At 37.7% G+C, this 231,834-nt stretch overlaps 2 protein-coding genes and 1 long non-coding RNA gene across 7 annotated transcripts in view; 2 read left to right on the top strand and 1 right to left on the bottom strand.

The window, feature by feature from the left end:
• The window catches only part of LOC112127017 (protein ALP1-like), an 18,819-nt gene extending 3,906 nt beyond the window's left edge, over nucleotides 1-14,913 (top strand). Inside the window, exon 2 of the mRNA XM_024227253.1 lies at nucleotides 14,746-14,913. The gene's annotated coding sequence lies outside the window, so the exon portion shown is untranslated. The remainder of the gene's footprint in view (nucleotides 1-14,745) is intronic.
• Nucleotides 14,914-95,288: 80,375 nt separating this feature from the next.
• Nucleotides 95,289-231,447, bottom strand: LOC106668900 (ankyrin repeat and sterile alpha motif domain-containing protein 1B-like). Of its 5 annotated transcripts, none has more exons than XM_014398057.2 (18): nucleotides 231,184-231,447; nucleotides 217,353-217,433; nucleotides 210,087-210,243; nucleotides 192,124-192,398; nucleotides 191,841-192,067; nucleotides 191,588-191,765; nucleotides 187,703-187,946; nucleotides 179,805-180,479; nucleotides 168,967-169,129; nucleotides 165,006-165,077; nucleotides 162,549-162,650; nucleotides 128,455-128,721; nucleotides 117,892-118,022; nucleotides 117,395-117,823; nucleotides 104,473-104,784; nucleotides 101,692-101,850; nucleotides 101,500-101,637; nucleotides 95,289-101,440 (listed from the first exon to the last, which is right to left on the bottom strand). In XM_014398057.2, the coding sequence occupies exons 1-18, from the start codon at nucleotides 231,285-231,287 to the stop codon at nucleotides 101,189-101,191; spliced, it is 3,966 nt and encodes a 1,321-aa protein (XP_014253543.1). In that variant the 5' UTR covers nucleotides 231,288-231,447; the 3' UTR covers nucleotides 95,289-101,188. The 5 variants fall into 5 exon arrangements, with proteins under 5 accessions (XP_014253543.1, XP_014253544.1, XP_024083010.1 ...); XM_014398058.2 differs by having other exon boundaries at nucleotides 187,709-187,946; XM_024227242.1 differs by lacking the exon at nucleotides 162,549-162,650.
• LOC112127014 lies at nucleotides 167,949-169,050 on the top strand. Its single transcript, XR_002910350.1, has 3 exons — nucleotides 167,949-168,427; nucleotides 168,482-168,572; nucleotides 168,959-169,050. It is a non-coding gene; the product is annotated as an uncharacterized LOC112127014 (long non-coding RNA).
• Nucleotides 231,448-231,834: the final 387 nt, after the last annotated feature.

Below are 231,834 nucleotides of genomic sequence, written 5' to 3'. Positions count from 1 at the left end.
AGTTACGCCTGCACAAAACCCTTAGTTCAGCGACATATGATGTTGCGTCTGTACAGATTCGAAGAATGTTTGTAAGCAATAAACCCTTCCCTGTTCACTATTCCTTTTACACTTGTAAAGACAGATTCAGATTAATCATATCCGTGAACAGGAAAGGTTCTTCTCAAATTATAACTTGTGTTTAACTAATAAAGTTCTTTTTAAAAAGACTCTCGTTTAGTCAACACACGTCACACGTAACTTATATATATATAGAAGTAAGAATGGATAAGAATGAAGGGATAAGAAAGCTATATGAAGATACCGCCGATTCTGGGAGATCTTTTTCGGGGATATACGATCACCGCTTAAAATGGAGAGTAGGCCAGTGAAAAAAAGAAGACTTATTCCAATCTTCTTATTTCTGCAAGACCAAAACCCATTCTCTCAGAGGGGGAGAAAAACCCGCTGAGGTAGGCGGTGCCGTTTGAAGGATTACCGGGGCCTTCAGTCCCGGTCCATTTCCACCACCTCGGCAAATAATGAAATGCATAACATGTTTGTGCCAGATTATAGCCTATATCACATAGAAAGCAGTTCTAGACAATTGTTAGTGAGTCGGCCCCTGAAAAGGGCGAAGACCTGTGAGAACAGGGAAAAAACGGATCTAAAACCCTCAAAGAGACCGCCTCAATTATTGATTGAATAATCATCCCAACGACAAAGGAATTTTTTTAAACTAATTATAAATAATTATAAAAATACTTATACATTTAAATGAAATTATATTGCTATTATTTAAAGCTATTAGTTCTATATCACAGACATTATAGTTAAATTGTAATGGGCTAAGTTTCTTATGAGAATGGACAACATTGCATTTATCAATATTTAGTCATAATTTAGATCACACCATCCAACTAGATTAGTTATGTCTTGTTGTAACATTTCACAGTCTTCAATAGATTTTATTATTTTAAATACTTGGAGATCATCTGCGAACAACTTAAATTGACTATTTGTAAAACACTTAACTATATCGTTAATAAATATATTAAATAACAAAGGCGACATGTGGCCACCTTGTAAAACACCCAGAGGTAACAGATATTGGTTCTGATTATATAAATCAGATCTGATTATTATAAATAATTTTAAATCATTACTTTGGTTAACTAAAAAACATATGTATTAACATAATAATTCCAGTGATACCGGTACTTCGCTAACAGCCTTCCCTTGGCTACTTCATGTGTCGCCGAGAATCGAATCTAATTACATGAAATTAGAATACATGCTAAAAAGAAGAAAACTTGAAAAAGTTGTGTGTTGTGATGGTCAGATAGTGTTTGGGGTGGCGGGAAGAAATGATAGCTCGAGTGGTTAGAGCACCATGGTATGTATATAGCCGGAAGTCGTGGGTTCGAGTCCCGTTCGTGACACTAATTTTTCATCTCAACCACTCTTAACATAAAAATTATAAATCTATTTAAATCAGTGCTGTTAATAATTAATCTGAACTTAGCCCAGTTAGCTCTGCCAAAGTCAAGTGTGTAGTTGAATGGCACATAACTGGACACAGGAATTTATTAAAGGACTCAGGGTTATAATTGCTAGATGGGTTAGAAATTGTTAGATTTCTATTGTCGGCAAGAAGAACCTCAAATTTTGGTCTGCCTTGCAGGGTTGTGACCAAGTGATGGGTAACGATCAAATTTCAGATACTGAATGTTAATAAAGGAAAATGTTAAAGTACTGAGGATAGAGTGAAGTTTTTTTAACAGTTACATATGCATTTATTAGGTATCTTTATTACATAATATAGAAGACTTGAACAGTCTTACATACAGCAAACAATTTTACAAACAACTATTTGGCATAGCCATGGGTAGCAACCTAGGCCCAATACTTGCAGACATAATTATGACACATCTATTAAACACAGTCATACCACAACTTCCTTTCACATTACCCTTCCTCACTAAATACGTAGATGATATATTGACAGCAGTTCCCACAGATGAAATTCAAACTACATTAGATACATTTAATAGCTTTCACCCACGCCTACAATTTACACATGAAATTGAAAACAACAAAAAAATACCATTTTTAGATACACTAGTAATAAAACAATCACAGATTGGTATCAAAAACCAAGAAACACAGATCGCTACCTCAACTTTACATCTCACCATCCTCTTCATACAATAATAAACACGGCCAAAGGGTTACTTGACAGAATGATTACCCTAAGCCATGAATCATTTCACCAAAAGAACATAAAATACAAACAGATCCTCCATAACAATCACTACCCTAAACACATAATCAACAGAATAATCAACAACTACAATTCAACACTAACATCTTGTACTAATAATACTACATCAAATCTATCAAATACAGACAAACCAACATACATTTCCATGCCATTCATTCACGGCCTGTCACATAAATTAAACACATGTCTCTCGTCCGATAACTTTAAAATAGCTTTAAAAATTATAAAACAATTCAAACACTTTTTTTCCAAAATTAAACATCCCACACCAATAACAAATAAATCTGACGTAATCTACAAAATCAATTGTTTGAACTGTCCGGCTTTTCACAATTGTCTTTGGTCTCCAGGATGAACAATAGACAGCAATGTCATCCGCATAAAGCGCAATTTTGCTATTTCTCAGTGAGGGGAGTGGATTTGTAAAAAGGAGAAACAAGTATGGCCCTAGGATTGAACCTTGGGGAACTCCGGCGGCAATTGGGAAAGGTCTAGAAGTTTCATTGTTTAGGGAAACACGGAAACATCGGTTTTTTAAGTAGGCCATGACAATTTTTATAAGGTATCCAGGGAAATTCATTTCAATGAGCCTGTATACTATACCGTCCTGCCAGACCGAATCAAAGGCCTTCTCCATGTCTAAGAGGACCATCCCAGTGTGTTTTTTTTGTTGAACATGTTGGTCACATGATCTACTACGCGAGTGAGTTTTGTGGCCTTAGAGAGGCCCGGTCTAAAGCCGTGCTGCTCATCTATGATAATGTTATTAGTATTAATGTGGAGGTTAAGACGGTGCTGAATGCACTTTTCGGATATCTTACCAAGTGCACTCAACTGGCTAATGGGTCTATAACTTGATGGATTCTCGGCAAGCTTTTTTGGTTTTTTAATAAAAATAAGGTTCGCCGTCTTCCAGTTTTGAGGAAAATATGCAAGGAAGAACATCGCATTAAACAAGTATACTAAGAAAACTAGAGCTTTTTTTGGAATGTTTTTTAACATAAGGTTTGATATACCATCAAATCCTGGGGTTTTCCTATTTTGCCTTGATTTTATGATGTTTTTGATTTCGCTAGGAGGAACGATTTTGCACTCTCTAGGGCTGTAATTAAGGCTATCAGAGAGCGTTTTTATTTTCCTAGATACGAGCCTTTGAAGATACTGTGGACCCTGGTTTAAAGTCTGGCGGTGTACTGATTCGAAATCCCCATCCCATTTACTTTCTCTTTATCGGTCGTTAGGAGATCTGAACCATGCCGGATGACCGCACTATTTGTGTTTTCGAGTGAGGCCTTTGCTTTTCTGAAAACAGACCAGAGTGAGTTGTTGCTGGGTTTTACCCCTCTGAGGAATTGAGTCCAGTTATGGTTTTGACGCTCCTTGATCTGGTTCTGTATTAACGATTGTAATCTAAGAATAATAGGTAATAGTGATAATTGCCAGTTCTTTGGAATTTTCTTTTCAGTTGGTTTTTCACTCTTATCATAGCTAAGGTAAACGGATTTATATCATATGACCTGTCAGTACTACTTCGTGTTGGAATGCTCAAATTAGCAGCATCCTGAATGGTACGGAAAAAATGAGTAATTTGGTTATCAATGTCTGCTTCGGAATTTATTACAGGACGTATTTTGCCTAGCGCAGCATTAACATGATTTTTGAACAAAGACCAATCGGCTTTAGAGTAGTCAAGGACAGGGGAGTTGTTGACGATGGATGCTGAACCAGAGAGCCTCAGCACCCCAGGGTTGTGATCCGATCTGAGCAGATCAAGACTGATTGGTTTTTCAATGCGGTAGGAAACATTTTTTAAAAGGAAAAAATCTAGAACGCTAGGAGCCCTATTAGCAGTGGGAAAGTGAGTGGAGGTCAGGACTGCATATTTGAACCCTATTGTGAGTACAATATTCGAAAACAGTCAATCTTGCAGCATTATTATTATTACATGACCATGCAGTATTTTTGGCGTTAAAATCACACATTAGAATGAGCTTTGAACATCTGGGTTAGGTTCGAGTATGTTAGTTTAAAATCGGGAGGTTTATAACATGCAATCACTGCAAGTGGTTTGTTATTCAAGGTTAATTGGGCGCCTACTACTTCCAGAGAACAGGATGGTGGTATATACAGTGGACTTTGTTGAATGTTATTCTTGACTGTCAGAGCTACCCTTCCTCTATGTCGGGAGTTTCTATCATTTCTATATATCCGAAAATTAGGCAAAAAAAGTTTTTCGTGGGTCATTAGCTTTGTACCAGTCAGGGCACACACATCCGCACGAAGATTTAACAAGGTGCTACTTAATTCTTGAATTTTATTTTTAATTGAGTTACAATTCTATGTAATCACGGTGCAAAAATAAGTTACGTTTATGTTTTGGGGCATTTAATTGAACATTGAGAAAATTGCCTCCGCCACTATTAACAGTCCGGGGTCGTTTTTAACTTGTAAGCCGTAGATTTAGCGATTAACAGCAATTTTGGGAGATTAATGGACTTTAACAGGTCTTTAAGAACTCCAGAGATGCTTAGTTCTTCTTCTTCCAGTGCTGTCCTCTGTCCTCCTGGTGGATTTATATGGGGCCAGCCCGGAGTTGTTCTTTCAGGGTGCTCCTTGCCAAGTGGGGGGCAGTTTTGGCGGTTTTTCGCAGGAACTGAGCTTTCTTCTTTCTTAGGTGTAAACGTCCTCTTAGCACTAATTGCTTGAAAGATGACGCATTGACTGCTAGAGGCTCCATGGGGACCGTCGCAATTTGGACACTTCGGAGGCAAGCTTGATCCAGGGTTAGGGCAAGTTCTAATGCACAGATGCTGCACTTCTCTTTGATTCGGCAAAATTTTGAGAGGTGGCCGTAGTTTTGGCAACGATAACATCTGAGAGCTCTGGACTTATTTTTGAGCTTCTCCCATTGGACACGACAGTAACAGACAGATTTGCATTTCTGAATGTCTCTTATTAAGGTCCCTTCTTGGAAGATTGAGAAAGTCGGCAACTTTTCAGGTTCCTTATTACCTGCTTCATGGGAGGGCTTCTTCAGGAATTGTCGAACTTTGTTGATTTTAAACCCTTTAGACTCCAGATCGCTTTTTACTTCTTCCTCAGTTAGACTAGATGGCACATTGATGACCATTTTCGGGCCTGTCTCCTTCCTCAAGGGGTATGTGTGGTAGGAGGGGACGTTGGCACTTTCAAAATAATCTACAAAAAATTTATGGTCGTCTGCGCACTCAGTGTAAACAAGCGTGCGGTCTCTCTTGAATTTAAATTCAAAATTCTTCTAGAGCTTGTGCTTTATGTTGTTCGCTGTTTTACGCACATCCTTAAAATGCGAGTAGATAACAATAGGAGGAATCCTTTCAGGTCGTTTTTCATGCTGTTTGCTAGGTTTAATAGCCGACGTGCCTGGGTGTGTTCCCGTCTCGTTATATTCCTCTTCAAGATCAGAGAGATCGGAAAAAATATTAGATATTTTAATTTTGCTAGACCTGCCCTCCTGTGATCTGTCAGAGTTTTTCCGCTTACGAGTATGCCGAGGTTTTGGAGTTATGAACTCCTCCTCTTCATCCTGTTTTGTTGACATCTTATCAGTTGTCATTAATAAGAGACCGGCGTGAGGCAAATCGGGCATAGGTGGGGACGGTTCGACACTAATCCCCTCCAACACCAACGATTAACTCACCTAAATGTCGGTAAGATCGGCAAAATGTGGTTAATTTTTTCTACAGAAAGCTTCACGGTAAGACGATACCACGTGTGCCATCCTTGCGTGTCGTCTTGAGAGTGCCAGTGAGATTTTGCTGTTTTATGTTTTTATGTTTGGTTTTGAAGGGGTGGGGAAGGAAGTCGGTATATAAAAGACAATTTTGTGTAAGGCGTCGGCTTCTTTGAAGTGAAAAATTGAAAAATTTGTTTGAATATAAAATATATTTTGCATTGTATAAATTCACTTTTCCACATCCTAAATGTAATTGTTAAATGTAAACATTGTTTGTAAATCCCAGGCCCTAAAGGTGATCTCAATAAAAGATCGAAACGTTGGCACGATAAAGAAAATGTTTTTCTGAAACCTACATCACACCCGACCGCATCTCACGATATCTGAATAATAATCATAAATATTTTCTATGAGAGTGCCCGCAGTCACTCAGAGGGCGCTCTCAACACGATAGACAAGAATGGCACATCTACACGGAAAACAAACACTTTGAGCCTTGAAGATGATCTCAATAAAGATCGAAACGTTGGCACGATAAAGAAAATGTTTTTCTGAAACCTACATCACACCCGACCGCATCTCACGATATCTGAATAATAATCATAAATATTTTCTATGAGAGTGCCCGCAGTCACTCAGAGGGCGCTCTCAACACGATAGACAAGAATGGCACATCTACACGGAAAACAAACACTTTGAGCCTTGAAGATGATCTCAATAAAGATCGAAACGTTGGCACGACAAAGAAAATGTTTTTCTAAAACCTACGTCACACCAGACAGCATCTCACGATCTCCGAATAATAACTAAAATGGTCGATTGAACGAAATAAATTACTTCATGAGAGTCAAATGGGATTCAGAGCCTCCTAGAGACTGATATTCATTTTAGATTTACTGCAGGACACTTCACTTTGGCATGGTTCCTTGACACAGAATGAACATTTGACATTAAACTTAAAAAAATCTGAGAGACAAATTTATTTAGTTAAATCTTCCGGTAAGTATCGTAAGAAACATTATGAATTTAATATCAGACAGAAACATTTTTCTATATGTCAATGGTAAAAGAATATGACCTTGGGAAAGTTATCTAGGACTACCCCAAGGAGGGATTCTTTGTCCTTTGCTATATTCGATATATGCATGGGCTATTGAAAAAAGCTGTTCCTGAAAAAGTTAAAAATTATACAATTTGAGGACACGTGCACACAACAAACAAAAATACAATTAATTAAGGTTATCGGTTATCGGTTATCAATCGCTTAAACTTCGGATGATGCCGACTCTAGGGACGAACAATCCGATTCGACCCAGAACATCATACAAACCGGATTGCTAATAGAGGCAAATACCGAAAAAATCATTCCCATTAAAATAAAAAATGTCTGTAACGGACAAGTATTATTGAGAAATATTAAAATAAATGAATTAGAAATCCCTGAGGGTTTGATAAACATAAAAAATAGCACAGCTCTTTGTGTGGTGAAAAACGATACAGAAAAGGATATGAAAATAAAGTTAGAGCACCCGATTACGGTTGAAGTGACTTTCAATTATTTCCAACATCTCGTTTTGTTCAATTACGTCGAGTAGTTTTGTACAGTAACGGAATAGTATTAACTACTCCTTAAAGCATTGTTTCATAATTTGCAAGACTTCGTTAAATACAAAAAAGGACAATTGAATTCTAACGCAGGCGCTCTATCTAGAATAGAAATACACATAAACGAAGGAAACTCTGAAACCCGAGATTTCACGTTCACGAACTCTAGACTTAGACGAAATCTTAACAGAAGTTCTAGAAGACAGACACGCAAACTCGCCAAACGAACAAATAAACGAAATTATTGCGGAACTGACCAACACAAATCCGGACATTGATATGACATCAATAGTAATAGCAAACCCACCGGACGATAGTGACATAGAAATAATGGAAAAAGAAACTGACGAACAGACTGGACTACCGAAGCAACACAGAAATTGAGGTACCAATCGTTGAAGGTCCAATAATTTATTGTAAAAACCAAATCATAATGTCACTAATAAACTTCCAACCCCAAAAGGTCAAAATAATAAAACTATTCGAGAACAAAACAAGTTAGTAGTAGAAATTTCAAAAAACAACTTCGCCGGGACATCGTAATCTTTATCAAAGAATTTATTGTACCAAAAGTAAAATACGGAATTTATTTCGAAACGAATTTTTACGAAGACTTTTGCTGTATTATGAAACAATACTTTAAGGAGTAGTTAATACTATTCCGTTACTGTACAAAACTACTGGACGTAATTGAACAAAACGAGATGTTGGAAATAATTGAAAGTTATCACATCGGGAAGACAAATCATAGAGGAATAGACGAAATATATAACCAAATAAAAAACAAATATTATTGGCCAAACATAAAAACCCATATTCGAAATTATATCAATAGATGCGAGTTGTGTCTAAAGACAAAATACGACAGAACGCCCCGCAATCTTGAACTGAATGTCACCCCAATACCCACACGCCCTAACGAAATACTGCACGGAAATAAATTTCTCACGACCATAGACGCTTTCTCACGTCTTGCTCAAGCTTATAAACTTAAAACCTCACAGACTGTCGAAATAACACAAATTAATCAAGCATTTCACACATTATGGCATACCGAAGAAAATCGTTACCGATAATGTCGTGGAATTCAATAACTAACTTGTCAAATAATTACTTAATGTCCACAAAATCGGCACACATTTTACCAGCACACAACATCCATGATCAAATGGGATGATAGAACGACTACACTCCACAGTCGTAGAGCACATACGATTACTCAAAAATAGAGACGAATTCAACGATCAGAATATGGAAGACAAAATGAATTACTCCATATTCGCTTACAACAACACGACACATTCTGCCACAAAGCACACACCATGCGCACACATCCACAGAGGGGCATATAAATAGAGACTCCCTACTAGATATAAATATAGACGAACAATTAACTAACGACTACATAGCAAACCACAGAGAACGAACTAAATTATTATATGAGAGAATTAGAAAATTAAGCCAAATCAACAAAGAGAAATCTATTAACAAACGGAACGAAAACAGGGAAATCCTCCCTGAAATTCCCAAAGACGTTTACGTGCGAAACGCACAAAAACAGACCAAAACCAAAGACCGTTACAAAGCGGAACAGATAGATACTGTTAACAAAGAATTAAAAACCGCAAAAATAAAGACCCAACACCACAACACAAAAGACAAAATTCATTTAGAAAATATAAAATGACCTAGGAAAACGGGTAACTAACAAACAAATCTGTTCCAGGACACTGCTCTTGGCAGTCACATCGGGAGCAATAATAACGGACATCACAACAGGCACAGGACTCATCCCTATAGACCTAGGTACTGCAACAGTACAGACGTCTCACCACGTTTTAATACATTTTTTTAAACTAAACCACTTTATAAATCAACTACACGTCCTTGACGAAAACTATCGCTCGGCACTATTGCAGCATCAAAGAAAATTAATACACGGGACTAGCACGTTAACCGATAGGGCCACTCTAACTAGCTACTGTAAAATAATTAACCACACTAGAGAAATTATAAGAGATAAATTAGAATTTATCATCCCACAAGGGAATATTATTAAAGATAGATTTAAGAGAGGAATTATAAACGGTCCCGGAACAATAATTAAATTTATAACGGTAACTTAGATAACAACGATAAAGAAAGATTCGAAAAAATTATTAAACATTTAGATTCACAACAACAAGATATACAATCTCAAATAAAAGCTCAAAACTCACTAAACTCAGAAATTATAAACGAATACAACAAAACACTGCAAACTATAAACCAGAATAATCACGAGATTGCTAAGAAGATATTGACACTACACGAGAACATTGACCATTACATGGATTTAAACAGACAACATAATACCTTAAATCAAATACAAATTCTATATCACATTCTATTAAACACATTACAGGATATAGAAAATTCTATAGCATTTTGTAAATTAAAACATTACACCCCAGCATAATTTCCCCATCCGAACTATTCTTTGAACTAAATTATGCTGGGGTGTAATGTTTTAATTTACAAAATGCTATAGAATTTTATATATATATATATATATACACACACACACACACACACACACACACAGGGGATCCAAAGATTCGCAGCCGTGCTCGAGCACAATTCTTATAAATTGTTTTCTATTGTTATTACATTATTATGCAGGTTGTATATAATTCAGATTGTTATATGGTGGAATATTTTCATTTATTTACTCAGAAAGAAGCGGAAAACTGTGCATATTAGTATGTAATATATAAACTTGGCTGCTCTAAAGCAACTATTTTATGCATTTTGTTGTAAAATAATCGACTTGTTTTCCTTTCGTTTATCATTTCGGTAACAAATCCCATCAAAGTTCAATATAAAGCAACGATGTTCATAGTTGTTCTCAGGATCAAAATGTGCGAAATGTTCCCAACAACGGCATCGATTTAAATGAGTCTGTGATTTAGATGGTTAATTGTCCAAAAGGTCTTCATCACTCCCGCCTCGACAATTATTGAGAACGGCGTCGGGAATTTGTCCTGCAAATTGAGGATTTTTATCATCGCTTAAAAAGGAGCGTGAAGGCCGCGTGGCCAGTTTGTCGGCCTATGGTGCAGCCCTCCGTTCCACCCCTTTGATCGCCTTGTTAGCGACAAAGTCCACCCCATTGTTAAACAAATGTACGCGATAAAAAACATATATCGATGTTTATGAGATTTCGATCATATTATCCCTTATCATATGACGACATGGAAAATAGCAACATTAATAACATAACATACTCCATTGTGAGAAGCGCAGTTAACAGAATGAACTAATAAGGTCTTCACCACTTCGACACTCTTCAAGAAATTATATAAAAGGTAAAAAGGAAGCTAAAGAGGAGATATGTATCGACCTGCTTGTTGAACAATTCGAACAAAAGGATCTTCAGTGAGGTCACAACAGAAACAACAATTCTTTAAGTTTTTGCCGAGCTTTCGATGATTATATCGTCATCATCAGGGCCTATTTATTTTAGGAAAATATCGCAGTTAGAACATGTTATATAATTTAAAAAAACCAAATTACAAAAAAACAATTATTTATCTTACTTTAACTCGATGAGTGTTAAAATATATCTGGAGAACAAGAAAGTGCATTTATAATAAGAATAATAATAAAGAAAATAAAAATAGAGGAGGAGGTGGATAATAAACTGCCATACCTGGATCTCTTGATCATAAGAAGTGAAACGGGTCAATTAAAAACAAATTGGTACAAGAAGCCAATAAGTCAGGATAGATATTTCGATTTCAATTCATCACATTCGTTGTCATTAAAAATAAATTGCGCCAAGTACCTGATAGGCAGGGTGTTTGGCCTTAGTAACGTCGAATTCTTAGAAGAAAATATTAAGACCATTGACAATGTACTTAGAAAAAAACTACTACCCGGGGGCACTAATTAAACAACTTATTACTGAATTCAAAAATGGTCAAAACATTGGTAATAAGGTCAAAAAATCAAGTAATGTTAATAAAATACCAAACCCTTGTGTGACGATTATACCAGTGACTGAAATGGAGAACAATGGTCTGAAATCCCTTCATTTTAAATCTATCACTTACATACCTGATGTGTCCACAGAAAATCAAAGGTTTGTTCAAATGTAAAATTGGGGACTTGGGAATTGCTTACATATATAAAAACAATTTAAATATTCTGCATGCGAAGCTGAAAGCAAAGGAACCAATGGGCTAGCAATGCAATGTGTTTTATCGGGTATCATGTGGGGGTTGTAATATGCAGTATGTGGGACAAACCAAACAAAAGTTATCAGCACGGATGAACCAACACGGGTTGGATTGTGAGAACAAAAAAATAATTTCTGGACTCACAATCCATGCAATTGACAGTGGTCATTTTTTCAAGTTTGATTCACCAAAGGTCTTGACGAGGGAATCAAACTTGGAAAGGAGAATACTGGCCGAAAAGGTATATATATATTTATCAGTGTTACGCCAAGTACGTGCAATGTGCAAACAGATAGATTGGGCTCCATTTCGGTTTATGATGGTCTCCTAAACACATGCAGGGTTTTGAATAAAAAGTGGGAACAGAGAGTGCAGCCCTAGAGGCTAAATTGGTAAACTAGCCACTCAGGCCTTGAACGAGTCCGTAGATCACATGTAACGAAAAAAGCCACCTGAGCCTCATGTCTATCCCTTGTGGTAGAAGTTAGCACTTTTATTTTTGAGTTATCTAAATATAGTACAATTTAAAAAAGGTTAACTAATGTTAACTGTGATATTCTACTGTACCTGAGGAAAAAAAATAATTTTATTATTTATTTTAAGAAGAAGAGACGTGTACTTATAGTTATGTGTAACCGAGGTAACCTATAGGACCACGTTGTGGTTTTAAATAATTTTTAAAATTTTTAAATTATATTGTTTTATTGTTTTTAATTAACTCCATACGGTTCATTGTTTAGGTACTGAGCTTCATCTAATTTTAATTAATCTTATTATAAATTACAATTAATTAAGGTTTTTAGTTGAGATTAAAAAGTCAATGGCACGAGCGGGATTCGAACCCATGATCTTCGGCTTGAGCTATCTGCCGCTGCTCTACCACTTGAGCTATCGTGACCTCATGACAAGAATCACCAAGAAGAATAAGGGATAACTGAAAATGTCCTCAGTTGGTGCGAAGGCTTATAGGCTGATATTCCTGCTCCTGGCAGGATAATACACACAGGACTCCTTGAAAAAGCTTTGGGATATGAAAAATGACTTAAGCTTAAGAGCTCTCGACAACACAGGAGGTGCCCAATAGACAGGCTGGTCGTAAATTCCTATTGTAATCAATTTATCTAGAAAATTAAATGAAGACATTGAGTCTCTCTACACTTGCGGGTTTTGGATGCTAATCAAACGCGTTTAGGTTTTTGCGCAATCTTCAGTGATGACCTGTCAGGAACGACAATCTAAGGGTTTATGACTCAACATTTCACCATCGGCTCTCAAACATTACACATGCTAATAAATGCATTCAATCTCAACACATACAATAAGAACAATGTACGCGATGAAGAACGATGACGCGTCTTGATGAGTTTAAATAAATAAGCGAGAGAAAACTCTTTGAGTTTTATAGTAAAAGAAATGGAAATTGTCAAGTCAGAAAGAGTTGTTGGTGGATCTACAGATCAGTCATGTTGAGTCGGAAAGTGATCCTTATTTATTAAAAACGGTAAGAGGATTATGCATGTGTTCGAACACTTTAGAAAGGATATTGTCTATACTTGACCATTTTGATCACCTTTATTTTCGAAAAACATGATTCCACTAACCTAGGAAAAAGGAAAACTACGAAAAATATAAACACCCATGGAAAAAGTGATTCAATATTCTCGCAGAAGAGAGCACTTTCCATTGATGACGTCGGTTATCATCGAAAGCTATTAAATGCCGATTGTTGAGGCTTAAGCGGCAGATGTAACGGTGCTTTGAGTTGATTGGATCAAGTTTTAGATTTGTGTCAAAGGTCTTGGCAAAACTAATCTCAGGTCCGTCGTGATTGAGGGCACAAATGGCTCTTGTACGGGCCATTATCGAAATCGGCAAGTCGACGGCTGACGCAGAGACAAAACGGCGTTCTCTACAACAACTTAACATCTCTTTATGTAAATAATTTGTGTGCCCGACAGAGCGAAAGAATAAAGCTCTTCCCCTTAGAGGAAATGTGATTGCGACGGTGGCAAGGCTCTTTGGATAAATCTACTGTCTGAAAGCTTTTGATGCCCCTTGTATCACTATATTTGTAATTTCCGGTGAGAAAAAGCGATGGACTTTGGAAAAAATCTGATCATAATAAAATCACTTTACCATAAAACATTCATAATGATTTAAACTTACTAACAATAGGTGGATGACCAAAGTCAACAGTTACAACGAAAGCCTAAATAACCGGTAATAAATCTTAAAAGAAAGCAAGTTAAGCTTGAAATTATTTTGATATCAGCCTTTAATATTATGATTTATTATGCCATTGGCACGAAAAAGAAAATGTTTTTCTAAAACCTAAGACACCAGACCGCATTTCACGATCTCCGAATAATCATTGACTAACGGTCACTAAACACCACACACTTTAATATTATAATTTTTTAGTAACAAAATCAGGATATGGCTAATTTGATAGAAAAGAACCTTAAAAGCCCGCGTATGTGTCCGGCATGTAGAGGACCCACTTAATTGAGGGTGTCATTCCTTGGTACCATATAGAGAGCGATATGCCACCTGATGTGAAAATTGTGCTTCTCACGGCAGGGATTTTGTTCCCCTATTCCAATTTTTGGTGGAATCAGAACTAGTTTTTTTTAACATACTACTTAATGAATTCGATTTGTGTATATTGAAAGTGAATGCATTTATTAGCGTGTGATGTGAAGGGGCAGATGGTGAAATATTGAGTCATAAACCCTTACATTGTCGTTCCTGGCAGTTTCCCACTGAAAAGCGAAACGCGTTTGAGTAACATCAAAACACCCGCGAGTGTAGACAGACTCAATGTCTTTATTTTATTTTCTAGATAGATAGATTACAGTAGGAATTTACGTCCTGCATACGGCGACCACTATTGTGCATCTCCTATGTTGTCTAGAGCTTATTAAGCTTAAGATTTTTTTCAGATCCTTTTGCTGCTGCTTGGGATGCTTTTTCAAGAACTCCCGAGTGTATCCTCCCAAGAGAAGGAATCGCAGCCTACATAAGACTTCGCACCAACAAAGGACATGTTCTGCAGTCTCTTATATATTTTCTTGCCATATCGGCTCAGGCTTGTTTCCGCCCTTGGTTCCTCTCAGGATATATGTAACAATGTTAAATGATAAAATCGTTTTGTAACTCACTACATATTATATATAATTTGTACAGATGATGATTAAATTACTAAAAAGATACTAATAATAAATGTAGTTCCCTGTTTCAGTTCTTTGACAGCATATTTTTGCTTTTAGCAGCAAATTACCACCGACATTCATTATTGTGAATGTTTCATCGAAATGTGTTCAGTAGTTTCCGTATTTATCATTAACACACATAGGAACAGTCATTTTATGTGTGTCCTTTTCAGATGTCCCGGCTGAATTTCTCTTGAACCAATGACGTTAACCAAAAATAAAAAATACGTGTTTAATAGACTAGTTTCAAATTTTTACTTTTTTTGGATAAAAATTATGAAGGGTACCTCAGGGCCAATTCAGCATCCAAATTTCAAATACGACCCTGTACATCCTGTCATATCGGATATGTTAAAGGATTTTTGACGCTGAAAACAATGGTAGAATCGGATTTTAAATCGGGCAAAAAATGACAAAGTTATGGCAAAGATTTTTGAAAAAAAAAACACGAATTATGTGAAAAATGTTTCGTTGTTAATTCCATTAATTTGCTTCTTCACTAAAGTAACCGTTAATTGCCTTTTTTGTTTACATTCTATCTCGCGTTATGAGAGCAAATCTTAATTCCTGGAAGTAAATACATTTTACAATAGTACCTATACGTTACATTCAGTATTTCATTCAAATTGAACCGAAGTGCACATTTTTCTGATTAACAACGAGTTGACATATTCGACTTCTTTATTGGTAGTGGTGGTATTGTGCGATATGCAGTCGAGTTGCACACCCAGAAATTTCCTGATTTCCCCAGAGTAAACTACAAAACGTTTATTCGTGTGGCCCGCAATATGAGGTGATACGGATCAGTTAGTTAATAATAAGTTATGGTAAAAGTTTGGAAAAAAACAGCTATTTGGTTTACTATTTATTAATCACACTTCATGTTTGAACTGCCTTGATGATCTTCATATATTTATGTACATATATATATATATATATATAAAACGGACATGAGGTTCCCGAGAACTCTTCGTCACAAGACAAGAGGATCATTAACGTCCGCACCTGGCCTATTCGGCCTTATCGGACGTTTTGATTCTCAAGATGAGAGCTGACGCACCTCCGCATACGACGGAATGGTGTTACCGCCGCAGCATTGGTGTAGAGGTGCCCCAGCCCCTAAGAGCCAAGACAACCTCGCTCTCTGCTTGTCCACTCCGAATGGTCGGGCCCCCATTGTGCATCGGGTCGTATGCCGCACGCAAAGGGCTAACAGTCCGAAATACATCAGCCTGTTCTCCCGCGTACTCCCTAGATAGAGAAAGCGACACTATCTCCCAGAGTATTGGGGCTTCCCATAGCGTAGAAACTACCGGATCCGCCCCGGCCGCGGTTTTGTTTTTAGTGGAATTGCTAACCACCCCCTAGATGAGCACCGCCTACGGTAAAACCTCCTGTCGAGCTCATTCAACACCTGCCATGCGCATTCGAGGGACGCCATAGGCCTAGCTTAGCTAGTCCCATCCTTCGCTCCCCCAAGGGTACCACGCCGGTCATACGCACAACAATGCAAAGCATACTCGAGTCAGAGCAACCGATTCACTACCCGTTTCCATTCGCTTACTCACGCATTCGAGGGACTATTCAGCATAATCATCGCGTCCACAACGCCTATACGCTGTCGTCCGGTCAAACGTCTCCGGTGAGGCCGGAGGTAATAACGCTAGCCACGAAGGTAACAAATAGAAGACAGGCTCTGTCTAAATTCCCCCGCCGGGGGCGTCACCACGTACCACCACGAATCCGTTTCCGGTGTAACTAGGGCTGAATTTGGAAGGTTCAGTTACCCCGTGGTACAGATGGCCATACACCCTCCCCTGTCTATGCAGACAGGATCTGGTGCACTGGCCCTCGTGTCACTCTGCTAAGGCACCCGCCGCCCATGCCGACCCTTGGCCGACACGAGTACAGCTTGTGCTTTAGAGAGGTTACCACGCCCTCTGGGCTACACCTTTATTTTGTGCCCGGATACCCCCCTTGCAACCACGGGTTGGGAGGGGACACATGATAGAATGAAGGAACTCGGATTGAGAAAAGGGCCGTGGATGTGAACACGAGGTGAGCCGTTTCGGGGTCTCGAGCCTCAAACCACACTATACCACCCGTCGTTGCCGCAGCTCCACACATAGTGGGCTACGACTCCCAGGGTGGGTGAGACGAGATGACCGTTCAAGAGCTGAACAAGTCGGCCCTATCCCAGCCAGTCGTCTCGGGGGGATGAATCCGAGTCTGCGAGACCTCTCTCGCAGGTCGGATTGGGAATCTCAATCGCAAGTATCCATTCTTCACAAATAGTGCGCTCGTGGTGGGTGACCGGTTCCTCAGGCTTTCGCAGTTTCCCTTTCGGTTCCCTGCTACTCCCCGAAGGCCGAGTGTCGCTCACACCTGGGCTTGAGAGACTCTTCCTCAGGGATTCGAGCTCTGAATCGCACATTGAGGCATTGTGTTCTCGAGTACTCATCGTCAACAAGACAAGAGGATCTTTAGCGTCCGTACCTGGCACACGGCCTTATCGAACGTTTTGATTCTCAAGATGAGAGCTGACGCTCTTCTGCATACGACGGAATGGTGTTACCGCCGGAGCATTGGTGTAGAGGTTTCCCAGCCCCTAAGGGCCAGTACAACCACGCTCTCCGCTTGTCCACTCCGAATGGTCGGGCCCGCATTGTTCATCGGGTCGTATGCCGCACGCGAGGCGCTAACAGGCCGAAATACATCCCCCCGCGTACTCCCTAGAAAGAGAAGGCCACTCTATCTCTCTCTGAGTCTAGAGGCAGGGGGCACATTGAGGCAGGGGGGAGGTGTTCCATTTCTCCCCCGGCGTCAGAATCGGGAACAGCCGAACAGTCGAACTCAGATAACAAGTTACGCCTTTCGCTAGCCTGAGACCCAGAGCAGCCAGATAGCGCGGAGGCACCCATCGATACTACCCGCCGTCATAGGCTCCCATTCTTCGCAAGTGTTCCTCATGGGCCCGAAAACCCAACAAGCCTCGCAGGTTCCCCTAGGTGCCTGCTACTACTCAAGGGTTATTCCAACACCCACTCGGAAGCTTGTAGAGTCTTTCCCACACGAGTTCGGTGAGTTGAGGATTTGTTAATCAGTTGAATAATCCACGATGGTTGCCCTTTGGTGAGCGACGGGGACCCCAGGATTTCACAAGGTCACCCCTACGGGGGCCCGTTATTTTCCCAGGACCAACCGCCGCCCAGAGCCAAGAGACAGTCCTCCACCACCAAGCCATGACTACATTGGAGTATTAATAGGAGAGCGGTATGTACTCTCTTCCGTCTTTATCAACTCTCGGCGTGCGACCACAACCCTCAAGCCCTCGCAGGAAAGCCATTACGGCCAGCCACTACTACCTCAAGAGCCACAGAACGCCCACTCGAGAGTCAATTCTTCCCTTTTGCAGGCCTTGGGCCCGCACTGGAAGTATTTCTTTGCGGTTTCCATTTGGTTTCATTCTCCTTTGCAGCCAGACCGGCGATGAAGTTTTATGAATGGAAGAATCGAGATCCCTTAATATTATTCCCGCTCGCTCGACATCATTCTTTAAGGGCTGAACACAAGAGGTAACTCCTCTTCTGCGTTATCCCACTGAAACTCCAAAAGGCAACTCCCCGCCGACTTATTCGCTCTCAGTATCACCTCTGAGAGCTATTCCTCAGCGTAGAAATAAATAATTAGAAATGTTTATTCAGTCCTTATTGATTTAAAGAGAGCATTAGATAGTGTAGAATAGAATAGAAATGCTTTTTATTTCTTTTCCTCAAAATAACAACATACAAATATGAACTGTACAAAAAGCGTAAACACATTTGAGATAGCATTTGATAGTGTTAACCACACTAAACTATGGTACAAACTTTATAATTTTGGAATTAGCCAAAAATTACTACAGATTAGGTTTTTGTATGATAATGCTGTTATGTTCGTACACGGAAGGATCCCAAGGTATCTGAATGTGTGTTACAGGGTGAAGCTTTACGCCCCTTATTATTTTCTCCATTCTTGTCCGGCATCGCTCAACTCTTCACTAACTCCATTGGATTACCATTACCTCGGGGTAGAGATTTACATTTATTGATGTACGCTTATTACTTTTTGTTACAATCACCTTCTCGGAATGAAACGCAAGAAAAGGTAAATTTACTTAATAAATACTTTGCAGATAACTTTTTAACTGTTAATATCAACAAAACAATGTCTATGGTAACCATTAGATCTGGGCAATCCGATGAAGAAAGTTTGGATGTATGGAAGTGATTCTATAGCATTTCTTAAAAAAAAAAATAATAATAATAATAATAATTGTCTGGGTGAATCGTTTTCATCGTCAGCAAATTTCTCACTGGCCAGTATATAATTCTTGGGGAAAAGCACTGTAGCGACCCACTGTTATGAAAAGCGTGTAAAAGTGATAATTGGGATTCAAAGTGCCTCTTGAACGACTCTATCTCGGAAAGAGTGCTACTGTATACGTCGGAGATTTTGGCACCAAAATACACTAACAAAATTGAAAGAGGAAGCTGAAATTTTTTAAACAAATTTTACATTTCCCAAGGAGCATTCCCGACGTCAGACTAGAATGTGGAAGGGTCCATTGAAAATTTAAAGTGTTGAAAAGAATGCTTGGTAGGTGGCACACAATTTTAAGAATGTCGGACCATCACATTACCAAGCGATGTTATCTAAATTCCTTTGAGTTAATAGTTAATATTAAAATCTGACTTGTTTTAGATTAAATTTTTTATCGAAATATTTTTTTCATTCTGACTTAGAAAACGTAATATTATTATTAATAGTCTTAAATTCTGCTGCTTGAAAAACAAAATAAATGTGCCATTTCTATGTTTTGGATAGAAAGTTTCAGATTAAAAGTCTCCTCACAACATAAATGTTATTTCATTTATTATTTTATATTTATATTGCTCCTTTATTAGATAAATATACATATTTAATATAATTTCAATGTAAGTTATTCTTCACTCTTATGTTTCGTATGTTTTATGTTCGCTTTATTTACATATTATGCTGTATTATACCAACTTCCTCAGCATGCCTTAATTGGCTGAAATAGAGTAATTATAAATAAATAAATAAACTAGGCAAGGAAAAGCCGCCTACACTAATGAACCGCTGGCAAGGCTATGGAGGTTGATTAACAACCTCTTGCTGACCGGTGAGTTATAATAACAGAGGATTACAATAGATCTACTCAGGTCGAGGTGCAGAAGGCCTTGTGGCCACATCTTTTATCCTTATCCTTATCCCTATCCCTGTATTTATGTTTTAGATCGTTTTATAATTAAACAAATAGCAATTGTCATTGTTATTTTTGTTACTGAGCTCTTGAATTGAATATGTGTATAAAAAAGGAGAGTTTTTAATAGAAAGGTAAGTATGGTAGTTACAAAAAAAAAAGTTTTCCATTAAATTCTGGCCGTCCTCTGTCCTAAAAAAGGACAGCTAACAACTTGTACCTCAAAGGCGCAGCAGATGGGCCTTTCGAGAATATAAAGCCATTGGGACAAATCGGGCTTTTTAGCTCGGATTCTTGAATGGTAGTGTTTGTTAATTGTGACTGTTTATATAGCTGTGGGGCGCTGTCCATTATCGGGGCGAAACAGGCCAGCACGTGGCTTCCTATTAAGTTGTCACCTTCTTGTTTTATTGCTGGTGACAAGGCGGCACGCGTTCAACACGCGACTGTTTTCATGATACATTTCGATTGTTGCACTTTCTGACGTCTCAATTTTTTCCACGAGCCGCCCCAGCCGAACTGCGCCCTCCCCAATCGGCCGCGACCTAATATCAAAGAAACCATTGTATCAATAACACCATTTGCCCAAGGGGTATACTTAACTGTTATTCATCCCCTTCGCACGGTCACCCCTCGGTCGACAACGGACTTTCTATTTATATGCAATTAGGTATAATTCTCCCCTCTGTAATTGTTACTCCAAATAATCTAATCACCCGTTTGAATCTTTATAGACTGCTTTTTTTGTTATAGTATTAATTTGCTACTGTCACAATTGGGATGGAGAACTGGCTCCCATACAAAACCGAACACGTTTAAAATTATAATATATGTATATATATATAATATATTTATTTCATAGATGAAAAATGTCTACTTTTGGAGGTGTATTTAACAATTAAATATTATGATATTTTTACGCTTTGCCGATTCTTTGCAATTTTCAAGACCCATACATTTCTCAAAAGTTTTCTTATTTTACATTATTCTTATTAATATTCAATATGGGCACTAGATCCCAAGAGAATTTTGAGTAACGAAAAGCCACACATACTGGCCAGAGGAGGATCTGCAAGACCATATTTAGGCTCTGAAACTATTCTTGCTATAACAAAAACAAACACAGAATGGATCCAAAAAATATAAAAGAAGTGGTTACACTCCGGGGGGGGGGCGACGCAGTAAACTTGGACTGAAACAACTCTCACCAAGACAGGAAAATTCACTACTACAAAAAGGAGTCACTGGCATCTGAGAAAATAACTACAGAACATGGGCATATTCAATAATATCCCCATTTATAGGGTATGCAATGAGGAGGAAGAAACACCCACCCATATCATCTTCGAATGCCGAGCAACCGCTCAATGGAGACAATCTGGGGTACAAAGAAAACTAGAGAAAGGAATTGTAGCACCGAAAATCAATGACCCAGTACCCTTCAGGAAAAGGATTGAGTCGATTCCGCTGAACCAAAGAACTAGGAAAGTGCAATAAGCAAAAAGCCTGCAATCCTTGGGGAACAAAAAAAAACTATTTCCTAGTATCCATATCATCATCAAGCTTCACCATTCTATTGTTCAGCAGTGTCATCGCGATACGGATATCATCGCACCCTCTCTTGAAAAGTAAGCATACTGGAGCGTTTCTCGAAAAGGCTTTCGGTTTGCTCTGGAAAGTAAAAGATATCCTACCCTCTATTCACCTCCTCATCCTTAAATCTGGCCGACAGGTACTTTGAGTATTGGTCGGTTCCTCACACTCTCCTCTTTACACGGCGGTTTACTCACTGCGATGTGGAGGCAAGGTCCACGAGGATACCCCGACCTAATTTCGAGGAACAATTATTTATTCTTTTAGTTTATTAATAAAGAGCCGTATTATAAATAACATGCAACTAAAAATAAATGATTGTCCAATAACATTATCAAGCGAAGTAAAATATCTCGGTATTACCATAGGGAAGGCCTTCAACTTTACGCCGCACATTAAAAAATTAAAAGCTGCTGTGCAATTAAAGTATAACAGCCTAGCCAGACTGAGTATGGCAACGTGGGGCAAAAATTTTAGAAATTCCGTCATTTTGTATAAGTCCGTTGCCCTTAGTGTAATCCTGTACGCTGTCCCTGCATGGGGTCGTAATCTAAGCAAAGCACAATTATCAATTCTCCAAAGCACACAAAGAGCTGCACTCCTTATGTGCACCAAAGCTTATAGGACCGTCTCAAATGACGCGTTACATGCCACATCTGGGCAAACGCCAATAAGGTTGGAGATAAAAAAGAGAATAGGATTCTATGATTTGAGCAAAGGCAACAGTAATGGACATGCCACTGACATAGTCGAATCTGTACTAACAGAATGGGAAGATATTTGGCAAAATAGCTCAAAAGGAAGAACCACCTTCAAGATGATACCATCCGTAAAGAACCGAATCAAACAGACTTTCCTGCATGTTAACTTCACCACTGCACAATTTCTTACCGGCCATGGCGATTTTAAAAAGAAACTATTTTTTTAAAAGAAAGCTCGATCCCTTTTGTGTTGCGGAGCTGAAGAAGAGACAAAATATATAACAACAGCCCTGCAAATGTCGAGTTAGAACCTAGTCCGTAACTCAGTAAATTGCATGCGTTGTGTGTTAAATGGTTAAAACTTTTTCTAATAGGAGTCTCCTCTCAAAACCAACTTCTCGTCCCAAGATTTATGGGGAGTCCAACTTGAAAAAATGGCCGTTTTTTGTTGCATGAGTGGACAACCCTCTGGCTAACTTTTTATAAATACAATCTAATCTTTGATTATAAACAATAATTTATAATAAAATAATAATTTATTTTTTATATATTTTAATTTTTAATAAATGGGCCCTGATGATGGCACTATAAGTTGCCCAAAGCTTGGTGAACCCAACAATTAGTTTTCTTCTTTCTTCACCTGTCTAATGACCTCCATGAAGATTGAAACTCCACATTTATTAATATAGTTTATTATTTTTATTTATATTATAAACTATGACGATCGAACTCCAGTTCATCACTCCTATATAGGCTTCACTCTCACAAGTTAATTCATAGGAAAAGAAAGGTTTATTTTAAAATAGTTTGATTACTTTCTTTTAATGTTAAAAATAATTCTAATTGTTTTACAATAAAGGAAGAATACGTACAATTTTTGTTCTTCTTATTGTTAAATATCGTAACGACCCATTGAGGATATTCCCATTTGATTTCCGAAAAAAGGGAGGAAAAAACCTTTGTAAGATATGACGTCCGGTGAGGGAAGGTTTTTATAAGATCAGGTCATTTATTCTCTCGTAATTGTCCCGATAAGGAGCCGAAGGAAATAACTTATTGGAGTCGGATTCGGGAAGGAGGAACACGGAAGGTGAAGTAAGGGAGATCTTCAGAACCACCGGCACTGGAAAGGGAGAAAATTCGTTCGACCGTGAACAATTCCTCCTCCGTATCTGAAAAAAGATCATCCTTCATCATTTCACTCTTTTCCCTTTGGCCCTGGTCCGCAACCCTCCGTGAAAACAACATTTCTGAATCGATTCTCATCCTGTTTGAGAAAACAGACATAAAAGTTTAAATTGAATGTGGGAATAGTTTGTTAAACTTTTAACAAAGATTCTTGAGCATTTAATACTTTTTTAAAGTTATCAAACGTTTTAAAATATATTGATTGTATCTAGATTATTGCGTATCGACGAAAACTGACTTGACGCTCTCTAAGGAACGATACTATGCGACGAAGCAGGAGCCCAGAAATGTTTTTAGCAATATTCCAGTCTTAACAAAATTCAATCCCTACAATCCATAATTCTTCGCACAATAGTTTATGCTCCATTCTACTTCACCAATCATACTATCCACTCAGATATCGGTGCCCTACGTCCCAAACCTAGCTCAGTCCGGCTACAATAAATTTCACTTCAAACTATCCTCACATGACAACTCTGAGTTTATTTAATTCACAGCCTGTCCAGTTCAACCCTTCGTTCCAACCCTCTTAGAAGACTGGAGCGCAGGTGGCTTCGCGACCATCTGATTTCGTAACTTCAGCAACTCTATGGACATCACGCCATGATGGCCAATTACGGCCACTTTCACTGGATGGTGGCAGTTCAAATCAATCACGCCAGACATATAATTGTGCATACAATGTTGTGTATGTGCATGTGTAATTGTATATAAATGTAAATACCATAATTTTGCTTGTTGCATTTTGTATACAGTTGTTAAATAAATAAAAAGGCAATGCTGCCTGTTGAAGAAATTCTTCTTAGTTATGTGAACATAAGGTTCCAACGAACCTCTCCAAAGTATCCAAGAAAGGGGGGGAAAGGGATGAAAATATTTCATCTCGTCCACCAATATCAAATAAATCTTATTTGTTAGCTGGAAATGGTCGATATGATGTCTGATCATAGTTTCCTTGGAAATTTCAAGCATCTCAGGTCTGCCTTATGAGTTGCATCTGGTTACTCTGGCAAAGAAGAAAATTTTTAGAGAGGACTTTAATGTCACAACAACTTTTCATTTTGTCCATTCTTATATGCGGCATGCAACAACTGCACGACGTCTTTCCTAAATACTGTTGGAATTACAATTATGTAGTACAACATGAACACGACGCAATCTTGCTCCAATGTTAGTTTTTTAAGACTATGAAAGTAGGTTCGAGAAAGGGAGGCACATCCTTTGGCCATCTAACGCTATTTAGCCATATTCCGAGATAACCAAAGCACCTCAACACGCTCAAAGCTAACGTCCACGTCCAGGGTTGATTCCAATTTTCCATTGTCAAATTACCTATTTTATTAATAGCATTATTTAGTATGTTTTTCGTAGTACGAAACCGCCGAGAAGATGTAACACGCAATGTCGGCACAGCTGCTAACTTTAGGTCTTCTTAGGATTACCACAAGAAAACAAAATTCGGAGGAGAGACGCGGTGCGAGATCCCTATTAATTACGGAGTTTCACTGGGTTCCTTACTCAGCCCTCTCTGATTTTCAATATATTACTCTTTATTATTATCCATTATTAGTCATTATTAGTTTGCATAATTTTTATCTGTTTGCGGACGACGCCTCCGTAATCGTCGCGGGAAGCACTTCTGATGAGTATGACTGAAAACTAAGTACACAATAGATAAATCGGGACTTAGGTTTCGAAGAATGGTCTTACTCTTAATAAAAAATCAGTAACTGTCAGTTTTAGCGTTTCCTTGATCTGTCGTCTGCTGTTACTTTGGTAGATGGCGAAAATCTCCATTGAACCCAGTCTCACAAAGTGTCCTTATCCAAGTTAACATGGGAGGAATATATTTTCCAACTGTAACTTAACCTCGCTCGTCTTTGCTTTGCTGTAAGAATGTTTAGGCAATCGACAATTGCGAATGAAATCAGAGTGATTTATACAAGCTGTTTCAAGCCAATCCTTAATTACAGCCTGATTTTTGGGGGCTTTAGCTCATACTTTATAAGGTTTTTCTAATTGACAAAAAGAATTATGCGTGTTATGTCCTGGGCTGGTCATCGCGACTGGAGTAGAGAGCTTTTTAAATTCTTGTTTTTCATCAACGAGTTATCCACAGCCAGTTTTAATAATTTTAAAATGTAATAATTATTTTTTTACTAAATTTAACCGATTTAAGTTATGTTTTAATTCAAATTTCGTTTTATTTTAAAGTCGCTTTTTTGGTGCCTAGATTTGTTTTTGCGACTTGTTTAGAAACTTGCCAATGGCTTTAAAGACGTCCGTATTATTTTTCTATAATCAATGGATGATCCGAGTATCAGTTGTAACCTATTAAATACAGCCTAGCGCTCTGACTGCATTAAAGGGCGAACCATGATGTGTTCCATCGTTTCAGTTTCATGACAGCTACATTTGTTGTTGTTGCTTTATTTTATTTTTATTCAAATATGCCTTACATAGGTCATGATTGGATTTTAATCTACACATTATTCTGCACGATTTTTTTTTATCAAACCTTCTTCTGGCACAGCATGATTTGGTAGGTTCTGTTGGATTTAAATTTTTATAAAAAAGGCCTTTTTCCACTTTGTCATCCTTTAACTTGCCAACACATTATACTCCGTTTTTGTTTGTTGACCTCATTTAAGTCTATATATGGAATTCTCAAGTTTATATTTTTACCATTTAAAGTCGCTTCCTTCGCTAACTTGTCCATTTTTCATTCTCTATTATACCACAATGAGCCGGTGACCATAAAAACTCGATATTTATGTTTCTTTCCTTGCATTCCTATATCAGTTTTAAAATAAAATATACAGTATTATACATACGATTATTTAACGTTTTGCACCGATTTGAGCTTATCGCTTTGCACTTCGGCAGTCAGAAATAATTACAATATTATTTATATTTCCAATTGTTAAAGAATATTTAAGAGCTTCTTCAATAGCGGTTAGTTCGCTTGTAAACACTTGCAAGTTTAGGCAATTTGTATTTTCTTATTTTTCGGATTCTAGATCTGGGCATTGTACCAAGCGCAATCGACGTCTTCATTTATTTTTGATCTATCTGTAAATATTTTATATGCCCAAGGCGTTACGTTATTGAAGAGCTCTTCTGTAAATATTTGGTTTGTACATGATGATAGTTTTATTTCAAGCTAACTGATCCCGTTATTATGGCAAAATATTTATGTATTTCTCAGATCTCATGCCTATGACCGACCGATGAATAGTCCTATGACTCTTTTGAATTTAGCCTTCTCTGTAGCAGCAGGGTTGATTTCGCATAAGATTACTGTGACTTGCCCCTCCCCCCCATCCAAGAGTTTATTGTCTTCTCCTTTTGTCTTTTTGACTACATTCTGTGATGGTGTATTCTGTGTTTTTCGTATCATAGGAATAGATACAGGGTCTACATATGGTCTTGCAGATCCTTTTTTGTCCAATGTATCTGCTTTTTCGTGACTAAAATTCCCTTGGGTTCTGTACGGAATATATCTAGTTGTTGTGTTTGATCAGATTTTGGAGATTTTGGGTGCATTCACTGACTAGTTTTGATGCTATTTTTTTACATGCTAATGTGCTATCCAATCTTATGAGGTTTTTCGCAAGTGTAACCTGTTTTAAGATTTTTCAAGGCACAAACGTTGATTGCATGTATTTCAACTTGAAAGACCGAGGTGTGCAGCCTTAATGAGCAGAGACCGGATTTTTATGCAGTAAAAAGTGCCAAAATATGCAAAATATGCAGTTGAAAGACCGGAAATATGCAATAATACGTATTAAACATGCAATGATATGCAGTAAACAAGTTAGTTTTTTTACTATCCTAGTAAATTTAAACAGAAATGTAGATAATTAAATGAAATACATATTAAAACTTTTTTTTAACGAGGGTATTTCAACTACGAGGTTATTTGAACCCTCGGGGTGCCGGTGTTTTGGAAAAAAAGTCCATTTGTAAGTATATCGGGTTCGAATGCTGGACCGCTGGATACTTACAAATGGTAGTAGGTCAATAGGTAAGCTTCGGCCACCGACGCCCCGTGGAGTTTATTTACATTTAACAAAAATATTTTCTCACTTACATAATTAAATTATATATTTTATACTAATTGAGTATAATTAATGTAATAAACAAGTAGTTCTCTAAATTGTCTTCCGTGAAATAATGCCTACGGCCACTTAAAATTTTTGAGAATATTGAATATTGAAATAAGACCTAAGAAGGGGTTGGTCCAATTGGTCGGCATTTTTAGAATCTTCTCATCCCGTCGTTGCGGCCTGTTTCAGCTTTCTTCGAATAAACCAACTTTTCATCAACTTGTTATTTTTTTACAGAACTTTTTTATCCATCCCCAGAAAACCAATATAGAATTTTAAACATTTTGTCAGTCTTGTATCAGCCTTTGAGCAGTCAACATCATCTTGTTATCTCTCCAAAGGATTAACTCGACTATTTCTCTCTACTTTCTCTCAGGGAGTATTTAAGTTATTTCTAGCATTTTTTCTTTTCAATTTTGTCCTTCCATTCGGTTATATATATTTTCCTATCTTTTATTATTTTTTCCTTTTTCTCATTTTAAACACAACTGTAGTAAAGTTGCAAAACAGGAATGAAATGGACTCTTCTCTCGAGACAAAACCACCTGACCCACCAAACAACCTAAAAATAATGGGAAAATGGTGCAGAAAATTCTTAGTTATGTCCCTAGAATCTGGAAAGGACATTTCTTTCAATAATTTCAGCCCATTTAAAGTATGCAGGTTTATAAAAAGTTATGCCCCCAAAATTGTCTTAAAATTTCTACGGAATGGAACCATCCTTCTTGACATTAACTGCAAAAACGATTTCATAAATATTCAAAATATCAAAACCTACGAAAATATAAATGTGAATTTCACCCTCCATCGTTCACTAAACTTTTCAAAGGGTGTTGTGTTCATTCCTGAATTGTTACATTGCTCTGAAACAGAAATACTGTCTGAACTCGAACCTCAAGGCGTCATTAAGATTGAGAGAATGAAGAAAAACATAAATGGAAAACCTGTTCCCACCCCAACTTTATTCCTTACATTCCAAAAACCTGACATTCCTGAAAAAATAATTCTCGACTTCCTTCAGATCAGAGTGCGCCCCTTTACACCTAACCCGATGTTGTGTTTCTCATGCTTTAGGTACCGTCATTTAAGTAAATATTGCAAAACCAAAAATTGTGGAAATTGTGGGGATACTAATCATGAAACCTCTGAATGCTCAAATTCATCCCATTGGATAAATTGTTCAGGACCTCACCCGGCTTTTAGCCGCCAATGCCCCGTATTTATTGCTGAAAAGAAAATTGAAAACATCCGAAAAAACGAAAAAGTTTCATTCAAACAGGCCGAAATCCTTTATAAACAACAAACGTCACCTCAAGAAAGACTAAATGTTCTATATTCCCAAATAGCCTCATCTTCAAAATCCCAACCTATCCCTCATCCTCCTTCCCCCACTCAAACACCTCCCTTTGTCCCTCATCTTCTTCCCTTCCGAACCTCACCTCCCAAAATCTTAAAATTGAATCCCTCGTCGAAGAGATTGCTAAACTCTCAAAACTTGTGCATTTTCTTGCAGGAAAATGCCTAACACCTCAATTCAAACCTGAAGACAAACAAGCGAACTGTTGATTTCTGTCCCCACTAGCTCCATTAACCCTCCTCTAATTGTATCCCCTCAACTCTCAACTCTCAACTCCCACAATCAACAAGAATCCTCCCAAAAAACTCGTTACGGCAAATATGTCTAAATCAACCCTCAACCTGGACAGCTGTAAACGCCCAGTCTCACAAGGCTCAAACAATTCAATCCATCCCTCCCAAAACAATGTCAAAACCCCAAAAACAAGTAGTCCAATACAAAATAACTACAATAGTTACACATCATGTAAAACATTTCTTTCCTTTCTAAAAACATTTAAAGTACTGCAAAGTTAATCAGTAAAACTAAAACTGTCATTATTAACAATTTCAAAAAATATAAATCGACAAAATATACCCTTTTGCAACATCCCAATATTTAATCCTACCACACAATGAAACATCTTCATTTTCTTCAATGGAATATTTCTGGCTTAAACTTTCATCGCAATGATTTACAATATATAATTAATGAATTTGACCTATCTGTTGCAAGTATTCAGGAAACCCACCTTAAAGTCTCCGATAACTTCACACTACGCAATTACGAAATTATTAGAAAAGATTGTTCCTCTGGCAAAATTGCATGTGGTGGTGTGTGCCTCCTGATTAAAAACACCCTCACTTTTCAAGCTCTGTCCTTATCTTCCCATCTTCAAGTAGTCGCTGCTAGAATCCTCTCTCCTAAACCTATGTCTATATGTTCCATTTATATCCACCCACAACACAAACTCTCATCTGATGAACTTGAAGATCTTTTCCACCAACTCCCTCCCCCGGTAGTACTGCTTGGAGATTTCAATGCCCATAACATTCTTTGGTACGGGGAGTATACAAACAACAATGGCCGTAACTTAGAAACCTTTATCGATAAAAATCACCTTAACATCTTAAACAAAAGCTCTCCCACCCATTTCAGTGCCCGGTCGGGCACTTCCTCGAGAATTGATCTCAGTATTGTCAGTCCCGCCCTTCAACCTTATTTCACCTGGTACGCCCTCACAGACTCTTTTGGCAGTGATCATTTCCCTATCCTCATCCGATTAACAATTAAAAACAATTTATACTCCAAACCCAGCAGCTGGCAACTACACAAAGCTAATTGGAACAAATTCCGAGACAATGTACAACTTGATGATCTTGACCTTGATGAAAACAACATTGACGTCATAATTAAAAATCTAAACAATAAGATCATTAAAGCTGCCGAAACTTCCATCCCAAAATCAACAAAGTGCACCTACCCTACCAAACAACCAGTCCCTTGGTGGACACCTGAATGCTCCCCAGCAATATATGAACGCAAGAGAAGTCTGAGGAAATTTCTCCGATGTCCTTCTTCCGCTAATTATGAATCTTACCTCTCTGCCAAAAAACGAGCTCGAAACACCACTCTGAATAGTAAAAAACAATCTTGGGCAAATTTCCTAACGAAAGACAACCGTCATACACCCGTCAAAGAATTCTGGTCCACTGTAAATAGAATTATGGGACATGGCTTCTCCCCTCCTGTTGCTGTTCTTAAATCCGGTAATCTATTGATCACTGACACCAAAGACATAGCTAATCTTTTAGCTAAGTCGTTCCATGAAACCTCTCTTACATCCAACTACTCCCCAGACTTTCAAAAAATAAAATATAAAAAGGAATCTTCACCATTCTTGTCAGTTACTCCTCACAATAATGACCCTTTAAACTTTCCCTTTTCCTTTTCTGAATTTTCCCTCGCCCTTTCATCAAGAAAAGACTCTGCTCCAGGACCAGATGGTATTAAGGTTGGAATAATCAAAAATCTATCACTTCCTGACCAAAAACTTATATTAAAGATTTTTAATAAAATTTTCACCGAAGAAAAATTTCCTTCGTTGTGGAGTAAAGCAATAAATATTCCAATCCTAAAAAAGAATAACCCCCCCTTTTAGCTTCTAGCTATCGTCACATTGCTCTCACCTGCTCCTTGAGTAAACTCCTTGAAAAATTGGTATCTCAAAGACTAAATTGGTTTCTGGAATCACATCTATTGTTACCCCCTCTCCAGAGTGGATTCCGGAAAAAACGAAGCACCACTGACAATCTTGTCTTCTTAGATAGCTACATAATGGATGCGTTCCGAAAAAAAGAAAAGGTTCTAGCTGTGTTTCTTGACATTGAAAACGCCTTTGATTGCACCTGGCGGCGACTGATTCTGGATATACTTGTTGATTTTGGTATCTCTGGCAACAGATCTTTTAGGGTCCTCTGTGGTAACATCCTATCTGAAGAATATACCCAAGAAAACGGTGTCCCGCAAGGATGCGTCCTTAGTGCAACGCTATTTTGTATTTGCATCAATCAAATCCTCACTATAATCGACCCTCCTGTCCAAGCAATGTTATATGCAGATGATCTGGTAATATTTCATAAACATAAAAACATTGCTTCTCTTCAAGAAAAAATTCAATCAACGTTATCCTCTATCTGTAATTGGCTTTCTAATAATGGTTTCAAGGTATCTAAAACTAAAACTGTTGCTGTTCTCTTTTGCAAGAGACAACCCTCCATCCTCCCTACCCTGAAAATGTACAATACTAATGTTCGTTTTGTTGATTCTGTACGCTACCTTGGTCTAACATTTGACAAACACTTGAACTGGAAGCTCCACCTAAAAATCATAAAGCAATCCTGTCTATCTTCATTGAACCTCTTTCGCTTACTAGCTTCCACTCAATGGGGAGCTGAGAGAAGTAGCCTTTTAAGATTATACAAAACTCTCATTCAATCTAAAATAGAATATGGCTCAATTGCATATGGGTCTGCAAGTGAAAAAACTCTAGATTTCATAAATCCTATTCAGAATTCAGCCCTGCGGATGGCTACTGGCGCGTTCCGAACTAGCCCTGTGAACAGCATCCATGTTGATGCCGGCGAGCTGCCACTAAAATTCAGACGCCGAATATCTGATCTATCCTTTTTTGCTAAAATCCTTGCTATCCCCCATCACCCCCTCCATTACTTCTTCCCTAATAAACGCCCTCTCCCCGAATTTCCTAGCTGGCATATTCCACGTTTTACCTTTCCACTTAGAATATACACCTACCTTACAGACCTCAATATTGTAATTCCACGCGTCCAAAATCTACAAACGTCCCATTTACCACCCTGGACCCTTCCTGCTCCCTCCCTCTGCATCACCCTTTCCTCATTCCGTAAAGAAAATACCCCTCCTTATATGTATCAGAAAGAGTTCCTTAGGTTCAGGTCCATGCACCCGTCGGCTGATTTTGTTTACACTGATGGATCCAAATCTGACGATGGAGTGGGATCCGCTGTCGTGTGTGATTCTCGAGCACATCTTTTTAAACTGAATCACATTTGCTCTAATTTCACTGCTGAACTGCTTGCCATATCTAAGGCGATAAACGTCATCTCTGCATCACATGACCATCTTATAATCTGCTCCGACTCCCTCTCAGCCCTCACTACGCTAAAAAACACTTTTTCTCTTAATCCCGACATACAGGATATGTTATATAAACTGAAGCAAAACTATGACCACAATATAAGAATATCATTTAAATGGATTCTTGGTCATGCAGGCTTGCCTGCGAATGAAAGGGCCGATGAAATGGCAAGAAAGGCTGCCTTAACTGGCACTCCTCGAGGTGAGGTCCCTTACAGTGACCTTTGTGGCCACTTGAGGCGACTCGCCTGGGAGGCCTGGCGGCAGGAATGGGGTGCATGCACTGGAAGCAAGCTTCTCAATATAAAAAAAGATGTAATACAATGGAAATCCTCCTCCAGACCCTCCCGAAAGCAAGAGACACTGTTAACCCGTCTACGAATAGGTCATTCCCGGCTCACCCATAGTTACCTCCTTGAAAAAACCCCCAAACCCATATGTCCAACTTGTAAATCTCCCATCTCTATAATTCACATTTTAATAGAGTGCCCCTTATATTCCTATGCCAGANTAAAAAAAAAAAAAAAAAAAAAAAAAAAAATTGCGCGACAAATGCGATTTTACGTTATATTATTATATTATATTCATCAGAATATACAAAAATATGATCTATAAAATTTAACCTACAGCTTCCTAGATACATGATTCGGATAGATTTCCTCCGTCATATGTGGTGGCAAACAGAATATGCAGCTGCGTAAAAATCCGGTTCTACAGTAATGAGTTTAATTGCTCATGTTTTGTGCTTGTACAAAAAACCTGATTCGGTTCCTTCATTTGTTTTGGAGCTATCTATATACCATATCATTGTTCATGGTTGGGATTTATTCTTCGCCTTTAAAGTCTGTTGAGACTATATAGGATGTTGTAAAGAGTGTTTGCGCGATCATGAAGTCAGTCACCATTTCTAAAAATTCGATGTCTGATTTTATTGATTATTGTTGCGTACCTGAAGTGTTTAGTTCCCATCCAATTTGATTATTTCAGGAGCCTAAATGAGTTTTTCCTTGCTTTTCCTTCTATAAATATTTTAAATTGAAGTTTAGCAGAGTTTCTAGTGCAATTGAGTGAGTGGGTTGTTTTCATTGCACCTGAGGCACATAAAGGTATAGTCAGTTTTATTAATCCCACACTCATCTATCATACGTAGTATCATATTTATCTATCAATTTTTTGCCATATTTATTTATCAGAGTTGTACCACATTTATTTATGACAGTCTCATCTACTTTGGTATCAAAAATATTATTTTGACTAGAGAATATTTTTTGTTCTTTGTGTCAATGTTCATAATTAAACTGTTAGTTTTTCTTTATTTTTGTGTATTGTATACTATTATGTAGGGGGACCGCGGTAGCCGAGTGGTTAGCATGAGAGACTCTCACGCCGCGGTCGTTTTTTCCCAATAACCCCCCAAATTTGAACACACATATACGAATTTGTCACATGGCTAATATGCATAGTTCATAACGCCAAAAAAAAAAAAAAATACTATTATGTAAAAGGCTTGCAGCCGATTAAATAAATACCTTAGCTATTATGAACTCTTAGCGCCATTAGTGTTCCGATCACATCCTCTATCACACCAAAAGATCTAAACCCGGCGACTTCCAAGTCTTTGAGACATGAGGATTGTGATTGAAGATGATGCAGGAAAAGTGTCAATTTTTCCTTTCTATTTTGCCTGTAAACGTTGTTGTAATTGTTTCCTAATGAACAGTTATTTTTTAGATTTGATATGTCAGTTAGAATTCGATCCCGAAACGAACATTGGCCCGCCACGAGGGTTAATTCATGACAATGGGCCGAAAATAAGGGGAAAACTCGTAGGCGTGGGTTGTGTGGGAAATAATGCCGAATATGAAAGTTGCGAAGGCGTATTGTGCTCAGCCAGGGAGCGTGATGAATCCCTGTGACATCTGTGGAAAAGGATGCATCTGGGCCGTAGCCGCTCAAGTGTTAGAATCGCGCTATTACTGTTCATTGGAGAATCCGCATAAACCTTGAACGGAACGACAGGTACAATAGGAAGGAAATGTACACGAAACGTTTCTACTGAATTTTTGTATTAGTCGGTAGGTAGGAAAATGAACCACTTGACAATGCAACACGTATACTATAAAAGTTAAAACAAAAACTCTATTGTATTTAGCACCTCTCAATTATTTTTTTATATCAACCATAGAAAGAAAATCTATCAATAAAAGGAAATCATCACGAATACCTCAAAAAGCACAGATGTTCATAATAAATTAATAAGATTTGATTATTTGTTTGATTAGATGTTGTTATTGTTGTTGTCGTTGTTACATGTATTAACATCTTTCATCGTGAGATTTTGTTGAGGGTTTTGAGTGGAAACGACAGGTACTTGGGAGGACCTATCATCTGCAAAGGTCAGAGACGATGGGCTGGACTGCACTCTGCAGCAAAAGGATCCTCAAGTTTGTTCGAGATGGTCATGCTGTTAGCCCAGCCATAACAACGATGATCCTAACATTCCCATTCTTCTCCCAAAGAAAAGTCATTTGTCTCTTTGTTGCGTGAATATTACCATAAAATTACGTTATGCTCTGGGTCACAGTACAAGCAATTATAAACTCAAAATGTTGGATCATTAATCTTCGCAGTTTAGTTGCTGGGATTTTTGGCAGATGGACTGCGAGCGAAGGGAATGTTAACTATTCCTAGACGTCTGGATCGGAAAACTGTAACTTGGAAAGCTTTTCTTCTTGGGTCGACCGGTCTCGACCAGCACACAGGAACTTACAGTTTTATTTCTCACTACAAAGGTAAGCATTTTGATTCCTACCTACAATCCTGTCTAAAATTACACCAACGTTACACAACCAGGAAAAGTAAGGTTGGCAAAACAATCAAGCAGAGCTTTTCTCAAAGCCTCACCGAAGTTGCGTTCTTTATGAACGGATCAACCAATATTTAGAGAGACAGTTGGTTGAACAGAACCGACTATGAATCAATTGTGCCATAAGCCAAAATAAAAGAGGACAGCATAAAAAGGCAAGAGAACGAATGGAGATCAGCGACTAAAGAAATACATACTCTAAACTGTTTTTCATGCTGAAGGGGCGTTGAGTCTCTTATTGGGTCCGTCTTCACTCGCGGGTTTGTTGAAATACTCAAACGCGTTTCGGCATTGCGCCATCCTCAGTGAGGAACTCGTTCCTCGGAGAAGTTCTTACAGAAGATAAGTGACCGAATGCTGGTTTACCGTTCACCGACTCGCAGACCAACACCCAGCGTCAACTCTGAACTATTTTTGCTTGCTGCATCTCGTATCAACGTAAATATAAAGCTGAACTAAAAGTTTAACCACATTTTGATAAGCGACCTCATACGATCCAAAATCCGAGTTGGAGTTCCTATTTGAAAGAACTAGAGACATGTTACGGAATCTTCTGGAGGAACGAGGCTGCGTTATTGCCTTTGGTTCATTATTACTATGAAAAATTAATTTAAATGTAAAAAATTTAAAAACGAAGAACTCAACAGAACCCAATCAAAGAACCCTAAGTAACTTATTTATCAAAATTAGAGCCCTAAGTGACTTATTTATCTATAAGAAGTATTAAAAATATGCGATTTTATCTAAGTATTTACACAGATAATTCTCCAGGAAAACTGACTGTCCAAATAATGAAAAACTGTAATTCTTAATCTATGAATCGATTGGGTTGAAATGATGATAGCTGTGTAAGTGCTTCCGGATCTGAGGCTACCCCTGTGGTCGTGTGTTCGGGGTCAAGAGGCGGGAAGCAGTACGATCCGGTCGTTGGGATTCTTGAAAGTCAAATGAGCCGTTAACGAGGGTGGACCGGCATTGAATAGGTTTTAAGCGAAAATATCCGGCTGTCGCTCTGTCACAGGTCATTTGGTGACCGAGTGATTCCTTGTATCCGGCCTTCCTTAAGCTCCCGTTTGGGAAACTTTGCTTCATCGACTCCCTTTGATATAATGCGATGGAGGACATCTCAAGTTGAGGTGTTAACTCGTTTCAATCCTCTGCTTATGGAGAAAAAGAATAATTTGAGGCTTGATTTGAGCCCTTTCAAAATGGCCGATGTGCTGTGGGCAAGTTTGCTAACAAACCATCACCCAGTACTTAAAAGAGTACTAAAACAATTATCAAGGGACACCCACCAAGAACACATAGATGTATTATTACAGCTGATAAGAATCGAAAAGATCAAGGTACTTGTCTGAACTAATGATGCAACTAACAAAACAAAGTTAAAACTAAAGAGAATAAGCGGGACGAAGAATGGAAAAGTGCAAAAAGAAGAGTTAAAAATCTGCAGCCTACGTTATTTTCTTTGCATTTAATCTCAGTATTATCCAACTTGAAATAGTGTTTAGTGGTGTGTTTGTGTTTTGACAGGGCCGTTCCTAGTTATTTCAGTCGTGGTTTTTTGTTGCCTGATACGCTATGACAAGTCCCTGGTCTGGTGTGGCCAATTCGTAGTTGGGTCATCACTATTCCTTGTTCTTTTTTTGCTGTCCTTCATTGCCACAGTTTGACCATTGCCAATCTTCCCGACTTACACAACTAATTTATTTAAACGGGTTTAAAACACTTGAGAAGGGGTTCATTTATTTATTTATTCAAAAATGTACCAAAGAATATATACATATATTCTTGCTCTCTCAAGCCCTCACAGAAAGGCAATAAATTTGCCGAATGCATAGCATTCCTTGAAAGACCAAATCCTTTGTCTCCATCACAGTAATGCTGAATAGTTATCCTCCTCGTCATCATCATTTGGCTCTATACAGGAGGCTAACCTTGTGTTGCGCCCGTTTTTAAACAGAACAAATGTATGGATAAGCTTATCAACTGCGGTCTGCTTATAGAAATGCAGAAGGCATCTTACTCAAGACATCACCTCAGGGCAAAGGTGGCCTATCAAACCACTTGTTCACTTTTCTGATAACAACAAATTATTACTATTTGATAAACAATATCCCACAAGAGAAAGAAATTCACTGAGAGATGTTTACCAATAGCAACAGCGGCTGATTTGGCAGAGCAGAAGGATCGGAAACGTTTCTTGCACATAATAATCCGGAGTAATGATTTTTCCAATACAAACCAAACCAAAAGAGGAGACATTTGTAATATAATATTTATATGAATTTTGACAGTTCCCACTCCTTTTTTCCTGGAGTTTACATAATTTTATCCTCTATTTTTTTAAAGGTATGACGTTGTAAATATTTTCACAATCCCTTTTATCTCCAATGCAAGAGAAAAGGTTGCTTTTCTTTTTATTTGAATTAACTTTTTTGCCGGTCCCCTTTTCTGTTCGGAGCCGACACGTCTGTTCGCGACAGTGGGATAAGGAGTGCAGGAAAAGGGCGGAGGGAAGACAAAAAGTACACAAGTCTGTCAGACTGATAATTAGATAACATTCACCATGACGCGGCGAGCTGAAGAGGATCCCCGAGCCTTTTTATTTAAAATTGTTTTTATGTTCTTTCCATTGAGAGGGGGCGAAGAGCTGCCGTGTGAGTTACACGAACGGAACACGGCAGGGTGCCGGGGTCGGCGGTATTCGGCCTGGCGTCCCAACAGCCTGGATATTTCATTAATTTTCAATTAACCGGGAGTAATATGACAGCTACCGGGTTTTCCTGGGGATCGAAACGTTTATCAAATATTAAACCTTTGTAGTCACCGCCATGAGTTTAATTTTTGTTTTAAATCGTCGACTCCAGGAGCCCAGGTAGTTTACAAAATGAAGCTTCCAAATATTTAAATAGGTTGTCAGGAACCCAAGGGACTAAAACCGAAAATGGCCTATTGGATGTATACGGCAGTAATGCGACAAAAATAACCTATGTCTCACTAATCTGGTGGACCAAAGCAAAACAAAACAAATTTACCCAAACATTAGGAAGTATACAAAGATTGGCAAGCCTAATATCACTGGGCTGAAAACAACCCCCTCAATTTCATTATACACGAGAAGAAGAAAGTAAAGGCTTATTTAGGCTCTAGAGACAATCAAACTGGATGAGAACTATGAGGGCACACAACAATAAAAAAAAAATCAGACACCCATTTTTAGAAATGGTGACTGACTTCATGAACGCTGAAACACTCTTGACAACATCCTATAAAGTCTCAACAGACTTTAAAGGAGAAGGAAAATGCCCAGCCGTGTACAATGATATGGTATGCATATTGGCCCCAAAGCAGGGGAAGAATCTGGATCAGGTGTTTTTTATACAAGCACAAAACGTGAGCAGTCAAACTCATTCGGGATGTACAATCGGTCTTTAAAACTGAAACGCATGTAATCAATGTTTGTGCCTTAGAAGCTCTTAGAAGAGGTTACACTGACAAAAAATTGCCCATAACATCGGATAGCCAAGCTGCTATCAAAGCATTAGCATATAAAAAATCTCATCAAAATTAGTCAGTGAATCCAATCAAAATCTCCAAAACTTGGGAAATAATGACCTGGTGATATCTTACATACGCGGACAGAAGGGAATTTCGGGTAACGAACATGCAGACAAACTGGCCAGAGATCTGCAAGACCCTGAACCTATTCTTAGGATATCAAGATTAAACATATAATTAAGAGTAAATATATAACAAAAATAAACACAGACTCCTCCAACACAAAATGGATCCAAAAAGACAAAAGGAGAATTGAATAAACTGAAGTAATTGTATGCTAAAACTACTCTCTCAAATACTGGTAAACTTACTGCGACCGAGACAGACACCCATATCATATTAAAAATGTGAAGCAACCGCTCAATGGAGACATTACCTAAGATACAAAGAAAACCCAGGGAAAGGAATTGTAGCAACGACAGTCAATGACCTAGTAGTCCTTAGAAGAAGGATCGAATCGTACTGACTGAACTAAGGAACTATTAAAGTACAATAAGCTGGAAGGCTGCAATTTTTGGGGACCATAAACCCCCACTTCCTAGTATCCTTTCATCATCATCAAGGGAATCATGAATATACATGAATAGCTTTATTTATTTAATTATTTACCCATCGTCCATCGAAATAGAACAGGGACAAAACCCCAAGATAGGACAGTCAATTACACATTTCATACTCGCTATTATAACTAAAAATAGAATAAAATACAAATAATCACAAAAATGCCGTAAGTTAATGAAAATTTTAAATTACAATTATAACTTAAACAATGCAATAAAATACAATAAATCGTATGAAATTACAGATCAAACTTTAAAATTTAATGTAAAAATAAATTAGTTGCAATAATAACACATTCTCCCATAGTTTTTCAAACGTTTATATATTTTCTTTTTGGAAACTCGCAGACTATCGCCAAAAGCTGAGAAAGAACTTCTGGGGCATCGACATGTCCGTTAAAAAGCTTCATTGCAAAAATCAGAAAAACAATCGATCGACGTGAATCCAACGAAACTAAATTTCTAAAGCTTTAATGGCTGCATCATGTGATAAGAAACTAAGACCCGATTTAATAAAAAAATATTTACAAGCTCTAATTTGTATTCGTTCCATGTCAGCAGTATGAGTCTTATACGAGGGGGACTACATCAAACTAGCAGACGCCAGAACACTCCTGGCCAAGGACTGGTATAGAGTGTTAATTGTGAAGATATTTTTAAAGTCAGATGTCATTGTTTTTACAAATACAACATTCCTATACGCTCTATTAAGAATGTAGGAATAGTGGTCCTCAAAAGTGCAATTGTAAAGACAATTCGCAGATCCAGAATGGTATCTACCACTTTGAAGGTGTACACTTTTGTGTGTAATTTGTAAATAATTAAATTATTTACATATTTACGACAAATAAATAATATAAATTATTATTTATTTATATAATATATCAATTATTTATAAATAAATATACACATATACACTTACAAACAGTATATACAATTCTTTAAATTCACTAATTTCGTGGTCCGCTTGACCAATTAATATATTATAATTAATTAAGGTTTTTAGATGAGATAAAAATGTCAATGGCACGAGCGGGATTCGAACCCACGATCTTCGGCTCGATGCGCCGCTGCTCTACCACTTGAGCTATCGTGACCTCGATCCACTTGGACACAACTTCCCATCTCAACCCACCTTTTGAATTTTCCCTCCTTTTTGCCATTTTTCAAATGTCGTGTAATCGGATTGGATTCCCGGCGACAAATGAAATGGCCACGGAGTATTTTAATCTATCTTCTGTAAGCTTTATAAACTTAATGTTTTTCTTTCTTGAAAATAAGTATGTTATAGGAGAGCATCCACTTCCGGTATGCAGTTAGTCCTCAAGATAAAAGCTTAGCACATTATTCCATTATTTTCCAAAAAGATATTTTTATCATTTTTTGGGTATTTAGCTACTAACTTTGTCTCCATTGTAGCGCATTCTGGAATTTCCTGGGAGTTTATACTTATCTTATCTTTCGTCCCACTTTTTCGTGGAATTTTGATTTTCCAAGGCTTTCTTAAACAATTGATTCTGGTGATCCCGAAGGTCTTGATGTGATATCGTACTGTATTACATAATTTTTTGCGTGTATGAAATCCAATTTTTCGTTAGTAATCCCTCATTTAGACGATCTGCCAGATATGAAAAGCTCAGCACAGCCGTCTAGGGAAGTCAACAATCATTAAATGTGAACAGGATAAGCTATTAAAATAGGAGGAGGGCGAGGGCTATCGTCTCGCGTATCACTTTTTAAACGCCTCGTGCCGTTATTGTGTCAGGAGACTCGGCCTGCGTAATATCTTTTGTATCTTTCGATACGGGCAATCGCCGATAACGGGAGGTTGAAGCTTTAATTGGGCAACTGCAGCAGCTATGACAGGAGGACGCGTAGTTTCCTCTTCCGGCTTATCTACGCCCGCCATCTCTCCTCTCCCTAGGATATCATTGTTACACCCTCTATTGTCGTATATGGTTTTTTGTGGGGTGGCCTCTCCTCCTTGTCCTAGCACTTATTGTGTCAAAACGCGTCATATTGTTGTCTTCCCTGCCCTCTCGACTGTGGTTCCGGATTTAAGTTTTTAATTGATCTTTGTCGACAACAGAGAACCCCAAAGCAGGACGGCCATTGACTCTTTTTACGATCCCTCCGATCGCCTCCAACAGGCCTTCCTTTAACCCCCTCAGTTATCGGCTTGTCGACAATGCATTCCCTCACTCCAAAATATCCTCCAACCTTTATTCTTCAATACTGAACTTTCAATACAACAATGTTAACATGGACATAAAATTAAATATGAAAAATAAAAAAGAATGAAGATCGATGAATTTTTCAGTGGTGTCCCTTTAAAAGCTATTTTCTTCTCGGATCAGTGCTTATGTTAAACACAATTGCAATATATTTCTTTCACTGTGTTTAGTAAACAACACACCATAGTCATAAAGAGCGGGATTTCGTCTCTTTTCAAAATCTTCACTTGTTGTTTGATGCCGATCTTTCTCAGATACAGATTAATTCTGCCAAAGAAACCTTCTGTAATTGTTTTTTTTTTACATTTTTCAAGGAAATTTTTAGATTACGTAATCCAGTGAGCTCAAAAACCAAACAGGGCTGTAGAAAAGAAATTATAAGATAAATGCCGATTTTCCTTGAAAACATTTAGCTTTGCGCAAAAGAAATAAAAAGGCTAGAATTAGAAAGCAAACTATCTATTTTGACATCCAAGCTCAAGCACTGAACTCACCTGAGGTAAGATCACGTACAGTATGACATTGCGTCATTTAGATGTAGAGGCTGATTTATTATTCGGGGTATATATTATAATGCGCCCTTTCAGTGCTATTGCCTCCCCCGTTCTGTGCTTATACTACACTGGTGCCTAGTTCATCAAGGATCTTGTTTAGGAGGCCCGTTTCAGTGTTGCATTTTTTTCGCCTACGTTATACATCCCAAAACACTTCCTTCTGCGGGCAAATGTGGCGCCATAGTTTGTTATTACGTGTCCCCTCCTTCTTTGCAGAATCTGTCGGGTTGTGTTATACCAATCTTCTTCGGGTGCACCTTCAATCTGCATTGTCCTGTTAAGAATCCTGTCAGTATTCGACTTTTTGCTGCTTCCATTGATGAATTCTGTTGCTTCTTTCATTCCAAAATTTGCTGTAAGGTTTTTGGATTGTTTGTGTCCAATGAGTGAATTCCACTGTTTCCCCATTTCCATTTTTAAGGTACTCATTTATAATGTGAATCGCTATGTTACAAAAGGGCTCAAGACCATTCAGCAGTATGGCCGCCCCTTTCCTTGCAAGGCCGTCGTCTCTCTCGTTGCCCTCTACATATCCTGGGACCCAGCAGAGGGTGATTTATTTTGCATACCTAATCTGTTTAATTTAGTTTTGCAATTCAGCACCATCTTTGTGCTAATGATGTTTGAACTTAGTTCTTTCATTGCTGCTCGGCTATCTGACATGCTAACTATATTTTTGTTTTTGTACCCTTTGTTTAGTTTGAACTGGGTATATCTCACAATTGCATAGACCGCAGTCTGAAAGATACTGGTGTGTTTTTTCTTCGGTTCTGAGTAATTGTCAAAGTAATGGTCCAAATACTCCTATCCCAGGTACAGGGGTACCTTCCTGCGTTTTAGATCCAGCACCGGGGTGCCGTTCTCAACGGAGAGATTTCTCCTGGAGTGCTTGTCTAAGAGAAGACTAAAATATAATGAATATGACTAAAATATAAGCACTCATGCTCACTTGGGAAGCGCATCATCGTTATGCTGAAATCTGTTCACGCCCTTTGAACTTTGGACCAGGAGGCCGGTGTTCGGTCTGACTCACCAATTTTTGTATAGAATTCGTACAGTGACTACCGTTCATTGCACCTTACTTCAGTTACCAGTTCCGTTTTGATTAGTTGGCCCGACCAGATCGTGGGTTCAGCAGATCGTTTATTGAGGTGATAACAGTTCCTTTCTATGTACTCTTGCTGATGTATGACGAGACGAGCTAAGGATCTGTCATTCCTTCAAACAACTTTAAACATAGCGTGAGTTTATTCTTTCTTTTAACTTGTTCTTTTTTACTTATTTCTTCATTATACAGTCCACTAAAGCCACGCAAGATCTATTAATGCTTGTACTAAAGTCTTAAAAGAGGTTGCACTAGACGCGGACGAGGAGAATATTTTGATGATGGCGACATGGTTTGTAGCCACTTCATCATTGAATATTACTACATACACAGCTGGACCAATTTAATGCACCACTCAATTTATTTAGTTTAAAATTAAGTCCATTATTTTTCTACAATTATTTACTGGTAATTAGGAGCACTGATTAATCCCATTTGCACAAAAAGTAACATTATGCCCTTCCATTCTGCACCGCCTAAAGATCGCTTTCAGTTAATATTTTTCCTTCGTTAATTTGATATTATTAATATTCTGAAAACTTTGTCAATGGCTTCACTCAAACATTTGCGTGAGTATAACAGTGTCAGGGTAATAATATTATTAGAGAAAGAATTCGTCTTCTTCGGCGCTTCAGAAAAACAGAGCTTCACACTGAACGGCAGAACAGGGTCGACCTAGAGTCCAGAGACCTACCTGGAGACCAGAGAGACGATAGATTCATCCGTCATCGGCACTACGAAACCGCAGCAATATGGGAAATGACATAAATCGATAAGACAAGTCCGAAATGTTTCGATTTCCTCCAGGTAAGAAGAAGCTCAAGGAAAATAACATCAGGGCCCGGCACCCGGCCTAAGAATAGAATAAATATAAATCACTTTGGTTTTCGGGTTAGAAGAAAATTGCAGTGTCATCATAGGTGGGTGATAATGTTGGTGTCGGGATGTATCTCACAATCTCTAAATAATCCTTCCTTAACGGTCACTAAATATTACATATGTTAGAAGTAGGGTCAATGCAGATAACCTTAGGTCTCGGTGCTCAGCTTAGCACAGCTCGGAAAAGGGCCAGTCTTCAATTCGCACGGAAACATGTGTATCCCCGACTTTGGAAGATTGGGTACGATTTCACTTTAAAGATGAGGTGAGAGTTTGCCTCAAATCTAAAGATGGGCGTAATTTCACATGGAGACGAACAGGAGAAAGGTTCTCTCCATGCGCAGTATCGTTCCTGAGATGGTATTCAAAGCTGGGTAATTGATGTTCGGGGGGTGGGGCATTTCCTTGGACGCCCGCACCGAATTGGTTGTTGTGCGAGGAAACTCTAAATTCACAAGGTACTTGGGAGACATAATCATAGAACATGTAGTGCCACTGGAAGAGATTTGTATTAATGCAGCATAATGCCAGGCCAAATAGAGTACGAATTGTGGATGACTACCTGAATGAAGTTGCAAGTGAGTACATGTGTGCCCAGCTCCAAGTCCAAATTTGAACCTAATCTAACACATTTGGGACAACTTGCGTGACGAGTAAAATGGCGAACCCAAGTCCTCCACACCCTGTAAGAGTTGGAAACGGCTATTCTTGATAAATGGGAAAGAATTCCTCAAGATTTTACCAGAAATTTTTTCCAAGGAATGAAAAGGCATTTCACGAAAATATTCTGTATAAAGAAGTCTTTTTTTTACATTTTTATTTGTTTTTTAAATTTTCTATTTTTCTTTTTTCTCTCAACAATTTTTTTAAAATATTTTTTTTAAAGATTTAGGTAATAACGTTTTCTTTTTAAATTTTTGGTATGCAAAATATGAATAAACCTAAAAACATTAAAATTTAAGGGTGGTGTGTTCATTTTTGATCACTAGTGTAATATTCAAGTCTTGAAGAAAGCTGGAAAATTGAAGGCTAACGTAACATATAAATTCGTTTGGGTAAGGAATGGTCCAATTTGTGTTAGAAAGAGTTCAAACACACCGGTTAACAACATCCCATCGTTATTACAGATATGTTTCTTAATTAAAGCTGGCTGACAAAGAAATGGCAATCTGATGCCACGGCGAATATTCTCAATGTTTTCCAAATTGTTTTTAAGTGATTTAGATGATTTTAATTGTCCGCACACGTTTATACAGGTATCTCTTTCAGTCCGGTTTAATTTTCCCTCGCGGCTGTATACTTACAGGATCGGCCCGGTGAAGTTATTAAGGCGGCTGTTTAAAGTTCCCATTGTCGGCGCGGAGACGGATTTCTCGCTTATCGGCATATTGCATGACATTCCCCGTTTTACACACGGATGGCCATCGGGACGTAAATCAAGTGCGCCATCCTGTCGTTTCCCAACCCCCCGGACGGATTAGGGCTCGGGGCGAAATTCATTTCCCTCCTCGACTGACGTTTTAAAATGCGGTGTCCCGATCGATTAAAGATGCGCACATGCCCGTTTTAAGTTGAATTTTTCCTTTTCATCAGTACTTTTGTATTTATGAAAACGTAGGAAAATGGATGAAAGTGTATTACAACTTAAAAAAAACAGTACTACATTCAATGTAATTATGTTGGGAGGGGGATATCGATGAAGTTTAAATGAATGCAGGGTAGAAGACTATTCGTTCTTAGTTCAAAACGACTTTATTTCGATATTCATTTATGAATAGAGCAGATGTTCGCTTTGCTGTGAAAAACCCACTCAGCACAACGTGCTAGCACTGGTGCATGTACTGATAGATCCCGCCTGCAAGTAGCACAATGCTCCAGAAAGCCATCATTGACGCAGACTAAAGCCTCGTCCACACAATGTCGAATGATGCCGGTTCGGCACATTCGGGTCGGCATGACGTCCATGTTAGCAACGTAGTGTGGACGTCCCAGTCGGTTGCCGCGCGCCTTAGTGAGAATAATGCTTTGCGTTAGCAGCTTCTGCTGAATTATAATTGGCTTTGCTGCTTTTCAGCGTCAATGCCCTCATCCTCGACTATTTTGGGTTCGCCCCAGCATCATCAACGGTCTAAGGAAGTATAGAGCCAGCGATTTTATGGAAGACCTGCTTCAAGATGAGGTTAACGAGCAGAATTTGGAGTACCGGAATGACGTAGGATTCACCAATTTCTTCAGGATGAAGAGGAGTGATTTTGAGTGGCTCCTGAGCATGGTTCAACCCAAAATCTCAAAAACAATACCAATTTTAGAGAAGCCATCCCAGCAAGTGAACGGCTTCCAGTTTTTTGCCTTCCGTTTCTTTTTTCCTTTCCCTCATGAAGTGACTTTGTAATTTTTTTATTTTTCTTTCAACTTCTTGTTTCTCTACACCAAATGACACTGCAAGTTCGAGTAAATTGTCATGTCTCTGGTTTTTATTTTATAGTACTGATTGGTACTGTCCCACAATATTGGAGGAGCACGGTACATTTCAATAAAACTCAATGTTTCTTCGTCCGTCCAGACCATCGTGCACATAAAAACTAAATTAAAAACCCTCCTGGGGAAGACTAGAAGCGGCACGTCCACACTATGTACTTCCTTTCAATTCGGTTCGGCTTTCTTTGAACCGGACCGAGCTGTTTCGGGTTGGATTCGGCATGATTCAGGCGGCTTTCGGCACGTCGGCAAGGCCGGGCAGCACGTCCAGATTTTTCGGCTTTGCCGGGCGGGCTCAGGCCGAACGATGCCGATCGGCATAGTGTGGACGCGGCTTAACGGCTGACCTTCAAAGGAGATAGGTGGCAACAAAAACTCAGAGCGAACACCGCTCGGTCGTACTGTGCGGCGTTCTATGCATACTATTATCGAAACCGTATTGAAAAAGATTCTTTCGGAATAGGTAGCTGAACTTGATCCACCTTACTACACATATCGGGGAATATCAAAATAGACACCTCGTTCTGGGTGCACTGAACTACGTTTTATTTTATGAATCCACCATGGCAGTATTGAAATTTAACCCTGTAACACCTTTTATGGAAACATACAATACACCAGTGTTGGCGTAGGCGAGAGGCTCAAGAGAACAATTTCAACAGATGATCGAGCACAAAAAGTACGTGTTAGCCATATTTTTTGACATCCAAGGACTTTTGATTCCGAAGAATGGACGTTGGTGTTCAATTCAACTTAAAAGACTATCATCGAAACTCAGAATAATTACAAGTGTTGGGGGGAAGGGCTTTCGTTAATTTGAAATACCGATTTCCTTACCCAATATCCCACTGGTTCAATGTGCGGATTAATTTTCCAGATATCAATTAATTTCAGAGAAGTAACTAACTATAAGTATATACTAGTAGTAAGTAACTAACCACACTCATCACGCAACCAAAATAACAGAAAGAACTCGGAAAATATTCTTCCAACTCAGCAGGATTTCAAAAGTGAATTGGGGACAAAACAAAGCCCTGTCGGCGAAGTAATAGCAACTTATGGAAGTGCAGCATGGCCGACGGAAATGAAAAGCCAAACCAGATATATTGTTGAACAGAGCCAAAGGATAGCCTTACCAAGGTACAAAAGCCTATAGAATGACATTCTCACATTCATTGCAAGTCACCGCTTAGGCGCTCAACGCACAGTTATCAATTCGAAGCGGTAAAATAACTGAACTTGTCAGAAGTCGAGGATTATAGATTATGCTAAAGCTTAGCTAATCCCATGACTTTAGGGCGGATACGGTGTTTTTCTTACAATGTTTCATCCCATGTATTGGCTCTGATTTTTTGACACCAACCTAAAATCTTCATCTCGAAATCTTCTGTCAACTGGTTCTTCACTCCACCACTGCATCTCTTACATCTAGTCTCCTATTTGTTCACCGCATAATCACCATGCTTTGTGGAATACTGAAACTAATGATGAAAGAATACTTTCTGATACGTATGATATATTGTAAAAGGAGCGCAGGGACCTCTCTATGGGGGTTGTCGAAGTTATAGCTCGAAAATTGGGAAGGGAGCTCAATAAGATTACATAAATGCAATGTAATCCGGTTTGGAAAAGGGGCAGTCGTTCGCTCTGTTTATACACGCAAGATTCAATGCCGCCAGTCAATACAACAATTAACAAATCGAATTACATATTTGTTTTGACTAAAGCAGTAAAATGACCGTTATATTTGTGTTTTTAGGATATATTTTACGACGTATACGGAGGGTGGAGATGCGGCGAATTTCAATGCGGAACGATATTCCGTACTGATAAGCATCTCCCCTCTGAAAAAAATGGGCGATATTGATATTCATGTACGTTCATATAAAGAGATGCGAATGGAATATTCAAAGCTTCTCATTTTAATTTCATTTCTATTTTTGTTTCAGTTTGGTCAGTCGTACAGTGATTGATATTTAAACCACACACACTAAAAAATCTTTAAAAACGACATGGTCAGATGGAACGACCTCAGTGTTATAAGCAGATGATGACTCCTTTCTTCTTTTACCTATATCAAACGAGAATTATATCTAACCATATCAGGTATACATATGGCTCTAAGATGGGTTAGGTGCTGGCATCTATGGAAATAAAACAAGGACTAGAATTCATGAAGTCTTGGGCAATGTGACTCGTTCTAATCCTTAACCTTAACTTTAACCATCTCTAATTTTAACCTTAACTTTATTTACTACAGCATGTATGTGGTTAGAGAATGACAATTTCTTTTTAAATATATACTGAGATCTTTATACTATCATTTTTCTCAAGTATACAGCCAGGTAATAAATAGTTTTGTTTAATTACTACCGCTGTAGGACAAAAGTCTCATGACATTTTTTTACAGTAATTTTTAGGAGAAACTGACGCAGAACTTCTAAAACTAGGATATGTTGCGACAAGAATAATGGTTGGGCTGTTGACTGGACACTGCAGATTCCGTTAGCGTAATAGACTCGGGGCATCAGAAACAAGCCTGTTCACAAAAAGAAGAGGCAGCGGAACATGCCCTTTGTTGGTGCAAAACAGGACGATATTCTTATACCTTAAGGATACTCACTGCAGTTCTTAACAAAGCTTTGGAGTCTGGTAAAAACCCTTCAGCTTATAATTAAGATATATTAATAATATCTTATAATATTATTGAAGATATTTGTAATATTATTGAAGATGCCCAATAGACCAATACAGGTCGCGGTGTATCCTTGGTATATATCGTTCAAGCCTTGGTCTTCCTTTCCTAGCCATAGGAATCTTACGCTCCGCTGTCTCCTACTTCCTGGCTTCTTTCTGATGCTCCAAATTTATATACATATATTACGGCAGTTTCCAGAGAGCAGACCAATCGTTCAAGTCCTAAGTTTCGTCTGCCATTGATCCTACGATGAATTTTTCGCTTTCCTCTGTCCCCAAATACAGTTTCATTGATGGTTCAGTGCCGACAGGGGTCCTGACTGAACTTAAAACTAAACTTTCCTCGATGCTCCTTTTTCCTGTATGTCCTGGTACATTGAATTTTTTGTTCTGTTATCTGAAGACTTAATATTAACCCGTTGTCAGTTTATAGGTCACCTCCTTGCCTCTGCCAAGTGTGTCCCTTTACTTAAACAAGGATAATTTTGTTGTTTTCCACATTGTTGGTCAGGGCCTTGATGCAATTCCAAACAACTTCACTGCCTTTAGTGACTTCTTTATTAATGTACTATCGATTCAAGAATCCATCCCTGAGGTACTCCTGCAGCTCTTGTATTTTTTAGTCAACGAGTTGTTTAGTACAATACAGTGTAAAATGATCAGTTATACACAGCACTAATAATTATAACAAATTTTCTCTCAATTAACCTGTACACTATTCCTTAAATCCAAAGTGTTTCATATTAGGTGAAGTTATATTGTCATATTTTGTTTGACATGATTTATCTTAAAGTTCTGTATTTGTGAAAACGGATGCTATGTTAATCGAGATATACCGTTGTATTAGAAAATGCATTTTAAGCATGTATGAGACTGAGAGGCAAAAAATTACTTTCTGGGCTTGACGGCGATAAAATACTTGCATCAAAAAGTTATATTTCCTCTTTAATTTGCAACAATGTTTCGTTCATAATGTGGGGAAGTTGCAACGTTGAAAACAATAGCCATACTTAAGCTGATTCTCGACATTTATGATAAAATACTAACACTATAACACAACGTAAATGATTAAATTGTTCTGATTGTGAAATACCATTACAAACGAGTCCAGTGTAAGCCATTGTCGGTTATTATTTTTATTCTAGCTTTCTTCCACAGGCCTTTTTATGAAAAGTGCGAGTGAGAGTTGAATTAATGATTTGGGAAGTTGGGGTGTGAGAGGGGGTGTTATTTCTGGTCGACGTGTCGGCCAAGTCAGTGTGAAATCAGTATGATGGGGGGGGGTCTGCTCCTCCACATACACAGTTTAATAAAACTATCCCTCTCGCACCCCAGCCTGACTCATCGTCCTCGAACGAGAAATGAGATTTTAAATTCATTCCCACTTCGGGACCGGTGGCTGAATGTCGACCAAGTGCCGTCATTACACTCCAACCCACTTTTGGCATTTCACACACAGAAGCCAAATAGTGTTCACTTAGTTCTAAGTTTCAGTTTCCATTTTCACGATAATAAACAATTTAAAAAAAAATCGACTGGTTTATTGATGGTGGGTGCTGGCTTGTTAACCCGTGAACCAATGTCGAATCATTGCCTAGTTTTGACAAAGTGCCGATTCAACAAAATAAATTTATTCTGATCCCCTGAAAAAAATCCATTCTCATCCTGACACCACTAGCCTAAGAGACCCTGATGACAACAACACACCAATTTACCCTAAACATTGATTAAAAAATAATGAATAAAAATCAAACATATCACCACAAAATTCCCAAACATAACTTCCCTCTCTGTCGCGTCACGCTACTTCCAATCTATCCTCCGTTATAAACAAATATCCTCTTTTCTAATCCTCCTTTATAAACAAATACACTCGATCCCCGAATCATTCTCATCAATCATCACAATCCCTGACAATCAGTTTGGATTTAGGCGTCACCATTCCACCGTTCAACAGTGCCATCGTGTTGTGGACATCGCATCCTCTCTTGAAAAGAAAGAAAGCAGGAGTCTTTCTGGATGTCGAACAGGTTTTCGGGTTTGCTCTGGAAACTCAAGGGTATACTACTCTCTACTCACGACCTCATCCTTAAATCCTACCTGGTTAAGAAGTACTTAAGAGTATGGGACGGATCCTCACACTCTTCTTTTCCTTTGTACAGGGTGGATGCGGGAGTCCGTCAAGGTAACTTCCTCGAACCGCTACTATACTCAGTATATATTGCAGATATCCCTTCCCATCCTAAAAACCCTATCCAAAGAGGCCCTGATAACACTACTATTCTATCCTTTAAAAGCAACCGACTATCAGACAGACTTCCCGGAATTCCCTAGGACATTAGTTGAAAAAATGGTGAATCAAGCTGGCAAGCTCATCACCAAGAACTCCCAAATCTTAACTTGAGGTCGCTTTAGGAACCCTCTGTTCCTTCAGTTACTCCAATCTATTATAACCTCACCTCCTTTCATACCGAAAAGTCTTGTCATGTATTTAGACGAGTGACTGGCTTGATTCGCCATACTCAACTTAGGGTCGTTTTATGGTCTGTATTTATGGGGTTATAATCGCATAACCCTATCCGCTAGTTTAAACAGTTTATACCTCAGATAGCGTTAACGACAGTTAAATTTATTTTAGATTTAAGACGTACGGTGAGAGGTAAACTAGACTTAGAAGTTACGCAACAAAAACTGATATAAAATCAGTAGAAGGGAATGTATTGTAGAAAATCAAAATCTTAAGAAAGAAATTTTGGATCTAAAGCAAGAAAATAAGAAATTAAAAGAGTTTTTAATGAGAAAAAGTGGACATTTACAACTTTTATCACTCTATCAACCATATCCTCACTGACTCATAAATTACTTGCACAAAGTTCTTTCACATTCTAAATCGTTTCGCCCTGGAAAAGTTCCTAATTCTTCGAAAGCTGATTTCATCGAAAGACTGCAAAAGATTGCGTGTGAATAATTATCGATTAACGGTCACTAATCACCACACATTTCTACACGAGAAGAACGAAGAACATGGGATTCTATGAACAAATTTCAACTACATATGATGAATACACTTCAACTACTATATAGTTAAAATATAGGATAAGATAATTGGATTAGTTTTGTAATGTATAGATGCGCGAATAAATAATTTATTCCCATATTAATTGCGGACATCCTTTGGTTGTACTAACTGAATAGTCTCTTCTCCTATGCTTGTCTCAGCTTTCTTTGTTCTTAATGATTCTCCAATCCACCGAGATATGGTGTGATCTACCTGTTTTTTTCTCAAGAGAAGTCTTCATGGATGCATGAGATACATTATCCAAGGCTCCTTCAACGTCGAGGAATGCGCAGATTGCCGGTTTTAGAATTTGTTTTACTTTTATATCGCGTAATATTTTATTTAAATAAATAGTAATTATTAATGATGTAAATGGTGACGTCGAGATTGGGAGGGATTTTGAACGAGCGACGGGAAGTCAGCTGCCGTGGTGGGATTTGGAAAGTCGTACAAGAACCAGCCTTTTTAAATCCTAACTACTTACAATCACAGAATCCTGTGTGTGGACACCGTGTGATACGGCTAAATTTGAGTCCAAGATGGGCGGGCATACAACAAGGATCGTACACATTTAATCCGAATATAAAGCAATAATTTAATAGTATGTCGGATTTTTTTAACCATTACGACTTCCCCGATGAGGTAAAACCTTTGATTTGCAATAACGATGTACACCACATGTAAAACATTGTACTCGCACGTGCTTGTTTTCCCGAGTGAACGGATGAATACAATAACGATATCAACGTTTCCACTTGACTGTGGGAGAAGAAATCATTTCTTCATCAAATGGGCATCGATAACCGTTTTAAATGGGCACGGTTCCGAACAATTGACCCGCCTGGACAAAAGAGGGATTTCGAGTGAGGCGCGATATTACGCAGCGGCATACATTTCAGGAACGGATGACCGACATGAAGGCATCGGCTGAGAGTTTGCGGGAGCCGCCGCTCATTCCCTCAAACTATAGATCAAAACCCTTTTGTCGCCCATTAGTTAAGCGCGATTCCGATATAACAAACGTCAACCGACAATTCAGAGGAACAAATGATGTAACAAAAGGGACAAACAATGAACACATGAGCATGACTTAAACTAGTGTCGAAATGATTAATAACCGTAGGGTTAGGTGACACTTTGAGTGTTTACAGTGTTTAGGAACATCGTAATAACAATGTGTCATCCCGGAGAACCCCCTACAGCTTTTAAATAATCATCATCAATGGGCAATATGAACTATTCATTGGAACCCCTTCATGTGTTGTGTCATAGATACAGTGTATCCGTGGGGGAAGGGTCACGACTACATCACCCTACCCCCTTCCCAATTGACCCCCTTTATTTTTATCTCCTTTCTTCGGCTATTGAACGTTTCATCGAGGCAAAACAAGTGAGCAGAATAAACCATTCGTCATGGACATTCTTACTGAATATTTAAATATTAAGCAAATAATTAATTGTCCAATCACAAAATCAAGTTTTGTACGCTATTTTGGCTGGCTTAATCGGAGTCATTTGCTTCCCACTGTGCACCAATGGAACGAAGTAACTTTTTTTTGGTTGTATTTATACTCCTCAAGATTTGTGTAGCCGCTCCTTGTACCTCCGCTCCAATCTATGCGGCGTTCGTGATTTCATGCACCGCAGCTATTTTTACGTATCTAGTGTAGGCCGTGGCAAGGCGCAGAAATCTGTTCTGTATATCTTGGAGGTTTTTCAATATTTGATCAGTAAGTGTGACTCCAAGAAAAACAATACGTATAATATGGGTTTGGCGGTCATCAGTTTGTTCTTTATGCGCACGGCAGATTCTCTTTTAAGTAATGAAAACAGATCTTTGATAGCAGTGTTTCTTTTCCAACAAGATTGTTTACATGTAGTTTTGAATCCAGTTTGACACCCAGGTTGTTTATCGTTTTGGACTAGTAAAAAGGTATTCCATCAACTAATACTTTGCACAGCATCAAGGATCTGCGTTTGGTAAATTGGATGCAGCTAATTTTGGGAACATTGTCACGATCCGGGGTGGACTGCGACGCAAGGAGGAAGCCAAAACCCCCTCCAACCATAAAGACCCGGAAGGTGTAAGCGCGGGCGGGCAAAGTCAAGTGAGCTCGAGCCATGAGAAAATACGTAAAACGAGTTAATGAGATTTGGAAAAAAAATAAGGGACGCCAAAGAAATACTTTTAATATAAGTTTTTATCTCAACTAAAAACCTTAATTAATTGAAATATATTAATTGGTCAAGCGGACCACGAAAACTAATGAATTGAATAAGTTAAAATGAAGTATATCTTCACTAAAGCTCTCCGTTGCCATTTCATTTGTCGCCGAGAATCAAATAGATTACACGACATTTGAAAAATGGCAAAAAGGAGGGAAAATTCGAAAGGTGGGGTTGAGATGGGAAGTTATTGTCCGAGAGGATCGAAGTCACTATAGATCAAGTGGTAGAGTAGCGGCGTATCTAGTCGAAGGTCGTGGGTTGAATCCCGCTCGTGACATTGACTTTTTTATCTCAACTAAAAACCTTATTATCGCGACGATCAGTCAAACATTCCCGCACCTCCTCCCAATCCTACTTAGACAAATAGGTGACAGTGTTGTACTCACTATGGAAGATAATTAATTGGAGATTGGCTTTATACAGGGTGTCCTTTTTAGATGGCTGAACTAAGCCCCTGACGCTATACAAAAAAAAGTGTTTAATATTTTTTAGTCTAGTTTCAAATTTTTACCGTTTTTTAGGAAATTTATAGTGTACATCAGGCTCAGTTCAACTTCAAAATTTCCAGGTCGACCCTACACATCCAGACATATCATTTTAAAGGATTTTTTACGCTGAAAACAATAGTGCAAGAGGATTTTAAATTGGTGACAGAATTATGGCAAAAAGTTTGAAAAAACGCATTTCGTTTGCCGATTCATCACACAATAGATAGAGGGGCATGAAAAATTTAAGCGTATAAAGCAATCGTTTGTTGAACATTAGATTCAGTGCGAGTATAGACTTCGGCGTGTGAACAAAATGGTCCGAAGAAAGTCCAACCGTATTATTCGCCCACCTAAGAAAATCAGTTGTAAGTTATACCCTTTGTCGCAGAAAGCAAAACAAGTATTGCGATACTAAATTTGTGTAGGATAAAACGGCAGAGAAATTAAAACGAGAGTTAAAGAACACTTGCCTAAATCGAACAAATTTTCTAAACTCAAAATCTATCTAATACAACAAAAAACAATTCAAATTTAAACACAACAGTGTTGGGGGGAGGGGTCCTTCTATATAATTGAAAGGACAAATCTTCTTACCCGGTGCGATAGATGCCGGTCTGTAGCCGATCTAATGGGTTTCGCCACTTCTGTGTCCCCCCCTAAAAAAAAAAAAAATGAATATCAACTTCTAGAATTTATTAAATGAAAACAATATTGTTGAAATAAAGTATTAATAGAATAAATGAAATCAGATGTAGGTTGAGAGGATGAGGATGATCTAGGAGGTAGCGGAGAAAATATACAATGAATTAAAAATGAAAATTAATGAATAGGTGTTAATGAAATTAATATTGAAAATGACAGACAAGTTATTAACCCTTTTGGAAATTATCTGAAGCAATGTAATATTATAATTCGACGTGAGAATACAAAGTAAATGAAATAACAATAAAACTAACATGCAATATCTTAAATGTATAATTAAACAAAATAATAAGTAAATTATAATAATTTAAATTTTAACTTGTAAATCAAAATATTTTAATCGAGTGATTAACAAAAGTTGACCACGAAAAAATACCGGATCCGGATAATCTTAGATTAAGTTTGAATTTAGTCTATTTTATCTGAATATGAACAGAAATTAACAAAAAATAAGTGTTAACTACCTAACTACTAACTGTTAAATAAGTGATTAAGCAAGCTTACATGCAAAATTATAACGAAAAAAATAAATACAGATTTTGAAGTACGATGTCGATGAATGATGGGTTAGCATTGATAGATCGATGGACGAAGGAGAGTTGAAGTCCCTGCGGTGAAATTCCAGATGTCCTTCAAGCGAAGATCGAACGAAGTTCATGTTTCTGTTGGTCGAGTAGCGAGATTTTCTGCCAGTGATTCTCACTGAAGTGGCTGATTCGAGAACAGGCGATACCAATTACTCGAGACGATGATTTTCCCTAGTATCGACAAAGTTCTCCTCTTTTTCCGAAGATGAACGATCAAAAATAAAAAGTGGTAAAGCCAAAAAAACAAATGGGGTCGAATGGTCAAAGCCTGAGAAGCGAATAATCTTACGACCGAGCCGAATGCTATTATTGTTCGAAGGTGGATTATTTCGGTCAACAACTGGTACATTTAAGCGCTATCTATTTCTCTCTACGCCCAACGATAAATATTTAAATTCATTAACAAAAAAATTATTTTACATATTCCAAAAAAAAGTTTAAAAATAAATTGAAATGGGAAAAGGAGAATGAAAGGAAAAATTATAAAGGAAACATTTGTTCTTGAAAGTTTAGTATGTTTAAAATATTAAGAAAAATGCACGAGCTCAAACAAACAGTGTTTCACATGTTCAACAAATGGAGGGCATTCGTTTGAGAAATTTGAAATAATTTGAAAATTTGAAATCTAAAATTAAACATGGAAATAGTTGCAATCATAATATCACACATTTTGATTTACCCCCGATTTGAAACATGTACTTGGGGCCGTCGGTGGCCGACACGGTTTAGGCGTTGACGCGGCGCTCAACGGTATGGTAAAGGTCTCGGGTTCGAATCCAGCGGCCCTGCATTCGAAGCCGACATATAAATGTTCTTTTTATCAAAGACACCAGCACGGGGTTCATATAACCTCGTAAACAATTGTACTTGAGACATATAATTTAATCTCTAATTAATTTTTTTTACATGATTTATTATGATATTATTTGGTTGTGTTGTAATTCACTTTTACGCACGGTCAAAGACCAGCTTCTTTGGAACTTCGAGGGACGGGGTTCACTCTTACAATTCGTGTGTTTGAAATCCGGACATAGGCTAATAACAAACAATTCTGATAGTACAAAAACCGACAGCTGTTTATTTCAAGCTCAAAATGCCGCCAGATATTTATTATATAAAGTTCCGTTTTTAATCAAACCTTCTTCAATATGCCTAATAAAAAAATTTCTCCGTTCTTTTCGCTCGTTTATTTTTAAAATTTAGAGTTGTTTCACCTTAATTACCCAATCCTACAGGGGATAATAGATTCGATCTCTTTATGCAACAGACAGGCTAGAGGACACTCATAATTTTTTTTGCAGAATATCCCATTTTTGTTGAATTCAAAGTCATTAAGGCCCACGATGACAAGAGACTGCCTAATTTCTTCTTTCACTAAATCTTATCGTTTCTGTTTAGTAAATTTTGCGGAGCTATATGAAAGAATTTGTATCGTCCTATTCGCTCAAGTTTAGAAGAAAAACTGCGAGCATGATGATAAAGGAGGACTGCCGACCAAAAATGAAGACAATTTTTCGAGAAGAGAAGGGGCTAAGAATATACCTAATGCCACATGTGAAACCAATATGAAATTCCCTTTTCCCCTCCAGTGAAGCTGAGTTCTCACGGTTCAAATTTTGTTGTTTAAGTGACGAGTCCTTCCTTTCAAGTTGAAACAAAACTTGAAATGTGTAAACATCTGAGTGTCCTGGTCGCCCGCCCTGTGTAATATATATATAAACATCTGAGTTGATTTCGTGTTCTCACTATTGTACTAAAATTGAATAACAAAAGTTGAAAGCAACATGAATTTTTTTTTCACACGCCACTGGATTCCCGAATCTAAAATATTAGGCAAATCATCAAGAAAAATGAAGAATGGATTAAGTATGTTCAATTTATCGAAACGGCCCGTTAAAGAAGCTCACCTAAGCTTTTTTTAATGGTCCAGCTTTAAATAAAAGTGTTTTTTTTTTGTCAAGGGATGCGATTCGAAATTCTTTGTTGCAATATTAACAATGGTCCTAGAGAAGAGGGGAGGATTATTTGTCATTAAATACCCTTTTATGCTTAGGTACCTCTGCAGTGGGGGAGGGTTGAGGATACACGTGTATTACCAGGGGTTGCGGACAAAAAACAGTGTGATCAGCTGTTGTCAAGAAGTTAGCGAGGCGTAATCTCAGCTGCTCCTATAAAAGACTTCATGCACGCGGAACAAATCCGCACCGACAAACTTGCGGATTCAATGACCAACATATTTTGTCTCCAATCTTTACGAATGGCTATTCAAAAACACTCATTCACGGACGGGGATGGTTCTACCCCAAAATCGTGACAGCTTGAGCATGACAAACCTTTAAGAAAAGTACGCAACTCTTATCTACCAGGGGCTTCTTGGTGAACCACAAACTCAATGAAAAAGGGTTGAATACATGTAAAAACCCGTTTACAAGTCTGGTAAAATTGTTTTATATTAGACTCCATGGAATGATAAACCATCGTTTTTGGTGGATTGTAGCAGCAAGAAAAAGGTCATTGTTTGTCGACCATAATGCATCATATGTATATCGTTGCAGATGTGGAAAAAATTAACCACTGCAAATTTCTCCTAGGTCAATCTTATTCACCCTTTTCATTATATCAGGCCATCAGTTTGGATAATGTTCGAAGCATTCAGCCATAGATAGGTGTCGGATTAACAAATCTGCACCTAAACAGATCCTGGTTGTTGATACAGCCGAGTTTAATCCTAAACCCATTTAACTAACTCAGGCCATTTCGAATGCTTTTAATAAATTCTTGTCAAATGCTCCGAAACCTAAAACGTTTTAAGTTGAAAAATATTTTACACACTTTCCAGGATAGTTTCAGACGTTGAAGGGATATAAAATCAAGAATAAAACAAAATAAAGTTCAGAATCAATATTTAACAAGTAAAATCCGCAATTGGAGCCATGACTGGTTGATCTAAGCATAAATAAAATAAAATAAACTTTTCTACTGACATAATTAACACATTTAAGCCAACATTTTTGGCCATATTTTCGGATTATAACCTTAGGTAAGTGAGAGGTAATGGTTTTTTCATGATCCCAATTATTTGTGTTTTGGTTGGATTAATATTTAAGAAATTATTTAAAATTATTAATACGGAGGGTCCGACAAGAGGCATATAAATGACATCTGCATTATCAGTGGAATGAAATGATAAGTACAAGCAGAAGAGATATCATGGATGGATATAGAAAATAGAAGAAGACCTAAGACAGACTCCTTTGGGACTATTGAAATTATATTTTTTGGGAAGCCTGGCTATCAAGATGTTTACGCCAGCGTAAACCATTTTATTTAGCATAGTGACTATTATTGTTTTCATTAATAGTCATTAATATTGTCTGTTTTCATTAATAAAGTTTATATTTTTTTGCGTTTTGTTCGTGTAATCGTTTCGCACCTCACTCTTAAACAGCGGTCAGTTATTCGAGAAGAACAAATTTATTTAAAGTTTGATACATCATCATCTTGGTCTAGCTATCCTCGCTGATTTTGTAAGCCAGACGCGGTTCGGCATTTCTACACCTTCAGTGTTGAGTTTGAGTGATTTCTTGTTAATAACTTAGCCCAAACCATTCATCACTCAAACTCAACATTGAAGGTGGCGAAATGTCGAAACGCGTCAGAATGACAAGATCAGCGATGATAGACAGACCAAGATAGGTAACTGTCGAACTTATAGCTTCATCACCCCGCAGACCACAGGAGGAAAAGAATTTAACAAATTCATTTGTTCATACCAACATTTATACCGTACATATTTGAGAAAAGCTATCTCACAAGTTAATTCATTACATTAATGGAGTAAAAAAAATATAAAAAAATGATTAGGCTTAAGCTGCGTTGATTGAGTGAATGTGTTGTTCAATATTTTTAAAACGTTAGTTCCTACTCACATTCTTCCCTTTCTTTCCTTCGTCTAAGACTCTGGGTATATTTAAAGCCCGTTCCTGCCTATTACTAGGCTTACCGGACGCCCGGGCTTGCAGTGTTTCTACCTTCAACCAACCCCCGGAAAGGTAAAGGGTAGCTCTACCTCCGGCTCCGGTTGGCCGGTACCCTCCAGCTAAGGTACAAGTTGTTTACAAACCATGACCACCAAGAGTCCAACCTCAATCGGCGACTACATTGAATCACCCCTTCCCGTGGTTCAGAATTGTTTTTAATGTGGGACTAATCGTCCACCCGGGAATTGCTCCCATACTATTTTCACCCGTACCCGAGAGGTGAGGGTTCAGTAACCCAGGAAGCCTCCACCAAAGCGGAGGGTAATGAAAGGAATTAAGGAAAGGATAGGAATTGGAAAGTAAGGGGGGAATTTGCCTCCATCATTGGTTACCCCTAGATACCTGAGATGTTGGTAGGACTTATCTAGGCCCATAAGGAAGATTGCGCAATGGGATGTTTCCATGCATTTCACTCATTCTCACTCTCACTTACAGTGTTTCCACCTTCGACCAACCTCCGGAGAGGTAGACAAGGGTAGCTCTATTAAATCTTTTTAAGTGCTGACCGCAATTTCCATGCCCCGTCACAGCCTGTCTTACATAAAAATCACATGCAAAAACGATATTTTTTAATCGTTCACCGATTTTAGGGAAAAAGGCATGCACTCTTCTACCCTTCTCTGATCTATCCTAATCTAATTGCCAGTTATCCTCAATCCATTTCCTTACTTTACCCTTGTATTCATGCTTTCCAAACACGTCAATTTCATCCTCATCTATCTTTAATTTCTCCAAATTTACTCTTAATCTTTTCCTGATTCCAAAATAACATGCTTCTTGAATCAATTTGTATTTTATAGGCATGACTCCTGCCAATACATACAACGCATCTGCCGCAACTGTCTTGTACGACCTACAAAATCGTAATAATAACCTTCTGTATCAAAGACAGAGCTTTTTATTGCAATGTGATGATGGTCGCAAAAATAAAAATCACCTAACGTGTCCTATTGTAAATATAAAACCAGTGTAGGAGAGGCAAAATGTCAGGTCAATCGCACCATATTTACCTGTGGCAATATTGTTATATATTGTGTTGTGGCAATATGTGCTTTGGGAATACTATCTAATTGAATTTATGGTATTTTTATCACCTGAACTTGCATTCGTTGAGATATGGGTATTTCGGGTAAGAAAACAGTTCCCGATCAACATCTTGGGTCGTCTTCAAAGGGATGTACAACTCTGGAAGCTCCTCCGATTTCTCAGAGTAAAATTCCCAATCAAATTTAAAAAAAAATTTTTTGGTGAGTGCACGCCTATTACTACGAAAGCTACATATTTCTACTATAACTGGTTGGTTGTGTGATGGCAGTTCATTGATAACAGCCTGTTTACTGCCAATTGCTGAATGAACTTTCCTACAAACATGTCCAGTTACATTGGTTTGCTCCGGAATGAACGTTGGTTCCATTGGGTATATAGGTTCCAAGGTAAAGTGATTTACAATTGAATGAAGTTCTGTTCTGCGTTGATTGGCAAAATGAGATTTCCACGTGGATGCTTATTGTTAAAATCGCGCCCTGCTATGAATGCAGAACCCATTACATGAAACATTCCAAGACAATCAAAAGGGTCTCTGTGTTCGCTGGAGGAGAGTAAAAAGAGCCAACCTGATAGTGTTATTGTATATTTTTAGTTTTATTCGGGACTTTGAATTCGGTGGGGATTCCATCGAGATGACACTTCTTATCAACATGGCTGAACCTCCTTTTTTGTGTCTCTACGTTGGTTTGATCTGTAAATTTTATAATTCGGCACAAAAGATTTTTTTAGAGAGCATTTTGGTTACAGTTATTGGTAATACATCAACTTATATTCAGTAACAAAATGTAATAGCTCATGATATCTCCCAATTAGCAATTAACTTTAATACAAATTTCTATCTCAATGAACATAAATTAATATAAAATCTTCTCTTCTTTTGTGTTGAAAATTATAAAAAATATACCCTGTACAATTAAATTTTGTAAAACAATAATGTAAAACAATATATATGTGTGTGTATATGAAAAGCTAAATTATTTAATAAAAAAATAAGATGCTAATGGGTATGAATTTCCAAAATGTCCTAAAAATTTAACGTAAAAATAAAGCAGAAAAGTAATGGAAAAGTTTTTTTTTATAAAAAAATCTACAAACTATACAAATAAAGACAATAAGTCTAAAGCAATTCGTTACATAAAAAATAATTATTATTGTGTGGTGTTTAGTGACCGTTACTTAATGATTATTTGGAGGTCGTGAGATGCGGTCTGGTATGACGTAGGTTTTAGAAACACCTTTTCTTTATCGTGCCAACGTTTCAATCTTTATTGAGATCATCTTCAGGGCTCAAAGTGTTTGTTCCGTGTAGATGTGTCATTCTTGTCTGTCGTGTTGAGAGTGCCCTCTCTGAGAAAGAAAATGTTTTTCTAAAACCTACGTCACACCAGACCGCATCTCACGACCTCCAAAAAATTGTAATAACAAATTGAGCAACCCTCCTTTACATGCCGCTCACATAGGCGAGCTTTGGCCCAAAAATGGACACTTATTTTTGTGTGTCAACCTCGCACGTCCTATCCTTAATCTGGTGAGAATGTCCCTTCTTCCGATTGAAGCGTCTCCTAACAAGTTATCTGTATTTATTATAATTTTTTTACTGCTTTATTTTATGCATGTATAAATTTACTATAATTTCACGTTGATTTTAATGTGAAATTGAATTATTGACTTATATTGTTGTTCACTACTGCATGTTTTATCTTTTATATTCTTTTATCTGTATCTTTTGATTTTTGCTGTATCTACCATCTGTACTGTAACCAACCTCACATCTGCCTTAATTTGCATGGATTTATTGTAAATAATTAAATATTTCAATGAAAAATGTACATGTACATGTATGTAAGGAATTATTTGTGGCAAAACTTCAGTGTAGTGATTGTGAACAGGTAGGAAGAGCACGTCTTCTTGCAACGCGATTATCGTTGATGAGGGACGGCGTTATTCCACAGATGTGACTTCACGTCCTTTCGGAAGCCGATATCGGAACTAACGTCAATTCCCAAATGTAGTTTTGATTGATTTGGATAATATTGGCCTACGCCGAAACCAATCATATGATGACAATCTCTCCTGAATAATCGAAGCCCTCTTATCCAGGTGCCACTTCATATGCCAAATAAACCGGAATGCCGCCTAGTTGTAATGGCCTTTATCAATCACAAATTCCCCTTTCATCAGGTACGGAGCGTTCCGTAAATTCTGTCAATTGTAATTGACAAAATAATAACCTAGCCGTGCATCTGTTACCTATAATTGTTATTACTATACCTGGAAAATCAGCCTAAGGTAAACCTTCCAGAGAAAATCGTTCTCCCCTGAGTCTTTTTACATAATTTTTTAAATATCAGCTCGCCTATCTCGTTAAATACAACGTTCAGAAGGATCTTTTCAAATATTTCAGTCATTCTCGATGAATTTGGATTTCTCAACAAAGGCACTTGCTCATATCACCCTAGAGTCGTCACAATCATCGTCTTCTTTTCAACTCGACTTGGGGCAGATTATAAAACTTCAAAAGCCTGTATTCACCACTAAGCAGAACGTTTATGGTTCAAATTGCATGCCCTGGGTATTGGATGGCATGCCAGAAGCCCACAGTTCCACTCCGTATGATTCTTATATGAAGTTAGCTGAATTTTTTTTTTTTTGTAGGGAACCCTGTAGTTTCAAGTGGTTGCAGTAATTTCTTGCATAGAGTTAGTTTTGACGTTCAAAACAGAGCCTAAAATTCTTTATAGTTGTTCTGGCAATGAGTTAAATTTTTGTTTCCAGTGTCTTGCATTGGGATTTCAGTCAGTCTGCTGTCTAGGTATAGTCCTAAGTATCTGACATAGCTGGATAGCCATAAATTCTTGGGGATGTTGGAACTCGCTTGGATTCGCGTTAGAAGACAAAATTGTAGCACTATTCGTAAGATGTATAGGAAATTAGACGTATAAATGGTATACATGATGGGACTAAGAATGCTCCCCCTTGTGTGAAGCCGCCTAGATTGGTTTATATCCTAATTAGGTATTATTTCTCCTCACTTTCAAGCCTTTGTCATTAATAGATTCCTGGATAAGGACCAACCTTATCTTAATAAGGTATAAGAAGCATTTAAATTTATAGAGAATCCCTGGATGTCAGACCGTAATAAACCCTAAGCCACATTCAGACGAAAGCAATATTCTTTGTCGTCTAGTGCAAAGCTTGTAAATTGTATTTCAATTTTCCAACCTTGCTGGACCATGGAAATCTGGGAACGAAGGCACATTGGTGGAAGGAATTTAAAGTGAACTTTGGATGGGAATTTAAACGTTTTAATAGAGTCTTTCCAGAATTTTGGTGATTGGGTTCTTTAAAAAACTGAAAAATATCAAAAATTTTCTTTCTGGAGGAAGACTCTGTAAATTATTTTTCCATAGTAATTGCAGTGTTTACTGTAAAAGCTTGCCTTATGAATTAAAGGGAGAAACAGGTGGTGGCCATTTCTCAATTCGATGAGTGTAAAATCGATTTGGCCGTTATAAGAGTTATAATCTTTCTATAGGTGATGACCACTCTGGCTCGCCAATAAGCTTCACGCCGGGCGACTTATCAACTAGGAAGGGGCGTCTGGCACTCAGGATTTGATAGCATTAGATGATCGAACCACTTGAAACAGCTCTGCAGAAGACTAAAGCCCCCAACGAGATTTACTTTCAATCTTGTCTGGAGTGTACTCGACTTTCTTTATGTAATAAAGTTACAGTTTTGTGATTATTTATAGACAAATAATAGTCATAACACTTGACGTTAAATGTCAATAAAGTTATGATTTCATCGGCGACAATTTGTCAGATGGTGACTTAATAATATTTAATGAGTTTACTTTGCGTCCGAATCTTCAAACAATTTCTGATTCTCAGTTTATTCATCTGAGTCTCCGAGACGATTTTCCGGAGAAAAAATATTTAAAAGAAATCAGCCATTCTAATCTGTCAAATGCCAATCATATATAATATATACATTACATAACTCGGTGATGATGATGAATGATGAAGGTACTGGAGGAACTTGGTTAGAGACCAAGCATTGCTGCCTTCTGGCTTATTGTACCTTCTAAGTTCTCTAATTCAGTGTAATCGGCTCAATCCTTCTTCTCAGAAGTATTAGTTCATTGATTGTTGCCATGGTTTTTTTACCCTAGCCTATATTTTATGTCTACATTGAGCTGTTGCTTGGCATTCGAAGATGATATGGGTGGCTGTTTATTCCTCCTCATTGCAAGCCCAAATTTTTATAGATGTTTTCTCAGACGCCAGTGACCGGTTGTTACCCCTTTCTCTGAGTCTGGCCCTCTTCAATTACTGAAATGGGTTTGCCAATCTAGAGTTATAACTTCTCTTTTTGTTTTATTTGGATCCAGACTCTGATGGAGGATTTTGTATTTGTTTTGTTATGCCAAGAATAGGTTCAAGGCCTATACAGGACAGGGTGAGTCATTTTTTGACGCACCATTGGAAAATCAACGCGGGTGCGTTTAAATCCGACTCGAGGCTTATTTCCTTTGATTAATAAGTTAATAAAAGAAAGTGAGTCAATTTTCGGTGCACCAGTGGAAAATCAACGTGGGTGCGTTTAAATCTGACTCAAGGCCAATTTCTTTTGATTTTAACCATTAAAAAAAGGAAGTGAGTCAATTTTCGGTGTGCCATAGGAAAATCAACGTATTTTTTCTGGTAAAGTAAAAAAATTAAATAAATATAACAATCTCCTATTTTCTGGTAAAGTAAAAAAAAAATAAATAAATGTAACAATCTCCTTTGTTAGCAAATCAAAAATGTTCAAAATCATTATAATAATTGTTCGGACAGACCTCCATTTGCTGCAACACTGTAGCCTAGTCTATCGTAAAACGATGATCGGACCAAAAAACAAAACAAAAAACAAACCTTAATCAGATTAATTTGTGAAGAATTTTTTTTTAATTTTTACATTGTGTTTGAATAATATTTTAATAATATTGGTTTGTTTATTTTCCTTCCAACCTACTAAAACTAATTTGTAACGAATGGTGCTTCGAAAAGTGACTCGCCTATTTTTTGGTACGAGACTAACAAAATAAAATGTGCCGAGTCATAATTAGACGCACCAACCTTGATTTTCCTATGGTGCACCGAAAATTGACTCACTTTCTTTTGTTAACGTATTAATCAAAGGAAGTAAGCCTCGAGTGAGATTTAAACGCACCCGCGTTGATTTTCCAATGGTGCGTCAAAAAATGACTCACCCTGTATATGGTCTTATATATCCTCCTGTGGCAAATGTGTGTTTCTTTTCGTTATCCCAAATTCTTTTGTGTCCTGGTACCCAAGATATCATTAGGTTGTTGTGTTTCCCCAGGTTTTGGAGATTTTGACTGCATTCACTGACTAGTTTTGATGTGATTTTTTTACACGTTAATGTTTGAAGAGCTGCATAGCTATCTGATCTTACGAGAAATTATTTTTTTATTGTAACCTCATTTAAGTTGTTGTAAGACACAAGCGTTGATGTCATGTACGTCAGCTTGAATTTTTATTGCGCTTAGACGTATTCTTCAGTATTTCCCATTTTTCTCGCTCTATTCCAATGCTTGCAAGTTTTCTTTCTTAGTGACGATAATTTGTCGTTCCACCAGCAAAATCTGTTCTTGTTGGTGTAAGTGCTTCGGGGCAGGCTTCATGATATGAGTTTGTTATAGCTTCATTTGAATATATTTGTGAAGAAGTTATCTCAATATCATGGATACTTTAATGTTAGCCATTGTAGTTACTGTATTCTCCCCTCCCCCCAGTAACTCGCGTGTTGTGATTCAGCCCTAAAGGATGCATCATCTATGTCCAACAAAACTGTCAAACAACCTTTGCTTTCTACTCTCTGGCTAATGGCCCCTCCATTTCCCGGTATTGATTATTGGGATTTAATCAGCCCGAGAAAATTGGCAGTGTCCGAGGTGCCCAGAAGGTCAGGTTCGGCACTCACATGGTCACTCTAGTGGTTTTTATAATTTAACTATAGGGGCCTACCCCAAGGGGCCAACAAAGGGGGGGGGGTTTGCCCCTTCTACGGGTGGATAGTGGGTACAGTTCCCATGAGTAATTTCTTGGCTCATTGGTTCTCGCAGGTTATCAGGACGGCCCAACTTTCTCATTCCTGAACTGAGGTCCTTTAGAGTTATTGTAGTTTCAAACCTCAGGTAGGACGGCCCCCTCGATGGCCCTGCCCTGATCGGCTGTTAACTCTTTGCCCGGGTATTTCTCAAACACCACGGCCATGTCTCATAGCCCTCATAACTACCTAAGTTTAGGGGGATGGTTTTTCCTCCACATAGCTTCCCACAATTTTGTTTTTTGGGACATGTCATAGGAGCACTTCCAGTTAATGATGGGGTGCTACCCAGTAACCTGTCTCTCGTGTAAAATAATTTGTGGGCTCACACATGAAGGCTATGAGGTATGTACACGAATTGTGCCAAAAATTATGTCTTCTGCTGTTACAAACCTTCGTAAAATAAAATAAAAATATATACAAAAATTGTAAAATGCACTAAATCTAATGGAAATCATAAACCATCATATAGGTCTTGTCAGGAATATGCCACTCTCTCTCTCTCTCTCTCTCTCTCTCTCTCTCTCTCTCTCTCCATAGCAAAGACAAATTCGTATCCAGCACGTTATATTTAACGATAACTGTAAATAAATTTGATTTATTGGCCTCTATGGGAGAATTACCAGATTTTCCAACTCCAGCTCCTCCGAAGGCGAGAGGAAGGGGCAGCAAAAGGAAAACCTATTGGAAAAGGTACATATTCATGTAACACAAAACGACTGCAACCTACAAAGTGACAGACTGGGCCCCATCTCAACATATGCGGGATTGATAGTAGTTTATAAAAAACGGAAAAAGGAGGCGATAGCTAGAGAGCGCACAATTGAGGCGTATGCAATGCTTCGGTCGTCAACGGGGTTCGTCGCTCTCCTTCTTTAATTTTTATTCCAGTGTACATAGTTCGGTAAATAGCTGTAATTTAATTTAAAAAAAAATATATACATATAAGAGGACAATGTAATTGGCTGGTAAAATTAACAGTGCTGTAAAGGATTGAAGAAAAAAACGGTTGAAGGAATTGACAAATTGACAATTTGAATGCTGCAGTTGATGGTAAGGACAGGTCAGAAATTAACAAAAGAAATGTATTTATCTGATTTAATTAATACATATTCAAGAATAAATACGTGAAACAAAAAGCAGCCGTTAAATTCATGGCTGCCATGTTGGTTACCTAGCCCTAACGGGCCGTGGCTACATCTTAGACTTAAAATATAGCATTGGCCCTGGCCTGTTAGATCGAGCAATGTTAACTAGCCGATGGGAGGCACAGACCAACTTCCACGTAGTGCCTCCTGGGAAACACCTCGATGTTGCCGGCATCCCTCAAGGGCCAGCGCATCGAGGCAGGCTAAAAGGGGATATGGCCACCCTAATCCTAAGTTGTTACGCAATCCGTGGCGAAGGAAGAACGGCACTGGGGTGAAAAGCAATAGTGTCTCAAACGGAGCCCTCAGGGAACCGCCCGACACCCTGCTGTATCTAGGCTTACCCCAGCATGCGGGGCTCTGCTGGGGCTGACACCTTATGTCCCTAGCTATTCGTGGGAACCATAAGGAACCTAATGCAAAAACAACCACCCGGGTCAGGCCCAGAGACCATCCAACCAGGCAGCAGTGCCAAACCCAAATACGCTCCCTTCAAGGCAAAAAGCCTGGAGGAGATCGATTAACTCTCGGCAGATGAGATTATTAAGGTCCGCCTGTCGGGAGCCTCCAGAAACAGCCTAACAACCCTGTTGAAGGAGGAAGTTGAATTGGGGACAACTTCATAAAGGCGACAAAGGAAAAGAAGCAGGAGAAAAACTCAGCTCATATGACAAAGCCTGCTTCGAAATCCGGGAAGAAAAGGCCAAGGTCGGAAAACAGTATCCCCCAAAAGCATGTGCCAAAAAAGTCAAGACGCTCCAAGAAAGAGATACCCTATTAGGGAGCCTTGACGCAAGGGAAAATAGCTGTGGTGGAGAAAGGCTACCCAGTAAATCAGATGACCCCCGAAAGGCTTGAAACCCTCGAGGATTCCATCATGCTGGCCTATGAGAATCTACGGCCGGAGAAACGCATTTGGAAGTGAATTCAACAAATGCACACACAGGTCAGGCTATATGCTCATTATGTGTGAAGATCAGGTTAGTGCAGACTGGCTAAGGGCGACCGTCCCAACGCTAAAGCCACGGAAGGACGCCGTCCTCGAGACTTTGGCAGGAGACGAAATACCGAAACAAATTTCCTGCACCACCTACGTACCGGACCCCAAAACCAGAAGGCTGACGGCAGAGAGGATTTTGGCTAGGCTAAAGTCCGCAAAGCGGAAGCTTAACACAGCTATGTACTGTCTGGGGAGAAATCCGACAGGAGAAGGGTACCTTGTGGACCTTTTCCACGGACAACGACTCCTTTCAGCAGATCCAAAAAGTGGATATGCACCCCCACCATGGAATGGGAAAAATTTGATTCCGTAGAAGAGGTACGTGCCAAAAAAGACGAAAGCCGAAAGACACACCTCGCGCTTCCAACCACGGATGAAGAAGCAGACTCAGCAAAGGAGGCTGAGGACGTTCAAAACGACACAAAGCCAGCAGCAGGTAGAACGAATGGAAAGATATCCTACACAGGGATACTCCATCCACTTCGGCTCAATGTCAGATGGGCAGGGAGGAATAAGGGTACTCCAGGTCAACCTTCAGCATGCAAAGGCCTCATCGGCCACACTATGCGGGAGGTTTGACAGGGAGTGTCTGGACGTCGCACTGGTCCAAGAACCTTGGGTACACAACGGGACTGTGAGAGGAATAAAACCCCAACAAACACAGGTAATATACCAGAGGTCTTCAACAAGATCCAGGGCTTGTATACTGTTTAATACAAGAATTAGCTGCACACTAATACCGGAACTATGTTCCGGCGACTTTGTTACAGCGATCCTAACAGCAAAGACTGCGGGCGGAGAAGAAGATGGTTAATCTGCTCAGCCTACTTCCCAAGAGAGGAACAGTGCCCACCCAAGTTGCGGGACGACATCGTGAGGTAGTCTAGAGAACAAAACATGAAACTGGTCATGGGATGTGACGCAAATGCCCACCACATTATACGGACATCAACAACCGAGGTGAGTCCTTATCGGATTAGCTAACTGGTGAAGGGTTACATATTGCTAATATAGGCACGGAACCCACCTTCGTCACCCGATGTAGGCAAGAAGTCTTAGATTTGACAATCACTTCCCAAGGAGCTGATGAGTACATCTTAAACTGGAATGTATCCAGGGAACCTTCAAACTCTGATCATAGGCACATCAGATTTGATTTAAATTCTCCCTCTCTCGTAGAAACAACATACAGGAACCCCAGGAATACCAATTGGATAGGCTACAAAAGAACCCTCCAACATTTCTTACAGGGGATAAACAAGGAATTCAGAGACAGGGAGGGCCTGGAAATTTCTGTGCAGGAGATAACCAACGCCATATTAAGCTCATATACCGAAAACTACATGGAAAAAAGAAGACTAAATAAACAGAAAACGGTCTGGTGGAACAAACAACTAGAACTACTGAGAGCTCGAGTAAGGACTTTATTCAGCCGAGCTAAGGCCCATAATGATTTGAGTGGGATTCATATAGAAATGCCTTGACCCAATACAATAAAGAAATCCGTAAAGCTAAACGGGACTCTTGGTGGAGATTTTGTGAGGAAATCACTGAAACACTTCAATGTGCCCATTTAAACAGGACCCTTGCCAAGGATGGTACAGGGGGGCTGGTAAGCTTCCTTACAAAGACAGATGGAAGCTTCACACAAACGGAAGAAGAAACACTCTCTCTACTGTTTGAAAACCACTTCCCAGGAGCGCAAATAATCCATGAAGAAATACTTCCTGAACACGCAAAACTAATAAAAACTACAAAGGAAACGTGGAAGGAGGTGGCTATCATAATAAAACCTAAAGCCATAAGCTGGGCACTCGAGAAGTTCAGCCCATACAAGGCGCCAGGAATAGATGGACTATACCCAGCGATACTAGAAAAAGTACAAGAGATCTCATGCGATACTTAGTGAGAATATTCAGGGCCTGCCTAGCGTGGAGCTATATTCCAAAAAGATGGCGAGAGATACGTGTGGTATACATACCAAAAGTAGGACTACCTATCGACTACAAGCCTAACTCGTACAGACCTATCAGTCTTACAACATTCATCTTAAAGACATTAGAAAGACTGGTGGAGAACCACATTCGTGAGACAGCACTGAAGACTAAACCTCTCAGTGAGCGACAATTTGCATACATTGCCACTTAACAAAGCACATGCACCTGATAGGAGTACAAACAGAAGAAACACTGTGCAGATATTGCCAGGAAGAGGAGGAGACCGCAGAACACATTTTATGTTTCTGCGAAGGTCTATGTAGGTGCATGTTCTTGCAACTAGGACAAGAAAAACCACAAACAAGATCCTACACCAAGGAACCGCTGGCAAAGCTGTGGAGGCTGGTTAATAGCCTGAAGCTGGCCAATGAGATATAATTAACAGAGGAGCACAATAGATCTTTTTAGGTCGAGGTGCTGGTCTTATGTCCTTGGCTGGCCTCTGTTATCCCCTCCCCCTATCCCTAACTAGCTGATTCTTACAAGTCTACGTCATCATTTTTCTACATCTAACAGGACTTAACAGGGTTAACACAAAGATCGTGAATACCCCTATTAACTCACTTAATTTTACTAAGTTATCGATGATTTCACGTTCCGTCACGGCCTAACAGACATTTAGATTTTTTTTTAAATTATAACATTGTTAATTTCTGCCCATTTTTTCTCTTGCAGATAACTTTATAATCTCAATTTAAAATCTAGTTTAGTGACAAATAGACATTAAAGATCTAATTATTTTGATTGTATTAATTATAAGAGTTACAAGACAATTTTTTTTCAACATATCAATTAAAAAATATCATAACTTCNATATACATATTATATAGGTAGGTATATTATGTAGGTAGATAGATAGATAGATAAATAAGTAGATAATAATTGGCTGGTACAATTAATAATGCTGTAAAGGAATTGAAGAAAGAAATGGTTAATGGAATTTACAATTTGAATTCTGCAGTTGAGGGTATTAAGGTAGGAATGTAAAAGATTATTACCGGGCAGGAAGTGTTGAAGGTTTAGGCCAACGTGTTGGAATCCAACGAGGGAAAACATATGCTGGAATTCTTAAAAAGGATTTAAAAAGGAAATGCGATGATGCTTACACCTACGATGGAATCAAGTATTGGGTTTTCTGATGAAGCAGCAAAAAAATTAGTGCATGGAATTAAATAAAACAATGATGAAGAATGGCAAGTAGTTAGACTAAGGAAAAGAAGCGATAAAGCAGTTGTGATTGATGTGGTGTCTGCTAATAATTGTGACAAAATAAAAACAAGTGAAAAAGTGAAGAATTTGGGATTCTCAGTTCATGAAATGAAGAAAGCTAGACCTCGGGATGTTATCAGGGTGGACTACGCTTGATGAAGAAGTTGTTACTGATATTATGGCCTGTGTTTGTGCTGTCAGAATTGTCTTTTTGGCATCGTTTAGATTGCTTTATAAAATGGGACAACCTGAGTAAAAGACCAGAAGTGGAGACACAGACATGTCTTCAGAGGTTTGCATTAAGTTAATAAAGCGAGGCTCTTTATGATTGGATGGACATCTTGTAGGGTTGATTACTGTATTCAGCCGTTAGATATTTTAGATATCAGGGCTTTGGGCATACATCTTTGGGATGTAAGTTAAAGAATAACGTGCGGTCATTGTGGTAAGGAGGGTTATGTACGTTCAGGTTGCCCTGATAGTGCTCTCCACCGGTATGTAACAAGTGTAGGCATTTTGGGTAAATTATTAGTCATGATGAAGGAATTACTGGATGCCCTGAATACTCAAGACTTAAGAGGTGACTGATTATGGCCAGTAATTTAGAAAGCTTATATTGTGGGCGTACCTTTGGCTGTGAGTGGAAAAAGGATGCATACTCGGAGAGTGCATCCTGCTCACACTCGAGGCACTATCCTAAGAAAGGTACAGATATAATTGGAATGAGGAAAAGCTTAGTCTCATGGCCAGTATTGAATATTGAGTCAAGCAGAATAATGTGAGGAACCTTAATCAGAAAGATGAAAATTTTCCTTCACCCAATGCAGAATGACACCATCGAGCTTACGCAGCGCGGTGTTAGACGGGGTATCTATCACCAGACGTTGGTCCATCTTCTGTCGAGGCTTGACACTCAGCCTCAAGAACCGGCCAACCATCTCTTCTAACTCCTTGAGTACGGCGACGCTGTCCAGACCTGCCTCAGGGGAAAACCATAGACCCAGATACTTGGACGACCCGTTCGCGGGGATGTGGCGAATCACCAGTCCCCTGATGTTCAATCGCAAGTCGTCCGCATCGCTCCACAATTGTTCTTAAAACGAAACAACTGTGTCTGGCGGTTTACTGTGACCATCTAACCCCCTTCCTCCGCAGATCTCCACTCTCCACCGTGACGGGGTAGACCCTTTTCGCTGGGCGTCTCGACGCCTCGTGACCGTCCTCGCACGGTTCAGTTGAGCCTCTCGAGGGGGGCCTCTGAGCTATTGCTCAGTTCAAGAGCACCTCAGCAACCACGTTGATCTGACCCTCTGTCGGAGGAAAATCCCTCTTCAGAAGGTCATTGCATAAGTCCGCCGCCTACAGGACTTCCGCATCATACCCAGGTATACTAAGTGTAGCGTTCCTTGCGCTTATACATCAGTCGGCTTCTATAGCGGGATCAGCATAGATCTTCTAGTCAGGAGCCAGAAGCGAGTTCGCCACCTTTACCGCGTCCGGGTAAAATGACACATCCAAGTTCAAAGATTTGAAGTTGACAGTTTCACATTCACAAAATAACAAATTTATTATATAATAATTTTTAATATATTACATTTATTAACTCCACCATCATTTAGTAGGTCAATCGTGTTCCCTTATTTTTTAAAATTTATTTATTTTTATTGTACTTATATATTATATTTAAAATATAAAATATATACTTATTTTTACAATTGAAACGAAAATTAAACTGTTCCATTATGTGACATGGTAAGAAACCGCCTGTTGCGTGTTTTCCTTATTTAAAAGGAGTGATATCAATGACTGAATTTTCAATGGATAAGACATAATCTCAGTCTCCTTAACTAAATCAAATTAATAGTATTGACAATAGCTGTGGCATCAGTCTTGACTATGACACAACTTCCCTAACTATTTAGCCAGCGGACCCATTTCATAGAACAAAATCCAGGGAGGAACCCTCGCATTCAAGTATTTAAAATTAGATACTTATAGTATATATAGTAAATTAAAGTTTTATAAATTAACCAGTCGAGTCCTTATTAGGCGATGGAGAGGGATATCACTACGAAAACATACATTAGATTGACAAACTTAACTTTGGAACATAAAAATCAAATTGGACAGAACAAAATCAATAGGTATGTAAAAAGGAGCCAAATTCAAAAGTAATTTTAATGATTAATGGGAAGAGTGAGGTTGTTTTAGCCTGCACAATTTGAATATGTTGGGTTTAATTTTTGATAGCAGGACGGATGTCCGGTCCAGCATCTGAACTGCTTCGGTATTTAGTTATGGTGGCTGTACAGAAAGAACATCCAGATTCCCTAGCTAAGTTGTGGCAAATCGAAGAAGAACAAGTTTTGATTTTTCAACGAGCGGTTGAAATATTTTGTTTTCCAGACGGAGCCAAAAAGCCATTCTTGGTCTAGCAGCATTGTAACTCGAGCTGTTGGGAAGTAGTGCTCAAGGGACATCTCTTAACTTCGAAGATGACATAAGACTTCAGAATGTAATTCCTGTAATCGTGAAGGTGTTTCCCACGACACAGCCACATCATATCTGTGTGGCGAATCGGATGATGAAGGCTTCCCACATCATCATCATTTATGTGATGATCAAAATTGTGAAAAATCTTAACTTGATATAATTAATAATTTGGTTGATTGATTTGATTGAATTGATTGATGACTCCTGAAACCTATAAATATATACTTCAGGGAATTGAGGAGAATATATCAAAATACTCAAATTTTCGAGTCTGTGTTTCGGGAGAAGAAAGACTCGCTATAACACTGAGGTAAGAAAAACTTTAATATATATGTAGTAATTTACAGCTTACTATAGTGAAAACACTCGAAAAAAAGTTTGAAAAAAGTATAAAAAGGTAAGCAGACAAATGATTAAATTAACTCTGTTGAACAAATTATTTAAAGAATATTTATTCAGGGAGGGCACTTAAAAAGTAAGACGCTAGGTCCTCGTAGCGAGAAATAGTTGGTGAGGCTATATTGAACTGTCTTCATTCATCAGAGAGCCAACTGTGAGAAGAACATGCTGCAGAATCCGTTGAAACTGTATTATGAGCTCTATACTCCCCTTGAAGTCCCTCGTCGCAAAACACGTTTTGCAGTTTGGTTCGTACGAACATTCTTTGTTCGGGTATTTTCCATAAATACGGCAACAAGCTCATGAGGAAATGAAAGCCGGCGTCTTCGTTGTTAGAAGATGAATATTTTTCATGGTATGCTGTCAGTTTTTGTTCTTCAATCACCAATAATTTGTCTACCGCGCTGGACTTTGTTTTGGCTTTCTTTTCTCAGGAACCACGAAATGTTGTTCCGGAGATGTCTCTCTAGTGGAAGGAAGTTCCCTAGTGTGCATGCTTGGATCACTTTCATCGAGGCTGCAAGGGGTGGAAACAACTTCAGGATCCTCGATGTCCTTATACTATTCATCAGAGCTCGGGACTTTACCCTCTAATTTTCTTTTTTGGAATTGATCTTTCAAAAATTCCATATGTTTAAAGTAAGGCCAGGTAGATTCTTTGACCGCTCCACCTTCACTACCATTCCGTTTTTTTGTAAGCTTACTCAGTTCCTTACGAAAAGTGTCCTTTAAACTTCTCCGCTTATTTTTGACAGCTTCACCTAGAAAAAAAATTACAGAACTATAAGAAAGACAAAAAAAAGTAGAAGTTAGAAAGTTAGTATACATAATATGTGTTTATTTTTTATATTCATATTGTTACACAGTACACTTTTTATTTCAGATTTTATCAACCAGGATGTCATTTCGAGGACTAAGTTTCTCCTACAGAGTTTCGCACTGTGCTATAAGAATTATAGTGTATGAAAAATGCCAAGCGATATGGGATGACTTCTACAAGAAACATATGCCTACTACAGATGAATGGAAAGCTATCGCATGTGACTTTAACAAAAAATGGAATTTTCCCAACTGCATAGGGTGCATCCACGGAAAACATGTTCGAATCAAATGTCCTAAGAAAATCGAGTCCATATTTCATAACTATAAAGGATATTATTCTGTAGTATTGCAAGGGATAGCAGACGCAATTACAGATTCATTGCTGTTGAAGTCGGGGCTTATGGAAAGTAAAGCGACGGGAGAACTTTTTCGAATTCAAATGTTTATAAACTGCTGGAATCTAACACCTTCAACATACCAACTCATGAAAATATTCCGTGTACAGACATTTCAGTTCCCTATGTCTTGTTGGGTGATGATGCGTATTCAATGAAAACATACTTACTAAAGCCATATTCAAGAATGAACCTTACTATGGAAGAACTCGTTTTCTATTACAGATTGTATGAGCAAGGCGTTGCGTCGTATGTGCCTTTGGCATTCTGACAGCAAAGTGGAGATGTTTAAAAACCGAATTGCAAATGGATCCAGCAAACGTTGATATTGTTGTTAAATGCGTATGTCTATTTCATAACATGATTATTGATAAAGAAGGTCTTAGTTCACTTGAAATTCCGATGGGATCTGTGATCGAGGACAAGGTGATATAATCGTTATGGTAAAAATGCGAATGAAGTCAGAGAAGTTTTTAAAAATTATTTTGTTAGTCCAATATGTGAAGTTACATTTCAATACAACATAATAAAATCAGAAATATCGAAGAAATGTACACCTACTTTGCGTTTTTCTTAAATCAATAAATCAATAATAGTAATAAATGTAAACTCCAAGCAATGTAAACAAAACAATAAAAACTATATACTTACTATTCGAGTTCATTTCTTGAGCAATCTTCTTCCACGTTTCACGAGAAATGTCTCTGTTGTGGTAAGTTTTAATTGTCATATCCCACAAACACTTATTATCAAAAACAAGTCTAATCAAATTTTCAATGTCCATGGTAAAAGTGAACAACCCAAACGAACAAAAAACGGAAACAACAAAAGAAGGTAAGTGCAACTGTCCCCCAAGGGTCGAAATCTACGTGGCTTTTCGTCAGAACGGATGCGAAAAAACAAACTAGTTTGAACTGTGGAAAAGTTCTGACGTGTTCGTGCGTGTTCTGAATAAGCAGTCGCATCTAGAGTAAACACTCTCATTGCCACTGCACAGTTTGATTGTTCTGACGGATTCGTCAGATCTGTTTTCGTCAGAATTCGCATCCTGTGCAACCGTAGCCTAAGTAGTCACCCTCTCGAAATTCCAGACACCATTTCATCCTCCGTTTATTGTAAATGTCCCTTTCTTGAATAGCTGTTTCCTCGGCAATATCATGGTACACATGAAACATTTCCGAAATGCTGACTACCAGAGGATTAACATATTTTTTAGCCTTATTAACTGGGATGATATATTTTATGATAACATCAACGATTCTCTTGCGAACTTTTATGAAATTGTTAATATCGCTCTGGATTTTTTGGTGCCAATAAAAATGATTGTTCATTCACAATTCCCTTATTGGATCAATAAGGAGACTGTCAAACTTAATTCCGAAAAAAGGCTACTCATAAAAAAATCCATGTGCACAATTAGCAATTAGGTTCTGTAGATTAGAATATTTCTGGTCCTTTATCAATAATAAGCGTTGTTCCAATTCCCTGCCCGTTGTTATTCATCATGACAACAAATCTGTCACAGATTCTTCAGATATGGATTTATGTAGGCTCAAATCCGCACATGTACACACATACATACAAACATGTGTCGAGTCGAACCTATTTGCTTTTCGTGGATCACCGGCTTTTGCTATTTACAGTAAATTGCTGGTAGACTCGAGACTCACCAACCCCGGGTGATGCCGGTCCAGCCGGCGAAGTTGGGCTCCAGGTGCTATCAATAGTTAGGTCAATTCAGCACCCAACGCAAGCCGTCCCAAACAGTTCGTACTCACGTTCATTCTTAAATACATTCATTCCCATTTACATACCATTCATTCAATTAGGGATCATGTTGGAATACTCCATATTCTTCCATCTCCCTTTACACATATTATACAACTAACCTAATTGAGGGTCGATGGGGTACTCGATATTCCGTGGAAGTTAAGGTATGTGTTACCTGTTCATAGAAATGGCAATAAGACTGTTCTGTCTAATTACCGGCCTATAAGCAGATGTTCTCCTATTCCAAAGGCCATGGACTCGTTTGTGCCTGAATCACTCTCTATAGCCTATAAGAACTTTGTGTCGATTGATCAGCATGGATTTGTCAAGGGACGTTCAATTACAACGAACCTACTGTTAAATTCACTAGTTTTCGAGGTCCGCTTGACAAATTAATATCTTTCAATTATTTGAGGTTTTTAGTTGAGATAAAAAAGACAATGTCACGAGCAGGATTCGAACCCACGAACTTCGACTAAATACGCCGCTGCTCTACCACCTGAGCTATCGTGACTTCGATCCACTCGGAGACTAACTTCCCTCCTTGAATTTTCCCACCTTTTTGCCATTTTTCAAATGTCGTGTAATCGGTTTGGATTCTCGGCGACAATTGAAATGGCCACGGAGAGCTTTAGTGAAGATGTACTTATTCAATTCACTAGTTTTCGTGGTCCGTTTGACCAGTTAATATATTGCAATTAATTAAGGTTTTTAGTTGAGATAAAAAAGTCAATATCACGAGCGGGATCTCAAATACTCTTCACTAATGCTTTCCGTGGCCATTTCAATTGTCGCCGAGAATCAAATAGATTACACGACATTTGAAAATGTTGCGAACTTGCCTTGTTATGATTGATGAAAACATCCAACAGAGCCCTTGTAACTCAACGTCTCCCAATCTTTTTTTAATATACGTGAAAGTATAATTAGTCCTTTGTTGGAAAGGATAGATTTCAGTTGTTCTGTGTGCGGGAGAAGGAGATATGTCTCGGGAAGGGTGGCTTGGAATCATTTTTTGCAATATACTCCGTGTTCCGGGTGGGCGGCTCGCCTTGTTTGTGAAGGTCTGCCGCTCCGGTAACCCTTTTCAGACAGCCCCAAATATCTTACCGTACTTCTTTATTAAAAATGTATTTTTTACATCGTCCCGTGGTTGCTGGGGTTGCGGGTTGCCGGATAGGACGTTTAATTGGAACGCCTTTCATATCCCAGATGTTCACCCCGTCCGCTTCAACATCGTTCTATCCCCGGCCCTCACCCCGTTTCTTGAATTCCCGTCCAGGACTTATCAGACAGAAAATATAACCCTTCCCTCTACAATTAATCCAAGGTCTGCGTATCAATGTTCGGAATCACTTTTGATTTAACTTTTTCATACCCTTTTCCAATATAAATCGATTCTGCCAATTTTTATCTTCATATCAATATTATATTACACCACTATTTACTTTTCTTTTGCCATTGGACTTTTATCCATAGCCATGTCTCAAAGTAAGAGGTCTTTAAGAAACCCTCAATTTAGTTTAACTAGTCCTGTTCATTTAAAAATAAACAAATAAAAATTTAACAACCTCGCTATATACATGATAGTTCCTTGACCCTAATATACTGTTGTAGCTGTAAATATTATCTAAGTAGCCAGGCAAAGAATTAAACAGTTTTTTTTTCTTCACCATCATTGGACAAACCATAATTAAATATTCCATTCATTATGGTTCGTGTTCCGATTGACCGAATAATGTTTTTCAATTAATTATTATTATCTCAACCAATGCCATATATAAAGATTAATTAATTGAAAAATTAAATATTCCATTGACCACAGCTCCATGCAACGGTGGCATAAATCTGAATAAGATCTGTTAATTTTGTAAGGTACTGACCAGGTATGGCATGATTTGGTCGAAGCTAGCTTTCATTTTGCACATCACCTTATTATCGGAGGTTTGTTTAACCAGCACTCCTCAATATTAGATTGAATGTTTTTATCTATAAACCCCATGTTCCAATTTTTGTACATGCGTTGCCAATCGTTAAATTGGGTTTCTTATATAGATTTTTACTGCGTACTGTACACATAAAAAATTGTAAATCTACGGAGGAGTCCGGTTCCCCATACATTATCATTTTTAAAAGGTTATTGTATCTTTCTGCTTTAGTACAGATACTATTTCTATACGTAGACTTAGAGGTGGCCCCAGCTTTAAATTTTGTCGATAAATATACCTAAAATTTTGACTTCTTTTTGAACTTTCAAGCTTACGCCAGCTAACATAATTTGATCCCTCGTTCTGGTAAAAGGGCATACTACCGATTTTTCGTCTGCTAAACTCATAACGCTTATAGATAGTCATGGTTTATCAACTCAGTTCCATCACTGGCCCTTATTTAGGGCCCTGCCAATATCCTTATTCTTGGTATAAAAGCAAATGTCGTCGGCGTATAATAATGTTTATTTCCTGTTGTAAGTGCACACGTATATCACATGTAAAAATGTAGAAAAGTATGAGATTCAGGATATATCTCTTGGGTAGAGCGAATTGAGCCAGCCGAGGACTCACCAATGTGTCACCAATCTTTACTGCTTGTCTTTTTGATGTAAGTTCAAAAATGTTTAATGAATTGAGCGGGTAAGCCTATTTTTTTCTCATTTTACCCGATAGGATATCAAGGCTGACTTTATCATATGCCCTGTCTAAATTGAGAAAGACGGCGATATGTTTTTATTTTGTTTTTTGTTTAGTTATATTTACATTATTTATTGGCATCTAAGTAATATATTCCCAGATTCAAGCCACCATTCTAACCTGATTTTTTATCATTATTTCTAAATTTACTTATAATTTTTAAATAAAGTGTGGATTCTTTCTAAGGTTTATGAGGCTAGAAATTAAATATATAGCTCTGTATTTATTTTCTTTTTTTTATCAACGGGGTAACTAAACATTGTTGCCCTTGAGGTGGAAACTCAACCAATTTCCACATGTTATATTTTTTGAGCAGTTTCATTTTTCTTATGCGAAGTAATCAAGCTAATTAGATGACGAGGCAATCGGCTATATTTGAGCTGATACTACTCGATTAAAGTTTTTAAAACCAACTATCGATAAATTCTATTGAAGCACTCACTTAATAAAACATGTTGGTGGCTCTACACCGATGATGCGTCAACTCCAGTGTTCAGAATTGAACAAGGGTTGCGTTGTCGCTCAAACCTACGCCTAATAAGAAAAGATTATTTTCTAAATATCCACAAACTTAAATTATCGTTATTAATTAAAATGTTCGACTATCTTCTTGAGAGAACCATGCTATGAGATCGTCGCAAAACTCTTTCTGTATTGCAGTTACGTATTTCTACTAACTCCTAATTTTATCAATTCACTTTAAGAAGACATAGACCAAATTCCCCTCCATGCCAATGTGATCCCTATAACTTCTACACTAATTTGCGGAACTCCCATCAATTGCGTAACTTGAAATAAACTTTCAGACCAGCTGTATTTCACAACTTTAATTATATTAGCTCTTTCAACATCGATAGCACCACTCACAATTGACAAATCCAATACGCACGCTTTATTGTCACGAGAAATAACCAGGTCTGGCTTCAAAACTTGTGTATCAACTTCAGTCAAAGGTTCCTGTAATACAATATAACCCAATACCGACATGGTGAACACCAACAACAAAACTCAAGCAGTATGCCTCAAAGAGTTATCTCCTTCAGTTCTATTACAATTTTGCACTACATGCGCTAAAGTTTCAGTAACACCACAGCCAAATCTACATCCCGGGGTTTCTGCCTCTACTCTGTCTTACTCGCATTGGAATAACTCCAATCCAGAGCATTTCAAACTGAAGATATTCTCTTGGGGATAAGGAAGCTCCAAATCTCACCCAAGATGGAGATACTTCTTGAGCATATCTCAACTCATGCGTGTTATACCCAATATCAACCGTTGGGTATAAAAAGTCAGCTAATGCCTTCTTCAGCACCTCTCTAGTAGGTAGTTGCTCAATTTTCATTTTGTGCTGCAATGCTATCTCGGCCTTCTGTATTCTACCCTTCCACCCAAATGCCCACTAAGCAAAAGCGCAAAATTCCTAGCCCTCCACAACGGATAGCTAGCTGAATGAATAAAACCATTGGGAACAGCATGAGGCAAATGAAGCCATTTCCTAAGATATCTCAGAAACCAAAATATCGACCTTATTACGGTTCCTTGGACACTTAATGTCGAAAAAATCATCTGATGATGATACCTTAGAAGAAAGTATGTTCTAACAATCTGTGCAGGCCTCATCTCTCATATCCACCCCAGATCCTAAATCTACCGTAGTACCTAATAGGACATTACAACTCATAATGTCAACCTGTTAATCTCGCAGTACACAAACGAAAAGGGACCTGACACAAAAACAAAAACCTAACAAAAGCTATTTTTATTTCCCGTGGTACAGTCCGCCATTCACCAACTGACAACTTATCAGGCCCAGAAGAAGAACTTCGTTCAAGTTCATGATCTTTAATTTCAGCATCAGCGACCCTTCTAACTATGCTACTCAGATCTGCCTCTTGAATCAATGGGAAGTTTCTTCTTAGGACCTAGATTGTGTACTAACTAGTTTACCTCAAAATTCATCCAACTTTTCCAAATTAATTCTATTCTGGCTTGGGTTAACTTCAAGTATCTTTTCAACAGGGGCTATTTTATCTTTGGCCCATAAACTGTGAATCTTAGTAAATCAAATCTCTTTTGCCTTCGTCTCAGAATACATCGATAACAAGGCCTATTCTCGACATAAGCCACGACAATAAGATCTTACTCCCATGTATGATCATATATATATCATAAACCCATATATATATATATATATATCATAAATCCCATGGTTCAAAATCAGGGGAAAATGTAAGCTATAACCAAAGAAAACATCTTCGTTAAGTATCCCATCTCGAGCCGATTTACAAAATCCTACAACTAACTGAGGATTCCATCTCTCGTCGATTTGCCTCCTACAAGTAATAAGCTCATCAAAATATGCCTTAAAAACGTCGGATCCATCATCATGGTCAATACTGACAATGATTTTCGTGACCATCTATAGTTTTAGTCATAACATTACCATCCTGGCTAACCATGACAGCCGTCATTGTCATTAACTCATTCAAAAATCCAATGAAAGTTGCTTTCTGTCTAGCATCCTTTATAGAATTAATTGTTCTTCCTGGGAAATATATAAGGATTTTCTTATTAAAGTTCCTTACAATATTCTACATTATGCTATTATATCTTTGTATTAACCCTGTTAGATCGAGAAAAATGATGACGTAGACCTGTAAGAATCGGCTAGTTAACATTGCTCGATCTAACAGGCCAGGGCCAATGCTAGATGCAGTCGAAGATGTAGTCACATTGCTAGCTGTTAAGGTGTACGCAACCAACATGGCAGTCATAAATTTAACAGTTGCTTTTTGTTTACACTCATTTTTATTCGTAAATACGCATTAATTAAATAAGACCAATACATTTCTTTTGTTAATTTCTGACCTGTCCTTGTACTCTCATTTAAATACATCCGCCTACGATCAAGTATTAAGATGTAGGCTGTTAGACGTTAGTATACAAGTTATCTATGTCGGCACGAATTGAAGCGTGTCATTTGTTAGTACTTTTAGAGTGCATAGTCAGCAATTTGAATGAAATAGTTGATTAATTTTCCTTTTTTATTAACTTCTGGCATCTTACATTTTTTTTTCTTTTTTTGGCTTCTTCCAAAGGAAATCTGCCATTACAGTGTTAGGTAATATGTTATTTAAAGGGAAAGTTTCCCTTCTTTAAGAAATCTGTAGATCAAGTCAAAAATTTTNATCACGCTTTTTTTTCTAAAATTTCTTCTTTGGACCGTATAATCGCTTTTGAATAGGCATGGATTCCATCAGAGTTGTTTTCCGGAATAGGTTGTTTAGTTATAAAGTCGTAAAAATCACTATTTGTTTCCATGATTTGGTCATGAGTTGTAAGCGAAGTAGTCAAGTCCGAGGTTTTTATTTTTTTAAAGGGCACTTCCTGTAGCGAAGGGGCATAGCCCCCGCTATCGGTGGCCATTGGGATTTCTCAACCCCCTAAACAGTGTTTCATAAAATGTCAAAAATATAAAATTAAAATAATAAAATAAAGAAGATCTCCTAAATTATAAAATACTCGCTTTTCTTTGAAATAAATTCAAAAAATTTAGTCGTAACAAATACGATAAGAAACTATTTATAAATGCCTCAATCCACACTAATCCCCGGGAGCTCCGAACAAAACACGTCCACCACGGTCAAAGTCTGGATCACGACTGGGCATCTTACAATTTAACTCAAAAGAAAACCAAAACAAACAACAACGAGCCTTCAAGGACTGTTATAGCTTTATTTTTGGTTCTACTAATCGCCACGCCAGCATTATGGAAAAATTAACGTTTAACATGCTAAGAAAAGATGGGGGCATTCACTATCTTACTGGACATTTCTCTATTCGAGTGAACATCTTACAAACATCGTGAAAACCCCTTATTTCATCTGCTGCCCTTTTTGTCTGATCTCAAGAAGCAAACTTAAAAATTACGTTCAGTTTTTCCTTGCTGGACTCCTAATACTTCACAGTGTGTAAGTGCTACACACGGTCACTTCGGTCGAAAAATAAGTACCTTTAACCTTTCATATATCTACGAAAAAGAAATATTCTTCTCTTTTCTCAATTAGGAAGGCGATGAAAACAAGTTCGTTTGCGCTTTTTGAAAGCTTTGCAAGAACCGTCGCTCAGTCCCATCCACCAAACAAAAGAAAGCCGGCAAATTGGTCCGAAAGTCAAATGACTGCAGCTGGCTCCAATTATAATTTTTGAAGTCTGAATGATCACAAGGATCGGCCCGGTGAAATGAAAAGCTAAGTGAGCACTTTATCCCCTTGCCATCGCCCCAACACTTCATCGACCTCAAAACCCCTATAACCCCTAATTGTCGCCCACCTAACAAAAACGCAAACACCATTAATTATGCTTAGTTTTCTCACACGAAAAGTTCAAAGCTTTGTTGATTTACCGAATTTTCTAATTTTATTTAATTTTATTGAGGTACATCGGGAATGATATCCCAATGATACCTTTGTCGGATCACACTTCTACTTTATGCATAGTGACACGTTCGCAGAATTCAAATAGATTTATAGCAAATTTGTTGATAGCGATGAGAACTTTCAGAACTTGTACAATCCGCCCTTAAGCCCCGCTAAAATTCAGTATGCCGAACAAAAAACAAGATAACAAAGATAGTTTCCTGGATGCCAAATTCCCAATGGAGCAACTTACTCTCGTACTATCAAAAGTAAAAGCTGATAAGGCACCCGGGGAGGTATGAGTTCATGCAGAACTCCCCAAAAAGTTGTTTACAAAAGATATTAAGATTTTACTCCAGACAGTTTTAGAAAATCGGTTATATGTCCCTTGTTCAAGAAAGGAATCCAAGTTCGACCACGCAATTATAGGTGAATAACATCTAATAATGCATTTGGGAATTTTTTTTGCTGGATTCTTATCTCGTATTAATTCCTGGATAAATGAACACGGCATCCTCAAACAGTTTCAGGGTGGATTTAAGAAAAATAGTCCACAAATGATAACAATTTTGCATTGACAAATCTTATTAATTTAAATTTGAAAGAGAAAAGTCATAAAAATTACGCACTTTTTTATTTTTCTTCTGCGTCCGACTCAGTTGACAGGCACACACTGACGTATAAATTATGAGATTTTAGTTGCAGTTCTAAAATTGTTCACAATGTTATCGGACTACTGACGGAAAATAAAAGTGCAGTTTGGCATAAAAATAGTCTATCAGAACATTTTACAATAAACTTGAAATTGGAATCAAACAAGGGTACCTACTAAGTCCGATACTCTTCTCTCTTTTCCTAAATGATCTTGAGAAGTTTATGGATGAAGGGGGAGTACACAACAGAAAGACACGAATAGGGATTCTGGCAAATAATGATGTTATTATTTATTCCCTTGGCTTGAAAAATTAAGAAAGGGGGGTTCAGAATTTTAATCATCTGCACATAGAGCATTGGTTTCACAATAAAAGTCTCATGATCGTTGTATACGATCACTCGAAGTGAAGCCAGAGAGGAAAAGTCATGAGTTCTGCGTCTGGCACTATAAGAAATATCGTCCCTCCCTCCTCACCTTAATAGAAAGAGATTGGAAATGTCTGCGCCCATTCATCGACCACAAAACACATAGCCGGTATAAAATACATTCGGCTAAACCTTTACTGACATATTACGTTTTGTTACTATTGCCGCAATAAAGCTTTTTCATTTTTCGCCTGCCTTCGACGCCTGGGGATAGCTGAAAGATGTAATTGTTTTTAATTACTACTACATTGAGCCTTGCAAGTATTTGGAGAAATTGTTTTCATTTGCGGAAAAGCTCTACGCCACGCTGTCAACTTTGTACCAGCTGACCATATACTAAAATAATACTGGAAAGTGTTATGGGTGTTCTCATGTTTGGAGGTTTTTCCAACATGGGACAAGCGATTTTGATTCGATATTTACGTTCGCGATAAATTGACTTCTGAAAGTTGAAATCTTTCTGTGTGGTGTTTCTCAGATGGCAGTAACCTCAATTGAATGGCCCTAAATTTTACTTTATTTAACTGAATCACGTTAGCTAGCATTGATTAGGGTTCTTTAACCATGAGTGATTACTACGGCACCTCTAGAGACCGCCCATTTCCTCACATTTTTTGTTTGGTGTTGTCCCATTTTGAGATGGAGGCGTTAAATTCGATCTCGTTAACTCTTCCCTGGTTCCAGAACAAAAAAAAAGGCAAGACAAAAATTTGAGCAGTCAAATTCATAAGGGAAGCGCACCACTTTCTTTCATGCTGAAATACATCCTACCGAGTTGTACCATAGAAAATGTTAAAAGTGGACACAGTGACTAAAATTCTTCATAAGATAGCTAATCAGCCTCAAAAGCATTACCACGTCAATATATGACATACAAAGTAGTCGATGAATTCACTCCAAACCTCCACAATTTGGCAAGACATCGTCTAATAAAATCATGGGTGAAAAATGGAATTTTGTTAATGAGCACGTAGACAAACTGGCTAGAAGAGGATCTGAAAGCATAGAGCTTTAATTGAGATGACGATGTCAAATCAAAAATCTTTTTTCTCAGAGTGGGTCTATACAGAGCATAAGAAGTATACAAATTCTAAACGTGCATCTGAGAAAATATCTACCCAATCGGTATATTCGACGGTAACCTTTTGTGTAGGTTATGCAAAGAGGAAGAAGAAACTACCTCATAACTGGGGTTTTTCCCAAACTGTGATCCTCCGACCCTAAAGCCGGCCACACACTTATCCGATGCAACGCTATGTGACGCTACCCGATGTTACCCGGCGCCTTGTCACGTTTTGGTAGGGTGTGCACATCTACGCGACATCAAGCGCAGGTCACGTACAGTCACACAGCGTGTATCACAATAATCAGTATAACAATCGCAACGCCTCTTTTGTTCTTAATGCATTATTTTGAGCAAAACCTTGTAATAAATTGTTATTTAAATTTTATGAACACAACCCTGTAATACATTGTTCGTTAAATTTAATTATTTTAAATAAATTCATTTACGTTTTAGTGGTCAATTGACCATTTTCAAATGTCGTGTAATCGGATTGGATTCTGAAATGGAAAATGGCAAAAAGAGGGAAGGTTCGAACGGTTATACGTTGAGATGGAGAGTTGGTGTCCGAGAGGATCGAAGTCACGATATCACGTGGTAGAGTAGCGGCTTATTTAGCCGAAGGTCGTGGGTTCGAATCCCGCTCGTGACACTGACTTTTTTATCTCAACCCAGATCTCACATCGAAAGAATAATTTGTTGACAGTGGGGATCGAGTAGCTTCCAGTGGGGTAGCGTTGCGTGGCATCGGGCAGATGTGCACGGGGGTAATACAATCTTATGGATAATTGGAATTTGGATTTTCGTCGGGTAGCATCGGGCAGCGCCGCTTAGCGTTGCGTCGGGTAAGTATGTTCCCCGCTTAACTAGAGTCCACGGCAACTTCGAGAGAAATGAATACTTATAAAAATAGAACGTAGAATGAATAAATAAAGTTAAAAAACGATTAACAATGAGTACTGAAAACGAATTTTTTTATATTTTTATTTATTAATTTTATGTTTATTTTTGCACACGTAAGCAAAATAGTTAAGGAAAGTCAGACAGACTGGTCGGTCGATTGGTTTCCTAGGAACTTTAATTTACTACGTCATATAAGTATCTAATTTTAAATAATTGAATGAGAGGGGTCCGCCTTGGGTTTTGTTGGCTGGGCCGGTTGGCAACCGCTGGCTTAAAAGTTTGGGAAAACTTGACTCAAGGGGCCAAAATTTACTAATTAAAATTAAGTTTTATTGTGCTTTTTAATTAATATAAAATTATATTTTGGTAAAAAAAAATTTTAAAATAAATACTTCTGTTAATTATCACCTGTTCTTGCTATTCGTTGTTTCCATAATTCCTGTTTATGCGTATTTTGTAGCTATCTTACATGCTTAACCCAGGGGTACAGCATTAAGATCCATTTTACACTGAAGATACGCTGGAACAAGGGAAAGGGCGGGACTGTTGAAGATTAAAAACATCGTCTATATCTTTAGAAAAACAAGCACACCAGCAGAAATGCGAACATCAAAGAAGCAAAAGAGTGCCATTAGTGAAACTTTAAGAATAGACCTTCTGTGAAGATATTAATTAAAATAAGTGCAAAGAGGTAAGCCGATGGGTTGACTGATTTTCAATACTGCCATCGCTTCCTCCGCTTGCCTACCTTGCCATCAAAGGAACCTCGAGAGCACTCGAAGTCCTGCTCTACTTCTACGCATTCGGAATAAACTTTAATCGCCTGATAGTGGTCCTTCAATCTATTTGGCCTTTTTCAATCGTCATGCCAATTACCATGGGGGTAAAATACTTAACGATTTTTGTACACATCAAAAGGTTTTCTAATGGGGCGAAGTGATTAAAGGCTTCTCTGTCAACGAGTAAGAAAACCTTTTTCGATTTTTTTAACTCGCATCAAAAACAAAACTTATCTAAAAACAATGTAGATTGTGTATTTTTAGAAAATCTTTATGGCGATCGTAAAAGGTACATTGATCAGGTGGTCTTCAATATTTTACTGAGCTGTGAGTAAATTAAAGCAAATTTTCTTGTTTTGATGTATGCCGAAATTAAAGAAAAAAAGGAAATAAAAGTAAAAATAAAAGATTGGAAAAGAGAAATTAAAGGATACCCACTTGTGGTGGTCGAAAGCGTAGTGAAGTCGGACTGGTGATGCTTCGCCAAGTGATTTAAGGAAGGAGACAGTCAGGATGCAAAAGCACAAGAGATTAGAAAGTGGTCTGAGAACTCCGAACTGAGGTTTTTCATAAGAGGCCAAGAGCAGGTCTCGAGATGGAATAATTGGAAAAGATAAAGAGAGGACCGAGGCGGCATAAGAGGGAAAACAATTTAAACTTGCCAGCACAAAAAACACAAAAACAATAACTGGGGGCCCAAAGATGCCCGTTAATAATTCTGACAAACCCATTAACAGTTTAAACCAACACAGGGTAAAAAGGTAATTTATTAATTATAAGTGTGATAATAATGATGATGAGAAGGTTGGCATTGTTCCTAGTTCCTTAGTTCAGTTCAATTTACTCGATCCTTCTTTTAAAAAGGGTAAGTCTTCTAGGTTTAAATGATCATGCTAACCAATATGTTTTCTTACGCTCTTCCTCATTGCACACACCTGTTGGGTAGATGTTTTCTCAGATACAACACCTTCCTGAATTTTACCCTTTATTTAGCAATGTGTTTGCCAGTTTTGACAAGGGTTCTTTAACCTTACGATGTTTGATCATTTTAAAATTTGTCTCCTTCTCCTTATATCTGTAGATCCTTTCTGAAATAAAGAATCTTTCATTTGACCTCGCTATCCCAATTATAGGTTCTATACCTTCAGATCCTCTTCTAGTCAGTTTGTCTTCTTGCTCATTACCAAAATTCCATTTTTAACCCATGATTTTATTAGACGATGTCTTGCCAAGTTGTGGAGGTTTGGGGTGAATTCATCGACTACTTTGTATGACGTATCTGACAGGTATCTTGACGTACTTTTAAGGCTGATTAGCTATCGATCTTATGATGAATTTTAGTCAGTGTAACCACTTTTTAGATTTTCTATCGTTCAACTCGATAGCATTTATTTCAGCTTAAAAATGGTGCGTTTCGTAATGAGTTTGATTTATCAAATTTTTGTCTTGTCTGGGACCAGGGTAGAGATAACGAACGAGATCGAACTTAACTCCTCCATCACAAAACGTGACAGCACCAACCAAACGTCAAGTCCGGCCTCTAGAGGTTCTATACATAGTAAAACTGGTTCAAGAACCCTGGTCAACATCAGCTACAGTGACACGATTAAACAAGGCAAAATTCAAGGCTGTATACAGCTCAATCCACCTGAGAAAAAATGAGTCTATTGGTTAATTCATTGATAGCTTTGCCAATTTCCTTCCCAACTGTCGATAGCATGTATTTCGGCATGAAAGTTGTAGCGATTTTCTCTAATGAGTTTTATTGCTCTTGACGTTGTTGGTATTTTGTTCTTGACCCTGTCACCCATCTGTATACCATATAATTTTATTTCATTTTACTAACTCTTTTAATCTGTTAAAACCTTAAAGGATGAAGTGTGATAGTAGTGACCAAATATTGGTTTGTCAATCGACGACAACAGTTTGTCCAACTCCATGGAATTTATCAAGGGGGGGGGGGTGAAAAATAAAAGACGATGTCATCATGCATTTGTTTATTTACCTGTCTTTACCTCAAATATAAATGAGGAAGAAGGGCGTAAAGGAAAATCGTAACATAAAGACAACGAAAATGATTTTTATATTGTTACATACATATGTGTGATTAAGATTTTTCCGTTTCTTCCACAAGCCATCCATTTAGATTAAAAAAACCGAACTTACTTCAATATGGGAAGAACGAATAATGAAACAATCTTTTTAATGAAAGAGGCTGCAAAACTTACTTTTAACGTTTCGAGTAATTAAGTGATTATAATATGTTTCATATAAATTTTTTAATAAATTCTATAAAATAAGTATTATTTATAAATCGAAGAAATTATTTAACGTGGCTTATCACCAGCCACCTTGTTTTTTATAATATAAACTTTGATTTACCTTTAACACATTTATGTAATGTATTGCATGTTCTAAAGTGAGCTAGCTATGTTTAGACACATCCAATACAATATTGCACAACCTTCGTAAGTATCTTTAAACAGCCACATTTACATCTCTTTTTATATTCAATATGATAACATTGGCTCCACTATGAGTGAACGAAACAAAACATCTATGTACATTAACAAAAAATTTAAAACTCACGATACACATTGACACGAAAAATAGGTAATAAAAATAAAAATTTAACAACAAAACTTTGGTTTATCTAAGTGAATTACAGCCAAATTGAAAATTAAAAATATAATTTAACTGTTTTTGTTGTAATGATTTGTAAATAAATAATAAAATTTATATTTAAAGCAATATACAATACATAAATATACACTACTTGATATATTGATGAAGGGATTGAGTTGTGCTCTCAATGTACAATATTAACAGATGTAAATAGAACATTTTTTAATGGCACTGAAAAATGTTAAAATTAAAAAAAAAAATAGCGTAACAAACAAAATTCTCATTCAAATCTCTCATATATAATATCAATAAATGCAAGAATAAAATAAGCGTTAACATTTCTTAGATATATATAATAATTGTCCTAATAATAACAATAATAGCAGTTGTTATTATTATTATTCATTTGACAAATATTGATAATATTTCAATAATAGATACAACAAATTTAAAATTTGCGAATATGGCAATTCATTTTGACAATATCTAAGATATGCATTGTGGGGGAGTAAATGCCATTGTCATAATTGAACACCTAAAAGCAATCATAAAATTGATTTTTTTACGAGAAGATACGTACATGCATGGTTCAAATTTGGGTAATTATTAATTTTGCATACTGGGTATTTTATCATATAAAATCGAAGTGTTGTTGCTCCGATGTGTGTTTCAAATTGATTCAAATCGGTCACATTTTCACTTCATTCGATCAATAGGAGAAATAATCAATTATGTACATTACTCTCAACAAAGCAAACCTGGAATCAATCAACATACGGAAAAGGATTGAAAAGCATAAGGGACGGGGATCTTGAAATGGCGTAGGGTGAACTTTGTTTTTAATGGAAACCTGTTGATTTAAACTAACGTTAAACTTAAATTCTGGTATGCTCTGCGTAGAAAGAAGGCACAATTAATGCTAAACTTAATTTTTAATTATTTCTCTTCGAACAACAATATTCATTATATATATATATATATATATATATATACATATATGAATCTCTGTGCTTATAGATTCTATTTTCTTAAAGACAACAAGGTGAAATGCAATGAGGAAAACACGAATTTTTTAAATTCCTATTGGGGATACATTATCACTAGCGATATTATGGCTACAAGAGTGATTATACTAAAAATACAAAATATCCTATTTGTACTATTTTGGGCTAACTACTCGATACATTTAGGAAAACTGGTTATAAATTTTCTTGTGCCTCCGGCTATGTATAATTTGAGTTAGCTCCAGATTGAAGAACGCAAAATGAGACAGCTTACATTACTACAGCCACGCTCACTCGCGTAATACAATTTATTCTTAAATATATAGCAAGCTTTCAACGAAATTGGACCAAACAAAAGATTGTCTCGGAATCAGAAAAGGCGGTGAAATGGTAAAAGCGGGGGGCGGGGCAAGTAGAGATGTGACCGAAATCTCCCTCAGGTACAAGAGGTGACAGAACACGTACTTTGAGCCGAGTTTATGACAAAATGTAGAAAAGAAAACACCTATGCAAAAGCGGCAAAAACCGCACATATATACAAATCTGCTCGTGTTGTCATAATTCTTCGACATACATACATTTTTAGTTTGGATTTCATCACATTTACTCACTTTTTTATGTCATTTACCAAAAACTACCAACTATGAATTCAGTTTTCCTCACATCGGCTGACATGAGGTTCCCGCAACTCGATCATCCTAAAAAGGACTCTGAGAATCTTTAACGTCCGCACATAGCCTATTCGGCCTTATCGGACTTTTGATTCTCAAGATGAGAGCTGACGCACCTCCGCGTACGACAGGATGGTGTTACTGCCGCAGCAATGGTGTAAAATCAGCTCAGCCCCGAAGAGCCAATACAACCTCGCTCCCCGCTTGTCCATTTAAAGTGGCTGGGCCTGCATTGGGTATCAGACCGTATGCCGCGCGCAAAGGGCTACCTAAGCCAAAATACATCAGCTCGTTCTCCCCGCACTCCCTAGATAGAGAAGGCGACTCTATCTCCCAGAGTTTTGGGGCTCCTCTAGCGTCGAAACTTCCGGATCCGCTCCGGCCGTGGTTTCGTTTAAAGTAGAATTTCTAACCACCCCTTAGAGGAGTACCGCCTATCGAGCTCAGCCTATACCTACGTGCAAAGCATACTCGAGTAGGAGCAACCGATTCACTACCCGTTCCCATCCGCCACTACTCACGCATTCAAGGGACTTACCAGCACAATCATCGCATCCTCAACGCCTACTTGCTGCTGTCCGATCCGCCGTATCCCGTGAAGCCGGGTGTATAACGGTGGTCATACGCAAGTTTCGTGCGAAGGTCACAGGTAGAAGACAACCTCTTCTCTAAGTTCTCGCCACCACAAGCCAGTACGAATCCATTCCCAGTGTAACAGGGGCTGGATTTTGGAACATTTCTGTTACCCGGTAGTTCAGATGGTTATGCACCCTCCCCCGTCTGTGCAGAATCTGGTACCCTAACCCTCGTCTGCCTGTGATAAGGCACCAGCCGCTCATGCCGACCCGAGTACAGCTTGTGTTTAGAGAGGTTGCCAGGCTCTCTGGGTTACACCTTTATTTTGCGCCCGGACACCACCCTTGTAACCAAGGGTTGGGAGGGGGTAACAGGATAGAATGAAGGAACCTGGATTGAGAAAGGGTCGTGGATGAGGACTCGAGGTGGATCGTTTCGGGGTCTCGAGTCTTACCCACACTATACCACCCGTCGTCGCCGTAGTACCACAACTCCCCGGGTGGGTGACATCGGGTGACAATCGAATAACTGAATGACAAAAGAAGACTTGCTTTTTACAGATCCTACGATATTGCGAAGGAGTTAGAACATTACTATTCGTCCCTCTGACACTTTCCATTTTTGATGAATAAAAAGACTCGATTTTTAGGAAGATATCCTTCCAATCTATGAGTCACGTAAAGGAATGCTATTGACCCTTATCTACCCCAGTCGTCTGCCAGTAAAATTTATATTACTTTTCAATAATTTTTACTACTAATTAGTCTGTTGTCCCTTATTTGAAGTTTTAATAACTAAAAGAAAATGTCATAGGAAGAAAAGAAGACTTGCTTGTTCAAAATTATCTTTCCAAGCTTTGAGTCATGGAAACACAGGGAAACTTGCAATCTTATGACGCCTTCGTGTCATATTCGTTGTCCCGTTACTTTCTGAGCTGACGTTTGTACTCTTTTTTCATGTAATTTCCTTTTTTTTAAGTTGTGAGTAATAACGTATCCTATCTAAATGGAAAAATAATTTTATTACACCTATTTTTAAAAATTTAAAAAGATCCGACGCTCAAAATTATGGGCCAATTAATAAAATTTCCAAAATTCCTATGATTTTTGAAAAATTAGTAGCTATAGAGTAGTACACTGGATGTGCAAATTCACCAACGAATTTGCCATTCTACCGAACTATTTGGCTCAAGTTCATCAAGCGTGGAGATTGTTCAAAGAAAGCAAAAGCAATACATCTTTCCCTTTGTTCAAGGCGCATTCGAACAGTACTGCATTCCAATCCAATCTCAGATCATGATGATAATGATGACCATGACCATTATGGTCAACAACGCACTGGTTTCGTTGACCAGACCACACTCCCTGGGTCTATCTTGATCATAACTCCAATAATCACCGACATTTCTATGTTCAAATGCCGGAAACAAGATTCCACGTCTAGGTCCTAGGAACACCTTGACTAGCAACATTGGGGCCTACTAAGAAAGCGGATCTCCCGATCGCTTTGTTGCTGGATGCTTGCATGTTCAAAGTGGACCCACTTGTACCCTACCTGACAAGAAAAACCAGAATAGGTATTTCAGGAGTCATGGGATCATCTCATTAAGTCTTTAAGCGCTCAAACTCTCATATTTTACATGATTGATGAAGAAATCATGCCAGTTCTAGATCAAAGAATCATTTCTGTCGCCACGGGCAAAGCCTGTCGTGTATTGTTTAGTTGTTTGTATTTTTTATCATATTTCTTTTATGAAATTGTGTTGATTGAAAATACTTAACATAACTATTGCACTTGGTCACGTTATGTATTGTATGCCTACTACGCCATCTATCTACGTCAATTGTAGGACACACTAAGTCAAAACATTTCACATTGCGCCTACAGGAAACCAAACGATAACACTCTAAATTAGTATATAAATCCTCTCACTCAAAACATTTCCTATGACATCTTCCTCCAAATTGGTCTCTAAATATTTCCCCTTATAGTGACTAGTTTATTTGAGAATAACTGTAAATGCGCGACGTATGCAACGGACAATCATTAAAATCGCCAGCTGTGATTTTTGGATTAACCCCTACAGGAAATGTTCGATTAGTTTTTTTTAAAGGGTCTAAAACAAAAAATTATTTCTAATTGTTAAATCAGGGAACTAACTTTTTGTTCAAATACTGACCCACATTTCATAAATTCGAGGGGGTATTTAGGCAGACAACGCATGTATTCCACGTATAACGATTATATTCTAGCCCATACAATATTATATAAATAACCATCTAAACTAAGGGCTACAATTACACATCGACATCTAATTTGTCCACAATGGAAACACTACGCTTTTTCTTTTCTTTAAAAAACATGCAGCTTTTAAAAAGCATAAGCTAATTGTTATAATTGTTTTAACATTATTTGAAGCAACTTCAATATTAGCATAAGGCGGTATCTTTCGATATACCGTTTTTTACACTTACGATGAACAATACAAGAGTATTTACGTTCATTGGGCCTAAGTGTGAGATGAGCACTCTTTAAAGGATATGTACCTAAATCGAGATTCTATACATTAGAAGAGTAGTTATTTAAATGCGATTAAATAAGATGCGATTTGGTTTTTGTCGTACAAAAAAATTGAAAATTCCTGTCTAAATATTGACCCTGTGTCTAACCCTGTCAGTGGTTTAAAATGAATAAACAATTAATTTATAACTCGAGTTAAAAGAAAATGTCCAAAATTCTGTCCACGAAGTGAAATAATTTTGTAATCAACGAACAGGATTGGAAATACTTTTTTTTTTTTAATGTAAACTCTAAAACCGTGTAAATTCAGTACATGAATTACACAACGAAGTAGATTGTTGGCAATGTTTGAAATATAACATTTTTTTGTAGACTTTTCTACAGAACGATCCTAAAGATTTTACAAGTCAGAAACCAAGTAAAATAAAGGGTGAGAAAATTGTAGAAGAAAGACAAGAATCAAGGAAGAAGGGACGTCCGAGAATATTTAGTAGTTTGAGAAAAAAGACTGGAAGAAAGCTTTGTTAAGGTATAAAAAGCGCTACTTTTACAAGGATGATCATAAGCTTCTGCCAAGCAGTTAGGCGGTTGTGGACATGGTATAAGAAACACCAAAGGAAATTTTCCGAAGGAGGTTCAGGAGAGAAACGAGGAAATTCATGATAAGGAAGTACACCCCGATCAGGAGGATTTAATGAAGAATTGACGGGATACGAAATGAGTTGCTAAGGAGGGATATCTGAACTCAAAACATTAAATCGGAGGCTTGGAACAAAGCTGTTCTTTGCTTCTATGGAAGTGAATCCTAGGCTGACAAAGTGGGATGAGATAGGATTGTGGACTAGCAGTAGGACTCTAATGGTGCTCCAATTAAAGAAGATCAATAATGGATCAAGTAAGGAGTCCATCCTGTTAAAGCTTGTGGGACTGTTGAAAACGACCTGGAATAATACAAATCTCAGGTGAAGGTGGGGGTGGTTTCAAGTCACAGGTAGGTTGAGATAGCAGAACATTAATGTTGGAAGGAACTGACTGAGATAGACCGGTGCAGATTCAGGAGGAAAAGAAGTAGGAGTAAGAAACTGATGGCATACGGAAGGATCGTACAGCTCCAGGAATTAACGGGATCCAAGCTAACTAACTTGAGCATGGGGGAAAAGCCAGGGTGACTTACGTATACGAATTAATAATGGATATCTGGTCGCAGGAAACGGCAAAGCTGTTTTTGTCAAATTTATGAAAAAGGTGACAGACATGGGAAAATTATCATGGTGTTGTTTGTAATTCTGCTGTTGGTATATCGTGGTATATCAAATACTCTCCGTAATAGGTCTATCGGAGGCTGACAATGGGCTGAGAGACGATTACTACTAGAGTGCTTCAGGTTAGAGGAGATGAACGATGGGCTTTTTATTTATTTTTGTTTTAGGAGGGTATTTCAACTACGAGGTTATATAAACTCTAGGAATGCCGGTTTTTGAAGAAAGCCCATTTGTAAGTATGTCAGATTCGAATGGAGGGCCGCTGAATTCGAACCCGGGACCTTTCCTTACAGTGATGAGCACCCTGTTAACGCCTAAACCGTTGCGGCCGCCGATGAACCCGGACGATGCACTTAATATGCTAACTAAGCTACAGTTGGAAAAAAGCTTTGTCCACAATGTGAGCTACTATCGCCTGTTGGTAGATTTTAGACAAGAGTACGATTCCGTAAATAATGAGATGGAGAAGAGGTCGTTAGGGGTCCCGTTAAAGCTTGTGTGACTGGCCAAATAGCATGGAATGAACAGCGGGACACTTTCAGTTGCTTAATTTAGGAAGAACCGAAGGAAACATCCGAGGGGAGGTTTAGACAGATGGCATCACTGAAGATCCAGGAATTGACGGAATACAAGATGAGTTACTTAAATATAGCATACATGACGTGGTGATTCAAGTATACAAATTGGTAATGAATATCTGGACACAAGAAAATAAACCAGAAAATTAGAGGGAAAATGTTCTTTACTAAATTTGTAAGAAAGGTCCCGTTAAAGCTAGTGAGACTGGTAAAAATACGAGGTACATTTAAAGGATGGCAATCTCTTCTATCAGGTGGGATACGAATCCATTACCAACCATTCTATTCAATTTGGCCCACAAAAAGGCAATAAGAGAGATCCGGACGCACCTTGGTTCTAATCTATAATAGGTTGAATCAGCGCATGGCGTATGCTGACTACATGGTCATAACAGCGCACTTTACCAGCTCTATCATGGGCCCTAGAAAAGTTTGAAACTACAGCAGCATGTGCTAGCTTGAATGTCAGTCTGCATGAATTATATAAAAACAGCAAGGACTCAAGTAAACACGGAGAAAAAATTGATGATAAGAGAGTATACCTTCTAACTCTGCAGATGTTTTAAGTGCATGCACTGGTTTCTGAAAACAATAATAGTTTTCTATTCTTGCTTTAATCTCGGCATTTATATGCAGATTAAAGCAAGAATTCAAAACAATTATTTGACCCGTCGTTACGAAGCGAGAGCTGAGTGGACAAAAACAAGTGATATGACTCGAGGTGTATTAGAGAGTACGTCATCAGAAGGATGTTCAACCCGGTCTGTTATACTGTAATTTGAATATTCCCTAAAAGTCCAAAGCTGTTGTCGCTGCATGTAGGTAGCTAATATAACTGAGATGGAGGAAGACCTTAGGAAGGTGGGAGTATGTTGAGGAAAAGCGGAGAAGAGAGTAGTTTTTGATTATTAAGCAGGCCCAGGTCCAACTAGAGCATAGCACCAGCCAATAGGTTAAACGAAATGCTGAATCAAAAATATTATCCATAGCGACAACATTTCCTTTAAACCTTTTTCGTTAAATTCTAAATGCATTTAAAGTAACCAAATGAAATGTAAGTTAGTTGTTATTTTATTTTAAAACTTGCACTTTATACAAAACTAGTTATTTGTTTAAAAAGTCCCCCCTTTTACTAGTTTTTGGTTTTCATTAATAGATATCAACACAAATGACATCTACACCGCTCCACGCGGATGTCATTCTCGTTTGATCCAATTTCGTTTTTTGACCCCCTTTTATTTAAATGCGAGAGGAAAATAAGACTAAATAACAAAATCGCCTTCCCCTTCTGAGTAACAATGGGTAACCTACCGTTTTTGTTTTGTTGAAAAACGTCAATAGTATAATATTGAAAAATGGTAATAAAACGTGTCCCTATATAATAATATTAATTATGTCAATGTTTCTATTTACTATCACAATGTCCACAGATCCCACTTTTTCCGAATACTAATAATGAACAATTGTATTTATATATATTATAGTGTAGAGATCTTTACTTCTTTTAAACCTCCCATTGTTTTTTTTTTTTTATTTTTATAATAGATTAGATACTATTTAGCGTTAAAACTACTAAATGACTTAAAAAAATAAAACTAAAAGATACAGTCAACGTTATTTGGTATAATTTCAAAATGGTACTTATTAAGAGCGAAAATAAATTAAATAAAAAAATTAGAAACAAAAAGAAAACTAAAGTGCTTAAATATCTTCGCTCGTGAGTATAGGAGGTGGCGACGGTGGATGTCCGTTGGCGAGGTTTTCACCGTTCAGTTTGATTTCATTGACCGAATGAGATCGGTTGTGGTTCGGTTGACTAGTTATGGGAGCAAGATTTGCGGAATGGGACCTGGTATGCCCGTTGCCTCTGTTGTTGGTCGACTCCCTCAGGGCCATTTGATAGGCGACCTCAAACGCCTGGCCGAGGGTCAAAATCACCTCCGTCGCTTGGTCCTAGATCCAAAAAACGGTTTAAAAATAATAAACAAGTCTTTTTCTTCGACCGCACTTACCATAGTCTGCACGCAGAATACGTGGCAATAGTGAGATTTAGACGCGTGGTCTTTTGTAATGTAAGCGAAGTGCGTCAAGTCTTCGGCGTCCTGGCAGGCGCAGTGGATGTTCCTTATCTCGTGTTCGCAAACCAACTCCTGCAAAAGAACCAACTCATCGAATTGTCTCGGATGGTGTAAAATTTAACTCACCTGTGTGTCAGTGCTGAGGAATTTGACGCCTCGGTACGATATGGCTAGATAGATGTCCGGGGAAGAATTCTGCTCGCATTGGGGCTTCTTCAGTTTTTGAATAGATTTCTTTGTCGATTCCGTACCCCTCAATTCCTTCACGACCGTCGAGCCCAAATACTAGAAAATAAACGCAAAAATTCTAGGTGATTCGCTAGGAGAAAAGGGGCAAGTTGATACAAGCTTCGGGAGAAACGTCTGTCTGATTAGTTTTCCTGCCTTATGAAAATGTGCAAGGCTTCATTAAAGATGGGTTCGTCTCTTTTGATCAGAAATAAATCCATATGCAGATATTTCAATGTAATTAGTAAAACAACGCAAACTGTAGGGATTAAAAGTAGAAAAACCTGGAGCTCTTCTAAGGTATACAGATGGCCCAAAGATGGAAAATGAGACGATTATGGGCATAAAGCCACATAGTCTTCAGCTCCATCTCAACCATCTTTCATGCCGAATTGCTAGCCGGAGAAACATGTGCACATGAAACAAAGATCTCAAAGATGCAACAATAACAATACCATCAGATAGCAAGGCTCTCCAAGGGTAAAAAATTGGGATATACAAATTGCAAAAAGCTAGTTCGCTCGGTCATGGGGGGATTCAGGCCATGAGGCAGCACACATACTAGCTAGTAAAGGAGCATCGGAAAAAATCATAGACCCAAATCTTTTTTGTGGCATAAAATATAGCCACATTAAAAAAGAATAGGAATCATGAGTAACTAAAAATCATAGAAAATACTGAAAGTAAATCCTACTTATCAGAATGGAACTAAAAACTCTGATATATTTGCTGAACATGCTCCAGTAAAGTACCACATTGTAAAAAGGAGACTATCAATATACGCAAACAAAGAAACGCATTCTTGTGGAATGCAAACCTAATGCTGGTCAGCATTTTTTAGGGCCAGCTATGAAATAGCACATATCCCAGAAACATGGAGTCGAACAAGGGTGGTACTTATACCGAAAAAAGGAGGTCGCGCTTCAGATTCGGCAAAAGCGGTTCGACCCATAAGCCTAACTACTTTTGTTCAGAAGACAATGGTGAAAATTGTAGGCCAAGAAATTAAATATGTTCATTTTGTAAAAAATCTTCTCCATGACCAACAAGATCATAACAAAAGGGAAAATCCACGGAGACTTCCTAAATATATTGGAAGAGCATGTTGACAAATCATAGGAAGATAAGGAGATAACATTCTACTGCTTTATGGACATAGATGGAGCCTTTGACAACCCCTCGTTGCTTTGTCATTTACAACGGCTGTACAAAGAAAAGAGTGGATACATATTATGTATATTAGCTATGCTAAGAAGTGGGCAAATAAGCGCTGAACTTGATCAACAGACTTTACAAAAAGCACCTACCCAACGAGGGGTAATATAACCACTTCTTTGGTTGCTAGTAGGTGATGATCTAATTAAATAACTTAACGAGTTAGGATTCCGTACCATAGGTTACGCAGATAATCTGATAACAATCATTAAAGGGAAATTTGAAGACACTGTCAAATAAGATGCAAAACGCCGTAAACACTGTAGGAAGATAGAGTGAGAAAAAAGTTTAAATATAAAACCTAAGAAAACATGCCTCATGCCTTTCACAAAAAGAAGGAAACTCAACATAAAGGCTCCCACTATAAAAAGTGAAGCCTTAATTTCCTCAATAGAAACAATATACCTTCGTATAAACTTTGACCAAAGGTTCAAATGGAGAAAACATATAGGCAACATTCTGTATATAGCCAAGTCTCTATTAAGCATTGGCCAAAGATTATGCAGTAAAAACTAGGGAATAAGCCCAAAAATGGCGTACAGGTTATTCATCACAAAGGTCAGACCTTATGAAGCTCTAGCGTGGTGACCAAAAATCACTGAACAAGGAGCGACAGACAAAAACGACAAAATCTACCTGCAATGGGAACAGCACTCGACCTTCCACCTTTACATGATTACGTACAAAACGTTTTGAGAGTGTCAACAGACCCAAGATACAAGGGAAAAAGCTAGATCTAAGGAGATAGCCACCAAAAAATTCTGGAAAAATAAATCAGATGGCTATAACGTTATCTGCAAAATGAGAGAAAAACTCAAATTTGACAGACTCTTCCAGGTGGACATAGATACCAGAGAGATTTGGAAGAAAGGTGGCTCTAGTTTCATAAGGGGCCCTACACACAGATGGATCGATGATGGATGCGTAGGGATATAAGGGCCAAACTACACCCTAGCGAAGCCGCTTGTACCAACTACTTTCCAAGCTGAGATCCATGCAATACAACTTTGTACACAGTAGTGAATAAAGAAAAATATGAAAGGTGCACAGATATACATACTATCAGACAGCCAGGCAGCCATACAGGCACTAAATGCGTATGCTTTCAACTTCAAATTTGTCTAGGAGTGCTTAAAGGCACTTTCCGAGGCATTGCTTGAAGCTATAAGAGTGCGTTCATAAATCTGCTTAGGGTGCAGTGGCGGAAAGGATGGGGTAAACTATATACTATACCCCCGAGAAGAGAACGTCATTGTACAATGTACCTTACAAAGGAAACGAAAATTTTCAGGGAAAATCGTTTGCAGAGATCGGACATAACAGAAGAAAGTATAAGTGATGATAATGGGGAAAATCACTTGACTCCAAGTGAGAAAAAATGCATTATTTGTGATACGAAAAGGTCTCGTCAATGAGAGAATTTTTATTTTGAGGTTGTCGTGTGATGTCGTTAACATTCCGTACCCTTGCCAAGTAGGTGAGGTGTCCGGATAGAAGGGCGTGAGGCCTGTGCCTCCATTGGGCAGTGAGCGTTGAAGGAACGCCGACCAGGAGTTGTGAAGGATCTCTGATCTGCAGCTCAGGCTGCTTTCCTGGTGGCTGCGGGGCCGGCCTTGACTTCTTGTGGCTGTGCCTGAGAGTGCCCGTGTTTCCTGATGCCTGGGCGCTTCCGCTGGTGGGCGTGTTTGCCGCCGTCGGAGTCGTCGTCGTCGTCGGGGTCATTCCGGTGCAGGTCGTCACCTTCACGTGACTTTCTAGCTCTTGCATTGAACTTTTCTGCAACAGACAAAATTAATCATGAAAAATTCGTCTTCATCGACTAAAAAGACATAAGTGCAACGTTTGCGTGAGATGTTTCGTGACGGTTCCCTTCCGCATTCGGAAACCAAGGGCTATCGTAAAAGAAACCGCACGAGTTGTCAATTATCGCACATGACTTCGGCTTTTAATTTGTAATGTTACCCAAAGAATGAACATGGATGAAATTTTAATTAATTTAATTTTAATTAAAAACACTGTTNATATATATATATAGAGAGAGAGAGAGAGAGAGAGAGAGACTGGCAGAATTGATCACTCAAAATGCCTCGAATTTCTTCAATTTCTAGACCTGACTTTTTGTAACTAAATATTTATCATGCTACAATGTTATACGGCATGTAATTTAATTGTCACCGCGTGTTTTTGGTCTGTTTCTCCTCATTTGGTTTGTCTGTTAGACCAATTTCGCTATTTCAATATGTTCAGTTTTATGTCTCGCAGTTAGACGCACTCAGATGGTCCAGTTTTTAATATTTTTGGTTTACGATATGCGTGAGTTTTGACTAATCTTTGCAAGTTATCTGACTAATTCTACTACTATACTGACTACTTTATATATTTACGTTAAAGACTAGTACAACGACCGTTATGGTCTCATCACAGTTTTTTGACAACTACATTACATTTTATTGCTTTGTTTGCTTTCTTATTCGCCCGAGGGGAAAAGAGTCGTAAAAATTTAATGGTTTCATTATATTTTCCCATAACCCTAGGAGACTGTCCGATCCCATGGCTTTTTACGTGTGAGATCATGACCGACTTTTATTCTCACAGTACATAGTATCTAGGACTCAGTTTTTTTCTTTTCTCTTCAATCACGAACTCTTCTGACATGTGGTGATTTTGTATTAGAGATTAAATGAATCCATGAATTAAATGAGAATGGGTACAACTGTATAAACAATCGCAATAATTCAGAAGTTAAGGTATTAACCTAGGTGGTTATGCGTGGTGAGATATAATAACATTACTAATAATCCGATAGCTAACTAATTAACATGTGAAAATATCACACGGCTACATTCTTTTCGGCCTTTTTATGGGAAATTTTATAGTGGATTGTTAATATGGTGAAAAATTCAAGCTTGATGAGAAAATCGATTCTCATAAAAAGTCGCATTTGTTCAGTGTTCACATTACGTTAAATAAATACATTTATATCTCTAATTTGACAAGTACAAAATTTAATATCACAGACGCAATAGTTGACTATTTGACGTTACAAAAATAATTTACTTATATTATATTTTAATGACAAGCTGAGTAATTTTTTATCACACTAATAACTTGTAAATCGTAAACTCTCCAAGTGGATGGATTCTAAGAATCGGGAAAATTATATTCCGCACTTCTGGATCTTCTCTATCTAAGCAGAGATCGCATTTGAACACCAGATGGTTCCAAGTTTTCCAGTTCCAATGACAGGAGTGGCAATGTGAAATCGTTGTAGGTATGTCCGGCATTCTCCATACTCTACCATAGCCGTGGTCGTTATGGTCTTGTTACTAAGGTTGATATGGATTCTAGACATCACTATAGGAAAATACATTTTTGTAATTGCTCCTTTGTTCGTCTCAGCCCATTCCTCTTCCCATCCCTTCATTGTCATTTTCAGGATTTCTTGTTTAACGTAAGTTATTGGAACTGTTGAGTAGGTCACTTCCAGATTTTCCTCCATTCCTGCCTGTTTTGCTTACTGCATGCCAATTCAGTCACTGCCAGTGATGCCGATGTGGGCTTTAACCCAGTCTAGCTTCCCTGTTCCTCAATTGATGGTTCTGAAGTATCTTCAGGGTGTGTACGTTATGGGACTGCGGTGATAATGGGCGATACAGTGTGGCCAAGGCAGGGCGGTGGAACCTGAAAAGATGAGCCGCCTCAAGTCCTCGGTCACTTCCATTTCTCAATCCAGGTCTTTCGGCACACTTCCTTGAGACTTCTCCCAACCCTTGGATGCAAAGGGTGTAACCAGGCGCAACATAATGTGTAGCCTTGAGAGCGTGGCACCCTTTCTAAAGCTCTAGCTGGATTCGTGTCGGCCTCCGGGTGCCTCAGAGGCACACGAGGGTATCAGATCCTGTCAGAAAATGTTCCAAGTCCAAACAGCAAAACATGGGAATGGACTCGCAGTGGCTTAGTGGCGAGGCTCCTGGCGAGAACTTATTGTGAACCTGTTCCCCGAGGGTGCCGTTAGCGGTTTCCTTCCGAGGCAGTGCTCCTCTAGTGGGTGGTTAGACATTCCACTTTAAACAAAACCGCGGCCCGAGCGAATCCGGTAGTTCTTACGACAGAGGAGCCCCAATACTCTGGGAGAGAGTTGCCTTCTCTATCTAGGGAGCGCGGCGGGAGATCATGATCCCTTTCCGGGCGGCACACGGTCTGGTGTTTAATGCAGCCCCATCCACTCGAAATGGGCAAGCGGAGAGTGAGGCTCGTCTCGGTCTTCTGCACTAAAACGTGCGGCTGTAACCAAATCCAGTTGCGAGCGTCATCTCTATCTTGAGAATCAAAACGTCCGTTAGGGCCGAAAATGAAAGATCCTCATGTCCGAGTACAAACGGGAACCTAATGTCCGAAACAGTTAATACCAAAAAAGCATATCCCATATATGGTGTTGCCAATCTTGTTACCATCAGGGTAAATCTTGATGTCGGTATTGATTTCCTTGGTGTTTTTGCGGATCATTCAATTTTCCGCTTGGTGTGACCAATTTCGTACTTTAAGTGGACTCTCTATTATATGGTTATCTTAGGTTATATTTTAGTTTAAAGTAAATAATACCAATACTGATGCCTGATACAAGTAGAAAAACTTAAAAAATTTATTAACTCCGTAAAGTGGCAACATTGAAAGATCTCCTGATTGTCCTTCAGTACCAAAGTGGATATTAAGCAGCGTAATTATCATGGAAACTTTCATTTTTGTGCCTTGTACATACGAACGTAAATTCCCGTATGTTATTATAAATATTTTAAAAAGCTTTCATTCACAATTTGAAGAATTCACGCTTTGTGACGAATGACGCCAGCCGATTAATATCTTTGTGTAATATCAATGAGGATATATAATCAAAATAATATTTAAAAACGCCGAAGTAAAGTCATACGGAAGAAACTAGTAAATATTGTGTTTGGGCCCGACGTGGGATCACAATCCATGTCCAAATTTTTTTTCCAATTGGCCAATTAAAAAAAAGTAATATAAAAACAGTTTTTTACTTTGTGGTTTACTGTGCAATCTCCATTATATAGACTAGCTTCGTTAAGTTAGAGGATTTTTATTAGAGCTCAAAGGACGTTTTTACCCTCGAGACTTCCCAGGAGAAGGAATTTCATACGAATTGGCTTTCGCCCCAAAAAAACTGTTTCCTCTTTCTGGCAATATCTGCACAGGCTTGCTTCTATTGCTCCGAGTCTATATATGTGCCTCCAGTATCGGCAGTCGTAACCCGTCCTAAGTCTCTGACTCTCTTGGCCAATATACATCCACCATTTAGGCCTTCACGCCGACCGAGGACATTTTGCTGTTAATTCTTCCTGTCAATATCTGAACAAGTTTGTTTCTGCTGCTCCAACTATATATGCCATGAATTCTGCAGTTCTACTATCGTTCTAGTCCTAACACGTCCACGGTTTAATAGTACTGCCGTTGTTTCTGCGATGGTCTTTGGTGGACTTTTTCGCCTCTGTACTAAAATACAAACCCAATAAACCGAGAACTTATTATTAAACATCTGATTTTTCTACGTGTTTGGCAATTTGGTATGCCGCAAAAAGCTTCAGGGCTAATAGGTGTCATGATCGAACTTTCATTAGCCAATTTATCAGCCACCTCGTTGCTTTAGTACCCACACAAGGTTTGTTTTGTTGCTTTCCTTAATATCTGACATGGTCTTGTTGCAATCTCAAACAGCTCTGCACTTTACTACCTATGAGGTGCCTTTTGCCTCCTGTCCGACTAGACAAATTTAGGCTATTTTGTGTAATGCCCAGCCTTCTGATCTCCCTGGCTAGATAATGATATATTGCCCAAGGCTTATATGAATTCTAGTTCATGGTGTATCTCAAAAGATACCAGCTTCTGACCCTAACTCGGTGTTAGCTTGCTAGGCTTATATCTAGTCATAAATAGTCGGCACTGGGATGCCTTTTCTTCCTGTGTGCTCTATCGGGGATTGTAATTTTAAATTTATTATCCAATCTAAATTTTGGGATCATATCGACATGCATCCCGTGGAACCTTATCCACCTGAAGTTCTTCTCGTTAGGCTATTGGAATCTGTTTCTGGATTATCCTATGAATTATGGGTTTAGCCTTTCGCTGGGTGTTAGGCAAAGGAGGACCGGGCAATGGCCGTCGTTCTCATTACCCCAGTAATTCCAGGCATGCTTATCTCTCTGCACTACTGAGGATCCTTACCACGCTTAGGAAAGGTATTATTAGCTGCAATACCTTCGTCCACCAAATCACCAATCCGTAGTATTCAAATAACCGCTGTGTATAGCTATAGGGACATCTTTGGACTGTTATTTCATTTAGATCCTAATTCCACGACGTCCATCTTTTCATGGTAAAGTGAACCACTATGGTTTTATTCGGGTTTATTGACATCCCTCCGTTTTGTGACATTGAGTGCGTATCGTAATGACCTCTATAAAGTGTCTGTTTACGACCAGCGACAGGTCATCTTCATCTCAAAGTACGTCAACTAACACTAACCACTATGCGGTGACTAAACTCGACTAAACGAATTTTATACGTATGCCCTGGAAGTCTGCAGTGTCCAGTCAGCAGTCCTACTAACGTTCTGTTGAAATGTCAGCTTGCATAGAGAACCAACAGAGGACATGTTTCGCTGTTTCTTCATCATTTTTGGTTTTTAACTAAAACTTTGTTTCATGAAGTCCCTTCCATTTCTTAACTCCTCAAGAATTAGCTAGGATGGAAGTTTGGTCAGAAACCAAAAATTATGCCATCTTGAAAAATGTTTACCTACTGGAGCCCTATGTTTTTCCTTTCAATACTCTCATACCTAATCATATTTTAATATAGGATAATTATGAAAGATAATATCGTGCCTCATGTAGATGAGTTGGTATTCAATATAGAACTTTCTTTGTGCGGAATTTGTTCGTTTTGAACTCTATCACCCTGTGTTTTGAACTGACTTGTTTTATTATTATAAAAATCAAGAACCTGGGGGGATTTTTCAAGCCTTGTTTCCACAAAACATTGTTCTTCTTCCAGGTATGAAAACAATTAACAATTAAGCCAGGAAAAGGATAAGCCTTAACAGCACATGAAATCTTCCGAGGGGCCATACAGTTTAATTGAAAACGCTAATTGTTATGCGTAGGCCGTGTCTATAGGTGAACGACCGACGCCGAAGACACCGCCGATTGTTTTAAAACCGTTGAGAAAGAGTTTGGCAACTAGGTTTTCTCTTTGTCATGCCCTAGTTTAGCTAATGAGACCCCTGAGGATGGCTTATTTATTTATTCGACGCCAGGCTTGAGTTATCGCCTGTCTGACATGTGTTTGCTCTTTTTGCCGAAGTTATCGATTAAATATCCGATGTTCATTCTAACAATCTCTCCCGCCCCTAAATAATATCTTCTTTTTTGTAATCATCCGTCGAAGCGGTTAACAATTAGTAAATATGTTAGAAAACGATTTTGGCATTTCACAGTATAGTTTTAATAAATGGTTTTGACTAGGATTTCACAATACTGCAGAAAAACAAATAACAACATAGAAACAAAATTGATTTTCAGTTATTTTCACCTATACAACCCCTGAATACAAATTTTTGGGAAAATGAAAAAAAAAATAGTTGAGTTTCTCTCGAATTCCAGCTGCCTTCAATATTTTCCGAATCAGGAAAATATAACTAAACAAAATAGCACAATTTCGACCTCTGTAAATAAATTATAATTGAAGATTTGTTTAGAAATCGTGAGATGCTCTCTGGTGTGATATAGGTTTCAGAAAAACATTTTCTTTATCGTGCCAACGTTTCGATCGTTATTGAGATCATCTTCAGGGCTCAAAGTGTTTGTCTTATGTGTAATTGTGCCAATCTTGCGTGTCGTGTCGAGAGTGCCCCTGAACGTGAAAAAAACCGTGAAAACGACTGTAATAACATCGAATTTGGATTAAATGTAGAGTAGTTAGGAATTTGAAAGTGAAACCCAAACATGGGAGAAAGAAAAATTGCCCCCACTCCAATCCAAAAATGTCTATTTCTTATTGCAATGACAATTTGTATGTAGGGGTTTTAAAGGGTGTTTAAAAAAGTCCAAATTGTTTAAAAAAAATATTGTAATCGAAGCCACACCTTAAAAACCAATTTAGGATCTCATAACCTTCTTGAGATAGATATTCTACACAGATACCATATTTTGCAGAATTATTCTTACTTCTCTCATTGTTAAAGCAGGCTGAAATAGTAACATTTACCTTTCCAACGGTTGTAATGACATTGAATTTAGATAAAATCAAGAGGAAATACGAATTTTTAAGTGGAACACCAGACATCGAAGAGAAAAATTGCTCCCGGTCCACCGCAAAAATCTATATTTTTTATTGCAATGAAAATTTGTATTTAAAGGCTTTAAAAAATGCTTTAAAACGAGTCTGAAACGTTTAAAAAAGGTGGTAATCGAAGTCGTACCATAGAAATACTTTGAGGATTTCATAAGCTTCTTATCGTAAGATCGTGTTCATAGTCCATTGGTGATGTCCTTCTTTAGGAGGTCTACTTGGTTACTGATTTGGAGGAGGTCTTTAATTAGAAGTGTACCTTGTTCATCATTAGTAATACATGATCAATAGGGCATACAGAAACTTGGGTTTCATTTTTTTTTGTATTACGTCTGACTTACAGGTGCAATAAAAATATTGTATCAGTTTTTGGTTAGGAGTGCTATTGAATACTATTTAGTGATGATTCAATATGATTTAGTTTGGTTTCCTTATTACGAAATCCATTCAAATGAATTAGAAATGATTCAGAGAAAAGCTACCAAATAGCTGGTTAAATCTGGTCTTTACTTCACTATGTATTCCGCGTCCCAAGACGCATTGGATATGGACTCCTTGTTCACCCGTCGTCGTGCTGCTTTTTCGCTATTCGGATGGAAGTTTTGAAAAGTTTCATTGTTACTCCAGATGTTTAAGGGTGCCTAGCTGGAGTTTACGAGTGACTGAACTATTATATATTTTCTCTTGCCGAACCAATCTCTCATCCATGAAATCTGTCTGTAGACCTGCCCGTTCTTTGAACGTGTCATGCTTTGATCCTTTTGCAACAGTCAAATGGCCTTTAAAATAATTTGTTTTTAAATTTTTAATGAGTAATATGGATGTTACTCTTGAACTGCAAAGAATTTTGATCTTTGATTAATGACCTTAAATTCCCTCTTTCTATTTACATGTGCATTTTCCAATGTTGTCAGGTTTACTTACACTCTTTATAAAATGTTTTTACCTAATGTTATTATATTGTGCATTCTGTTTTGGGGCAGGTTAAACTATGTAATTAATGAATAAATAATATCCAGATGAGTTATGAATTATTAAGTAAAATATTAAAGAACATAAGTAAAAAAAAGTACCCCTGGCCCATCCAGCCAAAAAATGTCTATTTTTTATAGCTATGAAAATTGTATTTATAGGTTTTAAAACGAATTCGAATTGCATGTTTTTTTGAGTAAAAATGTTTGTTGGCTTACTTTACTGAAGTTCTTGAAACGTCTTTCGGTTTTGGCAACTTTTTATGTGACTAACCTCATTTAATACGATCCTACAACTTACTAATATAACTTTCAAGTAGATTCACTTAGCGCCACAGGAACCTTTACAAGGTTTACAACCCTATAAGCCACATATAATGTCATAAATGTTCTTCGATAATAAATTAAAACCGGATATATAAAATAAATCTTCTAAGAAGTGTTTTTATTTCTAGTTTATTTGTCTCACTTATAGCAATGTACATGTATAAATTCATAGCACATACTGGAGGGGGAACTGTTCTGCTTTATGATGGTTGTAATAAAATTAAATTTTGATAACACCCAGAGAAGTTATGAATTTTTAAGTGAAACACTGCAGGAAATTATAGAAAAAAATTGTCCCACGGCCAATCCAGTCAAAATATTTAGATCTTAATTATCATTTTATCGCTAAATTGGATTACAAATTTAGACGCTAAAGTATTCTTAAGAAAAAAATAGGCCGAATTAACAATGCTATAATTTGAATGCCTGTGAGGACCTAATGAATGTGAAATCATTGATAGCTTGGCAAGATTAAGTGAGTTAATTTCATCTACTGACCTTTTTCAAATCCAGCCAAAAATTAAATTTAAATTTTATTGCTATGAAAATTCCTACTTAACACCTTTAAAGACTGTTTAAAATGAAACCTAATTTTTTCAACTACTTTAGTAGGAACGCCTTTTGATTTTTGTACTTCTTTTTTTAAAAATGTATTTTAAAAAACTCATTCAAATTACTTCTAAAATAATCTCGTCGCCTAGGGTTTATTGACAAGAGAGCTTGGACTCGTTTATAATATTTTTCGACCTTGAGTCACCCTATGATCCGTCGATACCCTTAGTCGTACTTATTTCATGATATGCAATTAAAATTAAATTATTATAAAATGTTAAAATCAGTGCATTGTCTCGCATGGTTTATTATTGGTTTCATGTGGATTGTTAAGGATATGAAAGAATTTAACGAAGTTAAAGAATGAATATAAATATATCAAAGAATGTATGTTTTGAAGTCAATAAGACTGTAATATTATTCGTATAAATAGCCAATTTAAAAGGTTCTAGGCTGTATGGAATTAATGTGGAAAATTACCAGAATATTAAGCGGAAATCATCGCTTTCTATCGAACCTTTTTAATTTCCTTTCAAGCAAGGTGTTTCAGACCGCAAAGCCCCCCATCTACTTTAGAATAGCAGAAGAATATGTTCGGACGACCTTTAAATGTCTCGCCGAAAATTCTTTATGGGGTTAGTCAGTCATAATAAGGTTCTTCTAGAACGGAACTTTTCTAGTTATTGCATGTTTTAATAAGTATTTGTTGCTGGAAGTGGATTTATTATTAATTTTTCAGGTTTCGAACGTTTTGGACTTACAATCGTGAGGCCTTGCTTCCTGAATCCAGTAAGGAGACAAACGGCGTTCAAGCACGCATGCATTTTCAGGTTGCAGAAACGTGGCACCACTAACTAGGAAAGAGTCACCAAACCATCGCGCGGTGAAGAAGCCGTTGGCCCTCGCCGTCCGAACAACGGCTCGCTACTGAACGGGCGGGAAAGCGGAGCTTTCATATTTTCACCTTCATGCATATTAACGCGGGCGGCAATTAAAGTTGAGACGAGCCGTTCGTCCCGGTGGAGGGATATTCGCGGATACACCTGGAAGTCCTGGAAGGGGCCGAAACACCCCACCTCAAAAACGTTTGAGATACAGTTTCAATACAAATAGGATATAAGAGAGGAAAACCTTTCTTGTGCGAACACGAAACACGTATGTCGCAGAGCACAATAACCTAGTCATAGTTTGTTTTCTTCCGCCTAATTGCGCAATTCCCGGATTTAATTAAAATTTTCCTTCGAGTAAATAAGACTCAGAATTGATCTTGATCTCTTTGTTTGACAATAGTTCACATAATAGTATTAAACCAACAATAATTGTAGTAGGTTAAGTTTTTATTGACTCAATTATGTACAGATAAAATTGAACAAGTATGAGTACTAGAAGTCGAGGACAGTGTCAATCAGATTCAAAACTCCTACTTACTGTAGGAAGATGGTGTGGGACAATTTAAAAAAAGTGTTTAAACACAAAGCTAAGAAAAAATATTTCATACCTTTTACAAGAAGAAGGAATCACAATTTAAAAGCTCCCACTATAAAAGAGGAAACCTTAACTTTTTCCAAAGAAACAAAGTATCATCGTATAACCCTTGACCAAAGGCTCAATTGGAGAAAACACATTGGCAACATTCTGCATAAATTCAACCATAAAGATTAAATGCGTACGCTTTCAACTTCAAACTTGTCTGCGAGTGCCTAAACTGCCTCCTGACTCTGGGAAAAAAACAGAACAAGATAACTTTAAGGTGGGTTTCCGCACTTGAAGGCATAGAGGGAAATGAACAAGAAGACCAACAGGCCAAAAAAAAGGTCAGCCATCTCACCCATGTGATCTGAACCAATACTGGGCGCACCGGAATGCGTCCTTAAACTTGGAATTGGAAAAATGGCTTGAGAATAAAAAACTCCAAACACAGGACAAACGCACCAGGTATAACGCGATAAGAAATTTATAAATGTCTCAAAAAGAAAAACGAAGGAATTCCTGTCTTTCAGTAGGCAGGATTTGAAAAAAGGTATAGGTTGGCCACTGCCCTTAACTATCAACTTCCCAATTTCTATCATCCCATCAGTTTACTGCTAATTCTTGGTAAGTTGAAAAACTCCATCATAAACAAATACACCTCATCCTCGAACCATCCCCATCAATCATAATAATCCCTAACAATCAGTTTGGATGTAGGCGTCCCCATTCCACTGTTCAACAATGCCATTGCGTTGTGGGCATCATCGCATCCTCCCTTGAGAAGAAAGAATACTGCTCGGGAGTCTTTCTCGATGTCGAACAGGCTTTCTGGGGGCTTTGCTGATCTTCAAACTCATCAGCATCCTACTTTCTACACAATTTCATCCTTTAATACTCTGCCAGGTGACGGGTACTTTCGAGTATGGGTAGGATCCTTACACTCTCCTTTGTACATAGTGGACGCGGGTGTCCCTCAGGGTAGCGCCCTCGGTCCGCTACTGTACTCAGTATATACTGCTGCTATAATTTCCCATCCTGACGCCTCTATCCTAACTTTGATGACAATAGTATTCTGCCCCTACTCCGACCCCGCTAGAGCACACCAAACCCTCCAGACACACCTATATTTCATTGAACAGTGGATCAAAAAATGGCGATTCAAACTAAACACCACAAAGTGCCAAAATATATATCCCCATCGCATCACTCTACCCCCAAGCTATCATAATTTTACCCACTTCCCGCCGAAAACGTTATCCGCTGCCTATGGCTTTATTAAGACAAACGACTCACCTGTAATCCCCATAGAAGATTCAAAATGATAGAACTGAACCGAGATACCGACTACTTAAAATACTGATTAGATAACAGATCTAAAATCTCGCTTGACAAGTAGACACTCTTATACTACTCAACACTGAAACAAATATGAAATATGGACGTAGAATCGAGACCCTACAATCACGAATCCATAGATCCATCCTTCACGCCATTTCAATGTTTCTAACCTTAATATCCATGACCTAAATCTTCCCTTTTTAAATAAAAAAATTAAGCTACAAAAAATTATACACTACCCTCCAATCTCACTCTAATCCTCATGTACGACCACTTTCTTCACGATCCCTTCCTAACTCCTCGACGAAAGACAGTGTACCCTTGACCTGCTTTCAGACCGTGCAAGTGATTAAGTGATGATTTCTTAATTTAGGAGTGCTACCAGTGAATAGCTTCTCCACTCGATGTCTTTTATTTTTTGTTTTTATTTGAATTTTAAAAAGTCAGAAACTGTTAATATTCAATACAAACGTTTTATGGGTGGCTAAGTGACTAGGGCGTCCGACTCTTATTTGCCACCCTTGCCGTTTTGGGTTTGAATCTTGACAAAACCCCTAGAATTTTATTTGATAATAATCTGGAAAAAATATTGTGATTTTGACCAATTTTACCAATTATCATTCGACGGAATTGCTTATTATGCTCTCCTGGATGTCAGACTCTTAAAATATAAACCGATACAACTAGAATGCAAGGTAGATAACAGCAGTGCGTTTAAGAACAGACGAACACGCCTTAAATAATATATAAAGGATCTTTAGATGGCGTCCTAGGATATTTCAAATATGCAATAGTTAGGAATTCAACGTTTAGCTAGCTGAGGGGTTGTTTTAAACACGAACTTCTTATATCAGTTTACTGTGTTTTTGCTTAAAGAACGTCAGATGAAACCGAAAGGGAAAAAATTGTCAGGAGTCTTTATTAAAACCTTGCGCAACCGACATTTTCCGTTGATCAAGCAGATTCGCGTGAGCATGCAACAAGCAGAAAGTCAATAATTTATAGTTTTAGTTATAATATTTTCCCCTAGCCTGTGCTTCTGAAATTATATCGAAGAAAAAAATGTTTCAAGACGAGAGAAAACGCAATAACAATAGTGGGTTTATATGAGGATAGGTTTTCCAATCTGAGGTACAGACTGGAACTTATTCGACTCAACGGCAAGATAGGCAAGATAGCTTGCTTGATAAATTCCAAAAGGGATGTTTCAACGTCTTGGCAATGAAACTAAACATAAGAGGCCGACTCCTTTTAACGTGCACCCTAGAATCAACAGTAACACAAAAATTGAACAATGATGAATTGTGATGTTCAGAATGCATTTAGCATTATATTTTCGCGAATTGATAAAAATGCCGACTTACCAGCTGAGCAAGTTCCTCGTTGATGTCTTGTATGCTGGGCTGGTTGCACGATCTAGGGAGAGAGGCCAGGATCCTGTGTCGGTGGCCTGGTTTGCTGATTTCCAGGACAGCTGTCAGTTCCACCTCCCAGACACTTTTCACTCTGTCCATTTCGGTGTATAGGTGTTTTCTGAACGTGTCCCAGTAGCATGCGAGGTCGAGCTTCTCCAACCAGTCGTCCACACTTAGACTCTCCTCGCCATCTGCGTTCTCGTCATCCTTCGTGTCATGGTTGTTGTTGTTATTAGTATTGTTGTTGTTGTTATTAACTTGTAGAGGGTAAGCTTCAACTACTTTGTTCTGAAGCTGCTTGGCCGCCTCCAAAAGCGTCTTCCTGTCGACTTCAGTCACTCCCATGTCCTTTAGATCTGTTTCGTCAAGAACGCCATTCTGAAAAAAGACAATTATTTATTTGGTGTTATTTTCAATTACCTTTCACGTTAGAACGTGATGCTTACGATGAAATCCAAATTGTCGTAGCCGTAGTTAATGAACGTCGTCTCGTACTGTGGCAAATTTATGGAGGCCAACCATTTTCCGATCGTAGTCGCTAGAGGATCCACGTTTGACGATTCGCTTAAATTAAGGCCTAGAAAGAAACGACGAATCAACACATAAGAAAAAATAATGGGGATGAAGGTGCCCGAACGGTTAAAGCGTTGACACGATTCATCAGTGTAAGACTCCCGGGTTCTTAATTTTTTTATACTAATCAGTAAATAATTTATTTACGTTATGATGGATCTTTACAATATTTTCAAGGGGTATAGATCATATTTCCTGAGGGTAGATAACAACCCTTGTTTTGCCTACACATTTCAAGGACTAATCCTCCATTAGGAGGTCGCGACGACATACTGCTTCTGTAGCATGAAGGGGTTATAAGGGTGGTTTTTATTGGACAAGGACTGGAGGTAGTCATTTGGGTGCGAGGAGATATTATAGTTGAATGTCAACTTTTTGTTGGAAAGATATTCTGAGGTCATTGTGAAGTTTAATGTTACAGAGCATCGGCTATGGCTTATTTTTTTGTTTTGTAGATTGTAAGTTTGTTTTTCATCGACATGTTACATTTGTATGCCAATAGATTGTAGACTAGTCCGAATGTTACTGCTACGGACTCTCGTGACCGTGTTCTCATCTAACTTTCCTTGGCCAATTAATCGGCCGCTTTGTTGTCCCTCTGTCTTGTGTGCTCTGGTACCGAGCCAAAGTTCCAACTTCTAGTTATTCAGATATCGTGAGATGCGGTCGGGTGTCTCACGATATCTGAATAACTATCGATTAACGATCACTAATCTCTACACACACGTTCCCACTTCTATTTATATAGTTTTTTCGATAAACCAATGGCCTGAATTATATACTGAGGTATATAAAGAAAAGAACGAATTCCGTGGCACGCCTATTTCCTAAATAGGTTTTGAGAGGAAGTCGTATAAAACTAGATTAAAACCTGCATATATCAACGAATCAAATGTGCGGCAGGTGTGGACCTTCTGTCACCATTGTCATCGTAATCGTTCATATCCTGGGTATCAGATAGTTACAAAGCCTCTTGTTCTTCCGCGAAAATTTCAACCAATTTCAAGAGAATGACTTTGGTAAAGCTAAAATTACATCCGTGATATTACAAACATCAACCGTACAGTTGCTTATTTTTCAAATAATACTGCATTGTACGAAACATTTGTTTGATGTTAATGCATTTCAGCACCAACTTTGTGGAATTCTATAATAGGTGTGGTACGATTTTTTTTTAATCAATCGATTTTATCTATGGAACTTATAATTGGACAATTAGAGTCTCCAGAAAGTCTTCCAGAACCAGAGTCCCTAGTGAGTTAATTGTGAACCGCCTCTGGTTGGAAGGTTCTCCACTTTTGTTAAACCCTCACTTTCCCGCAAATTACCGGTCTCTTTTGAGCCTCTCTCGATTGACGAACTCGAAGAACTGAAACCCACGTGCCTAGTTCTGTCCTCAATAAAAAATAATAATAATAGATGAATTTCAAATATTTCAATAAGTTTTCCCAATTATCCAAACTTCAAAAAAAAACCATTCAGTGCCATTTTAACCCTCCTGCTGCCCCTCATTTCGGCGGTCTCTGGGAAGCCGTGGTCAAGTCCACCAAAAGGCTTTTATATCGTCTTGTTGGGAATAAGCACAGACTTTCGAGGAGTACAGTACTCTGTTTGCTAGAAGAGTGCTAGTTGGAGATGATCCAGACTATCTGAGTTCCTCCCATTTTTTGCTCACTACAACTCCCCTCTCGGCTCTAGAGCGGCATATGACTGACGAATTTCGACCTATTTCCCGATGGCATCATTTAATGCAACTTCTCCAAGCGTTTTGGCACCGCTGGTCCAACGAATATTTGAACACGTTGATTCAGAGGAAAAAGTGGCAACTATAAGTTGGTGATGTAGTTTTCTTGAGTGGAGTAGAGACGTCCCCACTATCATGGCCCATCGGTCGTGTTCAGGAGGTTCACGCTGGCGCTGTAAAAATCGTTGTACATAGCTGTATTATAGTTTTGGAAAGGTCCTTTTCATTTTCTGTTTGGTTTTTTGATGTTGAGGTTTCTCTTTTTTTCTCTCTTCGCAGTTCGCGTTTTCATTCCTCTCTTATTTCATCAGACATCGATTTTTTTTTAATTTTGTGAAAATTAAGTGGGCGGAATGTTGGCGCCAGCCATATTATATTAAATATACTTTGTTTTGGATTAGTGCAATCCCTAATCCTACTCCCACGTTCCTTACAAGCCCAGTCCTGTTCTCTTCCTACTGAAATCATCGGATATTCTGCGGCGAAGCCAGTGGAATCGGGCCCGAGCTCCCTACGTTTCTTACAGCCGTCATCTGAAGGAAGGTGGTAAGTCCCTTATGAATCTCTCCCGTCATTTATTTTAATGTAGAATTTTCTTAAATTTATTTTATTAACGTTTCATTAATTTTTTAAATTAATATTTTTTTTCTTTCCACGGCATTGGCCGTAACAATAATAAATAAATCGTTTTTAAAAAACTTTTTAAAAAAAGATTTATTTATTCTGTATTATTAAAGTTTACAATTAACTTGACATAAAAATGAATAATGTCACGAGCCCAATGATTAGGATTGGGTATCTCGGATAAACAATAAGAGGGAGAGAGAACTGGACCTCGGAACTCAGGTGTGCGAGAGATCCCGAGGAATAAGGATTCACAGGATTGAGTACCTTTGATTTATAATATATGTTTCATTTTATTTGCTTTGGTGGAGTTGAAAATTAGTTTAATTTGATTTCGTTAATTAGGACGAGGTCGTGATTAAGATGCGGTTCATGAGACAGTCAAGAAATTTTCAGATGTATATTGTTATTATATATCCGATTGTAGTAGGATCATGTCCGTCAGGCTGTGGCCGCGCATACCTATAGAATATGATCAGGTTTTATATTTCATTTAATTTACGGCCATTATGATAAACACTTTTTCTACGAAAAAATCAACTTTGTTATCATTTAAAAAAATTAAACTACAATTATTTTTGAATATTTTGGTACAGATTTCCGATGCCTGAAAATAGGCAAAATAAAGGGAGGCGGGAGGGAGAAAGAAAGAGAGAGAGAGAGAGAGAGAGNGTGAGAGAGTGACAGAGTGACAGAGTGACAGAGTGACAATGATTACCAGCTATCAGTTATCAGCTTCAACAAATAGATTCATAAGCTCATTAATGTTAATTTATTGGTTTTGTGAATAGTATCCTAATCTGAATTTTCATATTTCTGAAAACCTCTATGCACTCGTGTTTAATACCGCTATTTATACCAAATTGCTAGTAATTGTGACTTGACGTTTTTAAAAGGAAGGAGAGCGTATGTGTGATTTCTAAATTGAAGTGTTTTGTTCTTTTCAAAATTATTAGTCCTTCAGCTGTTTCCAGACGGGAAAAAAGAGTAATGACACAGCGCAACCTGCTGAATCACAAACACACATTTTTGAGGAATATGGGATCTCACTACGCCCCTTGAATACCAAATAGGTCGATGCTGCATAGTAATATCTAATCCTAGTTAACAACCGTAAGAGGCAGTTGAAAATATGAGAAAATTGTGGGACTGTGGAGCGTTGAGCAAGTTATATCAATAGATTTCCACTAACGGCTCATGAGATCATTATTGCTTTTGAACGATAAATTAGACTTCTCAACAAAATTGTTTGCTATTTACATTGTGTGTAAGAAATTTATGACTGGAGGCAGATTGACTGTTTTGTAATTAGTATTTGACGATTGTTAGAAAACTAAATTATACATTTGCAAAATAATCGTTTTTTATGTAAGGAGAATAAGACAGTCTATCTATAAAAGCTGAGTAATATGAGCGAAAGTATGTGTAGCGATCCGTGCATCCAGAACAAACAGGATTAACGCTGACTCTTGATTAGGAAAATGTTAGTTTTATGTCAACTCGTAGAACAAGTGGAATATTTTGTAGAATACTGTGAGAGAATCAATTTTTATTTTAATTGCAATTTATTTTCACATGTTCTTCTTAGAGCCCAACTATTTGTTGATGTTGTAAAGAAAGAGTTAATTTATAATCAACAATTATATATTAAAAACAGTTAATTTGAAATTAAAAATTGAAATTAAAAGGTGTTAATTTGGAGGTAGGGAGATAGGGATAAAAGAGGCGGCAACAAGGCCTACAGCCCATCGACCTGAATAGATCTATTGTGCTTCCCTGCTATTTATAACTCACTGGCCCGCTTCAGGTTTTTAATCAGCCTCCATACCTTTGCCGGCGGCTCTTTGTAGGCTGTGGCTTGTGGTTTTTCTTGCCATAGTTGCAAGAACCTGCACTTTCATAGAATGAACATAGAACACATATAATGTGTTCTGCGGTCTCCTCCTCTTCCTGGCAGTATCTTCACAGTATTTCTTCTGTCTGTACTCCTATCCAGTGCATGTGGCTTCTTGAGTGGCAGTAAGGAAAATGTGGGGTCACGGTGACAATGGGTGGTAAAGGGTGGCCAAGGTCACTTACCTTTCTCAACCCTGGTGCTACGGCACCTATATTTCCTTAAGATCTCTCCCAACCCTTGGATGCAAGGAGGGTTTCCAGGCGCAACATAACGGTGTAGCCTTGAGAGTGTGGCAACCTCTCTAAAGCACAGGCTGGATTCGTGTTTGCCTTCCGGTCTGCAGTGGACGGCGGGTGCTGGAGATCAGAGGCACACGTGGGTTAGAGTGGCAGATCGTGTCTTCATAGGGAGAGGGTGCAGGGGGGGACCTACGGGGAAGCAAAATATTCCAAGTCCATACCTGCTACTTGGGAATGGACTCGTAGTGGCTTGAGGTGAGACTCCAGGCGAGAACTTAGGGTGAACCTGTTACTCGGTGGTACCGTTATCGGTTTCCTTCAGAGGGCAGAATCCGGTAGTTCTTACGCTGGAGGAGCCCGATACTCTGGGAGGTAGAGATTATTATCCCTTTCCGGGCGGCACACGGTCTGATGCTTAATGCAGCCCCATCCACTCGGAATGGACAAGCGGAGAGTGAGGCTCGTCTCGGTTTTCTACACCAAAACTTGCGGCTGTAACACCCATCCAGTTGCGAGCGTCATCTCTATCTTGAGAATCAAAACGTCCGTTTGGGCCGAAAGGTTAGGTGCGGACGTTAAAGATCCTCATGTCCTTTTAAGGGCTATCGAGTATATATGGGCAAGAATACCCTGTTAGGAGTCCAACCAGAATCCTTGTTCGGTTGCGATTGCCTTCCAGTAATTCTTTTGTAAGTTTTGTGGATGGTCCTTCTATGAATCTCTTCGCGTGCCCCGTACCTCATGCCAATTTGGAGGTTAAAAAAAGGTTAATTTAAAAGTAAAAAGGGTTATTTTGATACGAAAAAGAAGATTTTCTGATAAAGCTTTTTTCCGTTAAAGTAACACCTTTTAGCACCAAATTAATTCTCTTTTCCTTCAATTAATCGTTTTTAATTCTAAATTAAAGGTTAATTTTAAATTAACCTTTTATAAGTTTAGGTTAACCAGTTTTAACTTCAAATCAACCTTTATTTATTTGAAATGTAAAATAATTGGGATATTTGAAAGGCTATATGAAAATTACTTACAATTAAAATTAAAAATCATATTTAATTATAACTAAATATAAAAATAAATTATGAAAAGTGAAATTCTTGTATATTTGAGATTTTTAAATATAAAATAATTGGGCTCTTAAATATTTTCATATAGAAATTAATTACAATTAAAATGAAAAATAATAAACAAGGGAGAGGGCGTTGGTGGCCGCAACGGTTTAGGCGTTGACACGGCGCTCATCACTGTAAGGTAAAGGTTGCGGGTACGAAACCAGCGACCCTGCATTCGAAACTTACAAATGGGCTTTTTTCAAAAACACCGGCACCCCGAGGGTTGATATAATCTCGAAACCTCGTTAAAAAAAATAAACAAGGGATTCTTTTTTGAATTGGAGAAGTGTAAAAAATTGTGGTTTTTAATAGCTCAATTATTTTATATATAGAAAAACTAATTAAAAGAAGAAGAATTTGTTTTTTATATTTGATTTTGTATCATTTCTTATGTTTGATTTAATTAATTTTTATATAGTGTAAGATCCTAATGATCAGAGCACTAACCAGCTGCTACAGATAAATTAGCGAAGGCAGCTGGAGTCATAAGTGCAATAACATAAGTCACTCGAAAATCTCACAACTGTTGAGTAAGGTTAACGGCCAATTATTAAGCGTTAGTGATAAAAAGATGAAAACCCCTTCGGGGAAAAGTACTTTCAGGTAGTCACCCCTTGTGACCATATTTATAGTGTAGATGATGACGATCGCAACATAGACCGCTACACAGATGTCGCACTTATCAAAGGTAGAGGGAGTGGTGCAGGAATACCATACCTACATACCTAAATTAGGAATCAGCATCTCCTCATCTCTTGGCAATAACACTTCCGTTTTTCAGGCGGAAATCTGGGCCATTAAGGTATGTTGTAGAATACTTACGGAAAATAATATTAAGGGAAAGGATATTAGAATTTTTTTGACAGTCAGGCTAGTCTTAGGTCATTACAAAAAGATTTGGCAATCTCAAGACTGGTGGAGGAAACCGTAGATCGTATCAATCGGATCTCTTCCAGGTTTGAGACAAGATAACCCGTATTTGGATACCAGCACATAAAGGACACTATGGTAATGATAAGGCGGATGGCCTGGCCAAAGAAGGTTCTAATACTTCTTTTGTAGGGTCACAACCGGTATTACCTCACTCTATGAACATAGCGAAAGAGAGTATTAATAACTGGGGCATGAAACAATTCCTTAGGGAGTAAAATTTATCCTCGGACACAGGAAATCGAAAGAGTTCGTTAAGGTGATCAAACCAGCAGAATCGAAACGGCTATTCTCTCTCTCAAGGAAGGGAATTAGGAGGCTGATAGGTATCCTGACGGGCCACTGCCCACTGAGAAGACACCTCTCCGTAATGGGTATTCTACCAGATCCCTTTCCGTTTCTGCAAAATAAAAGAAGAAACGGCAAGGCACTACCTCACAGAGTGTGATAGGTATGCTAGGTCCAGATTTGAAATCTTTGAAGGAGAGGACATCACCAAATCACTCCCCGAGATAAAATGGTCTAAAATCTTGGGGTTTGTGAACAAGTCCAAGAGCCGACCTGATTATTTTATATTAATTTTTTTCAATGCGAGAATTTTGTTTTACGTGCTTGTTTATGTTTTAAAGAATGGATTGATTTGATAGTAAAAAGCCGTACATTTAATATATTTGTAGAAGGGAGCACAGGTTCATTACGAATTCGCAAATTCGCCCTTTTCAACCCTTTCCCCTTCAAATTGACTATTTTTGTACCAAATTAACCCTTTTTTCCTTCAAAATAGTTTTAATTTTAAATTAATCTTTTGTAACTTCAAATTAATCCTTTTTTATTTTAAATTGACCCTTTCTAACTTTAAATTAACCGCTTTTAACATCAAACTCACCCTTTCTTTAAGACATTAAAAAAACTTAGAAGATGAAATATAAGCATTTAAAGTGAAATTCGTGTATATTTGAGTTTTATTTTTTAATATAAACATAATTGGGCTATTAAAAACCATATGAAAATTAATTACAAAATTAAAAACTTAGGAGATGATAGGAAATATAAGCATTTAAAGAGAAATTCGTGTATATTTGAGTTTTATTTTTTAATATAAACATAATTGGGCTATTAAAAACAATATGAAAATTAATTACAGTTAAAATGAAAAGTAATAAATAAAGGATTTTTTTTAATTTGAGAAATATATTAAATTGTGGTATATTATTTATTATTTTTTATTTTTAAAAATCTCAATTAAAAGAAGAATTATTTTTTGTTATATTTAATTTTATATAATTTTTTAAGTTTGATTGTAATTAATTTTCATAGGGTCTTCTATGTTCCCAAAAATTTTACATTTAATTTTTTTAATGTAAGTATTTTACTTTACGTGCTTACATGACAAACCGGTGTTTTTTATGTTTACAAGAAATGGTTAATTTGACGACGGGAAAGCTATAAGCTAAATTAACCCTTTTCAATTTTCGAATCACCCAGCGGAAAGCCCTCGTGATTATCGTCGAAACAAAAAGTGAAAGAAAGCGACTTGTATTGTCGTTATTTCCAAGTGGCACGACGAACTCACGCCAAGTTGAAGTGTTAAGTTGAAAGGGAAAGTACCGAAATCGCAATGTGAAAAATTAATAACGCAAAAGGAATTCGATTTTGAAACGCACAGCCTCCTCGCGATATTCCACTCGTTTAGAGTAAATTACTATCTCCGCCCGCCTAGATCTGACCGGAGTATCTCCATCTATTCATTGGTATAATATCGACTACTTCCTTCTCATTTAACGGATTTGAATCGTTTGAGGATTGAGATCACCCCGGCTCCTGAACGTGAGCATGGCGAAATCGCCCACAAGACGATTCACTTTTCACCTGACAATTATCTCGTCAAGCATTACCGTATTATGTGTTCATTTGAAAGCAAAATCTAATAATCTTGTATTGAAAAATTAGCGATAAATATGATTTGAAAGAAGAAGAACGCACAGTAAATTCGTCAAGCGTTCGAGAAATATATCCTTATATACAGGGTGTTCGGCTCACTCGGCTATTCGTGTTACAAACTTTGCCAGTAGATTCTACATTCAAAAAGGAACCAAAAAGTCCTAATTAACTATGGTCCCAATCTCAGCAGCTTAGGAGTTATTCCACTTTTTTCAGGTTTTTTAAGATCACAGTGTATAATAAACATCTACTTACAAAACTGAAACTTATGGTTTCAAACAAAATGAATAGTAAAATATAATAATGTCAGATGTATGTGATTTATTCCTTTTTCCTCACCATTAGGGTCATGTATACGCCTTAAATTTATAAATTGCCTAGTACATTGAAATCAGGAGTCCTACAGGGACATAGCAGCCCAGCAATCCCGAGCCATCTGGGTGAAAATAATTTTAAAAAAACAGTATGAAGTGGAACTACTTGTCGCCCCTAAGAAAGATGGTCTTTCGGAACCTAAGTTGTCCGATACCTCCAGCCACCCGAAGCCCGAACCATTCGCTATTGAATGTAAAGTCTATTGAATACATGCTGAAATGGCATTAGGTCACTAATTGGGTTGACAACAAACCAAGTTCTTATAAATTAATAGTTTTTGCGTAATTGAAAGTCTTGATCGTTTGTTTAGTTCCCGTCTTTTCGGTCTAGTGTAGGGGTACCATGTCTTTTATCGAGAAACATGCCTGGATATATTACTATGCCTACAATCTGGATAAGTAAGTTATTAGAGTATTGTACATGTTACACGGCAGAGGGTAAAAGGCTGAGTGGATACATGCTTTGCATTAATTTTTATTCTCTATCTCTTCGATCATTATTGGATTGGGTTAGGTGTTGAAGTTAGCTATGTTTCGGTTTTCATGCGAGGATAAGTGTGTCGTCTGCGAACAGATAGCAAAGGAATATGGATTTGACAATTGGCAGTGTATACTTATATAAAAGAGGACCTAGTATGGTCCAATGCGATACCCAGCTCCGACAGGAATAACACACCTTAACACTGAAGCTAAACTCTTAACCAATTTTTACCCGGTTTTTGCGACTTAAGTCTCATTTTTGGGATGGTTTTTATCTAGTTTTTATTATGTCTCGGAACACCCGCGATCTTAATCGCAAATGATACCTCGGGTTCTTTCTAGAAGGAAACTCTTGTGAGAGCCGGGAGTGTCTAGAAGAATATTTTTTACCTTGTTTCCCGTGCAGGCTTTCAACACGAACTGCCTAAAGTCATAGCAAAGGTGATTGAAATCTCACCCCAACGAGCACCAGTTCGCTCTTGCCACTATGTCTGCCTTTTCGTTCAATCCACCTTGTTCGGAAATCCATTTTAACAAGGTTTCCCCATTTGGGTTTCGATATATTTCCATTTTCTAAGAATCTTGGATATTCATAAATTATGTTAATGGCTTTGAGTACAACGAGGATTGCTATTTGAAAAAAGTAAAGGGTTTCATGGCAAATGGCCTAAAAATCTGGAAAATGTAGAGAGTGATCCGACGACTCCATCCAGCTTCAGCTTTAATTTTACTCATAAAGCATATTGCTATAAATAAGGAGATAAATTTTCCCTTGGACCGAAAACAAACCTTCGAACCCCATGTATATTTACTTTGAAAATTTATTTTACCTACTTACCAGAATCTAATAAGACTTACATTAAAAGATTAAAAAATGATAGTAGTTTAATTTAAAAAAAAAATCTGTTGGTCTAGAAAAACGTGCGAGTTCCCTTACGTTATGTTACATAGTAAATTAAAACTATAGCTGAATCGTATACTATCTTTCCTGAGGCAAAATGTCGACAGAAAATCATTGCATTCAGTAACAGCAGTTTATTGATCATTAATTTAATCGAAAACGACTACTTGCCAGGCTGACTTAAATTATGTACATACCGAGCCTCGCTTGGAATTCCTTTTCAAGCTCTGAGACGAAAACGGACTCTCTGACGAGGCCAGTCCCGAAGGAGGCCATGATCTCGGAGATTTTCGCCCATTCCTCCTGCTCGTCAAAAGGGCTGAGGACGCATTTATCAGAGCCTTTGGCCTCTTCCTGTGGCTCTTCCGATGCCATGCCGCCGCTTTCATAAACGTGCCGGAGTTTTCTTAAAGTTTTAGGCCTTTCCGCCCGCGTCTCAGATGTAGTAGAGCCCTTGAAGAGACCTGCGACAATAAAAAGAAGAAGATTCGATAAGATATATTGCTTTTTAAATTTTGTTATTTTAAACTTACTGGATTAAAAAAATCTTGAATAATATGCCAAAACCCTCTCAATAAAACATCTTGAACTGCAATAAAATTGGAATCTTTGTTTCCTTTGTAATTTCAATATTTACTGTTTCAATGAGAGTTTTTTGCTTAAAAATTAAAAGGTATTTAGATACTCTTTTATTTACTATTACAAATGTAATATTCACTTCCTCACTAGGGAGGAAATAGCGAGGTCATTGGCACTTTAGACGTCATGGAGGGTTGTCGGGAGGAGTTCGGAAAGAAAATTATTTGGGTAGCAGGGATGAGGACAAATTGGATTTGAAAACCTATGTGGATAGTGAAGTTGGACACGAAGTATAGGGCTTGCCCAATAGTGTAGTGTAGTGAGGTGGAATGCTTGGTTTTACCTCACAGTTCATTCCGTAGAAGTCATATCAACTAGGTCTAAGTTTGTTGAAAGGAATGCGGTTTCGACTGCATCTGCAGCGCATACTGAATAGGGAATAGAAAAAAGATATTGTCTTGAAGAACACCCGCACGGAAGAATGGATAGGAGAAAAGGATTTTCTGATTCGTGCTTGAAAGTACCTATCGCAATGATTTTAGGATGTGAACATAAATGAATTGATGCCCTTCAGTTTCCAGAATAAGGTATAATACTCGATCGAAGGCTTTCCTCACGCCTAGGAAAGCACTCGAGCAGCATTCCTTCCACTCAAGGGAGGAGGCAATGATTACAACCCTATTGAATCGTAGTGATATCGCCTAAACCCGACTTGATGAGATGAAATGACATTGAAGCTTTCTGGGATGGGATGGTGTTTTACAAGTATTTTGCCGAATAATGGTAGCAAACATGGCGATATGACAGCTAATGTGTTTAAAAGTTGGGAATGGGTTTGATGGTTAATATTTTTTATTCGATGTGGACATCCAAGGGATTGGTTGTTAGAAAAAGTACAGCTTTTTTGGTAAGATTTCAAAGGAGTTTGTACTTGTATGATGATGTATTTGTCTTCTGAAGAAGGGAAAAGAGAGTGGTAAAAGGCTGACTAGAACTGAATGTGTTCGTGATGACTGGCATTGCTTATATGAGGAGGATGAGTAAAGATGTTAAGTGTATGTAGGATGCTTTGTCTTCTTCAGAAGCGGCCTCGCAACGAAGAGAAGTGAAGGGTAGGGTCTAGTCTTCAAAGTGTCTTAGAGTAAGTGAACAAGTTTGCTATATTTTGATAAGTCAGATGGGTAGCGAATACCTTGCCATTTGGCACGAGTCCCTTTTGTCGGATTAGAATTCTTATATTGATCAGTATGCCGTTGGGTGTATTAGGTTTACAAGTAGATATACTACTTCAACTATTTGTATTTGGGTTTTTAATGGTAAACGTATAAATTAAGCATAAAGTTCTAATACAAGTACGTCACAAAAACACTCAACCTCAATTGATTTTATTATTTAATTGACTTAGTGTCTAACACATGAGACAAGCCACAGTAGGAATGTTGACAGAATTTTTTTGGGGACCGGCCAGAAATTCCAAGGGTGGCGGTGGGAATCGAACCCACGACTGCGGCGCTTAATCACTCTACTACCACAACTTGGAACTTCGATAAAATAATTATAGACAATTAAGTATAACTGGGTTTATCTGACGACAGATTAGTCAATGTGACATTGAGGACATCGAAAACATTAATCTAAATAATATTCTTTTAACATTTGGTAGATTATCATTGTCAAATTATTTACTGTGAGATAAAAATAGTCACGGTTTTTCTTTATCTTCTTTTCATTGTCAATTTGTTATTCTTAAAATATCAGGCATGTGCAGTTGTTCTGCGTCTATATTAACACTTGAGATGTTTCATCGGCTTGACAAACTGCTTCTGTGGAAAAATGCGTAAGGCAGAAGCCAAAAAGCGAGAATAAACGGACCCATAATCGAAAAGAGAAGAACTGTTTTTTAATTGTTTTATCAAGACAAGTTAGGAATTAGCATTTCGTTGTCCCGATATAAATAAAATTGTCAAAAATTTAAATCTGATTAAAAATAAGTGAATAAATTATATCCCTTTCATTGCAAATATTTGAAACTGATTATTTCTTGCCACGCGTTTTCAGATAAACTATGAGTTTACGATTTAAAATTCGAATGAATAAATTAGGGAAAATATCCAAGGAATAACTTAATAATAAGGTCAATAATAATAAAATTAAGCCTAATGATTTTAGGGGTTATAAAAAATGTAAAATAGCTTCAATAAAGGGATCTGTGGTATAAGGAAGCATAGAGGCTTGGCCTATACCTTAAAAAACTGGAGACAACATTCTCTCTAGGAGAGAGTAAGCTTGGTGAAATAGACGCCACAATGAGTGCGGTAGACAAACCGGCGATTAAACAAATGTTTTGTTTCTTTCAAATGTATGACGCCAATTCGATAGACACTTACCTGCAGTCTTTTTAAAAACTACTCAAACTAGGAAAAAATTGAAATAGGATTTGTTTTAGCGTTATCTCTACTTTCGAACATTCAATGTTATGAAAAAATGGCGCAAAACAATTTGAAAAGCGGTCCAAAACAACGTAAGACATTGCAAAAATAACAACGTTAAATCAGAAAGAAAACTTCGTTACTGTTCTTATGCGAAAAATGATTTTTTTTTCACAATTTCAAAAACATTTGTTTTGAAATTTAAAAAAGAATTAGATAATTAAAGTGAATGTAGATAGGTGAATATAAAGCGTATCAACGTACAAGCTGTCGTTACGAGTTGATAAGAAAAAATGGATTAACTTCATTTATTTTCGATGTTTCGAAGTTATATAATCTTCATTTGCGGTTCTGAAACTTCATCTTTATATAAATTTATCCTTCGTGGATCGCAGAATACTTTGACCATCTAGTCTCTCAAAAATAAGCTTAATATAAAATAATGTGCGAACAGCCATACGATATGTTTCCTCCACGTTTGTTACTAGCTCAAAGAAAATATTCCGATCGCTTTAAGTAGTACAAATCAAATACCAAAGGCTAAACAAAAATTCATTTTAAAATGGATATGTATTTGGGCTGGATACACAATTCTTTTTTTCGTGACCGATTTTGCGTCATCGATATCGAGTTACCGGGGAGTGACCAAGGGGAGTATAGTATAATGGCTAGGCACAGATTAGGTAAAGTTAGGGTTAAGGTTATATTATCGTTTGGTAGAGTTAATATTAAAGTCAGGGACAGGTTAGGTTGGGTAGAGTTAGGATTAGGGACAGGCTAGTTTAGGAATGATTTGGTCAAGGACGGGTTAAGTGTTAGGTAGAATTAAGAAGAAGGTTAGAGTTATGGACGAGTTGAACAATTGAAATGGCCACGGAGTGAAGATATACTTATTTTAACTTATTCAATTCATTAGTTTTCGTGGTCCACTTGACCAATCAATATCTTTCAATTAATTAAGGTTTTTAGTTGAGATAAAAAAGTCAGTGTCACGAGCGGGATTCGAACCCACGACCTTCGGCTAGATACGCCGCTGCTCTACCACTTGAGCTATCGTGACCTTGATCCACTCGGACATTCATTTGACGCCGAGAATCAAATAGATTACACATTTCAAAATGGCAAAAAGGAGGGAAAATTCAAAAGTTGGGGTTGAGATGGGAAGTTAGTGTCCGAGTGGATCGAAGTCACGATAGCTCAAGTAGTACAGCAGCAGCGTATCTAGTCGAAGATTGTGAGTTCGAAACCCGCTCCTGTCACTGACTTTTTTATCTCAACTAAAAACCTTAATTAATTGAAAGATATTAATTGGTCAAGCGGACCACGAAAACTGGAGAATATAATAAAATACATAGACATACTACAAATTATAAGCTGGAAACATAATCTGCTTATTCAAATATCAAGGAATGCTCCGGAACGGAAATAAAACGGTATATCCCTTGTTCACAAAAGAATTTCAGAATAACGCTTTTAAACCAAAATCAAGACGAAACTGTAACTCAAAGATCCACAATCAAGAGCTATCGCACAATTGACTTGTTTAATTATTATACATAATCGATTCCAGGCCAAGTCGTGTAAAAACATTATCTCTCTTAGATAAAATTCCGAAGTATTTTGCTCGTTTGAAAGGACGTCATTCAATCAATATCAAAATATTTAAAGTAATAGCAATAAAATAAAAAAGAAATTAAATCTGTCTTCCCTGAATTAGTAAATTAATCGAGTGAGGAGAATTATCAATGAACCTATGACGTCGCTATGGGACATTTCCATGTAACAGTTGATTGAATATATCTTCAGACGTATCTGAATTGAGTGGAAATATGCTTTAAATATTAGAACTTTGTCGAATTAAATGGTCGCGAAGGGAAAAATTATTCCATTAAATGCTAATCAAGGTAATAAAATAAGCCGTAACGAAAAATTATCCACAGACAAGCCTCATCTATTGTAAACTAATGATTTTGTTTATTCTGTTGTTGTTTGATAGATCATCGCTAAAAAAAGGTACAGTTATATTTTTTAAACTCAGTCGAGACGAAGTTTCACTGATCTATTGTTGCACAATCGCATTTCGGCCGGGTCGTGACCGGTCCATTCTAGCAACAACACATCGCGTTCTTCACCGGGCATAAACGTTTTATATTCTGTCTAAGAAATATTTGTTCAAATCAGGTCAAACAGGATGAAAGAAAACAATTAGATCATCAACAACGTCAGTGCATAACTCACAATATTATAAATTGTCAAGATCATATTGTAATTGAACAAACTACACTATCCACTACACACAATACACCTGATAAGCACATTTTAAGCAAAATTTCAACATTTTAACCTAAAGGAAAAGGTGCTATAGGGTATTCATGGTAGGGTTACATGTCTATTGAGATCTATACAGTATGAATTTCTTTGCGAATTTAGGATGAAATATTTGTAAGTCTCATTCAAATCTCTGGTTCATTTTTAACTTCTTTTATCTGCGTCATGATAGTGAAACAGCACAAGCTGGAAACGCTGTATAGATTAAGTTTGGAAGTTTAGAATCCGCTGACGTATCGAGCAGTTTACTTAAGCCTCGGAAAAAAAATGAAAAGTATCACAAAATAAAATTCGAGCCGTGCGTGTCCGTTTATAAAATGATTAGAATAAAACTACACGAATCTTCATAAACACCTTCACTGCTCTTGTTAATTCAAGATCGTACTGCGACGGTAGAATCGTCCAGCAGCATATAATAAATTTATTATAATTTCTAAACCCAATTCTACTCAATTCTTTATTTTCCTGAACTGAGTCTTTTGGTATTTATATTTATTTCTGTTTTTTATTTACTTAATTTTATTCCTCTATATGCTCCAAAAGTAGTATGACATGTAATTAAGATACATATACACACACACACACTCTCTCTCTCTCTCTCTCTCTCTCACACACACACACACACACACACACACACACACACACACACACACACACACACACACACTCACACACACACACACACACACACACACACACACACACACACACACACACACACACACACACAGAGGTGCGGCGTGATCCTCGTAACAACTCAACAGCAAATGTTTTCTTCTTTCTAACCCTTTCGTTGAACAACTCATCCAAGATTCCATTTTTAATGGTCCCCTCAAATGCAGAGGATTCTCCTCCTTTGGCAGAGGATTCCTGGGTTACTGAACCCGCACCCCTCAGGCAACGGGTGGATCAGTGGCAGTTGGTATAACCTCCCGGGTGGGCTCCCACCTTAAAAATAATACTGAACCACGGGAGTGGAGTATCCAAGCGGCTCCACTAATTGAGGTTGGACTCGTGGTGGTCGTGGTTTGTAAACAAATTGTACCGGTCAACCGGAGCTGGAGATAGAGTGCTTTCTTTATGTCTCCGGGGGTGGTGAAAGGCATGGCTAAAAGGCTGTGCTGGAAACCACAAACCCTTTTTAAGGCACATATATTGATGTGCCCTTTTGAAGGCACTTTTGAACTTGGCTAGAATTGCACCACCTCGCTGGCCAAGGGATGTGACAAATCCATGCATGTAAAATCTTCCTGGTGTTCTTTCGAGAACACTAGGCGTCTGAGAAGTCCCCTTGGGGATAAGTCCGGACGTTAAAGATCCTCATGGGTCTCAACGCCCATGAGTAAAGATGGGAACATCGGTCCCTTCAAAAGGTGGCCATCCACCTACGTATGACCATCGTTGTTACCCCCGGCCTCGCGGGAAATGAAGGATCGGACCACCGAGGCGTATAACGTCGAGGAAGCTGAGCCTACGCCTACGGAGTCCCCCGAATGCGTATGGCAAGTGGATGGGGAACGGTGAAGTGCAACCAATAACCTCTCCCGTTCCCGTGGACTCTTACCTACTTGTGGCGCCGCTGTTAGGGTGTCTTAGGAGTCTGAGCAAAAAGAGGACCCCACAAGAGTCAATAGTTCCGATAGGTGCTCTCTCTGCAAGAGGCAGGCTCGAGAAGACTGTTTTCATTTTCTAGCAGAATGCCCAGTTTTAGCTGAGTTCCGAGCACGGCATATAGGCTTGCCCACGTTGACGAGAGAGCACCTAATCTCTTTATTAAATAACCCCGAGTCTTTAAATCTGGTAAAGTTTGCGATGGAAGCCTGGAACTACAGGAAAACGCTTGTTTTTTATTTCAACTATTAAATGTTTACTGTATATATCAGAGACACCCTGGTTATTTATATGTGCATAAATAGATATGTTGTTATTTTAGTTTATTTATATAGCTTTTTCTCTCTCTTTTGTTTATTCCTTAAGAAGAAATATGTTCCTTGTTTATTAAAAATGTATAGTCCGACTCCGGCAGACGGTTGATAACCATTGCCGAAATGTGCTTTTTGATTATGTACAATTTTTTTTACTCTCTTTTGTTTATCTAATAAAGTACTTTTTCATTCATTCATTCATTCATTCGTTTCTGTGTGTAGCGGGTGAATCTGTAAAGGTGAAGCTCGTGAAGCTTGGGTCGGCCGTTCGCCCCTAGCTGTGGGGGACGGTTGCCTCTTGGAGGGTCTCGTCCGGAGATACCGGAGAAGAGGGGTGGATTGTTCTCTTGGAGTTGACTCGGAAGTGAGCCGAGTCGGGGCAGTTGGTTAGCTGTGGGACCAGATCGAGTCTAGCTCGGCGGGGAGTTGCCTTTTGGAGGACCTCAATGAGATGCCGCAGTAGAAGGTTAATCTTTTCCGTCGAAGTTTTAATGTGTAAAGTCGAGCGAGCAGGTGGAATGCGTTTGAGTGCAGCGCATCTCGAATATTACTCAGGGATTTTCTGTTCTTTCATTAAGTGGAAGAGCTTGATACCAATCCCCCTCGAAAAAACTCAGTTACCGTCCTGGCTGCAAAGGAGAGACTTGGGTACTTGGCCAAAATTGTCGGCCTTTGGGGAGTAGCGGGCACCCTTGAAGGGCGTCTACGAAATCCTGGGGTTACGGTCGCTCACTGAAGGGTCAATGAGGGGAGAGTTTGGAAACCGCTCTCTCCTGAAAAGCTCCGATGCGGCGTGGGTTTGGTGATTTAGGAGAGACTCTTGGCTCTAGTGCGGACGATCGTCGACCTTTGGGGAGTAGCAGGCACCCGTGAAGGCGAGTCTGAGAAATCCTGGGGTTCCGGTCGCTCACCAAAGGGCACCAACGAGGGGGAGAATGAACCCGTTCTTCCTCTCAAAACAACCCTCAAAACCCAAATACGGTCATGGGTTCGACCGTGGAGGAGAGATTCTTTGGCACTGGCATGGGCGATGGAAGGCCCTTGGAGAGTGGCGGGCCCCCGTAAGGGCGAGTCTGCTTAGTCCTGTGAATTCCAGTCGCTCACAAAGAGCACCAATGCGGAGAATGAATAGCTATGAGCAAATATCCCAATCCGACATGTGGGCCGAGAGGCCACGCAATCTCGGATTCGCCCACTCAAGATGACTGGTGGTGACAGAGCTTGTAAGACCATCTCTCACCCACCCTGGGAGTTATAGCCTGTGGAACTACATCGACGACGTGTGGTACAGCGTGGACAAGGCTCGGGGCCCAAGGAAGGTGCACCTCGTGTCCTCGTTCACTTCCCCTTCGCTCTTAGTTCCTTCTTTCTGTCGCCGAGGGGAGAACTAGACCATTCCCCCCATATCTCCATTGCGATCCTTGGTTCGGATCGTGGAGGAAGAGTCTCTCAAGCCCTGGTGTGAGCGGCAGTCGGCCTTCGGGGAGTAGCAGGAACCCGAGAGGGAGTTTGTGAAAGCATGGGGATCCGGTCGCCCACCAAGAGCGTGCCATTGTGGAGAATGGATACCTGAGATTGAACAGTCCCAATCTGACCTGCGGGCCGTGAGGCCACGCAGTATCAGATTCGCCCCCTCGAGATGGCAGGTCAGGACGGAGCAGATTCATTCGGCTCTTGAACGGCCATCTCATCTCATCCACCCTGGGAGCTGTGCCCCACTCAATGTGGTACCACAGCGACGACGGGTGGTACAATGTGGTTAAGGCTCGGGGCCCTGAAAAGGTACACCTCGTGTTCTCATCCACGACCCTTTCTCAATCCTTGGTTACAAAGGGGGTCTCCAGGAGCAAAATATTGGTGTAGCCCAGAGGGCGTGGCAACCTCTGTAAAGCACAAGCTGCACTCGTGTCGGGCTTGGGTGGGCATAGGCGGCGGGTGGCTTATCAGAGGCACACGATGGTTAGTGTACCAGATCCTGTCTGCATAGACGGAGGAGAGTGCATGACGGGGTAACAGAAATGTTCCAAAGTTCAGCCCTTGTTACACTGGGAATGGACTCGTAGTGGTACGTGACGACGCCCCTGGCGGGAACTTAGAGAAGAGGCTGTCTTCTACCTGAGAACTTTGCACGAAACTTGGGTATGACCACCGTTATGCACCCGGCCCCACGGGTTACGGCGGATCAGACGGCAGCGTATAAGCGTTGAGGGCGCTGGAAAGTCCCTCGAATGTGACTACAGCACCAGGCACACGGACAAATTTGAGCATTCTAGTTTATACAATGGCAAAAATTTACAACAATGTGTGCGAACTAATTGCATTGCAACTAACATAACCCGTCCTTATCCCTAACCTTACCAAACCTAATTTAACCTGTCTCTTACCCTGCTCATCCTAATGTCACCCATTACTAACTCTACCGTACGTGAGATAACCCGTCTCTAAACTTACTTAATCTAGCCTAAACCAACCCATGCGCATTCGCGGTAACGCGAAAATGGTCAGACAAAAAAATGTGTATCCAACCCAAAATATCAATGTTAAATGGTCCCAAAAGTCAACATAACAATAATTCATTCCCCCCAATGGCGTCGGTGGCCGCAACGGTTTATGCGTTGATACGGCACTCCATCACTATGAGGTAAAGGTCCTGGGTTCCAGCGGCCCGCATTCGAACCCGACATACTTACAAATGGGCTATTTTTCAAAAACACCCGCACTCCTCCCCCCATAAAAAAATTCACCTAAATCAAAAAACTCAGCTGGTTCTATTGATTTTTAACAATCACTACCTTTTTATGTTAAGTTTTTGCTTCTCAGTCTGTCAACTTAGTAATGTCAGTCGTGGTTTTTTCAAAAACTATTGAACTTGAAAAATTTAAACAATCTTTCACACTTTTTTCAGTTGAAAAATGTCCTAACTCATGTGTGGCTTGCAGCAGGGCACTCGAGGCTTGACAAAATGGCATAAACATTTATTTTCATAGTTAGATAACTCATAGAAAAAAATGGATCAATATTTAAAATAACTGTTTGAAGGTTTTGGCTTTCATTTATAATATGATATTATTAGACATTCATCCTCCGTTGATCGCCGAATAATTTGAGCTTCTATTTTACAAGCAATCAACAGCGTCATTTCCTCCAATGTTTTGTTACGGGCGTATTATTTTAATAAATAACCCCAGAGAAAATATGCCAGTGGGCTTAAGTATATAAACCAACATAGTAAAAAATTTGACTTATATATGGTTTAAGGAAGCGATATATGATAGTACAACAAATAAATGTCTAGATGGTATTTGAAGGGTCCAACAAGGTAGTCATTTATACCCATTTAACTTTAACTTATTTATTAAATAAATGACATTGTTCAGTGTTTTATGTTGTGAAGAATTGGCTATTTTCTTATGATCACAAAAATTTAAAAATTGATTGAGGATTGTGTTTTGTTCAGTAAGAATTGAGAAAGTTAGCCAATTCGTGTGATATTAATTGTATGGTATTATATTAGTTGATAATTTAGGAAGTATTGGAGGAGTAATGGGATGAATTCAAAACCTTTTTGGAGAGGTGGTTTTTTTTGTTGCTTAAATTACGTATCTGGAGGACGTGAAAGGTTCAAGGGGACAGAGGTAGCGAAAGTATGGAGATCTTGTAAATATTTGTGTGTTTCTTAGTGACCGGTTGTTTCATAATTTGTTGAAGTCGTGAGGAGCAATCAAGAATGAGGTAGTTTAGAAAAACTCCTTTTCTATTTTATTTTGCCGACGTTTCGACCTTTATTCGGGTCATCTCCAGGTCATAAAATGAAACCATATGACACCACAAGAATAGCACCACACTTTATGCCCTGAAGATGACCGGAATAAAGGCAGAAACGCGGCAAAAAAATAAAAAGGTTTTTCTAATCCACCTCATTCTTGACCGCTCCGCACGACTTCAAAAAAAAAAAAAAAATGCAAACAACTTAGCATCATCCGGGGTACACTCATTACAGTATTATTTGAGTAATGAGGTATTCTATTTATTATTATTGTTATTTTTTGGGCATATTGATTCAAAAGACATTTTTTTAATCAGATTTTTATGTTTTATGAGAGATGGCCATTGAAAGTCCATTAAAGATCCTGGTTTTAAAATTTGTTAACAATTAAGATTCATCGTGAATGAATTCAAGCCAAAACCGTTCTTGTGGTCGATTTAGGATCAGAAATTGTGACTTATTTTCCTTAAATCAGTGTCTACTTCGTAAAATTATATTCTGTTCACGACTTTTAAAAATTAAGGAGCTGGTAGGATTATCATTTCGCAATATTCGTTTAATTAATTAATAGCTTCAATTTTATTTGATTAATAATGATGTTTGATTAAAAAATAGACCTTGGCCGAACCAATTAAATTTTAAATAAAATATTTAATTATATTGTTTTCCAATTGTTGAAGAGTTGTCCACATTTTTGTCCAAGGTTAGTAATGCTCCTTTTGCGTCTTCAATCCAACTATTTTGCGTTTTTGATTGTAACTTAAGAAATGGACATTTCTGTATTCAAGGTCATGACCAAAAGGGCTTAATATTTAATATTGTGTAAATGTTCAAATTGAAATCAAAAAGGATGTGATTAAGTTATTCAAAATTCATCAATACCTTGATGGATCATCACTGACATTTCAACATAAAAGTCCTTCAGAAGTGTTGCCGATTAAATGAAATCACGTCATCGACCAACTTATCCGTAAAAAAGAAACACAACCAAATCGTTCAGCGAGTAGGCAAATTAACACTTGTCGACTGACGGGAGCGCGTGCGAGTCTGCTATAGCTGAGACCGGTCCTAAGCCCCCTCCAACTTTCTAACTAATCAGATAAACGAAAGATAACAACTCATCCTTCCTTTTAAATAAATCGCTATCACTGTCGGCTAGGCATTCTATTAGCGCAGGGTTGGAGACAAGAGGGAGACATTAAGATCCTGGGGAAGTGTTGTTCAAAACCTGTGTCAAAATATCTTTCCTTTCACTTTATCTTATCTATATGCTATATATGTTGATATATATAAGGGTTGTTATATATATGTTGATATATAAGACATATATAAACATATATAAACATATATGTTTATATATAAGACATATATAAACATATATGTCTCTTATAAAGCCCAACTGCAAAATGCGCAAAATTTACACTACAGGTTTTGAGACGGGCCATAATCACAATAATCAAGTTCCTATTGGTTTGAAATTGGTTCCTATTTCATAAAATTATAAGCCATTTTTTTCAAATCCGAATTTGTTTTTTAACATTGCTTATTAACAGCATTTTTCCATTGGATTTTTTTGTATGCTCGATTACTATAATGTGCTAACTGCTAAAGTTTCGCCAGGATAAAGGAAATTCAGAATATAAAATGAAACAAGAAAAAAAAATGAAGGCATTTACAAAGAACATACTCACAATATTGTGTGCATATTGTGATATAATATCTGGAGTGATTGATTTCAACGATACAGTCAATGATCATTTATCGACAGTGGACCCCAGGAGTGTCGACATTACACAAATCTTCGTTGCGAATTAATGAATTGCAAACAGAGGACAGTTTGGAGTAAAATCTGTAGCGAGACTGGGCCAGTTTAGGTAGGGGTAGGGTATATTTATATTAGAATGGATGATATTGGTAAGATATACCATCCATATTATGGACCATAGTAGGAGTACGAATTGGAGAAATTGGAATTCGTTAGTTACAACGCTTGGCTGTCCGATACAGTTCAAGCAAGTACGTCCCAATTGGGTATAATAGTCTTTTCAGCATTTTATATAGGTTACAGTTTAGCCACTTGGCTAAATCCCTTTTCTAAAGAAATGAAACATCTGGACGACATTGACTAAAGAATTTCTTGGATCAGTAATAAATTGAAATGACTCAGGGAGCGAAAATTGCCTTTGGTAGATATAAGAAAAAACGCCCTTATTCACAGCGGTTGTTAAGCCTACGAAGACATTAAAGCGGAGCGTACTAGATCCTCAGTATGGCCCAGAGAATTACTGGGAATTACTGGGGACATGGGAACGATCCCCACTGATGCTCGGAGGTATTGAATATACAATCCAGGGAGAGCCAATAGCTTACTCGCATGATAATAACAATTTACGTTGAAGCTGAATTTGTTCTCTTGAAACAGCAGACAAGAAAGAGGAGACTGGAAAAGAGGGATCCCACTCAATTTTCGAATTTTCAACCATATTTCGTATATAAATGGGTTTAAGACCAAGTATGGACATGGAATACCAAGGACTAAAATTCATATAGGGCTTTCTGGAGGAGACAGGTCTATTGACCACTGTATCGAGGAGAAAGAAAGGCTAAATATTACCAACAAAAGAATATCCATCTTCTCCGGCAGCCAGACGCACTAAAGGCTACAGCCTCATCGGTAGTTTGGGATTGTATCAAATCTCTCAGAAAATGGGGTTAGCAACAACATTTCCTTTGTTTGAGTGCCAGGGCAGAGAGGCAATAACGCAGGTAATAAATTGGCCAAGGGAAATCGAAACCTATCGGCGCTGAACCCTTTTGCGGCATGCGAAATTGCCAAAAATGTAGATTCATCGGACCACAGGCTAAGACATCGGTTCAATGGGAATGTATTCCAGGGCAGAAAAATTCCATCAAAGGACCGTCTTAAAAACTAACGGCAGAACTGAAAAACCTAGTGACTAGGGCTAGGAGATTGGACACAGCAGACTCTAAATTGCCACAAACGTAGATGGGTTAAGAGTACATTTTCGGTTCAAAGTTGGTGGTAGGACTACTGATTGGAATTTGCATACTCCTGTGGCATATAAACTCGGAGCAGAAAAAAACAAGCCTAGGAAGATATTCATAGAAGAAGAAACGGAATAGCTTTTATGGAAGCTGAAATTAGATTCCTACCTCCGGGTGAAGAAAAGCTCATGCCTGACGGATAAACACGAAAGCTCTTATCACATTGTTTATATCTGATTAAAAGCCCTACACTTAACGAAGAGCTCTAGATAATAATGGAGATTGCACTATAGACTAACATTGGTCGCGGAGCGTACGGTTATAAAGAGGCCCACCTTGCTTCTCCATTGTCATTGTTCTGTATATGCACGGATTGGAGGTTGCGGATAGAACTAACAGGTGGGATGTTGCTAGAAAGTTTACTATCTAACTTGCCAGTCAGGTATGTTGGTCTGTACCCTTTGGTATCAGGCATTTGAGAAGAAGTTGTTGCGCAAAACCGCTTGATGCGGTGATTTCTTTTTTATGCCTTGATTTAGTTGGAACCAGAACCACCTACAATGTCGCTGGGAAGTTTACTTGCCAATCTAGTGAGTTGGCTTGTATCTAACCTCTCTAGTATCAGGCATTTGATAAGACGTTACAGAAAACCCCTTGATGTAAGGTCTTCTTTTCCTCCACCTTGACGTTGCAGTTACGAGAATCAAATAAAAAGGTGCTTGAAAGTTCACTTCCTAATCTAAGTTTGACTTTAACCTATCCTCTTTGGTATCAGGCATTTGAGAATAAGTTGTTGCGTAAAACTTTGATTCTGAGATTACGTTTTCTCCCCAAGAGGTTTTTGTAATTCACACTAGCTAGAAAATGTTTTTCTTACTTAAAAAAATAAGCAAGCATATAAAAAACTTATCACAATTTCAAGTGCGACACGTTTTTTGGGAAGCAGTGTGCTTATATAATGTTGACAACAGGTCATAGGCAGATCCATTATCAACACTTTTATGGTCTAAAGTTGACTTACATCAAAACGAACTTTAACTATTTTGTTAAAAGGTTAGCTACATTTCCCGTGAGTTTAGTGATAGAATGTTTATATCTGCGCCAAATAAATCAGTGTTGCCAATACTAGAACACAAACAGAGCAGAATCAACACTACACCTGTTCTGAACTCTCGGGATTTCCTGCTAACCTTAAACAAAATTGCTAACGTTGACATTACTCTGATGCATGTTTGGCCAAGAAAGGGTTAAATTATAAACATATATAACAATAATACATAAATTTTATGTTTGGCAAATATAACAATCGATACAAGATGGTGGGGTGAAGAGCCATGTTAGATATTTAAAGATGGAGATTTTTGATTGGCGCCAAAAAAATCAGTGTTGCAAATACGGAGTATGAAACATTGACGGAAAAACACTACACCCACCCTAAATTCATGGGATGAGCTTGAGAAAATTTGCTGAGCCCTGTGGCAACTTTGGGCAAGAAAGGATTATTTTATTACTGTGAAATTACCATCAGTAATGAGTTCTCTGGAGCGTCACCTTATCCCAAAATACATGGAATCGCAGCCTGACTCGCCCACTCCTGGCAAATAGGAATGACTCATCCATGTGAATCGCGGATTCTTTTCTCATCCTTTCGTGAATACCTGGCTAATTTCTCTAGAAGAACAGAGCGAAGGATGTCCTTGACTCGGCGAAAACAATGAAACAGCTGAAAATAGTTAAACGCTTCCGTCTTGAATAGCACCCGTGGCTAAGACATCCGTGTGGAAGTTAAGTAACTGGATTAGTCTGAAAATGACAGAAACTGAGCAATATCTATGTTCTATCTTGCAATTAGTCATTTGAATAATTTTCATCTTTGCCAGTTGTTCACCTATCGACAAATTTAAATATTTTGAACTTCAATCATCGCTGTTATTATATTTCGTAAGATTTACAATTGTAACCGTTTGTATGGTCTTCTTGCGACCGAAGAACTATACTAACCTCTTCACCTCACACATAAAATATATCGCGATTTATTTATGTTTATTGAAAACAATAATGAGTGAAATTGAATTGAAATAATAACAACAATGGAAATAATAATTAATCTATTGGAATAGATGAGTTCATGATAATAATACAATATGGTTATCTATTTTTTCTCACATTTCCTTCTCTAATGTCAAAATAAAATAATTTAAAAAAATATCCAAATGCTTAGAAAAAACTACTTTTCGACTGTTGTTTTCAAATAGCATTAGCAATAAAATTCTTTACCAAACGGATGTTTCCCTTGATGATGTCACTGCTCGGAGCATTGAAATACGTTTCGAGTAACTCTTTGAATTGCAAATTAGCCACGATTTCACAGTTGTGGACTTATTCGTAACCTAGTCGAATTATTTTATGTCTGTCTCACAATTGGATTTGCAATGTTTACATGTTGTTTGCAGAGTATTTTCTTTCAAGCCTGTTACATACTAGATGCTATGCTGAATACGCTGACATTTTTTTCGAATTGTATACGCGTTCTTGACCTTTAGAATTTTTACTTCCGTCGTTGTTCCTAACTCGTATTTTTCCAATACCGAAATGGAAGAAAAACTTATCGACCAATAGAAACTGGCGTAAATCTTGGAAGTTTACATCAGGGCATTGTCGCGAAAAAATGATTTTTAAACTATTTAAATGTCTAGTATGGAAATTCGCTTGCAATTGCTCACTTGTAATGTTTGAAATGCCTAAAGCTTCTATAAAAAAATAAATACTGAACTAGGTGAACATTATTGGAACAGAATTTTAAACGAGAAACTGATTATATTTCTTAAGAGATATTAAATACCTTTTAGGCACATTTTTAAGATATGTGTTTTCGATAAAACACGTAACCAACAATTAATAAATTCGTAGTTTTTCGCTTAAACGCAATTGTAAGAAAGTAAACAAGCTATGAAGTCGGACCGAATCGAGTTTGTTTTGAATCAATTAAGATATCACGCCATAACTGAAATATATTATTGCTTTATTACTAACATCTCAACTCATTACAAATAATAAGAGGATTTTATTAGAGAAAAAAATCAATTGAAAGGATGCAATATTAATAGCCGTTTACAGTAGATACAAGATCAATTATCTGTCATCGGCCCCTTCTTTTAGAGATAATCTCTCTACAGGTCAGATGTTAACCCGGCACGGCCGAGGTCGATTTTGAATGGCATGAGAAATTCCCTTATCTCGGTGCTAGTTTGAGGATAAGGCGATTACGATAAACGACAAACAACCGTGTGCAGATTCCAATCCGTCCGAGGGCCGCGACTGAAGGAAATTCGAGACCGAACTTTTTGAACATGATAAGGAAATTGGTCATTGACGGCAATCCGCTCAATTAGGTCAAGATTTCGACGTGCCCTCCTCAAACGGAATAAATTTAAAAAAGGCCGGTTTGGGTACTGCGTTGAATAGTAATCCATCTTTGAAAACCAGCAACCTTGTGGCATTTCAGCGTTTTACCCACAGAAGACAGATTATAAGATTTTGGAAAACCATCACATCCAGGTTCTAGAACTTATAATACAATAAATTTTGTGAGATAACGTCCGTTTGGTGACGAAGGCCTGCCCACCTATCTACTAATAATTTGTCTTCATACGCTAGATTTTATTATCATCCTTTTATAGCTTAAATTGGGCGGCAACAAAGAATGGATCAGTAAATAGAATCTCCTGAAAAGTTGTATGTTTTAACTTTTCGGTGCGATTTTCTCGAAAAACCTTCAGCACATTGAAACAATTCTTTCTTGCGTTTTGTAGAGAAATAATAGACAAACAATAGTATCGTACTGTTAGTTTAAAAAACACCCTGGAGCTGAGAAATTCCAACTCTTTAATCAGATATTAGCATATCCTGAAAAAGCTGTATTCTTTTCGGTACGCTTTTCTCCAACATCTTTCATCATATCAAAACGATTCTTTTTTGCCTTTTTTAGAACATTAAGAAACAAACAATAGTATCGAGTTATTAGTTAAAATCAGCCAGAAGCTGCGATACTTGTGGAGGAATAATAGAAAAACAACATTATCGAACTATTAGATTAAAAAACAGCCAATAGCTGCGATATTCGATCACAAAATAGTATATACTGAAAAAGTTGAGTTGTTTCACATTTTGGTTTTACATTTTTTCCAACACTTCAACATATTGAAACGACTCGTTTTTCCTTTTTGTAGCGCCACAAGAACCAAACAATAGTATGGAGTAATTATTTTTTTAAACACTCAGGAACCGAGAAATTTAAGCTAGTTCAGATTTTAAGCTCGCTTCTTCTAAAAAGTTCTATTTTTCACTAAAACGTTCAACATATTAGGCATATTTTGGAGAACGTTAGCGTGAGCGGTAACGCTAAATTGATTTAAGTGTGCATACGCAGATTTAACGGAACGCTTTTTGAAATAGCGTCCTACATTATTTGCCCTAGAATAAAGAGCTTGTTACGGTGTGGGTAAAATGAACAAAATCGTTTTCTGCTGGAGATATTGTCCAATTCAAAAATATAATATTATATATGTAGAAATATAATAATAATATTTATTTATTTTATATGTGTGGTGTTTAGTGACCGTTAGTAATTGATTATTCGGGGATCGTGGGATGCGGTCTGGTGTGACGAAGGTTTAGAAAAACAATTTTTTTATCGTGCAACCGTTCGATCTTTATTGAGATCATCTTCAGGTCTCAAAGTGTTTGTTTTCTGTATAAATGTGTCATTATTGTGTGTGCCACACTCAAGATGATCTCAATAAAGATCGAAACGTTGGCACGATAAAGAAAATGTTTTCTAAACCTACGTCACACCAGACCGCATCTCACGATCTCCAAATAATCGTTTATTTTATAGTTAACATTTTACAATTCGTACAACTTTTCATGAATCCCGACTCCTGAGAATGTATATACATTTGGTGTTCCCACATTCAAATATTTACCTGTTTTATTTACATACATGCAGAGATGACAGTTAACTAGAAATACAGCACCTTATACATCTTTCCTTCAATAAAGAACAGCAATTGTGTAAAACAGACCCTTTGCCCTAACTGCCCAAATACAATTTAAAAATTAAAATCCTAAGAGATAGGTATAGTATGTGGTTTACTAACTACTAATTTCAGTTTTCCTAAAATTGATAGGCTAAGCAAACTTTTTTAAAGGGTTTTTGACACTTTTCGTCCTTAATTTTATTTAAACGGGACTTGCCCCAAATCGCCCGGTAATTAATGTGTACTGTAGTTAAAGCTTCTACAACTATCCGGTTCTCACCATTTGAAACCATGAAAACGAGTGTTGTTTTCTTTCTGTAAACAAATATTAGACGAACATTTGTACCGAGCGATTGTTTTAGAAAAACACCCCGAGCTGAGAAATATTTCTATGTTCGCAAAAGGTATAAAAATTTGTCGCAATTTTAGGTTCTGGGCAAAAATTAACGAAAGAGTATTTTAAAAACCTAGCTACGAATTTGTAGTACATAGACAACAAAAAACAAAACAAAATATTGGCTTTAATAGGCGGAATAGGTACCGGGAAATGGCAACTTTTAGCACTCTCTTAGAACAAATAAATGACCTTGAAAAATGACCGAAATACGGTAAATATTTTAATGCCTGATACTTAAAGAGAAATTGCACACTCTACTGAAAAAAATGCGTACTAGATTAAATTATATAGGGTAGAAGTGGAGTTAAAATTAAAATAAAAAAGGAAACACCTAGCCGTTGGTCCGAAAAACGCTACAATCCTAAAGGTAAAATTCGAAAGATAAAACTAATAGCACATAACATAGTGCGATTTGAATTAATGGGCGTATTAGCGTTAGGATAAAATCTGGGTTGTTAAAAAATTTTACAGCAACAACACTAAATACAGCAAAATTGTCATTAAACGAAATGTTTGCTAGAACTTTAATATTCTCATATTATTTGATACAATTTATTCTTACGCTTAAATAAATGGATGTTTTAATTAGCTCTCTTAAAAAGGAATTTGGTGATTTTACTAAATAAATGTAACCATTAGCCCAGTAAATCTTTTGATCCGCGTTTAATGCAGTTAAGCCAGCACCATTTGACCACTTTTTTCGGCTGTGCGGATTAATATTATTGAAGTAATTAATTGTTTATTTAAAATGTTTATTTAAACTTCAATTTCAAGTGATGTCCAAATTTATGATAATACAGTCACTTGATTTTATCGTATAACAGGAAATTCCAAAAAGACTGGTTGTTTTACAGGGAAAATGCTTTTTTTTCTCATGGAAGACAAACGAACTAATGATTGTACTTGTGTATATTTGACAAAAAACTAGCCAGTATACATTACATACTTATCATTTTTCGAACAGTTTATCTGTGACTGGGTGTGTTGGTGGAGATAGTAAGTCAGTAAATGACGTAGTTCTTTTGGTAAAAAAAAAGTACGTAAAGATTAACATATACTAGTCAACATCTGTCCTTAATAATCGGAAATTCTATCTGTAAAATTTCATCAGATTGAAAAGTTGCACAACACACTTAAGATGAAGAAGGAAAATGCATTAGCAATAAATACTAGGATCAAAAATAATGAAGTCCATGCGTTTTCTTACTAATATGAAGACATAAGTATTAATGTTTTCGAAAAAAAAAAATTTCATGAACTAAAGCTATGCTGTGTAAATAGGTCGCACGCTGATTCATGCAATGTTATCACTGACAGCTTTCTTTGAGAGCTCAGCTCCTACTCGTACGATATCGCATCGCATCGCGCGAAGTGTAAAGAGGTCGCACGATGATACGTAGAAAATCCTTACGTCCTTTATTATATTATAATTATATTATAAAAATACGTCCTTTATTTGAGATTTCAGCTTCTATCGGCCGGATATGTGTGTGTGCTTCCTGCCACATTTGGAGTAGACGAGTTCAAAACCAATAGACTTAATGAATTTATATGTATACGTTGTATGTTTGCATCGCTAAGATTTCTTTTGGTTTTTTAAAATTTTATTTTATCAACCACAGCCTTTAGTTTTTACTCAGTTGTATCAGGGTCTCCTAGTGTCTTTCAGATCCGAATAATTTTTTCATTATGGTTTATGAACAATAGTTTTGAATTTTTTGTGGTTTTGTCTTCTTTCTCTAATCATGTAGTATGATATGTGGTAGTACCAAGCACACCCTCCTTAAGGTTTTTGTCCATGGTTTAAAAAAAGAGAAATTGGCTGGATTTAAAAGAATGGCATCAAATTCGTACAAGTCACTATAATTGACAACTTTTATTGTTAAATTATAGTTGACCGAGGAATAGCATTGATCCGTATGTTGTACATATCGAAAAGATTCCTCAATATTGGTACACGCCATTTGGTGAAACTGCCTTTAAGTATATCTCGCTATCTCGGTTTGTTATCAGTGTTCAATTTACTCTTGAGTCGAGAAAGCAATTTAATCTTTCTGAATCCTTGAACCTGGATAAACATTTGTTTCCCAGTTGATGACAACATGATGTGTGCTCCGAGCTCCAGAGATCCATAGAGTCCCAGCACCTTGCAACAGCAGTACAAGCCTTGTTGACTGACAATTTTCAACTTTTATAGTATTCTTAGATCTCTATCTGTCTTTTCTTTTCTTTTCATTTATCATATCAGAAGATAATTTTATTTTAGTTTCAGTTACAAATTTCACGCCAAAAAATGGACTATTCGAAACCTCCCCTTATAGAAAATATTTTCATAACAAAGAATAAATGGAATAAAAAATTAAGGTTGTTAGTTGAGATAAAAAAGTCAATGGCACGAGCGGGATTCGAACCCACGATCTTCGGCTAGATACGCCGCTGCTCTACCACTTGAGCTATCGTGACCGTCGTGAGATGGGAAGTTGGTGTCCGAGTGGATCGAGGTCACGATACCTCAAGTGGTAGAGCAGCGGCGTATCTAGCCGCAGATCGTGGGTCGAATCCCGCTCGTGCCATTGACTTTTTTATCTCAACTAACAACCTTAATTAATTGTAATATATTAATTGGTCAAGCGGACCACGAAATTAGTGAATTAGTAACTAAATTTTCTTTCTTCTTCTTCAAGACCATACCTTGATCCAGAGTGTTCGTAAGTGAAAAAGTTGTCGATACTTGTAATACCGGAAACACAAATATTGCTCTTTTAACTGACAACATATAACAAGCTACAAATCGAGTTTTCGACTGGCTCACCTCAAAATGTTTTGCGATCCCCACACCCAAAACAAAAGCTGCGCCCTTCGCCACAAGAAAACCGTCCATAAGTCTAAGCATTACAATAGGAAGCACTAGAATCCCCATGTCAAACTGCGTCACATACTTAGTCTGAATTTTGACGTAGCCACGTAAAGACTGTCAAATCCAGGTGTATACAGCCTCATCAGGCTATATAAAACCCCCATACGATGGGTTAAATGTTAAAAACGCTTATGCAGCAGCAAAAGAGGTCATATTAAAAATGTTAGACCCTGTACATAACGCAGGCCTTAATTACCATCGGGACCATCCGGTCAAGTCCGGTCTAAAGTATCTACGCTACAGCTGGTGAACCCCCACTTTCGATACGATTCCCACCCGCTAAAATTCCTCTTCCTTCACGGCCAATATTTACCCACACAACAAATACAAAACAACAACTGACAGTCCTTCCCCGCTAGAATTCCCTTAATTTCTGGCACTAACCATCTACCAAGCCCAACCACATTAAAAAGCATCCATAGGGCATTAAATGCGATGTAAATGATATGTAAGTATGAATGTAATAATCCGCATCCCTCACAAAACGTCCGTAAATACAAGGAGGAATATTTCCGTTAAAAGACGAGGTGTTTGCCCGTCCGAGGGATTCTGATCATGCGTGAGCTCTTCTTTTCCCATATACATAACAAAACAATAGTTGGGCACCCAGCCTAAATGACCCTTAGTGGTTGAAGGCAAAAAAAATATTTCTGCCCCAGGATCAGATTTTCCGTAGTTGTAATTCACCTGTTTTTCGATTGAGAATCCTTCAATTTTATACACCATGATGTATTTCATAAGGTAGATATTCAAATTAATATTTGTACACATTATCAGGATCACATCTTAGGAAACTAAAGAAGGATGGGGTCAGTTAATCTCATATATTTCTTTATGTAAGTAAACTCCAACTTTAAATTGCATAGTCTACTTTCAGAATCATCGAAATATGTAAATTTGTTTTGTTTTGTAATTAGACGATGCAGTCTCCGCCCTAAGATGACATATTCGCAACTCCACTTACATATCATGGATCAACGCCAGCTAAACGTGTGCACTTGTTGCCAGCCGGCTGTACCTTCACGGCATCCGGGGTTCATTATTCGGACAGAGATTCAGGACAGGGACGGAAACCCCCCCCCCTCTATTAAACGTCTATTCATCAGTTCATTTCAACAAATATTTTCTAATCAACCTCTTCGAATATCATTTATAACAAGTTTTCTCAAAATATGTTCAACACTGATTAATCACTTTGTAGAATAACCCTGATAGGAATCGTTATCAGTTGACCCTTTGTATACCAAACTGCACTTTCCAAACTATGTGCTTCATAGTCAGTTTCAGAAAAACATTTGGAAGAATCGTGAAGGGACATAACAAGGGACCACTGAATATGGCCAATGGAAAAAGTGATGATAGACTGATCAGTATGATCAGAGACGACCAAGTTACGGAAATATAATTATTATCATAAAAACCTTCATTGTGTCATAATAATAACTTACAACAAACAAGATGTTGGGCCTCATGCTTTCACTAAACAAGTGTGACCCTAAAAAAAGACGTTAAGCACAACTAACGTCATATACAGAATAAAGGAACTGGTTGAGTAATGCCAGCTGAAAACAAGTAAAGGTGTACTGCAAAGAAAGAGTCCTTGGCCATGACTTCTACTTGTAAGTTGTATATACTTTCGGCAATTAAAAGTGTGTTGTTGAAACATCCAATAATCCATGGATACTCGAAACATTTAAAACAATAGTATTTTCTTAGTTTTAGCACTGCTATGTTTTCGGGCCGGATACACAATTTTTTGGATGACCATTTCCGCGTCACGGATTCGCGTTACCGGAGACTGCTAGGGTTTAGGTAGGTTAAGTGGCATTAGGGTTAGGTTAGAGGACGGTCGGGTGAGGTTAAGAAGGGTTAAGGCAAGTTAGCATAGGTTTGATTAGGCAGGACGGTTAGGTTAAGGACACGTTAGATTAGGATAAATAGCGATACAGGAATGTTCGTTTGGAAATGGTTGGGGCGGGTTCGGTTAGAAAGAACAGGTTAGGTTAAGTACGGTTAGAGACGGGTTAGGTTAGATTACTTTATGGATAGGTACGAAGAAAGTTATGAGAGGTAGAGATGAAGGCCTGCGAGTAGATAAACGCATGTTGACTAGTACTTGTTCACTTATTGGGTCCGTCTGTACACCCGGGATTTTGAATTACTCAAGCTCGTTTCGCTATCTTCAGTGCGAAATTCAAAAACTCGCGAGTGAAGAAGTACCCAATAAGTGATGCAAGGTCGGTTCAACCTAGGCTATGTAGTAGCTGAAAAACGATGATACTACTCACAAACTGTTTGAGTTAAAATATGTCAGAGTTTGAGTTAAAACAGTTTGTGAGTAGAACAGTAGTTTTTCAGATGATTAAGTGATGTACTTACTCCAACTGAAATATTTCATTGGGTAAGGTAATGTTAGGGTAGGGTTATTAAGGTTAGGTACGGGTTGTTTGGTTAGGTTCGCCCGGTTCTTATGCCGAGTTAGGCACGGAGTAGATTAGAATAAGAATAGGGATAACATATGCATAATTCAATGTTTCTCCGTGAAGTGGTTCCCACTTTGAACTTAGGGGTATGTGAAGGGGTTGCTCCAAAAGATGAAGAATATATCCAAGTTTAAGTTGTAGGTGTAATGGAAGAACGGTTCAAAAATGAGACTGATCATTACCACTCTCTCTTTCCCATTAACCCTTCATTCCACCATAGGTCCAATTCCTCATTAGTTACCTCCCAGTAAGCAAATCTCCTCGTTTTAATCTTATTACCATAAACATCCACCGAAATCATTCTGAAACACTTTCCCTAACTACCTACTTCCCAATCCACGGTTATCATTATCGTAGTATCGTTCATAAAACCCATTCCCAAACCTCAAAACCTAAATCATATCGCCTCATTAGTTTGTTTCCATTACTTGACAAAATCCTTTAAGAAATACCAAGGACCCATTCTTGGAAGCTCTAACGACATTTTAGTCATCAATTCGCGTTCAGGCGACATCACTATACCATTCATCAGGATGGTGCACATCGTATCCTCCCTTGAATGGAAGAAATGTTTCTCGGGTACTTTCACTGGCATCCTTGCTTGCTCTGGAAACATACTTAACTTAAAAAGCATTTACATAGTTACCTTATTACCTCACCCCAAAATCCTATCTCTTCGAAAGTACGAAACGTAACATCCTTCTACATCATCTAATATGCAGATGTAGAGGTTCAGCAATGCATCATCCTTGTCACATGCAGTACTTCTCCCGCCTATGATACCGCCATTATTTCATTAGAGCTTTCAGAGGTCTAAGGCTGCCTGTACCTATGTCCGTTTCCGGACTTACATAGGATGGTTGTGCAACCATATACCCCTGAAGGCCCAACCCTCACGTCACCAGGCGTTAGCCACGGCTCCAGCCGTGCCCAGGAAGTACCATGGGGAGGTGCCTGGTCGGGATACGACGTGAGGGTCTCACCTTACTATAAACTTACGTGCTACTGAGGGGGTGCCCAATCTCCCCGTACACTGAACCTCGCCCAGGAGAGAAAGAGAGTGGGCACCCCTCGTACATACTACTACTATATATACAATAAACTACATACATATTTACAATATGTTAATATACAATTAAATTTAATATGTCGCTAATGTATTTTTCATTTGTTTTGATTGCGCTGACACTTAGATTGACACTTACACGAACACTTACACTGACACTTTTTTATTAATCACTGTTGGGTGGTGTTGGCCATCCTTTTGTTGTCATCACCTGATACACGAAGGTTTTGGTGGCCGCAAAACCTTCCTTTGACATGATCGCACTGGATATGGCTCAGACGTCACAATCTATGGAGCACGTTTCCCTTAACCACCTACTTCTTGAAGCTGAATGAGCCGGGCACTCCGAAAAAGTGTGGTCTGGTGTCTCTTCAGAACCATCAGAGCACTGAGGGCATTCCGCCGTGTTCCGCATACCGAATTTACACAAATACGTCCCAAAATCACCATGCCCCGTGAACATTTTGGCCATATAATGGTCTGTTTTGACATATTTACGTTTTAGTCTGTCACTTATAGAAGGCATAAGCTGATGGGTACGACGGCCTTTGTCGGTTTCATCCTATCGGCTCTATCACCGCGTAATTGTGTCCAAATGAATTCTATTGATAATGTCTTTCTTTTCCGCCGGTTTCATTCCTTGCGTTTCTTCATAGATTCCTCGCCGTTTTTCAACTTCTAATATAATTGGGATTTCACCGGCAAATACACAGAGATCTTCCGTAGGAGCAGTACGATATGCTCTGGTGATTTTTAGTAGTAATTTTCGCTGCGCAGTTTCTAACGTTCTTCGTTGGGCTGATGTTACTGCACTCGCCCAGATTGGGCATGCATACAAGATGACTGACTTATAGACGGCCATGGCAATTGTTTTTCTTTGACGAAATCTTATGCCCCATGATGCCTGTCAATGCATTCATACAGTAGATGGTTGTTGATATTCTATCTTTTACTGCCTCAATATGTTTCTTGAAGCTCATGCCTGCTCCTATGTTAAGTCCCAGGTACTTGGCTTCTCGGCAGTACTTAACTGTTTTATCTCCATCTATTTCATTAGACCCAGACCCTGTGACCTTCAGAAACATCTCTCCTATTTGGAAGTATGGTTTAAGAAATGGAGGATCAGATTCAACAAAACTAAATCCCTGCAAATAATTTTCACCCTTCGCCGATCACCTCTCCTCGATCTACTACAAATTTGTTCATCTCCCAGCAACCAACGCCGTCCGCTATTTCGAACTTTACATCGACAAAAGACTTCCTTCGAACTCCCACAGTCCACTTAAAAGTATAAAATTCAACAAACTATATAACTTTCAATTAATTAAGGATTTTAGTTGAGATAAAAACCTTAATTAATTGAAAGATATTAATTGGTCAATCGGACCACGAAAATTAGTGGATTTAATAAGTTAAAATAAAGTATATCTTCACTAAAGCTCTCCGTGGCCATTTCATTTGTCGCCGAGAATCAAACAGATTACACGACATTTGAAAAATGGCAAAATAAAAGGAAAATTCAAAAGGTGGGGGTGAGATGAGACGTTAGTGTCCGAGTGGATCGAAGTCACGATAGCTCAAGTGGTAGAGTAGCGGCGTATCTAGCCGAAGGTCGTGGGTTCGAATCCCGCTCGTGACACTGACTTTTTTATCTCAACTAAAAACCTTAATCAATTGAAAGATATTAATTGGTCAAACGGATTACGAAAACTAGTGAATTAAACCATATAACTACTAAACTAATAAAATACTGAAAAGGCAATGTGTCAACACATCAAAACTCTCACTGCAAAATACACATCGAAATGTCGGATTCAACCGAGCGCTCCAACCTCCACAAAATCGAATTCAAAATCCTTCGCACTGCTATTCAAGCTTTCAATTCAAGCTTTCAACCTGGTATCTAACCTGGATCCACATAAACCTCCAAATCCCATTTGTTCTCCAAAACCAAATGAAGTCGATACAAACGCAGCCTTAATCTCTGAACACTCATCCCAAGACCCCATTGCCCGACGTTTATCTCCCGAAAATCTTGTGACGCCAAAAGCCCCAATTGCATTGCGAAAGCACATAGTAGATTACTTCTCCACTCTTGTAATATAAAGTGGGTATAAAACCAGGCAATATTTATGCGGGTACTATGAAACGGCGGATATTGTGAGAATACAAATCTGACAAACAAATGGAAGAAATAGCAGCCAAAGCAATAAAGGCGAGTCGTCATGCAAGGAAGAGAACGTTCACGGAGAACAGGATGAACCAGATGATTGATTCTATGATTGGTATAGTGATTACATTGAAGAAATGACTTAAAAAATAAGGTAGTAAATTATATAAATAAAATAAATAAAGTAGCCTGAAATGTTGGGTTTATCTCAACGACCCGGGATTTATTTCTAGATATTCTTTGCGTGTTTTTTCCCACGTCTAGTGATCAGATTTCCAAATTTTCGGCGTAAAATTAATCAAAAATCTGTGCAGAATAAAATAGTACCAAATCGTGGTTCTCTTGAGAAATTTAATGCTTATGCTAAAAAATCTTGGTTAATTTTTTTCTAGATTAGTTGAGTAGATTTAGAGAAATTCAAGGGTGAATTGAAATTTACAATAAATTTGAAATTTGTGGTCAGAGTCAACTTGCACGAGTTTAAATTATCAGAATGACGTCCGACATCAACAGCCTAATGGTTACCTCTGCCAGCAAAATCTATTCTACACTAATTGAACGAAACAGTTAATAATTGTCAATTGTCACAAATCAAGTCGAGTCTTGGAAATCGAAAATTTTGATTGTGCGAAGTGTACTTATGTAATCGCTTTTGTTTAAAGGACCATAAATAGTACAAAGTATTTTGGCTTGTCATAACGTATCGTTCAATCATAAATACCAATTATATAAAACAACATTTTATTACAATTTTGGCCTCACTTGTTGATATTATTTACTTTCCACGACCATTTTTACAATTGGATGTAGTCTTGATGAGCCCTAAATTAATGATTTGCGGTTTGTTATTAGGTTTTAGGATAATTAATATACAAAAATCATCTCTTGATTGACATATTATATATATATATATATATATATATATATATATAATTGATAAAATCTTAGTAATACCCGGTTGATTTATGTATATTTGGTCTAAAAAACTTATACAATTTTTGACTGTTCTGCCAAGGGGTGTGGCTTGTTAAACAAAAAAATGTGTCGTGCTTTTTGTTTGATGATTGTCTTCATCAATGAATTTTTAGAGAATGAGAATGACTTACGTTTAGTCGGTCGGCTGGAATGTTACTAAGGCTAGATAGTTGCCGGGGAAGAGAGTCTCCCGCAGTACCCCCACCCAGGGTCGGCTAACAAAAGTTATAAAACAGTCAGTATCCGGTTAATTTGTCGGACAGGAAGCTGGCTAATAAGCCCCTATTCCCACACTAGAAAGGATTTTTTGTAAATATATTGAATTCCTCTTTTAGAAAATCATTGCTTTGTCTGGATTATCCCAGGCGTCAGAACTGGATGACAAAGGGACGGATGCTTGGTCCTGCATCATTTTTCACGGAATCGTACGGACCTGGGCCGGCAGGAGAAACGGGCCTTTACAAACAGTGACTAACCAAGGAGTGACACGTATTTCGATGGAACTTTCTTTGTACTAAGCTGGAATGTAGCATTGACGAACGTACGGATGCAATTCAAAATATGCCTCTTACCTCTTCATATTGAAATTAATAGTTAAATCACTCTAGGAGCAGTTGGGAACAGATTACGCCTTAACCAGAAAAAAAGTTATTTTATACTAAAAATAAGGCAGACTACAAATTATGTATCGACGCCCATAAGTTATCGTTTGTATATCATCATTACGTACCCATCGGGTGGCTGCTATATGCAATTTTGACATGGTGAACGAAGTAACAATATAGGTTAAAATATTTTTATGTCAAGAAACAAAACTGATATTCCTTTTTAAGACCCTAAAAAAGGAATACAATTTTTTGGGAAAATCAAAAAATATGTTTCTTCTCCAATTTTTCGTCTCCCCGGTGTCTTTAATTTTTTCAGAACCCATAAATATACTAACAACTTTTAAATGATCTAATGAATACTTTACTGGGGTTTAGAGCTTAATACACCGCACAAAATGGATTAAATTTGGCCTTCTAAACATACATTAGAATTGGAGATGTAAGTTATAAAGTTTTAGTTTTTGTTGATTTCATCCTCATTTACCCCACCATGGCATAGATCTAAAGGTTTTTGGTATAGGCTAAAAGAGATATTCAATCTTCCAACGGTTGTAATAACGTCCTAAAGGGGTTACGATTTTTTGTAACACCATGACATCGGAGACAAAACAAATTGCCCCGACAAAAAAGGATCAAAATCGGCTACCAAAACTAAGAGGAACTTGAACGATTCGCATCAGAAAGCATAGGAAGTCAAAGGAAAAGAAGAGAGAAGAAATAAAACGAAAATGAAAATTCCTGTTGATACTTCAGATAATCTTCGGAAGCTATCAAAGATGATTTCAATCTTTTTAAAAATATTTCTAGTACTCGGATTCAATTGTTGAAAAAACAACAACAACAAAAAACTGTCAGATGCAGAAAAGACTGATAATCGCTTTAAGCAGATCTTTTTTCTTTTCAGTCTTGTCTGTCCGTTAATATTCCATACGATACCCAAACCACGGAGTTTACTGGGAGGGTTTGGATCGGCTCTGTTATTTACTTACATTATGAATATCCGATTACTTTGTGTTTTGTAATGAAAGTGTCTTTACTGGGTACAGTTGACGAACTCTCAGTAACGGTGTTTCTTCCTAAGTTTTGTTAAATGGAAGGTTATGTTAATGCCTAACGTCTAGATATTTTATGATTACTTAAAGACTGACCATATTTTTGTTTGAGAAACAAACCCATTTTGTTTTCCTGTTGATGTCTGATGTCCTTGTCGCGTAAAAGAGACCGAACGTCCCCTCAAAGCGACTTAGAGAGTAACATGGAAAGAAATGGAATCGAGTCACAAATGCATCTCCCGCTGTATGTCAAAGGAATCGTGCCACTGTTTTTGTGATCCTATGCTGTGGATCGTAAATTACTATACAAATGCTGGATGCCCCAACGGACCCAAAGTATCAGACTAAACTATGATGGATAGCATAGATCTATATCATGCTGCTTCATACGTATTTCTATATTTCTGTAGATTGTACACTTATGGACAGAAACCCTTCTCAAGCAAAGCTTGTTATCAAATTATGGACAAAACAAGACACTGAATGACTTCAGACGTTTGAGGACACCTCGTAAAACGCTTAATCGATTAACAACACCTAAATTGACTTAAAAAACGACCAGGGATCCTTCTTATCACATCAAATATAGTAAGGAGCAACACCGATTTAAATTATAGATTTACATACAAAATGCAGCAGCTTTTACGTTTGACCAATTAATATCTTTCAATTGATTAAGGTTTCTAGTTGAGATAAAAAGTCAGTGTCACGAGCGGGATTCGAACCCACGATCTTCGGCTAGATACGCCGCTGCTCTACCACTTGAGCAATCGTGAATATGGCAAAAAGAAGGGAAAATTCAAAAAGGTGGGGTTGAGATGGGAAGTTAGTGTCCGAGTGGATCGAGGTCACGATAGCTCAAGTGGTAGAAAAGTTGGAAAAAATTGTCCCGGTTGCTCTGAACTGTCCGCATTCACTCGCTTATCTTTCCGGCTTTGCGAGTTCAACAAACCTCTAAGGCGTTGAGCTATTTAATTCAAATTTACCCACTATTAAACAAATTGTTTCTTGCGACTATTAAGGACTTAATTGTCGAGAAATCGTGGAAAATATCATTACATTTTCAATTAATAAAATTTGACTCTTGATTCATGATGCTGTATTCGAGTGTTCCATAAACATCGGCCACATCCTAAATCCTAATTTTCTGAAGTTTGACACTAAGTCTAAGATATGTCAATGAGAAAACATCCTGGGGCCTGTTAGAGTCACGTAAATGACCTAGGAGCCTCAATCTCACTATGTAAAACATCTCTCAATCTTTACTTAAATATCATACTGTCTTTCTCAAAAACCAATTTTACATAAAAATTTTTTAATAGAACGGGGATTCGTCAAATGTTCCAAAAGATAAGGGTGGAATATATCTTTCACATATTTTATGGAGTAGATGGCACCTCTGGTAAACTTCTACTTCAAAATGCTGTTTTTATTATAAATGGAGTGCCACAAGGATCATGCTTAGTTCCTATGTTATTTTCAATGACTTTAAGTCCGTTCTACTACACCATTTTTGCCGTCGATAATCTAAAAATGTATATCTTTTTAAAATTATACTTTCCTTCGCAGCAATCTTTTGGTAAGCTGTCTTACTTTAAATATAAATAAATGCTCAGTTCTTTAAAATCGTTAATCTATTACTATTATCCATGATTATATTCTCAATAATACCAAAAAAAAAATAGTAAAGACCTGTGTTAAAGACGTGGTTAGTAGATTTGATAGGAGGTGTCTTTAAATTCTTTTATTTTCAAAATTTACTAGAATAATTTATTTTCGATTCCTTTTCCATTCATTTCTAGGACTGTCTGTTTCCCTTTATAACCGTTGGCTGTTAGATTTGTACTAAATTGTGATGAGTTCAGTTTCAGTGTTATGTAAACTGGTATGGTAATGTTGAGACTGAGTCGGTCTTCAAGGAAATTGGAGAAGTTCTGTAAAAACATAAATATGTTAATCTGTAGACAAATTTAAGGTTGCTTTGCCCTGATGATGACTTTAAAATAAATCGAAAGCTTGGCAGTAGCAACTAAATTGCTTTCTTTTTGAATTTTGCGTTTTATTTATTTATTTATTTAAATTCTGATATTTTAAAATGTTATCAATTATAACAAATAAAAATGTTTTATTGTTTAAAAAAATAAAAAATATTAACAAATAAAAAAGATAAAAAATAAAAACAGGTATGTATCTGGCAAATTTTAACCTTTATGGTTGCCTACAACAATGAAAATCGTTAAAGCCCGGAAAAAACCCCGAAGGAACTTCGGAACTATGAGCCTATAAGCTTAGAAAAATAATTGATACACGCCCTAAGAAGATTCTTGGAACAGAAGGTGAATGCCTGAATAGTTCGGATTCAGAGTCATGCAGCCTGATAAGACTTTTACTTGCAACTTCCTTATTCAATAATAATGTCTCATACTTGAAAAACCGACATTGTAGTCAACATTGAAAATGGAAGACTGGCCATAGCGCAACGGCCGTGGTATCATTGCGGTTGCTATTAGCCCCTACGCTATTCTTTATCTGCCTAAACGACTTCCCTAACATAGCTTACCTAAATTTAGCATATTTGACGACGTTGCTGTTTACATCCTCCCGGCCGGTTAGTGATAAGAAAAATTACACTAAATGAAGGGGACCCTGAACATGGACGTTAGGGTTGAGCGTATTGTCGTGCTTTCGATTTCCCTCGAAGTATTGACGTCTGTTCACGGTACATCCTAAGTTTTGTTTCTTTTTTTTTATTACTTTAATGTTGAATAATATGGAGAATATGGTTGGTTGTTAAGACCTCCTATGTGACAAAAATTATAATAATATAATGGGAAATGAATTTTTTACCATAATATCAATTGTTGTCAGATTGTTGCAAATTAATATATTCTTGTTACATTTCTAGTTTTAAAATATTTCAACTGAAAAATTTTCACTACACTCGTGTTTTGTGAACAACGACAGTCTTTAATAACTAAATAGCTTTTTAATCGGATATTAGAATATTACAAATAAAATTAATAAAGGAAGTCATGTCAGAAGAGCTGATTGTGAAAAGTAAAAACAATTATCTCAGCGGCTTTTTCGTGTAAATATAAAATTTTGAATCTTCACACATCACTTTTGGACCTGATATTTACAATGAAAGTTAACTGATAAACAGGTTTAAACTAGTGATCTCAAAAGTTAAGAAAACACAGAATTGCTGATTCCAAGTCTGGCTGTTATGATCAGCCTTGTATGACGCAATAATAGCTTCAATAAATTTAAAAATATTTGTTTTACTTTACTTTACTTTTTTATGGAAGAAGTCTTTTTAAATATTTTTATATATTATTTTTTATTATTATATTTTTTGTCTTAAAGAAAAAAACATGCACGTAAAAATATTATTTTTGAGTTATTATTTCTTAAACCATGCTTTTCAAACGTACATAATATAGTTTATAAGTTAGTAATTGCAAATAAAAAACGCATTAATTTTGACTTAGGGTGTTAGTCATAAAAAATCAATATCCTCTTGTTAAAATAGCAAGTCTCCAATTGTGTACCTTTGAAGAACGTGTGCTTAAAACTTTCGTGCAAGTTCGAATATAGTAAAATCAAATAAATTCTGCAGATCGGCGGGACGGCGTTCCAGTTCATCGGTTCACCTGCAAAGGATGACATTTTAATGATGGATGGGATAAAATATGGCGATGGTTTAAAAAATCTATGTCAAATTCTGAGCCGATAGAGTCAGGGGTAGAGCCAATGCCTTTGCATTTCTTGAAAATGATGCAACATCCAAAATCTCCTGGCCCTCATTGCCCTCGTGAGCATGATCGCCCATATTACGTATATTACACGCTGCATCAACCAGGAAGAATATAAAACGGCGATTGACAAAAGCAACGCCATCGATAACACTTTGAAATAAATCATTTTTTAAATATTTTATTAGGAGAAGATTTTAATTTAAATTTATAATTTTATCGTGTAGTTTTGTCGATTCGCCGATATCCGGACGTCAGTCCTGTTTCTAATCTGAACCGGGACTGACGAAGGATATTCGGCTTGTGTTTTCAATTCATAAGATTAACGGACCTTGGCCAATCCGTCGATAAAGACAAAACAGTGGATTACCTTATCTTTCCGAAAAAGATTCCTTCTCAATTTTTACGAAATATAACTGAACGTGCATTCAACGAAATTTGCTTCTTTTATATTGATTTATCTCGACAACAGAGAATTGTAACACACGAGCAAATATGTTTTAAAATTTTGTTTATTATGCTAGGATAAAATGATATTTTTTAAACGGAATTTTAGCATATTTAAAATATTGTAAAATTTTTCTGTGTGGTCTGGAAGGTTGTGAACATGTAATTTGGTCGTTGACGGTCATTGTGGTACGCCTCACTAGGTTGGTCTATCAGACGCGAAAAGAAAAATTCATTAATTGCTAAAAACGTTTTATAAAATTTGGCAAACTCAATACAAAGATAGATTGCTTTGAAAAATATTCAATAATATTTTACATTAAATTTGGTTGGTCTATCAGACGGGAAAGATTACAAACAACTAAATATTCATACACAAGTTAATATTGAAACAAATTCGTATATACGAACTAATGGGTTCATCCAAACATTCTCTCCTCAGAATCCTGACCTTCACTCAAGAATACTTAGATCCATTGTCAACGTTTTATGTTTCAATCGCATCAACCACAACGACCAAAATGTTCCCTTGATAAAAAAATCGTCAACACGACACCTATGCTACTCTTTCGTTTCGAAACCTGCAGCACTATTTCACGCTTTTAGAATTTTGAAGTTAATCACTATTGACAATATTGATGTACATAGGCACTGACACTGAGACGACTGACGTTGAATCCACATACGCGCCCAAAACGGCCCAAACTATTCAAAATCCACTCACGACTGTTGAATAAATGATTCAATTTATCACTACTCAACAAAAATCTTACAAATTCTTACTAAAACCAATATGGAATGGTTATCAAAGAAATTGCAAGATCCAGTAACAAAAGAAGTCTCTCAAAGAGTGCAGAGAGTGAGAGTGATTATCAATAATAAATGATTTAAGATGGCTGTTTATTTGTCTATTTTATCTATGAGTGATCTATGAAATTTATCAATAAAAAATCCTCCAATATAACAAAACATATAAATTCAAAACTTGAATTTATTGTAGGTTAAATATAAATTTTGAGTCTTGGTGTCCTTAGGTCCATCACTTGTTCCATCTTATCAGCAATATGGTGAACCTATTGTGACAAAAAAGCAACAACTTGTATTTTTATTTTATTATTATAAAATAATTTTAAAATTATAAGTGGACAAAAGAAATTTTAACTGTGACATTCGTCAAAGAATGATCAATAAAACACATAAAATTATTTTCCTAAGAAAATTTTTTTTCCGTACTTAATTTTATACAGTAACTGTGACATTCGTCAAAGAATGATCAATAAAACACATAAAATTATTTTCCTAAGAAAATTTTTTTCCGTACTTAATTTTATACAAAAAGCTTCTCGTGTTAAATTGGAAATTACTAATAAAAAACACAAACTTTTACTTTTAAGATGAGACAAGCTGACTGGACGAACCTGATTATAGAACTGATTATTGCCAGAAATTAGTATGTTGATAAACTACAAACATTTCCCAATTGATATGGTTTAATTTATGATTAAAACTACAGCATTAATTGGATTTAGGATGATAGGGAAAGTAAATAAACGAAAACAAGAAGGATTTCTGTTTCAGCAAACTAATCCTATTAGGAATCAGCTCCATGTTAAACATGTCAAATGAAACATAACAAATGTGCCTACAGTTCTTCGAACTGTGTAAACAAGCGGCCTAAAGCGCACAGGTCACAAAAACTGCCAAAGGAACGGACTTAAATTTTTAAGGGCTAAGCGAGATGGTGTTAAGTCAATGAATGAGAGTCAAAGCGGACCAATGTTTGAACGCGATGTGGGATTTACTAACCTTCAATGCCAAACAGCGTTCTATTGCGACCAACGATTTTATTACTCTTCTCTACCCTTTCTGTTGGTCTACCTGGAAATAATTATAAATATTATAAAGTTGAGAATACGTTTACAGTTTATTCTGGTGGCGTTAATTTTAAACATTTTCCAATGGCCAACTTCATCGTCAGTCAACATGAAGTATGAGATTTATTTCAAAATAAGTATTTTATTAATCAGCCTTTGTTCCAGGCCAATAAACATTTTGTGATGTAGTGAATTCCAAATACACCTTCATAATTTATTTAAGTTCGTATTTTGCTACTTTGTTCCCACAAGCCTGGGAATTCGTCCAACTTTTTCTCTTTATTCTTATTATTGCTCTATTATTTCGATTTTTCATATTTGTATTAGGTGATTTATTTCCACTTATTCCAGTATATGTTAACTACAAACCTTTATTAATACAAATTTGGCCGGATGCGTAAAAATTTCTGTGACCTTATTTTTAATAAATCTTAGAGGACCCACGTACCCTCACTCACTCACTCCCCCTCTCATTCTCTCTTTCTCTCTCACTCTCTCTCTCTCTCTCTTCCTCTTTCTCTCTCTCTCTCTCTATCTATTTATCTGTCTATCTATCTCAAAAAAACGTAAAAAGCACGAAGAAACAATCTTTACGTTGAAAAGCTTTTTATTTAGACACATTTTCTCCGTCTATCTCTATCTCTAAGTTTCTCTTTCACTCTCTCCTCCCTCGCCCTCTCTCTCTCTTTCTTTCTCTCTCTAATTTGTATCACTTTTCACTTCACCACAAAGAAATGAAAAACGCAAAAGTTAGATTTAGAAACGTCAGGCAATCTAAAAATGATATTTAATCAAGAACCATAAAATCGCTCAAGAGAGCAGACAATTTGATAAAATTTCATATACGCTCTGCAAATTAATTTTGATGGCTATTTCCGCACCGTCCTGCAATTCTAAAACCCCTGGTCCCACCCTCTTTTGGCAGATCTAGTATATTCCCCTTGTTTTAGCACGAAGATACTAGTGATCAAAAAAATTATACGGGTATTTCCTATTTTAGGTTGCGATTGCGAACATTTTTACTGGTTTGCTTCTTAATTGTCCTGAGTGCTGTGTCCATAAACAATTTGTTGAGTGACTGTCAAATGAGTTACCGCAAGGCCTCTTCGATTGATAACTTGTTTGTTTTATCTAATAGTTTCAGGCAAAAAAGTATACATTTTTATAGATCATTTTTATTATGAAGGCCGCTTTCGATAGAGCTGATAGGAGAGGTTTGATATTGAAATGAAGCAATTTTGGTTGCTCAATGAAGTTTCCCAACATTGTGAAGACACTTTCTTCAGTATCTGCATCTTGTGTGAGGCCGCAGATGAGGGTTTCAGAGTTTTATGTCCAGAACGGTGACAGACAGGGCTGCCTACTAAGTCCTCTTTTATTCGCTCTTTCATTGACGAACTTCAGTCAGTCTTAGAACGTGGTATTAGAATTCAAAAAAGGCTGATTAAATTACTCCTATATGCCGAGAATATTGTTATTATGTCGGATAAGTCTGTGGGCCTTCAAATAAATGTCAAATTGTTTGAGTCGTACTGCCAACAATGGAATTTGCCCGACAATGGTGCTCAGGAAAATTGAGTTCTTCAGAGCGTTGGTCATTTCAGGGAAAGCAGTTCCAGGTGGTAAATGAATAATATATTCTGGAGTGACTCTCACTCCAGCACTTAGTTGGACTAAACATCTTGCTCTGAAAGCATCCAAGGCAAAAATGGCTATAAAACAAACTTGATTTTGTTGTTGTTTGTCACTAATGTTAAATGATGTCGTGCCAATCAAAGAGAAATTAAATTTATTCGATGCTGTTTGTCTTCCCATCCTTTGTTATGGCTGACAGGTTTGGAGATGGCAGCGGTTGGAGTCAATTGGAAAAGTGGTTAGAGCAGCGGCGTATTGAGCCGAACGTCGTGGGTTCGAATCCTACATGTGACACAAATTATTCATTTCGAAAAAATTGTGTATAATTAATTGAGTATATGTATAATTAAGAATGACTGATAAAAAAGAATAAACGTTGGCATTAACCTAGAATCAGACTTGTAGATCGTACAAGTCCCGCTAATGTAGTACAATCCTTAATAAATGTGCTTCTATATAAAGCCGCGATTTGCTTACAATTGGAACAAACATGGAGTCGAAATGAGAAGTTTTTGGCATGAGCGAAGTCAATGTAGCTCAAGTTTTTGGAGCGATATAAAGGCCTAATTGAATATATGTATAATTAATAATAACTTGTTAAAAAAATAATAAAATTTGGTATCAATTCAAAAAGTTCAGCGTTTTTTTTTATCCGGAAACTATTTTCTCTGCCTTCAGCTACTCCTGTTTATTGCACTTGGAAATCTGTCGTGAACTCTTTGCTCGTCTCTTAAATTTCACTTTGATTTTGTTTTCAGATCTCTTTGTTCTACTGTGGATACATCTATAATTGCTATAGCAGAGAGTAAGTTATCATGGCGGAATATTTTTAACGATTATAATTTCGACTTTTCTCCTTCTTGGTAAAATTCTTCATAGTGGAAAAACTAACTTCATTGGTTGTTGCTAAAAATATGTCTCTATAATAGAAACAAATTCTAATTTAAAGGTTAGAGAACTCTATTGACTGAATAAGCTAAAATGTGAAGTATTGCATATGAACTCGGCCCCATGGTTCATTGGGGGGGAGGGGAGGTAGGGGCTTTGCTCCCTTTGTATTTCGGAAGTTGAGATGGGAAGTTATTGTCCGAGTGGATCGAAGTCACGATAGGTCGAGTGGTAGAGCAGCGGTGTATCTAGCCGAAGGTCGTGGAGTTCGAATCCCGCTTGTGACACTTATTTATCTCAACCAAAACCTAAATTAATTGAAAATAATTTATTTGGTCAAGCGGACCACGAACCTAATAAAATGTTATTAAATAGTTTGAAAGCTGAATTCATTTAGCCTGTATAATGTATGTTTGTCTTCAGACAACAAATAATTTAATATGCCGTTAATTCACTATTTGGAAATGTTTTCGTGAACGGGGAATTTTTTTCAGTCCTCCGTGGAAATCAACAAACTGAAACGTGATAAAACACGGTTCCCACACAAGCAGAACAGCATTGGTTATTTAGCTTCGAACAAACATGTAAATTGTAATTGTAAGGAGGTGCTTTGACAATTTGTCTGAAGACTTTTGGTTGTTAGGACTGGATACGCTAGATATTGGATGGCTGAATCCCATGGATCTACTTCATATGGATAAATTCGTCTCACTAATGTTTTGTATAAAGTTAAGTGAGTTTCGGGAATCAAAAAAGTTTTCTGTCGTATTCGTCTTGTGTTAAGTTGTCACATAAGTTTTTGTGGAGATACCATGTCAATCTGTAATCTAGGTAAATAATTATGACTTCAGTTAAAGCCGATATCTCCTTATTGTTGATGTTTAGCGTTTACTCTTGTCCTCCACTTTATCTACCAGCAGACTTTGAAAAGCTCAAGCTTTTAGAAGACAGAGTTGCGGTGTTATCCGTGTATGAGGTAATGATGATGTTGGTATATACATATATGCTTCTTTGTGAGACGCCTGCTTGTATCGTTCCGAGTACTCGTTGCGGTACCTCACTCTGAAGGTCAGTTAAATAGCATCCTAGGTATGTTAATGAGGAGCAAGTAGATAGTGTTTAAGTTTATAGAGGATTCCTTGGTGGATATATTCGAAAGCCTGGGCCACATCCAGGAATGCATCTCTTCAATATTCTTTGTTCTCTAAAGCTATTTTAAATTCTAAAAATTAGGCTATAATTTTCTTTCACGCTTAAAATTATAAAAATCCTGATTTACAATTACGACTTAGCTAAGTTGGCAAAGCTAGTTGACTTTCCTCTTAACTTAAAACAAAAACTAATACGAAAATATGCTTGTAGGCACTAACCTGCGAACGGGAAGTCACTGACGAACTCTTCGACGTAATCGGGAGGACTGGAAGATATCTGAACGTTAGCGCCTGTGGGCGAAGGGTAGACGAGCAGCAGCAGCTCCTCCTCGGTTTCTGTCTCCATGTCCCTCGACCTCCTCTTCATCAGATTGCAGTATTCCTGTCCGACGATGCTTGTTACAAAGTGCAAAATGAACGGCAAAGGCGGCACGATGCCGCCATCGGATTTTGTGATGTTTTACCTTATATAGGATGTCACATTGTAAAAGTAAACAAAATTATATATCCGAACAATAATTGTTAATTCTGACTGTCTACACCCTGTATAAAAGTAACATTACANTATATAAAATATATCCAGGCTAAGTTGTGTGGACATTCATCAAAACATAAAGAAGCAATTTTAATGAAAAAACGTGCTGTGCTTACTTTATGGTGAGCATTTTGTACATTTAAGCATGTTTACCATTTATTTTATCTCACATACTAAGACAGTAGTGTGCGATTAGATCATGGTGAATCGTACCTTACTAATATTACTTTGAATCGTCAACAGTTCCATTATTAAAAGTCATCAGAGTTTATTATTGCTTAAGACGTTTTTCTTTCCCGCCTCATCACTGATTGTTGAATTCAAAAATGAAGAAAACTCTTTCCCATCCTCAAGTCATACTTTTGAGTAAAGGTCAGATCTTCTCACTACCCTTCATACAAAATGAACCTTGCCGTTCAGCAAGGTCTGCCAGTATTCTTAGTCTTACCACATCCATTCCTATCCCGTCGTCATCATCCTAACATACGCTGATAAGGTATAAAATTTTATAACCCAACCCATCCCTGCTGGCTAAACAACTTCAAAAATCTTTACAAAATCTCGACACTGCTACCTCTTTCTGTCATCACTAAGCGTTTTACTACTGACACATTTAAAAGTCTATCTCTTCAGCTCTTGTATACCTCATTACCACTTCAGTCCTCCCCAACAAAGGCAAGTTTTACCAACCATCATCCTTTATAGAGCTGCGTCCCAACGCCATGGAGGTTGTCCATGTCTAAAAACTGTTGTCTATGTTCATCCAACACCTAAATTTAACAAACCACACCACCGAATTCCTACTGCGGAGGGAGGGTCCTGGTATCGTGAATAGGCGACTACACTCACATGTCCACCTCATTTCTGTTGCCTGGTCATCACGTCCAGTATTATTAGTTAAATCTTTCTTGTCTAGCTGTGGCCAATAAGTATTACTGGCAGTTGTCGGTCCTATTGCTTGGTATGATTCTACCCCAATCCATCCCTGCTGGTCAAGCAACTTCAAGAATCCTTATACGATCGCCATCCTCTCTACCCACTGAACCTTTTACCCCTTCCGACGTCAAATACAAAATTGAATCTACCCTATACCAAGCTCCTAGATTTGTCCTCATTATTCCTTCAAAACGTCGTAAAATTAGAAAAGGCTAATAGTTTTTCTAACGACCGTTAATGCGACATACCTCTCATTTCCCGACGCCTTGGGGGACTTCCTAACCACCGAATCCTTAAATCCAACAAACCACACATTCATATTTTTACCGTCTTATTTAGTGTCAATACTTGTTTGACAGACTCCTTGAAAAACATCATTGGAGCAAACTCCCGATCCTCAAATCTTGAGAATATACTACTGGAACGACTGTTGTTACATTGTTTATTCAATACTGTTTTATTTGTTTTATGGAGTGTGTAAGGTGTAGCTACTAACCAACCATTTCTTATCAACGGATTGGTTTTCGGACCAATCACCCAGTACACTTGAACATTCTCCAGGAGAATTAGGATTTATCTACATAAATTTACCTATATTCAGCATCAAACGAAAGGGAGATTAAGTCTACAAAAAACAGATCAAAGTTTTCATGTTGTCATACCTAATCCGAACCTAATTTTGATCGGCGATGTGGCAATCATTTTGGTCATTTATTTCGTACTAGCAGATACCAAACTCTCTAAAAATTCTATGATTTTGAAAATAATAACAAATAGATAAAGCTTATAAGAGAATAAAAATAAATAAAGCTCGGTACAAAATTAGAGGAAAACCCAGCATAAACCCGTCCAATTGGTCAAAGGCAACAGCATCTTATGTTTCAAGAAGGGGCCTTACATATGGTTCACTGATTGAATAAAAGGGAGTATGGTTTAATGGAAGGAATTACATCCTAGAAATACCCCTCGGACTGATTTTACCTCTCTTGCAAGCTGAAGTACTTGTTATCCAACTCTGTGCACAAGATTAGATTGAAGAAAATGGAGGGTACACGGATCTACAACTTTCCGACAATCAGGCTGCTATGTAAGCATTAAGTGCGTATGCTTTTAGCTCCAAACTAGCCTGAGAGTGCCTAAATTACCCAATAACCCTAGGAGAACACCACAAGGTTACCCTAAGGTGGGTTCTGGGACATAAAGGTATAAAAGGAAGCGAACAGTCTGACCAACTAGACGAATGAGAGAAGCACTCTCACCTATGGGTCCGTAACCACAAGTAGGCACCCCACAAAGTTTGTTAAATGTGGAGCTGGGAAATTGGCTTGAGAAAGAAAAGCTCCAGCACTGGACAAATGTATGAGGTACAAGGATAAACCAGAGGACGCCCTTGACCACTGAGTTACCAGGTGTATTTCTCAATTAATTAGGACTGTTTCTTCACTTCTGCGTCATTGCAATTTTTGGCTGATCCGAATTTCTACTAATCCGAACAGGGTTCGGTCCAATTAGTTCTGAATCAGCAATAGGGTAATTGATTAGCTAATATTTATATAATAAGACTAGAAAAATGTAGTTTAAGTTGAAGAAGCTGTCTTTCTAATTGCCTTCCTTGAAGTCTTCTATTGTGAAATACGACCGGTTATTTACTCAAGAATTCAATAAAGATCGCTTATAATTTAAAAAAAGAGAAATCATCGCAATTGCGCTGTAATTAATATTTAGACAACTAATATTATATCTGTGCGAGACGATGAAATTGAATTGGTGACGGACATTCGACAGAACAAGCTGATATTTTACTATTAAGTAAAAAATGACTTTACGAAGATTTGATCATATCAACAATACGAACTCAAGGATATTGTCCGGATCAAGTTGCGATTATTCTTAAATAAAGGTCACTATTTTTCGTGGTCCTCTTGACCAATTAATTTAAATAAAGGATTAAATCCCAACTGAAACTACAATAAATAAACGTTTTTAACATGCAAACGGGCATAGGAAAAGTGTCATACGTCGCTGTCGGAACATGGGGACTGTATTGGCTGCAAGGCCTGATACCAGGGAGCTTCGACCAACCAGGGCTCAGGGCTTTCCGTGCCAGCCGAAGATTTCATGCACACCAGTTTCTGCACCATTTCACCACATCCGTCCATTTTTGTCGATCCGAATATCATCCCGTACTAGGCAAAAGTTGTCACCGTATTCGTGGCTGCCGATTCGACCCTTCGGCGTTCTCACAATGAAATGATGGCAGTGCCCCGCAGTCTAAGAGTTTGGTATTTAAAGGTCACCCTTGATGCGGCACTGACCTTTAACAAATTTATTCGTTACTATCTATTAAATTGTAAGGTCTCATTATCTCTTCGTATACACTAATAGTCTTTAGGCGATAAACAATTCGCATTGAAACTAACGACGTAGGTTCCTTATTGATGGCTAACTAGCACTTCTTTTATATATAATAAAATAAACAGGTTTTTGAAGAGTTGGATGTTTGAGGTTAATTTTGCTTTATTCAATGGCAAAGTAAGACTTTGGACATTTGACGTACTAAGTGTTGAACGTGATAAAACACAAAATAATCTTAATAATAATTAGACAAACAATTGAAGTCATATTTGTTAGTTAAAGCTGATTATTCCTTACAAAAGTAAACAAACATCAAGAGAAAAGAGGAGTGCAAGCAGTAAACGGATTAGGAACATCACTGTCAAGTTTATCGGGTTTTCTATTTCAATTGCAACTATATAATCATGATTATACAGCCAGGAAATCTGCAAAATTTGATTTGATGACTTTAGTAGAGTGATCGACTCGTTAGACATTTACTCTGTCGGGGGAGACTTTTTGTCGCTCATACCTGGGATGTCGTCGTAAGTTCAACCACCGTTTCAATCGTCTTTCCAGACAGATTCATATGGGATGGAATAATGGATTAAGGCGAAAAGATAATTTGGAATGTCATTTAAAGGCTTTGGATTAGAAGAACGATTTTATATTATAAATAAAAATAGGTCCATAATAACTATGTGTTTGGACCAATCACCTACAGTGACTTCTCTTTTATCCTGGTAGTTCTGTTTGAACTGGTTTGAAATGAAGTTTTATATATATATTCAGTTTCCAAAAAGCAAGACTAAGTCGACAAAGAAGATAGCAAAGAAAAAAGCCTGCAAGTATTGACATTACTTTTATTTCTTCCACATATTCTATCGCTATTTTCCTTGCATTTATTTTCTAACAGTTCATGTGGTGTGTTTTGGTATAGTTCTGTTTATAAATTCAAGGTGACGTAATTATACCTCATTATTTAAACTTGGGCATACATTGGAATCCCGATAATCCTTAAGTCCGCCTTATCTGGTCACGTTTCGGGGGCCTAATAGGCCTAGGGAAAATCTACGTATGATTTCAACTATCTTCCAAACTGAAGTCGATGCAATTCAATTCTGCACTCATTCCGAGTCATGCAGCTATTTAATCATTAAATGGGTATGGCTTTTAGCTCCAAATTAGTCTGAGAGTGCACAAATTACTTAATGAACCTACGAACACAACAAGTTTACATTAAGGTCGGTTCTGGGGCATTCAGTTTTATAAGGAAAAGAACAGCTGATAACTCGACAAAGAGGGGCTTCTTACCTATAGAACCACAACTCCAGAAAGTGTGTTAAATCTGGAGTTGGAAAAATGGCTTGAGAAAGGAAAGCTGAAGTACAGGACAAATCATCAGGAACGGACTTTCATATACACTGATAGATCAAACGGGAGTATGTGTAGGATTAATGGGGTGTACGAAAAATAAAATAGGTTACAATAGTTTATTAAGGAGAGGAAAAGATTTGGAACGAAAATGTATTTCTTTGGAAAGACGGAATACGATAGGTCCACAATTCGCCGGATTCCTTCCTGGACATCCGGGACTCTCCCATCTTATTAAACGGTGTTCCACAAGGCATTTTCCTAGGCCCTATCCTCTACTCAATTTATACAGATGGTAAAACTATCCCTTCCCCTTATTCTGATTCTGCCATTTCCAGAAGCCTTCAAACTCAAGGAAATCCTTTCTGGAAAAAAGGTAAAAAGTGGAAGAAGACAAAAGTAAATATTTAACCTTTTCACTTCAATGAATCAGCTCTTCTCAACATGAACATTCTTCTTCCCTATGAAGATAATGTGCTCCATAACACAAAAATCAGACCTTAAATGGATTTTTTTTCTTTTCATGGAATATGATAAATAAATTGAACGAGTAGAACGTTTCTTTTATGAAAATATGACAAAGGATAAACTTTGTAGCATTAGCGATTATGACATCATATAATCAATTGATACCTATCAGTAAATAGCCACGTTAAATCCTTTTTTAAGAAAGATATCTACTCACAGTAAGTTGTTTTCCAACGATCCGGATTTCGAGCCCTTAGCTCATCATCAGGTTGATGGATTTCTACAACCACGTCTCTCGACATGAATTGCAAAACTGAACCCGCCGATACCCCGTCCAACGCGACGTTCCAATGAAAGCTGATTTTTTAATGGCGCTTAATTTGAACGTGCGAAAAGTGGGAATTTATGACACACGTAAATATTATAACGGTAAATACTGTAAGAAATTAATTATAAATTAATGATTAAAGATAAAAGATTTAAAAAATGGAATAATACCTTAATATTATTAAATTATTATAAAAATAATAACAATTAAAATAATTAATTTAATTATTTGGACGTTTAATATTATTTACGTACGTATTTAAAATGGGAGGTACATCAAAATTTATTATATGATTAATGCATTTATCTCCATGTTCAATTTTACATTTTTTAATTTCAAATTTCTCAAACCGATCTAGTTCTATCCCTTTGTTGAAACTATGTAACACTGTTGTATTTAAATTTGAATTGAAATTATATTTTGTTTCTTTTTGATGGTCCTTAAATTCCGAAAATTTGCTCGATTTAGGCAAGTGTTCTTTTACTCTCGTTTTTATTTCTCTACCGCTTTGTCCTATATATTTAACATCACAGTCATTACAATTAATTTGGTAAACCCGCTTTTCTCATTGAAACGTCGTGTTGGCGGTGGTATCGGCGGGTTCAGTTTTGCAATTCATGTCGAGAGACGTGGTTTAGAAATCCTTCAACCTGATGATGAGCTAAGGGCTCGAAATCCGGAAAACAACTTACTGTGAGTAGGAACTATTTTTTTTAAAAAAGGATTGAACACCGCACTCACTCCATCTTTCATCATTTCTATAGCCATGTTATTTTATAAAATTATAGCGAGTAGTAAAAAATATTTTAGTTGTATGTATTAAAAAAGCGAATATAAAATAAGCTGGATTAAATTATTATTCCGTGAAACTCGACGTTTATGGAACCTACATACTTTATAGCATCCATATATAGATTAAAAAGTTAATATAATCCCACAATTGATATAAAAGAAACGATGGCTGTCTTGTTTCTCATCGTTTCACCAATATTAAATGCCCAATACTTACCTATTTTAGTGCATTGCATCAAATTTTCAAGACATTTCGATAGTGAAGCGTTAGGTTAGGATTGAAAAGCACATTTATTGTGGATAAATTAAAATTGGGGATGAATCAATTACGCTACTGTGATCAAATATTTTGATAGTTGAAACCTTTTTTCCTATGAAATGTTAGAAATAAAATGGACTGAATCATTTTTACTATCTTATGTACTAACCATAAAAATGTAATCTTACAGATTGGACGTCTGGCTGAATCAGCTTCTCCAATGTTTTGCTTGGAAATAAAAGCTTTATTAAGGGCTGACTGCGTTTCCTTCCGGTCTGGGCTATTCCTCTCCTTGCCAAGCTTTTGATCGAGTTTGGCACTTGCTTGCTGTTCATATTCCACGGAATTCCCTCCACCTAATATCTTACACTTCATAGCTACCTCTCTGGTCAACTGGTATTTTACCATGCTGGAGTTGCTCAAGATGGCGTTCTGGTCCCACAGCTTACATCCCATCTTCAAAAAACACCACTCTGACCTTGCATACGTTAAAGCCTCTCGAGAAAGAAGAAAAAATTGGATACATCTAGACAGGCTAGTTGCTGCTTCTCCGGGTTTGTACATATACCTCCAGAGTATGCAGTTCTAGTCACCAGTCCTGCTATCACACTAGTTACAGCACCTAACTTTAGTAGTTCTGTCGTTAGGTTTTGTGATAGCCGTTTAATGAACTTTTCACCTCTGTTGTGGGATACAATCCCATTGAAAAGAAGACTTAACCCATCGTCTGATTAATACGTTTTTGTCAATTTGGTATGCCGCACAAGGGTTCATGGGCGGCATATACCCTCATTGTAATTTCCTTGGCCGAGTTATCGCCCTTCTCTTTGCCCCTCTGCCCCGTGTGCCCTGGTACTCAAACAAGAGTGATTTCGATGTTTTCCCCAATGACTGACGAGTCCTTGATGAGGTAGTTGCCATTAGTGCATCCTGAGTGTCTGAGTAGATGGCTACTATGTTCTTGACAAACCAAGCCTTTTAATCTCCCCGACATAGTGTTCGATAGCTACAGCCACCAGAAAAATGTGGCATATTGCGTAACGCCTATAACAATTCTAGCCCTTGGTTTATTGTCCTAGTTACCACCTCAACCCACTGGCGGTCATACATCCTGTTTACCAATTGTGGTAACTAGGTTCACTTTCTGAGTGTCTGATCTATCAGTTATTTTGATTTTCAAATTCTTTCAAATCTGAATTTTGGGATCATGGCATCCAATGATTGCTCCTCTTTTATTCGAAGAGGCTATTAGATTAGCCTGTGAGTATTAATTCTAGCCTCTCCAAGGATAAAAATATGTAAAGGTGGTAGATTCGAGAGGACTTCTAAGGCAGTACTGGGGTTTTCATGGATATGATAAAATACACTCCATTGGTTTCCATACAAGTATGCCAAGCAGGAGTTTTAAACTAGCAACGTACTGCTGAAACTATTGTGCTGAATACTAGAATTTTCAAATTTAAGCAACGGGTCCTGGAAACATGTAGGATTAAAGTGCACGCAGGCGTAGAAGGGAATGGAAGTAGCTGACCGAAGTCCAAAAAATCATTCAACTTATCACTCATTTCGCGTATTGAAAGGGACACCGAGGAAAACCACACCAAATAACGGAATCATAAGTGGCAGAAGACAGCAAATGGAAGCTACAGCAAAAAGTATTTCCATACCGTAAATGCCATACTAATAAAGTAGAAGGGGGATGAGTTACAACCCATGCCTTCCCTGCAGTTTAGAGTTTTAGAAATTATCGTCATTAAAATTCGCCTTCATAATAAAACCGTCGCGATTGCTGTTTGCTACAAGCCTCCTAACTTCAAACTGAATGTAAGCTTATTGGAACAATTTATCAAAATAAATAACTCATCATGGGAGAACTTAATGCCAAGTATGAAACGTAGGATTGGGTTCAATAAAATGAAACTGGTAACAAGCCGTATGGTCTCCCCCTCAAAAACAATGTTGAATTCTTAACATCACATTCAGCAACGATTTCCCACTTGCTGGTAGAGAGCAACATATTTTGGGTTTTTTCGTTGCTAAAAACATAGCTGTCAGAACAAGACCTATAAGTCTGACAGCCCTCAGCCAGATCACAACCAGATGCTTTTAAAGGATTTTGCAGCACGATTAAATTCAGTAATGCGAAAATTTCGGGACAACCTGAATCACCACATCTAACTGCCTCCAGATATTGCCAGTATTGAAAAGCAAACCGTTTTCAGCAATATAATCATGAATTGGGCTGAAGTAAGTATACCTACGAATATATTCTCAGTCAATAAAATGCATCTCCTCTCTGGCATTGCCAAGATCATTAGATTTAAAAACACAGTGCGGAAGCGATATCAAAAACATACGACTCCACATTTTAAGATGCCCCTGACTGTACACAAAAACATTGCTCCAATAATGTTAAAGCTATCCTGGGCTGCCTATATGTCAGCACTTAGGCTTGAAAACAGATCTCTATGGAAAGCTGTCTACCAATTTAGAACACAAAACGAGACAAACCGCATACCCATTACTTTAAATGGAATCATTGGCGCAACAGACACTGAGAAAGCCGGAGTGATGGTAGTTTCCTCAAATAAGCGTATGAGATAACAAAAGGCTCTGGTACAGCTTCTCACGACCTGCATCTACAGCACACCGTTGCCCAGTACATCAAGAATACCCCTATCAAGACTGTCTCCTTGCATCACCAAGTGAAGTGGCCAGGGTCAGAAAAGCAAAAATTAATTAAAAGGCTTGGGACCAAGATGGTGCTTCTAATATAACTTTCAAGTAACTTCCGCACAAAGCTTTACTACTAACAACTTACATTTTCAACGAAATCCTGTTATTTAAGTACTTTTCAACGAAATATTTCGAAAGTCCTATTCATAAAGAAAGGGGGAGACACCATGTCATCCCATCAAGCTACAGGCCAATCAGTCTACTGAGTAACATTAACATAATACACGCAGCATAATACGCTTGGAAGATCGTACTACTAAATCCTTAATAAAGAAGAGGAACAATTTGGATTCCGACGTGAACTAAGCACGCAGGTAGAGTTCAAAAAGATGCACACTGGGATGGCTCTATTAGATCTCGAAAAGGCTTTTAACACTGTTTGGCACGAAGGAACCATTGGCTAATAAAATATAACTTGCCTGCTTTTCAAATTGACGTTATTCACTCGTTCCTAAAAAACCGAAACTTTCTTGTCACATATGCCCTCTGACCCTCAAAATCATGGCCAGGGTCCCCAAGGATCAATCCGTATCTTATAATTGATATGGGGTTGGGGCTCTGGTACAAAGACCAATAGACCAACGTGAAAACTCAGTGGGAAATGAAACACTTAATATTTAAATGTCCAGTGTTTCAGAGGAAAAGATACCTACATCTGAAGTCTGTCCATCTGGAGGACAGCCAGACATAGAGAAAAGTAGTTAGGACTCGTATTTGCCACCTTCGGACTTTTATTTGATAACAATACTAAAAACTGTATTTTAAAGTGTAAGTAGTTGGACGGAAATTTCTCTTTGACGACAAGGTTAACTTTTTTTTTCATCATAGAGAAATTGCTTTCAAAATTGAAGTAATAATAACAAATAACGTACTTTTGTGATCAATCAAATAATCTTATATAGCAAGATAATATTCTCTTGCTTATTTAAAATTTGTCTATTTTTTTTTCTTGGGCTCTGTAGCACAAGTACTGTACTCTGTAGCAACTACCTCAAAATTTGTTCACAGCAGTGTAAAATTAGAAATAAATAAAACAAAAACGAAGCGGTTAAATTAAAATAAAATTTATTTTCCTTACAATGCACAAAACGGTAAATGTAACATAAAGCAATAAACGAACATGCAATACATAAAGCATTTACAAACAATAACAAACATGTAAACTAAAAAAAATATGAACAGGTTTTTGCCAAATGTTATCATTTTGTATCGCATAGATAGAAATAAAAATGAATCAATAAGCGGGTAAAATTAAATAAGGAACCGGCGTAAGAAAATAATCAAGTTTCAGTCACCTGGCTTAGAGGTCGAATTCTTTCGTGGATGCTGTGCTCGGCTTGGGTTGCGGAAGGTGGCGGATGATCTGGGGTCGGTGGCTGTTGATAATTCGTCGGGCTCAGAGGACAGGAGGACTTCTTCACATCGTTGTCGCCGTTTAACTTTCTCCTATCAAGGACGAAATCCGATGAGGGCTTGAAAGCGGGGACGAAGCCGGCCGGGCTCGCCTCGATGATGTGCAGCTGGTCCATGTTCGACACGGATGTCGTTTCGACTTTCTTGAACGGCAGGTCGCCCCTCGAGAGGATTACGGCTGGGTCGTAGTTCTCGTAGCTCTTGTCGTTCTGCAGCCGCCTCAGCTTCCTTTTGGGGTTGGTCGTCCGGAAGGGGATGTTTTCGTAAACGGATGTGATAGCGATCGGCTGGAATTTGGGGTCGTCTTCCGTGTTGAACTCCTCGCCCATAATCGTATACCTCAATTTCATATCGACGTACTGGTCCGCGGACTTTCCCCTCCTCAACATCTCCCTGTGGGGCTTGATGTTGCCGACGTTGATGTCGTCTAGGTCGCCGTGGCTTCGGACGCCGCTTCTGGCCAGAAATAAGTACTCGTAAGCGCCCATCGAACTCGGCGTAGGGTGAGTCGGGGAGACAGACAGATTTCTACGAGGAGGCTTCTTCGGCGGCGTCGGCTGAAAATGAAACCAAAATCATAAAATCAATGACATTGTCTCGACCCTTGTCAACCTACATGATTTTATTGGAATACGGAAATAATCAAATCAAAAAGTCTTCATGCTTAGGAAAGACCGAGCACAAATAAGCGTTGTTTTTTCCATATAAAATTCGTATTTAGGTGCTTTAACGTCGTTAACCGAAACCAAATCGCATTTTTTTTAAGAACAAATATTTTTGACCTGCAATACAAGACACTGCAAGTGTCTTCGTTCTTGTAAAAAATAAATATTTCCATAACCTAAATAGATTTTAATTGAATTTACTAACTCTTTATACTAACCCTATACATTACTCGTCATGTTCCCCATCCGAATGCCTCCGATTTTATTTTCGAAAATACATTTTTTTAGAGAGAAACTAAGTTAATGGTGGTTTTTGGCACCCTAAATAACCCTTGAAAAAGAAAATCTTACGGGAATAAAACTTTATCTAGTTTTTCGCCTTCCAAATGTCGTAAATACATTTTATAGTGAGAAACAAGGTTGATAGTGGTTTTTGGCACTTTAAAAACCACTGAAAGAAAGAAAGATTTTGTTTGATTTTTTTGGAATAAAAATCTTTGAGAAATGTTTAAAATTTTCCAAGTGCCTCATTGCGTTTTCGAAAATCGCCAAAATGTTGATAATTTTAAAACTATTTATTCAACTGAAGAGTAGGAGGAAATTTAACAGAGAATCTTATAAATTACTTATAATTGCATAAACTTGGCCTCTATACATAATTTAGAACTGGAGATAAATATAGATATTCGTTTACTGTACACCACAAACCCTGATGACAAAATTTTGGGTAAAAATAAAATAATACTTTCTCAAAATTGTTCACCTTCCGAATCCCACCGATTTTATCGAAAATACATTTTTTTCAGCGAGAAGCCAAGTTGATAGTGGCTGTTGGCAGGCAAAAAATCCGTTTTTTTCGATGCAACACATTTTAGCAGAGATAATAGGATTAACACAAGGATCGTGAATACCCCTTGGAGGATTTCAAATGCAATAAAAGAAAATTTAATAAACTGTCATGTGCAGGAATTTTCGAGGACAGTTCATGAGCAGGTCCTTAAAAGGATCCAACTAGTCCAAAACAAAAATAAGCAATTCTGGTACTGACTCAAGTCTGCTGGATCAAAAAAACAATAATAATAGTGAATAATTTTAATTTTGTGGAAAGTTGATTTTCCGGCCAATGGGAGATTGGGCAAATTGGAGTATGCATGTTTATGTAATATTACAAAATCTACTCGAGAGATCCAGTTTGTATAACCGCATTTAATATCTAATGGCAAGTTGATGATTGCAGTGTCGGCGGATGGATAATCAAAGTGGCAGAATTCACAGAATGAAGCTGTAATGAATGATCGAGTTAGGGCTACATAATATTCTAGTAATGCAAATAGTCACACCAGCATTTCGCGTCTTTCTTTGTTTCTTTGTTATAATTATTACATTGCAATAATTATAACAATTATAAAATGGCTTTGAATATTGACGGCGATCACTCTAACTGGTATAATATTATGGAGGGGAAAATTTCAAGCCGATTTGTTTCATGTTTTATTGACATTGTAAAATATTTTACCGAACATGGAGCTTGTTTCGGCTATTGCCGAAGAAAAAATAATAATAAAGAAAAAAAAATATAATGAAATGAAAGTAAACGAATTCAAATAAAATAAAAAAAAGGTGAAATTAAGCAATAATCTGAACGTAAAGTAATCCGGAATCTTCGCAAGGAACCAAATAGTCACAATGAAGAGCAAAAGTAAAAAGATATTTAGCACCAGTCACGAGTCGCCCTCGTCGGAAGAACCGGCTTCCGCGTCGAGCTCGAGCGGGCCTCTGCCAGAAAGAACGTGTTTTGCAAATCGTGATGGTCTCCCGTCAGTCTTCTCGGCCCCTTTTTGTGACCAATGATGGCTATTTGCACGGACTCGTTTGATAAAGAAATGAAGTGAAAATAAAACTTATGGTTAGCGGAGGAAATCGTAAGAGTCGAGAGAAACGTAAGAGTGTACAGCCTTCTCTCATGCCTGGAGAGCAACAACTGGATTAACCGAGACCCCCCTCTTTAAGATCAACGGTTACCTTTAACTGTGATTCAAAATCAAATTACTTACTGGCGTATACAAAGCTAGTGGTGTTGAAATTGGAAATAAAAGAGAATTGACCTTATGCTCTTATTTGCGGACGTTTCAGTGATTTTGGCTTATTCCTGACAAGATGCACAAAATAAGCTAAATACCCTGTCAATGCAAGGTAAATGATCTCAACGTCAATACTGATAAAAGCATGGAATTAGTTTTCCGTAAGGAAGTTCGACTATAGAATCTGTAAAATCTTAGGTTTATCTGGGAGTCCCCTTTAACGCCTCTGGGAAATTCTCTCTTGCTGTGATCGTTTTATTTCAAAAACAAATTTGGCATCGCCCTACAGATAATTGAAAGTATTCCTCACTAAGTTTGTCAAAAATCTACTGTTTTGGACATTCTACTCCAAATTATTTTGTGAGATTAGATTCAAACTTAAAGAGTATTAAATTATCCATATTTAAAAGTGTTATAGAAATTTGGGCTGCAAGTATCCATACTGCCCGAACACAGATTCCATGTGTTGACTGCACAAATTCCATTCTATTATTACAGAATTGGACAATTAATGTTAATCTGCTTTTGTCTTCTATTGGCGAGGAAATTTTTTGACATAATATTCCGTATCTTTAAATCTTTAGTTAGAAAATACTCAAATCGTATTTTGTCACTGAATATTCATTTAGCGCTCAATTCGAATTAATATCCTGATATCAGAATGATGTAACAACCTGGGTCGAGGCCTGAGATTAATCAGCCAGATTAAAATATGCTACGTAAATAATATAGCCATCTATAAAAGGATACACCTTATGCAGACAAAGGTTGCTCGATGTGTCCCACATAAGTACAACAGAGAAATAAAAATACTTTTAAAAAAATTCCGAAACCAGAGCCTATTCACAATATGTAGCGGACAACGTTTTCGATACTTTGGAGTGTAGAATCACCAAAAAAAGTTTGATCCAAATTCGTGACCCACCAACCTGGTCGACCAGGTACCTTGTAACTTGTACCTTGTAAGAGTAACAGACTCAATTGCTGTGAGAACCTTTTTCATTGCGCCGAAATCTTGGCACTACGATATTCAAATAATATTGAAAAATCTGTATTTTAAAAAAAAAAAAAAAAAAAAAAAAAANAGGGGGGGGGGTTGGATGAAGACTTGTCCCTAATGGATTGCAAGGCACTACAACAATCACAAAATATTATATTATTTTTTTGGTACGATTTAATCTCATTTAATGCTCGTAGGATAGCCATTAATTTTCCGCTGAAAAAGTGACGGCAGTCTAAACTTTGTGGTTGTTGATGAATGAATCTAACATTTTGGATCCGTCAGTATGTACCGTTACCGAGGTTGTTGTTTTTATTTAGAATTTCTAAGTATCTTTATTTCAGTTCAAAATGACTGGTTTTTTTTTGAAAAATTTAATAAATTCAAGATAAAATTGACATTTGATAGTAACCAAGGAGTATGTTTTAGAATACTTTTATAGGTGGGAGCCTTTACGTCGTGATAAACTTGTGAGCCCTTTAATAGAAAGGAATTTGAATCATGAATGCTTTCATATAAAGGCGAGGTTGAATTTTGCTATTAAAAAGAGTATGCTTGGAATTGGTTTTGATTTTTGTGAACATCGAAACTACGAGACATTGCCTTCTCCTAGTTAGATACATTCCTCAGTGTCGGCTAATAAGCTAACAATCGGACTGGATTTAAAGGCTGTAGTGCGAATCCTTAATGTCCTATAGTTTACAGGGTCTAATTTTTGTACGGTTGACTTACTCGCCGAATCGCTGTGGCTCCATAATCAAGTCTTGACCGTATTAGCCATTTATAAAACTGTAACATAGTGCTTCCGTCTGTTCCCCCCGGTTTGTGTTGCTTAGAATTAGAATAGTAGTCAGTCTGGTTCGTACAGATCGATCTTAATTACTTAATGTAAGGTTCCCATGTTAATTTTTTGTCAAAAACCGCCCCTAATGATTTATCTGTGGATGCTGAATTTATTCGGTAGTTTTTGTATAACCGTTTGGGCTCGTGACCATTTCTTTTCGTATTAAAACTGGTCACATGTGATTTTTCAGGAGAAATTTTAAAACCGTCATCTTCAATCCATTTTTCAAATGTGTTTAAAGATTCTTGAAGTGCGTTTGTGTAATATCAATAGATTTGTGAGACGTGAAAAAGGCTGGGACATCCACATACAACGCGTATTTAACAATACCTGGGGCGAATATGTCGTTGATTGCTATGGTAATAAGTTAGGACTGAGCGCACATCCCTAACGGATGACGTTAACTAAACGATATAGGCTGGAAAAATGATTTCCAATCCTAGCACGAAATGTTCTGTCATTCATCTTTAACGAAATGAAGCATATGTCCTTCAATACCCCATAATTTTAGTTTATTTAAGATTCCTCTTCTCCAAGTAGTCTCGTATGCTGCTTTTTCCAAGTCTAAAAACAACGAAGGCCACTACAATTATTTCCTTTTTTTTAAAGGCTTCCAAAATTTCAGTCTATAAAGTTGTAATATACTCTATGCAGGAACGCCCTTTCCTTGACACAGACTGTTGTGGTGCAAGGAGATTGTGCAATTCTAGATAACACATAAGACGTCTGTTTATCATTCTCTCGAGCAATTTACAAATACAACTTGTTAATGAAATAGGCCGGTAGATGTGGGGCAAAGTTTTACTTTACCAGGTTTTAGAATCGTGATTATCTTGGTTTCCCCCATCTTTTTCGCGAAATATTCTATTATAAAGTTTTAATAAGCGTGGTTTAAAGGACGGAGTTCGGGTTTTAAGTATGTCAAGTCCACGGGAGGATCCTTTCACTCGTTCAAGAGTGTTATCCACCAGCAAATCGTACATGGTAAAAGTCAAATTTAATGTAATTTCATCAATTGGAGGGTGAGGAATAAAAAATTGAAAATACGTTACAGTTGGGACTTTTTGGTTATCGTACGTCTTGTCAATTCTGTAGACATCAGTTACAAATTGATTTAATAGTTCAGCTTCTATTTCTGATTCGGAAACTTTACTCAATTCTGGGGCACAAATAACTCCTTTACAATTTAATGACTTGTGCCCCTCGAGGATTACCGAGGTGGTACTTTTTAAAAAGATAGTTCCTACTCACAGTAAGTTGTTTTCAACGATCCGGATTTCGAGCTTTTAGCTCATCATCAACCTGATCTCGCTGAAAACAACTTACTGTGAGTAGGAACTATAGGATCGTTGAAAATAACTTAATGTGAGTAGGAACTATCTTTTTAAAAGTATTGAACACCGCACTCAATCCACCATTCATCATTTCTACCGAGGTGGTATGCAAAATTGTATGCGCAAGTAGGCGCTTTGTTTTTTATTGGTGCTCTCAATCAAAATTGTTCCGTTTCCAAGTTTTTTCATAGATTTCTGCGTTCCCGCAACCGATATTATTGACCACTTAACTATGAAAGGGGAGATTTTGGCTAAATTTTGCTTTGGGTCAGTGGGACTCATTACAAGAAATAATGGCATTGAATTAATTGTGGGCTGTGTTACTTGAGAAGATTCCGAAACTAAATTTTCTATATACAGGAAATAAAAGAAAGAAGAAAAAAGAAAAATAACTTGAAAAACTGATAAATACCTATTTGTACGATTATAAACACGAGAGCTGTTGTTTACTATTAACTAAGATTAGATCTACAGAATGTTACAAAAACCAAAAGACGCTTCCGGTAAAGTCGGTAGTGGTTCATAGAACATTTTATGGATTTTGATTTGATCACATCTTCTCACTCGAAATCCTACTGTATTTTTTATAGTGATTCCTTTTTATGGGCTGTAAAGGGTAAATAAAACATCGCAATTTTTCCCCTCATTGAAAACTGTTGTTTATCCTACTTTACTGGAAAAATCTGTTGGTTTTTGTCATTTTCATTGCTTAATCTCAAACAAACGCATACACTGATTTGGTCTAGTAGTAAGTATCGTTTAGTTTTTGTAACTTTCATTTTTCTTAACCTCATTTAATACCTTACTGTACATTATTTTATATATCCTACGTAAATCGATGATATTATATTCTTTAAATTTTTTAAAAATAGGTGTAGCCGCCCAAAAAAGCTATTTTTTGTTTGCTATCAAAAATCATATTTATTTATTTATAAATATATTTTAAAAAATTTATCGGGCCTTAGGGCCAAAAAATCCCAAAATATTTATTTTTTATTTGGTATCAAAAATCATATTTAAGGGTTTTAAAGGGTGCTTAAGACGAATCCGATTTTTTTTTTTTTTTGTAGAAAAATGTTATTTCGGTCTGGAAGAATCTTTTGGTTTTGTAAAATTGTCATGGTTTAATCTCATTTAATACCTTCTTGCATATATCTTATTTGATTTGTTTACTATGAATATTCATATTTAAGGAATATATCTTGTTATTTAATACGATCCTGATATTATTTTTAAGCCCAGTTGAAAATATATGGACTGATAATTATAATTTTCCTGAAAGACATGCACTTTTTTTCTTAACTCTTGTTGGCAAGAACGCTCAGACCAGTATAATATTTTTTACGAAGTATGGCCACAAAACGTTTGTTATAAATTATAAATAGTGATCCATACCCTCAAACTTTGTCAATCGAAATACCTTAAAAAACACTCGTTTATTGATTATTTATGATAGCGAGAAATATAAATGATGTGTTATCACCTAGTGTTAAAATTTAAAACTTGATTCAGAAATGATTTCACATCAGAGAGAATTATTAATATTGTTAAAAGCCACAGTTCATGGCCTAAGAATCTGTAACACCTTTGTCGTTCCAAAAGATAATCTCAAAAGTAAAAAACAAAACTAAACCTAAACAAGTACGTAGCACATATACTCCATTTTCGATTTTTGTGTGTGAACTATTGTAAGGATGAAAAAAAGAAGGATTTCGTGCCTCGAGGATAATTTCATATAATAAAAATCAACTTACTCCATTTAATACTCTACTCATCAATGGGTTTAGTTAAACCGCTCGGCATATCAAAGGGTTATCCTTGAAGAGGATTCATTTCACAATTATGATAGAACTTACAGAAACCTTATTGTTGGATCCTGGGCTGGGCGTCATGGGTATGTAGAGGTCCGTGGAGCGTCTGGAAGAGGGGCCGCCTATGCTAGACGTCGATGATATCGAAATTTGGTCCGGGTCCCTTCCGTGACTGCAGCAGGAGTCCTCCGACATGAAGCTGCCCTCCAGCATCGATTTAGACAACCCGCAGGAGTTACTCCATTGGTAGTGCCTGCTGTCCACGCTTCTGCAAGCCCCTTCGGATTCTCTGTTGAAAAAATAGCTGGTCAAACGCATGTTTTAATCACCAAGTGGCATACTAAGACAAATAATTTGCAGAACCTAATACCCGCAACAACTATGTGAGATTTTCTACATGTGGTCTGCCAATCCTAGCTGGGCTGGTCTGTCAGATGCTGGGTTTTATTTTTTTATTTTTTTTCTGGCAAGACACACCCAAAACTGAAGATAGCGAACAGAGCAAAACAGCGGGGATATGAAGACTAAAATGATCGGTAATGACCAAATTCAGGTTCATCAACCAGCAGACTACACAAAAAATGTCACAAATAGAAAAGTTCATTTTTAAATAAATTTTGGCTTAAACACTGGGAGGTACAAAAGCAACACGTGTTCGGTCGAAAAGATACTTGTTTATTAACTTCTCAAAAGCAGTCTCGGAAGGTTCACTTTTTTAAGGCAGTGTTGCCAAAATGGTCGCCACACTACCATAACTCACTTTGGAATTGACGACCTAAGTCTGTTGTCAATTTATATATGTTGGAATACCAAACCTTGCCGTCCAACCCGAAATGAAAGCTTTGCTTACCGATTCCGCCGTTTGGTCGCAAATCGGAAATGCCTCCAGCCAGCGAGTAAAACGGTCGATGGCGGTCAAAAGGTACTTGAAACCTTGACAAATAGGCAGCGGCCCCACGATGTCGAGATGTACGTGTCTAAACCGACTCTCGGGGACAGCAAAATCGGACAAAGGTGCTTTGGTATGTCGGTGAATTTTACTTCGCTGGCAGGAAACGCACGACTTGGCCCAATTTGCGACGTCTTTTCTGATTTCCGGCCAGAAATATCGCTCGGTAATTAGTTTAACGGAACCGCGAGTTCCCGTATGGGATAAACCATGTAGCCTGTCAAAAATCGATCGACGAAACTCTTTCGGAATATATGGCCTTATCCGGCCCGTGGAAACTTCACAATAAATAGTTTTGCGCTTATCTGGGTAGGTGGCGAAGCGCAGGTTAGGCCATAGAAGCAGCTCCTGCAATTCCTCGCCGTCTTGCTGTACTGCCAGCATGTCGTAATCCAGAAAAGAAGGAAAATTGATCGTCTCCACCCTTGAAAGGGCGTCAGCTACAACATTACTTTTTCCTTTTAAACGTTGCAGGTCCGTAGAAAATTCCGCTATAAAAGTTAATTGTCGTGTTTGTCTCGGTGAAGCTTTCTCTAGCTTCTGGTTGAAAGCATACACTAACGGCTTATGATCAGTATAAAAGGCGAAGATGTTTCTATGACAAAAACCGAAGGTGCTCGAGTTTGCTGTACACCGAGAGGTGTCTGAAGTAGCGTTGATCCGTCGATTAGACAAGAACGCCGCAAATCAGGCAGTAGGTTAAAATGTCTAAGTAGGCCTGCACCTATTATTGGTTGAATTACGGTAGTAAGTAAAAATGGCCACTGAAAACAACGACGCAGACCCAAATTTAGGTTAATTAGCTTAGTGCCGAAGGTGTATAAAGGTGAACCGTCTGCGGTAACTAAAGAGAATTTTGAAGGTCCACGACATTTATCTTCGCTTGATACTGGCCATACTGATACGTCTGCGCCGGTGTCGATTAAGTATTTAATATTGGAAGTTTTATCAGTGACGAATAGGTGGTTATTTATACCTCGACTGCAATCCGCCACTTGTAGCCGAGGATTTATTTTTCCGGTGCGGTAACGTAAGAGCGGGGGGGTCGACATTTAGAAGCCCTGCGACCGAAAGTTGCATGGTACCAGCAAAATTCCACGTTGTTTTTGTTGAAAGGTGAGGAACTTCGGCTTCGTGGTAAAATCTGGTTATTACTGCGATTATTATTGCGACGATTTTGAGTTCTAAGCTCACTAATCTCTAAGCTCATATTTTCAATTTTTCGCGCCAGTTCAAGTAAACGCTCATCCGTTAGGGAACATTGACTAGGTTTAGGTGAAACGTCTGATTGCAATGGGCATAATCCTGGTCTTTGCACTTCCATCATCTTATTTGCCATCGAAATTAATTTTCCGGTTGTGACTTCGTCGCCGAGTACCGATAAAGTTGAGTGTACATTGCTGGCCAATCGTTGTAGCCAAAGAAATCGCAACAATTCCTCCCCAACTTTCGCTCCACCTAAATCGCGCATTTTTCTGAATAATTGTGAAGGCTTCTGATCTCCTAGTTCCAGCTNTCTCTTTCTCTTTCTTTCTTTCTCTCTCTCTCTCTCTCTCTCTCTCTCTCTCTCTCTCAAGTAAATGAAATCTTGGCAAAACATTAACTCTAATCCGCTTAGTAACTTTGCTTATCTATAAGTCAAGGTGACTAAGGTAGAAGAAAATCGCTACTCTTTGGAAAAGGCTGTGGAAAAGTTGGAAAAAGAAAAACCTACGGATCTACTACCAGTATTGAAGAAATTAATCGTTGAGGATATAGCGAAACCTTGATAGCGATAGTATATAGCGAAACAAATCAACTGAATAAATTAATCGGTGTAATGTGATAGATCTATGGCCATGATGTTGAATAAGGACGTACACGTCTTTCGCATGCATGTTTATATGTATATATTTTCCTTTTTGCATGTTTTTGATGGTTGGCAAAGTGTAAAAGGGACGTTGTGTTGCATACAAATCTGTTCCCAAGAGGGTGGCCCCGAATTAAACCAGTGAAGCTGTTACTCTAACGAGCGTGATGACGAAGCAGGAGTTTTAGAGAATAAAAACTTCGTCTACTTTGACAAATCTAGTACAGTATCTGAGTAATTAATTACTCAGTTATAACCTAATGATGAACAAAAAAACCAACGAAGAAAGTGATTATTTGGACGAGGTTTCTATCACGTTACATTTAGCCGTGAAATAAATGCCATTCGACGGAGTCCAAGATGGCCGAGTGGTTAGGATGTCCGACTCGTTTTGCCACGCTAGGCGGTTCTGGGTTCGAATCCCGGCGAAGCCTATAGCTTTTTCATAGATAAATTGTATGAAACAAAAATAGTTTGACCCCTCTTCCCGTCACCTAAGGGTACTAGTTGACGTTAAGCCCTTCCTGTAGGGCAGGGAATTATTTTATTTTTCCTTTTTTTATACCTCTGCACAGTTACCTACCTAAGGCTGTAGCAATATTAACAACTTACATCTGAGTATAGTTGTTTAAATTTGAAACAAAAATAATATAAACTACTGTGCACTTGTATTTTACCTACAAGATTTCCAATTTCCCCGTTGTTTTAACCATTTTTTGTTGATTTAACGAATCCTCTGAAATAAAAGTTCATTCTAAACTAGTGAATCTTACGAAAAATAGCACATTGAACAATTTGCCTTCAACTTGGTGACATTCCATCGCAAATCCCCATATGCAGAAACGTAATGGATATTTTAAATTAATTTCATTAATTAGTTAAAAATTAGGAAAATGATATCTGAGTGAGGTGGTATATGGGGTCTAATTAAATTAAACTCACTAAATGTTAAACTTATGTTGATGCTCTTCTGGAACGTAATGAAGCTTTTGGCGGCGACGAAATTAAGCTTTTACCGAGCCCCGAACGATAATAAAACTGTTTGAGGGCATTAATATTTGTTTTTATTAGAACGGTTTCAAATTGGTTTTTAGAAAGTAAAAGATGTTTCTTTTTTTGATGAACAACTTACTGCGATATGGCGGAAGCCTGAGATATTCTCCTATGATCCGAGTGCCAATGAGTTGGGGAGGAAGAAGGAGAATTGTGCCGCATAGGAAGACGTACGTTCTCGTAAGGGCTGCCTAACGAGGGAACGGGGATCGGTGGAAGAGAATCATCCCCGTCGCTGCAGTTATCTTGTCTGTGTCCTAATGTGAAAAATAGAATATTCAACCTCATACTGAAGTAAAAAAAATTCAAAAGGGAAAGTAGATGGAACTTACGTTTTATTAAAGTAGTTATATCTTGTACCACGTGTGGTGGGAATTGCTGGAGTAGGTCGTAGACAGTGTTGCTCCTTGCGTCCCTTAGCGATAGATCAGCGCCGTGGTCAAGTAAAGTCCTAACTACCTCGAGTTTGCCGCAGAGTGCAGCTTCATGCAGCGCTGTCCCTGATGCCGTCCTCACGTTCACCGCCAATCCGGAGTTGAGCAGTACCTCCACAACACCCCTGAAAGATTGTTTTTAAAACCTTGCTCAAAACCTCACGAAAAATTCGACACTTACTTGTGCCCGTTTCTGCTGGCTAGGTGGAGGGGAGTATGCGGTATGGAAAGGAGACCACCGGTGTTCCTGACGTTGTAAGCGGCGACGAGTTCCGGATGAGTCCTAACCAGGGTCTCCACCGTTTCCAGCCTTCCATACTGGGCGGCGAGGTCGAGGGCGCTCTCATGCCTAATGTTTCTAATCGTAGGATCACAGCCATGTTCTAATAGTAAACTAACAACCCCAGTATTTCCATATTGAGCAGAACAATGTAAAGCTGTCTCTTTGTCTTTATTCTGAAAATAACAAAACAACCAGTTATTAGAAGAAGGAAATTAGAAAAAATAGAAGAAAAATAGAAATTTGTATCATAATATGAGGATCCACATAGACATTTTTTAATGACAAGCAGAAAAACTGGCCAGAGGATCCTTATAAAGGACACTTGCATCTGAGGAACACCGACACAACATGAGTATAAACAATAATTTGTAGGTTATGTAATGAAGAGAAAGAAACTGCTACATTGCAGTTGCAGAATTGCAATCAATGACTACGTCTTAAGAGAAGGATCAGATCAACTTAACTGAACTAAAAAACTAGGTAAAGTACAATAAGCCAGAAGGATGGAGTGCTTTGAGGATTATAAAAGCCACGCATCCGTACTTAATATGATCATCACCACTGTCATTGCCCACTAGTCATGTAAAACTACAGCTTCACAAATAAAAGTACAGCAAATTGTAATTTAAAAGACACAAACGCTCGGTAAAATTTCCATTATCGGGGTAATGACCAAGATAGGTGGAGTCAGTGGATAATCGAAACCCCCAGATAATACTAGATAAAGGTTAATTGACGTAAAAAATATCATTACTGCTAACCTAAAATTCCGTAGTTTTCTGTTAATCGTTAAGTCTTGTGTGGGGATTTCACGTCAGTCAAGGGATAATACTAACTATCTGACTTGAGTAGAATTCGGTAGGCCCTTGTTGATGTACAGAGGAGAGCAAGTCTGTGTTTTCAGTTTATGTTAAATACTCGTTCAGTTTTGTCATTCACTTTTGACAACAGTTTTTGATAAACTCAAGGTATTATTGTATATTAGAGGTTACTTGGATAGGATTCGGATTAAAAGACAGTCGTCCGCATAGGTGGTGGGCTGTGTAAGAAAGTCAGCAGTATAAATAGAATTCAGTATGAGACCAAAAATGCCCCATTGTGGGACGCCGGCCTGATATCTCCGTATTCGTTGCAGCAGCGAACAGGTAAATAGGATTCCACGATTCATAACGGGGTGGTAAGGAAGTGTTTAACTACATAAAGGATGCCTGTGTTCCAGAACCTATTTCTTTGTTCTCTAGAGCAGAAGAAATGTTGTCACTAACTCGGAAATCTGCTGGATCATGGAATGATGGGGACGGAAACCGAATTGGTGAGAAGGAATGATTTTATGTGGATGTTGGATGGATATTACGTTTTAAATGGATTCGATATCATACGAAGGATAGGTAGAAGAATATTACGTTAGGATGTTTGTGAGCTTTAGGAATGAAATGAAGTTGACGAAACTGAAGTTTGGTCGTTTCTGTCCAATTTGGTCTCTCTATTTTCGCTTCCGTAAATTGCTTTTCGGTTCCGACCCATGATAGCAAGTATAGGTAGACCAGTAGTAGAGTCGTAGAAGTACAGTCGTATAGACACACCCATAAGAACTTGACCACGCAAAAATATAATAAATTCTAGAAAAACAGGTTGGAAGGCACAAATAAGCTTGACGATTTTGGGATAAAGCCAAAACGAATCTGTTCGACGGCAAAACGGCGTAACAAACAAGGGATCAATGATAAATTATAGAGCTAACGAGGTAACTTTTTAGTTTTAAGTTACTGCGTGAAAAATCTATTTGGAAATTTTGTTTTTGTTCAGAATTACGATCATACTTCCTTCTAGTTAGGATAATCTTGCTATATTGCTAAAAGTCCAGGCGCGTTTTGACATTTTACTTAAGAACTAAACACATTTTTGTGACATATATTGTTCAAGTACAATGGTTCAATTTATATAATGTTTCTCGTCCTATGACAAGCATAGGCAATTTCTGAAGAAGGGCTTTAAATTTCATCGACATCGATTTAAATTAAATCTCAGTTTCAAATGGATCCGAGCAGGCATCACCAGGACGTCATTATCATCTCACTGGAGCCGGGATGAAGAATCGCACGTTGATGAGAATGCAGTTAAGATAAACAGAACTAATTTGTGATCGGTGAAACGTGACGGTGTGATTGGCAGGAGGGACGATAACTTGAGTGATGATGTGATATGGAGGGTTGTGTTTTTGACGGACTCCCCGTTATTCCGCATGGGTAGTGTCCCGATCGAGTGCTCCCCTTCACCTTTTCGAATTACTCGGAGCGTTAAATGAATGCAGATTAAAAAACAGCTAAGAACTGAACTAGAACTTTTACAAAACGTACTATCGCGTATGATAGTATCTTTACTGGGTTAAACCTATAACGCAAGAAAACAAAGCTAGAATTGTAGTGTGTTGTTTATAGGGTTTTTAATATATGTTTTATTTTTATGGCTTAAATCAACAGTGCAACCACTGAAACCATAGACACGCTTTCTTTGCCTCTTACCTTTAATACTTGATCTATTTGTTGAACCATACTGGGTGTCTCACTGGGCCCGTCTACACTCGCCGGTTTTGAGTATATTATATAGTTACATTACATTTTTTCTCACAGGGTTCCTCTTTGCTTGTGTTCTTAGCGCTTTACGAAGCGTTTGTTACGTTTCCGGGATAATGCAGTCACCTATGATATGTTCCGATGTTCCTGGTTGTTTCATGGCAGACTCGGCCGGTTTTCCCATTTTTAAAGGTAGTAATTAACTGGGCAATGGTCAGTGTAGAAGTTTTTTTTTGTTTTCCTGGTTGAGGAGCTAAGAAATTTCTTTTGTTCCTTTGCACCTGATGTATTTCAGCCAGTGTTTGTCCGCTTTTAGCATTCTTTAGGGCGTGCCAGTCGATTTGCGGTTCTTGTCCAAATGGTGTCTGATCCTGCTTTTGCTGGTTTGCCAGCCCGTTTGTTGCCTCAATCCTCCAGTGTCCTAGCATTGACATTAGACACTGAGCTCCTTTTTCCCACAAGAGATATCTTAAAGCCTTCCCAGACAAGCTTTAAGTCGAACGTAGAAGCGTCTAAAGCCTTCAGTGCTTCTTGGCTGTTTGAGAATATATCTGTGGTCTGTCAAATATTAATTTATTTTTATCCTTTTTCCTTATGGGTTTCGTAAGTCACCCTCCGCATATATGTATGCAACGATGGCAATTCTAGAGTCATTTCTTGTGCTGAAGTTGAGCATGTATATTGACACGCTTCAATTCGGGCCGACATACATGTATCCTAAGGTCTAACAGCCTTATAGGATATGGGATGTATCAATTATGAATAAGAGTATAGGGGCATGTCAGAAATTAACAAAAGAAATGTAATGGTATGATTTAATTAATGCGTATTTAAGAATAAAAATACGCGTAAACAAAAAACAGCTGTTAAATTCATGGCTTCCATGTTGATACATACGTCCTAACGGATAGCAATGTGACTACATTTTCGACCTAACATCTAACATTGGCCCTGGCCGAGAGATCGAGCAATGTTAACTAGCCGATTCATACAAGTCTATGTCATCATTTTTCTCGACTTAACAGGACTTAACAGTGTTAACAGGGTCGTGAATACCCCTATTATCCCGTTTATAGTCGATGAGCAGAAGTACCCTGTATGTCCATGAAGCACCAGGGTGTTTAGGACTGTTCCCGTTGATGTCAAATGCATACTTTTTTGTTGGTAATTTAGTCTCAATAAAGAACCGTCCCATACATTTAATTTTTGTGCTTATTTTTTAACTTAATTTCTATTTTTATAGATAGATTATATGCTACTGATTCCTCATTCAGCTTATCTGCAGCCTCTCTGTCATAATTATGTGTCTATCTTTCCAATAATTTATATGACTCATAGCACCAATTCATAGTTAATCTATTCTGCTAACTCCTAAAACAACAATACCGCGATTATTGTTATTTATAATGTATATCCAATTGTGTGCCTAACAAGCATTGTCCAACGCCTTTGTAGTTTCTACTTTCTCATTTTTAGTATGTAATCTAACTACGTACATTGGACTGTGCAAGCATCATCCGCTGTTTACAAGTAGCTGTGCATATGGTAATATATTGTTGATTTAAATAACTTTTTAATGAAATTCCATTGACCTTTTTTAATAATGCAATCTCCTGGCCTATCAATGGAATTATTGCATTATCCGAATTCCAGGTTTACGGAGTGGGCCAATATATGTATATATTTCCAAGTGATTGTTACAACGTTCAATCGCATTATAAAATGTTAACTGGTATAGAAACGTTAAACAACATCGTTGAATTTATAATATAACAAGTCGATACATTTTTCAGCAGTTTTCTTAATCATCCTGCTGACCATTACCACGGTGTACAAGAGTAACCGAAAAGGTGGCGAAATGAAGAAACGTGGAGTGAGAATAGGAGGCGAAGGAACTCGCTAATCGACCAAAAACTTGTAACTGATTTTATTTTTCTCGTTCCCTTTTTAAGACGAACTGAAACTTTTTAAAACAAACGAACGGTACAAGAACACTGAAGCCTGTTGAAAACAAAAACTATCAAAGACCCCGTCGCATTGGCATGCCGAGTCACCATAATTGGCAACCCCTCCCATCAAAGAACTTTTACAACGAACTTTAAATGGGACGAGTAAACGACTGTCGTTCATAAAGAGACCAAGTTAAAATTTGAAACCTATCAAATCCGATGAGTTCTTTGACACTGGGACGAAAATTAAAAATATACATGTTGAAATTAATACCCCCCCCCCAAACGCTACGGGTCCCGTTGGCCTTTCCACTTCATAAACTGCATCGTGTTCAACACTGTCTTAAGATATATTATGATGCTTGCGAATTCTTATAAGAAATTTGATTGTAAAGGCTGAGTGTTTAAGAAAAAATATGATAGGACATACTATTACTAATCTCAAATATCAAGAAATGTTGCACTATATCAAGAAATATTCCTAAAAACGTCTCAAACATAAATCCCCGCAATCGACGCTTTCTGTTGTAAAAGGCACTATACTGTGCAACGGCTACAGAACAAATAAGATATCTAGCAAAGATTTATTGTGTCAGTCTGTGTTTCAAGCTCTTCTTCTTCTTCTTCCTGTACCCCATCGGATAAGGGACGATGGCCATCATGATCGAGTGATTTGGTTGAAGCATTGCCAAAGGCTTTTCAGGCACGAAATTCTTCTCCTACTAGGTCCTCGTCTCCCTTCGATTTTTCTGTTTATAGTAATCTTAAAGAGTTCATTTTTATCCGGGTATAAATAAAAAAGGGTAAATACGCTCGTTTCCATTTTTTTACTGTTATGTTAACTTTTGTTGTTTTATTTATTCTTCAGAGTACGAGAGGCGGCCTCAAGGCCTATTACACCTCGACCTAAATAGATCTATTGTGCTCCTCTGCTAGTTATAACTCACTGGGCCGCTTCAGGCTATTACCCATCCTCCACAGCTTTGCCAGCGGTTCCTTGGTGTAGGATCTTGCTTGTGGTTTTTCTTGTCCTAGTTGCAAGAACCTGCACCTACATAGGCCTTCACAGAAACGTAAAATGTGTTCTGCGGTCTCCCCCTCTTCCTGGTATCTGCACAGTATTTCTTCTGTCTGTACTCCTATCCGGTGCATGTGCTTTCTTAAGTGGCAGTGCCCCTTCAGGAGTCCAACCAGAATCCTGGTTCGGTAGCGGTTGCCTTCCAGGAGTTCTTTTTTAAGTTTTGCCGATGGTCCTGCTATGAACTTCTTCGCGTGCCTCATACTGCGGTATTGTTCCACCAGGATTTGGATTCATTAAGGATCCATTTTAAGATGTATCCTCTTTTGTGGCAGGCTGCTAGAATAAATTATTTATTCTTCTGAGTACCTCCTAGTTGGTGATGTGTTCTGTCCAGCTTATTTTTAGCATCCTTCTATAGGTCCACATCTCGAATTGCACAATCTTTTTCAGAGAGGCTTATTAACTTATAAGGATATTATAAGGAAATTAACTTATGCTTAATCTCAGATCAATTTTGTGACTGGAAGTATCCTTTTTATTTTAGAAAATGCCGTTCTTGTCTCTTCTATCCTAGCGTTTATTCTTTAGAGTGGTCCCATAGGTAGTTCAACTGACAACCTAAATATGTTACCTTTTCGACCCTCTGTAAACTTCTATAATTTTTCTACGTTGACATCATCGCAAGGCTCTTGTAAATCAATGAAACAGAGAAATACCGAATGGGTGAGAGATCCCTACATCTCTGTATTAGGGCTTGTATGCAATACAAGATTTCTTTGGTTCCTAATCCGTTGCGAAATTCAAATTATGATTTGCTGATCTGGTCCTTCCTTATCTTCTTGGGTTGAATTGGGACGAGTCATCCGCTGAAGTGCTAATGAGGAATGGAATCAATTCGATTTGCAAATGCCTTTCTTAGTGAATTAAAACTTCCTAGTCATTCTCCCCACCAAAAAGGTTTCTCTCGAATGAACGGATTTTGCGATGCACCGTCCAAGGGTTATGCTGCGTGTATCTATTCGTACACTAAACAAAAATATCCCACTTTCCCCCTTCTTGCCTCTAAAATAAATTTTCCTATTTTATGTATTTTCTTATAGAAATATTTTATAAAATTTTATGGTCCATACGTCATTAAAAAGCTAAGTTCCTTCTTTCAAATGGTGTTTGACGTTGAAATCCTTTAACCACTTTTTGAATTATAGACGTTTCAATCAGATATCCTGATAACGACTTCTTAAAAATCGGAAAAATTGTAGGGATCAAAAATCGATAAATTTACATTCAAACAAAAATTTAGTTAACCAGGGCCTATTCACAAGAAGTGGCCGTTACCTATATTTTCGAGTGCAGAATCACCAAAAAACGTTTGGTCCAAATCTGTGACACGCCAACCTGGTTGTCCCCTTTAACATTTAATTTGTACAAGACATGCGGTCGTAAAGAAAGGCTCCTACACAATATACTTTGGAACACTTGCTACAATGTAAAATAGTAAGAGTGAAAACTGATTAAGATTACAGGATTAATAAAATTTTTACTACTTTTTACAGATTTTAATAAAATTGTTTTAAAATAACCTACTTTTCAAATACTTTAGTTACGATGGGAAGTAAACTCGAGGAAAAAGTAAAAAAAATGTAGTTAAATATATAAAAAGGCTAAATCGCTTTTTGTGGGAGTTAGTACAATGTAGTACTGATCCCTCGTCCGCGACAGCAAACGGGTAGTTGGACGTTAAACCGTATTGTACGGCAGGAATTATTTCTCTCTTTTTGCAAGCTTAATTAACTTTCGGGCAGATTATCCGCTAATTAAACGCATATAAAATATAACATCGCTTAGAAAATGAGAAAAAACATAAATAATTATACTTATTTTGTTCGCATGTATTTATTACAGCTCATATTAAATAATATCAAAATTATGATTTTTAGTACAGTGGTCAATCAGGCAATAAATTAAAAAATGCAGTTATACTACGTTGTTCAGCACAGATATCAATACACAGATTGTCACTTAAAGCGTAGGTCAGATTGTGGGTGGTATCGGGGTATTAAGATTTGTGCTAGACGTTAACGCTTGTTAAGGCGAGTCGAAAATGATCGGGAAGTTTGTGAACGCTCCTTTTCTTATTTCGATGTTAACATATTAGTTTCTTCACCTTAGTGTCTCACTGACGACTAGTAAAACAAGAAACTGTTGTCAAAGAAAAAACAGTTCTTGAAAATTTGTTATTCTTGATAAATCATTTATTTTCAGTTGTGAAGAAGAGCATTAGTTATGAGCATTAGTTTTTTAAATGCCAAAAGACAGGCAAAACATAGACTAATCAAGGCTTTGATTTGTGTGAAAAATTGTACGATGAAATGGGAGAAGTACTCAATGGTTGCTAAGAAGATAGACCAATTAAGTTACATAAATCGCTGCTCTGCTTAAGTAAAAACAAATATCTGAATGACTAGATAAGGAAATAGAACAACTCCTTCCTGAATCCAGTAATGAACATCCTTTCTGCATAGGATACATAGGTGGATGGAACGTACATACGTAGGTACTTAGTTTATGAATATCCCATGCCTCCACTATGAATGGGGTAGAGGATAGGTCGGAAATTAACAAAAGAAATGTATTGATTGAATTTAGTTAAAGCGTATTAAAAAATAAAAAGACATAGCAACAAATAACCAGCTGTTCAATTCATACCTAAGTCCTAACGTCTATTGGCTGACTACCCTGCTGTTCGATTCGACTTAACATCTACACTGGCCCAACTCCATTATATTGAGCAATCTTAAGTAGCCTATTCTAACAGACCTACATCATTATTTTTCTAGATCTAACACTACTTAACAGGGTTAACAAAAAGATCCTGAATACCCCTACTAATGATGTGCAATTATATTACTTAATTGACACAAAAAAGTAAGGAAAAGTGATGCGAATGATTTTAACGATTCAATTATTGGCTCCCATCGGGTGGGTTTCACCTTTAAGGATATTTACCTAGTTATCCCTCTTTTTTCCCATATTGTTAAGTGGGATCGATAGGAGGATTTGTAAAGTATTCTCTAATTACGGGGTCAGTTGAAGTGGCTAATCGAAGGGTTCAGGTTTGAATGAGACTGTGCCAATTACGAAGAGGACCGCAGGGGTCCACTTGACCCCCTAATTATAAGGCTTACTCACTTATTGCATTAATTACACCGTCCCCAAACCTCATGTTGCTCCCGGTTTTGATGCTGCCCCATTTATCGTACCCCAATAAATAGTGCCTATCTGAACGAAAATTGCCACCAGGCCACCCCTGTTGCGGAGGAAGAACCCTCTGCGATCTGCACAAAGTACTTCTACATAAGCTATCGACCCGTGCCCAGTCTATGATATGACCCCTCTACACTACAAGTGACATATTGCCTGTTTGCCAGTATTGCCTCAAATTTGTTAGCTTGGAGATTCAGTAATGTGGGGGTTGCTAAGAATTTATTGTATCCTTGGGAAAATGGTAGGAGTGAATTAGAGAATAAACAACTTAAACTGGGAATTGAATAAATACAACCTAAGGACTACATTTTATCAAAAGGATCATTAAACGTTAAAAAATAAACAATAATTGTATCTCGTGGTCCCTCCAAATTATTGTACTCAAAGAAACTAATCATTGGTTTACTAAAAATCTTCAAGTTTACGAAGGTGGATCGATTCCTCGATGTTTCTCCCTTAACCTTTAAACATGCTTTACAGCTAAGTTAATTGATGAGTTACTCAAGAATCCTCAATCGGCTCTCTCACACTTCGCATTCAATTTATCTATCATGCACTAAAGCAGCACTGTTTTCTCGAAATAGTGGGATACGAGAACCAAACATTCACGGCCCGTGTTTTCCTACACGCTCTCTATACGGAGCCAAAGTTACATACCATTCTCTCACGTACAGTACTGAGTGCTCGATATTCTTATCTAGCTAAAGTAATTGGCCGAGTACTCAATATTCTTTTAGAGACCCGCTCACAGTACACATTCACACTAATAAACACAATCAACCTCATTATACAATAAAAAGAAACATAAAACGAGATATGATACCATATACACTGACAGGCAAAAAATTCCACCTACTTGTAATACAACTTGATTTGTATACATTTTTATATATTAATAAAAGTTTCACGTTTTTTGGCGGTTAATAGTGGCATCTTTGTCTAAAAAAGTTAAAAAATATAAATTGCTAAAGAAAAAACCACATAAAAATCGCATATTTCCTCGTCTTGCCTTAATTACATCTCGAAGACGCCGACGCTTTATACCAGTCTGGAAATCTCTCTTTGCTGGAGGTTGGCCCATTCTTCACGAAGAGTCCTTTCAAGATCGTGGAGTGTATCAAAAAGTGATGGACGTACTCTTATTCGTATTTTAAGGTTATCCCATAAATGTTCGATGGCGTTCAAGTATGGAGGACGGGCTGGCCAAGCTAAGAACCTGATATTATGCTGTTGAAGATACGTTTGTACTATGCGTACGACATTTGGACGGGCATTATCGTGCATTAGAATAGGATTGTCGCTGATTTCATCGAGGGTAGGCAACGCATGATGTTCCAAAATTTCATCGACATAGCGAGTGGCCGTCAAAGACCCTCCACGAACAACAACCAACTCTGTGCGATTCTCCGTTGAAATTCCTGCCCTCACCATCACTGAGTTACGTTGGAAAGGTTGGCTCTGGGAAAAATTACAAGTTTCGTACCTTTCATTTCGCAGTTCTCGAGCAAATGCGGGCCGTGCAACTCTATGTGTTCTGGTCAATTCTGGTCCTCTTACGGGGCGAAATGCCATCAGTCTATACTGATTTAATCTTCTTTAAGCAGTGCGTTCGGAAATTTGAACACCTCGAGCTTCCTGGAGCTGAGAAATCGCTCGAACAACAATAAGTGCCGGTTTCGCAAAATTTTGAAAGTCAAAATACGGTCATCTAGTCGTTCTGTTACCCTAGGGCGTCCAGAACAGGGCCTTTTGTGATAGGACCCAGTTTCTCGAAAACGTCTCGCAGGGTTTTGTAGGGAACTCCGATGGCAATAGCCGCATACCTGATGGAACGTCCATCTTCAATAAGTGCCACACCACGCGCAACATCCTCAGCACTAAAGGGCATTTTTAAATTTAAAAACTGAAACAAAGATGAAGTCTAAACAGTTTAATGCTTCATAATTCAAATGAACTAAATAAACATTATAAATTCCGTAAAAAGTAAACATTGAAAAATCGTTTAACCTTGTTTTGGATTAAGGATTAAGTGTGCTTACGTCTAATTGATATTCCCAATTTAAAACATAGCATAAACAAATATTTATTGGTAAAAACAATGAGACAAATTAAGGGCAGAATTTTCTTTTATCGAGAAAATGAAAAATTCAATTGGGTGGAATTTTTTTGCCTGTCGGTGTATTTTGACATTTTTTGATACTTATTAATAAGCATATCTAACTGTCTTTGTAACCAGGAAAACTAGATTTAGCAATGAATTTTCGTATTGTGAAATTTGTTTATGAGGTCTGCGAGGCTAGATTTACGTGGTACTCCGTCAATGTCTAGACCTCTTCTTTACGCGAAAGTCTTTTTACCATTTCCTAAAGCTTTCTTAAGAACTCTCGTGTATATCCTTCAGTCCCAGATTTTTCCACTCCTGGGAGTAGGAATCCTGCATAGGCCTTCGCACAGAGGACATGTTGCGTTGTTTCTTCTTTCCCTGGATGGAGGTCCGAAGTCGTCGAATGTAATGTACAATATGCTGCAAGTGCCTTTAATCAGTTCTCTAGGAATATAAGTGACGATAGTTTGTCATCATGTTTTCTTTCATCTTCTTTCCCTGGAAATATTTGCACATAATTTTTCTGTCGCTCCGTTTCTATACATATGCAGTTCAGAAGTTCAATCATTCAGTTCTTTCAGACAAATCCTAGGCCTAGCAGTTCTACCGTTATTTTCTGCAATGATCCTTTAATGAATTTGTTCACCTGCTACGGTCTGGGGATTCCATTGAACCGAAGACTTCTTCTGAACCCATTTTCTGATATCTACTTTTGTTGGAATTGGTATACTGAAAGAGGGTGTCGAGCGATAGGTATCTTCATCGAACTTTCCCATTCCTGCCCCGCTGACCTGTATGCCCTGGTACTCAAACAAATGAGATTTTATTGTTTTTTCTAATGTATGATAAAGCCATAATGCAATCCCAAACTAACTCCGGCGGTCTGCGAGCTGGTAAATCCGTAACTCTCTCGTTTCCGATCATTGCAGTCTATCAGAAGTGTTGGGAGCTTTTCTCGCCAGTGGTGACTAAATTGACTTTATCTGGTTGAAAGTTAAGGTGTTTTAAAATTCTAAAAGAAATGGTAAAAATTCTTTAAGCGCTTTTAGGAGGGAAATAGCAGATTTTTCCCAAGATCTTAGACGTGCTGTCTACTTACTAAAGAAAATTGAGACCAAGTTAGTCGGGGAACTGGCTGGTGGGTAACGGGTGGACATGTTAGGTTATGCCGGTCAGTTTCAGTACCCATGTCCACGTCACAACTGTTTTCAACAGTACTCGGATACAAAAGTGTATAATTAGTATTGTAAACGGCTCGTTTGGCCCAGTCCTGGCAAACTATGCCGGGCCTGATGGTGACTTCACCTCTACATCATCTTTTAACAGCAACCCTTGAACGCCTCTTGTAATATCCCAAACTTGATATAAAATTAAAATTAAATATAAACGATGCTACCGAAATGTAAGCAAAATCAATAAGAAAATGGTAGATGATTTCTTTTTTTACAATCTACAATTAAATTTTTGACAATTACCACGTTTCGTTAAACTTTTCCTTTCCTCTGTTTATAAATAATACATTATATTGAGTTAAATTTTAAATTCGGCTTTTAGCCGCTAGAATTAATTATTTAATATCGAAGGACGAATCGTTTGAAGGGTTTTCAGTAAAAATTAAGAAATGATTGGTCTCGGTCACGAAAACCGGGCTAAAGTGAAGATGCAATGTCAAACCGCACTGCCCACAGAACAAATTGCGGGATGCACATGAGCCTTGAAAGTAAAGAAATTAGACCATACTTCCAATCGAGCCACATACCAAATTCCTTTTTATTTATTAAACAGGAAGTCAATGCCAAAATATAAGCTCACAAATAATATATTTTTATTCTATTTTACTGATCTTTTTCAATACTTTGTTACTAATGACTTAGTTTTCTACATCAGGTTTGAAAAGGAATGAGTTACGAGATAAAACAATAGGGGTATTCACGATGTTTGGAAGATGTTAACTCGTGTTAACTAGAATAGAGATGTCCAGTAAGATCGTGAACACACCCTTCTTTTCTTACCATGTTAAACGTTAAATTTTCCGCAATGCTGCGCGTGGCGACAGGTAGAACCAAAAATAAAGCTATAATAGTCCTTGAAGACTTGTTTGTTTTGTGTTAAATTGGAATAGGAAAATTACTCAACTCTTTCATTCAAAATGCTATCAATGCAGTCGAAAAGTAATAACAAATGAAACACTTCAATTCATACCGACGTAACTTCTAGCCTAACGTTTAACAGCCTACAACTTTATAGGATTAGGGGATGTATGAATGAGAGTATAGGGACAGGTCAGAAATTAACAAAAGAAATGTATTAGTATGATTTAATTGATGCGTATTTAAGAATGAAAATACGTGTACACAAAAAGCAGCTGTTATATTCATGGCTGCCATGTTGGTTAGCTACGCCCTAAAGGCTAGCAATGTGACTACATGTAACATCGGCCCTGACCTGGTAGATCGAGCAATGTTAACAAACCATTGTTACTAGTCTACGTCATCATTTTTCTCGATCTAACACGATCTAACAGAGTTAACAGGGTTAACACCAAGATCGTGAATACCCCTAATATCAGAAAAAGCTTTTTTAGATGTATGTTTATGGAAGAAGTTCAAGCTCTAAAATACTGGTATTCTAAATAATAATAATAATCTTTAACTTGCTCACAGACTATAATAAAAACATAGGTCCGGGTATTCATTCAACACGACCGGACAAACATCCGTCAGAACAAACAACAATTGAACAAATTTGATAAACTTAGTCAATTAACGGCAGTACGTCGTTTAATAATCTATCTAGGACATAAACAAAACTATATGTCACCTTACCTTATTTCTTTGGTTAAAATTATGTTTTGGTGTTTACCCGGGCTAGCTCATCTACATCAAGTGTCATAACAGTTCAATCATGTCATATTATTAAGCGCTTCATTTCCGACGTGCAAGCAGGGAAACACTAACTTCTTAGAGTTTCTGCTCAAGCTCATTCATTTCAGCGGGATCCAGATACTATTCTAACTAATTTGAAGTGTCTGGAAAGTTTCGTATGTGGAAATTTCCAAGGTACTGTTAATGATCCTTCTTTCGTTAAGTCGGTAACAAGTAACAATGAAAAAGAACGAGCATATATAAACAATTAAAAAACCCGCAATCGGGCTACATGCAGTACTACTCCAACGATACTACATTGCTTCCTATTTAATTAATAATAGTGTCTCTATCACTGTCACTTCAAGGAGATCCCGCTGAGGCCGCCTCTTTATGCGAAGAGGAAGGATTGAGGGAATCGTCGGGATGAGAGTTTCTGGATTTGAAGATGATTTATGGGGGTTGGGAGGGGTTTATGAAGTGAGGATATGAGTATGATACAAAGAAGCATCTAGGAAGAAGATTATCGATTAGGGAATTTGGATGCGACGGATGTTGGAATGTTTGACTGAAACCCACACATCTAATCCGTAAATCCATGTAAAATCCTAGGTACCGCACCTTGTCTGCAGTTGTGAGGGAGATATTATTGAAATAAACTGGAGAAGCGATCTTTTTGCGGAGGGTGTTGATGGAGATTTCAAGTGGAAACAACAGGATCAGAGTTACGTGAGAAGCTGTAAAGTATGAAAACGACGGGGTGTGGTTTGAGGATAGGAGCTGTGTACTGGCAAAGTGAGGGTGAACAGAATGCCACCCTGAGCAATTCCGACGTATTAGAATACCACTTGAAAATATCGGATATTGAGGTAGCTGTGAAGTATGAGATGGTATGTGGACGGAATGCGCTGGACCAGGTGCCAAACTCGATCAAAAGCTAGGCTACATCAAGAAAGCCCCCAAAATAGTAATTTCCCTACTCAAGATGAACAGTTAAGCAGTAGAGTTCCTCACTGAAGATAGCGCAATGCTGAAACGCGATTGAATAACTCAAACAAAAAAACCCGCGAGTGGAGACTGACCCAGTAAGTAGCCGTGTGCCAAGTAGTTCAACATGAGAGAACGATAGTAGATAGCAGAACTACTGACTGGGCACTGCAGCTAGCAGTCTATGGAGTCAAATGTATAGAGCCAGGAAAAAACCAAAAGCGGAACATATCCTCTGTTGGTGCGAGGACTTACTGCAAGCTGAGAACCCTACTCCCAGTAGAGGAAAAACCCAGGCCTGAAGGTATACATACAGGAGCCCTTGACAAAGCTTTGGGATCTTACAAGAAGTCTTAGGGTTAACGAAGAGCTCTATATAAGAATGAAGACTGCACAGTAAACCAATACTGGTCGCGGTGCGTAAAGTCCTAAACCCGACTCCTCGTAACTTAACCTCTAATTATAGGAGCTTTTGTAAAAACATTTTCGAAAATAGGTACAGCCTTAATGCAGACTATGAGAGGTCCTATATGAAGTAGTACACTGCATTCTTTTCCTTGGATACAAGTGTTTCCTTGTGCAAAGAAAAGTAAGTTTTGGCCAAAAAGACAGTTTAGCCCTGATGAGTAAATACTAAAAAAAAAATAATAATGAAAGTTGGTTGCGACGTATTTTTTGCCTGTAAAGTTTCTCCAATATCTCATTCAGGATTTAAATTTCAATTGATTTCTTCACATACTGGCGGAGCGCACTGCCCAAAAGGGTTCAAAAAATTTTCTTCTAGGAACGAGGGGATTGAAGATAAATAAATAACGGTCAAATTATCTAACTTCATTCGTGTCAGGAGCTTACCAAAGTGTTTAACGTAAACTATGAAACCATTCGCTCTAGCTTACATCGACATGAGAAGACGTGGAAGCTGAGCAAATGAGTTCCTAATAAATTGACCGACTTTAGGCTTTAAACATTTGCCTTTCAATGCTTTCGTGGCACAAAATAGTGACCGGATTGTCACATGCGACAAAAAGTGGATCCTGTACAGTAAAACTAGAGGGTCGTACTACTGACTGTCCCCAAATGACCCTGCCTGTCCCAGTGAAGCGAAAATCGAATATGCATCAACAAAAGGTGATGTTGCGAGTTTGGTGGACTACTGTTTTTAAAAAATTTTAACCACTTTGGGGCAGGGTACTCAGTTATTGTTTCATCACCAAACGCAGTGCAGGTCTCACTAGCTGCCTCGGCCGCCCTAGTACCGAGCTAAAATTCAAACAATAAGTACACACGAGTTATGGGTTTTTCACCACAAAAAACAAAATTTTTATAATTGACGGTGAACTGTTCGACAGTTTTAGGTTGTGAATTGACGCATTATCCTGTTGGTATTACGTAATGGAAACACGTAATCCACCTATGTAAATAGAAAAGTTTGATCAACTCTATTAAAACAATAACAACGAAAAATAGCACAAACCTTTCCTGTTACCTCGTACATGTAAAGGACAAAAATATATATGTAATAGTAGTAAATATAATCTTATTACTCTTATTACTCAAGTACTAATGTTTTTCATTTGTTCAACAAACGTTCATTTAATTTCATTAGTGGTTTAATTCCCTCTAGAGTAGATAGTAGTCCATTAGCTTAGCTATGGCAACAGTATCCATTTAATAGAATAGACCGGGCAGTACTCAATTAGTAGCTTTTTTAAAAAAGACATTGCAAAAGTTAATTTCCAAAATGTGTTTTATAAGCACATCAACTGTAATATTTTTTAGTAAAGATTTTAAAAATAGACAATAAACTTCACTAGGTACAATAAGTCGCTTTTATCCTGAAAAAGAATGAAAAACTACCCAAGTAGATTCCTTGTTGGTAGTGATAGCTTGGAATATAGTAAATGATTATGAGAAGAGACTATGAAGTGGGGGTTTATGTTTCCTAGTTACTTAGTTTAGTCTGTCGATTCGATCCTACTTTTAAGGAGTACCTAAACATTGACTGTCATTGCTTCAATTCCATTCCCTGGGTTTTCTTTGTATCTCAGGTTATGTCTCCATCGAGCGGTTGCTTCGCATTCGAAGATGGTATAGATTGGTGTTTCTTCCTCCTCATTGCATAACCTACATATGGGGGTCATCATTGTATGTACCCATATTGTGCAGATATTTCCCAGATGCCAATGACATATAATCACCTCTAAGTCTCTTGAACGGTACCAGTAAGTTTATATATATGGTCTTGCACATTCTTCTCTTGCAAGTGTGTTTTTTGTCCACTTTTTTAGTTACCCAAAATTTCCTTTTGTCCTAGTACCAAATACATCATGAAGTTGTTGTGGGAGATTTTGGACGCATTGATAGACTAATTTTAATTAGATTTTTATTTGCTTTAATAGTTGCGATTTTTTGCCAGTGTAACTTCTTGTAAGATTTTCTAAGGCACATTGATGGGTGTATTGCAGCTTAAAAGACTGAAGTGTACTTCCCTAATGAGCTTGATTTGGCCCATGTTTTGTTTGTAAAAAAACACCTGATCTGGTTATATCGTTTGTTTTGAAGCCATCTATATACCATAACATTGTATCTGATGTTCTCCTTAATTCTTTATCTCCTTTGTGGTCTGTTGAGACTTTATAGGATGTTGTAAAGAATGTTTCCGGCATCACGTAGTCAGTTCACATTTCTAAAAATGGGTGTCTGTTTTTATTTATTATTGATATATGCCCGAAGTGTTTAGAACCCATCCAAATTGTTTGTTCCAGGAGCCTAAATGAGCTATTCCTTGCTTCTCTTTGTATAAATATTTCCAATGGAGATAAGTTTAACAGAGTTTCTAGTGCAATTGAGGGAGTTGCAATACAGTAAACAGTCACAGTTTATACACAGATTGCACCAAGTGCCACCCAAAATCGATATAAGGTGGACAGGACGAAAAAAAGATACAAACGATTCGTCTTTGTATGCCTCATTAAGCAAGTAATTAAATTTCTTCACTAAAAATCATATCTTACTAACTGGCACTGAGTAATCTTTTTTTTCCTAACGAAACAACGAAAATCTAATATGTATACATCAATGAAAGCAAATATTACTCACAATTAAGTTGACATTCAACACAGACGGGCCGTGGCACAGAAGGAGACGAACTATGTTGACGTTGCCCGTCCACGCGGCTAGGTGAAGGGGTGAGCATCCTTTATCGTCAACGATATTAGGCGAAGCCTCGTACGTTAGTAGAAGCTCAACTATCTCCCTGAAAACAGACAAAACAACATGAAAATTTCATCATAAATACAATTATCTGTGTGACGGATTTTTTTCAAAGTGTAGTATATTTTTATACATGTGTCTGTACAAGTATGAAACTGGGTGGATCCGATGAATCTTCAAAATGTGAGCTTGTGAAACCTGGGACGGCCGTTCCCCCCCAGCTCGAAGGGGTGGTTACCTCTTGGAGGATCTCGCCTGGAGATGCCGCAGAAGAGGGGTAGATCATTCTCTCGGAATTAACTCGGAATACGCGATAGGGACGGTTGGCTTCTGGGATGGAGCGAGTGTAACCCTAAAGGGGGAGCTCGAGAAGCCCTGGGAACAGCCGGGCCAGGAGGCGGCACAATGTGGGCACCCCTTGGAGTACGGTGTTACTGCACGAGGCCCCAGAAAGGAGGTGTGCCTAGTACCGTTCTTAGCAACTACGAGGTGCCCTTAGTAGGATTCTTGTTCGAAGAAACGACAAGAGACCTAGAGGGCGGAGATTGAACCGAATTTTGGTTGTTGGTCTCTGGAGCGGAGCGGGCGTATCCTGAAAAGGTAAGCTTGTGAGGCTTTGGTGACTGGCGTGACCGCAGCTTGGCGAGGAAGTTGCGTTTTGAAGGATCTCAATGAGATACCAGAGAAGAAGGGTGGATTATTCTCGCCGAGTTTTAAATGTGGTAACATCGGACGAGTAGGTGGGATGTGCTACGACTACGCACGCCTACCTAGTCCCTCGAGATGTGTTAAGGGAGTTGTTGGCTTGAGAGATGGCCGCGAACGGCGGGTGCTGCATTAGAGACACACGCAGGTTAGGGTACCAGACCCTATCTAAATATATATATATATTTATTTATTTATTTATTTATACCGCCCGGGATGGTGCATGCCGTGGACGGTAGTACTTGCGTATGACCTCCGAATTACCTCCCGCCCTCGTGGAATCGGATGGATCGGATTGCCGACAGCGTATAGCCAGCGAGGAACTGTGACTACGCTGCCGGGGTCCCTCGAATGCGTGAGGAATGGTGACCGGAGGCGGATGCTTGTGGTCGATTGGGCTGCCTTTACCGTAGGCATAGTCTCCTCTAGGGGGTGGTTAGAGATTCCACTAAAATCGAAAGCGCGCCCGGAGGGAGTGCGTGGGAGACTTGGCCGAAGCATTTCGACCACATTTTGGGTATCTATTGGGTTGTCCGGAAAATAATGCAGGATTTTGGTATTAAACAAAAAAAAAGAAACTAGTTACTTTAAAGCAATGTTCTTTAATCAAAATAATTTCCCATACTCTCAATACATTTCTCCCAACGTGTTGGTAACTTATTAATTCCGTCTGAGTAGAATTCAGAATTTTTAGAATTGATAAAGTCAATAAATGCATTTTCCAGTTCCGTTTGATTTTTGAATATTATGTGTTGTAAGTAGTGGTCCAGGTGTCTAAAAAAATGGTAGTCAGTAGGCGAGAGGTCCGGAGAGTAGGGTGGGTGAGGCAAAGTTTCATAGCCAAGCTCCAATAATTTTTGTGACGTTACACGTGACACATGTGGTCGAGCGTTGTCATGCAACAAAATGGGCCCTTTCCGATTGACCAAAGAGGGCTTCATTACTGCCAATTTCTGATGCATGGTATTAATTTGGTTACAGTATGATTCAGCATTGATGGTTTCGCCAGGATTTAAGAAGCTGTAGTGTATTAAACCAAATGAAGCCCACCATACCGTAACCATTACCTTTTTTTGATGAGTTGGGGGCTTTGGAAAATGTGGTCAGCGACGGTCGTTTTACTGACTTTGAGTTGCTCTGCAAGTTCTCGAACAGTTGTTTTGGGGTTTTCTTCCACCACTGATCGCAGAACATCATCATTAAGAGAGGAAGGCCTTCCACGACCTTCTTCATCTTCAAGGCTGAAATCTCCCTCCCGAAATTTTTTAAACCACCTTTGCACAGTGCACTCATTAACACAACCCTCGCCCCAGACTTGGTTAATGTTTCTAGCCGTTTGGGCTCCGCTTCGGCCGAGTTTAAACTCGTAAAAGAAAATCGTACGAAATTCTCGCTTTGACATTATAAGGATGACTGAATTATTTCCAAGTAGCGGAATGCTACAGAGGTAAACAAACAATATCATTTGGAAGAGGATTAATAAGTGTTGACATTCGTACAAATGAGTAATCCTGTAAACGTAAACAGAATATTTTATATAGATTTTTTTTAATGAAAACTTAAAATCCTGCATTATTTTCCGGACAACCCAATATTTACGCGCGGCACTGGTTAAGTGCACAACGTTAACCCACCCCCTCGGAAGGGGCAAGCAGGAGAAGACAGCATTTCTGTCGATTAGTCTGTGGATTTGCGGGCTTCTACACCGAACCTCACGGAAGAAGCAGATTTTCCTGCGCGGAGTTGAGTCGCTCCCAACTTGAAAATCTAAACATGTGATAAGGCCTAACGGCTAGGTGCTCACGCAAAAGAACCTCAATGTTAAAAGACATTGCATCCCCAGTGGGAAACGAATGTTGGATGCCAAAAAGATAGGCATAATTTAATGCTATTAAATGATAAAAGGCGTAAAACTAAACGGTACTGGAGAAGAAATTTATTTTCCAGTGGAATTCAAGTTGCTTTTAATCTCCTCGAAAAAATTAAAATTATTAGATTCCGTGGGTTTCAGAATTTAGTAAGAATGAGCTCTGGTGAATACTAAATCCTTCTGGGCACGGTTGGACAAAAGATTTTAAAAAACAACACCATGATTAGGAGGCCCATGACGGGACAATAAACTGAGCCAAATTCCGGAGCATGTAAAGATTAGACATGTTGCGTAACATTGTATCAGTTCCGTTTTCGATGGGGAACTTTTGTATCGCGACAGTAGCGTGAGAGGAAAAGATGTCCCGGAGCACGCCATTTCTTGTCGCGAAACACATGTTCCGCAACAAATGTCACAAGGTAGACAGATCTGGCGGGTTTCCTACTAACTCCTTATACAAAGCCAATGTAAGTCCCTTCAATTACGTGGCATACATCGTGCAACCTTTCTTCACAAGCCGACCATACTCGGGCTTTAGCTCAAAAGTAAGAGTCTATGTGTCAACCCCGCTCGTCAGGTAAATATGATCCCTTCGTCTTTTGTTAAGATTTCCCTAAGACTATATATCGACCGAGCTATGCATAGTGAGAGATTCTAAAACCGATCCTGTACACTCACGTTGATATCTCCTTTTAATTATGTTTCTATTGCATTTTTGGCGACAAAGGTTGGGAACGCGATGACCAGTTTCTAAAGTTGGGATGTACCTATTATTAGCCGCATCGTCCGCCTTTTTGTTGCTTTCCAGACCTATGCGTGCAGGGAACCAGACCCCAAATAGTCTGACAACTGCGTATTTCAGCAGCCCGCCTATTTCGTTGGTTTGTAACTAGATTTACGTAAGAAAGCTTTTAGGGAAATCATTTCTATGCATGCAGGATTCGGCCCAAAAGTAGGCTAGATACACATACAGATTTTCGAGTCTCAGTTTCGTGTTACTAGAGAGTGCGCATGTCTTGGGTTAGAATTAGGTTTGGTTAGGTTACGTTGATGTTATAATTGGTTGGTAGGGTTAGTATTATACTGTTAATAAATGTTTTCCTTTCTGGACATACAGAATTTAAAAAACTAACTGTTAGCCAAAAAATTAATACTTCTCCTATATTTATATTTTTTCTAAATAATATATTTCACGAGGGCAAATATAAAGAGTTTAAATATGTATGGCAATAATAATTATGTTCAAGATAATATAAAAGGGTAAAATAAAAGGAAGCATGCAAACAAACTTAAAAATCAAAAAAGAAAAGAGCATCAAAGAAGACAAAATATAATTATTTCATTACCAGGTGGGTACAGAGGAGTTAAGAGTTAGTTTTAAAAGGGTTAAGTTTAGAGTTAGGTTACATATTCATAGTTCAATGACGTGAAGCGGAGAATATTTCTATATAAAGGGGCTTATGCCGGACATTATCGTCGAAGTACCCGCGGACGAGGGATCAAATCATTTTACAATAAATTTTTACATTATTATCAATTAAAATTCCATAGGCTGGTGTGGGGATTCAAATCCAGAACCGTCACGGGGCCCAGAAGGGCGAGTTTTTATTTATTTATTTTTGCATATATTTCTACACATTTGAATTTTACAGACTTGACTACAATTTCAAAAAAACCTGGAGCCTAAATGTATGTATTCTGTTCATTTATAATGACACAGTTGGTTAGAACCGAACTCAAATTCTCCTGCACCGTTCGTAGCATTAACTCGCCTTTTAAATACTTGGTTTTCTTCGGAAAGCGAACCGAAATACTCCTCCTCTCTTAATAGGATACAATTACTTCCAGCTCTATTAAAAATCTATAGCTTTCATTTTATTATTTTTTTTTTTATTACTAAAGAGAAATCTTTTTATTTTAATTCAACAGTTACCATTAGTTTGATTGCGTTCTTCCACAAGTCTTAACTTGCCGCTTCGAGTACTGGTACCTGTTTACGTAACGTAAATCAGTTAAGGGACCTTCAGTCCTATTTAAATTCCATTTGATAGTCATTCCTTAATAGTAGTTCACCCCTTCAGGGCATTTTATACTTGTAATTATTGGGCCTCAAATAAATTGTATGTTTTAACACTGTAATTTCTGCTTTTTCATTCATAACCAACAATTATCCTATTTAAGTACTCCTCCAACGGTTTGCGTTATGAAAGCAGTTTCTCGAATGTGGCGCAAATCTTAAGTATCAGAAATTTGACTTCTCGAGAAAACTGCAGGCCTGGAAAGGTGTTGGAGCGGGAATCAGCAGACGGAAAGTCACACAGTCACGGTGTGTACGAAATAATTCAATTCGATCAGGTCACTTCAGCCGTTCTAGTTAGTGGGATCTAGAGGAGATCCTTTGTGAGAAGCCGCCGCGCGTACTCTGCTTAATTTTAAGCTTCAGTAATATCGGGGTTGAATGTGACATTTGGCATCAGAGCGTGCCATTCTCAAGTCACCGACGTGACAATAAAATAAAAAATAATGATGGTTTGGAACGTTAATGAAACCTCATATAGAATGTATCAATCTTGATGTTTCAGGAAACTACAGAATTCCATTCCAAATTGTGACATAGTTTAAAAAACGTCACGAAAGCGAACTTTGTATTCTGTCTGAATTGGGAAATGGCCCTTAATGCGAAAAATGGTGACAACAGACATTAACGAACAACATCCGCAGGGTAGTAAAACGGGGCAAAAACGGGAAACGCGTTACAAATTGACGTTTTGAGATTATTCCAGAACAGCATGACTTCATTTCTGGACGTTCTATTGCCAGTAAACCTACTTTGCTATCAAAAGTATATTCTATCCTCCTTATCTAATGGCTTTCAAGTTGACCCGGTCCAATAGAATCGTGAATGCCCCCTTCTTTTCTTAGCATGTTAAAAGTTAATTTTTCCACAATGCTGCGCGTGGCGATTGGAAGAACCAAAAATAAAGCTATAACAGTCCTTGAAGGCTTTTTTTTATAATAAGAAAAGAAAATAATCAAATCTTTCATTCAAATGACTATATATGCACTTGAAAAGTACCAATAAATGACACACTTCAATTCGTGCCGACGTAACTTGTATCCTAATGTCTAACAGCCTACATCTTTATAGGATTAGGGGATGTATAATGAGAGTACAGGGACAGGTCAGAAATTACCAAAGAAATATATTGGTCTGATTTAATTAATGCGTATTTAAGAATAAAAATACGTGTAAACAAAAAGCAGCTGTTAAATTCATGGCTTCCATGTTGGTTACCTACGCCCTAACGGATAGCAATGTGACTACATTTTCGATTTAACACCTAAGTTTGGCTCTGGCTAGTTAGATCGAGCAATGTTAACTAGCCGATTCTTACAAGTCTACGTCATGTTTCTCGATTTAACAGGGCCTAACAGAGTTAACAGGGTAAACACAAAGATCGTGAATCCCCAAATTATCAGTGTTAATAAAATGTTAAAAAAGCTTCTGAAATTTGCTATAAGAAACACTCGTAACTTTCATAATCCCGATTCATCACTGACATAGTACAAAACCCTCATTCCTCCTATCCTTGAATTTTGTACTGTTGTATGAAATCCACACTTTTCTTCACATTCTGAATTTTTAAATAAAGTTCAAAATAAATGTATTGCAATCCTTCATTTTCGATTTCCTCTCTTTTCATCTTATTCTCTTTATAATCTTCCAGCACTCGCTGACAGGAGGCATTTTTTGATCTATTACTTCTTTACGATATAATCAATGGGCGACTAAATTGTACTGAAGTCATTTCATGTATCACTTTCAATGTCCCAATTCATGATACCATTCATCTATTTATGTTTAGTGTACCCTTTTGTAAAACAAATTATATATTTTATTCGCCAATAAATAGAATAATGGGAGAAGGAAATATGTAAAATAAGGTATTGATTTTTTTCATCTAAATTTTTATACATTTAAACATAAATTAAAGGCAATAATTTTTAGACTGTTTTGGAATAAATATACTTGTATTATAAAAAATATAAATATTCTATCATATAAATAAAATATTATATATTATTATTTAAAATATATAAATTTAGTTTAATGGTTATTATTATTAATGCTTTGTTCTTGTTATTTTATAAATTTTGTTTATTATCTACAATTTAAATTGTTTATAACATCGTGATTTATGTTCTTTGTAAAAGTATCTTTGATCCGTATGTATACTTAAAGAAATAAATAAAAATTCTGCGTGTAGGAATACTGACTAGATCGCCCTTGAATTGAGCGATTATAATCAATTTTTCACATGTAGCGTTCCAATGAGAAGTTTTAAATACATAATTATTGCGACAAGGTTGGATGTTTAAGGGAATGAGTGATTTCACGAGGTACATTCAAAATACCATATAAACCGTAAATTTAAACAGTTCAACTGCGGATTGCCAAGATGAGTTTGGTGCACTTTGAGCTTGTTCCAAATGCTAGGGTTGTTGACTTCTGAGCTCTAGGACGAAAATAGTTGGACCAAAGATGATTCGTCAAAAAAATATTATAATACACTTACTGGTGGCCGTTGAGTGCAGCGTGATGCAGTGCCGAGTAACCGCTACCGTCTTGCACATTGGCACCTGGTCCTCTTCGCAAACTGTAACATAAAAACGAATTATTCTATATGTGAATCATCGACAATGAAATATTTTTCATTGTAAAAACAAATGTTCTGTGAAAAAAAGAATGTTTGAGAATATTATATTTCCTTTATGCTAGCTTGCATGGATAACCCAGGCGTATCCATTGAATTAATATAGAACTAAAAGTTAAAATAATCCATTAGAGTTCGTGGTCCGATTGACCAAATAACTTTTTTCAATTAATTAATCTTTACATAAGATATTGATTGAGATAAAAAAGTCAGCGACACGAGCGGGATTCGAACCACGATCTTCGGCTAAATACTCCGCCGCTGTTCTACCACTTGAACTATCGTGATTTCAATCCACTCGGACACAAACTTCCCATCTCAACCCCACCATCTTTTCTTTAGTATATCTTCACTAAAGCTCTCCGTGGCCATTTCATTTGTCGCCGAGAATCGAACAAGGGAGAGGGGTGAGGGAGAGGGGTGAGGGAGAGAGGTGAGGGAGAGAGAGTGTNAGAGTGAGACATATATAAAGGGATGAGAGAGAGAGAGAGAGAGACATATAAAGGGATGAGAGAGAGAGAGAGAGAGAGAGAGAGACATATAAAGGGATGAGAGAGAGGGAGAGAGATTGAATTAAATAACAAATTGAAATAATGGTTTCTAGTAAAATATACAGAATAAACACAAAAGCCCACATCTGAAGAAGGCTAAATGAAGAAGTACCGTCTCATCAAACAATAGGTTGGGTCGCGTCGCAGACGTGCAGAAAGAACGACTGGACGATGTTGGTTCTACTTTAAATTAGTTATACAATATTAACAGCTTTTTATTTAATCACAGTTCATTAGAGAAACGGTACAAAATAGCCAAGGGTTCAATTATACGGCATCGAAAACGATAACCCCTTTTGTTATTCTTCGTTGGTCCCGCAATCCATACTTCCTTTTATCAAAGCTATCTCCTATCGCGACATGGCTCTAATAAGCTACATGAGACCTGAGAAAATATACTCAATTCCTTAGTGGTTTTATTGATTTGAGCTGGCATGGCAACTCTTTTCATTTTTTAATATCTGACCAACTGTTGATTCTCAAAAAGAAAACAGTTACCGAGTGCCTTAAGGCTTTCAATCATTATTTGTGGATTCTCCTGCCACTTAAAATCGAAATTTTTATCAATTTTTAGTTTAGTTCAAATTTTTCTGCCTAGTAATATTGATCAATTAACAAACTTGGGCTAACAACAATTGATTTTGTCAACATTGATTTAATGCATGAAGAAGTTGATAGGATGTACATCAATATATGGAGTGGAGTGCCTACAAGGTACAAATGAAAGATCAATTTTCAAACTGTAAAAGGTCAAAACGTAGGAATATATGTCGTGTAGTATAACTAAGGAATGCTGCCTCACAATACATTTGTTATACTTATTGAATTATAATTTCTCTCAATGCTTTCTACCGTGATATAACATTTTCTTAAATAAGCATAAGCCCCACAATCGAATTATACCGATCTTTGCCTTATATAAAAATAATGAGCTATAAATCGGTTATACGCACTTTTTATGTTGGTTTCAATTGATTAGAAGATTTATGATGATACGTTTCTCATAGTAACCACAAATGAAGTATAATTAGCACCACCCTAATTCGACAGGCGTAGGCACTTAGTGCTACTTAGAATAAGTGCCTGATGTAGCCAATGATTTTCATCAATCACTAGAAACTTACTAAAACTGTTGGCTTTCTTTACAATGTAATAGAAGTAGAAAGACATTCCTGTTTGAAATAATGTTCTAGCACGAATGGGATAAAAGGTTGAAATTGTTCCGATAAAAAGAAAAGCCAAAGTCAATTTTAATGAATCTCGTCATAATAAACATTACAATTAATTAAACAATGTCTTTGTTTTGTTTTCTGACCCCAACTAAAAATATCTAATGGGAGATTATTTATCTAATCGACGAGTGAATGTTCTCTACATCCTCGGTGATCTCATCGCCCAGATATGTCCAATTTAACACCTGTTTAATGACAACAAGCAAATCGTAATAAAGTAAATAACAAAACAAGTTGACTTATTTAATCACTGAACAATTCTCTAAGAAATAACTAAGGGAGTTTCGAAAAACTGACTCATGCATTTTGGTATGCTGTACATACATTCATATACCTTACACATTTATGCTATGATTTTTACCACATGGCACCACTGACACTACGCTAAACACTACCAGAAGGCACATCTTGTGAAACCAGCCTAGGTTTAAACCTTTTAACACTCGCTGCTGAGGGGAGTAAGAGGCGAGTATGTCCCGGGGTGAGATACTAGGCTTGTATGGAAGGGTTAGGGTGAGATGAAAAGTGAGAATGAAACTTCAAATCAAGTCTTAAAACAAAGGGAAGGTTGAGGTCATTGTGGATGGTGAGGTTACAGATTTTTGGGGACCGCGGTAGCCGAGTGGTTAGCATGAGAGACTCTCACGCCGCGGTCGTGGGTTCGATTCCCACCGTCGCCTCTGGCCCTATTTTCCCGATAACCCCCAATTTGAACAACATATATAGGAATTCGTCATGGCTGATATGCAAAGATCATAAGGCCAATAAATATAAAAAAAAAGTTACAGATTTAGTAAAGGGCTTGGAGAATTGAGGACTTTCGCTTAAAATGTTTGGATGGGTTGAGTATAGAACGGTTTCCTGGTACCCTACAATTCTTCTCCTCTTCTCTCTGTTGTCTAAATAAGTCGATTTTTTCTTTTTTTTATAATTAGTTTGGTTTTTTACTACAGTCATATCTGATTGTGATCCAAGCAGATTCTTAGTTGACCACGGATGGTGGCTTCCCTCCCAGTCTAGAGTGGGGATCCTCCTCCAGTATTTTAATTGTGCTGATGACGGTAATTCCTTGTTTCTGGCGTATTGTCTAGGGCCAGTAGGTTTTTTAAATGTAAAAGAGATAGGCTCGAGGTAGATCGTTGGCGGTGGCTAGTATGGGATCTGGATTCGTACACAATATTGTTTTTTTTTCCATTTCGATTGACGAGGTAAGGTTAGAATTGGGTGGTGGCAGGTCAGGAAATGACAAGCATGCTCCCTTCTTATTGTGTATGTCGGAATAGATCGATTTTATTTTCGAGAACTCATTGCCCCACCTGATATTGAAGCAGCGACCAGTTAGGTAGGATTTTAGGATTAGGTAATATGTAGTAGGTAAAGAAGTAAGTATTAAAGAATTGCCGTATGCTCTGTCGAACACTTGGGCCGCACACAGTCTTTCTCCTCTAACGCGGACAATAAAGGAAAAAATGACAATATCTAATACATATATTAAATACAGTATTAAGTAAATCATGGCTGGTAGAATAGATGTAGACAATTATTGCACAGGTGGTTCTTTACTGAATACTGAAATGTCAGCAAATTTAGGCTGTTCTATTTATGTAGAACATCATTTCCGTAGCAAAAGAAGCCGAACTAACGGACATTTGCCAACCCGGCTACATTCTCACCCATTCAAGGATCAATTATAACCATTATTTATCAGGCTCAAGAAAGAGTACTACAATATATAAAAGTCATGTAGACTAGGATGTGTAAAGGAATATTCGATCATTTTTCATTGCTAAATTGAAATCAGTTGTTCATCTCACTTGTATAATCATGAAATAGAATGACTGATTTTCACCAGGTATCTGAAAGCAAACTCATCTACCTTGTCAACTTTAATAATTAAAAGGAATAATCCATTCCATTGAATTTTTTTACAGACGGAACGTGTTTTTATATATGTATTTATTTGTAGTGTTCATAATGCAACTTTAAATCATTGTCTTTTTATCTTTCAAAGAGGAGGACGTTTGTGTTCCGACCGGATGAAACACTCACTGCGCTCCAGACCCTGACTATCTTGAAACATTGGTCACGAAGATGAGATTTGAATCTATTTAAAACTTTACTACTCGCAATGTTAAACTTGTTTTCCAGCGTTTTGAAATTATTGTGTAAAAGTAAATTTCTGAAGAAAAAAAATATATTTAAGTTATATACGAGTATAACTATTTTGTTAAATAAATGTGATGACAATGCTAGGATGCAGGTGTTGCTCCTAGAATTGTCATCAGCACTCTCTCCCATTCTAGAAATTTTATAAGGATTTTCATTTAACAAACGAGTTAGTCTTAAGTTAGATTTCCCGAAAGCACATCGGAGAGATTTGATTTCGATTCGTAAATTAAAAGAACTGAATATATATCAGTACTTATTTGTAATTTCTGGAATAAAGGTTTTTAGAAACGCATTCGACAAAAGAAATTATTTAACTGGCGCAGTCGGACTGGACATTGTCGAAAGTTATTGAATGAATATCGAGTAACTTGCCGTTTCATCGGTTCATCGGCAATCGGACAAACAACAATCGGTGAAGAGTTCAGCGCATATGAACTTTCCTCCCGGACAACGACATCGAACTTTTAGACCCCCTGAACCGGCGAATATGGCTGTAGGAGCTCTCGTTTTTATGTAAGACAATATTTAAAATAATCTCATTTAAATTTGTAATATTATTAACATATTCTTACAAAACGAAAATTTTTATTAATTGTTAACAAATATCCAAAATGGCTCTCCCAGAATTTAAAAGAGAATTTCTGGACATGGTCTCGGAATTCAATGGAGCCCAACCGTTCTAACACGATTCATAGACATATCGCAAAACTTACTTAACACATTTGTAGATACTAACCACCCCAATAACTTCCAAAATGTATACCTGCTTTCATGTTTAAGAAATAAGATAAAAGGTCCTGCAGCTCAAGTGATTGAAAATAGTAACGTGTCAAACTGGGCAGATTTAAAAACTGCATTGTTAGAGGGATACCCCGGCAAAAGGGACGCATTCACTCTCCAGATTGAAATCTCTAGACTCACACAACAAAATGAAAAACCATATGAGTTCTATCAACTGGTACAGAACATTCTTAAAGTTACGAATAGCATATTTTAAAAATCACAATCCCCTTCAATCCAACACTTTAATTGATTATGCGAGAGGCGTCGCACTCCCGTGTCTTACTAAGAGGTCTAAAAGAACCCCTAGGCTCACTTATGCGGACTAGGAACCCAAGTAATTTCACAGAAGCACTAAATATCCTCACGAATGATTTTCAGTTCTTGAAAACATTTCAGGAACCAATCGCCAATTATCCGTCAAGGAAATCTCGCTTTCAACCACAGAGTAGACACCCAGCAAGATTCCCCAATCAATTTCCCTCAAAACACAACATCTAAAACACAACGTTCACAAAACACTATGTTCGCCCCGCGAATTCAAGCCGCGAACGGACGACATCAAACCGACACCCATGTCGATACAAAGAAGACAATCATTCAGAGAACCCAATAATTTTTACACACAGAAAAATTCCAAATTCGGTCAACACCGTCCGAATTACACTGTAGAAGAAATTCATCCCTTAAATTTCCAAACAACCGCCACAGTAAATTCACAACACCAAAATCGGTCGAGCTTGGAACCCTATGGATCATTTTTTAGAAAACACAAGCCTCTACCCGAATATCACTTGATGACACAATGCACCCAAGGAAGCCTCCCATATATAGAATTCAGAAACCTACCCCTCAAAATTTTAATCGACACAGGTAGTACAACAACTTTATCAATCCTGAAATAGCACACAAAAACTTTAAAATCAATAAAATTAGATCCGTTTACAATTACTTCGGCACACGGAAAATCGACCGAAAAATTTAGTACATTTATTCCATGTTCCGATCTATTCCAACGATCTATTCCAAATTAGCGGATTACATTGAACATTTAGAATATTTAAATTCCACGAAAAAATCGATCTCTTATTAGGCTTAGACCTCTTACATATCTGAACGCTCGTATCGATGTTGAAAATAATCAGTTCGTCACGCTGATTCACTACGTTGAAAATCTCATATCAAAAAACCAGTAAAGAAACTGCAATATATAATATAGGCGCGAGGACAGAACAAATTATAAAAATACCCATAAAAAATGTAAAATCCGGTGAAGTGATCGTTCCCCATATAAGCTATAATAATTGCGAGAAAAATAATGCCTAGTAAAACTAGAGGATCATGAAGCGTTTTGCGTAGTTACAAATTTTAGTGATGTAAGTTCGGAATTTAAACTAGAACCTCCTATCCAATCGGAAAACTCGAATTTTAACGGAGTTATCCCATTAGAAAATTCGTACACAAAAAATCATCAAGTCAAATCAAATAAAATAGACCTAACTAAAATCAGCACAGATCACATGAAGCTAGAATAATTTGATCTCGAGATAAGGGCACTGATAATAAAGTCGCTGATAGGCTATCACGTGTCGAACTAAATGTGAACTATGCTGACACAGGAAACAATGAAGTCGATGACTTCCTTATGCAATTCTTTCTAGCAAATCCAGTCATCGCGGAAGAAGTTTTCCAAAACCCTAATGAAATACAGGAAAACCAATCAGTTATCGTAAATTTAGGCGAACTAGAAAACGACAATGAAATTGACATGAGACAGTTCTCTCCAATGCGGAAGGAAATACCATCCCCATTATCGAAGGACCGGTTAATATCGGAAAAAACCAAATAATTATCTCATTCCTAGAACGTAGTCTCACCAAACCGAAAATAATAAAGTTAAACGAAAACAAAAAAAGGCTCATAATCCAAATTTCAAAAACACACTTCGAATCAGACATTACAGATTTCGTAAAAACATATATAGTCCCGACAACAAAATACTCTCTTTTCTTCGAAGACGACATCTATGAACAATTGAGCTCCGTAATGGTAAAACACTTTAAACACTCAGAACTCAAGTTTTTCAAACACACGACAAAATTAATAGATATATTTGAGGAGGAAGAACAACTAGAAATCATTCAAAACTACCACACTGGAAAAACAATCCATAGAGGAATCGAAGAAACTACGGAAAGAATCAAACGTTGTTATTATTGGTCAAACATGAGAAAATCAATTCAAAATTTCATCAACAGATGTGAGATTTGTAAAGTGACGAAATTCGATATAAGACTACTAAAACTCAAATTCAACATAACATCTAACCCTACTAAACGTTCGAAATAATTCATATAGATTCAGTAACTTTTGAAAAAACAAAATTCTTAACATTGATAGATACATTTTCAAAATTCGCACAGGCTTATAGACTAAAATCTAATCAGGCTATAGAAATTGTAAATAAGTTAATAAAGTTTTTCTCTCATCATAATGTACCGAAACAAATTGTCATGGATAACGGAACAGAATTTAACAATTCTTTAGTAAAAGAACTGCTAGGACTTCACAAAATCCAAATTCATTTTACAAGTTCCCAACACCCGGAATCAAATGGACCAGTTGAACGTTTACACTCAACATTCCTGGAACATTTAAGAATACTAAACAATAGACAAGAATTTATGAAAGATTCAATCAGAGATAAAATGAAATGTGCTATCATAGCATATAACAACACAATACACTCCTCCACGAATGCAAAACCAAGTAACATAACCAAAAAGCTACACAAATAAAATAAATAAGCCAAAGAAAGATACTGTGAAGAGCCGGCGACGGCTTAGGAACAGTAGAAAGAAAGAAGGCCAGACGGTGGCTGCAGCATCTCCAGGCGAGATACTCCAAGAGGAAGGACCGCAGCCTGCTCGTTTCGATGAAAGTAGAAGTAGTAAATACGATCCGGGCGGTCGTATCTGAGTGGATCAGGTGAATCCTGAAAAGGTGAGCTTGTGAATTCTGTGACGGCCGTTCCCCCCCCCCCCAGCTCTGAGGGATGGTTGCTTCTTAGAGTATCTCGCCTGGAGATGCTGCAGAAGAGGGGTCATTCTCTCAGAGTTAACTCGGAATACGCGATAGGGACGGTTGGCTTCTTGGGTGGAGCGAGTATGACCCGAAAGGGGGAGCTCGGGAAGCCCTAGGTACAACCGGGAGGAAACGGCACAATTTGGGCACCTCTTGGAGGACTGTGTTACTGCATGAGGCGCAGAAGGGGGGTGTGCCTAGTGTCGTTCTTAGCAACTACGAGGTGCCCTTGGTAGGATTCTTGTTCGAAGAAACGGCAAGAGACCTAGAGGGCGGAGATTGAACCGAATTTTGGTTGTTGGTCTCTGGAGCAGAGCGGGCGGATCCTGAAAAGGTGGGCTTGTGAGTCATTGGGGACTGACGTGCCCGCAGCTTGGCGAAGAGGTTGCCTTTTGGAGGAACTTAATGAGATGCCGTAGAACAAGGGTAGATTAATCTGGCCGATTCTTAAATGTAATAACATCGAGCGAGCAGATGGGATGCGTGTGAAGGCAAGCGCATCTCGAAAATTTTTTACCCTTTTCTAAATTCAAATCCTGGGACTGTGCAGCTGCTCCTAGGAGACTCCAGCACAACCTTCCCAACCCTTGGTTACAAGGGAGGTTTCCAGGCACAAAATAATGGTGTTGCTTTGAGAACGTGACGAACTCTCTAAAGCGTAAGTTGGTTGGGGTACCAGATTCTGTCTAAATATACATTTTTATATATACTACATAACCATCTGCGTATTTTCGTTCCAAGTTCAAGCCCAGCTGCATGAGTAAGGACTCGCAGTGGCTGAGTGGTGAGATCCAGGGAGGCAGAGTTGTCGTCTCTATCTGGGGTGTGCGTGGGAGATTTGGCCGGTGCATTTCGACCACTTTTTGGGCATCCCTTTACGTGCGGCACTGATTAAGTGCACAATGTTAACCCACCCCTCGGAAGGGGCAAGCGGGAGAAGTTAGCATGTATGTCGATTAGTCTGCGGATTTACCGGTTTAGGTGCGCACGCTAAAGAACCTCATGTTAATATAAGACATTGCGACCCGAGTGGGAACTTATGTCAACTGCGTATGGCCAAATCCTGACTCGGGTTAGGATGCCGTTTAGATTCTCTGGAGCCTACCAATCGTTTTCTTGACAATTGGCACGGGTTTCTCGGACGGCCCAGTCTACTTACGCTGCCACCTTTTCTTTACCATATTCTTTATTGCTCGTTTAGTGTTACCATGTCGGTTAACGATAGTAACGTCTGGAGTGTGAGCCGTCCCGGCTTCGTCTGCACGTTCATATTTTGTATTTACTATGTTATAGACATGATTTAGTAAAAGGAATGGGGGAGTTGTTGAACATGACAACAATGGCTAAAATAAACAAGTAATTATCTAATGTAAACGTCATAACGTTATTAAGTAGTTAAGTTACTAAGTTAAACATATTTTACACCACAAATTACTGCATTTTTAAGAATTCTGGAACAATATTCTTAAAAGGACTCAACAAATCTTCTATAGTGAACATTAAGTTTAGCTTTCACAATAATATCTTAGCTACTTATTTAATTTCAATTATAAACAATAGTACTTAATTTATTGAAAAAAGTTGAACAAAATGCAAAGGAATTACCCTTACCCCCACCCAGACGGATATCGAGTACCATGGGGTGAGATATCTGGAGTGAAGGGGTTGAACTGGAAGAAAGGATTCGCAATTTTGAAAAGAAACCCAACAACTAACAAAAAACTAAAAGAAAAGCAAAATAACTCCTGTCATCCAGAATAGCGAAGTCCAATCTGTTTGGTTACACGGAATAGGAGTCATCTACTTTATACTATTTTTTTAATACTATTCTCAATTAAAAAGCCACTACGGTCCACTCAAAGCCACGAAAAGAAGGAACATTCAAAAAGAAGTGTTAATTATTTACAAGAAATATTTTCAACTGCTAAAACAAAGCAACGTTCGAATGTAAAAGAAATTGTGGGGGGGGGTGATTTTTGGCGAGGCTGTATTCTGGCACAACGATTTTGTGGATTTGGTCACCAACAAGGGAAAACACAACTTTATACGATAGTAAAAGTATGATTTTTCCTGCACCTTTAACCATGAAATGAGTTGTTTTGCACGCCGTTTTTATATCCTATCCATTCTCCAAATAATGAAACATCAATTTTTTTTCTTTCAATAACTACGAAGCACATGCTGTGGCAATGATGATTTTGACGAAGTGACCAATCGACGCGTCGTAGAAAAGAAGGTTAAATATTTTTTTTGGCAAGAAACAAAATCAATATTCCTATTTTTATACTCAGAAAAACACCTGATACAATATTAGAGAAAATCTAAAAAGTTGTTGGATACGTAATAAATGAGAAAGATGAAATAGTATCTTCATAAAAACTGCTCAAAAATGAATAGGGATGTTGTAATTTATTTTTAGTATATTAATTAATTAAATTAACCGATATATTCTTGTTAGTTGGATAAAACAAAACGAAACCCAAACTAGAGCCAGCTGACAGATACAATTTTCACGCAGTGACCGAGTGACATACCAAAGTATGTTAAAATAAAAAACAAAGTTGATTTTCGTGATTTGCACCTTAAAAAACCCTTGAATACCAATTTCTGGGGCAAAACAAAAAACTAAATTTTGTATTAACTTTTTCGTAATCCTAGTGCTTCAGATTTTTAAAAAAAGACCAAAGCGGTTTGTATTCATATTTTCATGGTGATAGCCATGAAACGACTTCCACGTTCTACTGGAAACGTCACAGGAGTTTAGAATCCTATAAACTACACATAATGCACAAATGTGGCCTTCGTAAATGAATTAGAATCGGAGATATAAAATAAAACGTTTGAAGTGTTTTTGTTAATTTCATTTTTATTTTTCTCATTTATAATGCTGTATAATCTAAACGTTGTAAACGTAGTCTGAAAGATGAAGAATCCAGCTTTCCTACGACTGTAATAACGTAAAATTTGGATAAATTTCTTAGGAGTTTGAATTTTTAAGAGGAGCGCTAGACTTTGGCGAGAGAATAATCCGAAGCCCGATGAATCCTGCCCAAATATATATTTTTTTTTACTTCGAAAATTTGTATTTAATGATGTTAAAGTGTGCTTAAAACGAATCTGAATGGTTTTTGCGACAAAAAGAGTTTTTTGACCTTACTGCCAGTGTCTTTGTTTTCGTAACTTTTTATTTATCTAATCTCATTTCATACTATCCTGCATATTATTTTCTAGGTCAAGATAAAATAACAAATCAACTGATATATAATAACCTTGAAATACATGAACAAGAAAAATATTTTTTTTGTAAACATAAATTATCTAAAATGTTTTATGCTTGTACATGTGAAATATTTTTCGACCTAGTACTTCCTAGTACCTATCCTTAAACAAATTCAGTTATTCGCGTAGTCTTGTGCCAGTGCAAACACGGTTCCTGCTTTACTCAAAACTTGGTGTGGCCTGGAATTCATTTATTTTTTATCAACACTGTTCAAGGAACATTGCAGGAGTAATTGAGCCGCCAACACCGTACAAAAAAGTTGCAAAACGTAAAATCTTTAAAAAACAAACACCGAGCAAGGGATGTGAAACTAACACCTTTCGACTGTTTTGATTAAAATCCGAAACCTCAGTGATGAAATTAGATTGATTTATAGACTTTATTTTTAAAAGAACTGACACCTGAGTTCCAATTATTAAGCCCCGTTAAAACTTTCCAGGAAGGTATGCTATAAGAGCAAATTTGTCTAAATCAGGAAGCCAACGTTTGATGCCAGTTGTAGCCTAAAACTGTTAATTCCCTAACAAGCACCAGGAAATTAGCACATGAATTAGAAGTTTCTTACATTACAAGAGGCGAATAAACTTCACGGATTATCAAGTCAGCGAGCCAAGCGTCGTGTAGAAATGTTATATAAAACTCATCTGAAAAACCCCACTTATTTTCAATTAACACATAGATCTATTTCGAAAACACTGAGCTCATAGGCAACTGGGAACGTCTGGGCAACCTGCCTTTTATATGGCAAGGCAAAAAAAAAGGTCCGCCAAACAGGACATGTACATTTGCTGGGATTTCTAAGAAGTGATTCGCATAGAATTTTGTGATGTTCAAGCGGAACGCTCTCGAGGGAGGGAGGGAGAGTGAGGAAGAGGGNTATTTTTCTCTTTGTTTATTGCATTTCTGGTATGCTTAACCAGAAATGCAATAAACAAAGAGAAAAATATGAATTTTTTGTCCTGAGTATTTTGTTTAAATTTTATATTATGATATTATAATCATATAAATTCTCTGATTCATGTTTGTAATTATTACGTTATTATAATATACAACTGTGACCGATAAGGAACATAATGGCTGAGTCGATAACTGTACATCATCACAAAAAATGAAAGCATGATCAGCCAATACAACAAACCTTTTCTAGTTTTTTTTTCTTTTTTCTTCTTTTCTAGTTTAAATGAAACAAAATATAAGTTTTGTCATACTAGAATGAATGATAAACAGAGCAAATTTAAGATTTGTAGATAATGTGTGCAATGGCTCTGCTTTGTACATTTATCTAGCTCTTTATTAACTTAATAAATTATCATATGTATGGGAAATTGATTTTTTTTTATGTATTTCTCTCTGTTGAAGTTAAAATGTATTAACATGTAGCATTGAAATAACCTGTATTGTCTGCGGCTTGATGACAGTGGTTTTGAAGTGAAATTAGGTTGAAGGTGCATCCATCGATCCAGCTATGTTTACGCTTAACATAGAATTTTATAATTACCCATAGGAAAAGGCATACTGAAATCTAATAGAAAGTCATTCTTGTTTTTTTTTTTTTTTTTTTTCATCGCTTTTGTTATTGGTTTAATTTTAATCCGGCCTTTTCTAGGGTCCCACCGTTTTTTTTTTTTTTTTTTTTTTGGTGAAAGGTGTTATTTGGTTTTATGATGTCAGTGAGCACAGACAGAGTTGCAGCAGATTGCCTCAAAGTCTAGTGCTCTCATATAATTGTCAACAATTAATGTTCAAAACAGAATCATTCTAGAGGATAACCAAGTTAAGTTTGGCTTAGGTGAATTGATGATTATGTATGATCAGAAAGGAGATAAAACAAGGTAAAATAACTGATGAGAAAATTGTATGATCTTTCGAGGTGGGGAAAATGTGCATGCCCACTGTTGCTCTGGAACATTGTTTAATCAAAGGCACTATGAGAAATGTCATCTCTACTTGTTGCACTGCCTGTGTCAAATGTCAAACACAATCTGTCTATTAAGTATGAAAAGGGAAATAACTGGTAATATGGTTTTTTTAATGGACTTTCACGCATGGTTTTTCTTAATATAATTGATATTAATTTTTTAAATAGTAATTTGGCCTTCGTTTACTTAAATGTTTTGACAAACGAGAGGCAAAATGTTCGTTTTACTTTTTGTTTGTTGGGTTTACCCATTGACAACTATGAAGTTTAAATTGCCAACTGGGCAAAGGGCCAAGCTGTTCAAATAAAAATTCCATTTGACTGTTAATTCACAGGCACAAAGATCACACAAAGAAAATTTAACTTTCCTTAATATATTGCTCCACCTGGCAAGGTCTGACATAAAATCCACACCTTTCGAAATATCCATGTAATGGGCAAGGGTGAAAGGTGTATGGGACGGTTATAGAGAGTAAAAGTGGTCAGGATGCCTTAGTGCTTGAAGAACTTAAAACAGGATAACGCCTGAGGACATGGGGAAACTGCTCAAAATGAAAAGCCTGGAAGAAATAAAAACAAGTGATTTTTCGAAGTAGAAAGAAGGAAGAATGCGGCTGTATTAAAATAGAGCTTTAATAGTAAAATATATGATAAAATATTCAAACTTTTCCTTTAGTACCTGGCAAGTGGGCCACTCCTTTTTGCTCTTTGTCCCAGTATTTTTTCGACAACGGGAAGATTTCCGTTTCGGGCCGCTTCGAGGAGTTCCTGGTCCTTTCCCATGTCGCCGGCGCCGTCAATGGGAAAAATAAACAAAACTGGTGGAACTTAAATATATGTAAATCACATTATAACTGGATATTATAACACTTCATTGATCCAACAATAACAGAAGTAACAGGAGCGCTCCTCGGCGGAGACTCTGAGAAATCCGCCTCCTTTCACCCTCACCACCGACCAGGCACCCAGTTTTGCCCCGGAATCCGTCCACACAAATGTCCCACATTTTCCCTCTAATTTAACGACCTCAAAATACCCTTTGTAAATTAATAATTAATCGCCATCATATTTTCCACATTCAATGAAAAACTATCCTCACATCCTAACACATTAGCCCGATCCGTGTCCAACATTATCTACCTCTACAACCCAGTAAGGCGCTTGAAGCTGAGATCGCCTCACGACCTAATCTAACAACAGTTCATAAATAACTTCGTAGAGCTGTGAGAGCAACATTGGTTGCTGGCTCCCCTCAGGATATTTAAAAATGATAAATATTGTATCACATTGCATAATGTATATATTTGTACAGATGGTAATAAATAATTTT

This window comes from Cimex lectularius, unplaced genomic scaffold (genome assembly GCF_000648675.2).
Source record: "Cimex lectularius strain Harlan isolate CLEC.00 unplaced genomic scaffold, Clec_2.1 scaffold224, whole genome shotgun sequence".
Classification (NCBI taxonomy): Eukaryota; Metazoa; Arthropoda; class Insecta; order Hemiptera; family Cimicidae; genus Cimex; species Cimex lectularius.
Note: the sequence above shows the minus strand (reverse complement) of the source record. Positions and strands in the feature narration are given on the sequence as shown.

Bases quoted from the DNA above. Each gene is read 5' to 3' on its own strand.
- LOC106668900 (XM_014398057.2), bottom strand. From the start codon at position 231,287: ATGGGAAAGGACCAGGAACTCCTCGAAGCGGCCCGAAACGGAAATCTT. The intron at 191,766-191,840 runs GTAAGTTCCATC...TTTTCACATTAG, and splicing joins TATAACTACTTTAATAAAAC to GACACAGACAAGATAACTGC. The intron at 117,824-117,891 runs GTAAGCATCACG...GTCTTTTTTCAG, and splicing joins ACGACAATTTGGATTTCATC to AATGGCGTTCTTGACGAAAC.